Source organism: Acipenser ruthenus, chromosome 31, assembly GCF_902713425.1.
Source record: "Acipenser ruthenus chromosome 31, fAciRut3.2 maternal haplotype, whole genome shotgun sequence".
Lineage (NCBI taxonomy): Eukaryota > Metazoa > Chordata > Actinopteri > Acipenseriformes > Acipenseridae > Acipenser > Acipenser ruthenus.
The window spans coordinates 8110489-8356282 of record NC_081219.1 but is presented as its reverse complement, the minus strand read 5'-3'; the positions used below and the strand labels follow the sequence as shown (position 1 = coordinate 8356282).

The 245794-nt window shown below is 39.6% G+C and overlaps 3 protein-coding genes and 1 long non-coding RNA gene across 10 annotated transcripts; all 4 read left to right on the top strand.

Moving 5' to 3' along the window:
• Positions 1-75712: 75712 nt before the first annotated feature.
• Positions 75713-78844, top strand: LOC117396873 (uncharacterized). Its single transcript, XR_004543756.3, has 3 exons — positions 75713-75815; positions 77176-77262; positions 78097-78844. It is a non-coding gene; the product is annotated as an uncharacterized LOC117396873 (long non-coding RNA).
• Positions 78845-87198: 8354 nt separating this feature from the next.
• On the top strand, positions 87199-176284 carry LOC117396969 (SH2 domain-containing protein 3C). 3 transcript variants are annotated; one of them, XM_059005650.1, is made up of 13 exons: positions 87199-87330; positions 104788-105607; positions 118986-119025; positions 161503-161631; positions 164681-165111; positions 165613-165705; positions 166471-166595; positions 166973-167427; positions 168828-168943; positions 170061-170232; positions 172587-172698; positions 172860-173066; positions 173946-176284. In XM_059005650.1, the coding sequence occupies exons 1-13, from the start codon at positions 87312-87314 to the stop codon at positions 174119-174121; spliced, it is 2895 nt and encodes a 964-aa protein (XP_058861633.1). In that variant the 5' UTR covers positions 87199-87311; the 3' UTR covers positions 174122-176284. The 3 variants fall into 3 exon arrangements, with proteins under 3 accessions (XP_058861633.1, XP_058861634.1, XP_058861635.1); XM_059005651.1 differs by lacking the exon at positions 165613-165705; XM_059005652.1 differs by lacking the exons at positions 87199-87330; positions 104788-105607 and adding an exon at positions 109215-109391.
• Positions 176285-178554: 2270 nt separating this feature from the next.
• Positions 178555-189291, top strand: LOC131696534 (torsin-2A-like). 5 transcript variants are annotated; one of them, XM_059005646.1, is made up of 5 exons: positions 178555-178791; positions 180163-180428; positions 180867-181042; positions 183381-183508; positions 185145-189291. In XM_059005646.1, the coding sequence occupies exons 1-5, from the start codon at positions 178638-178640 to the stop codon at positions 185387-185389; spliced, it is 969 nt and encodes a 322-aa protein (XP_058861629.1). In that variant the 5' UTR covers positions 178555-178637; the 3' UTR covers positions 185390-189291. The 5 variants fall into 5 exon arrangements, with proteins under 5 accessions (XP_058861629.1, XP_058861630.1, XP_058861628.1 ...); XM_059005647.1 differs by having other exon boundaries at positions 180160-180314; XM_059005645.1 differs by having other exon boundaries at positions 178556-178791; positions 180160-180428.
• Positions 189292-190200: 909 nt separating this feature from the next.
• On the top strand, positions 190201-217176 carry LOC131696533 (ubiquitin-related modifier 1-like). Its single transcript, XM_059005644.1, has 5 exons — positions 190201-190744; positions 194701-194771; positions 212477-212558; positions 214279-214327; positions 216551-217176. The coding sequence occupies exons 1-5, from the start codon at positions 190623-190625 to the stop codon at positions 216617-216619; spliced, it is 393 nt and encodes a 130-aa protein (XP_058861627.1). The 5' UTR covers positions 190201-190622; the 3' UTR covers positions 216620-217176.
• Positions 217177-245794: the final 28618 nt, after the last annotated feature.

Here is a 245794-nt window from a genome sequence, read left to right as displayed (position 1 = left end):
TTTGTTTATACTTATATTCTTATGCAGAAAGTACACATTTTACTAATATTCACACAGTATACAGTAATGCATTTCTAAATTTTGTGTTTGATTGAGTGTGTATTCCTTAACCGAACCCTCCACCTTGGGAATAGTTAGTGGTGGATTCGTTCTTGCAGTCCAGCAGAACTAAGGGATAGGGTATCGGAAAGCCGGGGTATTTCAATTCATGTTCATTCCAATTTGGAAATGGAGGCTGTTCGTAAGTGAACTGTAACGCTGAAAATCGGTTTTAACAAATGTGCACACCTGCTTTATACACCTTCTATCTGGCGCATAATACAGCGATACCGCACAGACATGCAATAATCGTAGTGTTGTGGTTGTAAAGTCTTCGAAACATACTATATATACATGTGAAAAGGTTCAATTTAAGTTATCATTGAAATGGTAGCTGTAGCAAAAAAACACCAATTTAAAATACAGGAAAACGTGAGTTAACGTAGGCCTTAGTGCTTGTTCTTAAATAAAATAGATTAATGCAGCTTGATCAGTCAGCCTCCTTTGGCGAAAAAAACAAACCAAACCAACTGATTTTGTTCAAATTAAAATGTTCCCAGTAAAATTGACAGTACTTGTTAGGCGGCTTCTCCCATAGTCAGTTAATTATACCCTTGGTAACCACAATCTTTCTGTTTTTTTTGTTTTTTTAATTGTCTTGATTGTGCAAAGAGACAAAATAAAACTAGTTACATAGAAAGACCAGTTCACCATAAAACCCCCTCTCTGTCAGCCTCTTTCAGTCTGGACTTGGAGACAATTGGAACACCCTTGGTTAATGTAACTGGTGCAGTTGTAATGGTCTCAGTTGTACAGCCCCTTTCATTGTACAACACCGTTTAATAACAAGTCATAAGAGCATAAAAGCAGAAGATTAAAAATAATAACTATGTGCAAAACATTAAATATGCATGCCTCCTGCACATCCCTTTCATTCAATTCTGTTCAGAAGGCACAGCAAGTTAATCTTGCTGAGATCCCAATTAAAATTTTTGGACGTGAGCGACATATCATTTTAATATCCTGACCCTTTAGAGGGACAGTTCAGAGATGGTCCTATATCTGCACAGCATAGAAATCAAATCAAGCACACCTGTGTTGGACAATTCATGTATACCTGTATCAGGTAATACATTAGAGTAATTAATTCTGCCACCTCCCCCTTGGAACTAAACATATATACAACTACCAGTTTCTGTGCAAATGCTTCTGTAAAGGAAATACATTTTAAATGCCTGGTGTGTGGCTCCCGCCAAAAGATAATGGGGACTATTTAATTGATTTAAATATTTCATGATTAAATAGTGGCTGATGTAAAAACTTACCGTGGCATTTTATTTACAGTCAAATTCTCTTAATATCCCTCCTGGTAATTTCATCCTCCATGTATTATCATTACATTGACATTCCCAGCCACAATATAATGGGAGTCAATAGGGACAAGCTGCTGATAATATCACTTTGGTTATTCACACACTCACATTTATGAGTCATACAAGTGATTTCCACCCACTTAATATCACTTAATAAAAGCATAAGATTTGTAGCACAAGCATGCAGAACACTGCAACATGTTTACAGAATTGTTTTAATTAAGAACATAAGAACATAAGAAAGTTTACAAACGAGAGGAGGCCATTCAGCCCATCTTGCTCGTTTGGTTGTTAGTAGCTTATTGATCCCAGAATCTCATCAAGCAGCTTCTTGAAGGATCCCAGGGTGTCAGCTTCAACAACATTACTGGGGAGTTGGTTCCATACCCTCACAATACTCTGTGTAAAAAAGTGCCTCCTATTTTCTGTTCTGAATCTTCTGTTCTTCTTTTTTCAGGTCAAAAAAGTCCCCTGGGTCGACATTGTCAATACCTTTAAGAATTTTGAGTGCTTGAATCAGATCACCGTGTCTTCTTTGTTCAAGACTGAATAGATTCAATTCTTTTAGCCTGTCTGCATATGACATACCTTTTAAACCCGGGATAATTCTGGTTGCTCTTCTTCGCACTCTTTCTAGAGCAGCAATATCCTTTTTGTAGCGAGGTGACCAGAACTGAACACAATATTTCAGGTGAGGTCTTACTAATGCATTGTAAAGTTTTAACATTACTTCCCTTGATTTAAATTCAACACTTCTCACAATATATCCGAGCATCTTGTTGGCCTTTTTTATAGCTTTCCCACATTGTCTAGATGAAGACATTTCAACACAAACTCCTAGGTCTTTTTCATAGATCCCTTCTTCAATTTCAGTATCTCCCATATGATATTTATAATGCACATTTTAATTGCCTGCGTGCAATACTTTACACTTTTTTCTATTAAATGTAATTTACCATGAGTCTGCCCAGTTCTGAATGCTGTCTAGATCATTTTGAATGACCTTTGCTGCTGTAACAGTGTTTGTCACTCCTCCTATTTTTGTGTCGTCTGCAAATTTAACAAGTTTGCTTACTATACCAGAATCTAAATCATTAATGTAGATTAGGAATAGCAGAGGACCTAATACTGACCCCTGTGGTACACCACTGGTTACCTCACTCCATTTTGAGGTTTCTCCTCTAATCAGTACTTCCTGTTTTCTACATGTTAACCACTCCCTAATCCATGTGCATGAATTTCCTTGAATCCTTACTGCATTCAGTTTGAGAATTAATCTTTTATGTGGGACTTTGTCAAAAGATTTCTGGAAATCTAAATAAACCATGTCGTATGCTTTGCAATTATCCATTGTCGATGTTGCATCCTCAAAAAAATCAAGCAGGTTAGTTAGACACGATCTCCCTTTCCTAAAACCATGCTGACTGTCTCCCAGGATATTGTTACCATATAGGTAATTTTCCATTTTGGATCTTATTATAGTTTCCATAAGTTTACATATAATAGAAGTCAGGCTTATTGGTCTGTAGTTACCTGGTTCGGTTTTGTCTCCCTTTTTGTGGATCGGTATTACATTTGCAATTTTACAGTCTGTCGGTACAACCCCTGTGTCAAGAGACTGTTGCATGATCTTGGTTAGCAGTTTGTAAATAACTTCTTTTATTTCTTTGAGTACTACTGGGAGGATCTCATCCGGCCCAGGTATTACAAATATTACAATGTGTTGTATATGGACAGTTTAATAGACTGTACATTGAAAATAAGTGTTACCAATGAACATTACTGTAATCAATGCAATATCTAGTATTATATTCCACACATTTGTTGTCTTAACACTTCTTCTGTTTTGTAATGCTTATTTAGCCAGGGTATTGGTGAACTCCACTGTGTTATAATGCTTATTTAGCCAGGGTATTGGTGAACTCTACTGTGTTATAATGCTTATTTAGCCAGGGTATTGGTGAAATCCACTGTGTTATAATGCTTATTTAGCCAGGGTATTGGTGAACTCCACTGCGTTATAATGCTTATTTAGCCAGGGTATTGGTGAACTCCACTGTGTTATAATGCTTATTTAGCCAGGGTATTGGTGAACTCCACTGTGTTATAATGCTTATTTAGCCAGGGTATTGGTGAACTCCACTGTGTTATAATGCTTATTTAGCCAGGGTATTGGTGAACTCCACTGTGTTATAATGCTTATTTAGCCAGGGTATTGGTGAACTCCACTGTGTTATAATGCTTATTTAGCCAGGGTATTGGTGAACTCCACTGTGTTATAATGCTTATTTAGCCAGGGTATTGGTGAACTCCACTGTGTTATAATGCTTATTTAGCCAGGGTATTGGTGAACCCCACTGTGTTATAATGCTTATTTAGCCAGGGTATTGGTGAACTCCATTGTGTTATAATGCTTATTTAGCTAGGGTATTGGTGAACTCCACTGCGTTGTCACCATTTCTGCTCAATCCCTTTGAAGCGATATTAAAAGGGTTTTACTTAAAGACCAGCAACACAAAAAGACTGCTGGCCACAGTTTTCACAAAGGACCTTACTTTTAATGATACAACTGACAGTGATTTTTAGATCAATTGAATATTCCACTGTGTCTTCTTCTGGTGGAGCTAACCTGGGGATAGTTTTCCAAACAGTTAGACAAGCATACCTGGGTCATGTCATTTCACCACTGAATCCACTATGTGGAATGGATGACCAGATGTATTTCTCATGAATATCTTACCATGGAGAACCCATTCAGATACAAGACCGCCCATGCTTAATACAGCATTCTTAAATGGACAACAAAACATTTAGCAAAACTACGTGTCAAAGTAAGTCATTGAGAACCAAGAGACGTTGTGATGTCTCTGGTCAGCCACATTGTTTCCCGATTCCTCCCAGCTCTCTGCACAGTAGCAGTGGGTTATGTGTCTATCTGCACAGTAGCAGTGGGTTATGTGTCTATCTGCACAGTAGCAGTGGGTTATGTGTCTGTCTGCACAGTAGCAGTGGGTTATGTGTCTGTCTGCACAGTAGCAGTGGGTTATGTGTCTATCTGCACAGTAGCAGTGGGTTATGTGTCTATCTGCACAGTAGCAGTGGGTTATGTGTCTATCTGCACAATAGCAGTGGGTTATGTGTCCATCGAGCTTGCCAGGACCCTTGTAAAATAGAATGTATTTGGTTGTAGTAAAAGCTGACAAGTAAATAATGAAAGCAGGCCACTTCTAGGCAATTGGCTGCACATGTGCAAATCAATCATATTACAAAGTAGTAAACTTAATTAAATCCATCAAAACAGTTTACCACAATAAATTAGCACAGTCATTTTGTAGTTTTCCCATGCTTTTCCCATGATTATAGTATGCATTCATCAAAGTTTACCATGGTTTGCAATTTTAATATGCTTTACCGTACCTCTGGGTTTAAAATGCTTACCTATGCTTTACCATGCGTTCTCTATATGCTTTATTACACTTTGCTATGCTTATACTATGGTCTTTTCCAAATGAGAGACTTATTTTGACCATGCATTCCAGCTGTGGTGTGTCAACAGGCTGCAATTCTTACTGAGCTGACTGTTTGCAGCATCTGTATCTATTTTCTCCTTTGATGAAACAAGCATTCTCCTTTTTGACAGGCATTCTAGATCCTTTGTGTCTTTTGTTATGAGCTGTTTCTTTCCCCTTACAGTCAAGTGTAAACTCTCAACTTGTGACCAGTTTCATATTAATATCAGTTCACCATTAAAGGAGTAATAACCACAGCTTTAAAATATATTTTTCATACCTCTTATTAGCAGTAGTAACATTATTGCCTCATTTGCATGCGCTTAAGGTCTTTTGGTTCCTCTTTTCTAGGACATACTAGGGTAAACCAGGTTATTCAAACATGTGACCTACAGCAGAGGAAGTGACCAGGTACCGTATAAAGCAGAAGTTTAAACATGTAATTTATAAATCTACAAGCAAGTAAAAAGGACCACTATAAGGGGTTGACCAATATATAGCACACTATAAATGGATTCAGTGATATTGTTGCTACTGCTAATAGGGGTAATAAAATGTATATAAACCTTTGTTATCATTCCTTTATTGATCTCCCTCCATTATAATCATTTACTGTGGTACCCCTTGGTAAAAGTGTACCATGGAATCACACTGAAAAATATGGGAAAGCACACTGTAAAGCAAAACAATAAAAAAGCACAGTAAATGCACAGCATGGGAAAACAATCATGATAAACTTCAAAATGAACGTGCAAATGTACCATAGCAAGTTTTTATAAGGATGTCTCCAGCTTGTTCTTTGTGTTTGTTTTTTTGTTGTTGAGAGAGATTTTCCAAAGCATGTGCAATTACTGGTTCTTCATGTTTGGTTGCATATCAGAAGTACCTGATCTCTGGGAGTGCTGAAGGCACTTTGGCATGTCAGTTTAGGAGTGTAACCTGTACTTGCAAGCGTCGCTGATTATATCTTCACTACAGAGGGCTTGCTCTTGGAGCCTTTTTGTGGGTGTTTTTCCCTTATTTGTACTTATGAAGATAGAGTCGTGTGTGTACATTTAAATACTGCATCCACTGAGGATTGTGCTGCTCTGTGTCACCTCTTGAATGTTGAAAAGCTGCAATGAATAAAGAGGATGCTGCTGTACTTCTATGAGCTGTAGTTTAATTGCAAGGGTGGGCAGCTCCGGTCCTGGAGGGCCATCTATTCCAGGTCTAACAGATGGAGGGATATAGCTGCCTGCTTTGAGAGCTGGATGAAACTTGAACTGGTTCAATTAAACAATTAAGAACACAGTTCATTGTGACTCTGCTAGTGAGGCTGTGGCAAAGTGCCCCCCTGTGTATGTTATATGTTACGTGTTGTGTGTAAATGTTGGTGTATAGGCATTGGTACACGGGATATAAGCGGGTTTGTGTTTCACGTGTGTGTAAATTGTATATTTGTATTAGGCACGGGGATGGCACATCACATCACGTGCAAGTAAAAAGTAATAATATGTGAGCACGGGGAATTGCACTTTAATTAATTCACGTGCAGTTGTACCGAGATTCCAATTGAATGATTGACTAGCAATCGAGTCTCGGTACAACTGCATAAAAGCTGCATGTTTTCACTCACTGGTGGTTGGGTGTTCGTGAGTGGAGAACGGGAGAGAGAGAGAGAAGAAAGAAAGAAAGAAAGAAAGAAAGAAAGAAAGAAAGAAAGAAAGAAAGAAACGTTTGTTTTGCTCACTAACCGTTTGTCTGTCCATTCACCGTTTGTTAAGTGTCTGTTCGTTTTTGTTTACCTGTTTATTTTGGCCGCAAGTGCCGTGTCCTGTTTTGTGTTGTTTGTTTCAAACCTTTTATTTTCTGTTCTGTTTAATTATTAAATGCTGAGCGCGATCACGCGCTCAGCTTCATCAAAACCCCAAGTCTCTGTTTATTTCCTGCTGCTGGTCTGACGCCACCCACTCCGGCCGTCTTTGTGACAGAGGCACACAAGCCCTGCCCAGTTCATTGTGACTCTGCTAGTGAGGCACACAAGCCCTGCCCAGTTCATTGTGGCTCTGTCAGTGAGACACACAAGCCCTGCCCAGTTCATTGTGACTCTGCTAGTGAGGCACACAAGCCCTGCCCAGTTCATTGTGGCTCTGTCAGTGAGACACACAAGCCCTGCCCAGTTCATTGTGGCTCTGTCAGTGAGACACACAAGCCCTGCCCAGTTCATTGTGGCTCTATCCGTGAGGTTAAGATGTTTATTTAAGAAATGATCAGTGCAGCTGACAGCATGGTTTGTAATTAGTGTAATTGTTCTTACTTGGCCACTGTACATATATTTGTATTAGATGGTAGACTTATTATTTAGTTCAGGGGCCTATTCTATATCAGGTTTGAAAGGTTATTGTTTAAATAATTAACAGACTAATAGCTAATACCTTGTTCCCCACTCCTTTTCATCATGTTGCTAGTAGTTTAGCCCCATTATATGTTCTCTTTTGTAGATATCACATATTTATATGGCAGATCCCTTTTGTCTAACTTGTCTGTTTTTGTCCAGGTGAAGTTTTTTTTGGTCACCTATATAAATCTTCATGAAACATTAATTTAACCTCCAATATGTTTTCCTTATCTCAAAACTGCATGGAAAGTCGCCTTTGCCCTCTGAGTATTTTTAATTCGTAATGAAGTAATTATACCAGAACTATCAAACACCACTATAATGTGAGTCCATGCAGAAACAAAAGTATGGAGTTACAGAATTTGATTGATCCGGATATAAAGAAACCTGCAGATTCCCCAAACTAAAAATGATGCATCACTTAGTTCCATGGACGTCCACGTTAGACAACAGTGGTATCTTTTGTGCAGGTCTGTTATGCGATACTCAAAGTTACTTTTAAAAGAAAACCATACCAATGTTATATAAGAGCCACACAGGTATAGTCACTCTAAAGCTTTCAACAAAGGTTCCAGTATAATAAAAAAAAACAATAGTGACACAGATGGCCAGCCAACTAAACAGTGCCCGAAGACATAAAAGACATTTGATATCCCTCAATAGATCAATTATACCACCTTATGTACACAGGTACAGTACAGCACTGGCACAGTGATATTGATGGGAGTTTGAGTGTCTATTGTGTAATATTGAACAGGTGGAGATTAGTTCCATGTCATACTTATTCCAGTCAAGGACATCATGATCAATACTGCCTTCCCGGCTCTATAGCTGATCTATATAAGAATAGATTGCAGTGACAGATTTTATATTTAAAAATACTGGAGTCTGTTCTCATGATCCAGACACGGGTGGATCTTAAAATTGCTGCTCCAAAACTCATTAAAAGGCTGTACCACAGACGACTTCTCACTGTATTTTAAAGATGTTAATATCAGGTGCAGTAAATCACCCTGGGTGAATGTCAACTTGATAAATAAATGTTAAAGCATACTTGTGGTAAACCACACTTAGGTACGTCATTGTTAAAGAAAACAAAAAGAACAAGCTATTGTAAATGCACAGTAAAAGCATGAGAAAATATGTTCATTATTAATACAACAATAAGAAAAAGTAGGTCAACTTGACTACTTTAACAGAGGATAGAACAGTTAAATGACCCTATTAATTGGGACTGAGTTGAGAGTTAGCTGGGGCAGAGGGACCTCTGCTTATGAGAGTCTATATTGCAAGCTTGCCTTACCAGAGGATCTGTAATGTCAATACAGTGGCACTACAATGGTCACGAAATTGCAATGAAACGGTTCTGTACATTGGGGCAATTGTAACCTCAGGGCTGCTACAATGGTATGAACCATCAAAATAGTACTACATTTCATATCTTGAGCTACCAATGATATCCAAATGGAAGGAACCAACACACACAACATCGTGGTACCATATCAAGATCACTGTAAAGTAAATTGCTAAGGTTCCATTTTCAAACTATTTTGTAAGGGGTGAAAATCAGTGTTAACATACGGGGCTCATTAGCTGTAAATACAAGGTGAGCCTTCACTTTCAATCACCCCAAATATATTAACCAGATACACCTCACGTGCACGCTGTTCTGGCTGTCTGACATGCTTACCAGCGTGTCGGCGTGATGTTTGTGTCCATTCCAAACAGCGCTTCCAACAATTAATTTGCACCATCTCATTGTCATGTCTTGTAGAAGTCGTTTACTGAGTAGAGCAATAATGAGTCATGGTTATTTATCAGCCCGAGTATTTGTATTCAGAATGTGTAATAACCACTTGCTAATCTGAGCACAGTTGAAACGCTTGTTTACTTGATCTACTGTGTCCATGACTATTAAACAGTGCTCAATAATGCTGAATTTAGAAATACTAAAAATACTTAATAAATTAAATGACAAATGTTTCCTCTAGAAATCTGCCTACTGGTGTATCTCCACACTTCTTCACTGCCTTTATCAAATAAGAAGTTCCAAAATATAATAAACATTGCCCTGGGCCCCACTAGGTTAAGACCTGGTTGCTAGCCCCTAAAGCCGGCTCTGAAACTGGCATTTTGAACTAAAGGGGCATTTTAAACACAACTAAGTGAGTGTTGAACATCCTGGACAATGGCACTGGCTATGGTCAAGCATACTGCCAGGTGTCACAAGAGCTTCCTCTCACAGCTCTTACCCCAATCCTGACCTGAACACCCCCTGACATTCAGTCTCAAGCAGATACTTCGAATCTGTGCCAAAGTGTGAGGTGGTTCTGTGATGGTTCCCTGAGGACACATGTACAGACTGGCAGGGCGAGGTGTACCCTGTCAAATTATTAGTGTCCAATTTGGGTTTAGGTAGTACAGTCAGCACTCGGATATACTCAGATACATGTCAGTCACGTTACCATTCTTGAATTAAGAAACAAATCAATTCCCATTATATATATATGTAACAAATTATTGCACTTAACCGTCACACGCGATTTCCGACTGTCACCAGTTTTCTGATACAAAACCCATCTCTTCAGTGTTACAATTTATTTGATTATCCATCACAGCCCACGTTCATTTATTTATTTATTTATTTTCTCGCATGCCAAATAAGTCTGTTTTTATTGTGCAGTTATAGAGCTCTTCCTCCAGTTTCACATGATGAAAATGCAGCCAAAACAAAGAGAACGAGACAAGCTACGGTAATGTAAAAAAGTTAGTCATTAAACAGTTTTAAATGTATTTTTTTTTTAAATCTGTGATCTTTACTTGCTTTTGTGCATTTTCATTTGCAAGTGAACTGTGACATTAGGGCCTTATCAAGCACTATATTCTGCAATTTTGAATACTGAGTTTGCATACTGTTTTAATTCTGGAAACTTTTTTTAAAAAATCTTTTGCTAAATTGCATTACCTTTTACGTTTTAGCATTTTGATTTGATTTTGTTGTTGGGTCGTTAATGGGGAATTTTACATACTGCTACAATATGTACCGGATTTAAATGTAGGTGCTGTATTACAGTCCATGCATCGTCTCTTTTGGCAAGTGATATTTTCAGAATCGTTCTGAATTAAAATACTTTTTCTTTGAAAATATAGTACTTTACCAACAAAACCAACTACAGTACAGCCTACTTATTTTAAAACACAGTCCTTTCAGCTATGTATTTTTGACATTGTATCTTTTTTGTGCCCCCTGAAAAACGGACAAGGGTTGGAACGGGCCAAAATGAAATAATCACATCTGCGTCACACTCGTTTACCCTTCACTGAAGTCAACATTTCATAGGGTCGGATATGTGAGTGCTGACTGTAGTTTGGCAGGGATAGGTTTGACATTTCCTAACCCTGCATGAAAATGGTCTTTCTGGTCCTCTCTATTCTAGCCATGTGGGAATGTGACAAATAGAGGAAACCAGCACCTTGATTGGTTGGCCAATAAATACATATTCAATTTAGAAACAAACATATTGATTCACCTGTAAGGCAGGTAATCATAAAAGGCTGCAGTCAGCCTGGTGTGGATGAAAAGTGTCGACACACATGAGGAGTATTTCTGGGTGCCTGAGATAAAAGGAACTGCCCCATGCTTTAACAACCTTCGAATTAAGTTTGTATTTCGTTTAACCATTTGTTTGTTGTAAATAAAAGTGCACAAGCGTGTTTATACACTTGATCATCAGCTGACATTTCACACAGACGCTATTCGATAAGACCTGCAAAATCTGAATTCAGTAGCCTCACCTTAACTATGAACAAATCAAACAGAGCTAGGAAACTTACAAACAGTAAGATATTTTCTTTTGATCTCTCTGATCAAAAAAGAAAATGAGCCTAAAAGAGCGTTAGAAAAAGTAGGAACTAATACCAGCCCAAGCCACAGTGTAATTTAACCTTTGGCTAGTCCTTCTAAGGAGGACCTCAATTGAAAATGCTCTGTAGCAAAGTTGCTGAGGCAGCTGGATTACGTGCTGCTTCTGAACCAGCAATCGTATCTGTTCTCGGGGGGTAGGTCTTGGTCACGTGATCTCTCCACAAATGGATGGGATTCTGTAAGCCCTGAAATCATAGCTGATGTGATCAATACCAGGCTAAATTAAACAGCCCTGTTACAGTTCTACTAGCAGGTGATTGATCTGTTTATTTGTTTACCTTGCCCTTGATATACAGCTATTTCTGAGCCCAAGGATGTACACTGTATGAAGCTACATGAGTGTTCCTGTGATTCTGCAGCTCATTAATCTCCTACTAGAATCCTGTCATGAGGGCTACAGCAATGCTCAATACTAGCCTCAGCTGAAGGACTACATGTCTTTAAGGTCAAATAACCCAGGCTCTTATCTCCTTCCGATTAGTACAGGTTTATACATTTGCTCTAAATAGCTTCATTTTACAGACAGAAAAACCACAATGCTACAGTTTAAAGATAAAATATCTAGACCCCTAATTTGTACTGCTGTAATGTAGCCTTTCTTCAGCTATGGTTAATAAATAAGACTTTAAAATGTGTTTTCTACATTTAAAATGGTTCTAATTTCTTGAATCAGACACTTGATCAAGTCTCTACCAAATATTTTTTTCACTGAAAACTGTAAACAATAGCATCTCCTATTTTAAATCTGTTAAACTGTACTACTTTTCTTGAGATTTCCCATAGAGATCAAACAGTGATTGAAAATAAAGTGATCTTATAATGTGCCTCAGATCCTAATCTTCACTGATTATACACAGCTAAAAGCAACTGGAAATGTTTATTTTTACAAATGAATACCATAAGAAAATTGGTGGGAACAATCTTACTAATAACTGGGAGAAAAAAAATCTCACCATGATGTATTAATATTCAAAGAACATATAGGTTTGGGTGTAAATTATCTTGACTAATGTACTCCTGTTATTTAGATTCACAGAACTCATAATTTTCTGTTTCAGTCTTTGTGACAGAGATCGAATGGTGCTTGGTGTTAGATCTCCCTCTCGACCTGTGAGGGCACTGTGTAACGGGAACAGAGTACCCTTAACTAAATGGCATAACAATTTAGCTACAGTATCCAAACTCGATGGTAAACGGTGTGGCATCTGAGGATTGGAGGAGCGGATGCGCTCGTTAACCTAGGGGTCATGAGCGAGGATATAAATAGGGGTCATAGCTGACGTGATCTGTTCCTTGGTAAATGGTTAGTGTTGAAAACCAACAAGGATTCTGTGTGCTGTTGCATGAATCATGAGTTTTGTCTTGTGTTTGTTAGTTTTTTGTTAACTGTTGTCTGTTTTTTAATAGACTACCAGCTGCACCATCCAGAGTTGTAGCGAAAGCCAGCATAACCCCGGACATCACTTTCACCCCTGCATATCACGGAGAACTGTATTACACCACTTGCACGTATTCACTATCACTAAGAACTGTGTTTGTGTTTTGTGTTTAGTGTTGGTGTGTAAAACTGGACTTTTGGTTACAGGTCAAACCCAAGGAATTACAGATACCGAGTGATACACGCCGCTGAATCAGTCCAACATTATTATTTACAGGTGTTCGCCATAAGGCTCTGGACAGTATTAATTAAATCAATAAACACCCTTGCACCTGGAAATCATTGTCTGTCTGTTTTGTATCCGCTCTACACTGCACTCACCTGTATTCACTCACCACTTTTCCACAGTCTTATATTAGCTTCAAATACCTTTTTTTCTTTTTTGGTTTAATTGTTCCTTCACTGTTATAATGTTTGCAAACCATCGAAGCGGTTCTTTGTGTAGTTATTGGTTTCTTTTTTGATAAGCCTGTGGTAAGGTGCTTCCTCAGGGTTCAGGAGCTACTCTTCAGTTCTAGTTGCATGGCATAGAAAGCAGGGCTAGATCAGGCAAAGTGGTTTACATTGGGACGTGCCAGTACCAATATAATAGTAAAGGATAATTGAAAGTTTGTGGTGGAACTACAATGAGGAGCATATGATTATACGTGAAAACTGTAGTTGAATTGTCATTGTGTGAGATAATCTTAACAACGGTTGTTTAAATAAAACAAGTAACAGACCACCACTAAAACATATTAATGTATATTGAATATATATATATATACACATACATATATATAAATATATATATATATTTTCTAGAAATTAAAAATGAACTACAATTCCATGCGCCAGATTAGAAGGACTACATTTGAAAGACCGAAAGAAGGAAGACCCTATGGGTTAGGCACTGGGCCCCCCAGCTCCAGATTTCCGCTTTATCCACTGGTCCACATCATAAAAGAAACAATTAAATAACGAGGAGAACTGTGAACTAGAAATGTGATAGGCTAATCAATGCCATGAAGAATATGGGACATGCCAAGGAGAGATTGGCTTGAAGTGGCTTTACAAATCTTGATGGCGAGTTATACACTGAGTTACAACTCAGTAATACATAACACTTTTACATTTTACAGCCATTATATTTTGACTTGTCAAAGACTGAAAGGTAATATTTTTTTAAACTGCATGCTGCCCTTTCATTGCTAGAACTAATCAAGACGAAAGCTATGAAGTCTGTTGGACAGGAAATATTGGCAAGGCACTAGAAAACACATTTCCTTTGTTTTATTTTCGAATTGTATTTCTGTCTATATATTTAAATAGATGTGGCAAAATCTTACTCTAATTCAAATTTTACAACTTCAAGCCCAGTCACTGAAAAGATATTTGACATCTTTACAATTAGGCCTTCTAAAGCATTGTCTACATATTCACTTGGTATGATTGCCTACTATTCACAAAGCTTGAGTTATTTAAATGGTTTGAATCGATTGAATAAATGTTGATATACATGAAATGTATTAAAACTGTTGTCTTTTTTTTAAAAACAGCCTAGAACAGCTGCATTTGCACCCACTCTTAAAAAGCCACGATTAATCACCAGCGAAGACCACCGACTTTATATGGCCAGGACGCGAATCTGTGCTGACTGTGTGCCTCACCCTGCATCATGTGGACATGCTTTTACCAGGTAAGCCCCTCGAGGACCTTCATACTAGCCAGCTTCTTACCCAGGTCAAAGGTGAGAATGATCAAAAATATTTTGCACAAATGGGCTCAATGTGTAACGGATCTGCTCCTAGCGGCTGATGAGTTAATAATACTGACATTGGCATAAGACACACACTTGCTCTTCAACTACAGAGCTTGCATTTTACTTCGTACGGTTTGTACTTTGCATCCAGCCCTTGCCTTCCCATTCAATTGGTTTGAAATGCCAGTTCGTTCCAAAGGGTGAAGTGGTTGATATCCTGTTTTGGTTGCATCAAACAACTTTCTAATAATTATCTTTTCAGTTGCATTATAGACAACGCGTGGCTCATAATATTTGAAAATGTGGCACTTCTTCTCTTTGCATGCTCACACAACAGCCTTTCACAGAGGTAATGAAAAGCAAACTGACACCTTCCTGAAGAAATCTAAAAGCAGCCTCCCACAGCCTTGCAGAGCTCAGCTCCTCAGCGTCAGATTGAGCTGCCATGTCTTTGGAGCCCTTCAAAAATCATAAAACATAAAATATAATTAATTCTGTTTTAGATAACAACAGACCATATGGAATGACTGCTTCGAACACTTTGATTGGCGTTCTAAATATTTTGTTGTTATTAAAGTCTGTTCTAGAAAATCAACCGTCTTTTAATAAACTGTTGTTTTTCGCACTCTTCTGAAAGCAGCAGATTTCAACTGCCAGTCAGGAAATCTGTGAAAAAAAAAAAAAACACCACAAGGTTTAAAACAGGCTTCCAACCAATTTAATCAGCCAGCGATCTTTAACAGAAACTTCTTGTTTTTGCAAGTCTAAGCTTTAATTTGCCTTTTAAATAAGGTCACAAATGTCTTCTTTGAGTGTAAGGTCAATCGTGTATTGTAGCTAAATCTTCCTTAGGCTATTGAAGTGCTGCAGAAACAGAAGACTCCAAAGCAATGCTAAAGAAGGAGAGGAAGAAAGAAATACAGGGGATGAAAGAAACCATTTGGAAACCTTTTTAATATGAGGCACATTCTTTTGTACATTAGCATAATTCAGGAAGAGAGATAGCTCCACCACTACCTCACTCTTATTACTGTATAAAATCCTCATTTACAGTCAGTCCATCATGCTTGTACTAGCATCATCCTCCCTTCACCACCTCCTCCTCGACACCTTTACAGATTCCTGTAGACTTACATGAGGGTCTCCGATCTTAATAAAAATATCTATTGAGCAGTAGAACAGTAGATCAGTCACATGCTTTGATATAGGGATGATTGTAGCTCTCAGTTCTCCTGTGTCAAAGACTGCACAAATGGGTAACACTTTGTCTCTAATTACTGTTTTTTAAGATGCAAAGTTGTACCGTTACTACATTTTTCATAAAGGCAGCGAGGGTGCTCACGTTTGCAAGATCAAGAGTATTATGTGGCTGTGATCCATACCTGCCAAACCTCAGGATTTTCCCCTGTCTCAGGGTTTCCGGGCTCTGTTAATGATCTCCAGGTAACTGAAATGATTGTCACTGACCATAATTCAATTCCAGTCCCCATATTTCACTTAAGACTAGAGGGTTACAATTTAACTACAGTCCCTGCTTGCTAGCGCTATCATTGGCTGCTTCAAGTTTTTATTAAAAAATGGAGAGTGATAGGTGGAACCACTCCAGTTCATAACATCAATAATGTTCTTGTAATGGCCACTTAAAACAACACATGATAGCAGGGATTTCAATTGAGCCGTCGACTCAGTGAAGAGGGATGCAGTTACCGGGAGTGGCATTGTGGAAGCTCACTAACGCTTCGCTTCCCAAACTGAGCGCGGGTGAGAGGAGGTGTCAATGTATGAAAGCTGTTACATTATTACTTAAAATAATATATTTTTCCCCCCGATATAAATACTGCTGTGTCGTCAAACTAACGTGTTCAACAACACTAATAAAGTGACAGGGGTTTTGCTTTTGAATTCCAGGGTGGTCTCTGACACTGCCATTCTAATTGTTTGAGGAGGTGGAGCTAGACAGTGAATAGATGATGACCCCTAATTCTGGTGCATACCGAACCATTTCTACTGATACTCACGTGAGAACCTAATGATACAAGTGATGTGAACTCCTGCTTATACTGTACTTCACTAATGCTATTTATTGATTAAACTTTCTGAGGAAACTGTGTGATGCAGACAATTAAACAATAAACACATGCTGTTCACTATAGAAACAAACAATGAATTAAACATTTCCATGAAAAGGTTGTTTACAGTTAGTTAAATCAATCAATTGTGCACACAGCTATGACCCTGACCGACACATTTATTGCATTTAATTAACTCATTCTAAATGTTCAACATCTCATTTACAAGGAGGCCCCCTCACTATAGTTTCATCTTTTACAAATTTTTTTTTTTCATCAGTGTGACATACTTGGGACTTCTGTTTGTCGGTGTTTATTTACTGGCTTTTTGTAGATGGCCAAAAATCTGTGTTTATCAGGGCTTTTATTTTTATACCGTAAATATACCAGATCTTTCTCTCCACTACAGAGCTGGCTCTTCGGTTGAATGGTAACACGCTCGTCTTTGACCAGTATGGTTTGTGGTTCGAGTCCAGCCTTTGCCTTTCCATTCAATTCAATAGACTGACATGCCAGTTCATTACAGTGGCACCCTATGGAAAATAATCCTGTGGTTGAACAGGTAATAAAATATCCATGTGTGTTACATTATAGCTATAGCCTGTATGCTGGCATACGAGACTGTGACAGAGAAAGAATGATTCTTGGTATTAGATCTCCCTCCCGTCTTGTGAGGGCGCTGTGTAAAGGGAAGGAGTACCCTGGACTGGATGGCCCAACAATTCATTCCCAGGGTTTGGCGGAAGTCGGCCATCTAGAAAGGGGGCGGAGTTACGATACACTAAGTAGTGATGTGATCTGTTCCTTTGTATGGTTACGCTAAACCCGGAAGGACCGTGAGTGTTTTGCTTGTTTGTTCAGTCTGTCTAAAACCTGTTTGTTTGTTTGTTTAAGACTAGATGGCTAACACGTTCCGGAGCTGTCGCTTAGGGCCAGCACAAAAACCTGGACATCACTGCACCATTGTGTCATGTAATAAACGGTACTCCACCACAAGCACTGAAGCACTCGATGTGGACTTGTCACTGTGTGTGTGTCTAATTGTGTTTAGCACTGTGTTAATTACACCGTGTAACAAATTTTTGTTTTTTTTTTGGTTCCTGGGTAGTAAGTGTTATTTCCTAATTGCTTATGCCTCAAAAGTATAGAAAATGGCTATTATTCCCCACAAACTTTGCTTTTGTGACCAGGACAGTGATATTTTGAAATTTACCTATTTTCCAGAACATTCCAGATAGATTCAGTGCTGAGTAAACTTGGAGTAACTTCTAGAACTTTCTAGAACTTTCCAGTAATATAAATAGTAGTATAAATACAGAGGCCTTAAGCCCACCAGTTCAGTTTAGTTCCAGCTGCCTAAGTGGATACATATCTGCATTTTTCTGAGATGGCATCTAGATGCTGCAATAGTGGCATTCCTGATGGGTCTCCAAGGTGGTTTTACCAAGTTTCCCTGCTATCTTTGCCTTTGGGACAGCAGGGACACCAAGGCGCACTACCACAGGCGGGACTGGCCACAGCGGACCGAGTTCTCTGTGGGGAGGAACAACGTCAAGTGGGAGCCACTGGTGGACCCCCGGAAGGTGCTGATGCCACCACTGCACATCAAACTGGGCCTTATGAAACAATTTGTCAGAGCTCTAGATAAGGAGTCGGCAGCCTTCAAGTACCTTCAAGACTTCTTCCCTAAGCTGTCTGAGGCAAAGGTCAAAGCCGGTGTCTTCGTCGGACCACAGATAAAGAAGATCCTGGAGTGCAATGAATTCCCCAAGAAGCCAACTAGTAAGGAGAAAGCGGCTTGGAACAGCTTTGTCACAGTGGTTCGGGGCTTCCTGGGCAATCACAAGGCCAAAAACTATGTGGAGCTGGTTGAGACTCTGGTGAAGAACTACGGCACAATGGGCTGTAGGATGTCCCTCAAAGTCCATATCCTTGATGCTCATCTTGATAAATTCAAGGAGAACATGGGAGCGTACTCGGAGGAGCAAGGCGAGCGCTTCCACCAGGATATACTGGACTTTGAACGCCGCTACCAAGGACAGTATAACGAGAACATGATGGGAGACTACATTTGGGGGCTGATTCGTGAAAGTGATTTACAGTATAATCGTAAATCTCGAAAAACTACTCGCTTCTAAATCTTTTGTAGTCATTTTTGTATTACTTTAGTATAAATACATGTTAATTTGGATTCATATGTTGTTTTTTTCTGACTTTATGTGAACGAAAAGACACAAATTCGCCCGTTTTCTCATTGGAAATAGGTAAATTTCAAAATATCACTGTCTGGTCACAAAAGCAAAGTTTGTGGGGAATAATAGCCATTTTCTATACTTTTGAGGCATAAGCAATTAGGAAATAACACTTACTACCCAGGAACAAAAATTGTGTTACATAGTGTTATTTGTGGGACTGCAACCCTTTATTATTATTGAGCAATACACATTGCTGTGTATTGCCAGCCATCTATTATTTACTGCTTGGTCATCAGACCATTGGATTATAAATAAAAGAAACCATTTCACCCGTACTTTGTTGTCTGTCTGTATCATAGAGCAGCAGTGTGGAGTAGTGGTTAGGGCTCTGGACTCTTGACCGGAGGGTCGTGGGTTCAATCCCAGGTGGGGGACACTGCTGCTGTACCCTTGAGCAAGGTCCTTTACCTAGATTGCTCCAATAAAAACCCAACAGTATAAATGGGTAATTGTATGTAAAAATAATGTATAAAAAATAATGCAATTGTATGTAAAAATAATGTGATATCTTTTAACAATTGTAAGTCGCCCTGGATAAGGGCGTCTGCTAAGAAATAAATAATGTAATGTAATGTAATATCATTGGATTACTGCACCTGCACTGCACCTGCTGTACACCTGCGCACTAACTAGCACTTTGCCACAGAGACGCACGGTTGTTTAAAGTTGCTTTGGATCCTGGGAGACAGTGGTTTTGAGACAGATGGTGAAACTCCATGAATGCACTTGTGTTTACAATTGAAGCTTTCATAAGCAGGGGGGAATGTAATGGATCTCCTCCTAGCGGCTGTTGTTACTAATACTGACATCAGCAAAAAACACACACTTACCTCCTTTCCATTCAGTGCAATCGGCTGGGATTCCAGTTCATTACTCAAATCGAATAACAGCACAGATCAGACTTACATTGCTTGCTGTACCTCTATTGCAACAGCAATGAACAGAGGGGGAGTGAACACAAAATAAGTAGGAGGCTTCTGTGTTCTTTCTATGTTTATGGAATAAACATTTTTCTGATGTTTTATCAGTGCTTATCAGTTAAAACCTAGAACCAGAAACCCCAGACTTTCTGTTCCAAAAACAACAGCACGATTCAGGCACAAGAAACAGAAGCCGAATTCCAGGGTGGAGATCAGCTAAGGAAGCCAAAAAGCCTTTCTTGATTTACTTGAAAAACAACATTTTTGTTTCAAAGGAAGGGTTTCTGTCACTCCCTGTAAACAGTCTTACAGTTCAGGTACGAGTGTGTAAACTGTAACGTTCTTAAGGAAGCTCATGAGCATTATGAAGAACAGATACAGGTTTTTGCTACAAGATATGTTCTTGCATTATTTTGCAATGTTTATTGCACTATAACAAGCAAAGCAAAGTACTACACTTCAATTATTGTGTTACTGCATTACAAATAGTTCCATGAGGATATGTATTGTTAAATGCCTGGATTAAACATGGTATGGCTACTGAAATATGGTAAAATAATAACTACATAAATATAATGGAAAAGACACTGAAATCTTATGGAAATTGTATTTGAGTTTCTTCTTGAATTTTTTACATTTTTCATTTTCTTGTATTGAATATCTTTTGGTTACTAATTCAGGCTATACAGATTTAATGCTATAATGTAGATCGAAACACTTCCTGTGTGGTGGGTTTGCATGCAGCCAGACTGAGCTGCAACAAAGGAAGTTACTTTTTTGTACCAGGAAGTTTGCGAAACTTCTATAGCATTTTATACTTTTGTGGGATTAGCTTTGAAATGTTTGCCTATTCCAAACTGAAGTTAAAAAACATGAGGTTATAAAATGTTACAATTACTTAATGCGTAAACAAAAATGTATTTATAAAGGCATTACAATTTCTAACAATGTCAAAATCTTACATTTGGGATTTCATACCACAGTGGAATGTCACCATTAGTAAACAGGCTCATTAACATAATATACTGGTAAAGATATAGCCAGGTAGTGTGCTGGGTGATTCCTACAGTCAGGGGAGTGCTGGCTCATGTCCTGCTTGTTTGAAATTGCCAGTCTTCGATGGGGATTCTGCAGGGAATGTTGCATTGGCTCTGACCCTTGTGCTGTTTATGGAGGCAAAATCGTCAGAGGCTGTTTCTCCTCATCACGCTACAGCGGACCCTACTGGTAAGGTCAGTGCAAACCTGCAGGACTGGCCTTTGTCCTCCAGTGGTTGATACCTTGCCAACATCTCTCCTTGGTAATTGCCTTGGTTGTGAGTTCAAAGGACGCCCACTGACTTTCAGTTCTCCTGAGCTGTTGTGGGGAATTGCTGCAGTGAGGGAACGTTATTGGATATTCTACACTGGGGTCAAATAATATGTATTCTTAGTTAAATAAGTGCATATTTAATTTTTCATTTAGCACAATACAATTCATAATTGAGTATTTAGAACTCAGTTTTTCAATAATTGTTACAAATGTATTCCTAATGAAATATTATAGGCTTGATAAAGTGCTACCTATTTTCTTACCTTGTATTAGCATTTGCATCATCATCACTGGCCCTCTTATTGTTATCTGGAAGATAATTTAGTTGCTTTTTTAACTTTATGGAGATATGCAGATTGCAGTTTTGCCCTGGGCATCATATTATTATTATTATTTATTTCTTAGCAGAGAACCTATTATACAGAAAGAACCCCTCCGAATGTATGCAGTCGATATGTGATACTGTGTGCATTGCATTCCCATGGACATGGGTACTGTATGCAGTTCCGTGCAGATGAAATCTGAATGATTGATTTTTTAAAGATAAAATAGCAATGTTTGTGTTGACAGCTTTGAGTGGTGCCTCTTGCTAATTGAGACAGATAGGAAGGCTTAGGAAACACTGGGGTTTATTCAATATTAGCTGTAGTCTGGGTCAATAAACTTACCCCCCTCCCTTGTAAATGTTTCCAGTCCAAAAATAAATGTACTTAAAAGCTTATTAGCACCATGAAGAAGAAATACTGTTTAATATATCTTGTTGCAAGATATATTATTGCATTATTTCGCAATGATTATTTATCAACTACAAGCAAAAATGATACTATTCCACAAGAATAATTTTGTTACTGTATTTCAAAATAGTTTGCGTCCATACCAGAGCTATATTCTAGAATAAATAATTCAATAAAAACAAAAACAATATTATGGTTCCTGGATTCTGCTATGTGATACTGATTAATTAAACGGGTGTAGTATGTTTTATTATATGATGGAGAATACAACTATGGCTCAAACAAAAAGTCATATATTTAATGTGCCAATATCACAATAAACTGCATTTGCAATAATTATGTTTGCCTTTTTTTGCACGAAAACAGATTCTAGGTCATTTGTACTTTTGAGAAAAGCACTCACAGTTAGAAGATCCAACATGTAATAAACAGTACAGTACAAAAGACCTGATTGCCCAAGTGTTTATATTAGGGCTCAATACCAGTGGGAATTCTTATAAACATCAAACTACTACAGGATTGATTTGATCAACCTATACCCTGGCAGGGCAAGCCACAACTGCATTTATTTGAGAAGTTGACAGCACAGGGAATGAACCACCTACCTGTGGTTATTCTCCTACAGAATGATGGTTTCCCTGGTGCTGTAAAATGCTAAAAGAAATGCAGCTGTGGCTGTCCTGCTACACCCCTAAAGCACAACTGGCTCAGATGGGAGCCTAAATGAACATAATGTTTTCTACACCAGTAGGTTATTTTCCCTTGTTATGTGTGCTGATAAGTTACTTTTCCTTTTTTTTTTATTGTTGGTGCTTGTGATTTATTGCTCATGGAAACTGAGGGACAATGTCACTGGCTGCAAGTCAAGGACATTGCTGACAGGCGCCAGGAGAGCTTCCCATATCAGCTCTGAAAGCAAACCTGAATCCTGCCCTGCACACTCATTCACCTGAGCCGCATTGTAACCCTGCCTCCGTGGTGAAGAGAACCAGAGACCAGTGAATGAACCCACTGTGCCACTGTAGAAGGGTTGCAGGATCGGCTGGTGAAGATGGTACGGGACAGCAGTATTTGAAATGCAGCTCAGATGCCCATGCTGTTTTTACACAAATCACAGATATTTGAATACATGTAACAAGCTGTAACTTCAACATAAGGAATGCGTATGTGGTGCTACTAATGGTAAACACAATGTTCTAAGGCTTCATACACACTTTCACAAAACAGACTCACAAAAAAACAACAAAATGAAGGTTGCCCGAGTGGCTCCCCTGGTAAAAGTACGGCTGCGTGGTGGACAAAGTGAGTCATAACATAAGGAGGGGGGCAGGTTTGCGTCCTGGCTGTGTGAAGTCACCGGTCTTCATTGAAGGGAGCGTCGTGTTGGCTGTGGCGCTCCCGTGAGTTGGGGAGGCAAAATCAGCTTGAACTGTTTCTCCTCATCGCATTACAGCAGACCCTATGCTCCCTAGCTAGTTTTCTATCAAATACAACATAGAGCCATGTAGTTTAATTTTAAACAAATATTAATATTTAGCATACAGTGCCGTGAAAAAGTATTTGCCCCTGTCTGATTTTCTGCATTGTTGTATATTTTTGATACTGAATGTTATCAAATCTTCAACCAAAACCTAATATTAAATAAAAGGGACCCTGAATGAACAAATAACACAAAAATTTGACACATATTTAATTTATTTATTAAAGAAAGTTATGCCCCCGTGTGAAAAAGTAATCGCCCCCTTAGACTCAATAACTGGTTACGCCACCTTTAGCAGCAATAACTGCAACCAAACGATTCCTGTAGTTATTGATTAGTCTCTCACAGCGCTGTAGAGGAATTTTGGCCCACTCCTCCATGCAGAACTGCTTCAACTCAGTGACATTTGTGGGTTTTCGAACATGAACTGCTCATTTCAGGCCCTGCCACAACATCTCAGTGGGGTTTAGGTCTGGACTTTGACTAGGCGATTCCAAAACTTTAAATTTCTTGTTCAACCATTCTGATGTAGACTTGCTTCGGATCATTGTCTTGCTGCATGAGCCAGCTGCGCTTCAGCTTCAGCTCATGGACGGATGGCCTGACATTCTCCTGTAGAATTCTCTGATACAGAGCAGAATTCATGGTTCCTTCAGTGATGGCAAGGCGTCCAGGTTCTGATGCAGCAAAGCATCCCCAAACCATGACACTACCACCACCATGCTTGACCGTTGGTATGAGGTTCTTACTGTGGAATGCAGTGTTTGGTTTTTGCCAGGCATAACGGGGCCCACGTCGGCCAAAAAGTTCCACTTTTGACTCATCTATCCATATAACATTGTTCTAGAACTCTTGAGGATCATCCAGGTGCTTTTTGGCAAACTTGAGACGAGCATTCATGTTCTTCTTAGTGAGCAATGGTTTCCGCCTTGCTCCTCTGCCATGAATCCCATTTTTGCCCAGTGTCTTTCTGATGGTGGAGTCATGAACACTGACCTTAGCCAAGACTTCCTGGACGATTTTACACCTTGCTCTTGGAGAGATTTTGGCAGGACGGCCACTCCTGGGAAGATTCACTACTGTCCCAAACTTTCACCATTTGGACAATATGGCTCTGACTGTGGTTTGGTGGAGCCCCAGAGCCTTAGAAATGGCTTTGTAACCCTTTCCAGACTGATAGGCATCAACAACTTTTTTCCGGAGTCTTCAGGAATTTCTTTTGTTCGTGGCATGATGTGCCTCTAGAACCTTTGTGCTGACAACTCTGATGGTAAGGGTCAAAGTTAGTCAGATTTATATTGGGCAGGGCTGGCCCAAATCAGGCCTGGTTGTTAACCAAAGTACTCAAACAGCTGACCCTAATTATCCCTTTAATTGGGTTGAATTATCTAGGGGGGGGGCAATAACTTTTTCACACCTGAAGATTGCATGTTTGATTACCTTGCACACCAAACAAATTAAAGCAGCACCAAACTTTGGTGTCATTTTTTCTCTCAGACTCCCTCTATATACAACTACAACAGCCCACAAAAAAATCTGACCAAATACAATGTGAAAAATGTGCAAAAATGCAGAAAATCAGACAGGGGGGGAAATACTTTTTCACGGCACTGTATATTTGAGTGGAAAATAGGACTGTAAACAAAAGTTGGAGTTATTATAGGCTACAAGATTTTTTCCCATGCTAAAAATCTGAAGCACTACACAGTCTTTTTCCACAAGAAGCAAGGGTGAGCAAGGTTAGCTGATACAGCAGTAAATAAAAAAGATTCACTCAGCTTTTGTTTCAGATTAAGAACTGCAAGTGAGTTTTTTGCTGCATGAGAAAGAACCAGTTTGTGACAGACAGGAGTAAAAGAGGAAGCATATGTTGCCTCTGTTTTTGAAAAAAGGAAACGAGTAACACAATTGATTTAACATTTATAGACCCAGACACATACATAAAGATGTCATGAAAGGTGATTGTGGAAGCATACTCCCCATGCCATTTCTGTACCAAATAAATAAATATGGCTCTCATTTCTTATTGAATCAATACAACTAGTTTACAATTACGACTAGTGGTGGCGTTACAGATGGTCCTTCTGAAAGTGTGGACAGTTTGACCAAATTCTATCCCTAAATTAATTGCATGTTTAGGTGATTTTCATGCAGATCATTACAACTTCAAAATATGCTAGCTTTATTTTAAAGTACAACGTTAGCTCGAAAAATAAAGCAAGCCAGGAGCTTATCTGCTCCCTACCGCAGTTAAGCTGCTTGGGGTTTTTTCAAAATTCAGACAGGTGTGTAATTGCAATACATTCTGGTACTTGTAGTCCTATAGGAAAAAGGTACCTGAATGCTTTAGGATGTGAGTTATAAAAACCTGAACTATCACCATTTTAAACAAAGGCAAGTTTTTCACCCAAGTTTAGAAAGTCCAGTTACATTCCCTCAGCACATAAATCTCCATAACAACTTAGGATAACTGAAGGTCAGTGGATGTCCTTTGAAATAACTATAATAACAATTACCTCTTGCTCTACAGAGGATGTAGACAAGCACCTGGCTAATAGGGTCAGGAGTAGCACTGTGAGGAGCACTGGTGTAGTTGAGCCGGAATGTGCAGAACCTTGACTTAAGAATTAACTTAAGAATCTTTACAGATTTGGTATAAAAATGCATGTATAGCACCCGTCCTCTCTAACTTGGCACCGTTGAAGAAATCTCTTTTCTGTGGGGAATTAAAATGAGTCTTTCTGCACAATTGAATAAGCACTAGGAACAAAAAAATCAGCGTCCGATTCCCTATGTGCCACTTCTGATGGTACATGAATCAGTCGTCATAACCGGCTTGCATTTTAAATGTTTGCAGTCAAGAGTCACACACATCTCTCGATTCCTGAACAACTGTCGGATTCAGTTATCCTTGTGATGCAATGAAGATAACATTAGGAACTTCTATTACAAACTAAAGTACTAAAGTTTAAGAAGTCTAAAACTTTTTTTTTTTAGTAAAAATGCTGACGAAGAAGACTGAAAAAGTGCATCAATATTTTAATTGGCGTTCCGGTACTTTCAGATTTAGCACTACACCACTGATGTGGAGAAACAGTCCCTGTCAATTTTGCAACAATCCCTCAGGAATTCCCAGTGAAGACTGGTAACTTGGCACAGACAGGATGCAACCCTGCGCTCCCTTGACTGTATGACTTACTCTACACACCACATGGTCATGTCTTTACCAAGTGAGCCTCTCGTGGACCCCAAGAAAACAGAATGTTAAAACTGGGAAACTAACAAACTGAGAGACTTTCAGGTCTATTTTACTGATATAATACCACTGCCTAGAACTGCGCTTTTGCTGACCTCATGTATTTTTTATAAGTAGTGCATTAACCTTTGTGGAAAACACTAGCAAGATTAATATGTACAGACTGTAAATACATTTCACGTTTCCCCAGGTAACAGTAAAAATTGACATTTTAATGTTTCCAGGAAAGTAATAAAAACATGTAAGTGCAGATCACTCAAAGTATAAAGGTCTGTCATGCAAATACCGCTTGCGGTCCATCCTCCCATTTTAAACAGGGACTCTGGTATACATGCAGATTAAATAAATAAAAAGATAAAATAAAGCCAAAAATAACCTCTAACACCTGGTGCTTCTGGCACCAAAGTGACTCCCAGTGTATCCCGCATCCCCACAGTCAGCCACGCTGTACCTCAAAGAAGTCCACAGTTAATTAGTGTTATACGGTAACATTGCAAGGTGATAGAGTATGGGGCATCATTGCAGACAATTGCCCATGCTGTCATCTTGTCAATAAGCCATGGCTGAATCATTGCTGTTAGTAAATATTTGGAATCTCCCTGAATGTTTGTTAAAGAGAGCAGAAGCAACAGTAACCATTTGAACAGTATTTGATGTATTTATTCACACATACAGAGGAGGTCAATGCTTAGCGCCTGTTAATTGCAAATTCCAAATGATTCACAATCAGTTCAAGAATTGCAGTCATTTTTTTTAGAAAACAAATCATTTCTAAAATTAGGTAAAGATTTTTGTTTTTCTCTTTCCTTGGGCCTTTTTTGCAGAACAAATAAATTGCTCACTTTCATAATTTTTAATGGCATCATTTACCATTTTGATTATGTCAGCAAAGCCCATTATTGTCATTATAGTAATCCCTATCCCCTCCGGTAATGAAGTGAAACTTGAACATTCTTTGACACACAGAAATGTCCCTTCAGCGTAAAAACATGTCAAACCTTCCTGGCTGACCCTCACTAATACTAATGCACTTCACAATAAAACATTAAACCAACATCATGGTCATTATGGAACCCATTGAAGTGCTTTACAATTAAATTAAATTTAAAAAAACTAAAATAAAACCCATGAGCTGCATAGTGCACCATAAGAAAGCACCAACACCTTAAAAGCAACACAGAATGTTGTCACAGACGGTTCTGGCACGTCTCTTTTATGCTATAAGTCATTAGATCCTTTTGCATGGAAGGCCTCGGTTGCAAGGGTGTGCGGTTCTTTGATGGACCCAGATTCAGTTGAAATGTGTTTGCCCACTGATGATGAGAATGAGGATGTAGAGATGGGAGCCCAGCTAACAAGATTTAAGTTTTTGCAGGTATTATTCTTTTAAAGACTGTCACCGCTACTGGAAGCAGGACGATCTTTGGGATACAAATTGAACATTTGTGAAACTGCAACACATATTGTAATGACTGTAATGTGTTTTAAAGAAGATAAAACTAGTAGAAAATGTTATTAGCAGATCTGTGTAAGGCCTGTGTGAAGAGGTTCATTGCACTGAAGGTCAGGCTGGCCTGCTGAAAGTTCCAAACCTCCCTTATCAGGCAAAAGCATCTTTTTTAATTAGACTCAGAACCTTAAAACATTCTGATACAGTGAGAGCAGAATGGCAAACTCTATGGAACAGAGTTAATATGCCAGAAGCAATCGAACTAGGATAGGTATGTGGGCCGATTACAGTAAGAAAAAACAAAAGTATTTAAATAAATAAGAAACCTAATATAATAACATTAAGTAAATGTATGAGCAGTCCTAAGTTTTAATATGCAAGGTTACATTTGCTGCCAAGCAGGTGCCTAATTAAAATTAACCTTTTGCCTTCTGTGTATACCAATGAAGTAAAATAAAATTACAATTTATAAAAGAGATTGCTATATTGAAGTATTTGAATTAATACATGAAAAAATACATGTTATAAAATCATTTAATGTTAAACTGTTGAAAGAACATATTAAAAGTCTATTATAACAGAAGAGTTGATCTGCTTGACATTGACTGATGTTGTAAACAAATTGTTAAGACAATTTGAGATAATGTTAAATATACCGAATTACTTCAATTTGGTGCCGCAGAGTTTATTTAAAATTGATCAAAATGACTGCTGCCCTTAAACGAGGGTGGCGATTATACGAGGGCGGCCTTTATTAATAATACTATGCTTTACAAACGCTGCAATATTTTATTAAATAATTTAAGGCATTTTAGAAACAGTGCCATGAGAGGCTCCGATCTGCAGCACTATACTCTTGTGTGTTTCTGGGGCTTGAATACAGTACATTTACTGACAGTTAATGAGAGCCTATTAGGTGGGAGTTGAGAAGTCAGAGGAGTATTGTACCAGCGAATCAGGAGTGTGTATTGGTTGCTATGGGGTGGGACAAGAAGAGGAGAGAGAACGGTAGTTGAGTGTGATGCAGTTGTTTTTCTTAACGAAAAATATTACCTCTGAATATCGGTTTGATTTCTGTTAAAACTAAAACATTTCCTACTCTGTTTTTTTTTTTCTCACTGTAATTTACCTGCTTGTTTGTAATTTCTCTGTAAGAGAAACCAAAACTAAATCTTCTCATAGATAGTAAGCAAGTATATATATATATATATATATATATATATATATATATATATATATATATATATATATATATATATATATTTGTATATATATATATATAATTGTATAGGACTGAGTAAAATTCCAATTGAATAAAAAACAAAACAACTAAACCCCTACAAGAAGATATCTTCAGCCAGCTTTCGGATAGCACTTAGAGTGAACGTCAAAGCTCTTTGAGTTTAAGTTTTCACCATCCAAGCTGACGACGAGGTAAACAGACAGCCTTTGTTTTATCCCCTGCTGTGTTGGCACTGAACTCTGCTGGAAAAAAAAAGTGACGTGAAGGACTGCTGTGCTGTAAGTAGTTCATCTTGGGTTGTCTGTCGGGACTGTACTATAAAATAACATTTGCTTACTAAGGTGGGTGTACATTAGTTTGTATTACATGCACAAGACAGTTCTTATTTTTCATATATCCTACACTACACTTTCATATACTGTAAGGTAAGCAGATATTTGAATTTATATCTCGTTTATATTGGATGCATTGCTATAAGGTATAGGATGCATTGCTATAAGGTATAGGGCAGCAGTGTGGAGTAGTGGGTAGGGCTCTTAACCAGAGGGTCGTGGGTTCAATCCCTGGTAGGGGTCACTGCTGCTGTACCCTAGAACAAGGTACTTTACCTAGATTGCTCCAGTAAAAACCCCTGTATAAATGGGTAATTGTATGTAAAAAAAAAAATAATGTGATATCTTGTAACAATTGTAAGTCGCCCTGGATAAGGGTGTCTGCTAATAAATAATAATAATTATGTTTTAGTTTTAAGAGAGTGATATATTTAATGTTTTAGAAGGTAGCTGCGGGTGCTCTAGCTTTTTGCATGGCTAGCCTGAAGGCTAAGCATATAATAACCATATCTGTATTACTGTATTGAAGTACTAATGCTGTTAAACCTGTAAAGGCACTGGACCACCCAGATTGCTTATTACTTGGGATTTACGGTGGTCTGCGCAACCAACCAATCCATTTTTTAAAGCATTTAATAAACCGAAAAAGCACTACTACTGCTCTGATTCATTAGGACTTCAAATTAAATGATTCTGTGAGATTTTCTTGATTATTAAAAAGTTGTGTGACACAAACAAAACCACTTACAGGAGTGTGACAGTCTGGCTCGCAGTGGTGAAGTGGATGACGTCACGGACCAGGAAGTAACTGACACCAAAACAGTGGATGGGCGGGTGAAGCTGAATGCTATTGCACTCAGCGTATTTAATAACAAACAAAACAAAAGATTTAAACAAAACAACAAAACACAAAACAAAAGGGCACGAGGGCCAAACGAATAAACAAACAAGTAAGTGTCGTGCTGGATACTCCAGCACGTTTTAGCAATTGTTTTGAACTTTCCTTCTTTCTCTCCACTCCCCGTACTCTCCTCTCTACACCCAACCTCAAGTGCAGAGAGCTGCAGGTTTACATACTCTGGCCGAGGGATTAACTAGTTGTTAATTATCTTATTATCCCTCGGCCAGAGTCTGCACGCGTTTGGTAAGGATGCATGACTGTCAGCTAGTTAAATAATCAGTAGCTGATCAGCCATGCATCCTCACGGTGGTTTTAAATATATAATAAAAGACGCGCCGCAAACAAAAATACAAATAATAATACATAGAGGCGGGACACTCCGCCACAAGGAGTTTAAAACATCTCTGTCCTCCTTAAACGTCTCCCCTGAGTTTAAGAGTGTGCTCAGAGCATATATAAAAAGAAGAACGTGTGCATTCTGACAATGTGAAATAGAAGTTACTGATAGCATGCTCTATTTAGCAATGTTATTTCTATAGCCCGATTCTGGAAGTTTTGTACTCCTGCAGTATCCTGGCATATAAACTGTCCAGGGAGGGAAATCATTAAAAACAGAAAAGGTGAAAGAATCTCTCCTTAAATCAATACCAGGGCAGGTGTAATACTGGGTTTTATGATGGTGTTAAGAGCAACATGGAAAAACCTTTTGTTCCCTGCATAGCAACCGCAGTGTACTGTTACTTACAAGTGAGTGGGCTTGTTGGGGTGTGAAAGCTAAATATAGCTCTCAGCCTAGAAATATAATGCTTTTGTGCCTCAGTGTGTTGATTGCTTTTGCTCTTCTCTGAAAAAGATCCTGTGCTTAGTGTAGAAACCTTGTGCTCCCTCCTATACTTCGAGCTATGCTAATAATGTTTGTTCTTTCCATTAGCTCCCACAGATTGATCCTGTTGTATAGATAACAGATATCCTTGCATGTCAGTTAAGCAACACTACCCCCACTTGGCAGGGACATTGGACCGGGTTGGGGAGTACTTTACAAAACCGCCTGTATTCTCTGGTAATCCCAGATGTAGAAGGGTCATTGCCTACCAAGAATGTAAGAACGCCACTCCAATTTGTACCAGGACGTATCCTCCCTATGACTTTCAACAGACAGCAGTAGGGTGTCAGGGACCTGTATATAACTAAGGCTACATTTTTTCACAGTTATCACGGATTTCACGATGTACCTATTGAACACATTGCATAGAGCTGTACGATTTGTTTAAAATGACACACAGCTGCTAAAGATCGCTCTGTCCAGCACAAGAAGGGGACATTTCACATGTCTGTTATTATTTTTACTTTTATTCATGTTTTTATTTTGTTTGATAATTCACAGATTGGTGGACATAAAAAAAAGAATTATGCTATAGTTTAGCCTTTACTGTTTTTGTAAGCATTTTAATATATAGGAACATTTGTTGTATAATAACTGTAGAGAAAATGATACATTTTTTATTATTTGTTTATTTAGCAGACGCCTTTATCCAAGGTGACTTACAGAGACTAGGGTGTGTGAACTATGCATCAGCTGCAGAGTCACTTACAAGTGTGTCTCACCCGAAAGACAGAGCATAAGTGACTTGCTCAGAGTCACACAATGAGTCAGTGGCTGAGGTGGGATTTGAACCAATACAACCTTGGAAAGAGCAGTGTCATCCTCAACAGCTGGCACGGAACGGCGTGTCATTTCTGACAATAATAAAACCCTGGAAGCATGATCAATTGCAATAGGTTATCTGGTCAGGAATAACGGCATATACGATGGACGGGTATAGGCAATATCCTCTTAGTCTCCACCCCGCAATGTGCCAAGGGAGATGGGTTCTGTGATGGTTCGGGGTGCCCTAAAGACTTCTTCTGGTTTAGAATCACTTTGTAAATAATTTTTTGTTTCGGTCACTGCCTCAAAATAACCTATTTTTGTTTTTAAAAGTAAAGGAAAACAATCGATTTGGTCCTATTGTATTATTGAAACATTAGCTGTACTTAGATCAGCCTCTGTTTAGATCTATTAAATAGCCTTGTATAAAAACCCAAGCAACTCAACAGGCAGGAAGTCAGGTGTCAGTCGGATACTAGATTACCTGAAAACTGAGGTCACAAAGCACTTGAAGTACTGTTCTGCTAGATTACCTGAAAACTGAGGTCACAAAGTACTTGAAGTACTCTTTTGGACAGCGAAATCTCTTTCAATATTCATGTTGAGGTTGCTTCACCAAGTGGCACCTCAGGGCTCATTTGACCGGTTGCTTGCTATTGACAAAATAAGTTTTTTTAAAAGGCAGGATTTTCTGGAAGAAAGGCATTAAAAAAGTTTGAATCTGTGTCTTGTTCCTGAGGCTTTAACAAGCCAGTAATGATTGTTTCTCTGGCTTAAAGGTATCTAGTTGACCCTGAACATCAATCATTTCACAGAAAAGTAGCATCTACATCATTAGAACACCCAGCTTCTCTGTGAAGTGCTTAACCATGACATCTCTCCAGTAATCCTTCCAAATTTACTGTGGTGGCTGCGGCCTAACTGGCAGCAATTAAATGGGATGTTATTGCCATTAATTAAGCAGAGGCTTGTGGTGGTAGCTTTCTATTTTGCGATCATGAATTAGTGAGGCTGTAAAGCAGAACTCCTTTCTTAAAGACCTCAGAGTTCTGCTTAACCACCTCATTTAACTGTTATTTTTTTGTCTGACGGTCAACAAGTTCACCTTCAGATTTCGTTCAAGGTCTTGCTGGCTCCCAAGAGGGACTCATTAAAAGCCACAGTCCTCAGAATGTGAGACACCGCTGCTTTACTGTGAAGGGGGAAGGGGAGACACACTCTCAGCTAATGCAGTTGAAAGAGGGAAGCAGACTGTATCAAGGAGAAATGCAATGGAAATAATACCTTGATAACTGTTTGGGAATAAACTAAACTGTCAACAAAATGTAACAAACACATTGGAAATATTCAACAGAAACTCCCACAATCATGTTCAATTTTATAGTAAAATATGTTTTTTAGGTGAGTGTTCACAACTCTCATTCAAAGGTTCTGCACTCTTGGGTTACATATCTTGTTGACTAACTAGGTTGTTTACATAAACTACCTTCATCCACACAAGCGCTCTGTCACAGCTCCGTCACTCTCTGAACTGAACAGTTCTCCTGCAGATTCCTGCAGACACAAATGAAAAAGAGGATTGTCATAACATTTTTCAAGTTAATATAGGGAAACCCATTGAATAACAGTTTGAGCCATTCCAGGTTTTCCTGTGAGACCTTATTGTAAATTACCTGTACTCAAAATATGTCTAACAAATGGAATAAGATTAAACTTTCTCTGAAATTTGGAATGGCTCAAACAAATACACAAAGGATGTTTTAAATATACAAAATACTGTAATAAATCACTCACTTTCTGGAGTAATATTTATTGAAACCTGTAATTGTGCAACAGACTGCAGGGCTTTGCAACTTAATGCAATAATGTTTAATGTATTCTTTGCTGCTGATAGCAGCTGACCAAATGTGGCCGGAGATATCCAAGCTAAGGAAAATCACAGGAAATGAAGCAGGTGTCTGTAATAACTTTCAAGTAGGCATATATACTTAAACTCTTTATTAACAGACTCAGGACATAACCCAGTTACAGCTCCGCTCCTTGCTTCAGAGATCTAAAAACAAATGGAACCCCCCTGTGGAGAAGGAGAGTTATGTCCATGTACAGGTACCCAGTAATGGAAAAGGTATTATGTAATCCCATTACGACAGTGTCAATCATTACTTTCATATGTTAGCCTGTGGATACCAGTATGTTCACCCCACCCAATCGCTGCGTGTTGTCAGCTCAGCTGCTCAGAAACAACTCATAAACTGAAAGTGGCAAAACCTACTGTATAATTAACAGGTTTGATGGTGTTTAATTGAACTCCAGTCAAATATGTACTCTAAGAGGTGAATTATTACAGTATTTTGTGACCACCACCACCGGAACAGTTGAAAGATGCAAGTTCTAATTATATGAGCCAGTCTCAGATGCTACTAGTAAATCCCATCATCGAGTGTGTCCTGTATAAACTGGTAGGAAATGCTTAAGAAATGTGAGAAATCCTTCCACCAACCAAAACCAAGCCCCAAGATTCAATTTCAGACTCTGTAATACCACGACAGACAATCCTACTTCAGACTGACAACTCCCTGCATGTCATTTCATAGCAGCTCTCTTGAGTCATGTCAGACTCCCTGCAGTAAACAGAGACATGCATGTCAAATTGATGTTGGCAGATTATACTAACCGATAAACAGGTATACATCAGTCTGAGGGGATGATAATCCAATACATTAAACACTAACAGCTGCCCAGGAGAAGGATGCAGCATTTGTACAGAGCTCAGCACAAACCAGAACGCCCAAAGCACAGCGCACTCTACACACTTTATAATGTTGATATTAAGAGACTATCAATCCTGCTTTTTTATTTTATAAATCGTTTATTTTGTAGTCTATAACCCATTTATTTTTATAGTCTTTGTTCTTTGCAATTTCTGGCTTCATTTCAGAATCAAAATTGATTTATTTTTCATTTAGCAAAATACTTTTTTAGTCAAAGTAGGTTCTTGTTGCCTTCTTTTTCAATTGATGAAAGTTGATTTTCTCATAGTCATATTCATATCTTTCTTGTTCTCACTTGAAAAAGAAGTTTTAATCTCAGTGTGATTTCCTAGTAAAATAAAGGTTTAATAAGAATATTCACTTATTTAGTTTTTTCATGAAAGGAATTGTGGCAAAGTGGCTGCTGAGATGAACAGGTGCAGAGGTGATGCAGTGCAGAAATAACCACAAGTGAAAACTGTAATCCAATTTGGAAATGTTATTTTTAACACAAATCCTGGTCTGGCGACCAAACAATAATCCTCCGGCAATACACCCCTGGTGTAAAGCTCGGCAGGAAAATGATAATAATGATTTGTAAACAAAACAAATAATAACGTGTTATCCGCTCCCACAATACTACTAACACAAATCACCAGTCCGGGTGCGTGCAGCAGTGCTCAAGGTGGGTGATAACAAATAACAGTGACTGTGGTGTTGTTGTTCCGGGTAGTGCTGGCCCAAGGCGACAGCTCCAGAGACATGTTAGCCGTCTAGTGAATTTACAAACAAAAGACAATTACTAACAGTGCTACAAACAAACAAAAGCTGCTACCTCGTTTCCTTTCCGGGTCAATACATTCCTGCAACGGAGTCTCGCCTTCTTCCAGGCTGACCGACTTCCCGTACCAGGGAAAGAACTGTCAGGCCAGCCCGTCCAAAGACTTTCCCTTTCGCTGCTTAGCGCCCTCACAGGTCGGGAGGGAGACTTACAACCAAAATTCATTGTATTTCTGTCACAGGAATACACCTACTTTTTTGTAATATTACATTTCTTATCTGCTTTATATATTATTAAGTTCTTTATTATTAAGGCAGTGTGTGAACTGGTGACCATGCACGCCGCACACTCCTCTCCCTTTAATCTTGGTAACTGGTTGCAGCCAAGGTAGGAGATCCGAGTAATGACACCAATGTAACAGGGAGCAGAGGTTGGGTGATAACTTGCAACCATCACACTGAGAGGGGTCAGGATCTGTAACACTGCCTGTTACACTTATTAACATCAGTACAAATTGCTCTGAAAAGACTCCCCAAGGAAGATATCTTGAGGTGATGACATACCAGTGTTGCACTGATTTCAGAGCACAATGCTTCAGGCTTCAGAGCACAGCGCAACCCTAAAATGCTACCCTATCTCACTTCAGAAAATAAGTCTTAAGAATTAAGTCTTGTTTGCTGGAATAGCTAACAAGACTTAATTCTTGGTTTATTCAATGGTTTACTGTGAGGTAAGTAGGTATTGCAATATTAGCTTTAACTGATATGATTACCAACATTTCCCACCATCTAAATGTGCCATGCAGTTTGCCATTTTATTTAGAGAATGTCCTGAAGAAACACACACTGACAGAATTCATTTTTATTCTTTATTTAAATGAATAGTTTAAAAAATGCTGACCACCATTTTAACATACTTATAAAGAAAGACAGCTTTGGCAAGGGATGAAATTCAATGTGGCTGTGAGGGGATTGTCTTTAATATACTTCCTTTGGGTCCCAATGGCTCACTTGGTAAAGGCACTATGTATGAGTGCAGGGTGAGTTGAGCAATCTGGAGTGTATTGGTTCCAATCCCATTCACACTGAGTTGCTGACCTTGGCTGGAGGCCCACAGGAAACTAAGATGGGGAAGGTTTGCCTGACCAAGCTACAGTGGCCACTGCTGGTCAGGCACACAATGAATATAGGCTGGACCTTGTCTCATTGGTTCTGTGGCTTGCCAACATCCATCACTTGGTCAGGTGAAAAGAGGCGATGGGCCTGAGAGCAGGAATAGCATAGATCGCTTGTTAATCTTCAGTCCTCTTGATTAGTGGATAGCAGCTTTCATTGAGAACTACAAATTAGACATATAAATGTATTGTATTTGAAATAAAGCACCCTGCTAAATCTGGGATCAAATAAATAAAGGGTTAGTAAGAACCGAGTTGCTTTTGAATATTTGAAAATGTGCACTTCAGTACAATATTGTCCTTTTCTGAACTGAAGCACCATCCTGTTTTACTTCAGTATAACTAAGCAGTTGATGATACACTTAATCTTTCTTGTTGAAACCAACATAATGGGATTCTAAAAGCACTTCACTTATTCAACCCCCGTCTCCACTACTCAGCAGCCTGAGAGAGTGAGGATGCAACACTCAGTATTATGAATAAACAATATAAGCAAAACTATACTTGAAACAAATGAGTTTAAGCGTCCATCAGTATAATTAACCCTGGACTGTGTCATCACTATGTGTTGTCAAAGACTTAATTTCTGAGGTCTCAATCTACATGAAAAAAAATTGAGGTTCTAACTCTGCATAATTAACATAATATGTATTTTATACTGTGCTTCTAATTCTACCCAAACAAGAGAATAAATCAGACTTTCCTTGCAGAAAAAAAGATCATTACAATTCTATTAGCATTTCAGTTTATTGCACTGGAGAAACTCTCGTTTCTAGAACCATTTGCAGATCACAGAATTACCAGCAATGAGTGCACGAAAGAGTTGCACAGTGGTGCTAATGTAGTGCTACTGTAATGCTATAGATCAGCGTATATTGGTTAATACCATTGTCATACCATGTCACTGTATAAAAAAGTTAGAACTGTGGTACTGTTTGAACAGTGGCTCATACCATTGTGTTACTGTACCCCTGGGTACAGAGCCCTTGCTTTGCCATTGTTGTGCCACTGTGTTACCATTGAAGAGTATTTGGTGAGGGTTGCCACATTTTTTTAAAGTCCAATTATTTAACTCCTTTTTTCTCCTAAATGCCTTCCCTCGCCAAAGCAACTCCCCAAAACAGGTGAACTGAAGGTCACTGGCGTCCTCTGATTCCACAGCTAAACCAATTAGTGCTTTAACCGTGGAGTGCTACAGCGAATGTCTCCTGGAGGACAAAGGCCAGCCCTGCAGATATCCTCTTTAAGCTTGGGCACCTGGCCCGTAAGTTTGCTGTAGAAAATAATCAGCTATTTTCTGTAACATTGTACTGTACTTGAAACATAGAAGAAATAGAATAACATTGAGCTGAGATTTGAAGATGCTATCTGTTGATTTTTTTTGTCAGCTTGTCCTGTTCTGCACAAAAAAAATCTGCTGACCTAAATTCTACATACCGTATTCCTTCGAATTTAAGATGCACTTTTTTATCAATTTTTGCTTCTCAAAAATAGCCTGCATCATACATTCGAGTACAGTATAGTGATGCATGTGTTAAAATCACCAACAAAAGACCTGACTACCCGAGTACAGAAACAGCAATGTGACTGACTGCCGAGAAAAGAAGAAGAAAGACGTCACTGCCTGAATACACAAGCAGCAACGTGACTTACTGCAGAGAAAAGATGAACCAAAATGTTACTGCCTGATCTCGAATCATCCATGACATACAGGCAGCCATTTTCAAAGAAGCGTCATTAGCTTCCTGAAGAAGCTTTTACAGTTTCAGCGTTTCAAACAAACAGTACCAGCTTGGATGCTGATCAGACTCCCCTATTTTTCGACATGCCAAGCAATACCACAGTGCACAAATTGGGAGAAAAAAAGGGGTGAATAATCTCCATATGCGTATGTTATGTTATGTTCTGCTGGTACTGTCCATACCATTTTGACAGTTGTGTTTGCAATGCGATCAGTGCTGTTGTGGTTGCTGGGTTACATGTTGCCTGATGTAGTGGAGTGTTGTGTTGTGCTTGCTGTTGCCGGGATGTGTGATGTCGTAAGTGAGTGAGGGGTGTGTGTACGATAGAGAAGCCATCTTAAGTATTATACAGTACACAGCACAATAAACAAGCTCCATGGTTAATCTACAACACTGTTTTGGGTCATTTTTGTACTCTACAACAGCATAATTGAGGTTGTATCTTTGTAAATGCATATTTATTTGATGTTTTATTTTTTTCCTCAAATTGAGGGTGGTAAATGTGGGCTGCGTCTTAAATTCGAGGACATCTTCAAAGACAGTTCAAGGAAATACGGTAACCATGTAATAACATGGTCAAAATCGAAAGTGTATTAAATGTGTAATTACATGGACATGTCTATGTAATTACACAACAGAGTAGAACACACTGTTAATTACCCAGTCAGTACAATGTAATTACACAGCAGCGCAGAACCCACTGTTGATTACCCAGTCAGTACAATGTAATTACACAGCAGAGCAGAACCCACTGTTAATTACACAGGCAATACAATGTAATTACACAACAGAGCATGTAATTAAACAGCAGAGCAGAACCCACTGTTAATTACCCAGTCAGTGCAATGTAATTACAGTTATTCATGCCCTGTAATGTAAAGTGATACCAGTTTTGTTTTCCACAGCACCATACTTCCCAGCTGACTTCACAATCTTTACACCAGGCAGATGGCATCAGCAATTTTTCTGTTTCAAACCACTGTAATTATTTAGAGGAATGTTTTCTTCGATTTTATCCACTTGGAGGAACAAAGACGTTCTCTCTTTTTATTCTTTCAGTGTGGGAACTCAATAGCTGTATGAACTGTGGACAGATTCCAGTAAAAGATAATCTAGACTCTGCTATAGAAATATAGGTACTGGAATGGGAAGGCAATACATGTATTCAAACAAGAAAGGACATAAGAGTGATGTTTTAACTCTGCACTGTGAGGCACTGCAGAAACAATGTGGGTGGAATGAGTTAACATTCTTCAAAATTCACGGCAGCTTTTTTCTATTTGTGTTACATTTTTTAAACAGAAAGTAATTTCAAATGACATTTTCACAGTTTTATGTTACTGTCCCCTGTGCATTTTAACAATGTTGACACTCATTCTCAGTGGTTCGCATTCCAATTACTCAAATGCTGTTATCTTTGTATTTTCTGATAAATATATATATATATATATATATATATATATATATATATATATATATATATATATATATATATATATATATATATATATATATATGAATGTGTTTTGACTATGAGTCCAGGAGCTCGTCAGTTCTAGCTGACTGCCATAGACATACAGTATGTAGAATGCACTGCTGTGTATTGCCAGCAAAGCAATAAGAAACTTCATCCAAAGATCACAAAATGGAGCTTACTCTGGGTGATCTAGTCTATGCAGTGGTATAGACCTAAATCTGAAGGTACTGGAACACCAATAAAATACAGATTTAGACATAGATACATTCTATTTGTATACTAAACTTCTAGTAACACACATAATAGGTAATGCATTTATCAGAGTCGATGCACTGTTGCAGTTTGTAATAGAAGAACATCGTAATGCGTTTTTGATTGCATTAGTATGTGAATTCTTTCTTGACTACACCACTGCATCTATGGCAGGCAAATAGAACTGAAGAGTAGCTCTTGACCTTGGTGCGAAAGTACTATTTATATATAAAAATATGAAAAAATCACTCCAAAATAACTTTGTGTTCCACACTCACGATCACAGAAGTGCATGCTTAATTACAGTGAAACTACTATAGTTAATGTAGCTGTATTTTTTAGTGTGTCCCAGTTCTGAAAGGTAATTGGCTGACTTTCAATTAGATGCAGTTGGCTTCGGTGGCTTTGTGGTTGGTTTCATGGAAGTTTTCGACCAAGTAATACAAAAGATCAAAGGATGACTTCACTGAAATATTTTCAACCAATGTGTTATCCTTCAGTTGTGGCTTTACTGTTATTTTGTCTATCTCTTTCTGACCAGGTACCGTCGGCAAGGAGACTCAAAGACCACAATGCTGCAGTTCAAATGCTCACACACATTTATTTACAATTACACAAAAACAACTAACATTACTCAACTCAACTCAACTCAACTCAACTCAACTCAACTCAGCACAGCATCGTTCCTTCACCATCCCAATTTTAAACAAAGATCCTGTGGCTGGAGCCTAATTCATCATTTAATGATTTCACGGCTCCAGCCACATTCCCAAGTGTTTTACCCCCCTCCCTGCCACCCAATATTCTCCACATATACACACACCCGTGCACCGGCAGGGCTTTCACCCTGCCACCCTGTCACCCTGCCACACTGCCACCCTGCCACACACACCCACATGAAATCTTATCTTCTTCCACAATTGTACATGCTCAGTAGCAGTGTCCATTGTGCAATATTAGTCTAAAATGTGTAACATTTCTATTTTATATTTATATTTTATGACCAAAACAAAGTGTAAAAGTAATTTTACATTTCAACATTGCACTTAGTCTCATTATTTTGCTTTCACATTTTTTTCTAATCAAATATAACCTATACATGTTACAGCAGTAATCATTTTAGACAAGAAGTGCTTGTCAAAGTCGTTTGTGCATAAGATTTATTTGAAGACTATAGTCTTTAGTGGACTGCCTAATTAAAATATATTGCTAAAAAAAACACAAAAAGAGAGCTGTACAGAAAATCTGATCTCTGCTATTGATTCGTTTTGCAAGTAGGAAACATACGCAGAAGAATCATCTATGTCTGTATGTAGTGCTGTGAAACTCAAAATAAAGTACTGTGTATTGCATACAACCGTGTTCATTTTCACCTGGCCGGCAGTCACTGTCTAGCCAGGAGGGCTGCTTTAGCACGATGAGGAGAAACAGGCCCTGCTCCCTGTGGAATCCCCAGCGAAGATCAGCAACTTGGCACAGCCAGGACACACACCTGTGCTCCTGTAAGTGTATGACTCACCCTGCACATATTATTATTATTATTATTTATTTCTTAGCAGACGCCCTTATCCAGGGTGACTTACAATTGTTACAAGATATCACATTCTTTTTACATACAATTACCCATTTATACAGTTGGGTTTTTACTGGAGCAATCTAGGTAAAGTACCTTGCTCAAGGGTACAGCAGCAGTGTCCCACACCTGGGATTGAACCCACTACCCTCCGGTCAAGAGTCCAGAACCCTAACCACTACTCCACAGTGCTGCCTGTTATATAGAAACCAAACTACGTGAAGAAACCCAATCTACACAACAGTAACAGTATTACCTATCAAGTCTGTTAGATGTTCTTTACAAAATATCTGTGATAAAAGCATCACTTTAATTTGATCCCTGGTCCTCGCTGTGCACAGAAGTTGTGTAATTTTCCATAGATATAAATTAGCCCCAGATAACAGTAGTTGGGATATTTAACCCTTTAAATATATAATCACTAGATTTGTGTTTCTTTTCCTGTAGTTAATCTTTGTTGTTAAAATATGAAATCAGCCCTCATTTACATTCAGTATGTTCCCTGGTGGTCACAGGAACTCAGAGTACAGAGCTACCCACACAGGAATGTGTCAGCTTTCACCCAGCAGAATGGAGAGAGCTATTTACTAATGAAGTACCAATCTGAGATAAACTCATTACAGAACAGTTCATATTTCTTTATGGAAAGACACAAAGTCGAAGGCTAGAGAAGACAATATTTGCAATACTTCTTCAATACACCAGAGCTTTTACTTTAGCTAATCTTAAAACCATTCCATGCATTACTCCTGGATGCCAATATATATATATATATATATATATATATATATATATATATATATATATATATATTGTTTCAAACTAGTGTCTGTGGCTGTTTTGGAAATTATTATTAGGAAATAGTTCCCATATATCTTTATGTATGACAACATTGAAAGAGATCTGAAAGCCTAAGTGGAGTGGAACCTTATAAAGGTTTATGATAGCAAAGTGTAATACAGCATAGTGAAAGCATGGTAATGCATAGCAAAGCTTTGAAAAGACCTGCGAGGTATGGTAAAGCATAGGAAGAAGCATGGCAAACCAGGGTAAACTATGGTAAATGCAAGAATCCCATGGTAAACTAAGTTGACTCAACGTAAGTTCTTTCTTAGAATCTATTATTGAGTGTGAAGTTTTGGGTGTTTATTTAATACAGCAGTATATAAATCTCTAGTGATTAAAATGAAGGTTTACTTAGGCTTGCTTTACGCCAGATGTATGATTGCTTTGTATTGGAAAGATATGACTAGACCAAGAGTGGGCCGATGGCTAAAGGAACTGACCTCATGTCTTGCAATGGAAAAGTTAACATATATAGTGAAGGGGAAACCAGATGACTTTCGGAATATTTGGGATACCTTCATACAATTTTTGAGCTATGGAAATGATGCTGATATTGAAAAAAATAATAATGGTGATCAGAAATTGCCCTGCGGTCCAAACAGTTTGAATAACTTGAGAGGCACTCAATAAGGATCTTTTTTTTTTTTTTTTTAATCCCAGTGATGTTTGTTTATTTCCCTTTTGTCTCAGTGTTTTTCTGTTTTTTTGTTAACTTTATTATTGTTATTATTATTATTATTATTATTATTATTATTATTATTATTATTATTGCTTTTCTTTAATTCACTGTATTCCATTGCAAATGTTTTGTATGATCTGTTTGAAATGTTAAAAGCAAAAATTGTCAATAAATACAGGTTTATGAAGAAAATGAAGGTTTACAGTAACACAAACATGATCTGTAAATTAGAGACTCAAATGTTTTAATAATACAGTATGCCCCCCTATGTCCAATATGTTATGCTTGAAAGGGTATATTGAAAAATAAGGACTTTTACATTTTAACATTTTATTATTCTTGTAGTTTAAATCCACACATTTGATGTGTCATTTTATGTTTCAGTTATCACATACTATGTTGACGTTTCGATATTTTTAGCCTATTATGGTATTATAGATAAAGGTACACATTTATATTAGAACAAAAATACTAAAAACTAGAGTACGTGTACAGTTGAAAAATGCAGATCTGCATAACAAAAGTACATGAGAGGTAAGCTTTGTGGAATTATTTCATTAGCTATCACCATTTAAAATATATTCCATAAGAAATCTATTGTACCCCAGTAAATAATTTGTTCTTTTTTATTGTTATTTTATGGACACACTGGTCTTTATCCTCTTACATTTAGTAAGAACCCTTATAAAAGTTTAACACAGTAAATTTGCATGGTACTTTTTGCAGTTCCATGTTTTTTTAATATTCTTTACCATACCTCCGTGGGCTTCACAATGCTTACCTATGCTTTACCATTCTTTCAGTATGATTTATGGGAAACTTTTATAAGGGAGATCTTATATTGTGCTGAAGATAAATCCAATCATTATGCAACTTTGACATTTGTCTCATTACTTATAACTCATTCAATTAGTTGCAGCTATTTGTAAGTCCTTTAGGGTACAATACCTGTATTAATGTTATCAAAGATTACTTATCTATAGAGCTACATCTCTGTATCCCTCTTAATAGATTTTTCATTCCAAGGTTTCTAAAACCCATTTAGAGATCATTTAACACATAAACATGATCAAGATCTATGCGCCATTGGCAAATAATAGAACAAGGACATTTGGAAATATCGCCCTAAATTATTAATTAGGCTGAAAAGCACTTTCCCCAAAATATCAGATGACCCGTTTTCAGCTGCTGGTTAAAACCTACAAACACTAGAGGTGCTTGTCTTGCAATTCTGCACAGTAATGGTAATACATTATTTGAAGAGTTGATTCGATTAACTGTTATATACTAAACTTCAGGTTTCAAGACCCTAAAAAGCTTCTTCGTTAGGTGCAAGTGGAAACTAAAGACACAGATGTTATTATTTTTGGAAAAATATGCAGTGGTTTCAGCATTCGTAACAGACATTACTAACTGTCAGGTGTCTCAGCCTCCCTGTATTAGACTAAGACAGACCTAATTGTCATAAACTTGGGAAATATATACAAGATTTTCCCAACCCAGTAGCTTGACAATTAAAAATGCCCCCATGTTTTTTTTTTTTGCCCAATTATTTTACCCCAGATTTTTGCCCCAATTTGGAATGTCCAATCATTTTTTCCCTTCACCGCAGCTTCCACACACAGCTCAGACATGATGTTTTATTGCAATCCCACGACCGAGCCTCTTTTACACCCAGGAACTCGAGAGCGGACGTCAGCGAGCAACCGATTTCTGGAGCACAAAGGCCAGCCCTGCATATGTCCACTTTTGAGCTTGCTAAAATTACACATATAAAAAAATAAAAATATTAAGAGTTACAGTGTACAATAATAACAGTGAAATGGTGAGCCATCCAATGCAATGCATGGGACTATATACTCCAACACTGGGTATTACTGTGATTATCAATCATGTATGTGAAATCAAGTAGTCACTGTTACAGGTTTATTAATATTCCTGTATACAGATATCCTCCTCTGTATGAGTACAGTCATCGTTTTGTGATTAATGATAAGCTATCACATCATGTTTAGGGTGTCTCTCAGTATAAGAGATGTCATTTGGTACAGTTTGCATATATGGGTATCTCTCTCAGAGTTATAGGGAAGAGGTCTCAGACAGGTTACCTGTAATTGCAAAGTATGTTTGGAAAGTTTTCCAAGTTCTGTTTGTTTACAATGTGCTATTTCTTGCATGAATTACCTATTTCCCAAAACACCTTTTCCCAGCTAAAAAACTGTAATTGAATTAGACCCACGGAACATTTGGGAAATGAAGTTCCATTCAAGCACATGATCATTGTTCATCAATACAGATGGGAATGCACACTATTGAAGTAATAGCAAGGCCACACACACACACACACACACAACATGGAGAACAAAGTAGGAACAAGAAAATCTAAAACACAGTATATAACACAGCCTCTTTTTTCCCAGGCTTGGCCTTTTGATATTTACATGAGACAGATTAACCTTGAAATTCAAGTAGCAAAAATTCAAGCATTATGGAGTAGTAGTTAGGGCTGTGGACTCTTGACCGGTGGGTCATGGGTTCAATCCCATGGTGGTGGACACTGCTGCTGTACCCTTGAGCAAGGTACTTTACCTAGATTTCTTCAGTAAAAACCCAACTGTATAAATGGGTAATTGTATGTAAATATAATGTGATATCTTGTAACAATTGTAAGTCGCCCTAGATAAGGGTGTCTGCTAAGAAATAAATAATAATAATAAAAATAATAATAATAATAATAATAATAATAATAATAATAATAATAATAATAATAATAATCTATATTAGCAATAGCAGTGAGATGTCTTAAAAAAATGACATATAATAGCAACGATACCCTGACATATAATAACATTAATAACCTGACATATAATTACATTAATAACCTGACATAATAGCAATAACACCACACTGAATTACATGTTACATACTGCTTTGGCATAATACTGATCACAACTAGTCTGTAACCCTTAGTCGCTTTGTGTCAGATTGTATTGTTTCACTATCGGTCTAAATGGAAACATTTAGGATATTCCATTAAAAAAAAAAAAAAAAAATATTGCCAAGAAATGATTTTTGCATCAATCCTCCCTCAGGACATCAGACAGGAGCTGATTTTCCAGGCTTCTGCTATTTCTTTACCTTGAAGCACTGCCTCTCTCCCATGGGACAGCGATCATCCCTGCTTCTGTATCCTGCAATCGCTAATTGCTGTCTGAGCCAGTGACTTCCAGCAAGGGCAAAGGGAGTGGCACCTTTTAAAGAGACACTGTCCTCCTCAAGGTTAATGACTTGCAAATACAAAGCCAGGGGGAGGGGGTGGTCAGACAGCGCCCGACAGTCTCAGTGCAAGTCTTCTCTTTTACAGGCTGGCTTCATCAGGTAAGGTAAACAAGCACACTGCGATGGGTTGAATCATTGCTTCCATGTGGATAGTGTGGCCTCTGTTAAATAACAGCCCCTGTAGTAAGAAGCCTTCTTAGTGCATAGGAATCTCTCCATGGCAATGAGCAACTATTTTTATTATTATTTATTTCTTAGAATTGTTACAAGATATCACATTATACACTATTTCACATTATACAGATATCACATTATTTTTTTACATACAATTACCCATTTACACAGTTGGGTTTTTGCTGGAGCAAACTAGGTAAAGTACCTTGCTCAAGGGTACAGCAGCAGTGTCCCCCACCTGGGATTGAACCCACAACCTTCTGGTCAAGAGTCCAGAGCCCTAACCACTACTCCACACTGCTGCCCACTACTCCACACTGCTGAACTGAACGAGCAGTAGTTCAGTGCAATACTGTATGTATGTTTTGGTCACAGTTAGAAAATGAATCACACTGAACACAGTGGTCTTTGTAAGTACACTACATTCCATAATATAAAATGATAACATTAATGAATAAAAACATATATTTTATTTAAGGACTGTTCATACACTGTTCTTAGGCTAAACAATTATTTGGAAAACAGGAATAAGAATATATATATATATATATATATATATATATATATATATATATATATATATATATATATATATATATATATATATATATGGTCAAATGGATTCCATAGCCTACTGAAAGATATTGGCCAATCATCTGAAACCTTCCACTACAAAACTTTAAAGGTTTAAAGAGCAACTGGATGTTCCAACACAACAACATTCCAAAGAACACATCAAAATCTACTTCAGAATGGTTAAAGAAGAATCAAATCAAGGTTCTGGAATGGCCTAGTCAAAGTCCCAATCTAAATCCCATTGAGAATCTTTGGTATGAGTTGAAGAAGGCTGTGCACAAGAGAAGTCCTCAGAATTTGAATGAACTGGAACAATTTTGTGCTGAAGAATGGTAAAAAAAAATCACGGAAAAATTGTAAAAAAGAATCATGCCAAAAGCTCATTGACAAATATCTTAATCATTTAAAATAGGTTATTATTGCTAAAGGAGCCTCAACTAGCTATTAATTTCATTTTCCTTGTCAGGGTATGAATACTTTTGAATTAGCATTTTTTGGAGTTTTGCAAGAAAATTGCTGAAATAAATAATTGCAGACATCTATTTCTTGTAACTTATTTTCCTCATCCACAAAAGCCAAACATTTGCTACAAAAGATTTTTCCTAAAATTCTTTGTTTTCAAGAAATTTCTAGAAATTATACATTTCCATTGGGGTATCCAAACATTTGACTACAACTGTATATCATTTTAAAAAGGAAAACTGCTGTGTACCAGAAGGTGCAAAATCAAAAAGGTAATGTAGTTACACAGAAATGTGAATAATTGATTTAAAAAAATCTATTATATCAGGACGTTTTGGCTACAAGTCCTTCTTCAGCTGGATATATATATATAAACGTATAAAACAGCTAAAAGAGGTTTTGTGAACTGCTAATTGGATTTGGTTAATCAAAATGGCCTTTAAAGCTGTTATTAATAAAGCAGGTTTTGTGAATTAAATTTTAGAAACAGAACAGTTTAAAGAAACAATATATTTACAATATAACATATATAATAATCTTTATATAGCACCTTTCATAGCTTATTGATCCCAGAATCTCATCAAGCAGCTTCTTGAAGGATCCCAGGGTGTCAGCTTCAACAACATTACTGGGGAGTTGGTTCCAGGCACTCACAATTTTCTGTATAAAAAAGTGCCTCCTGTTTTCTGTTCTGAATGCCCCTTTATCTAATCTCCATTTGTGACCCCTGGTCCTTGTTTCTTTTTTCAGGTAAAAAAAGTCCCCTGGGTCAACATTGTCAATACCTTTTAGAAATTTGAATGCTTGAATCAGATCGCCGCGTAGTCTTCTTTGTTCAAGACTGAATAGATTCAATTTCTGCATACAACATGCCTTTTAAACCCAGGATAATTCTGGTCGCTCTTCTTTGCACTCTTTCTAGAGTAGCAATATCCTTTTTGTAGAGAGGTGACCAGAACTGAACACAATATTCTAGATGAGGTCTTACTAATGCATTGTGAAGTTAACATCACTTCCCTTGATTTAAATTCAACACTTTTCACTATATATCCGAGCATCTTGTTGGCCTTTTTATAGCTTCCCCACACTGTCTAGATGAAGACTTTTCTGAGTCAACATAAACTCCTAGGTCATTTTCATAGATTCCTTCTTCAATTTCAGTATCTCCCATGTGATATTTATAATGCACATTTTTATTGCCTGCGTGCAGTACCTTACACTTTTCTCTATAAAATGTAATTTGCCATGTGTCTGCCCAGTTCTGAATGCTGTTTATATCATTTTGAATGACCTTTGCTGCTGCAACGGTGTTTGCCACTCCTCCTATTTTTGTGTCGTCTGCATATTTAGCAAGTTTGCTTACTATACCAGAATCTAAATCATTAATGTAGATCAGGAATAGCAGAGGACCTAATAGAGATCCCTGTGGTACTCCACTGGTTACTTCACTCCATTTTGAGGTTTACATGTTAACTACTCCATAATCCATGCATTTCCTTGAATCCCTACTGCGTTCAGTTTGAGAATTAATCTTTTATGCGGGACTTTGTCAAAAGCTTTGCAGTTATCCATTGTCGATGTTGCATCCTCAAAAAAATCAAGCAGGTTAGTTAGACACGATCTCCCTTTCCTAAAACCATGCTGACTGTCTCCCAACATCCCCTGCTGAAAAAAAAAAATATATATATATACAGTATATATATAGTTCTTCTAAAATCAGTTGGACAACATACAACTTGATTAATGGGTAAAAAAACAACTTCCCAAATGCTTGACTATTAAATATAGATTTTCTAGCCAAAAATACAGTAATTCACAGATGTGGTAAATGTCAAGAAGGGTCTTTTAATCACTTCCACTTTCGGTGTCTTAAAACAATCCCGTTGCATCTGCACAAGGACTAGGAATTTGGATCAACTTAAATACCCATCTGCTGTCTTATAAGTACCAGATGTGGTGATTCGGAATCCAGCAGAACAGTGCAATGTGTTTGTTTAGGTTTTGCTTTCAACTTTTAATGTGACAATGAGTTTAAACTCCCGGACAGATCCACATATAGAACCCCAAACCAGTATGTGTGGATATACCCCAGAGGACCTAATTCCACTCCTGTATACACATGCTTAATTAATGGAAACTGAACTTAGTGTAATCAACCCCTATTTAAAGCTGCAAACTTCCTTCTTGTAAGCATATCTTCATATAGGGTTACCATATACTGTAAATCTATATGCACTAGGACAGTTTGGGCAGTTCAGGCTTTTCAACACCCACCCCAATGCATTGTGGTACGTGCAGTCCTGCTGTGAAAGGTACCTGAAACAGGTAAAACACACCAGAATGCATTGCGATGTGAGCTGAAAAGCATGAACTGTCCCAAAGTAATGGAATAAACGATGCATAACCATTTAGAATGGCGTTGCTCTGTTAGCCTGTTCAGCTGCTATTTGAATTAATTTCAGAACCCCTTTTCAAATCAGCTAGGGTCGTTAAAATGATCAATCACATATTCTGAAGAGAATAGAAAAAAAAATTAACGACATGCTTAACATTAAGCGAAATGGTGACATTAGAAAGGGAGAATTTCAGCGTGGAAGTCAATTGCTTGCTGGTGGTATGAAAATGACTTTATCAGATCGCTGCTTTGTTATCTATCCTATTCCCTGTTGTGCTATTGACATTTACAACTCTGATTACTTCAAAACAAACCTACCCCCAACCCTGATGCAACTGTAGCGCCTCAGATTTTAAACTACACATGGACCCCTTCAATAACAACCCCAGAAAGGAGAGGCAGAGCTGTGCTTACTTGAGAATGGGTCCAAATACAGGGATCTTAAGATGCAATCTGTGGATCTACAAATTCACAGCTTGACAAAAACCCCAGTTAGCCATTCGAAGAAGTACCGAGAACAAACATTCAAACAAGATTATAGGATTTGCCGTATTTTATACATTTATGTACAGTATGTTAAGGAATTCAGAAGTGATAACCCTTATAAAAGTTCACCATAATAAAACCATAGCAGAGTTTAATAAAGCATAGTGAAAGCATAATAAAACATAGGTAAGCATTGTAAAGCCCAGAGAGGTATGGCAAACCATGGGAAAACTGGAAAAATACCGTGCAAATTTACTGTGGTAACCTTTTATTATGGAAATGCCTTGTGACAGAGACAGAATGATTCTTGGTGATAAATCTCCATCCTGACCTGTGAGGGCGCTGTGTAAAGGGAACAGAGTACCCTGGACTGGGTGGCCAAACAATTCATTCCCAGGGTTAGGTGGAAGTCGGACATGGGGCGGAGCTACGGTACACTAAATCATCGACCCGGAAGGGAAACGATGTGGCAGCTGCGGATTGGAGGAGTGGTTGCAATCGTTAACCAAGGGTGCGTGATTGACGGTATATAATGGGACATAGCGAGGTGATCCGTTCCTTTGTATGTTAAATGCTGAACTGGAAGGAGAAGGTAAAATATATCATGAGTATTTTGTTTGTTTTGTGTGTCTAAAATCTACTTGTTTGTTATTATTAGATGGCTGTCACTACAGGCCAGCACAAACCCGCACAACACTGCACCTTGATCACAATAAATTGTATTTGCACCATGAGCACTACAGCACTCATTTTAGACTTGTGACCATGTTTTTTGTATTAGTGTGTGTTTAAATACCGTCTATATTATTTCGGGACTGAACCCATGGATTTAACGGAGAAATACGCATCGCTGCGTATTGCCTGTTCTCTTTATTGTTTACTGTTGTCATCAGACTTTGGATTATAAATAAACCATCATTTCACCAGTACTTTCTTGTTTGTCCTTGTCTTGAGCATTGCATCACTCCTACACCCCACTTTGCCAGACGCCTGTATTGGTGTTTTTACGGTTGTGTCCCCCCTTGAAAACTCATTGAAAACCATAAACAGGTAGGGGCCTCTCTCTCCTTAGAGCCAGGCCTGGTCCTCCAGCAGAAGCATTTATTATTAGTGATATTATTTATTTATTTATTTGATTGACCAATTCTATATAACACAAACAAAATATACCAGAAAACCTAATCCTAGAGATATAAGAACATATACAATTTAGGACAGTGCATGTAAAATATAGCAGAAGGTATTTTGACAGCTCTGAATATCATTTTAAGAAATAACCACAAAGATTCACAATGAATTCAAATGGAACACCAGATGAATAATTAGGATTTTGTACACATTATTTTAGACAGAAGACCGTGCTATTTGCGTTACTTCCGATAACAAGAATTCTCATGCCAGTGAAATCTGGGGCAGCTGTGACCATACCCCACTGTAACTGTTTCCGCTGTATAATTAGGCCACCTAAAAGTGTTTTTCTTTTGGTACTAAACATTGCATAAGTCAATCTAACTACTCAGAAGACTAAGTGGACATGGTGTTATTTTCAAGTGCAATAATGGCACTGTATGCTTTTATGTTTTATTAAGTTTTGAAAATGTTTTAAATTGAAATTGTGTCCCCCATATAAACGTTTACCATGGTAAATGTGCACAGTAATTGTGCAGTTTTCCCATGCTTTTCCCATGGTTACACGATGCATTTAGTATAGTTTACCACGGTTTGCCATGCTTTTTTTAATATGCTTTACAATACCTCTTTGGGCTTTACAATAGAATCACATGCTTTACCTTTCAAACACTTTGCTGTGCTTTTACTATGGGAAACCTTTATAAGGGCGGGATTAGACTCTATGTACAGCAATGCTTGGTGTTCTAGAATTGGAGATCCATCTCTAAAACTAAGCAGGCTAAGCATTATTTCAAACCTCTTAACATCTTAATAGCAATGAATCTTAAATGCCCTTTCACTTAGCACCCAGGAAGATATCTAATGACACCAAGGATGTTGCTTATTTGTTAGCATTGGCTTTGGTTTTACTTTGTCAATAAGAGTTTTCCAATGGTCAATTATTAAACATCAATAAGCTTGTTATCTGCATGCTGTGCTCCATAAAGAGACTAAGCAGTGCTTCAGGAAGAAGAGCACTGCTATTGGATACATCACTTCTGCCACTGTGTGGCACAATGGCATACTACAATTGTCAGTAGTGCTGTTTTCACTGTCTTAAACATGTTTGCTTAACTGTGATGTTAACACTGCCAGGTACATCCGAAATGCAACTACTGTATAACATGTTGTATTTTACACTAGGCACCTGGAGAATATAGCAAGGGAAGTAGTGTAGAGAATTAACCCTGATTGGGATTTCTATACGACCTACTCCTCTTTGAAAGACAGACCTAACCATGGTTTAACATATTTAGAATAGAGTCTTTCAGAGGAAATACTCAACTTCAGTTCAGCAGTCAATCCAGCCAGTGCTCCAGCAGTGAAAATGGTTCTGAAATTGGGGTCTCCAAGTGGCTCACCTGATAAAGGTGTGCAGGGTGAGTCATGCACTCAAATAAGAGCAGCTTCATGTCGTGGCTGTGCAAAGCTGCATCTTTCCTGGGGATTCCAGAGGGAGCGTGGCATTGGCTCTGGCACACGACAGGGACTAAGTCACATCCCTGAACTACAGAAAACCCTACTGGACAGACAAGCTCAAAGTGAACACAGGGCTGGCCTCTGTCCTTGGGGGGCTGGTAGCTCACTGACATCCGCTGTTGAACTCCTGGGTGTAAAGAGGGACTGGCTTGGTTGTGGAATCAGGGACACCAACTGACCTTCAGTTCTCCTGCGCTGTTGTGGGGAGTTGCTATGGTGAGGGAAGATAATTTGATATTCTAAACGGGGGTAAATGTGGGGTCAGGATCTTTTTTTCACACATTTCATTTCAGGGTGTTTTTCAAGATAGCTGCTCTGCCCACAGCTAACAGTAATGAGACAAGCCTAAACTTTCATTGACAGGATCCTAAAGACAGGAGACAGTCATTAAGTCCATGTCTACACTCCATCCATGGACATAGCAGCACTCCCTATGCACACTATTAGGCTTCTAACCGTGGTTTAAAACCACCTTTTAAACAAACAAACAAAATATACAAATCTCTTGCTGTGAGATTCAAAGAGGTTAAAATTAAGAACATAAGAAAGTTTATAAACAAGAGGAGGCCATTCAGCCCATCTTGCTCGTTTGGTTGTTAGTAGCTTATTGATCCCAGAATCTCATCAAGCAGCTTCTTGAAGGATCCCAGGGTGTCAGCTTCAACAACATTACTGGGGAGTTGGTTCCAGACCCTCACAATTCTCTGTGTAAAAAAGTGACTCCTATTTTCTGTTCTGAATGCCTGTTTATCTAATCTCCATTTGTGACCCCTGGTCCTTGTTTCTTTTTTAAGGTCAAAAAAGTCCCCTGGGTCGACATTGTCTATACCTTTTAGGATTTTTGAATACTTGAATCAAGACTGAATAGATTCAGTTATTTTAGCCTGTCTGCATACGACATGCCTTTTAAACCTGGGATAATTCTGGTTTCTCTTCGAATAGTCTGTGTCACAAAACCACTGAGACGGCACATTTAACTCATTGAGACCATTTACCATATTCCTTCGTATTTATGACGCACTTTTTTAAACATTTTTTGCCTCTCAAAAATAGCCTGCGTCTTAAATTTGAGTACAGTATAGTGATGCGTGTATTAATATTGCCAACAAAAGACGTGACTATCCGAGCACGCAAACAGCAACGCGACTGACTGCCAAGAAAAGACAAAGATGTTTGCCTGAATACACAAGCAGCAACGTGACTTACTGCTGAGAAAAGACAAACCAAAAGTTACTGCCTGATCTCAAATCATCCATGACATACAGGCAGCCATTTTCAAAGAAGCGTCATTAGCTTCCTGAGGAATACCAAGAGAAACTTTTACAATTTCAGCATTTCCAACAAAAAATACCAGCTTGGACAGATTGGAAATGCTCATGTCATGCTTGCTGTTTCCTTGACGCGTGATGCCGTAAGTGAGTGAGTGGTGCGGGTACGACAGAGAAGCCATCTTAAGTATTATACAGTACGCAGCACAATAAACAAGCTCCATGGTTAATCTACAACAACACTGTTTCGGGTCAGTTTTGTACGCTACAACAGCGTAATTGAGGTTGTATCTTTGTAAATGCATATTTATTTGATGTTTTATTTTTTCCTTAAATTGAGGGTGCTAAATTTGGGCTGCGTCTTAAATTCGAATGAATACGGTACTGTGAGGATGGCTCCAACATCCCTCTTGTGACCTCAAAAAGTTATTCCATCTGGTTAGTGCCATGGTTGGGGAAGGTCACACTGTGTCACACTGTATGGGCATGAGTATGAGAATATGGAGTATTGAGACAATGCCCTTGCGAGTGCTTAACCCTGCACAAACAACATTTCCATAAATACAAATAGCTACACCCCAGTATATATGCATGCATACACAATTTTAATTTTTTGCCATCAATTTTTTTAGAAACTGTTTCCATAAATACTGTATAAATGCAGTGTAGTATACCTCCAAGTGATTTTTTTTTTATTATTAAAAAATTGATTTTACATGATTTCCTTATTTTTATTGATTTCATTAAACTGCGGTAATTACTCCCTGACATTACAAGTCTTATTTCCAGGGTTCTTGCATGCAAGCGTATGACTTTTCCGCACAGCTAAACTGGACTAACCACTCTTTGGCTCTTGAAAAAGAAATAAACAGCAACCAGCAACCTTGCACACTGCAAACGAGCGATTTAAGCACTGTGCAAAAACAGCCGGACTCCCCTGCATTCATGGTTATACAGCTTTTAACCTCATCTCACCGACAGGGGACAGAATCCGTATCGGCAGTGCATCACACAACACTGCCCGTTACTCAAGCCTGGCCAGTCACAGATAAGTATGGTACAACGTGGTGAAAACAGTGGTTAACCAAGCTAAAACAAAGCAAATTCATTGGAAAACAATAGCACGGTGCAATAGTACACTTTTAGAAGTGGCATTCAACATGCCTACTGTAAACACCTGACATTAAATGCACATTCCCAAAAACTAGGTCACATGACTTGCAAGTGGACATTTTAGCATTTTTTCTTTGGTTTCAGGAACAGTGTCTATCGTAATTACATGGATATGAGATCTTTTTTCAACAAAAATCAACTAATACTACTGGGTTTACGATAAACACAGAGCAGTGCGTTTTTTTCGGCACTGTGTATTCTCACCTGGCTCCACAACAACAGGAAGAAACAAAACACACACAGGACCCCCTCAGGGAAGGCCCTGGTCCCATGTGTCACAGAGCCGGAACTTCAGTACGACAGTGTATAGAGCTGCGCCTATCGCAGGCTCACAGCCCAATGGAAAAACAAACCAAGCACGCACTGTTTCTATTTTAGCTTCATTTAAACTGGAGTGCTGTCGAGGCTCATTAGAAGCCACATAGCCTAACGCAAGTTGGCAAAAAAAATTAGAAAAGAGCAATAAATACAACAAAATAGTCTTTACATATACAGTATATTTAATAGTTGAAAATCGTTTGATGTTTCTAAATATAAAATAATACCAAGTAAGGTAACATATTAAGACTCATGCTCATCATTATTATTTAAGCCTGATGTGGACTGGAAGCTTACAGTGCTACTCTGCCCTTTATACCATTATAATATCAGTATGGACTTGTGACAAGTATGGCAGTAAATGTCATATGTGCTGCATGTAACCCTATTTTGAAGACTGAATAAACATTCTGCTGTTATGCAGTAGATGTGAAAGTAGAGCTGTGTATCAGTATGATAACCATGACCTATAAACAGTGTGGACAGAATAGTATAGAACAAGAATAACAAGGAATAGTTTGATGAAAATCAGATAGTCAGTATTTAAGACCTAGATGTCATTAGGTAAGCAAATGAAGTGTTAGTATCACAATAAAGTACATTAAAATGAGTGATTTACAGTATGTGGAATCATTTCTGAATAAATAAAAATTTGATATACAGACGGACAGATGTACAAAATGAAACTTCCCTGTATCCCCAAATCTGATACTGCAAGTAGCTAAATGTAGTTAACATCAAGTTTAATCACAATATAATAAGCAATGTTCCAGATATATGCAATAAAGGGTCGCACACAGATGGACAAATGTATGGACAGACAGGCACCTCAATAAAATCCAGAATCTAAAACCCTCAATAATGTGTGCTGAATAATGTTAATATCAAGCTTCAGCACTGTTGTTATCCAGATAGATGGGAAAATGTGTGACATCTGCCTCCAGCATACCCCTGATCCCCAGGGTTTTAATCGCCTGTGGAGATAATAAGAGAAGGGCTGTTGCACTGCTGGCTGTGAGCTGGTGGGATACTCAGAGTGGCAGTTTACTGATGGAATCAGACTAGGGGAGAGAAATACTCCCCTCCCCAGCTCCAGACACTGACCCGAGATGAATACACACTGCTTTATTTAAATAAATAAATAAATAAATAATAAATTGGAGTTGTGAAAAATGACTGTAGTCTCAGTGTTATTCAGAGTATGACACCCAGATTTTAGGATGGCATCAAAATTTAGCATTTATAAATAACCCTGGGTATTTTGGCACAGGTATAGACACCCATATTTTAGCTGTAACCATAAAACAAATCTGTCAGACAGCAAAAAGAAAATCCTAAACAGCAATACATATAACATTTAATGTGATTCCCTAAATGTATCAGTAACCCAGAAATGAAAATATTCTGCTGTTCATGGTCACCAAATAACATTCTCAATTATAACATATATAAAAAAACAGAACGTTGACAGCACAACATGTTCAGGACCAATTTTGCATGTTTGATATTTTAAAGTGACCATAGTTAAGGCTGTATTTTGTTCATGGTTATTACAGTTATCACGATTTCTGTGAAATGTACCCATTGTTGTATACAGTTCCCTGTGAAATTTCCTGTGTAAAAATACACATTTATTATCACTTAAAAATAAATACAGCAAACATTTGCCTGGAAAACTTGGTTGCATTTCTGGAAGGAGAATCCACCCACTAATCAACACGTCATATCCAAGCGCCATAAAAACTCTTGTGTGGCTTTCCTTCATGTCGCTTCTTTTGTTTGGCCTCTCAGTCACGCGTGGTGAGGCCAAACAGGGAGACAGCTGTCTTTAGAGCCTGGAGGAAGGGCTACCCTCAGCCATGGATTCCCTAAGGTTTCCTCCTACCAGCGAGTAGGGGTTTTTCCTTACCTGAGTGCCAAGCGGTTCGTAATTAGTTTCTGCAGGGTGCGTGGCAGGCTGGAGAGGCCAGGTTCTCCCTCAATGCACTTCATGCTCTGGGGGGTGGGCCTGTGTCTCAGCTGCTTACTTTTCATTCATCCCTTTCTATTTTCTGGGGGTAGGTGGCATTGCGCACTGTCGTTGCATTAACCATTCATCATCTTCATTTTATCCAGTCATGGTTTGGAGGCTTTGTCTTTTGGGGGGAGGTGGCCCTACAAGCCACTTCCTATCCACGGCACTAGCCTGCATGTCATCTTGTATTCGCTAGTCAGCCAGCATATCGGACAGCTGTCAGCACCCATGGACAAGGTCTCCAGCCAAATTAATCATCTGCCATTAGTTCATCTGTTCAATTGCAATTTAAATCATCCACATTGCGGATTCTCCATCCTGAATTTTTTACACATTATTTTGTTCAATGACAGTGAAAATAGAATGGCTGTAAAAGGTGGACATAAAAAAATTAAATATTTTACAATTTAGCATTGACTGTTTTTCAGGTAAGCATTTAAATATTTATGAACATTTCTTGCATAATAGTCCATTTTGAAAGTGACAATGCTATTTTCTTCTGCTTTAATAAACATTATGTTTAATCGTGAAATATCTTGAAATACCTATTTTTAGACCGTGAAAATGCAGTGAAAAAAGCAATTTATTACTGTGAACAAAAATAAATCCCTAGCCATAGTTGTGTCTTTTCTATATCAATGGCATTCTTCAATTGCTCTCAATGATCTGTTCATGATTGTTTTCCACCACAGTCAGCTCAGCACCCTTCAGCTTCAGCCCCACATGTGTAGCACAATGTCAGTTTGAAGAGCTATTATACAGGTCTCCTCACTGCTAGCCATGTTCATGTTATTCTGGAATGCAGAGAAGTGATTGTGTATGGCATACACTGAATGGCAGAATGGAGGCTCACCTTGGCTAATTGGTGGTGAATGGCTGGTGAGCTTGGGAACTCCCCAGTAGGATTTGTAGGGCACAGCTTTCAACTGAGTTGCTCTTCAATTCCAATTCTTTAAAGAAGCACATGGGACCAAGTGAGGTTCTGTCACAAAGACGGCCAGAGTGGGTGGCGTCAGACCAGAGCCAGGAAATAAACAACAGAGACTTGGGGTTTTGGTGAGGCTGAGCACGTGATTGTGCTCAGCATTTAATAAACAGAACAGAAAATAAAAGGCTTTAAACACAAAAACACGGGACACGGCACTACACGCCAAAATAAAAAGACAAACAAAACGTACTAAACACTTAACAAATGGTGCACGGAGAGACAAACAAACACGGTGAGTACAAACACTTATAGATTATTATTTTCCTTTACGTTCTCCTTCTCTCTCACCCGTTCTCCACTCTCGAACACCCAACCCCGAGTGCAAGAAATGTGCATCTATATATACTGTTGTGCTGGGATTCAATTACTAATTAATTACTCACTTGAATCCCAGCACGTGAATTAGTTAAGTGTACTCCCGTGACCACACATTACATTTTACCAGCACGTGAAGTGATTTGTGCCCTCCTCGTGCCTAAATACAAATTTACACTTTTTAAATACACGTGAAACACAGACCCGTTTATATCCTGTGTACCAATGACTATACGCCAACATTAACACACGCACGCAACATACAACATATAACACACAAATGCACACAGGGGCGGGGCACATTGCCACAGGTTCTCATTTACAGTGGCGTCTGGGGTTTAGGTACGGTAATGGAGTGTCCTTTGAGAACTGGAGTAGTCAGCATAGGCTTTTATTGACCTTTATTGAATTCATCCAGGATTTTATCCTATGGTTTAATTATATTACTTTTACTAAGTGTTGAATATGCTATTATTATGTGTGTTTGTGTCATTCATATATACCATGCGTACAATCTATTTCTGCAGAAATATCTTTCTCAAAAACTTTTTGAACTGACACTCAGGAGTGAGAAGGGAGGAACATTATGTCACACTACATACCAGCCAGCTACTCACCTCTGCTTCACAGCTACAAAGGTCAATGTGTATAGTGATTTTGCTTGAGTTTCCCTGTTGTTCTCATTAAAGTTAAACAAGTGAAGCAAATTCAGTTAATTTGCCTGTTTAGGTGGTCTCCGTTTGATTTGTTTGCTAAGTGGACTTTGTTAATGACATTACAGGCTGCTATGAGTCTTGCCATGGATGAGAGACATTTATTTTTTACAAAATATTACAAATATGGGTGTGATTCGATATGGGGTACATTTTGTTAAAAATATTTACTTTAACACAAAACAATACTGTCAAATGAAAGCGAAGTTGCCAAGAGTACTCAGATTTGATAAAGGACTTTGCTGACGCTAAAGCTAGGAAAATGTCTTTGTAATATATGTTCTTACATAATTTACAAGAAAAAAATGAAAAAAAATTATTTGATAATGCCCAGGGGTACGTTTGTTAAAAAACAAAACAAAAAAAATTTGTAAAACATGGCATTGCACACAGTGTGTCAAGTGTCAGAAGGATTTTTTTGTTATTATTACACTATGTAACACAGTTTTTGTTCCTGGGTAGTGAGTGTTATTTCCTAATTGCTTATGCCTCAAAAGTATAGAAAATGGCTATTATTCCCCACAAACTTTGCTTTTGTGACCAGGACAGTGATATTTTGAAATGTACCTATTTCCAATGAGAAAACGGGCGAATTTGTGTCTTTTCGTTCACATAAAGTCAGAAAAAAACAACATATGAATCCAAATTAACATGTATTTATACTAAAGTAATACAAAAATGACTACAAAAGATTTAGAAGTGAGTAGTTTTTTTCGAGATTTACGATTATACTGTAAATCACTTTCACGAATCAGCCCCCAAAAGTAGTCTCCCATCATGTTCTCGTTATACTGTCCTTGGTAGCGGCGTTCAAAGTCCAGTATATCCTGGTGGAAGCGCTCGCCTTGCTCCTCCGAGTATGCTCCCATTTTCTCCTTGAATTTATCAAGATGAGCATCAAGGATATGGACTTTGAGGGACATCCTACAGCCCATTGTGCCGTAGTTTTTCACCAGAATCTCAACCAGCTCCACATAGTTTTTGGCCTTGTGATTGCCCAGGAAGCCCTGAACCACTGCGACAAAGCTGTTCCAAGCCGCTTTCTCCTTACTAGTGAGCTTCTTGGGGAATTCATTGCACTCCAGGATCTTCTTTATCTGTGGTCCGACGAAGACACCAGCTTTGACCTTTGCCTCAGACAGCTTAGGGAAGAAGTCTTGAAGGTACTTGAAGGCTGCCGACTCCTTATCTAGAGCTCCGACAAATTGTTTCATAAGGCCCAATTTGATGTGCAGTGGTGGCACAGCACCTTCCGGGGGTCCCAGCCATACTCATCATACTTCAAGGCGTCCAGCAAGGTCTTGATGCTGTTGTAATCCTTTTTGAGGTGCACCGAGTGAGCCAGGGGAAGAGACGGGTACTTGTTACCATTATGGAGTAGCACGGCTTTGAGGCTCCTGGATGAGCTGTCAATGAAGGACAGTATAACGAGAACATGATGGGAGACTACATTTGGGGGCTGATTCGTGAAAGACTACATTTGGGGGCTGATTTGAGGCATAAGCAATTAGGAAATAACACTTACTACCAAGGAACCAAAAAAAAATAAATAATTGTTACGCAGTGTTATTATTTATTTTTGTGTTTATTTCTGCCTGGTTATTCTTGCCTCCGACCAGTCATAACCCATTTATAGTTGCGTATTACAGTATTTTTCAATAGGCCTATGGGGGTAGGGTCATTTTAGAGAAAATTAATGCGTGATATGTTTGAAGTAGACCGGAATTCTGAGTGTATTAAAGTTATGAATTATATAAAATGATAGTCTAACAAACGAACGGAAACAAGTATTCATTAACATTTTAATATCATTAATATTGTTTACCTTCTCTTAACTTAGCATATGTAGGTGCATATGATTACATGATGCACTTGTATACTCACTTTAAGATATGGTTGCTACTGTAGCATTCATTTGATGTTCTGGACCCGCACTTAATCATCACTGCCTAGGGCCCTGCACAGCCTAAGGCCAGCCCTGTGTAAAACAGTTAATCATTAAACAGTTTTAGATACTGTGATGCATTTTTAAAAAGTGATCTCAGTTGCTTTTGTGCACTGTGTGAACTGTGATATTAGGGCCTTATCGAGCACTATATTCTGCAATTTTAAATTCTGACTTTGGATACTGTTTTAATTCTGGAAACTTTTTTTTTTTTTTATCATTTGCCTTTTACATTTTATGTAGTTATGTGCATGGGTAGGTGTCACAAAGACGGCCGGAGTGGGTGGCGTCAGACCAGAAACAGGAACACAAACGACAGAGAGATGGGGTTTTGGTGAGGCTGAACGCGTGATCGCGTTCAGCATTTAATAAACAGAACAGAAAATAAAAGGTTGGAACAGACAAAAACACTGGACACGGCACTACACGCCAAAATAAATAGACAAACAAAACGGACTACACAGACAAACGGTGCACGGAGACAAACAAACACGGTGAGTGAAAACACGTTAACTACTACTTTTACTTTTACTATTATTATTATTATTTCACCTCCGTCTCCAATCCCGTTCTCCACTCACCGAACACCTAACCCCGACTGCAAGAAAAGTGCGTCTATTTATACTGTTTGTGCTGGGATTCAATTACTAATTAATTATTCACTTGAATCCCAGCACGTGAATTCATTACGTGCAACCCCGTGCCACACATTATATTTTAAATGCACGTGCGTGATGTGCAATCCCGTGCCTAAATACAAATATACACTTTTTAAATACACGTGAAACACAGACCCGTTTATATCCCGTGTACCAATGACTATACACCAACATTTACACACGCAACATACAACACATAACACACAATTGCACACAGGGGCGGGGCACATTGCCACAGTAGGCTGTGTGGTCCAGTGGTTAAAGAAAAGGGGCTTGTAACCAGGAGGTCCCCGGTTCAAATCCCACCTCAGCCACTGACTCATTGTGTGACCCTGAGCAAGTCACTTAACCTCCTCGGTGAAACGTAGTTGTAAGTGACTCTGCAGCTGATGCATATTTCACACACCCTAGTCTCTGTAAATCGCCTTGGATAAAGGTGTCTGCTAAATAATAATGGGTAACATTTTTTTATTTCATTTTGCTGTTGGGTCGTGAATGGGAAATTTAACATACTGCTACAATACGTACTGGATTAAAAGTATGTACTGTATTACAGTCCACGTATCATCTCTTTTGGCGAAGTGATATTTTCAGAATCATATCGTTCTGAATTAAAATACTTCTTCTGTTGAAAATATAGTACTGTACCAACAAAACCAACTACAGTACATCTAAATGGTTTATTGTATTTTCAGTCAGCACCACACACAGTCCCTAAACGCGTATCTGCTATGTTTATTGAGCACGTGGAAACCCTGAACACAGCTTTCATTGGCTGCGTGCTTACAACCAGGATCAAGTGGCTTGAGCACAGAGCTTAATAATAAAGAACACAGATCCTGGCAGGTACATAACAGCTTCTCCTTTTGTAACCTAAGCTGCTTTTGATGCGACACAACAAAGACTATTTAGATTTATAAACAAAACGTTTAAAAAACTTTGACTGAATGTACGATTTGAAGAACTCAAATTGCATGCATAAGAAAAATACTACAGTATAATGGATGCATATGTATGTATCTACAAAATACATGTGTATCTAATACGTGAAGTAATTATCTAACAATGTTTTATATCCATATGTCTGTTTTTCCCAACTAATGCTCACTGTTATAAAAAACTTTTATGCAACTTACCAGTAAGTTTCTTTTTTTATTATTATTTTCACTATGACTTACGCAATATTAAGAACATAAGAATGTTTACAAACGAGAGGAGGCCATTGGCCCATCTTGCTCGTTTGGTTGTTAGTAACTTATTGATCCCAGAATCTCATCAAGCAGCTTCTTGAAGGATCCCAAGGTGTCAGCTTCAACAACATTACTGGGGAGTTGGTTTCCAGACCTTCACAATTCTCTGTAAAAAAGTCCCTCCTATTTTCTGTTCTGAATGCCCCTTTATCTAATCTCCGTTTGTGACCCCTGGTTTCTTTTTTCAGGTCAAAAAAGTCCCCTGGATCAACACTGTCTATACATTTTAGGATTTTGAATGTTTGAATCAGATCGCCGTGTAGTCTTCTTTGTTCAAGACTGAACATATTCAATTCTTTTAGCCTGTCTGCATACGACATGCCTTTTAAATCTGAGATAATTCTGGTCGCTCTTTTTTGCACTCTTTCTAGAGCAGCAATATCCTTTTTGTAACGAGGTGACCAGAACTGAACACAATATTCTAGATGATACATATACTGTATGTATTGTAATGATTACCATTTACTTGCTATATCCAGTCAATTGCTAAGATCGTTTGTTTTACTACAAACGTTTTAATTACCCGACATATAGTTAAACAGTAGACAATAGTCACAACAAGAAAGAAATATAACGAGTAATATAACAAGCAATATATCGCGTTACTTAATTATTAAGTAACAAGTCAGGACATTATATTTTTTTCTGAAGAAATGAGTAACGAGTAATAAAAGTTGCTTTTTTCAGTAACGTGCCCAACACTGGTTAATCACGCTACACTCCAACGAACCATTTGGAAACAACCCTCAAATGAGCCCAGCCTGAGCAGGTCCTGCCTGCAACATAAAACACACTGATTAACCAGCACGGTAACACTGCAACATCAAGCATGTAGCTATGAATATCACTATATACATTTTTATGAAAATGTTGATGTCAGATCCACACTTAATTACAGCACTGATATGCCCATACAAATGTGAGTTGTCTTATCTAAGACACGTTTATCTGTGCCTTCCTACTGCCCAGATACATGCAGAATACAGTCATGTTCCTAATCCTGTCATGAGATTTGTAGAAGACTGCTTCAAGGCAGCTTTACCCTACATGAACCAGTATGCATCCTTAGCTAGTGTCAAATCTGCCTTTCTGGAAAACAGTGCTGTGTGATTCCAGGGTATAGCAGCCAACACTCCTCCAGAGACTGTGTTACCCTATGGCACTACACGTAGCACGGAGCCTCTCTGTACTGTGTGAAGGGAAGTTGCTCCAGAGAGTGTTTTTACTACACAGCGCTATGCTCAAGCATTATCCCAGGGCAAACCCCTGATACTAACAAATGCTGTGCCAAAGATTATCTACAGCTATGTAGAGAAGGAAACCCATTCATCTGTGAAAAGGGACTTCAGCACCATTTAGCAGCTCCAAGTGCCACCCCCCCCACCCCCGCAGCTTTGTCAATGAAAAGGCATTTCCTCGGACAAAGAGTAGAAGCACCTGTGATATGTGCATCACACACTTGTGGGCTGTCCCTTTCATGATAGATACATTTGTTAAGAAAGCAGAATCACTGACAGAAAAGCCTTTTTTCAGTGAAGGGTGTAAATGAATAGAAATTCGATTGAGGGCTTATAGTATATTCGGTATGAATATAAATAAATCAGGTATTGCTGTTGTAATCCCAATTTTAATAGAAGCAGGAAGCGTCTCAAATAACCTTAAAATATGTATTCCAATTCCGATTTGTATTTGTTAAGCAGTGAACAGAATAGCAACCAAGTGTCTGAGATGGTTGGAAACCACAGGTCTGGCATAAAGTTGCTTGGGATATATCGACAAATGCAGGCTTCAGGCCACAGGACACACAATAAAAAATAACTTATATTTTACATATACTGTATTTAATGCAATATATGTTACATTCATGTGCCTCTTATTTTTCTTCATTTGGTTTTATGTGCATACATATATGTTCATATATAAATGATATGCAGATTGGTTATAAAATTGGTCCTATTTTATAGTACAGTATTTTTCATAAAAGGATTTTATGTGTTAGTAGATGTAACAAACAGTGGTCTCCAAATATGTTTTTTTTTAATAATCTAACTATATGTATCTAAGTATTAATCTAAGTATGTGTTTTTAATAATCTAAATACATGTTGTTGTTTTTTTTAATAATCTAAATGTATGCCCTTCATTTGGTGAATGTTTTATACAAATTACTACATATTTTCATATATTATCCATTATCCGAGTAAGATAATGGATAATATCTCTTTTCATGAAAAAGTGTTCAAACTGAACATTTAAAATATATTAGTATACATTTAGATTAATGAAACAATAACAATCCAAAATACAGTAAAGGCTACTACCCACCGGATGTGATACGGCAAGCAGCACTGTGCAGCGATGCATCCCAATGAATAGAGCCTATACTTCTGAGAAGTATCTTTCACACCACACGCAACACGACCGGTATCACAATTATAAAGACACAGATTTGAAAGATAATATATGGGAGTCCATTTTGAAGGAACTGGATAAGCCTGGTGTGTATGATTTATGCCATATATGTTGGAATACCATTATGTTGATGAATATGTCCCAGTCTTGAGCATAGTTTTGTCAATAGCAATTTTGAACAGTTGTATAGATCTGGCAGTTTTCAAACCTGTCACATTGCCTCTGTATCGCTTCTGGTGTGTATGGTCATGTCGCTGTGAAAATGTCTCGTTACCCAGCACTGGAGAATGCATAACCCAGACATGTCTGCCACATCTGACAGTGTGTACCATTGTTACTGGGGTGTAGAATGGTTTGGGGTTTTATTTGCCAAATGTGCTGTAGAAAGTTACCGGTATGTGCAGCATTTCTTTTTTTATGTTTAAGGATTACTATTACATAACAATTACCATGGGTACTTGATGCAGGCTGTGGTCAAACCAGCAGGGCTTCTTTTGTATAGTATCTGACCAAAATATTAAACATACAGAAAGCCAGGTTTTAAACATGCCTAAAGAGGGACAAATAAAATAATTAACGTGTATTAAATGGATTAGTTAAACAAGAGACAATTGAGGCTTATCTTTCCCTGCCATCATTCTTAAGCACAAAGTCTTGTAGTAACTGATAGTAAATCTAATATTTCTTGAAGGGCTGTTTCTTAGTAAAATGTTACAATGAGATGGTTTGGGTGCTACACTAGCTTTAATTGTGTCTTGTATAACTAAGCTGTCTTGTATCTTATTTGCCCTGTGGGTGTTTGATATACGCTTTGCAGGTTTACGTGTTCATTGTTTAAAATGCAGCTTAAGCAGAAAGTGATTTTCTGTGATTTATAAACATGTTTGTGGTGTCTTGTAACCAGGATGGCTTGTGGGTGACGTCAGACCAGGAAGAGAATGGACACAGACAGTCCTGCGGGGTGTGAATCACTGATGCACTGATTTATTATAAAGTAAATAAATGATTTAAACAAAACACTGTCACAAAACTAACAAAACGGCACAGTGGCCAAAATAAACAGATAAAACAGACACGGAACAAACAAGTATCGTGCAGGTGTAAAACCAGCATGGGTAGCAATTGTTTTCGATATTATATTCAGCCAAAGCTGCTGATTTTTATACATGTGACCGTCTCCAGATTAGTAATAAATTAATCAATCTTAATACAAAATACACATGGGGGTGGGGTGTACCCCACCACATGTCTGTTAAAAATATGAATTCAAAAGTAGGCGTCTGATGTGTATTTGTAGTTATTATTATTATTATTATTATTTATTTCTTAGCAGACGCCCTTATCCAGGGCGACTTACAATCGTAAGCAAAAACATTTCAAGCGTTACAATACAAGTAATACAATAAGAGCAAGAAATACAATAACTTTTGTTCAAGTAAAGTACAAGTTTAACAAACCACAATTCAATAATACAGCAGGTAATAGTGATAGTTACATCAGGATGTGAGTAAATACAAAGTACTACAGGTTAAAAACTTGGCAGATTACAGTATTCTGAAGTACAGGATTAAATGCAGTAAAATAGGGGCTGATAAGAGCAAAATAAAGCACATTTACATGAAGGGTGATAGTGTCCCAGGATACAAACAGAGGAGTTCTACAGGTGCTCTTTGAATAGGTGAGTCTTAAGGAGGCGCCGGAATGTGGTCAGGGACTGTGGTCAGGGACTGGGCAGTCCTGACATCTGTAGTTATGTTGTGCAGATTATTATACATTTGATACTTCATCTTTTTTTAATAATAAAAAAAATCTTGTAATATTTGTATGTTTGGAATCAGTGCATTAACTCACCTTTTGTATATAGACGTGTACAACATTTGTGTGTACATTTTTAACGCATTCCTTATTTAGTGCATCTATCTATCTATCTATTGGTATACATTATATATATATAATTTGTGGCAAAGTGGGGTATTCTTTACCACTTTCGGGACCGTTCACAATTATTGTGTTTAAAGAAGAACTCTCACAGCAGATTTAAATGAAAACAGGACAGTGCCTGTATATTTATTTGTATTTACAAACACAAAACAAACAATACAAAAGCCTAACTAAACTTGTATCAGTTTTATCTACAGCCAGATGGCTAAGCTGTTTACTGGTAACCAAAACAAGTATTGCAACACAACGCCTTTTCTCAGGTCCAACCACACAGGTCTCCACAGGCCTCAGCCTTCACACAGACACTGATGCACCTTACAGACCTGGTTTTATACACCTGCCTCAATTACTAGCAGGTGTGCCTAATTAAATTAATACAACAATTAAACAATTAAACTGTGGCTGTGCAAAGCAGCCACGAAACATACATTCCCCAGAGTGCAGGGCCTCTGCCCTGTCACAATATATATACACACACATTCATCTTTATACTAATCAAGTTGCATTATATCATTCATTTTGGTCATGCATGTTCCTATTTTACTTATATTTAGAAACATGTCCTTATAATGCGTTACTGAAAGTTATGTTCATCTGCTCTTCGATGAGTCGAGGATAATTACAGCAGTTATAACGGTATCAACAATTGGAGGGCTAATAGTGGATGAGCAACTCTGAGCCATGTATACCCTTGGGCTAGGAAAGAAGAATTGCTCCATAATATCTAGTCGTGTTGAATTTGAAGCCATTAAAAGCCATTAAAAGCTGATGCATAGGCAGGACTTAATTAGTGAAAAAACAGGAGGCCTAAGCAACAGGTTTTACCAAGCTACTGAACCCTGGAGGCAAGGGCCCAGCCTGGGAGGCTGAAGTGCGTTGAGGTGAACATTCATTCTCTGAGGGTCCCCAATGGCAACTCAGCATCACCAGGATTCAAACTCAGAAACTCCTGATCGCATGACACCCTGCAATCCACATGAAAGTGTTTTGCTGCATGAGCCCCTATACAGTAGACCCCATGATCTTCTCCAGTACCACAGGCCAGAGACTTGAGTAACCACCTGTTAAAGTTAAATTCCACAATATAAAGGCTCCCTTCGGTATTAGTTAACATGCACCCCTGCCACAGCATTAAGTACAAACGCAGAAGACCACCATGATCACACATTACTTAGAGACTATGAACAGCCAATGCCCTCCTCCTTTTGCGTATAATTTCAAATCCCTCCACCTCCCCAATCGCCACCTTTGCAGCTACCCCTTGGCTTATTTATTCTCATGGGAAGGTTCTGATTGTCTCATCCACATGGCCAAGCAATGGTCCCTCTGCCTAGCGGGGTCTAGACAAAAAATGCCTGTATAATAACAAGCATAATATCAATACAAATCAATTCAATTATGTTGTGGAGTGTTTTTTCTGATCTCCTGAACTTGTGGTAAAGAATGCTGTATCCAAGTTTATCACAACTGGTGAAGAGGTTCTCCAGATTTAAAAATGTAAGTCTGTTGACAGCTATATGCATCCCCAGCAAGGGAGACAAATAACACTTTCCACATACTTACTTCAATGCTGCCAGCAAGTCCTGGAGGACTGCCAGCAGCACTGCTCTGCTAATCTTGCTTTAGGCCACTGGAAATGTGCAGGAGCATCTGGTTAAATGGATAAACATGCAGAGAATGAAAGCACTGGATAAAGGCTGCTTCGAATAGCTACACACTAAGGTAAACTTTTTTTAATGAATTGCTTGCCCACCCTGTATTATATCCCTTCTCTGCATTCACTGACTGTGAAAGGTTACATGGTAATGGCTGGGTTTGCTGTGTGTGCAGCGAGCACATGAGCGTTTCCTGCAGCTCTATTCAAACATCTATGGGGTAATAATTCCAGAGCCACACTGTGTTATGACTGCCTGTGGCGGGGTCAGGTTTCTGTACAGAGCACTGCAGAAGGGAGCTTGGATGCTCAACGGGAGACAGGAGTCCGCAAGGAGTCTTGGCCGGGGACTGATTGACTGGGGGAGGGGGGGGGGGGGGGGGTCATGTCACAGTGAGTGCTGGACCTTTTAATAGGAACTGTGAAACACATCCCTTTGTTCTTTTTCGAATCGCATTCAATCGGCTACGAAGCTAAACGTGCTCAGACAGAGCAAACTGGCAGAGCAATAAGAATGCTTGTTTATTGTTTATTGGTTTAAACTCACTGAGTGTAAACGGGGGCATTTGCAACACGAATGGATTAGGTTTAGTTTAGGGGATTGTACGATCCTGTTATAGGGAGGGGTGTGCAGTGTAGCAGGTTCAAGGAGCGGGATTCTCCTTTTTAGTGGAGTAGCACTTGGACAAATTTTATTTTTTACCTTTATTTTATTTAGCATGTTGTGTTTATTTCCAGTACACGGTGCCTGTGTATTAATGGTCTTTCCATTGTTGGTATACCACGGGAGCACTACCACAGCACCCCCATGCTAGCGTTACTGTTGCTGGTATCCTAGTGGCAGCACCCAGCAACTGCACCAGAACTGTCAACTAAACGCTGTTTTAAACCCTTGTAAATACATCTTAGCACCTGGGTGGCGATTCATATAAAGTTCCTGTGTTCCTCGTCTTTATTGCGGTAAACCCACTCCCCTTACACTGCCCAGTACCACTTATAATGCTAAAAAGGCAACATCAGCCTCCTGGAATACAAAACACACAATAAATAATCATGCAAAAAACAATGCAATACATACAGTCAGGCCCTCCTACTTTATAAACACACACATTTCATGTGCATGGTGCTTCTGAACACAGTGGCACTATGAACTGTTTAATTAATACTAGTATTAAAACACTGAACAGTATAAACATACCAAATTCCTTAGTGGCATGTAAAAAGCCTTTTTCAAACTCATTCTCTCTAAAACGACAATTCAACACCTGCCTGGAAAGGTGTGCAGTTCCGCTACTATAGTGTCTACTCAGGCCGTTCCAGCGAACACGTTCATCACAAAGAGAAAAAGGTGGGGGTGGGGGAAAGACAATTGGTGCAAATTGCTATTAACAAATTACTTACGCTATTATTAATTTATTAATCGCTGTGGTTTAAATGTGAACTTTTGACATTATAAACAGGATGCACTTTTTAGACATTCACTTGTGGAAGAAACTTAATATTGCTTATGCCCAGGTACAATTATTTATATATCTATGCTCTAAAGAAAATGTGCCATAGATTTGAAAATGAGATTTAAGCTCATGTGTAGGGCTGTGCTGTTCAATTTGACCCTATTTCGATTTTAGATTCTTGTCGTTTCTTTAAAGTCCGGTTTTCTTTGAGCCTGCAAAGCCCAACACGCTGGATATAAGAGCAGTAGAGACACGTTTCGTTGTAGTCATCCACAGGCACAAAAGTGCTCGAACTCTCGTGCCCTCGCTTGATCCATGAGATCAAAGTGAAACCAATAGCACGTACTTAATACACTTTAAGAAGCTGATTACTCTTTGCATAACTAAACCATTACATTAACACACCATTTCATGCATATTGAGAACCGAGGAAATATTTCTGAAATATTTTTTCACAGGTATGTATTCTTCTCAGAGAAATAAGATGTCATGTGTTCAGCTACATCTATTATAAAATTATGATGCCACTGGGATTTTGGAGGTGAAAAATGACATTTAAAATTATTGTTCTAATATCTTATTTAACTCAACCTAGAGCTGATAAGTAGGGCAAATATTATGCGTGTTGCTGTACACTTGGATATGTTTTGATTATCTGTTATCTGTAAGGTGAAACTATGTTTAAAGTGTATCTTATTGCATTAATATTAGATTGTATTGTATACATTACAGTAAGTAATAGAGCTATGTATCATACAGAAAGATGTTTTTGTCAAGTGTTTTTTTTCCCACCTATTTCTTTCATGATAGTGTGCGTGTGTGTGTGTGTGCGTGTGTGTGTGTGTGTGTGTGTGTGTGTGGCATTCTCCCTGTCTGTTTGCTGTGTACAGCACAATAAGCTAAGGTAACAATTGGTATCTCTTGAATATAATTTATTGGCAGTGAGTATATAATATTACATTGCCAGTCACCTTGGTAATTTTTAGTTTACTAAATTCATGAAAACATTCTGCAGCAAAAATAGTGCTACAGTCCTTTTTTAGAGCTTCTTAATTTATCTTCCATGGGTCTCCCTCCCCTTATCCTTTAAAACAAAAACGAATCTGTCTACCACCCCTTCGCCTCCCCTCTTCCAGAATCCTGGAGTCGCCACTGCATACAAAGACTGGTATGTAGTGTACCGGTATTATTCTGTGAGCTATCCACCCTACCTAAATCATGCACATTTAAAGCACACGATTGCCATGTCAGAGGTTGAATCCATATTCTGTCTTGGCTATATAGGTTCCTGTGTTGACAATGCTTTCCTTGCAAGCTGATCTTGAAGTGAAGCAGCAGTGCCACTGGGACTCCAGCTTACTGATGCCCTCCTTGCCCAGATCTCTATCCGCTCTGAAGCCTGCCCTGGCTCTGACTAACAACATGCTTCACTGTCACTTTCAACTTCCTGGGGCTGATTTCAGGACTGCACTGCAGTCATCATTTTGCAAGCTTTGGAATTATGATTCCAAAAAAATCTGTTCCTTACTGTAATAATATTTAGAAAACAGTATAAATAAACAACTGAAATGTAGTCTTTGACATGTCAAATTAAGAGTGTTTATATTATATCCATTTCCATATTTTTCCATATAATCATCTGTGGCAAAGTGGTTTGTAGTGCATAGGTGCACTGGTGATGAGGTGCTCAGGAATGATAGACACAAGACAGTTCATGGTGAAAAAGCAGCTCTTTATTTGCTGACAAATAATAATACCTGGCTCTACACAACAATGTGTATCATTCAGGCAAACCACAGGGTTCAGTCCCGAAATAATAATAATACACTAAACAAGACACACACAAACACAACACGGTCACAGCTCCAGGGTGAGTGCTCTTAGTGGAAGTGGTGATTTACAGGTTAATTCATGTACAATGGTGAAGTGGAGTCTGGGTTTAATTGCTGGTGGTTTAGCTACAGCTTCCAGAGGTTAGCCTTCTATAATGACAAGCACAGACATTTAGAAATAAACAAAACACTTAACACTCATGATACGCTTATCACAGTCCGTTTCCTTTCTCGGTCATTCTCATAACCACATCAAGGGAACAGATTACATCGTCACATCCCCAATTATACCCTTAGCCACGCCCCCTGCGATAGCTGGTTCAATCACATCCCCTCCAATCCATGACTGACACATCGCGTACCGCTTTAGGGTGATAACTTCTGGTATTGTGAGCGCCCTCACAGATCAGGAGGGAGATTGTTGACTAGGATTCATTCGCTCTCTGTCACATCATCTTATATATATATATATATATATATATATATATATATATATATATATATATATATATATATACTGTATATCCTGAAATGAAAACAGTATTCTGTAATCTCATAAATGTATGAACATGTTTTTGCCAATTCAGATGACAGACATTGATAGATAGTAGGCCCTTGGTTGGCCTTTTTTATTATAAAACTATCAATAAAACAACTGAGTTCTAGGGAGCATACCATAAAATTGAAAATAAATACAAATGATGGACTGTATGCTGTATTCCACCCTTAGTAGAGGTGTACTACTACTGTGTAGCTCTTGTAAGCTCTATTAAGTTGCCCACCAGGGTAAAGTTGCTGTTTTTCACTGGGGGTTCCAGAGGAAGCGTCTCATTGGCTCTGGCGCTCACCTGGTTTGTGGGGGCTAAGTCAGCACTCACTATTGCTCTTCATCACGTTACAATGGACCATACTGACCAGGTACCACGGGAGCTCAAGCGGACGCCTGCAGGGCTGGCCTTGGTCCTCCAGAGGGCAGTAGCTTGCCGACATCGGCTCTCGAGTTCCTGGGTGTAAAGAGGCGATTGGCTTGGTCGTGGGATTGGAGGACAAAAGGACTTTTGGTTAGTGCTGTTCTGTACTGTGTTCTATGAGCTTTGCTGTGTTACACCTTTACATTGCTCTATGTATGTATAATAATAATATTATAATTTACTGCTCGCTACACACAACTGACCAACAGCGCTGGCTGAGAGGACAAAGCCACCCCATGTTACTGCTGAGCAGAAAAGTGGAACACAAAAAAGGAAATACTTCTCAATATGAGACCTATCCCTCTCATGAACGGGGAGGATTTTGAAAAGGGGAAGCACACAAACATCAACATTCTGTGATTTATTCGCAGAAGAGGATGCAAACTGGACATACCAGTAAGCATTTGCTGGGTCATGGTACATGAAGAACTGTCTCCTGTTAAGAGGAGCATTTGTTAAAAGTGTTGTTTTGTAATTTTATTCTATTTTATATGTTGCTATGCTTTGGCTGTGTATTTCCTCAAAGGCAAGCTTGTGGAAAGTTACTGATAAGGACTTATTTAGGTGTGGAGGTTGTTGGTGTCTGGTATTCTTCTGTTGTAATCTCTTATAGTAATATATCGTATTAACAGGGTGTGTGTGTGTTAAATGCATGACTTGTGGGTATGTTTATTACAAGGACCAAGGGGATACCACAACTGTAATGGAGAACAGTTACAAAATGAATTGTGAGTACCGAAAGGATATCAAGATATCCTGGAAAACAGTTACAAAAGAAGGAATTGTTAAGGAATGATGTAACCACAGGTTGGGTATAAAAAGGCTTGTTTAGTAGGAATGAGGACTGCACACTCTGTCATCCCCAAAATTGGTAACTATGCATAAAGTGTATTGCATGCTGATTTAGATTTTGAAGTATTAGTATTAAAATTACTGTGGCAGGGTGGCAGGGTGAAAGCCCTGTTGGTGCACAGGTGTGGGGAATATTGGGTGGCAGGGAGGGGGGTAAATTCCTCCATATTAGTAAAATTGATGTTTCATTAAGAAAAATAATGAAAAATTACAGTAGCACAATCACTACCGGTACAGAAAAATATACCTATAGAATTTAAAAATCTCTCCTCTCAGTCCTCCAGTCATTCTGTCTCCTCAAACTACTGTCTGTGACATTTCAAATGCAGTCTTACAGACCCAACACAGATTTAATGTTCAAATGAACGAGAAAGGAAGTATAGCAATAATTACAGATGTTGGACGTGCATACGGTCATTTTTAAATAGAAGACAATAACTTAAGCCATTCTCTTCTATTTTGTGAAAACATACAACTGACTATTTTTGGTTCATTCGCAATAGTTCAAGCCCGTTGTATTTAAGCACTTCCCTGAACCACTAGCTGGGTCACGGCCTCTGAAGGACTAAATTCCAGTGGGTGTTTTGACATAATGTAAAACATAAATCACTGAAATATTTTAAACACTTTGTTTTTCTCTGATGAGCATTCTTTAGCTCTTAGAAATTGCAGAGTTTGCAGATTTAGCACCTATATAAACCTCAATAGATCAGAATTCTCTAACAGAAACCTTGAACCATTTGAAAGCACCAGCTAAGGTAAAGTACACTGTTTTACAACAAAAGATGTGTTCAAAATATGCTTTTACATTTTAATGCAAATGTTATTTTAATATCATTATGAAAGATCTATAAAACTCTTGTTGAAGAATTCTAATTAAAATATGAAATGAGCATAATATAAAACTGCATGCATAGTGGCAGAAATTGATTATTAATGGACCCAGTTTACTGTTTGTTTTATCTTTAGTTCAAGTTGCACACATTGTATTTGTTTGTGGAGCTCCTTTATGTGCATGTCAGCATTATGAAGTACTGTAAAAACCTTTGTATAAATCTATTTTCTAGGTGTTTTTAGGGGGACCTAAAAATATGTCAGCTGCGACTGAAATTTAAGTAAATGGTAATTCATTTATATAGTGAAATGCCTACAGAAATGTCACAGTTTTGCATACATCTAGTATAACTTGTCCATTAATAAAGATTAATAATCAGAATATGAGGGTTGCTGTATATGGAGGCTGTCTGCCTCTCCTGACTGTCAGCGTGTTACAATGCTTACATGTATCTACAGAACTGCTTGTCTATTTCTGATACAACTTGCAGGCACCTTCTTTAACTCTGGGTATCGAGTGTACCATAATCTGGGGGTGTATGAGTATGTCTGTATGTCTGTCCGACCGTTTGTCTGTATGTGACAGGTATCTATCTACAGGCACACTTGTCCAATTGTGATGCAACTTGGTTAGTTTTTGAGAGAATTATAATTGTCTGTCTGTATGTCAAACAGTGGCTGGTCCATTGAATTCTCCCATCCAAGCATAACCAGACTCATCCAGAGATCTGACAAGATCAAGCAAGATTGGATTGAAAAACGCCATAGATCATAGAACATGCTTTATGACGCTGTGTATTTGTATTGAATCCTTCTTTTATTTAGTGGGTGCAGAATTAGGGTATATTTTCAAGCAAGGTCTTCTTAATTGTCCAGTGTGCTTTGCAATGCCTACCAGCACATTTTAAACACATCCCTGGAAACTGGACTTTTCAGCAGTCTGAAGTATAGATTTCTTTCCACTGCAACATTCCATGCATAAAAGCCTGTGTGTTTGTCCCACAATGGTTCTCCTCAAACCATGAGAACAGGCAAATCAATTATTGATATCCTTCAACATAAAACAATTACATATAAACTGCCAGACCACCTTGGACCTGTCTCACCTGATTACATTTGGTGTCACCCTGAAGTAAAAATGAGGTTGATCATGTGACATGTGATTCCTGCAGCACCATAGAGCTGTGGGAGCAGCACAATTGCAAACAGTCTACCAGAAAGGGGGAAAGGCAAAGATCCACAATACTCAGGGAGGAGGTTATAATGTGTTTCTTTCTGTTTCAGTGTGAAAAATGGAGTCTCCACGGTCTACATTTACCTTGTTCCTTGTTTTTATCTACTTTATGCAAACACTCAGTCTCGGAAACGGCGGTAAGGAAACCTTTTTCTATCTTATTTTAAGTAAAATATAAACAAAGTGTAAATAAAACAAAGAGCATTTCGATAAAGAGTGAATACACAGAAACCACAAACGTAATGGTATATGAATCGTCAAGTAGCAGCGGCTGGACAGCGAGTCACTATTTAGACGCTGAGCAAGGGCAGTCATTCCTGAGGTTAGCATGGGATGATACTTGCTTATTTACATGCTTTGTACATTCAGGTTTATTCTGGTTCCTTCTGTCCGTGCACTTTTAGAAACGATGCAGATACCGGTCAAAGAAGGGGTGCCGAGGAAGGTATATACCTTCAGTTATAAACTGCTGTGTTGGAACTGAACCTGGGCTCAAAATTGCATCTAATTCAGTTGTGATCAGGGGCTGTAATATAAATGCATAGCTAGAGTATAACTGTATGGTGTATATTTACATGGTGTGGGTTAGGGTTAGGGTTAGGGCTGTAATATAACTGCATGGTGTATATTTACGTGGTGTGGGTTAGGGTTGGTGCTGTTGCTGCGTAATAAATGAACGGCTATCTGTGCTCAAAAACCTTAACAGTGTAAATTTAAAACACAGCCTGCGAGATGACAACCTTCTCAAGTATGTTGAATATTAAAATGTGTGAAAGGCATAGGTAAGCATTGTAAAGAATAGTGAGCTATTAAAGCATATTAATAAACACAGCGAACATGTGTAACTTTGGTAAATGTATAGGAAAAGCATGGAAAAACAGTAAAAATACTGTGTAAAAATATCATGGTAAACTTTTACAAGGGCTGTAACGACACTGTTTCACTGTTCATTCATAATGTTTCAATTGTAGATCCGACAAGAGGAGATGAAACAGCATTGGAATCCAACAATCAGGAGAGAAGAACCCGCTCCGCTTTCACTGTCCAGTACAATGTAAGGGTACACCCCCCTGCCAATACGCCCATCAAGTTTCCAAAGGTTATCTACAATGAGGATGGGGACTATGACTGTGAAACCGGCCTGTTTACCTGCAAGGCCCCGGGGCTGTATTACTTCTCTTTCCAGATGCAGATATATCATAAGAGGCTGTATGTCAAACTGAAGCACAATTCTTCAACCGTCCTTGAGTGGTTTGATCAATTTGATGGCCATGATGAAGATATCGCCTCTGGGTCCTCACTTTTGAAGTTGAAAAGTGGAGACATAGTTTATCTAGAGTTGTTGCCAGACCACGAAGGGTTGTATGGAAATGCTGTCTTTAATGGTTTTTTACTGTATCCTGATTATAAACCACCTGAAAAATCTTTAAAAGAAAGCAAGCTGTAGTAAAGCATAGCTAAGTTGTCCGCTTCAAAATGCTCAGCCTCGTTCATCTGTTAGGAGCTGCTGCCATTATGTGGCCACTGAGAAAAGTGCATGTTCAAAGACAAATTTGTCCGCCATCTTGTGGCCACTAAAGGAATTGAAAGTCCATAATCGTAGGCATTTCCCAGCACTGACTTCTTTCTCAGTGATAATATTAGCATAGTGTCACTTGTTTCTTTATACTGCGTATTAATCCTTTTTTATACTGTCCTAATAAAAGCTTTTTGCATTAACTTTGTGTTATGGTTTTGATTACAGACTTATTTAAGTTTGTTGATAGGTTTTGGTTTTGAAATGGCAACTAAGTGTTACAATGTGTTTAAGAAATATAAGAATCTGTGAATGTACTGGGGAGCTGAAGAGCTGCAAAAAATCTTTCCATAATTACTGAATATATGTCTAGTTCAACACTTTACAAAAAATGAACAGTACACGAATACCTACAATTGTAGCTTTAGAGGAAATACAATTAGATAATGTACAATACAGCAGAATAAAGGAAAATAAATGGATACATCGAATCAATACCATGATGCCTGAAGGTTTAAATAGAAAGGAATAGTAGATCATTACATCATTAATTATGTAGTAAATTACATCATAAACACATGAATAGATTTAAATAGAAATAAGTGAGTGTGGTTACCATGGCATCAAAAGCCTATAAATACCTCCACTATTTGTTTCCAAACACACTTTCCCTTGACAAAGGCATGTAAACATACTGAAATGTTGGGAAGTTGGCTCTTTTGAGCAAAAAGTGTGTGTGTGTGTGTGTGTGCGTGCGTGTGCGTGCGTGCGTGCGTGCGTGCGTGCGTGCGTGCGTGCGTGTGTTTTAGGAGGCTGTGTGGTCCAGTGGTTAAAGAAATGGCCTTGTAACCAGGAGGTCCCCGGTTCAAATGTACTATACGCACTATACGCAATGGCTACAGTGCAGCAACAGGTCTTCTATAGAACACACATTGCATTTTGAAACTGAAGCATATCAGAGGATGTGTTTTTGCTTTGTTTTTAATATATTTCCTGTTTAAGAAAAATCTAGCTTTAGGAGACGTTGCACCAGACAAAATTCACTTAAAAGGTCCACCAACTGGTAGGGTTGCCACCTCTGAGGTACAGAAAACGAGACCGCTGAACAGAAGGGGGCTGTTAAAAGTTTAAACTCTCTTTAGAGATCCTCTATTCATCCAATAGGAAGCATTACTGCTTCAGTATTGACAACCAATTCATATTGTGTGTATATTGCAGTAATAATTTATCATGATTTTTCTAACTTGTGCTCAATTCATGGTACTGGCATTTAGTGTCCTGGGAAGGCATATTCAATTCCCGGGGCACCTTCCTCAATCCCAGGACAACCCAGGGAAAACACGGACAACTGAACAGAGTTTGAGAACAACTGTCCTGTGCTATCTTTTGTCTCTTAAAGAGTAAGTAGCTGGGTTCAGTAAAATATAGCGTTACACATCGTGTTGCTACAACTGTTTAAATAATGTACCTGTCATTTCTCTTTTCATTGTTGACAGCTTTTTACACTTATAACTTTAAAGTCTGTTTCAAAGGTATTTTCATAATGTCCACTCCAGTGTACTGGGGTTTGAGATCTGTCTAAAAGCTATAAAAAAAAACCATAACAACAAGTGCTCTGGTTTTTCTGTTCCGTACCACATCATGGTTTGTTATTGCTGTGTTACCTGTTTGACAATGTGGGCAATAATCCTTACACTATCAGTGCACTAGAGCAGACATTTTGAAAAGAGCTTTGAAACAAGCCTTAAGATGAACTTGTTTTAATGGTCTTTAGTAGAGAACTCATTGCTATGAACCATTATGAGGGAGAAATATAAGAATTTGAAAATAAATGATATGTGAGTAAGAAAACGACTTCATTTTGTACACCCTATTTATTCTACCTCTAAGGATTGTTACATCAATCTGAAAACTGTCAGTGTCCTTTAAAGATCAATCTGAATTGCTGTTATTGATGACTTAAACAGAAAATAATATAGTATAGAGTGATTATAAACAAGAATACAGTATATTCATCAAGATAATGGTGGAATTTAATACCCGTACCAAAGATTTCTTTCACATTGGATAATATGATTTGTAGTTTTTTTTTTGTTGTTCTACTTGAACACCGGAACTTCTAGCCAGTGTCAGGTGAGTTCAAACATCACAGACCCATTAGAGACAGGCAGATAATGAAGAAGTTATTCATGAAAAGGCAAGCCAGGGTGGCTTTCCACACATTACATTTTCCACACAGCTGTCTGTGTAGAAAGTGTACCATTCACCATTCCCAGTACAGGCTTCCTTACACATTTAAAAGCACTCTGTTCCTGCTGACAGCACACAAAGAGCTGCATGACCCATGTTTCTGTGATAACACTTCCAGTACGCAGTGCCAAGGAGCTCTTTGTGTTTCCCTGCAGCTGACAGAAACCATCCACAGCCCTCCTTGACTTTGATTCAGTGCTGCACTCCAAGTTATCTGACTGTCCCTCTTTGTGCTTGAAAGCAACAGTGTCCCACAAGCATGATTAACTACAAACTGATCACAAACCAGACCTTCCAGAGCTTTCCCTTGCATTGCATTGCACTGAAAACACAGCTTGTTTTGGATGTGATCTAATGTATTCTTCTTGTTTAGATTCACGTTGTATGTTATTTTCTGTTACTCCTCTCGCTTTAGAAGAGTTTAGAGCACCGGTAGTCTGGTTAAACCTACAATTCAACAGAATTGGTTTTGAGGCTAATGGGTGGGATTTGTTGTTGTTCCCAGTGGAAGGGTGTCTCGGCATGTTATGTCAGAGCCTGGTTGTGTAATTTATGGACAAGCCGACGTGGAGGCTGACTCTTCCAATTGGAACTGGAAGAACACTGAGCTCCAGCAGGGCAGCAATGAGGAACAGGAACACCATGTTCCCTTTTTACAGCTCTGGAAGCAGGTCCCACCATTTACACTGCTTCCTCTTAATGTCCCTATCTGTCCTGCACATCAAAAAAAGAAAATATTGAAAACAGCAAATTAGTGACAGGGCCTTTTACATTCAAATATAGTGCAATTTACTTGCAACATGCCCTAACCGTGAATTACCAAATTTGAAATATCTTGAAATAGAGGAAGCTCTCTACAGCCTGCATAGGGCAGTCATCATATCTGAACACCCTGGTGTTATTGTGCTTATAAAATGGCACCCCTCCCACAGGGAATTGGTTGTCAAGTGAATCAGGCAGAATGGTTCTGAATGTTCCAAGCTGTGCTGGTATGGTGACATATATTGGAACACTTGATAGCCAATGAGATTGCTTTCTCTGCTCTTGCCATGTTATAAGAGTTGAATAATTCATTGAAAAAGTTTGAGTATGCCCAAATGATTTTCTTTCTAACCCACATGAGTGTCTTCTGCTGGTGAGATGAGGTTAAAAGTTCTATAACCACGAATGCAGACAAGCTCAGCTCTTTTGCATAGTGGTGAAGACGCTTGATTTCAGCGTGCAGGTCGCTGGTTTGCACCCAGTCACCGCCCTGTTACACAAGCTCAAAATTCTCCTAGTCAACGCGGAAGCTGTTATGAGAAAAAAGAGATTTCAATGAAACCAAAAGCATCTGTTTCATTGGACATATCAAGACCTTCCTGGTGCAAAGTATGTAGATATAATGCAAGGTTAATTGCACTGAGGTTTTACATTACTGGCTTTGCAATAGCTGTCTCCCATGAGCAACTGGAAAGACCGGTTACTGTGGTGAAACATCCGTGTGTCTCAGCAATGAAAACATGTCTCAAGCAAGCTATATATACTGGATGCTCACTGATGCACTATCCTTGCACTGCTGCACTGCTATTATGTCATTGTAGATACAAATTGTCTGAATCCTATCTCATTGTTATCTCATATTGTATTCTAGTAGTATTTGCACTTATTGTAAACCACACTGTATTTAAATATTGCTTTGGCACGGTAACCTTGTATTGCCCTGTTACACCTGTAAGTCGCCTTGGATAAAGGCGTCTGCCAGATAAACTCATAATAATAATAATAATAATAATAATAATAATAATAATAATAATAATGGTAGCATGCAATACCACAGTGCCACCTATTGACTGGAATTTACTGTGACACTCTGGGGCCTATTTTCAAATTCTTTATTTTGGTTCTGATTTTGTAAAGTGAATCAGTGATTATAAAACACATAAATTTAAACGTAAAACCTCTTATAAGCGCTTAAATGAAATGTCTGAGTGGTGCTTTGAAGATAATCCTTGTAAGTATTCTGAAGCTGATGTTTTTTTTTCCTTTCAGAAAACATTTTTATTTAATCAGATTAAAAAGCTTTCAACATACCATTGTTTTCACTGACACCATCTAGTCCACTGTTTAGTATTACATATACAGTTAAACTGGGTCAACTGTGCCACATATTGAGAATCAATATGAATGCCATCGTTTTGAATGTGTGTTAATTTAACTACTTTTAAGTCCTGTGTATCTAAATGTGCACGCTGTATAAAGGCTGTATATGAAAATCTGAATATCATCAAGTTTGCCTGAGACGCACCAACTCAGTTGTGTCTTTTTCAGTGACAGGTGATCCAAATTAGTCAGCAAACCAGCAGTTGCTTGAATTCCTAATGACTGGGAAACAATAAGTTCCAATAACATCAACTCCCCAGCAGAGGGAGCTGTTGTTATACGTTTATGATATCAGACCATTGCTATGGAAAATGCTAGAAGTGTAACTACTGCCAGTAGTATGTAAGCTTGGTGGCCATCCCGTCTGGGGGAGGGTGGGAGTTCATTCAGTGTAATGAAACACATAGGACCCGAGAGAGACAAAATAAGTACAATATTTCTGTACATTAAGCCATTACTTTTTATGACCAAGAAAAAACCCAGAAACAATGATGATAGGAAAGATACTGGACACTATATACAAGAGATTCTGAATAAATCAGAATATAGTTAACTAAAGCTCTTCATAATGAGACATCCCACGGCGCTTCACAATATCACTTCCTAGGTCATTTCACTTCAGCAGTGTCTTCTGGGTCAAGACTTGTTACTGGCTAGAAGAATGTGGATTGGGGAAGCAGCTGATTGGTTAAGGAAAGAAGCTGTTGAAGGGGTGGGGACAATGTCATCCTCCAGGTGAAATGACCAAGGAAGTGCAACGTTATAAGTGTGGTACCAACTATCATGTTTAAAAAGAAATACATGTTTAGTGTAACATATCTTCCTTTCTAAATTACGCATTTGAGACCTATATAACAAATGAAAGTGAACAGCAGGTTATGTGCTGTCCTTTCTGATATCAACTGGAACTGAATTGCACAGGCAGGGCGCATATCAGATAAGCCCTTGCCCCAGTCAAATTCAATTGGAAGGGTGGACTGACCGTATTAAAATGTTTGTACATGGTGTGCCAGTTCAACACTCACAATGTAAGATAAGGGTCCCCGAGTGGCTCACCTAGTAGAAGCACTGAGTCATAGCTGTGCGAAGTAGGCCGGTCTTCACTGGGGACTCTGAAGGGAGCGTCACATTGGTGTTGGTGCTCCCGTGGGTAAAGGAGGTAAAACCGGCAGGGGCTGTTTCTCCTCATCACTCCATCGTCTCCAACCCTGGTCCTGGAGGGCCAGTGTCCCTCATGGTTTTTGTTCCAACTGTACGCTAAATTACTTGATTAGACCAATTAAGTGTTATTAGAAGCTGAATTGCTCCAATTAATAAGTGTACAGAGAACAAAAACCAGGAGGGACACCAGCCTACAGGCTCTACAGAGGTCGGTAGCTCGCTGACATCCGCTCTCGAGTTCCTGGGTGAAAAAGGAAGCTGGCTTGGTCGTGGGATCGGAGGACGTCCACTGGATCTTCAGGCCTCCTGAGCCATGTGGGGAATTGCTGCGGTGAAGAAAAACGATTGGGCATGCCAAATTGGGAAAGATTATAACTGGACACACTAAATTAAAAAAATTAAAAAAGAAGATATAAGGTAAAAACATATAAGGAACTGTGTCATGTAGACAGCAAAGTATCCTGGAACACTGGGCCCCCATTTTTATTGTAGTAGGAACTTGTACCAACATAAATACAAATCTCTAATATATTCACAGCTATGAAAGTGTTACAGAACACCTTGCAGTGTTTACAAGGAAGACATTAGGTTAGCTTTGCTGTGCCCTGTGTTGTCTACATCGCGGCATTACCATTTTAAACATTACTCTGACTCTAGACATTTTTAAATAAACTGGGCTATACGTTTCTCAGCATTCACTCGGGAGCGTTCGCCAGGAGGGAGCATGAACTGGATGCACTGCGATGTTCAGAAGAAATGTTCTTTTTCTCCTGGTGAACGCTCTTGAGTAAAAGATTAAAAAATAATTTCTCTAGTTTATGTACTGTGCTTATGATGTGTGAATAAAAACATATCAAAACAATTGTTGAAAAACAACTTGCTGCAATACGGACAACACAGGATACAGCACAGCAATGCGTTTCATAAGCACTGCAGGTGTTCTGCAACACTTTATAATATTGTTTTGTATGTGTGATTGTTCAGAGCTGTCCGGAAAAGCCATTTGAAAGGTGCTGAAACAGCTGCGATAGCTCTGGCAATACCCTAGATATTAGTTCAAAGATAGAGCACACTGTCAAATTGTATATAATGTTTTTTTTGTGGTGCTAAAGGCACAAGACATTAATACAAATGAAAAATGCCAAGCATTCACCAAACACTAACAATCATTCTTTCATATTTTATTCATAAACTGAATTCTGCTAGAAGATTCAAAACAAGAAGACAAGCCTCTTTTTCTGCATTCACCTCTTCGAATCTTCTAGCACAATTCCGTTTTTGTAAATAAAACATGAAAGCATGAACCCTGGTGTCTGGTGAGTGCTTGACATTTTTCAACCTTTTTTTATTAATATCCTAGATCTCCCATAAATGCTGGTCCTCTATAGCTAGTTTCTGTAGTTTTTCTCCATCCTTTATAACATGGCCTAAGTAATTACAGTGACTCCTAATTAAAAGCCTCACTTGAAAGTGTTTTCATCCCACGTTGTTAAAGTGAGTGTGTTGCACTGGGACACCTACGCATTTGCTTAGCAGATAAAGTGTTTTAGTTGACACAATTTCCGTGACACCAGGAAAAGCATATGTAGAAAGCAGGTCAACCACAAATGCTATTCGGAAAATATGACGTCAGACAGAAGCATCTTGCCTTATGCTCAACCATTGCCATGTAGGTGAGGGTTCAGGCAGGAAGCTGTCAAGCGAAAAAAATAACCGTTAATGCTAAAGTCTTATTAAACACTGAGGCTCTGATGAGTGGAGCAAATTCATGTGATCTGTTTCATAAACATAATTAATTGCGGAGCATTAATGTGATTGAAATACATTTTCAACAATGGTATGAAGGCATAAGGCCTGTATTAAATTGAAATATCAACAGTACAATTCTAAAAGAAGACTGTCCTTGAAGTCATTGAAAAAGAAGACATTGAAAAAGACTGTCATTTATTAAGTCAAGCTTGACGGTGTAGCTCAGTCTTCATGTGATACATTTCCATGAGTAGAACGTCATGAGGACACCGTGATAAAAGCATAGCAAAGTGTAAGCATGGTAAACACCAACATCAATCATGGTAAATGTACATGGAAAAAGCATGGTAACCATTCAGAATTACCATGAGCATTTACCATGGTACACTTTTATATGGGATCGTTGAAATGGGTTTCAATGAAAACTGGTCATTAACAAAATGTTCCACAAAACACTCCTGAACGTTTTGTGATGTATTAAGGTCTTTACACCAACTGCAATTTAACCAAGGGGAAGGAAAACCAAACTAGTGAAACTTAACTAATATTGGAGTGCACTGAAGAGGAACAGACCCTGCCTCCCCAGCCTGAGAAGCACCAGAGCTAATGCAATGTTCCTTGTGGGGTCGCACCAGAGCTATTGCAATGTTCCTTGTGGGGTCTTCAGCTAACCCTGTGCTAATGAAATCTAAAGACTAGCTGCCATGTCTCCACTATGACATTCTGACAGCACAGTTAAAGCGAAGCTAGGGAAACTGTTTATAACGAGTTATCTTTTTATTTTTGGCTAAATTGATGCCTGATATCATAGTATGGAACAGACTGGTGTTTTTTTCTTTGTTCTTCAATCTATTTTAATTGTCGAAACAGCTGTCCACATCATAAAATCAACACACAATTTGTGACAAGTAGCAGTTTCTGCTTGAGAGACCCTTATATGCTGGAGAAAGCATTGCAAACAATAAAATTATGATGCTAGTTTAACCTGATATAAGGGGAGACCCAATTGAAACTATAACGTGACATCAGACTAGTGTATAAATGGAGGATAAAAATAGCTTTCCAAGACATGAAGTCATGAAATCACCCAAACTTCATGAATGCTTTCGGACGTCTACAGTTTACCAACTCCACTGCATGTTTTTTTGTTGTTTTTTGAGGGCAAGGTTGTACAACAACTAGTCTCTACCTAGCTATAATATCGAAACCCACTGGAACCGCCTTCATTTTAGCAGAAGTGCATCAGGATGTGGGTTTTATGTCAAATTATGAGCAAACACTTTAAGCATGTCACTTTGGAAATGAGAGAGAAGAGGATCTGTTTTTAAAGATTACTAACTGTACCAAGGAACCAAACTGACCAGCAACATGAGCTTTCGAAAACTAAGTAAGTCACTTCCATTCTTTATTAACATAGTCACTGATTACAACGGGGAACTGATAAGAGTGCTAGGGGTCGATTGTGCGTACCAAAGTTAGTCCACTTGATTCGTCTAACTAGCGGATTAAGCAGGTTTAGTCCACTTGCTTGGACTAAAGTTATTACACTTGTTAATCTCGATTGCAGTGTACCAGAAGTTAATCATCACAGGTGGATCATCCGCTAAATCGGACTAAACAAGATCCTGATTGCAGCGTACCAAATCGGACGTGAGGTGATCCTGTTCAGGAGGACTAAGTTAGAACTATGAAGTATAAGACTAATTTAGTTTGCTTGCACGTCCTACGTTTGTATAGCACATTTTAACACGAAGAGAGTGCCTTTATTCTCTGAAATGGTGTCTAAAAACTAGTGAAGTGAAAAGTGAAGCCTTTGGAACCTCAGATGAAACCTTTAAAGGGTTCAGTAAGGTTCGCTCTCCGAGTCACAGAACTATCCTTAATAAAATTGACAATTGCACTATATAATGATATAATGTACCTTAATATATTGTTGATACACTATATTAAGCAATTATTCATTTTCTTAGGTAGAGAATGTATACGGTAGTTTAAATAAACTACTATAGCAATGTGGCACCCTTTTCCTTTTTTATTATGGTTGAGTAACAAAGTGTTCTGAAGAGATTGGTTTAGTTTTTTTTTTCATTAAAATATTGTAAACATTTTAATAAAGTGCTGCACAATAAGTTACTGTGTATTTAAATAATAATACAGCAGCACGCTTGATGTATTCAATTTAACCTGAAATGTAAGTGTAATGTGTATTAAATATAAACAACATGTAGAACTTAACGTTCATTGTGAAGCAGCAATAGGCTACCGGCAAGTTAAAATGCAAGTATGATCCGTGTGCGGAATGTCCATACAAAGACATGTAGAAGGCTACAATTATATTATGAATATAGGTGTACTCTTACTTAAATGTGTTTGCCCGAATCACGCCTAATGTAATAAAAACGCTTTTACCATTGTATCATTAATATCTGTATTATTTGCTTTTTTCATACCATTTCATATTTCTGACTTTTTTGGTGGTTCAGTATCTTCAATGCCGTTTTTTTTTAATCAAATGCTAGTAATGACATTGTGCACGTAAATGTCTGAGTTTGTCTTTACACTTTTAATTGTGACTTTCCATCCGCATTTTGTAATGGCTTATTATGGGTTAGTCCTCATTATCGGTCTAACTTGTACCACTTGTTCATGTCAGCTAAACCAATTTTCAGGATTATCTGTTTGGTACGCTGCCATCAGGACTAATTTAGTACAGATCTGCAAGATTTGCTAGACCGCATTTTAGTCCACTTGGTGCGGACTATGTCACTAGTACACTGCAATCGACCCCTATAGTTCCCTTTCAATTCGAAGACGACCAACAACAATACTTTTGGGATATGCCTGCCACAGGTCAGGTATTTACTGAGCATTTTATGTCAGAGCTGCCGACAGGCTCCTCTGGTGAGTAACGTCCTCGGTCCCGCCTACTGAGGGATTAAGTAGTCACTCTGCGGAGATTAAGTTCTCTTTTGCATGGGGGAAAACGTGGGGGAAAATATTTTTCAAATAGGGGGCTTTCCCATAGTGTTCTAAAAGTATTTTAAAAATATTAACCCTGCCTTCTGACAGTGGCCTACTGCAATAGTCAATAGTACATGCCTTTTACCATAAGTCCCGCCTTACACTTGACTTCTCCCCCATCCACACACGCACACTCCCCCACTGCATTGAATATAGTAGATTATTATTATTATTATTATTATTAATTAATTAATTAATTAATTAATTAATTAATTAATTATTTAATTAATTGTGGTAGAGAAGCATTGGTATTTAAAGGAAAATCCAAACTAAAATTTTAGTTTTTGACAAACAAATATACAGAAGTTGCTTCATTTAAAAAAAAAAAAAAGAAATCTACTGCATTTATGGTTTAGTTAAATTTAACAATGCCTCATAAATAATGATACAGTTTATTCAATTATCTAACAACACTGACAAAGCACACAAAATATACAGGAGTCATGAATGCTTTAATCATCCTTGTCTATGCCTTCTCAAGGCTGTCAGTCAGTGAAGGCAGTGAAGTCAAAGCTGTAAGTCAGTGAAGTCAGGAAGCCTCCTGGATGTTAAATATGGCTTGCAGTGGAGGGGACAAGATTGCTTTCAGCCTACTACACATATACTCCAGAAATTCACAAGCCACATTTAAAGCATTTCTAGCAGTGAGGACTGCCTAGAAAACTTTCTTAGTGATGCCTAATATTTTAGTTAATTACAGCAACACCTGAATTATTGTAAATGGGGGGAAAATAAGAGGAAATTAATTCTCCAATAGGGGGATTTTATGAGTGGCATCTGGCAACCCTGCTTCTCACAATCAGATAGGTAAGGTCGGTATAACGAACCTCTCCAATTGCGTGATTGTTTCTTTGTAAAAGAGCTCTCACTTCAAGTTTTTTTGCTAATTCCGCTGCAATTTATTGCTGGAAGTCGGCTTGCCACTTCCCCGGAATCAGAAACTCAGCTTTTGAGGAACTGAGCTGAAACCCTGTGCAACTGCGCTCCATTAAAAAAAATGAATAGGCGCTCCCTGCATCGGTGCCTCAGAGCCTTGGTTCCTTCGGTGCTTCGGTTCCTTCGGTGTCCCAGAGCCAGCCAGGCAGGCAAAGGATATCTCTGACCTGAAGAACCAGATGGTCCAGGTCCTTGAGTATTTGGTCAGGCAGCAGCTCTCTGTTCTTGCCCCAGCCTCCGACACCTGCTCCGACACCTGCTCCGGTACCGACCCCACCTTCACCGGCGGTCGTGGACGTCTCGGACCGAGACGAGGCAATGAGCGAGGAGGACCAGGACAAGATCTCGATCACGGCTTCCTGGGATGGGGACTTTAGAGCAGCAGGAGACAGAAGTCCAGGAAGTGACCCAAGAGACGGGTCCCAGCTCCGAGGTGGCCTCAGAGACTGGTGTTACCCCTCCATCAAGCTCGGTTCGAGTGCGTATGGAGCGAGCCTCCAATATCCTCCAGGTTCCCTGGAAGGCAGCACCAGAACAGCGCCGTTCTGTATTCAGACCGGCGAAAGCTTCAACTCCCCAGCCATTTCCGGTGTTCCTGGATTTTCTGGAGGAGGTACAATCTTCCTGGCACCGACCGGCCTCGGCGCCGAGTGTCTCCAAGCATGCAGCCCCGCTGGCCTCCTTGGAAGGTGCGGGAGCGCTAGGACTAGTGCAGTTCCCACCGGTGGATTCCACCATAGCGGCCCTGATGTGAGCCCCTCCAGTAGGAGGTTTATCCAAGGATCCTGTATGCCCTAATGGCCAATGCAGGATCACAGAGGCCCACCTCAAAAAAGCGTATGCAGCCAAAGCACAGGTAACGCACCTGGCCAACACAGCAGGTCTCCTAATGGCCTACCTGGATGGCATCCTGCGATCGGCGCCTCTCCCTGAGCCGGTAGTCTCAGAGCTGTGCTTAGTCTCCGGTTCGCTGCTAAGGGCAGAAGCCTGGTGGTCTTGTAGTGGCGCACTGACAGCTTTGGCTGTCACAGGCCAGGGTCCTGAATGCGGACAAGGAGGCCCTATTAGACGCACCTATCTCCCCTAGCCATACTTTTGGGCCAGCGGTGGAGGAGATGACGCCTCCCACTAAGAGCGGGAGGCATCTCGACAGGTGGCTGCGATGCTCCCTTCCCATGCTCGGTAAGGGATAGGACGAAGCGCTGGCATCCGCTCGTAACTATGGTTACCTGGACAGTTCCGATCCCCACTGCGCCGCGTGGCAACCTGAGGCACAGGCTTCCGTGGCAGCAAGGATGGAAACGCCGGACATGGGGCCCCAACGCAGCAGCACTCCGGGAGACAGTTCCCACGGAACCACCCTAGACAGCCTCAAAGACAGGCTCCACCCCAGCCTCAGCAGCCCCAGCAGGGCCCCTGAAGGCATGTGGCCTCAGACCCACCCCTTCTCACAACACAAAATGCAATACTGGCGCAATTGCACCTCAGACTCGAGGGATCACGGTTACATCCGTGAGCGACCCTCTCCAGATCTTGGCCCTCAGGCCTTGTAGAACGCACCTCTCAAAAGGTGGGGTTCTACTCGAGATACTTTCTGGTGACAAAAAGGAAGGGGGTCTTTGCCCCATCCCAGACCAGGAAGGAGCAGTGGCCCACACGGTGATTGTGACAGAGCATCCGGCGAGACTGGGGCTCACCCTTCCAAGAGAAAGTTTGGAGACAAGAGGCGGCAGTTCTCCTGGTGGCCCCCAGATGGCCCAGGAGAATCTGGTTTGCAAACCTCTGCCAGCTGCTGCGAGGCCAGCCCTTGGAGATCCCGCTGCGCATGGATCTCCTCAGCCAGGCGAAAGGCACCCTCTGGCACCCAGAACCGGGCAGACGCCAACTGTGGGGTCTGGCAACTGAACGGGACCATCTGTCCACCTTAGGGCTCTCAGACGCATTCGCAGGTTCGATGCAAAAGAGAACGTGATCTCCGCGGAGGGACTACTTAATCCCTCGGTAGGCGGGACCGAGGATGTCACTCCCCGGAGGGGCCTATCGGCAGCTCTGACATAAAATGCTGAACAAATACCTGACCTGTGGCAGGCATATCCCAAAAGTATTGTTGTTGGTCGTCTTCTCTTTCAGGGAACCGGGTTTACATCCATTACATCCATCGTTTTGCAGTTTAAGGCCTATGAGCTAAGTGAATTGCATCTAAGCCTGTGGTGTCTATAATATAGGCTTTGTTTTAATAATGTGAACAGCAGTGGATGAAAATACTAGCAGCATGTAACTTTTGCTTTTTCCCACACAGCTGATGTGTTGATCACAAATTATAATACAGTACAAATATTCTGTTGAAATCCAAGTGTGCCCCCCCTCCCCCCACAGTGTTTACAAGAAACACATTACTTTATATTTTCTATATCCTATAGCAATATATTTTTCAACATATTCCTGAAAGTTTAAATATTTTACTATTTACACATCATAGGTAAATCAACTCGGGAATTACATGTTCAATTTTTACTCTGGAGTGTTCGTTAGGAGAAAGAGGTTTTTTTTCTTCTAAGCACTGCAGTGTATCCAGATCTGAGTAAAACAAATGTAGAAGTATGGTTTTTTATTTAAAAATGACACTTTTCAAGACAAAAACTAAAAACAAAACAAAGTTCAATTGGAAATAATAAAAATCAATTCTATTTATCGGAAGGCATGAAACACAAATCATTCTACTGTTTCATTTTGTCACAGAGAAAGTCATGTAGTCCTATTTAGTGAAATAGCAGCGAGCCTGGGGGACTTCTACCTTGATCTCTGTTCTGTGAATCCAGGCTGCTGATTGGTTTGTGTTTCTTTGTAATGGGCTACAGAGTAATATAGTGTAACCCTGTCAGCATCTTGTCACAGCGCTGTTTCTTCTTGCTCGCTAGGGAAATCTGGTAATCCCAATTTCACAGGGAATTGCCACGCATGTTAACACGCTCCTTACTGTAAACCCTGCAGGGAGTTCTGGGACACGTTAAACTGCGTTATTCCTGCTGGTGTTTTCCTCCACATGAATCCATGTATTAACATTACAACATACAAATGCATTTTCAAATTTTAAAAGGAATTGACAAACTCTAGCTAAACTCTTTAAACTCACCGCAGAAACCTGTACCAGAGGTGGAGACAGACATACAGTAGGACAGAGGGTATGGAATGGGTTACCTAGCCATGTTGTTGATGCTGCATCACTGGGATTCTTTAAGACCTGACTTGACAGATTTGTGATCAATTAGCTACTAGGAACTGGATGGGCTGAGGGGCTGAATAGTATCCTCTCATTCGAAAACGTTCTTATGTTCTGATAAATGATACAGGGGAACGAGGACTGCAGATAATCAGGGTTATCAATTTGAGACGAGCGGTAATACGATCTGCTACAGTTCAGACAAAAAATATGGACCAGAAGTTTAACTAATCTTATTTACAGGGCTTCTGTTTTTCAATGATTATGTATTTACTTTTTATGTGTCTGAAGAAAAACCACTCTAGCTGAAACACTTGTCTGCCCTCACTTTTTGATATATACATTGATATTTCATTTAGGATTGAGTGGTGATTTATTTTTCTGCTCTGCAGTATAGAGAACACAGTGATATGTTTTTTGCTATATAGCTTTTTAAGCAAATAAATGACTGTGGTAAAGTAATGGCAAGTTAAACCCTACTGCGGTGACGCTTTAAGTGTAAACCAGGTGGGCTTGGTTTTCAAAATGTTTCATCATGTTAATGTTACAAAATGGAATACAAAACACCTTAAAATTAACAGATATCTACCTTTTAAAAAGTAAGAGTTATTAAAGACTGTAGTAAACGCTTTGAAAACATGGCAGAGTGTGTTGTTTATTCCAGCAGGGAGTGCCAGTGCTGTTACAGTATACGGTCTGCTAGCAGCAGGCACAGTCTTCAAAGAGATCACTCTATAAGCCATTCTGGAGGGGAGACTTCACTTAAATACTTTCCATGGTTACCAAGATCCTCCCTGACTTAACTCAAAAAATCTTCAGTTATTGTTGGGGTCCTGGAAACAGAGAGCTAGACAAGTCACGTCTATAAATGCCTTTTTTGTGAATAGCTTAAAATCTTTTTAATAAGCTGTTTTGAGCAAAAATGCTAAGTGCCACTGCATTGTCTAACTGCAGGAACTCGTTACATCAGTGTTCTCTCTGTGGTCACCTTGTACTATGAATACCCTGTAGCTCAATAATGACCCAGTCTAAACACTCCATTCTCATCTCTCCAGCACTGCCATTACCCTGCTTCTTAATAGTGACCCCTAGTCTAAACACTCCATTCTCATCTCTCCAGCACTGCCATTACCCTGCTTCTTAATAATGAGCTCTTGTCTAAACTGTATTCTCAGCTCTCCAGCACTTTCACCCTTCACCTACCAATGAGTATAAAACAAGCTATTCTTAGATATTCAGCACAGCCAGGCTGTCTGCACTGAAACAGTTGTTTCGTTCTCTTTAATCTCGCTCCCCAGCACCTTTATTAGCGAGAACCCGAGTGTGAGAGTGACAAGCCGCATGCTGTGCCAAGCCCTAGTAGAAGCCAGCCCATGGCTGGGGTTGGTGATCATCTCTCAGTCAGCTCGAACATGTGGTCTCGAGTCAGTGGTGTGGTTTATTTAGCTGAGATCTCAGTGTGAGAAGTGAGGACTGCTGCTAACCTGTGAGAACGCCCTGTCAGAGCAACAACACCACACCACAGGACAGCTGAGTAGATATTATTAGACTCTATTTATTGAATATATGATAAACCCACTGAAAATAATGACTGTATTTGGAATCTCCGGTTCTCCTTCGCAGTAAGCAGCCCTGTAGGATTGTTCTGTCTTTCAATTAGGTCCTGTTAATAGGCTCCTCAAAGAAATTAGGGACCCACATGCACTGATCCTGTCTGTCAGACTCTCCCTTCGTCTGTCTGTGTATCACATTCTACCAGGTGAACATGATAACTTGCACCACAACTTCATCATCCATTCCTAGCCTCCTATAGATTTTTCCAATTGTATTTGGATAGTTTGATAAATTGTTGATTTTAGAAAAATGCATTTTGCACCTATACATTCATATTCTTCATTCTTCATATTCGCTCATCTGAACTTCATAAAAATGTTTTTTTTTTGTATAGTAACAGGGAATTCCTAAAAATCAATTCAAGGAACTGTGTGCTGTTTTGTACATGCATTGTCCCCAAAAGATCAACACATCAGCACCAACCTTATTAAAGTTTACCAAGATAAATCAGCACTGTATATTGTAGTATAACATGCTTTCCTCATGCTGTGCTTGTAATTTACCTTGGCAAACTTTGAAAGGGGAAGGAGGTGTGTAACCAGGAAATACAGCCACTGGAAGATCCCTGAAGCTCCGGGACTCTCTGGAAATGCAGAGGAAGGCTGTTCTTGGCTGGCCGCTTTGTTTTTGTAGGAAATGCCAGTTTAGTGGGGGGGAGGGCTCAGTCGCACAGCTGGCGTGCAACTCAGGAACCGAGTCTGCAAACTGCCAGCTGCTACAGGGGCCAGCCCAGAGTGCAGGAAGTAAGCTTTGAATATGTAAACCCAATCATTTTTGCAGTGTTTCTACGTACCTTGCCTATGTTTTTCCATGTTTCTTCATGGTGATACACATTCTCTGCGGAGGTAGAGATTGAAGGGGCAGGGACTTCTTATTAGGGGGTCTTGTGACTCTTAGGGGTGGTTAACTCAGCTTGCTTCCCCTGCTGCAGGCAGCACACAGTCTATTTGAAAGATTCCAAGCAGTTATCATGTTTACCATGCAGAGCGTGACTGACGGACAAGATCCGTGCACATTTTGAATGAGACCCCAACAAATATCAAAACAACAATTGTGTTTAAAAAGAAACCTGCAAGTGGAGACCGCTAGCACAGTGAAGTTATAATACTCACAGCATGGCTTGGTTTAGCATTGAGGAACTAATACAAATACAAGATTACTGGTTTTTTTAAGCTATTTTGTATTCTATTTTGGACCTTGGTTTTCAGTGTTTCAGCAACACCCTACATCTGAATCACCACCTGTTTCGGTTTCCCCCCTCCGGGAGTATTACAGTAAACTCTTGATTACAACATCTCTCTTATCTAAACTGGGGCATGTAAAACTCTTCTGCCCTGTTGCAACAGAAAGAACACACTCTGCATTAGCCTGCTTTAATCTTCCTTGTTTATTTGCTCAACCTCATTATGTATTTATCTTTCAAATCTTTCTTCCCATCTACTTAAAAATATGAAATTAAAGTGAAAATAAGAATCATTAATAGTGGTACTAATACTGTATTATATGTTTGGGCCTTTTAAATAAATAGGGTTGCATTAAATGTTAGGCGATAGATGTGGGTATACACTCTCTACAATAGCCTGTCTACTTACCCTGTTGTTCATTAACAGTTACACAGTGTTATACCCAGTAAGTGCACTGATATCAAGTGTTATTGATAACTTAACTATGATCTTCTTAGCTGAGGGCTGTTTTAAACAGGTCGGTCCTCTCACAGATTTATCCAGTGATCTGTTTCAACTCTATATCCTTGTTACCGCTTGCCAGCGGCAGGTGTTTGAACTGAAGAGGTCTGTTAAGATTGCATCGTGTTGTTTTGTTCTTCTATTTCAACCTCCAGCTGTGCTGGATTCAATGGGCTCCACCATTTACAAGCATCACAAGTGCCTCTCTGTTATGATCTCAGGAATATAGGGGAGATACTGCTGTCTGGACTTGATAATATGATTAACATTTATTTAACCAGTTGTAGTATTTATTGTAGGTGAGTTTTTTTCATGATACCTGACCAAATGGCTAAAATTACTGCATTACATTTCAAACTGCAGCCCAGCACTCTTAACCACTGAGCTACTCACACCCACTACCTTCCACACTGCAGCCCAACACTATAACCACTGAGCTACTCAAACCTAATCTACTACACTGCACTTAAACCACTGCACTATGTAACCCTCCTATCACCCACGCTGCAGCCCTGCACTTGTATGAAACTGTAGAATGGGGGTATTAAGTAATTCACTGAGCTATCCAAGCCAGACTCTCTCTCTGAACTCCCTCAGAAACTGCAGGATTTCAGGAAACAGTTCCAGCTTGTTAACAATATTCTGCAAAAGATACTAGCCAGCCTCCTCCCCTCATGCTATTGTTACTCACTGTCAGTTTATAAAGAGAAACACAGAATGTGAGTCAGAGAAGACATTCTTTACTCTGTAAGTAACAAGGTGTTACATGTTAAAGTTTAACCAGTCAGCACTAAAGATAAGCTTTTAGAAACAGGTAAGAGCTCTAAAGCCCGAAGAGGTAAAGCATATTAAAAAGTATGGTATGGTAAAAAAAATAGTATAACCATGGGCAAAGCTGCAAAACCACTGCACAAGTTCCCATGGTAACCCTTTATAAGGGAGGGCATCATTTTGTTTTTTTATATATAAATGAATACGTTGTGTGTAGAGTGTCTGTGGTAAGGGCAGCGTCAGTGGCAAGGCGTGTTACTTCCAGGAAGCAGACCCAGAGACAGAAGCTGCTGCTTGTGTGCACATTTGTTTACAAAAACAAACAACTAACAAGCACACAAAACAAACAAATAGGCACAGTGGCCAAAACAAACAGGTGAAACATTCAACAAAACTATTGCACATTCATTCTATCATACATTTCCCAACACTGTACGTCTCCACTCCCCTAAACAGCAGCTAGCACTGAGTAACACCAACTAACATACATTAACTCACCTCACACTCAGCTCACATTCAACTGTGAGATTAATACCTATGATTACCCTTTATATACAGTTGTGACTGACCCTAATTATTCAATTCTCAGCCCCAGCCACATTCTCACATGTGTTTCTGGCAGGGAGGAATTTAACTCCCTCCCTGCCAACCCAATACTCCCCACACATGCCACACATTATACTGGCAGGGCTTCCACCCTGCCACAGGATCTCTTATTGTAATTAGTGAGTTCTGTTATAATTAGAGACACCCCACACATGATGTAATAACTTATTATAAATCACAAAAACAAACATTGTATTCAGGAACTACAAAAAACATAAACAAATGTAGCTTTTAACTTTAGAATTATGTTCTATTCATCAGAGGGCTTCTGTACACAAGAGAAGAATTTTGACAAATCCTTAACAGTAATTGGTTGATTTCTTGTACATTGAAGACTGTTGCTACTGTACCTGATAATCTCATGTTAAAATATCAGCTGTACTGCCTGTTCCTATAGCATCTTAGAAAGCACTATTTGGGAAAAGACAATTCAACTTGTCCACTGTTTATTTGCCTTACAGATATAAAAGCTTAACTTTTAACCTCCTGACGCTGCAAGTCGTGGCAGAAGCATTCATATTTACAGAAATACACTTGCAAGCAGGTTTGAAGCAGGGTGGGGTTGAGGAGTTTTCAGTTGAATGAATCAGCTACAATATGAAAGGATGGCATTGTGACCAGAGACATGACTTAATGTGTTGTGTTGCACCAGTTCAAGACATCACAGACTTTCACAATCGAAACAGTGAGAGCTGCCGTCACTTTCAGTCACGCCACGGAGATCCAGAGGGAGGGAATCCAGATCAGGGCCAGGAAAGCTCACAATAAAGAGAGCAGAATCTAATTTAGTACATCTTCTAAAATAACTCGACAGTTACTAATAAGTATGTGACATTCCAGGAAACTACTTTTTTGTTGCTGTATAGTAAAGGAGCACTAACAATATTACCTCTGCTCCCCATGTCCTCCTCTTGAAGAGACTTGTACTGTATTGTACACATCGATTTGAAATATGCAGGTAAAGACAATGCTGTAAATATATCGTGACTCCTGCTTCCTTGTAATCATGGGTTGTAGTTTAAACTCACCACAATGGTCTCCCATTCAGACCATGTGACCTACAGCAAGCCAGGACACAGTACAGTGTTGTATTTACATACACATATTTGCATCTTGAATCCACATTACGAAAAGTGAAGTACCAAAAGATTCTCAGCACAATATGAGAGGAAGCAGTAATAATGTTAAGAAAGCTAATAATAAGAAGAATAATTCATGCACAGATTATTGAAAATACATACGCAGCAGTGTGGAGTAGTGGTCAGGGCTCTGGACTCTTGACCAGAGGGTTGTGGGTTCTATCCGAGGTGGAGGACACTGCTGCTGTACCCTTGAGCAAGGTACTTTACCTAGATTGCTCCAGTAAAAACCCAACTGTATAAATGGGTAATTGTATGTAAAAATAATTTGATATCTTGTAACAATTGTAAGTCGCCCTGGATAAGGGTGTCTGCTAAGAAATTAATAATAATAATTTATTTTTCATTGAAAATGGTTTTAATTTTTTTTCATTGCTTTATTATTATTATTTTATTTAGCAGAGGCCTTTATCCAAGGCGACTTACAGAGACTAGGGTGTGTGAACTATGCATCAGCAGCATTGTCACTTACAACTACGTCTCACCCGAAAGACGGAGCACAAGGAGGTTAAGTGACTTACTCAGGGTCACACAATGAGTCAGTGGCTGAGGTGGGATTTGAACCAGGGACCTCCTGGTTACAAGCCCTGTTCTTTAACCACTGGACCAGACAGCCTCCTGAGGAAATGGCATCCTCCTATGAGGATGCAACAAAGGTAACACACTATCCCCTAGCCTCATGTGAGGTTATCATGCAACAGAGGTAACACACTATCCCCTAGCCTCATCTGAGGCTATAATGTAACAAAGGTAACACACTATCCCCTAGCCTCATCTGAGGCTATCATGTAACAAAGGTAACACACTATCCCCTAGCCTCATCTGGGGCTATAATGCATTTGTGACTTCTATATCTCTCCATACTAGAAGAGAGTTTTTTCTATCCATCTCTGTATGAGGTCACCATGAATGAAAGGGTTAAACACTGAACAGTGCTCAATTTAGAAATGTAGAAGAAACAAATACATGAATGTCGTGAAGTCGAAGACATAAAGGAAGACTTGTCTAAACCTTTCCCATTGCTTCTCTTAGTATTTCTAAAGCTAATAATGAGACAATGCATTTAAACACTTGAGTTAGCACTCCGTTAAAGTGACTGGAGCTAACGCAATTATTCCAAAACTCGTGCCTGTTGTGAACGTGTATTTGTTATATACAGTAGGTCTCAAATGTCCAGATCTGAAAGAAACATAATGTTGTGGTAAACATGTTAAAACATGATACATGGTACTACACTTGGTGAAAGAAACCTCGGTTTGCAAGCTATGCTTTCAGTAAGTGTTACAATTGCTTGGTTATTTCACTTAGGAGTTGAAACTGTCCACCTCACTGGTTTCTTTCCTGTCCTTATAACCAACTATGCTATCCACATGAACTTAGCATGCTTTCAGCCATGCTTTGGACAAAAGACACTACTGAGGTGAAATAATCCACAAAGTGGAAGTGCAAGCATCACAGCCCACTTGAGAACAAGGTATAGAAACTGCGACATTTCTTTAACCTAAAGTAGTACCATATATCATGTTAATTGCCATAAGAAGCATTTCTTTCAGAACTGCATCATTGGAACCTATATTCTGAAAGTGAAAAAGATGTATGGAATTATTTTGTTAGCTGCAATTACCTTAAGGAATAATAATAAGAATGAAAAAAGACATTTCCAGTAGAAAAGAAACTCATTATTTCACTGGCTTTATTCTCACTTCGATTTCATCCTCCCACAAAACTATGGGCCCTATTTAAAAGACACATTTCCAGAGACGGATCAAATCGTTTTCATGGTATAAAACAATGCAATCCATAGACATTGTTTCAGCATCACATCATCCTACCCTGAGGCAGGCACCTGGTATTTATATATGCAAGCAGCCACTTCATAAAACAATCCAGAGATGGCAGCATAATCACCACCACATGTTTCAGTCAAGATGTTTACATTCCAGTGTGCTTTCCAGCTCAGCCTGACCACAATCCCCCAGGACAAGGCCTTACATTCTAACTAGGGGATCGTCTCTTAGCCCTAATGTGGTCATGTTAACAATCCCCTTTATCGTTGGTGCACATTTCTATTCCATTATTACCTCAATAAAGTTCCATTACAGGGGGTGTCCTGTGAGCATTAACCATTTCAGTGCTACATTAGTTTAATCTCTGACCATATTAGTCATGCAGACCACTCAGTTTCAGAAAGTCTTGGTATTCTGCTATGCTGTATTCTCTAAAAAAGTTCCATTACAGGTGGCAATCCAGCATAAATTAACCATTTCTCTGCCACTGGCTATATGAATGACACATTTCCATGTATCAAACCGTTCGATTTGATATGTCATACTCATTAGATCATGTTACCAGGGGAACCTGTTCTTTTCAGTTCACAAAAACTCCCATTTCTATTTTTGTCTGCAGAGTTATCTATAGTAATTAGCTTATTTGGGTGAAATATACATACAAATGTTTCCTAGACTTTTTAGCACATGAACAAACAACCGTTTTTTATTTATTAATGCTGAGTTTTCTTGATGGAATTCAAACAGTCCTAGCCACATTAAATACTTATACACCTGGGATATGTAGCACATTCTTTTGTGTGTTACATGACATGTTATACACATGGCATCCCCGACATGTGTTCAGTAAGATATGAAAGTTGCAATATCAGTCATGACAGCCAAGACAGCTGGCCAGTGGTGTAGGCAAGCTAAATCACATGACTCACATCACCCGCACAGCTGTCTGGTTCATTGAGTCATCGCACATCGCTGACAGCTCTGGGGTGTACTTTTGGGCAACTGATGAGCTGACATTTAATTTCTGCACAAAAAATTCAAAAAAGCAACAAAATGACCAAACATGCAAAACAAACTGCAAAAGCAATAACTTTATGAAAATGCAAAAACTTTAATGAAAACTGTTGCTTGATTTGGTTGTCAGCTATGTGTCAACTACACTGTGCAAAGCAGAAATGAGCCTGTTCACTTGAGCAGATACTGTATCGCAGCATCTCCTATCTCTGTGACACACATGTTCTCAGCTTTTGCTTATCTTCTTATGGAGCTGTAAACAGCAGTGTTGCGCAGTTTGCTTTCTAACTGCAGAGATGCCAGCCATACTCTCTCCCCAGGCACTCATTCCCACAGAGAATCTGCAGCCTTCCAAAAATCACGACCATGGAAGTGATAAGCAGAGAAAGCATTCCACACGAGCAGCTGGGACTGAGAGGGCAGTCGAAGTGTAATGGGCAAATACGCACCAGGGCCATATATGGCTCACTGAGTTCCACAGAATGGCTTGTTTGATTTAGAGGCGAAGGCTGGACAATCTGTAAGTCAGAATCCCAAAAAACGAATGTGTGAATCAACATAAATCATTTTTAATGAGTGAAAAAATATTGGAGCGGCTTAGTTAAGCATCCTTTTTTGTTTTATTTTTATGACTATAACACTTCCATGATCATGAAAATCTAAAAAGTATTTCAGGAACCCCTGAAGCAGGGTTGGCCCTTCCAGTTCTGCTCTTTGTTTAAACCTTGTTATAAATTGTTTAACTGAACCAATTACACATCCATCCAACCCTAAAGTAGTAATGATTTCATTGGACCTGTTAACCCTGTGGAATAGATCTCCAGGGTGGTGATTAGCCACCCCGGTCCTACAGGGACTTTTAAAAAGAAAGAAATATGGGAAACACTTTATTGGAATTAGACACTATGTAGAGTTATGTAGTCTTTATGAAGTTGGTAGGAATGGTATATTGTGTATATAATGGCTACAGAACACTGAAACTGCTTCCATAATTCCTTGTGACCATGTTGAAAAAAAATACAATATAGTTGAACACCCTGGAGTGTGTTATGGTCTTTATATTATGGTACCTCCACCCTACCCCACCCCTCCCAAAATGAATTGGTTGTCAAGTGAATCAGGCAGCGTTTCTAAGCTGTGCTGGTATGGTGACATATTTGCACAGGATGGAATACTTGTTAGCCAATGAGATTGCTCCCTCTGTTCTTGCCATTTTACAATTGGTTTTAGCTATGTAGAGTTTCGAAGTTTCAAGAGCTGGACAGTGCTTAAGTAATTCCTTTAAAATGTGTAATGTAGAGTTCTGTCTATACAGGGAATCTGAGCCAAGCCTGAGTTGGCTGCAGTAACTTAATGTTTTTTCATCACCTCCAGTGGGAATAATTAACTGACCTGATCCCTTATCAAGTTTCCCTCCTCTTAACCTCTCTCACATCACTCAGTGGGAAGCTCAGCCACGTGAATTCCTCTCCCAGTGCAATGCCATCATTGCGGGTAACCGCAACCCAGAGGGAGTCATTGCCATTCACTCATCACACTGCTATTCCACTCTCATCCAGCAGCTCCACTGCGGTCTTGACTCCCATGCATTTAGTAAGACAGAAGACCATATTCGCATAGCAATTACCACTGTGTAAAAAGTTTGCACCATTTTTTTTTTTTTTTGGTTAAAGGCAAAACAAAGTGCTAAGGGTAGAGGAGAAACTTTAATACATCCATGTTTTGTTTTCTTTCTTCATTTTAAAGATCAGCTTGACAAGGGCATGAGGTATTGCAGTTATCTAAACTAATGGAGACGCCTTCTTGTTTAGATTCACTTTGTATATCATTTTCTGTTTCAGTCATCACATCCTGGGGACTTTCTAAAACTCAGAAGTTTAAAGCACCCCTGTGGTCTCAATTGAGCTCTGAAACATGTCTCCTCTCTAAGTACAGCAAGTACACCAGAGTGTAACCATTAACCGGTCCCCCTGCAATGCTTCAACCTTGTGGGTATAAAAAATACACCAGTAAGAAATACCACATTGAACAGAATGTTTCAAGGGGGCAGGTTAATGGTTACACTCTGGTGTACCAGCTGAACTTAAAGAGAAACATTAACCCTTTTGTAGCATGAATCTTACAAGGCTGCCATTGAGGAATCATTTCAGTAATGTGCTTCGCATTGCAGTACTATGTAAACACTGTATGCTAAACGCATTGCTGACCATGACATTGACCTGGTTGAAATATTAAGGTAATGGCATAGACACAAGACACATGTTTTGTGTCATGTTGTAATATTTGGTACATAGCTGTATTTTATGATTTTCTCAATTACATTATTACATACTAACTGTTTCACTGCCACATTTCCCATGTCATGCATTTACTATGGAGTGAGCATTTTTTGATGTTATAATGTTTTCTGGTAGGTATTTTTAAACATGCACTGGAGTAGAGGACAGGAAATTCAATTACCCCTTGGCATTGGGCAGTACCTGTATTTTCACGTGACTCTGGTATCATCTATATTACTCTCTCCCTCTCTCTGTGTTCCTGCACTGCAGTCAGCTCCCACCCTGCTTTGCACACCTACGCTTACAGCCTCCCAGCTCATTAGAATACCTGAGGTCTGGCTCCTGATTTCTGAGACAGCGATGTCAACATCCCAGTCAAAGCACGCTACCGCACTCACGCAAACACAAAATATTTACAGCATGGAGTCTGGATTTCAAAACAAACCCCACATTAGCACTTAGTTTTGTTTTTACTGAACACATTTTAATTCTACTATTAGTGCATCCTTACTTGGGTCTGACATTCTAGGGTTTGAAATCAACACAAAGCATGCAAACAGGTATTTAGATTTCTAAATATAATAGCTGGAAACAAATACTTACCTTGCCTATAAGCACAAACCTGCATTTACTTTATAAAACTACTACTTTTGTTATACTACATTCCAATGGTCCAAATGTGTATCCAGAGTTTAGGATCTGCTCTTCCAGAATCTTGTGTGATCAGCCTTTTGCAAGGAACTAGTTCCTGAATCTTGTTTCTGTCTTCCAGGCTTTAAGTGGTTTGGGAGTCTGGGCAACCTCTCCTTCAGACGCTCCTCCTCCGGGTCTGAGAACAAGTCTTCAGAGACCCTGCGGCACCATGGGAGCCTGCCTGAGGAAGGCAACTTTAACAAGACCATGGACGACATGGACACCTGTGCCCGGGGCCAGACATACGCCCGGTCCTGTGACATGTACAGTCACACAGGCACCATGCCACGCAAGGACAAGTCCAAGGACAAGGGCTCCCGAAAGTCAAAGGGAAAAGCGGAACTCAGTCGAAAGCAGAGCCAGAGGTCCTGCCCCGATTCCGTGGCTGAGTCCCCTTTCTTAAGTGCCATGTCTGGCACAACCCAGGACAAGCCAAAATCACCACCCAACCAAAGTAAAGAATCGCCACCGGCACCTGAGAATTCAAAAGAGTCTGCTTTGCCAAAGACAATGGAAGAATCAGCAGCTATCACTAACGTGGAATCTCAGTTGCCAAATATTGCTGTAGAATCACAAGATAAACCACATACAGACCACCAAGGAAAACCAGCTTTACCCAACAGAAATAAAACTATGTCCCAGCTCAGATCTAGCCAGCCCAGCACACCAACCTCTAAACCACAGTCGACTGTATCCCCATATTGCCCCACAGAAACACCAGCTGCACCACAGAAACAGTCTGCAGCACCACAGAAACAATCTGCCATGGCAACGCCTGAAGAATCTGACATAGAGACTGACTCAGGTGTCGTTCTGGAGCAAACTGAAGCAGGGGAGGAACAGGCCACACCAATCAGTGTAGAGGAGGCGGGTGAGGAGATGTCAGAATCAGACCAGAGGTAAGGGCCTGCAAAATGTGTGCTGTATTCATAAAAAAAAAGCAATTGTAGCTAACTTAATAGTTCCATAACATTTCTCTGCCATGCACATCCATTCATTATATAGGTACAGTTTTGAAAGAAACACATGTTACAGCAAACATGATATCTAGTACTATTCTAGGTAAACTACATTGTTGCAAGCCATGCTTTTAAACTGTCTTACATTTCCTGATTCATTTCACCTGGAGAGTGAAATTGTCCCCAGCTCTTCACTGGCTTCTTTCCTGTCAAGTACCTATTGACTGACATGGTTTTAGGGAGAAAGATGCTTTGACCCAGAAGACACTGCTGAAGTAAATGACCCAAGAAGTGCAAGTGCAAACAAATAATCCAAGAATAAGGCATAGAAACTGAGATCTTCCTTTAACCTAGTGTAGTACCAGATATCTGGTTTTAAAATGAAAATACATGTGTGCTGTAGCATGTGTTTCTTTCAAATCTGCACATTTGAGAGCACATGTAGCTAATGGTAAGGGCTAAGTGCAGAATGAGTAATATTTATGGAATTGTTTCGTTTGCTACAATTATTTTAAGGAACAATGATGTAATCCTAATTCTGCTGTTGCAGGAATCTGGAATGATAATGCATCCATTGCGACTGTGTTACAATAAGTAAACTAGACTATTAATTGATTGAAACAAAGAACTGCATTAAAGTTTTACCCTACCCCTGCCATTGCCAGTTCACAGATTCACCCAGGAGACTTGCTTATTATAGAAGAGTCGCTCTCCCAGCCCATAGCATGCTTCCCAGCCAATGTACCCCCAGCGTATAACACATAGGATTAGCGTACAATGAGGGCCCTTAATTACATGAAAAGGTGAAAATAGGATTATGTCGTCTAATAAACAACACTGTACTGTGCGCCTGATAGGAAAAAAGCATCTCATTCAGTCAGGCTAATCCAATTGGTCTTGCTCCACCTTCTACACAATAAATCATTCTTATCAGCTCCAGTGGCTGTAGGGTTTATTGTAAGACAATCTCACACTAATGAGTAGGAGTGTGTTCTAATTGAAACGATCTGGAGTGTGTTTCAGAGTGTGTGTGTGTGTGTGTGTGTGTGTGTGTGTGTGTGTGTGTAAGAGCTACATCCCACAAAAAGCTTTGCTAGTGCAATGGGCTGCAGCATGGAAGCCAGTGGGTTTGAGTAGCTCACAGGTTAGAGTGATGGGCTGCAGCGTGGAAGGCAGTGGGTTTGAGTAGCTCACAGGTTAGAGTGCTGGGCTGCAGTGTGGAAGGCAGTGGGTTTGAGTAGCTCAGTGGTTAGAGTGATGGGCTGCAGCGTGGAAGGCAGTGGGTTTGAGTAGCTCAGTGTATAGAGTGCTGGGCTGCAGTGTGGAAGGCAGTGGGTTTGAGTAGCTCAGTGGTTAGAGTGCTGGGATGCAGCGTGGAAGGCAGTGGGTTTGAGTAGCTCAGTGTATAGAGTGCTGGGCTGCAGTGTGGAAGGCAGTGGGTTTGAGTAGCTCAGTGGTTAGAGTGCTGGGATGCAGCGTGGAAGGCAGTGGGTTTGAGTAGCTCACAGGTTAGAGTGCTGGGCTGCAGTGTGGAAGGCAGTGGGTTTGTGTAGCTCAGTGGTTAGAGTGATGGGCTGCAGCGTGGAAGGCAGTGGGTTTGAGTAGCTCACAGGTTAGAGTGCAGGGCTGCAGTGTGGAAGGCAGTGGGTTTGAGTAGCTCAGTGGTTAGAGTGCTGGGCTGCAGTGTGGAAGCCAGTGGGTTTGAGTAGCTCACAGGTTAGAGTGCTGGGCTGCAGTGTGGAAGGCAGTGGGTTTGAGTAGCTCACAGGTTAGAGTGCTGGGCTGCAGTGTGGAAGGCAGTGGGTTTGAGTAGCTCAGTGGTTAGAGTGCTGGGCTGCAGTGTGGAAGCCAGTGGGTTTGAGTAGCTCACAGGTTAGAGTGCTGGGCTGCAGTGTGGAAGGCAGTGGGTTTGAGTAGCTCAGTGGTTAGAGTGATGGGCTGCAGCGTGGAAGGCAGTGGGTTTGAGTAGCTCATGGTTAGAGTGCTGGGATGCAACGTGGAAGCCAGTGGGTTCCAGTGGACTGCAGACAAAAATAGGTCTAAAATACAGCTTAATATTACTTTCCATTTACCCAATAAACAATACAAAAGCAAGAGAAGCATCTGAAGACAAACACACATTTCCTTCTTTCGTAACCAGTTTCCTACAGACACAGTATTGATAGAAAGGGAGTTTGGCAGAATCAGCATCTGGCTTACTCCCATAATGTCACAAGCACAACTGATGCCCCAATTTTACGGTAAGAAATAACAGAGGATGGGAAGGGTGCAGATCCTGTCCTTTACCGATTCACAGACAGTCAGAGCTCAGCTCAGGATATGTGTGCTTGTCATCCACAGCTGCAACTAACAAAGGCTGAGCCTAATTTAAAAAGCGGAGGGCTAGGCGGCGCAACGGGCTAACTCACAGCTGGTTTAAAATAGTTGGAAAATTCACTCAACATAAGATAAGCAGGCTATTTACTCTGAATGCACACTGTCCTGTGTTTGGGGGACTCTAATGCCTACATACAAACATGGAGAGAGAAACACATGCTAAAGCAAGCATTTTTTAAGTGATATTTGGTACTAGGTGAAGGCTATCATTAACCACCCTGCGGTGTCTCCTAATGACTGGAATGCCTAACCTAAGAAGTGCAAGACTATCTAAAATAGTTTGTTATAGATGTGCAATGAATGGAAAATATCTGACAAATTCACTGGGAAAGGAATTACCGATGTACAGCCCAAGTGCACCTCTTATTTTTATACTGGCTTCCTTTCAGAAATTCCACTATGGTCAAAGCTAGTTGCCATAAGAGGAAAGGGCCTAGGGGAGGGACGAGGGTGTGGTTTCAACTGCTGTGATTGGATACATTTTCTCATAATTTTTAGTCTTTTTAAACTCTTCGACTTGTCTAAAGCCCCTCAGACTAGAGATAAAGTTAATGTTGTCTCGCAGTTGGTTATATTAACATTGGTGTTGGTTTGCAGGGGACATGAATCGCTGGTATCACAGCAGCTCCTGGGTTGGAACCACATCGTCGTCCTTTCCCCAAGGTCCTGTCCTCTTATGAGAACAAAACTCAACCATGCCACTATGCTCAGGCTTGATCCCAGACTGCCCAAAACTATTTTGGGGACTTCATTAAGAATGAACAGAAATAGTAATTCATTGTTAATAGTAACTCATACTGTATCATGGGGAAATAACAAGACAAAAAATGCAAGGGTATATAAAGTATTCCTTAAAGTTCACAGATCTTAAAAAACACTCTCAGTTCATTCTTAGTTCTCCAGCACTTACCCAGCACCTAATGAACACGATAATAAAGTGCATACATGCATTTGAGACACTGTTACTAATGTATCACTCTGAACCGCTCATCGCCAAAACTCACCTACATTGATAAAATGCAGCCGTGCACATGGTTGAATGGTAACCCTCAGAGAATCATGGTTTTGCAGGTACTACTGCAAAGATGTATTCATTCATTCCCAATAAGCCCCTCCCTGTCTGGGCTGGGATTCGCCTCACCTCCCACTCCCTTTCCCTCAGCTGGGAGGGACCAGGAGGCTGTCAGATCCTCACGGCGGGATCGGAGTACATCATTTGCCGCACTGTTGCTGTTGAATTAAAGTAACGGAGTACGGTACCTTGCGTGTGGTTCTGGGGAGGTTGGACATAAAGGTTGGACTTGGAGGATGGACGAAACTAACGTGAATTTTGTACTATGGGTCTGAGGTGAGCGTTACAGAACTTTATCTTTTAAACTTTAAATGTATTGCTGTGCAATGCGTACTGCAAGTCGGGAGCTCCCGATATGCAAAGACTGGGCTCTTTATTCTGATGCGTGGGTTCACGGGGAAGAGGATAGGCAGAATTTTGAATGCTATTTGTTGGATGTCAACTCGTTACAATGAACGGTTTCTCATAAGACGCCTTACTTTACAACAGGCGTCTCCCCGGGGAAAATTGTGCTCTCTCCATGGTCCCTCACCTTACATCTACTGTAAAAAAAAACAAAAAACTTTTGGAATGAAGAAATAATAATAAAAAAGCTGATTGGTTCGGTTTCAATTTTGCAGAAACAGAAATGCTTGGCAAAACTTGATGGACGTCTTGTGAAAGTGCGCTGGATATAAATGCATTTGAACAATACAGCAGCTGATTGTTAGCGGGTTTCAGAGTCCGTACGCTGTAACTAGAATCATTGAGCTACTTTTCACACATGCACGTTTATAGCTCTGTCTGTTTTCACAATATTTGTGTAGAAAAACAGTCAAATTTAGGTTATTAAATATTATGACGCGGAGTGCCATTTTAATTGGGATTCACACGCAGTGTAGTACAGTAAAACAGTACCAAGTAAACGTAAATATAAAAAATGTGGGCATACATACAAAATATCATATGCACAATATAGTAACACAAACGTTCGAAAGAGAGCATTTGCAATAAAAATCCTGTTAGTTCAATTCTGGACAGCAGGGAGAGCATTTATTTTCGCTCCACAGGACATTCTCAGGGCTTGTACGTCCGCTGTCTGTAGTCCTTGAAATGAAGTGGCTTGAACTTGACAGCAGCTGAGTGAATTTAAAATGAAACTTTTTAAACACTGTATGGCTGTAGTGTCTCAATGATCTAGTAGCACAAATAACTACACAGTTAAAAGCTAAAGGAAAATGCAACAAAACCTGAGGGTGACCTATATCAGTTTACAACAGCTAGCCTTTCCCTTCTCTAACCTTAAGACCAATAAAATGTATGTATTTCACTTTCTTCAGCCTTCATGTTAATCAGTAATTACAAATAAAACTCTAACCTTACTTGAGAGTGGCCTAGGATAATTTTACAAAGAATGCGCAGGAATAACGCCAAGATTTACTACACAGTTCAATTACACTTATAACAACAGAACACGCAACATTCCCAGCTGCACGCTAGTGCACTGGCTGCTGCAGAAGATTTCAATTGAATGTATTGCTGCACAGACTGATGGGATTCTGCCTCCTATGGTCATTTTGATTGGGCCACGGATCTCCAGTTTGAGTTCTCATTAAAATGACATACTTGTAAAGTTCTTAAGTAAAAGCTGGGTAGTTAAATATCCATGGAGAAAGCAACATTTGGACATAAGCATGTGAAATCTGATTGGAAAGACATGTACGAATTGCTGATTACTTTGATCAAACCCATAATTATTATTATTATTTATTTCTTAGCAGACGCCCTTATCCAGGGCGACTTACAATTGTTACAAGATATCACATTATACATTATTTCACATTATACAGATATCACATTATTTTACATACAATTACCCATTTATACAGTTGGGTTTTTACTGGAGCAATCTAGGTAAAGTACCTTGCTCAAGGGTACAACAGCAGTGTCTCCCACTGGGGATTGAACCCACAACCCTCCGGTCAAGAGTCCAGAGCCCTAACCACTACTCCACACTGCTGCCCTCATAACCCATAAGCACTGGGGTACATGATGCAAATACTCCTGCATGGGTCAGTTTGACCTTGACCCCATTCATTGTACCTCTGGAGTTTCAGAATTTGATACTGGTTAAAAACAAAACAAAACAAAAAACATTTCACTAGCAGGAAACTATAGGCAATTCTGATGTATATTGTCAGAAACGCCTTTTTCATTTTGTCATTATATTTAGGGGAGACCGGGGTTGGTTGTCACACTTTTTACTCTTTATTATTTTCCTCAATCTAGTGACATTCTGCGAGGCTCTGTTCCTCGTTATATTGAAGGAACTCTTCACGTACAAATTGATGTTTTTTTATTTCAGCATAACTTTATTCCAAATATGATATTTAGACAGTTGAATATGCGCCGGTCACCTGTCACAAGCTGCCCCATACTGGGGTTGGTTGTCCCACGATATGGGGTTTTGTTGTCACAAAGTATGTTCTTGGTTTTACAATAACATAAAGTTTCTACTGTGTACAATGACAGAAAAAGTTGTATTTTTACTTTTTATGTGAACATAAAAAATATAGACCTATATATATATATTTGAAATGTTGACCCATCCTACAAAATAATACCACAGCCTCCACAGAACCAGAGAACAAACAGTAAATAAATTAAATAAGCATTAAATGGTGACCTATCCCACATGTTGGTGTAAAAAAATAGAAAGAAAAAATATAAGACTTCTTCCTGTAGGATTTACATGTGACAACCAACTCCAAAAACTATGTGACAACCTGCCCCAACCCGACTTTACATGACAATTTAATTCTCTCAGTACTACTGGGAGAACCTACTGGTTTTGTTTTTACACCAAAAGATAGCCAGTATCTGGTTCTATTAACATGCTAATTTGTTAACTACTCCTTTTGTTCATTATTGCACAGATAATATAGTTCATTTTTACTTTACAGATAGGTAGGTAGGGATTTCTGCACTGAAGACTATTCTATATTGCCCAGAGAAACCGAATCACAAAAGGCTTTCAGGGCAACTGGCAATTGGGCATATTGTTTAGGCATTGCACAACTAACTGCAATACATTTTAATAAAATAAAATAAAGAAATAAATAAAATAACTCAATCCTTGATTGAAAGATGCTTTGAGATGCAGGCTGTACTGGGGCGCTATTGTTATCACACACAATTCTGCACCTGCTGGATTTGATTCAGCTAGTCTAGAGTCTACACTCTATTGTGTAGACCAAGCATGTGCTGTAAAGATTTAAAGGATCACTGAGTTTATGGTTAATAACGTAAGCTGTGAAAGCCTTAATCAGACGTTTCGCACAAAAAAAGATTTCCTTAATCAAAAACATTTACTGTTCAATGTTTGTAAATATTTCAGGCCTAAGAGAACAGTAAAACGTTATGCTGTACTATGCCTTACGTGGGTCTTTGTGGCATTTTTCAAATACAAGAAGCATCGTTTGGATTTCTATACCTTTAACGAAGAAAACATTGTGGTCCAAGACATTTCACTGTAGTAGTTTGCCAAGTACAATGTTTTTCCATTGGTATGTTAAACAGTGACACAAGTCTTGAGGCCACTTCCCAAAGGATCATAAAGAATGTCTTTATAAAACTCTCCTGTGAGAAATCTCAAAGGAATTTTCCAATAGGATTACACGACCCCTGGACTGAATTAATTATTATTCTACCAGCGAAGCAGCCCTGTTACTCACTAGCTTCAGTTTTTATTGCCAGAACTGAACACATATCCAAATTGTATGAAAACAACAAACCTAATCTCGATTGAGCATACCACAGGTAGAAACACATGGTTTCTATCTGACACATGCCTCTGGAAACATATTCATCTTGTTTTTTGAAAACCTGTGGTGGGATGAATGGAATGCAATCTAGAGTGTGGTCAGAGGTTCATTTGTTTTGCTCCATGCATAACAAAAGTAACAACAGGGTCCCTAAATAATAAAACCATGTTTACTCTGTACTCATCTTTAAGGATTTCACAAGTACAAATACTTACTTTTGAAAACTTTCCAAAGTAGAAAAGGGAGAACATCTCTGGCTACCGTTCTGCTTGTGAGATGTCTTGCTCATTACAATATTTTGCATATTTTTTAAAGAGGACATGATTATCTATTCATGGGTACCAAGCTATTTAGTAAGTAAAGGGTCTGAGTGAGGAAAAAAGGGCAATATAATTGTCACCCCCAGTCATTTGTGTCGGTACTGTATATTGATTAACTTAGCAATAAAATGTAATTCAAATTATGAATGTAAACTGCGACTGGCTGTTTGTGATCAACACAATTTATCAGCCCTCCCTCCAGTGCTAACGAATGGTTTAGATTTCATTCCAGCTGTCCCCACTCAGTTCTGTTTCCTGAATAAGCTGGATGTACCTTTGTGTTCATTCCTCACCCCCCAGGATGCTGCTTCACTGTGGGATGCATTCCATCATCCTCCCAGCCAGGATCAGAGAGAGAGAGAGGATGAGAGAGGGGGAGAGAGAGTGAGAGAGAGAGAGAGCGAGAGAGAAAGAGAGAGAGAGGGGGGAGAGAGAGAGATTGAGAGAGAGAGCGAGAGAGTGAGAGAGAGAGCGAGAGAGAGAGATATTGTGAGAGAGAGAGAAAGAGAGAGAGAGGTGGGAGAGAGCGAGAGAGAGGATGAGAGAGAGAGGATGAGAGAGAGAGAGAGGATGAGAGAGAGAGAGAGGATGAGAGAGAGATTGAGAGAGAGAGAAAGAGAGAAAGAGAGAGAGAGAGAGAGAGAGAGAGAGAGAGAGAGAGAGAGAGAGAGAGAGAGGGGAGGGATTGTGGGGTTGCCATGTGAACTAGAGAAGCACAGTCTGAGGGAATCAAGCGGCTGATCACCCAGCCACAGTAAGAAACCACAGAGCCTCCAACGCCAAGCCCAGAACACCACAAGCAGCAATCCAGGAAATGAAACACATCACAAAACGGCTTTTCTGCCTGATTTTCCTTCAAGTCAGGATTTTCTATGGAAAGAATGTAGACAGTGGCATGGTCTAATGCATAGGTATCAGCATTCTATTGGACTTGGCAGTGTAACTTAAAACTTCTACACTTAGGGAATATTAAAAAAAGAACGATTGAGTGGTACACTGTATCCCTCTACTGCTGCATTCCGAATTGTGCACCTTTTCTGTCGGATCAGTGCGGTATTGGATCTGTGGTGTACCGAGCTCTACAGTATGGGCTGTAAAAGCAATCGCCACCCCTCCAGGTGATCAAAGAGGAAACATACCGTACAAGATGATTATAGTCTAGAGCTTAGACAAACATGGAGTTTTCATGGTTAAACGATTATCCAATTGTTCTTACATTTTTTCATTAGACCTATTAAAGAATGACCTATTAAAGAAAGGACAGAAACACTCTTCTGTACAGTAGAATGGGTGCTTTTTATTTCAGACATCATTTACAGATTTGTGTCCACAATGCCACTGAATACATTTCAAGCTGTGTTGCTTCGAATATTTGAATATTCATCCCAGCACTGCAGTATATTTAGGTACCAGCAATCTGAGCCCTCAGGCTCCTCTATCTATTACACAAGACAGCCAAGCAGAGCCTCCTTATTCATGTCTGCAGTTCATTTAGATTCAATTACCTACTTGAAGAGATCCAGGCAATCGTGCAGAGAAACGATTCCTTTACTAGTTAAGAGCCGATGTACACGGGACTCTGTGCAGGACAAACACAAGTGCACTGCTCATTGGAGACTGTACTGCTGCTCCAAGCTTTATTCTGCATGCACCGCAAAGAGAACAGCCTATAATTGTGTAGAATTTCTGTTACAAGAACTGCAAGCGTGAAAACATTCTCAGAGCACTCACATGGGAAAAGACGTTGAGAGAAGTTCTCACTACGCATGCAGGTGTGCTCGGTATACATGCTGTGTGAAAGGTAAACTTAAAGAGCATGTTTGCTCTGTGCAAGGGTACACAGTATGTCTACTGTACTTGATGCATTTACCAGGGGTGTTAACTGTGTTTCACAGGGCACTGTAAGTCAGATGGATTCGATTTTTTGATGTTTTATAAAGGTTTACTGTGATATACTATGATAGTAAAGAACAGGGGAGGTAATAGGGTAATGCATATGCTAAAAAAGGACTGTGAAGTGCTCTGAAGAGCAATACATGCACTATGTACAGGGCTAGAAAATATATTAGAAACACCTATCCCAACATTGTCAATAGGGTGAAGGGTCTGTGGACGGCACTGTGTTGGTGTGACAAATCTGCAAGGTGTTTAAATTGGGATATGTGACTGTTCCTCAATGATAAACAAGCTCCTTCGGTCAACCCAACGAGTCAGTCAAGACAGTCTTATTGCAACGGCAAAGTTTGCATAAAGCCAGCACTGGAAAGAAAGCACAGCTCTGGTTGCAAGCGGATTTTGACAGATCAACCCTACAAGAAACCGACCTGCTGGAGTGGCCCACAGAAACACTGGATCAGACACTCAAATCATTGTGTCACGCAGTGTGGGCTAGTAAGTCCGTTTTCAACTCTTTTGGCCTGTGTCTTTGTTCACACTGTTCAGTGCCATGCCATGAGTGAAAGTGTGCTGAAACAGCAGGGCCATTTGAGCTGCAGTAAACCCCAGCCGGTATTCTGTGAGTGTTTAGAATGCGGCTCCTGCAAGACGGTTGCCATTTATTGAAACAACTGACAACCAGATGGAAAGCGTCCCTCAGGAATGCCTCTGAAAGCTGTGTGGAATCAGTGCGGGAATGTGCTGAGTGTCCCAGTGTGGGAACAGCCTGCACTCCACATGCAGCACCAACGAGGCAAGTTCACTGGGACACCATCCATCCTGGTTTGCTAAAATTCCTTGGAATTCAACTTTCTGTTTCCATTGTTCATATGTTGTTGATCAGTGTTACAAGTTCAATAGTTATCATACAAGGCTCCAAAAGTCTTGAAATTCATTTGGAGATGTTTGGTGCAGAACGTTTGTTTCTTCGTTTTACCCCACAGACCTTTTGCCTGTTTATCCTTGAATAGATCATCATGCCTCAAAAATAGGTAAAATGCTTTAATAAGAAAGACAGCCCATAAATGCAATTATATCCCAAAAGTGATCCATTACACTAGCAATGCAGAATAACTGGGTGGGGTCTTCATTTTAGCTCCTGTAGTTTGATTTCTTTACTTTACTGTAGGGTAGATGAAGCCACCATTGACAAGGGGAATTCTCCCTTTAGTCTTTACTCTGTTGTAAAACAAAAAAACAACGGGACATTTTTTTTACCATTCATATCCTGTATTTAGTTAGTTTGGGATTTAAAACTAATAACACAATTATACTGCTCCGAAACTGCTTCCTTTAAATCAGTGCTGTAAATGGAAGTGAAATTGGGATGTTTGTATGGTATCATCATCCTGGTAAGACAATGAAAGATCTTTAAACCACAATGTCAACAGCTTTGTACTGTGCACTTTAGCTACATGGCCTGTCTGTATTAAACATGATTTAATAAGTACAGTATGTATAGTACAACAACAGTTTGGCTAAAGTACTGACATTATTAAAATAAATTGTCTGTGTACTTTCCTAACATTAAAAATAATTGATATATTTCCTGGGCTATTTGCAATGAAGACGAGGTTATTTGAATATTTCTGCTGATATGTGCGGATTTTCGGGAATGCTGGTCTGGATTTTTTGGGATTGGCAGGGAGGGGTCGGCTGCAGACAGCAACTGCTTTGGCTCAGTTCCAGGGATCCCTCTGGTATGGGGAAAGGTGGTGGGAAACAGCACCACAAATCTGGGACTTCGCACAGGAATTCCAGATGTCCTGGGTTTGCTGGGATCAGGGAGCGTTTAAAATGATACAGTGCAGAGCAGCATGTCGTTTTTACAAGAAACTAATTGACAACTTGTACCCTGTCCCGTGTGTGAGATGAGATGAGGGTAAAAGCTCTATAACCATGAATGCTATTTTGAATAGCGGTTCAGACGTTTGCTGGCGGTGTGTGGGGTTGTCAGTTCGCACCCAGCCTGTGCCCTGTTACATATAGCTGCCGTGGTTTTGAAATACAACTGCTATACACAATCCAGTACTGTACATGCACACATTTGCACGGCTGTACAGAACTGGAAGTTGTTGCTCATTCGTCCATTTTTTGTTGCAGAAAAAAGAGCACAAATTGCACACTGAACTCAAAAGCCAATGGTCCTGTTTTTATAATATATTCTTGTGTAACAGAAGACAGAATCTTTAAATTAACCATCGGCATTGTTTCTCACTGGTTTTGTGACATCTCCCCATTAACAAAAATGGTGCAGTGCAAATTTCCTTGTGCATCAGGATGGCAGCTGGGTGGCTGGTGACTACACACACTGCAAGCGAGTGACTCAACCACTATGAAAAAGAGCCGGCTCATCTGCATTTGTGGGGTTAGAGCTTTTAACCTCATCTCCTCTCACGGACAAGGGACAGAATTCGCTATGGCAGTGTGCCACACAACACTGCCCGTTACATTTGGATAAATAGTCGATGTTCTGTAAGCTGTTCAGACCTACCTATTAAAACTGCTGTAGCCCAGAAGTCAGGGACAATAGATACACTTTCACCACTGGAGACCTGGGTTCTGGGAGAAGTGGACAGCAGCCTTATTATATTTTATACACCGTTGCGGCACTGAGAGTGAGGGTTTGCGAAATGGAGAGCAGCCTGAAACCAAAAACTTGGTTAACAACCTTTTCTAATGGGACTGGGCTGACACAAAGCTATTCAAGCAGTATCACTTAGATGGTTTCAGCGAGGGGGGGTTGGGAGCAGTGTCTGGAGAGAGGGGGGGTTATTATGTAATGCTTCCACCTATTGAATTCTCCCGGATGGTGGGGTCATGGGAATGTGCTCACACAACACATTCAGCCTGTGCAATGACTTCCTCTGTAGCCTGCACTGATCAGACAGATGGCCAAGCACCCCCAGGGGATCTCCTGCCTGCTGCATCGCCCCTTATAAACTACAAATCCCAGAATTCACTGTGTCTCCCAATGACAATTACACTAAAACAGAATCCAATTGGGTCAGTTTAGGATTTTCATTAAAAATGAAAGCTGTAAATCTACGTATATTAAACCTTCTGTGTAAACGTCCGTTTGCTGTTCTTTTTTGTAATAATCATAGAAGTTTTCAGTGAAAAAGCTTGACTTTATTTAGTTTTATAGTCCTTTTTATATTTCTACAAATACTGAAAGAAACTTAAATTCAATGGAAAACGTTTCGACTAGTCTTGAAGTCTTTTTCAATGTCTTCAAAGCATTTGTACATTCAGCACAATTGAGTGTTTAATAGTCATGGATAATCTTTATGTTTGACTTTTGCATATATGAACCAGTACATTTTTGGTTAAACGTTTGCAGCCTTACAAAAAAAAGGTTGACCCTGACGCACGGATTGTGCATGATGAAAAACTGCCTTGAATCTTCTCCATACTTTTATTATAGACTCCTAGCCTCTTTCACACTCCCAGATAAAAATAAAACATTTCTTGCAACAGACACAGAGTGAGATGGTCAATTCATTAATGTTGTTATTTGTTGCAACTGAGTTTTTCAACTATTTTGCTTGTGAATTATACACTGCTCCTCTAAAAATAACACAGCAGATCAGTTAACTGGGCCTGATGTGGTTATGTATGTAACCATTCTATGACTTTTCATTGATCGCAAAGGGCTAACCAGAAACAAGTTCCACTATGTTATCCAAGGTCCAAAGTCACTTTGAAAATACTGTGCGATTACATAGTTGTGAGATGCGGCAGTCTAGCACTGGTGGTATAATATATATATATATTATATGTCTCAATTTCTTCCTTTTCTTTTGTTCCAGTCACTTGGACAATATGGATTCCAGAGGCGAGTATGTGAAGGTAAGCCAGTCTTTCTTGATGATGATCTTGATGTGAGTACAGTTTTTGTAGAGCTTCATTGTGATCACATGAATCAGTGAATTCAATGCAGCGCTAGGGTTTGTATTAGGTGAATAGCAAAGGGAATGTCATTTCACATTACAATAGCAGTTGATTCAATTAACCAGTGAATCTATCAAGCAGTTAACATTGTAATACTGAAGTTTTTACAAGAGGATTTGTGAAGCTTGGTCTTCTGGTTCTTGAACTATCTACCCATCACACACAAGCACATGTCTAGTAGATGCGTTTATTATAGAATCACAGCTTAAATCTTTAACTAGTGTCAATGTAGCCGTGTTTTATGTAGTAGTACATTTTTCTTTAATATAAATGCAGTATCTATTGCCAGCAGTCATTTGTCATATACACTCGTCATGTAGTCTTTTACACATTCATCTTGCAGTCATTCAACTCAATCAGACTATTCTGATTGGCAGCATAGATTCCCAATATGTAAAAGAAATTAAGCACTAGCTTTCAAGACTTCAAAAGCCTGAAGAAGAGACTTTTGAGGTGTTCAAAGCTGGTGTTTTTATACAATACTTAATCGGACCAACAGTATCAACTCTTCTGATCAATTTCCACCACGATTACCTTTCAGAAGAAATTAAACAAAATCCCTTTAGTGTTTTTTTAAAACCCAACAGATTCCCTCTGTCAACAAGTAGAGTGCCCCTGCCTGCTGAAGGGAATGTGAGGATTGCACTAATGTTGTTTATGAACGTTTCCTTTCTTCAGGAGGATTGCTGAGCTCCTCAGTGCACAGTGACCAGGCTGTAATTAGATTAGGGTCACACACATAAAATGGTTCTGATATCTGGAAGCTCCTTGAAAATAGTTTTTGGGGAGCTGAGTTGCCATGGGTAATGCTTTCTGTGTTGTGCTTGAATCAGGCAAGGCCAGCTGAAAGAGAGGAGAGGAGAGAAACAGCACAGCTCCAGAAGCTTGGGGAGGCTAAGCCTGCCCAAAATAAATTGCCCAAACCCTCACAAGAAATTGTTCTGACTAACACAAAAAATATTTGTAAGAGAAGAAGATTGATTGTTTTTCCCCGCAAGTACACAAAGCAGGTCTAAAACATATTTCTTGTTTTCCTACTGCGCAACCGCCAGACCGCTAGGGCAGCTGGGATATTTCAATTTCATTGGAGGAGACAGCGCTTGGCTGGTTTAACGTCAATTCTTCCCGTCGATCTGAGCCCCCCATACCGCTGCAGGAGGCAGCCGACGAAAACTCTGAATCCTTTTCACTCATTCCTTTGCCTGGAACATCCTCTTCACAATTTCTACATTTATTCGAATTGCTGTTATTTATACAACAGCTTGATCCAAATCTGATTTTACAGAACTTGTGGCAAAATATTTTTGTAGCATACTGTCTGTTTTCACGCACCACCATTTTGTGAGAATGTGATAACTGTGACGCTACAGTCAGAGCATGCTTTTTTTTACTGTTTGAACAAATTCAGCCTTTCAGAACACTGTTTGTGGTGCCAGATTATGAATGTTTCTGAAGTTTTTTTTTTTTAGATTTTTCCAGTCCTTCACAAAGTGTCTGCAAGGAAAGCAGAAAACCGCATCTGCCTGCTTACTGTCCTACTCTAAATATGAAAACGTATTTTAATATTCTGATATTCTTTGTTTACCAAAGACAGTTTTTGGATAGTCAGTATTAATAATTGATTTAAATTGGTGTGAAGTGATGGAAATGGTGTTCACAATTGGTGTAGGTATTGTGGGACTGCAGAACAGGTTAACGGATTTAAAGGTTTTAAAAAACTGCAGCTTAGCAGGTTATTGTTACTGTTTTTCTAATTTGCTTAAATAGGCATAACATGTTTTAAATTACAAACTAGTGCTATATTAAACTTCATTTATTTGGCCGCCTTATGTTGGAAAAAAAACAATGTCAAATATATATGTAGCATCCCTGAGTGGTTTCGAGGTCTGTTTTGTGCTATAAATTATTATACAAGTTCTCAAAAAGACGCAGGAGAATGAATCCGGTTTACAGCTTTTATTTGTGTCTGTCAGGCTGACTATTTTTCAGACTCACTGGTAACAGAGTAATAAAAAAATAATGCAAGTCTTAATTATATATATAATGTGTGTGTGTATCTTACTGTACATCGTTGGGTTCAATAAATGCAGGGGGGAAAGTGTGGAATAGCCTTCCCAAACGAGACTCACACGCCGCCTATGCCAATGAAAGTGCAAGACTGACCACATTAGTGACTGAAGCCTTCTGTGTCAGACTCACACAGCCTAGTAATGCAGCAAAATCCTTACAATACCTTCAAACACATTAACATATCACGCTTGTTTGTATTCATTCATATAACAGAAGTTAGAAATGACTATATCATGTAAATTAATAAAATGCATGACTGTCCTCTGAAATAAACAACACACATTCTACTACACAGAAGAGCTTTCCTCTCCTTTCTTCAATAGGTCATTTTATGGGGTTCCATGTTTATTTTTAAAAGATTTCTTTACCGTACAAATCATACTTTTGTTTCCCAGCTTGATTCCAAAGCTGAGCTGCTTTAGCAAGACCATTGAGTGCTTCGTTAGCTGTCTACTGTTATTGCCAGGCCTGTGATGAAAGGCACTGACAGGGCTGGAGGAAGCTGTTGCCACCCAGAGGATCGGTTTAATTGCGGAAGGCAGAGGCTAGCGAGCTCTTCATCATCTTGAGAGCGGAACAAGGCGTCTTTGTTCCCATATCCTCTCTTTTTTGGGTCCGCTTCGGGGCTGGAAAAGCTGACAGGGGCCTGAATAAGAGGGGATGAGAGAGGAGGGGGAGAGGAAGGGAGGAGCTCTTTTAGATGTCAGCGCCACGGAAACAAGGTTTTGGATCGGCAAACAGTTGGGCGATTGTTTCTCTAATTCTTGATTCACGTCCCCTCATTGTGATGGGCCGATCTGAGAGAGCTCATACTTTTAATCAGGACAGCACACAGAGTGAGAAGCGAGGGGGGTGGGGGGGTACGTGATAGTGTTTGTTTTTACTGGCCATATTTACTTTACCCATTCATTTTAGACCAATGAAAACACAGCTCCGTGTTTCTTAGGTCATAGTTAGAATATACTATTTAGTGGGGGTGGGGCGATTAAGTTTGATGTTCGGATATCTTTTCATTTTATTAACAAAGAGAAAAAATGAATAATATAGCACTTTAATACTAAGTAGGTTTCAGAAGGTATCAAAGAGCCCTTTGAAGTTACCGAATTAAACTAAATACCTTATATCGATTACCTGCAGAGTTTGTTTCTATTTTTGTAACTTTTAACAGGAGTTTTCTAATTTTAAAAGTCTAAATGTTATTTATGCTAGGAAGATTATACATTTAGTTGTGGTAGTTCTGCTAGACTTTATATTGCTAGTCACAAATGCGACAAGCATTTAATACATGTTTGTTTTTTTATACAAGTCATATTTTTAAAACCACCACCCACCCTTTTAATCTTTGTTTTCAAGAGATTTCTTGTGGTATATACAAAAATGTGAGCCCGCTTCAGAAGTGATGTGGCTTGCGATGGCAGTATGATTTGTATTTGTATTTGATAGCCTTTGATCGTGTGGCGGGACCCCCACTGCTGGAGCTGAAACTGCTGAACAGTGTGCAGTCCTGGCTGTTTGTCATTGCTGCTGTCAGGAGAGGGCTGTTGTTTTTGTGATCTGGTTTGGTCCAGCTTCTAGTTGCCCGGGTAACTAACCTTCAGCGTTCAAAGCCTTGGCGAGTGCAGGGGGTGGGGTGCTGCAGGCTCACAATGAACTGTTCCTCATTAGAAAAAAATATTACAAGTGTTCCTGGACAACTTTGTTATGCTCTGTATTTTTGCCAAAGGCAGCACCACAAGTACTGTTAGAACAGCTCTTTGAATTAAAATCAAACTGGAAGACACATTTTTGTACAGCTGACTTTTCATGAGCACTTCTGTCACCCGAAGTGCCAAACGAGAAGACCACAAGAGGCTCATCTGTACATATTAACTTATCATGGTTTTCTTGTAAAAGAGAAACACATAGTACTGTTATCTATGTCTTTGGAAAATTATGGCAGAATAATACGTACCGAAATATTCCAAAATCTTCTGTTTTGAGTGGCTTCATGTTTATAATCTATTTAATATGGTATTTAAAATAACAGTGAAGAGAATTTATGGGTGTCTTAAATAGACTCAGTTACTGTCAGTCTGTGCTGTTTTATAGACCAGCTGGGTAACCAGTAAAGGTACATTTAAAAGAATGTGTGTTCTATTCCAAGCAGTTGCAGGTATGCTCAGCAGGGAACAATTCGAGTATCTTGTGATCTGCCCTTTATATTCTATTGTTAGATCCATCTTTAAAAACTGAATACATGATTTTTAACACCCCCATTCATACTATAAAAAAAGAAGACTGCAAAAAACTGTACAGTTGGTTTGGCCTTGCGCCAAACAGCACCCGTAGGCATGCGGTTATTGGACTATATTGGAACTCTCTGACGTGTGTTATTGGTTTCACAGAACGTTCTAGGCCCAAAGTCCCCTGACCGTCACTAAATAAAAAAATAGAATTGTGACGTTTCCCCCCCTACAATCCCCCTGTTACTGCATTGGAAATTAAGAATAGAAAGGTACAATTCTGCAGAAGTCAAGGTAGAAAGTATTACATTCATAACATCGCCCACATCTTCACCCCCAGCCTGGGGAACAGATGTCAGGGTCACTGGGGTGATATTTGTGTATGTGCTGCGGCCCCCCAGGGTTGGAAAACCCCTGTCCAAGCAGATTCCTGGAACACCTGCCAGTGCCTGTATCCCTTTCAAACTCTCTGTGTTAACGAAACACTCAGCAGGCATGGCTTCTATAGAACAAGGGGGTTCCCTGAAAAGTCAAACCACCATTCTAGTTCTTTTTCTCGTTTTCTTTTTTATTCATTTTTCTTTGCATACCACAAAATGTGCAGTTCACATTGTAACCTGTATGCTATATCTTTTGTCACCACTAGAGGGAAGCACAATAATGCAAGCTGGTGCAGGTTCCCATATTTATTTTACTGTAGTTTCAGAGGGAAATGTTTTGTCATATTGGAGCACTTCAGTATTCCTATACAATAATTACGAGCGGAGTCGAGCTTCGTGTTAGATGCATTGGTTGTTTTCTTGTACAGCGGTCTAACTCCCATTGCATAGCAGAACAGCGTTTCAGGTTTTACTAGGATCCTAATTAGATACACCTGAGCTTATAGGTACATTCTAGAGATCACAGGAACTGCAGTGCACCTTCAGTATAAGGAAGCACATTTAACACTAAACAGGTTAGAAAGCACTAGGGTCTTGGCTTGCATTTGCCCCATAATTCAATTGCACTTAACATTGTTGTTATAAGGCAGTTTGACTGTGGCTTTAGACTTCCTGGCCACAGCTTTATACGCTAGTTTAATATAGCTTAAACTGCTACAGTATCACTGCACAAGTACCTTTCAATATAAAGTATGGACATTTTTAATCAGTCCCCCTAATTGATTGCACTATTGAAGGATACATTTTAGAAAATAATATTTTGCAAACAAATCTTCTCATTATTGTATGGCTATCCTACTTTACACTACATTAACCAGCTGCAATACCAATATGACTTTTCATTTGAACTTGTGTATTTTACTTTTTTAACATAGAAAGCTGCCTCCAGATATTTAACAGAACTCTAATGAGAATTTTAATGAAATCCACTTCAGGACTTAAAATAAAACCGAACAACGTTGGTGTAATTGCAATACATAAAAAAGAGGATAGTAAAGAAAATCAAGCAAATGTATTTTGAAGCTACTTAAAATTACATTACCTTGAGATGCCACAAGGAGGAGTCAGTGACCTTCTTCCTAGATCCAAGTTGAGGCAACAGATTTGAGTGGTTTCCAAGGCACTGGGGTTGTTTGCAAACTAAGAATGTCAGGTGATGTGTCTCCAACACACAGCAGACTTTGGTCGCCTCTATTATTCGGCGCATTTACTAAACGGGTTTAGTAGTGTGTCTGGGGATTGTTAAGTGATGCAGTACATTAGTAATGGACAGACTGGCGACTGAAGCCCTCTGTCCACAGTTACGGTACAGCACAGGGATGGGTTCAGGGTCTGTAAAAGAGGACTGAACCCAGAGGACTCAAGGTTTCTTCGTTCCGTCTAACAACGAGGCAGGCACAGCACACTGTTTGTCTGTTTAGGCTTTGCGTAGGCGTGGAGGGTTCGACTTTGTGTCTGAATACAGGTGGGTGTTTTTCACAAAAGCATTCAGCAGTTAACCATTGTGAGTGAGGCTGCTCTTAATACTCAGCACAGAGATGCAGAAAAGATGCAGCAGGGTCCTGCACCTGATATAAGGTTCACAAGGTATATATTCAACACCATTACTTCACAATCATGTGACGTGCAATGAGATCACTACCAGTTTCTAAGGTCAGCTGTCCCTTTTCCTATCCGACTAGTTGAGATGCAGTGCTTCCCCAAGGGGATGTTAGTCTGCTTTTGCTGTACAGCGGCTTGTTGTGTGCATAAAGGTGTGTTTGGAATCATAGGTGTCGGCTCCGTGGTGCTCCGGGGCTCAAGCACCCATAGGGGTATAATGAGCAGGTGCTCACACCCTCCTCGCAACAGGTTTGGTTTTATGCGATAAAGGTGATTAATGATCTCTGATGTTAAAAACGTTGCCTGAAATCAAACTTTAAAAAAATGGCTAACATGAAAAGGTCCCGCAGAGTGCAAATACTTTTTTTTCTCAGTCTCAGTCAAACTGTAGTGTGGATGCTTCACAATCAGAGCTATTGCAGCTGTTAAAAATTCAATTATTAAAGTCAGTAATGGAGTTTTATGTAAATGACTTTGATGTGCAGAGATAACAACTTCATTGAGACATGTTTTTGGATAGCAGAAAAATGTCCCAATATCTAATGTTCATGATGTCATCACATTTCTAAAAACTGAAGGGAATGAATACTTGTGGAATGTACTACCTGAGTACTGCACATTTATACGAATCCTTTTGACTGCGCCTGTGTTTGGAATGGCTTCCTGACACTTTAGACTCTTGAAGAAAGATGGCAGTTAGGGGGTACTGATTTACTGTGCAGTATCTTCAATATCCAGGTCGATAATAACCACTGGGGGCAGCAACACAAAACTCATTTCATTGTGACCTGAGCTGCTGTATTCAAACCTGGGCCTCCGAAGGCTAGTGTCTAAGTCAATTCCCCACCTGTTCCTGTTTCTCCCCAGCCACTGGTCTCTGTTGCTGAGCCCTAATTGATAACCACCGGCCTGACTGCCACCCGCTTCCAGAAGGACCCTGCTTCCCTGCTTCATTTATCCCCACTGTAGAGTCCCATGAGATTCTCTGTTTTCTTATTTCAAAACAGGGTAATGGAACAGGGATTGATTTCCTGCCTGCCAGTCACTCTGTCTTTCACATGCAAATCACAGAAGGTGGCAACAGCAAGTCGAAGAGATACTGTGAACAGGGAGCGTCTGCACAGAACCCAGCCCACTCGCTCTGGGACTGGGTTTAATTACTCCAGTTCAGAGCTGCATCTAAAAAATACAGCATTTTCCCACACCTCAGGACAAAAACCTTTGATCATATTAAACTGCTCGCAACAATAAACTAAAGTGCAAGAAATAAATAATGCATTACGTCCAACAATAATTTATTTTTTATGTTGCATGCAGAAATGCACACACGTCACAAATCAAACAGGATAATCCGTTTTTACTGTATCATAATTGCAACATGTAAATAAACGCCATTGTATTTTACTAAATGTTTAACCATTATGGGAATTGTACATTGATTTAAATGTATTTTTTTTCAGAAAGGTTCATATTTTTTATATCTTGAAGTATTGTAAACCACTGTAGCTGAATGCTGCATGTGAAAATCAATAAAATATTTGACACAAATACAAAATGAAGATATAAAGAGGACTATAAATACTACATTTTGGTAGTTAAAACGGAAAACAGTTTCAACGTTTACGACTGTTTTGAAAGAACCCAATTTAGCACCAAATTGGGATTCGTATTTGTTGGTTTACAGCCTTACAGCACTTGAAATTGGTTTAAAAATAGCAGCATTACTCACATCGCACACACACATTTTCTATCCTGTGCCTGGGTTAAACAAATTGCCCACATAAAGCAACCTATGTGTCCATACTAAGTGGTTAAAGAACAATACAAAATGGAAATACTTCTTATTAAGCAAATGCCCACAATAAGTTTCATTCAGAGCACTGCGATTAACAATACTGTAATAGGCAATCTCCTAAAAGGAAACTGTTTTGTGACCTTGTGAAAAATAACAGTTAAAACCTGAATAAAGACAGTGGTCTTTCCACCGGGCTGGGAAATGAAGACGTCTCACATTCACTGCATGGCGGGGACTCCTCCCCCTCCCCATTTCATAAAGAAAAATAAAACACACCTGGGTCTACTGAATCGCTCTGATCACAGCTTACATTGAAATCCAGCTGTCTGTGTAGCAAGCCTTTGTAAATCAAACATGATCCATCACTATTTAGTTAAATGAATAGACCACGCTTAAATGCTTAATAGAGAAAAATATTACAATAATATCAGGATTTTCCCCTGGAGCGATGCACTTTTCATTTGTGCTCTGTATGAAAAACAATGAACGGTGTTTTGGAAAGCCTTTGATCTTGTTTAGCGTTTCAGGGCTTCCTTTCAGATGTTTGCACAGGGAGTTTATCTGACCAGACTTAGTATTGATTTGTTTTTTGACTTAGTGATGTGTTATTCCCACTTACAGCACTTTTAGAGGCCTTCTCCAAAAAAAAAAAGGATTGCATCCCGTAATTCAGGTTTAGAAACCAATGCGCTGTCTCTGTGCTGAAAGAGTCGCTCCATTCACACTGCTTCAGACAACAGCAGCAAATGACAGCGCTTAAAGAACTTTTATGTCAAGACCGTTGTATAGAAACACAATTATAAAACACAGGCCCAAGGTCAGACTATGAAAATAGGGGAAGTCCATTTTGAAGGATTTTAAGGGGTCCTGTGATGGGGTACTCCCCGACCCTGTGCATAATATTTATTATTATTATTATTATTATTATTATTATTATTATTATTATTATTATTATTATTATTAATAATCATATTTAAAATATGACAGTGAAAAGCCCTGTTTTGACGAAAGCCGTCCGCTGTGTAATATTGTGTTGATTTAGCAGGGAGAGGGTTAACTTCCTTCCCCTGCCTTCATGTGTGGAATGCAGGTGGTCAGGAGATAAATGATCGCCAATTGTCTCATTAGCTCCTGACCACCTGCTATATAAGGTCTCGCTCTCAGAGTGTGCGAGTCTGAGTTGTATGTAAACTGTAAACTGTAAACTGTAAAGTGTAACGTGTAAAGGAACAAAATGATTGCTACTTACTTTGAACCATCCTAAAGGTACTTGTATCGTTTGTTTATTTGTGTTTGTTTATTATGGGCACAAGCTGTTTTCTTTTATTATTTAAAGGCCTTTTGTTAATTGATTATTGTATTAAGTAAATATACGCGCAGCAGTGCCGTTTTGCCTGGCGTTCCTGTGTTTGAGTACTGCTTCCGGAGCGCTGACATCACCACCACCACCAGCCAGCCTGTCACAGGTCTCAATACTGTTTAGAATTGAGTTGCAGAGTTTATACACATAGTTTGAAAAGGCAACACTCACTGTGTGTCGAGTATAACAATGCTCCACCAATAAACCAACATCTTATGGAATATTTTAATTGATTTTCATTTCACATTTTCATTTTGTTTTGTTTGTAATCAATCTGTTGGTCCAGTGTGGGTTATTAGATTTGTTCTCAATTACCACACTTATAAGCGGTAATTTGTAAGTAATTTTACAGTTTTCCCATGCTTCCCTTTGTTTTTTTTATATGCTTTAAATATACCTCTGAGTTTTACAGTGCTTAAGTATACGTTAGCATGCTTCCACTGTGCTTTATTACACTTTGCAATGCTTTTACTATGTGAAAGGGCACGCTTGTTTGGACAGTTCTAACTGCCAGACATTGAACCATCATTTCATTCAATTTAAATCATACAAAAGAAAAAAAAAACTCAATTTAAATGACAAGCTACTTAAATTAAAGACAGGAGTGAAACGCTGAAAATATGACCCTCATCTTGTACTGCAGTTTTCCTCTGAATTTCCACATTCAATACAGTCTGGTAGATTGTCACACAGGCAGGAACTGCTGTGTGGAGCTAATAATAACCTTGTGTTTAATTATTTACAACGTGTTGAACCTGGAGTCTAGTAAATAAGATCCTGCATCTCCTCTTCAGGAAGGCCCTGGGGGAGACAGGCATCCACATTGAGAAGAGAAGCTGCACACTGATACACAGCACCACCAGCCACACAACGAGCCTCGTTAGCAAGTGAACCAGACTGCGCTGTGTACACAACTCATTTTACAGGGTAGCAGGACACTAGTTATAAATGATTCTCTTTGAAAGGAATACCTGGAACCATAGAAGTCCTTTCTTGAGCAAATGTCTGTAAATGTTTGTAAAGAGATAAAGTGCACAAAGGCCTCATTTTATTGTTTAGTAGTTCATAACCATTGTTTTTTGTTAGCACGATTGATAGGATTTGGGTATTTCTACAAATTACAATAGGTTAAATAGCAGTCCAAAATATACATTTTAAAAGCTTTAAACTCAAAACCAACAAAACAAAAATGGAAAATTTTGCATTGCACAAGATAGGTGAGTGGCAGAGTTGAGTGGCTGTCCTGGTAGAAACATGGCTGTATGGTATGCAGGGTGAGTCACCTAGTCCGGGGAGCACAGGTTTGCATCCTGGCAATGCCAAGTTGCTGGGGATTTAACAGGGAATGTTGCATGGGCTCTGGTACTCCCACAGGTTAGCGTGGCAGAGTGTTTCTCCTCATCGTGTTACACCGGACCCTACAGGCTAGGCGCCCGTTGAGCTCAGACACCTGGAGGACTGGGCTCCAGAGATCTTTAGCTCACCAACATCCACTGAAAATTGGATGCTTGGTTTCTCTGCACTGAGAATGGAAATGGGATGCAATGTGCTTGTTAAGAGGATGGGTGTCAGGCCAGCCCAGTGGTCATTGCTATTCATTGCTGTTGATGTCTCCCCCACCAGGCTCTGTGACTCTGTCTTTAAATGGGACCACGAGCAGGGATCCGTATCTTTACAATTGCTGCTGTCATAGAGAGTGCTTCAGTACACACTCCAGTGGGCCGGCTGCTTCCACACTACTTCATGGTTTGTTATATGTCTTGCTGTTGTACAGGATCACATCTGGCTGCTTGAAACTGAGCTTCTCTTCCTGTAAGGCTGTGTTCCAGGTAACAGGCCCCAGCTAAGCCTTATATTGCTGCACTTAGGAAACTATGTGGGGTCAGGTGAGTTCCTTTTGCCTACCTGTAAGGTGGAAAACCAGTACTGCCATCAAACACACCGTGCCATGCCAGGGTACATGGGCTTCATCTGAGTCAAAGAAGGAACAAAATAAACAGCAAAACTGTAAGGTAGAGGGAAATGATTTCTGAGGCTGGGACCATGCTTCCTTTTTTACCATCAATGCATTGTTTTCCAAAACAGCCGATGCATTGCTGTCCTTAAAAAAAGTCACCAAACCTAAGAGAATACATTTAGAGCTGCTGATAATATACCGAATAGCTATTAATAATTGAAAACTATTACATCAATTAAATGACATCAGGTTATACATAACTCTTCTAAAAATACTCAAAAAAAGGCAGAGGAAGCAGTGTCAAAAGAAACGCACACAAAAATGCTGCACATGCTCGACCATCGATGGTGATCAAACAATATGTTGGATCGATGCATCAACCCAGCCTTAATGATTTTAAAGCCTTGGTTATCAGAACTTTGTTGCAAATATACGTGTATTCCGAACATGCTTGACTCAATTCTTATTGGTATTTAAAATAAAATAATTATATTTAAAGTTATATCAGTATATGTATTTTAAGTGGCACTGTATTGCTGTATTGTATTCTTTAGCAGATCAATAAGAATCATTAGAAAGGAATGATGCAAGAGGGTGTTGCTGTAATTCCGATAGGCCAGTCTGATTGTTTCTCAAGGGATTTAAAAGGTCAAACTTGTGGAGAATCTGATAGTTTCAGGTCGCTTAAAGGTGTTCTAACTAAGGTTTTAAAATCCATTCCCTGTCATTAATTCATTTCTGCACTCTGATCAAATATACACTGACAGTGCAGTTGTTGGGCACTATAGGGACCCATTGGTAAAATGCCACCACAGTGGTAGCATGTTTTAACAGACCTGTGGTATCACAATGTTATAAACCATAACTGTGTCACTTACAAATGTTAGTCTTGTGGAATGCGGGGGGAGAGATTTCCTCACAGAGGATATAGAGGAGCTGTGGGCCAGATCTTCAAAAGGACTTCTTGTCCTTCAGATTTCTTCAACCCCAGACAATCTAGTTGAAGCTGTGGAATGAAATGTGCTGGTGGAGGGGCCCGCTGTGTGTGAGGTGAGGACAGGGATCTACAGGGAATGTTGGGTCTGCAATATCTGGAGCTAACAAAGACATGTGACTACCTGCACTACGGTTTCATTTGGAGCCTGGTCAGAAACTAGAGCGAAGAGCTCCAGTGAATAAGAGGTCACGGAGTATGAAGGAGTGTCGGTAGTTTGTGCAAGATATTTTTATGTGAATTATTTGACACAGTCGTATGATCTAGGTACATTTCTTTAAAAAAAAGTTTTATCCATAGTATTAATCAAATAAAATTCAATACACATCCTATTGCAAAAGATTATAGAAATGAAACATGTTTGGAAAGTGTTCATTCACCTGGGGCTATAAAAGATTAAAACCACTCAACACTAGCTGGAGGATTTGTAGATTGATGAGACTTGCTGCTGGATAAATATATCACTATATTTTATCAAAAATCCTATTAAAACATGATATCTGATACTACAGATAAAGCTTTCAGATAGTGTAGCACTTACTTGGTCATTTCACCTGCTGATTGAAATTGTTCCTACTCCTTCAGGGCCTTCTAACCTGCAGCCTCCCAGCTGCTTTCCCTAATGACATGCTTTGCAGCCAGTAAGAGGCTTTGACCCCAAAGACACTGCTGGGGTCGAATGACCTAGGAAGTGCAAGTGTAACAGACTTCCTGGACGGCAAGGCAGCAAACTAAGATTTATTTTAGCCAGTGTACAGTAGTACCAGGTGTCATGTTTTAAAATGAAAATATATGCCATATTGTCATCATATTCTCTATATAATGAATGGGGAAGTGCTCCAGTTAGTGAGATTTATAAAGGTTTTTTTTTGTTTGCTGCAATCACTTTAAGGGCTGAAAGGAGCTTCCTGCGTGCTCCTCCACACATTCTTATGCACTGCACTGGATTCATCCCGGGACGGCTTCAGAAGCAAGCAGGTCTGCGAGGTCCTCATTAGTCCACTGTTTCCTTTCACTTTTGGAATGGGGTTAAGCAGCAGCTGACCTATATTTGCATTGTTACGGGGTGGGGGGTGGTGGTCGATGGCTGGTTTATTTTGTGACAATTAACGGACCGCTTGCAAACGGCTGACTGCCTGCTCAGCAACATTAATTACAGCGCTGTGGGCCAGGGACCCAGGGGAATAAGGAGCTGCAAACCCAGCTGGTGCATGCGGGAGAGAGGGGCGTCCCGGAGAGGGAGGGGGAGGGGTGTGTGAGAGGAGAGGGGCTGCACAGCACTTACTGTAACATAACCCTGCTGCCTCCTATTGATTACATTGCTTTAAGGTTTGGCTCTCCTAGCGAATACACAATTGCACAGTATGGGAAGGGTCTTTTCAGATTTGTTACTGAAATGATAAGGTGGGAATGATCCAAGCCTTCAGGATCATGCTAAATCTGCTCTGACCTGGTTAAGGTAGACCCCCTTCCTGGTGTTGTCTTGATCTCTTCCAATTATTGAATTGATGACCTGCAGACTCGCATGAGACTTCTTACTGTACTGGTCTGTTCAGAGCAGGAGACGTATAATTCAGATTTCTAGGATTTCAAGGAAGTTCTTTAAACAGGGCTAGGTGCAGGGCTGACAACAGTTCAATTGTATCAGTGAGTTTAAATTGCAAGTACAATGCAGTAATGTGCACTCAGTGTTGCTAACTGATATGAACTGACTTGTGATCTTTTTGTGACATTTGTGACCACACACGTAAACAGGTACTTTATAATCATGCTACATGCATTAACTTATATTGGAAAACTCTGCGTTTTCTGTGTTGGCTTCCTACTGCATAGCCGCCCATGCGTCAACATCCATGTATGAGCAAATCTCACTGACATTGACAGGAGCACTTGCCTGGCTATGGATAAGTGCAAATGCAAAAGACTACTAGATGTTTGGACATTTGTATTACTCTATGACATGATATTTTGTGACAGAGGAATTGTTTTCAAGGCTGAAAGACCAAAAAGCCATGTAGATGCATTTCTACTGTAGACCCCATTCCTCCATCCTCTTCCACTCTAAATAAATAAGCCCCAGCACAGATCTGTATAGACATTTCTCCCACACACAGTCATGATTATACAGTATTTTAAATGTCCTTTTATTTACAGTATTGCTTTGCTATGTATTATATACCTGTCTGTCTGTCTCAACCACATACACACACTACTCCTACGCCTCCTGCCTCTCTGTGCTGTATTTGCTCCCTGTAGCTGCTCTGGCTGTGCTGTAAACAGCCAGGCTCCTCGGAGAAGGTGCTGAAGCTGTGAATGCCCCTTTCCCTCCCCAGATCCCTGGCTCAGCACTGGAGCTCTATAGAACTACAGCATTGTCTTGCTGTTCTGTAAAGAGAGGGGGGAGGGACTGTCTTTACTATCTAGGAGACCACTGCTGCCTCTCAGCATCTCTCCCCCTCCATCTCCCTCCCACCCCCCCTCCCTTTCAACAGAAAAAGATGAGGTAATCCTCCTCCCATCCCCTCTGAAGCGAGCGAGCAAGCGTGCGAGAGGGAGAGGGAGAGGGAGGGGAGTGAGCAGGAGCCGGGAATCAAAGATCTCAGTTGCCTATGATGACAGCAGCAGCAGCAGCAAGAGCAGTAGAAACAGTAGCACTCTTTTTGTGAGGGGATTTGCCAGGGATTTTACTGAACCCCAAGCTGTGGACAGAAGCGGGATTATTTGATAGAGAGCGGATTCAACCCCCTCTAGCCGGCTGAGCTCCCCTTTTTCCCCCAGCATCATGACGGAGCGCTGCAGCCTGTGGAGTGCCATCTCAGCGGCAGCTTGCTGTTTCTATCGGGGATCGTTCATGCAGGTGCAGGTAAGAGAGGTGCCAGTATGCCAGCCTACCGGCATAACAACCAGCAAGCAAACTAGCTAGCAACCAGCTCCCACTGCGTACTGGGATCTGGAGCATGTGTGTGTGTGTGCATATGTGTGCGTGCACTAGGAAAAAGGAAGTAAATTAATCTTTTTTTTTTAAGTGAGAAAAATTACATGATAGATACCTTCCACCCTTTAGAGGAATATATTTATTTGAACTAGATTTTCAGTAATATTATCTGTCAGAGGGACAGGGCATTAAGATCATATTATCTTCCTGTTGAAAAGTATGGATCATTTTAGACCATTTTGTATAAGAGGTATAAGAGTAGGTGAAAAACCTCTAACTATGTTTAATTCAGATATAACAGCATGACTTTCTAAGGACCTGGGAAGCATAGTCTTCATTGTGGAAATTAAGTATTTGGAGGATAATGGACAAATGATCAGCAAACTTTTAGGGTTAGCCTAGCTTTAATTCCTGGTAATTGAGATATATAACATGGCCCTCTGTGACAGTTCATCGTATGTATTGGCAAGTTGTAGCTCTGTGCACATAAGCAACTTGAACTAAGAGTGAGAGGTTCTCATATTAATAGGAATGCCTTAAAATGGTGCAAAAGCGGTCCACAGCACATGCTCTATAGAGAACCAGTGGGGTCCACAGTACATTATAGAGAACCAGTGGGGTCCACAGTACATTATAGAGAAGCAGTGGGGTCCACAGCACATGCTGTATAGAGAACCAGTGTGGCCCACAGTACATTATAGAGAAGCAGTGGGGTCCACAGCACATGCTCTATAGAGAACCAGTGGGGTCCACAGTACATTATAGAGAACCAGTGGGGTCCACAGCACATGCTGTATAGACAACCAGTGTGGCCCACAGTACATTATAGAGAAGCAGTGGGGTCCACAGCACATGCTCTATAGAGAACCAGTGGGGTCCACAGTACATTATAGAGAACCAGTGGGGTCCACAGCACATGCTGTATAGACAACCAGTGGGGTCCACAGTACATTATAGAGAACCAGTGGGGTCCACAGCACATGCTCTATAGAGAACCAGTGGGGTCCACAGTACATGCGCTGTAAGAGAACCAGTTCCTTGATGAGGTGTTTTAGAGAATTGGTATGAACAATCCCACTGCAATATCTTATTAAAGTTTTACCTTAAACAAAACTGTCCATCATTACCAGTTATTTTATCTTATGTCACATCCTACAATTAATTAAAACTTGCAAATCAATTTGCTGATCTTCGTGTATCTTGTGTTTTTTGTATGCTTCAAAGACAGCAATGCTGAGACTAGATGTAGCGCACAATATTGCTGTCTGCAGGTTTGCTCTTCCATTGTATACAACAGACTGGATGAGTGTATGTTTCAGATAGACATTTCCCTGGTATATGTTTCTCTTTGAGTGCGTGACTGTAAAGTTCCAGTTTATCTTGAAGCCAATTCTTCCAAAACGTATAAGAAACTAAGTCAAGTTGAGCTATGTTTTGGAAATGCCTTCGCCAGTTTAAGCTAAGAGACATAAGAAGCTACAGCCAACACTACGCAATGAGATCGATTCAAGTGTGCCGTGAGCTTTCATCTTCATATACAGTAGCGCACCAGAGAATATAAGAAGTAAACGAAGCAAGCAAAAATAATGAGAGGATTGTATTGGCCCTGCAAAATCTAGATGTGTACACGTATGTCACTTTTAGTTTGAGTTGGATTGTAAAATATATTTGAAAATGTATTTTTTAAATTGCACAGTATGAAAGTAATTGATTGTGAGTGAATCCTGCTGTTCCATGGGACCCCGTTATAAACGAGATGGTGCACCGTAAAGTTTAAATTTCTTGGGAGTGAATTAATTGAGGCAAGAATTCAAAACTCCTGCAGTCTGTGCTTGTTTAGGATCTGTCGTTCATTTTGAAATATTGCGTTTTTAGGCAGTGTCTGTAATTTCGTTAATGCAGGTGTTTAATAGTTTCGGTTCATTTTCATACGATCATTCCCAAACTGGATGTGTGGTGGTTAACTATTGCTTGTGACAGCTTATCCTTCAAAGTGCCATTGTCTTTAACTGGGTTACTGAGCAGTCTTCTGATTACCTGACCAGCAAGCTGTGTGTCTCCTCCACCCCAAGCATGTAAGTAAAGGCTTGTCAACTGTTCCTTTGCATTCAGGGACACGCTGATGTGCTCTGTAAATAGCTCTGCTTCAGTTAGAGATTTGAATGGTTTTGTGAATAGCTTTACTGATACATTGTGCCTAATAGACCATTTTGAATACTGATATTTTCCATTTTAATGATTTGTTTTATGATGTACCGTATGCCTGGGGGAATGTGTAATTGCACTGTGTAATTGTACTGCCTTCCCCAATTAAATGATCGCACAAATAGTCTTATCCGAACAACATTATTAAAATAAAATAAAATCTCTCGAAGTTTAATATAATGACATTGCTGTTTGGGTGTTATATATGTGGCACAGGTGGAATAGTACAGTGGTCAGATTTTTACTTGGAGTGGAGGTATCTACAGTGCTTCCACAACAGAATAATATTCCAGAGCCACCACGCAGAGCAACAGCAGTCTCTGGAGTCTCATTAAAGAGACAGGAATGCCACGGTGACGGAAGAACTCAAGGGTTCCATCCACAATGCATTGCACTGCCTGATCACCAAGGCTGTGGAAAAGGACGCTCACATGCTTGACCACAACAGGTCTTCTTTTCTTCTCCATTTATGCTTACATTATTAAAATAACTACTGCTTCCTGGTACTTAAACCCATTCTGTGCTGTAGGTCACATGATCTAATTGCAGCTAGACCGTAGCGCAGGAATTCATTAAGTAGCAGGAAGAAACTTGAGCAACAGCGTTGCGTTTGAGATATCTGCATATGAAGCAGAAGATCTTCAACTTAAGAAAAAAAGGGGCCAGTGATAATGTTGCTGGGGCAAATACAATCCTGGGTAAACTTCACACGGTCTGTAACACGAATTGCACTAAACAACGGTCATAGTGGTGACCTGAGGTTTTAGCATTTACGAGGAGTTTGTGTGTGAGTGTGCAAAGGGACATCTGCTTTACTCTTGCGCACTCGACTGAGTCATTCAGAGCCTGGCTAGGGTGTAAGGAAACTGATTGTATAGGCTGTATCTCCACAGCATGTCTGTGCTGAACTATCCATCCGCCAGACTGCCCCTCAATAACTGCCTGGCCGTTTGTTTATCTGTTTCGTTTATTGTCTCTGTCGACGGATTTGTTTGTCTGTCTGTCTCTTTAAATATATCTAGCGTTCTGTTTTTATATATTTTTTTATGTCTACCCGTTTCTCTGTTTGAGTCGTGCAGTCTGCCACTCTCAATCTGCCTCTCAGTCTCGTCTGGAGGAATCCGTCTTTTTGTCATCAAAGCATCTGCCTCTTATCTATCTGCCTCTTATCCATCTGTATCTCTGGCCGCCCATTTGTTTATTTATTTTTTTAAACCTTTTATGTACTTTAGTTTTGGAACAAATATTACTCCTTATTTCCTACTCTCTCTGGATATATAAATGGAAGGTAGGTGGGACTGACAGCTTTGAAATACATAGTGTCCCATGATTTGAATGGAATGAGTAAAGCAGTTGGTAAAGGTGGTAAAGGCAGAATTAGAGAACAATGATAATAACTCCTTATTGGAGCAACAGAACCCAGAGCCGCTCACAGTGATTGCAATGTACATATGCTGACAGCTGCAGAGATTGCTTTCCTCATGTCACTCTGTGATTCAGACAGACAGTAGGATGCCGTATTCGTTCTTAGCAGTTATAACTGTTATATTTCTAAAATCACTCTGACTTTACACTAAATAAAATAAAAAATGCCAGTTAAAGAAACTGAACAAAGTGCGCAGCCTGTGCTAGCTGTCCTGTCTCAGCGTTACAGACCCAGTGAGAGCTATGGTCTAATCCCTTTCTAATGTGGTCATTGTTTGTCAAGTTAAACCCCTCCATTCATTCATGAGTGTGTGACTGAGGGGCTAGCTGACCTCTGCGTGCTGGAGCCACATGCCATCAGCACCAGTTCTCCTCAATTCACAGAATAGACCTGGAGGAAATGTGATGAGCAAGGCAAAAAATAACCCTGTGAGCGAGGAAAGTGTATACAACCCGCGAGGGACACATCTCTTTTTCTCAAATAATGGAACCCGTTCTATCCTGGAGCTGTACAGTTAAAGCTGGTTTCATGCCTTTAGTAGAACTTGTATCCCAGATACAAAACCAGCCTCTTTGTTAGTGTGTAGGTATAAAGAGGGGACTTGAGAACCATACAAACAAAGGGCAAGGTTCAGAGCTACCAATAGAGTCGTATCTCAGACATGCACCAACTGACCATGGCAGGGGTGTCCAGGGGGACTGTCCTCATGTGTTTGTCCAGGTTGCTGTCCACTCCTCCACAGGTGTTCTACTAAAGTAAGCGTTAGAAGGCTTTCTCATTGTGTTCCTTCAAGTCAAGAACATTTGTCAAAGAATCTTTACAAAGCTACTGCAGTATTGCTGCATCTTCAACCAGTGTAGTGTTCTGTAGTTATGGATGAAAGCTCAAATCTCATCTGATTGTTATTCAAGTAAGTTCCAAAGACCATGATGGGATCAGGATGAGCCCTGGCCTCGCATTGGTTGGGCTAATCAAGGCTGTATCTTGGTAGCCACTTTCAGATTTGTATGAGATTAGACATGTGTCTAGGTCCCGGTGATCTACGTGTTCTAGGTAATGACATGTGTAATGTGATCTTTATATCCTGCAGGTACTGACACACCTTTGTAACAGATGACTTGTAGTAGCTTTAGTTTTACTCTGTGTGTCTTATTGGCACAAAAACCTTGTATTATGTTCAGGATGTACCTTACCAGCAGTTCCTTAACCTTGTTAAACTGTGGAATAGCAGAGGGCTCTATTGACAGTGGTCAGGGCTCTATTGACTGTTATTTCAGTCAGAAGCAAGTGTCTTTCTCAGCTCTGTTCTCAGTGCTTTGGGTACTCACAGTTCTTGAAGCTGGAGCCTCAGGGAGGGTATTGACAGGGATGTTTACAGGCAGGGTAAAGGGCAGAGGTCCTAACTCACCTGTACATGGTAGACAGACACATTTCACAGCAGAATAAAGAAAAGAGACATACATGGTATGTTGATTATACTGTACTTACATACATACATTTATTACATACATTACTCATTATTACAGGTCCTAGTGAAGTACATGATAATTACAGCTCGAATTTTGAATTTACAGCATGGTAGGGTATGTATGTTATTGGTATACAATATAATATATAGTAAAGACTGATCTGGATTCATTCGTGATTTGATATTGATTTGATACAGCCCACTGAAATGTCTTTGTATTAGATGGAATATACGTCACATTAGAATTAGTTGTACTGTTTAATTAATTTTATTAAATGATATATTAAATATATGACAGGATGCTGTGTGTATGATACAAGCTGATTTTCATCCACTCAGTGTTTTAGAGGGTTAGGGTTTATAGAACGTGTCCCGCTGAGATTTTGCCCACACTGCTGTTTTGCAGGTTCACTGTGTCATAGTAATTTACAGGGTATTACAGGCGGCTTTGTTCTGTTCTACCGTGTGTGCTGTACATGCTTTCATATATTGTAAAATGAATGAAGACAAAGAAAATATCCTTCAGGTGGGCGGGCAGCAGTGTGGAAGGGAGTGGGTTTGAGTAGCTCAGTGTATAGAGTGCAGGGCTGCAGTGTGGAAGGGAGTGGGTTTGAGTAGCTCAGTGTATAGAGTGCAGGGCTGCAGTGTGGAAGGCAGTGGGTTTGAGCAGCTCAGTGTATAGAGTGTAGGGCTGCAGTGTGGAAGGGAGTGGGTTTGAGTAGCTCAGTGTATAGAGTGCAGGGCTGCAGTGTGGAAGGCAGTGGGTTTGAGTAGCTCAGTGTATAGCGTGCAGGGCTGCAGTGTGGAAGGGAGTGGGTTTGAGTAGCTCAGTGTATAGAGTGCAGGGCTGCAGTGTGGAAGGGAGTGGGTTTGAGTAGCTCAGTGTATAGCGTGCAGGGCTGCAGTGTGGAAGGGAGTGGGTTTAAGTAGCTCAGTGTATAGAGTGCAGGGCTGCAGTGTGGAAGGGAGTGGGTTTGAGCAGCTCAGTGTATAGAGTGCAGGGCTGCAGTGTGGAAGGGAGTGGGTTTGAGTAGCTCAGTGTATAGAGTGCAGGGCTGCAGTGTGGAAGGCAGTGGGTTTGAGTAGCTCAGTGTATAGCGTGCAGGGCTGCAGTGTGGAAGGGAGTGGGTTTGAGTAGCTCAGTGTATAGAGTGCAGGGCTGCAGTGTGGAAGGCAGTGGGTTTGAGTAGCTCAGTGTATAGAGTGCAGGGCTGCAGTGTGGAAGGGAGTGGGTTTAAGTAGCTCAGTGTATAGAGTGCAGGGCTGCAGTGTGGAAGGGAGTGGGTTTGAGTAGCTCAGTGTATAGCGTGCAGGGCTGCAGTGTGGAAGGGAGTGGGTTTGAGTAGCTCAGTGTATAGAGTGCAGGGCTGCAGTGTGGAAGGGAGTGGGTTTGAGTAGCTCAGTGTATAGCGTGCAGGGCTGCAGTGTGGAAGGGAGTGGGTTTAAGTAGCTCAGTGTATAGAGTGCAGGGCTGCAGTGTGGAAGGGAGTGGGTTTGAGCAGCTCAGTGTATAGAGTGCAGGGCTGCAGTGTGGAAGGGAGTGGGTTTGAGTAGCTCAGTGTATAGAGTGCAGGGCTGCAGTGTGGAAGGGAGTGGGTTTGAGTAGCTCAGTGATTAGTTTGGAAGGTGTGGGAGGATTTAAAAAAGCCAGATATTTCTTTTGTAATGTTAAATATTTTGTAGTGCGAGCTCAGCGCATATTCAGTGCACCGCTCTTCTTCACAGTGCCAGCTGCTGAGAGAAGAGGTGTGAAATAGGTCCCCAACGGGTTAATGTCTGTGTTATCACTATCGTTTTTCTTTTTATTAGCATCCCGGCTGACACAAAGCACACCCCTGCATGAATAAAAGTGACATTTCAGGGCTGACGATAGCATCTGCAGAAGCAGCCAATAGAGGCCATTTTGACAGCCTGAAACAATGACATAATTTCTAGCCAATTGCAGCACTCGAGAGAGAGAGACTCTGCAGCAGCCTTGGCAGGGAAGGGGGGAGGGGGGAGACTCTTGAAGCTGCAGTGTAAAGTATAGGAGAGCAGTCCTACAGTGGTTTGGAAGAGGATGCTCTGTGTTAAATTTGGTCTTACATAGTACATACAGTTAGCTTGAAGTACAGCTGTTTTTTGAGAAACTAAACTATTGTAACCTCTTTACTGTGTGCCTAATGTACAAAGAAAGTGAATCTATTTTTAAACTTGGACAAGATAACCCACAGTGAGTTATGAGTTATAGCGCACACACCCATATGTATATCTCTATGTATGTATGCACACTTTTTATATATACTGTATAAGGAAACGCTTATCCAATTGTGAGTACGATTTATTAGGAAACTCTTAAGCAGTTATGGAGAAACATCAGAATTGCTTGATATTTAACATCTGCGTAAGAGGGGCTGGAGGTCGTGGTGACTCAGTATACAGATAGCTGTATTGTGTATGTACCGCCATGGAGGGGCAGGATGTCCTATCAGATATCCAGGGTTAAGAGTGTTTTTTTCACAGCTTCACATAGTTCATATCCCTGAAGCTGAGTTTCATTTTACTGGCTCAGGTAGACAGAGAAGTACCCAAAGTAAGATAATGATATCTATTTATCAACTTTATTGACTAACCTGTCTACAAACCGTAATGATTGATCTGTCTATGTGCCTTATTGATCCTCAGTACATCGATCAATCTTATGTTTCTGTCCTGCTTATTTGTCTGTGTTTATGTGTGCATTCAAATATGTCATTTAAGGATGAGGGAGGTGATGCGTCAGCATTCATGATGCAGACAGAGCAAGGTTAGGGTTTGTTTGCATGTTTAAAAACTGGAAAGGACAGAAGACGTTAACAGGCAACATTGTGTCTGTAGAGTAACCATAAATGCTCTGTGTTATTCATGTTTGCCTAAGCGATCATAAAAGAAGTTTATATAGAGACATACATAGACTATATGTCCTTTTCAAATTGTCAGCGTAGATACCCTGTGTAGGTACTGTATGTATGTATGCATGTGTGTGAGGATGTATATTATATAGTAGACCCTGATATTCATTTCTTGAAATTTCTTTGAATCAGATAGTTTGTATCGGATGGAAATTCTGTAATATTAAAATTAGCTACACTGTTTAATTATTTGTATTCAATCGTATAGCATAACTGTAATAATATATGGTTCATAATATATTATAACACTGTAATATATGTCTCGAGGTGGTTATGCACAGTTATGCAGTTTCTTTTTTCTGTTTTTTTTTTAAGCGTCTCTGAATTTTATTATTTTTTGTATGAACCGTTCAGAGTCTCTATCATTCATTCCTTGGTTGAATTTCCATGTCTCTTTATTTTTTCTAGTACTGAGCTTTAAACACAAGTGAAGAAAATGGCCGTGGTTTGTTTGTAAGAGCTACAGATAGAAAAGCGGCTCAGTGTGTATTGTATATTGTTATTGGCAGACATTAACAGTCACACATCTAGAACTGGGTGCTGGTCAAATGACCACTCCCCCCCCCCCCCTACAAACAGGTTAGCATTGACGTGCACTTTAAAGCACACAATCCATTACAGCCTTGACCTTTCACCTTTGCCACCTCAGGACCTTTGAAATTGTCTGTTAATGGGATCCCAGCTGGAAAAAAAAAACACGGTGGAAATTACTCACGTAAGATTCCATTAACTCACCATGAAACCGGCTGTATCTGTCAATGGACAGTGTTACATCGTAAACTAAGGCAGCAAGCTTGAGGTTTAGTCCAGTGGTCCCAGTTTTCTAAAGAAACCGAAATGGGATTAGAACTCAAGGCTCTTGGGTTATGCTTAAAAAATTGTATTCTGTATGTAAGCTTCAAAATTGCATTTCCAGTTGCATCTTAACTTGAAAATTTACCCTAGCGTTAACATGGATGTATAGGTAAATACAATGTCTGTATATTTATAAAGATATCAATTGTTTTTCTTGTTTTTGCAATTCCTAATGCAATACAAATGTGTACTGTATGTACATTCTACATAATTGGTCTGAACTGTTAATTGAGGGGAAGGTGTAGAAACTAGATGTATTCAGGTTTTTTATATCCATTAAGATCTAGGTTTTGACCATTATAAACCTATCCACATACCCTGCTGGCCTCTCCCCAAGGCAATCACTGAGTTGATTTTACGGCAGTTCCTTCAAGGCTAAAACCCTTTGTAAACGTCAAGAAATCATCATCACCCAGGCTGTATTTCACCCCCTCGATGAACTTTAAAGTTGTTTTTATTTTACTGCCTGCATCGCCCTTGTAAATAAAACATTCATGCTACTGCTTCCTTCACCCAACCTCCATAAAACTCTCCACCAGCCAGCGACTAGAGGGGGTTGCCATGGAAACAGCATCCCCAGGTGAGGCCTAGCGAACTCCTCTGGGAGGAAGCAGAGCCTAGGCCTTTCCTGGTTCCTGCTGGCAGCATCCAAGCTTTATTACTGCCTGACTTCATCATTATTCATTGCTTTTTTTTGACCCTCTGGAGTGGGTCAGGAAGAGTCTAAAGTGGCCCCAGGGTGGTGCTTTGATTTTGGGGGGGAGGGGGGGGGGGTCATGATCGAAATAGCCATTTGATTAGTTTATTATCAAAAGTTCAACCCACTTCCCCCTTCTTTTATGGCATTGTGTGGATTCCTTCCGCTAGGAAGCCAAAGAAGATAACCTACTTATATAAACTGCTTCTAACTGCTTCTAACAAGAGCAATGACAGTTGTGTAGCTGTGACTTTACAACCTGGACAATTAGTATAATGTGCTGGTGTTGCTTTACTCATAGTAAAAGTGTACTAAAGCATAGTAAAACCATGGTAAAGAAAAGGTATGGTAACGCATATTAAAAAAAAAACATGGTAAACTATGGTAAATGCATAGTATAACCATGGGAAAAACATGGGAAAACTGCCAATTTACCGTGGTAAACTATAATAAAGGCAGTCCCCATTTTGTAAATCTAACCCCCAGACATGTTATTAGCGTTTACTTGTCAATACCCTTTTACCTAAAGTTTTGGTCAGTATTACTTCAGAGTTTCCAGATTTTACAATATGTAATGCAGACCAGTCAAAACCTCAAAGGCTAATCAGCCATCCTGAATTTTTTGGACTGTAATCAGCATCCTGAAAATGAAGCTTGTGTGTTTTTGACTGCCAAAAACACTATGTAGTTAACTTAATAATCAGTGTTTATCCCACCATAAACCTCGCAGTATTAACCACCCTGTGAACAGCCAGAACCACTTGGATTCAGAGTTCAGATCTGAGAAGCAGAGATAAGCCCAAGCATTAGGGGTGTGTCACACTTATTAATCTGATTGTGTTACATTTTAGTACTAACAAAATAATCTGAATGGACGTGTACACTAATAAATAAAAGGTAAAATCCAGCATACATATTTATTAACAGACTGTCGATGAAAAGGATAACGTACATCAGTACTCCAGAGCAAATTAACACAGGCGACTTTCCACACTGTAATACAAATTCTAAGAAATGAAGATGAATGAAGCCGTCAGTATAGCTACATGTTATCTTATTCTACCAGTAAGCAGCTCAAATGATAGGCAGCAGTTTTATGTGTCAAGAACCAAACTCCTTTGAGTTGCAGTATTTATGGTGCCAAGTCAGAGCAAAAAGCTGTAACCTCCTGTTACAATCACGGCCTGTCAGAGACGCTGTCCATCACAATGTCTCGCTATCAAAGAATGGGCTTGCAAGTCCTTTAGTGCACCTGTGACTTCAAATATAAACCACTGCTTACAATTCAATTAGAGAATTTACCAAGTAGAAATATTACACTTAAAAAGCAAGTAACGCCCCAACTTGTAAGCTTAGTTTAAGGTTTCAAAAGTGTGTCTAGATTGTTTACTAGTTATGCTTTTTTTGGAGTGAAAATGTAGATAAATGTGGCCCAAGGTTCATAGAATGAGGAGATTAGAAACGTCATCCTGAACGTACTAAGCCTTTCATCTGGCACCATTTTGGATTGAACTGATCTGTACTGTAGTATGCAGTTATGTGCATACGAGATTGTGAGCAAGTGAGTGAGTGGCTGTTTCACAATATTCTACTGGATGCAAAATGGCTTCCATAAAAACCTAGCCTCGCATAATCTCCCATTTGATTGCCCAGGAAATGTAATATACAGAAACATTTTCTTTCACTGTTGTGGGGAGAGATTGCCTTGTGAAACTTACAGACACATTACACGCCTGCTTTTGCTTGAGTACAGCATCTTGTTTGTCATTTGCTATTTCCTCAGTTTTGAGTTTTGAGTTGTTCTACAGGGATTAATCACAATATTGATTAGAAATCTGAATAAGCCTGGGTTCAGTTCAGCCCTGCCTGCTTATACTTGTAAAGGACCTCAAAGGAACACAGACCACGCTGCTATTTGGTGCTGGTGCTGGAGGTGCCATCTGCTGTCTAAATTCCTGTACATATCAAACGTAGGACTGGAGAAACTTCCCCCCGACCTGGCAAATTTAAATCCAATACATTCTTCCCTTCTCTCCAACGCCCAGTCAAGAAATCAATTCCTTTATTTAACCATTTAGTGCAGGTTTTCATTTACAATGGTGACCCAGCCAAATAAGGTCACAAAAGCGTCTGAATGATCAACACAGCAGTACAACATGAAACCGTCATGCAGAACAGGATTCAATTTGAAACATTTAAAGAAATACCAAAAAAATCAAATTAATACTTGAGTTACATTTGTTAAAAACATAATGGTGATGAATTCTTGTTTAGTTAGGCTAATAAAAAGGTATCACCTCTCCTTTTCTTTGTGTTAAAAACTTTATATTTGGTTTTTAAAATCCTAAACAACGTATGATTTTACAGTATAAAATCACTTAATATGTCATAATAAATCAAGGTTGTGTCTTCATTGAGTCTTGAACATTATGCCACAAATAAACCAGACGGCTCTTGATGCCTCTGTATTTAATCTCAGCAGGCAATTGTAAATCAGAATGAATTTTTTTGGTGCAACAGATGAAAGAAGATCATTATGCCAAGGTTTTTCATGAGATGCTGAGATTTATGCAAGGTTTCTTTGTAGTGGTGAAACTTCTCAATCGCTGTATAATAAAATATAATGAGCGCTGAGGCAAACATGGATCTTTCATTTTTAATTAGCTGACAAATGGTATATGTCACCCAAAAGCAACTCTTTCTGCCCGTTCCAGCTACAGTACTGTATCTGCTGCTGGGAATTCAAATGAACGATGAGACCTGAGGGACCATCGTACCAGATCTGAGTCCATACATGTATACAGATGAGGAAATAACAAACAGCTTCGGGGGATGTTGCTGAATGTATTGCATTTATTTACGTTCCGCAAAGTGAAAAAGAGATGAGAATGAACGTCCGATTCAACTGATTAAAACAAGCGTGCTGTGACACACATCCCCTGCCATACTGTAAATACAAAATAAAAGCCATCAGTATCCTGAAAGTATGACGTACGGATGGACAAACAAATGTCTCCTTAATACCCCACATTCTGATATGCCTAATAAGTTGAGCGAAAGAATGCCCTTTTCAAGTTTCATCGTAACTCTGTAAGCAGTTGTCTAGATAGAACAATTGAAGTCAGCCAGTCAGACAGCCTTATACCCTCATATCAATCAATAACTTGTCCTAAAGAATATCCTGAGCAAGTTTATGTAAATGTGTCGTATACATACGCAAGCCCACCTGCCTGCCTGTATCCCTTTGGCTTTTTGCTTGTTTTTCTCAGGTTATGTAGATTTTTCAAATACAAACTAATAGACGTTTAACTGCTGCTTCCAAGTACCTAATCCCGTCTTCTTCTGTCCGTTACATGATCTGATCTGAGTAAGTCTATTGGCATGAATCTGAAATTCCAGGAAGCAACAGCAACTTTGAATCTGTCATATTGTATTTAAGAAGAAATCTATATATCTGCATTACAGTAAAATCAGCAAGCACAATTCGATATTTAGCACAGTAAAGGGGTGATAATGTTACATATGTAAGGAAAATTGATTTTAAAGTGTTAGTGATTCCTTTAAATTACTTCTTACTGTATGTTCTGCAAGCTGTCCTTTAGGTTACAGGCAGATAATTACAGTAGATATTTGATCCCACTTTTTGACTCTTGGGATGGATGGGATGGGTTGGCGGTGATGTTTGCTTCTAGCAGATCTTGCCAGCATTTAAAGAGTTTCAATACATGGCCGTGCAATGAAGGGTTAAATCCGAGGCCTGGTCACTTGACAGCAGAGATCAGAGGTGTGCTGAGTCAGCCAGCGGTGTGACGCCATTAACCTCATGAATTGGATCATTTATCTGCCAAATTAATCAGAGGCAGCAGTAAAATAAGGTTTTAGCTGGATTATTTGGGAGAGCTTCAGGAGACAATGACCTCGCTTGTCAGTGTGTTTCTTGTGCAAAAACAAACCCCCAATCGATATAGATACCAACCACAACAGCTGCAAATTTCATTCACTTTCCTAGCAGTTTAATATCTGTGTGTGTTCTGTGTCCTGTTTAACAATTGCATGTCATTAATGCATGTCTCGTTAAGGGTGCTTTTAGAATATTTTAGTTTGTTGGAAATCTGAGATATGGGTGCCTTCGTGGCTCACCTTGTAAATGCACCACTGAGTGGCTTGCTGAGGGAGTCATACAGTCAGGTGAGCACAGGTTTGCGTCCAGGCTGGTCCAATTAACGATCTTCTATGGTGCACTAGCTCTGTCGCTCGCGCAGTTAGGAGAGCAAAATGTATCCCAGTTGTAAATCAGTAATTGGCTTTCATAGGGATTGTAGGACGCCCACTGACCTTCAGTTCTCCTAAACTGTTGTGGGGAATTGCTACAGTCAGGGAGCATAAGTAGATATTTTAAGTCGGGGAGTAAAACTGGAGTAAATTTGGCACACTCAAATTTCTAAAAGATAAAATAAATGGGAAAAAAATTCTGAGATATTTCACCGACAATCCCAGAAAAACACAACCCATCCCACAGGTTAACATGGCCTTGCTGATCTGAACTAATTCTGCCTGAATATTAACTCAATTACTGTGCCTTCCAGAACTACAGTTTGCCCAAACCCCTTAGGAACACTTATTCTAGCTCAACACTTATACACAATTGGTTATCTATAAAAAAGAAAATAAATGCTTTTATTGTCAAGAGACTGGAAATGTCTTCCACCAGACACAATTGTAGTCAGCCATACATTAGGACAGTGTGTCTTTCCTAGTCTCGCTAAAAGCTCCCAGTCAGTTTGCCTTGTGATCTTTTGTATAATTTCTTGGAGGCTCATCTATAACCCCACTGATTACTTCACTCCTGACAATGATGTAGCAGCTAGCCACTCTTTGCCGCATGCTTTTTTTATTATGCTTGGCAATTTGTCTTACGAGCGTATGGTTCTCTGTGCAATTCTGTTATGTTGTTATAATAAGTCATTGAGTTTGTAAGCATGAACTGAAGATTGACTGATGAGACCTCTTCTCGCTGGCCAGCTGCACAGCGTACATGAAGACAAGATCTCAGTGGCGATGCCGAGAATTTACCCAAAATGCCTAAAACATAGTCCATGACTGTGTTCCAAGTGTCCATCGGAAAACAGTAAAAATTCAACACAGTAATCATTCATATATTTTTTTGCAGAGTGCAGTGTGAGTGTTACAGGTTTAGTACTTTATGCATTTTGAGTCAGTTCCCTTAATGGGCAATGTGAATGAATAGGGACATTTAGATATTATCAGCAAATATTATACTTTTGTGTTTTGTCCTTTTTATTGTGGTATATGGAAGCCTGCCATTTTACAACTGAAATGATGTTATATATATGTGGTTTATCATACCGCTATATAAAGCATTACAGTTGGAAAGCAATGTAGATTAAAAGCTGCGGTCCCGCAGATTTGCTTCAGCAGTCTTTTCACTTTTCTTTTATGTCACTGAGCCGTGTCACAGTTTAACTGCGTCTACAGAAGCAGAGCTGTATGCTGTGGCCCTCTGAAGTGGCGGTGCCTAAAATCTGCACTGAGGCAGCCTTGCAGTCTGTCTGGAGAGTTCCTACTGGGACTGAGGAATGGATTGCAGAGGAGACCTGATCAAGCTGCCGACTGTCATAGCATCTGCTGTGGAATAGACGGGCACTGCAGGCTGCATTAACACGCTGAGAATCTGTGTGTCACAGAGCTGGACAAGAACACAGAGGCTGCCATTGATCAAGCTCATTGCTGTTGAAATTTCAAAACCTTTCTGTTTAATTGTAAGCAAAAGTGGTGATGGATCTCTGCCAGTGTTTCCCTTATAAAAACTTCCCATTGTAAAAGCACAGTAAATTGTAATAAAGCATAGTTAAAGCATAGGTTAGCATTGTAAAGACCAGCGAAGTATAGCAAAGCATATTCACGAACATGACAAACCAGGAGAAAATCTGGTAAATGCATTGTATAGTCATGGGAAATACATGGTAAAACTGCAAAAATACAGTGAAATAATGCTGTGGTTACCTTCTTAAAAATCTTTTGTCATTTTTCACTTTTAAAATAACATGGAAATCACTTGGCATTACTATAAAGAATTTGTCAGTTCGTCAAAATAGCCATTACAGCCATTGAATCCCTCCCTGTGCCGTATGGTATGATTTAGAACTGTTTTCAGAATGTATGGTGGGGTGAGGTTACTGAAGAAAAAAATCATCTATAACAAAACAGTTAATGAAGGTGGTATTTGAGCTGTGAATCATAGCTCCTGTACAGAGAGAGAGACAGAGACCGTGACAGCGATAGCAGGCTTCAGTCTCCTTACCCTTCACCGATCCCATCCCTGTGCTGTACCTGCCCATGTGGCTAGATAAACAGACAGACGGTTCTTTTGATGCACAGGCTCTGACTGACCAGATTACAATGACCGATAGCCCTAAGGAGAGGCCAGCGGCTGGGGTTTCCCATTGAGGCATACGGCGCTCATTTGGGAAGAGGTGCTGAGTCGATAGGCTTAGGCTAATGGTTGTGATGAGATAGGGGGATCTGACTGGCTTACATCCTAATCCGTGCCGCTAAACATTGTGTGAACACAGAGATTTGTTTGGAAGAGTCTAGCAGGTGCGGAGGACTCCCTTGGGGGATCCCAGAGATGTGGAACAGCTGAGAAGAGGGGAATTTCAGATAGCAGCTTCCAGGCACTTTCACCCCCTACCCCCAGGACCTTCTCCACCCTTCTGTGCTGATCAGAGAGGCCAATTAAGCCAGGCACTCAGCAGGAGGTCTGCACTCTTGTCTTTCCTTCGAAGAGTCCCTAGGTTTCTGGGATTGGAGGTGTTGACATGTGGGATTGAGACACAAAGTTTCAATATTCATAATTGTATTTAGGTGCTGCAGTTAGTTTAACTGATGTAATTTATTTATTTTTTATAGTCCCCTCTCATAAAAGTCAGAGATTGTGAGGGCTTTTATTTAAATTCAAAAGTGATTGTAATGCTGCTTTCTGGTATTTACTCACAAGTAATTTTTTATATTGCAACTAAACTGCAGCCATCTGCTGAAACATGAGCTAGCAATGACGGAAAAAAACAGGAAGTTGAACCTGCTCTTTACACTTTACATTGTGTATTGGAGGTGCAATGCAATGTACACTGGTGTAGGAATCACACAGCAATGGCCAGCTCTTTTTAAATATGAAGAGGTGCAATAAAAGCAATTGTTAATGTTGCCACTTTTCTTAGATCAGGACTTGCATTTTCAACACCGTGTTCTGCATTAAAAAAGGATTAGATGAGGATTAGATTGAAGCATGTTTAAAAGATTATTGTTATCACATACAGGCACTGGCATGAGGGCCCATGGTAGGATGTGCTCTGATTGGGTGACAGAAGCAGGGCAGATGCCAGAGAGCACAGGGATTGTGTGGTCGGGAGGAAGGACGAGGGTTTGGCTGTGTTGATATGAGTGATTCCGACTGGTCTCTGCTAGTCTCAGGTGCCTGAGTGAACACTCATTCATAATCTCTATAATGACCCTCATTAATATTCATAGCACCAGCAGGGGGCAAAACAACAAGGTGCAGCTTCTCAGCGGGGTTAACTCCTTCCTGGCTGGGGCCTGGGTCCTCTGCAAGCTAGTGTTATGAATTGCAGCTTCAGTACAGGGGGGGTAAATACGCTGTCTTTCCCATGATCGATTCATTTGTTAACCGGACTGACATGGATTCTGTAATATACAAAAGCTGAATCTCACTGGTGTAGCAGGTGTATTATGGAAAACCAGTAACCAGATGTCGGCACCACAGTTTCATTTCCTCAGTAAGGATCCAAGGTATTTACCTCACAATGCTGAAAAAAATAAAACAATGTCCTTCAATGGCATTGCATTCAGTTAAATGCGATGGTTCTATACTAATTTAGTTTGCAATGGATCTGGGCCAGTAGTATCACCAGCGCAGTTACTATGGTATCAGCCAGTGGTAGAATGGTACCACTGTGGTAAGGTTTTCATATAGAGACGTGCTAATAGAATCACAATGGTATGAACCAACACTGCTAGCAATCGACTGTGTAGCTCTGAACATCAACTAACAGGGCGTGTTCTCTTGGGTGCATTTCTGTCTGAACAAATCTGAACCAAGCTCTGCCACCATTCAGATCAATGATTAAGCCCCAGTGTGTTACTGGCTTGGAATATTTTTTCCAATGCTATTGTGTTGCCATTGCAGGTAATGCTGTCGTTTGCTAATGTTTCTTCAGGGTAATTCACTGGGATTATAATGGTGTCCAGACAGGATAGTTCTGGAAGAGTGGATTTGCGTTACGGCCGGCGTTTTTTCCAGTTTATAGACTAGGTAAATAACCTGGATGCTACATTTCTTGATTTAAACCATTGCAAATTATAAATTGTGAGTTCTAGATTTTTTTTCACATCTTCTCTAATGGATTACAATTGATATAACAGTGCACTCACAGCACCATTCACTGCATAGGCCCCCCTGGGATTATCTTAATAAAAAACAACAAGCAAAATATTAAAAATCACCCAATATACCCAGTTTCTACCATGACCTACTGGAAGCTTGTTATACATTGCAGGGTTCATCAGCATCTTACACACAATGGGCTGTTTCTATGACAACAGCCGAAGTAGGCATTATTCCACATCTTTAATGAAAATATATTGATGCCGGGTCGACAGGTTACTGACCTGGGCATCTTATTTAGTTTGAATTTGAACAGCAAATCATTTTTTCTGCTGACTCCCTAGTTCTGTCTTAAGAGGTAAAATGGGGACTACGGCAATTTAAAAATTGACATAACCAATTATTGCTGTAAAAATAGCACTTTTGCATCATTCTGTATTACAATTTTTGTCACAGCATTTTACAAACACACATCAAATTGTTAAATGAATCTATATAGCATATAGATTCGGACAAGACTACAGCATAGCACAGGGGCGTTTACGATTACTAACTTTAGTTCCTAACCCTGTAGCATGGTCCCCACTTATCAATCAATTAAAATTACTCACATAATTACTCACAGACACACAAATGACACAATGCACCACCCCCACACACAAACACACATTCTCCGGGCACAAACACACTGTGTAAGGAACAGTCTTTCTGTAGAAGCAGGCTCATTTGCATAGCAATAAATATATGAAGCAGTTATGCTTATGCTAATTAAAACCGGGTATTAATTCAGTGAAAACGGCAATTAACATCACAGGCAGTAAATAACGGTGAGTGTGCGATTGTTGTTTGCAATTCAAACGGGTTAGTTAATAGTGGGTCAATTAGGGTTGTGCGAATACAGGATCAGCTTAATAGAGCTGTTGTCTGATGCAATGGCATTGCTGTATTGTGATCCTAAATAGCAGATATAGTAGGACGCTGAGCGTCTGTGTGGCAGGGAATATCGACACAAGTAGAAGTGAACAGACTGAGGCTGAAAGCCAAGGTGCTGATTAACCTACACAGACTCGTGTAGTCCTGTAACTCTATTCCACACTACTTTGTTGTTTATATCCATGCTGCTTTCTATTTATTACCAACCTTTCTTTAGTCAGTTTTCATTGAAAAGAGGGAAACGATCGAGAGGATACAATTAAGTGGCTGAGATACGTGACTGATTGTGATGTCACCATTTTGTAGTCGAAGGGAGTATTGAGAGATGCCTCAGATGTGATTTTTTTTAAAGCAGAGGACCTGGGCAGCCGCATTGCTGAAACGTGGTTCAAGTTTTGTTTAAATGCAGGAACACAGTGAAAAACCTTCTAATTGTTCATAAATTGTGGCCCTGCTGAATTCCCTCCAGCTTAGTGAAATTTAACAGAGAGTCTTTAGTTTCTGATAGGGCATACCTCTGAATGCTGCATGTCTATACTGGCCCTGTCTTTCAGTGGGAGTCTCTGTGAAGTCTGGCTGGCAGAGTTCTGTGTTGAAGTGAAGCTGCGAGACAGAGATTACAGAGTGGCCTGCTTCTGCTTGAACCGCAGAATTTGTTTAGCAGTCCCCGGGGAGATGGGCCGTGGAGTATTTCTGTACCTCTATAATCAACTGAAATCCTATTTCTAGTGTTGCTCTTATATTACACATGTAAAGATATACAGCACTGGGTTGTCTTGGTCTGGTCTCTGGGAGCAGTTTTTACTCCTGTATTTCTAGGAGATGTGCATAGTTGATGCAGGAGTTCATACAGATAATGACGCACACATATACCGTATACATCAGGGCCTGTTGTAATGATATAAACTGTAGCGGTATTGATTACCCCCTGCCTTCACCAAATAGCTTAACAATGTACTTTGCAAACTGCAATTCTAGAAAAGGATAAAGGTAATTTTGAGACCTCGCTGTGCAAAGTCCTGGTCTTTGCTGGGGATTCTGGAGGGAGTGTCACATTGGCTTTGGCGCTCCCACACAAATGCAAAATATACATCCTGAACACAAACACACAGAAAACTAAAATGAACTGCTTCAACTGTTCGTTTTTCTTCTACTTTTTCAAGAATGTTAGCAGTGTATTTCTGCATGCCACACTCTGTATCCTTGGTCTATGCAGATGACACCCAGCTCTACCTAAAACTAGACCCTGGATGTCCCTCTGCCATGGTTCAGCTCTCAGCTTGCATCCAAGACATCAGGCCTGGATGTCTGCCAATTTTCTTCAGCTCAACACTAACAAATCTGAACTTCTAATAGGATCTAAAACTCAACTCAAGAATCTCAATATTGCTTCCTTGAACTGTCTGCTGCTGCCTTCCCCCACTGTACAAAGCCTTGGTGTACTTCTGGATAGTAACCTCTCCTTTGATGCCCAAATCCTCCTTCTACCACCTCCGAAACATCTCAAAGGTCCTTCCCTACCTTTCCCTCCCGGATGCAGAGATACTCTGTCATGCATTCATCTCCTCTCGACTCGACTACTGCAACTCTCTTTATGGTGGTCTTCCGTCACGCGCCATAAACCGATTGCAGCTGGTTCAAAATGCCGCTGCTAGGATCCTTACCAGATGTAAAAATCATGATCACATTACCCCATCTTGCCCAGCTGCACTGGCTACCTGTAAAGTTCATGATTACTTTAAAAATTCTCCTGCTTGCCTACAAGGCCCTTCATCACACAAGTCCAGAGTATCTCTCCAACCTGCTGACCCGCTATGTCCCTGCACGCAAGCTGAGGTCCTCTGACTGGCCTGCTTGTTATACCCAAGCAGAAGTGCACCACACTGGGAGAGCGCTCTTTTAGCTTCATGGCTCCGACTCTCTGGAACTCTCTCCCAGCTTTAGTGAGTGTAGCTCCCACAGTCACTCGCTTCAAATCAACTCTCAAGACCCACTTGTTCTCTCTTGCTTTCAATGCGCTTCAAGCTTGATATCTGTTATTAGCTGTTGTCTAAATTGCTATTTCAGGTTTTTCACTCCATCTTATTTGTATGATTCTGTATGACACACGCATCCACAATGTCTACAACTCGCATCCTAGCCTTTTATTTAATGTAATATGCCTGCAGTTAGTGTATTTGCATTGTAATATGCCTGTATTTAATGTATTTGCATTGTTTTTACTGTTTGTATTTAATGTACTATGCCCTGTATTTCACTGAACTTTATGTATTACGCATTGTTCCTCACTATCTTGTAAAGTGCTTTGTGATGGTGGTCCACTATGAAAGGCGCTATATAAAATAAAGATTGATTAATTGATTGCTAATAATTCATAATACCTAGCAATTAGGGACAAGTGTGCTTGTTTATTGAGGTGCTATGTGTGAGTGTAGGTAGCTGTAGGGATAGCATCGAATAGTCGACTAATCGCACATCACGTAATTGTGAAGTGTGCAGTTTCAGATGGATGGATTGGTTGTAATCCATTAACAACTTATTTTCCACTCAGTTTTAAAATATAGTGCACAAAACAGCAAACTGTTTAACCGTGCGTTCACAAATGCATGATTTATCAAAAAAAATGTAACTGACCTATTTGAATATTTTTACCTTAACTATTCAACTGTGATATTAGTAAACGCTCCACTCCTAGATAGCAGTCATGGGTGTAGCATCGGGGAGAAAGCATTCTTTTATAGATTTTTTTCAGGTATCAACCAGGAATCATATTTAAGTGTATTCACACCTGAATGTGGGACACTGCAGCTTTAAGAAACGCTTCGTTGTGAAATCCAGGATCTGTTTAAGATTTAATGAGCCGCCCACTCTGTGCAGCAGCCGAGCATACCAGCACTGATCTAATCGGCCCGTTTCTGAAGGTAGTGCCTGAGGTAAAGTCACTCAGCCGTTTCATTCTGGTTTGATTAGCTGGGAGTCTGGCAGGCTGAGAACGTACAAACCTGCCAGCTATTCAGAGCCTGGGGCAGACGTGCCGTGCGATTCGACTGAGCCTCACATGCAATAAAACTGATCTATCTACAGAAAATCCACACCTCAGTAAATCTGCTGAACACTGATCGTCTTGAAATGCACATGCACTGTGGCATTCAGTAGGATCTGAGTGATTTCATAGTTGGGTTGGTAAAGATTTTTGGATCAGAGTGATTTCATAGTTGGGTTGGTAAAGATTTTTGGATCAGAGTGATTTCATAGTTGGCTTGGTAAAGATTTTTGGATCCAAGTGATTTCATAGTTGGGTAGTTAAAGATTTTCTATTTTTCTGTAAAATGGGAGAAACAAATCCTTCTTTTTATGTGATTAATGTTTGTGGAACAAAGTACAATACAACCAAAACCAATGATAAGCAGAACAATATATGAACTACAGTGAACTCTCTGCTTGTGACGAGCTGCATATAAAGACCTGCTCAGCCAAATTCAATCGCAAGATCCCTCCTATTAGGACTAGCCCTTTATAAAGAGCACTTGACGCAGTCATACTACACACTTGAAGACTTGTCCACAAGAGCTAGCTGGACAATGGCCACCATGTTCGTAGACATGATACAAATACAAGGTATATATATATATACAGTGCCTTGCGAAAGTATTCGGCCCCCTTGAACTTTGCGACCTTTTGCCACATTTCAGGCTTCAAACATAAAGATATGAAACTGTAATTTTTTGTGAAGAATCAACAACAAGTGGGACACAATCATGAAGTGGAACGAAATTTATTGGATATTTCAAACTTTTTTAACAAATAAAAAACTGAAAAATTGGGCGTGCAAAATTATTCAGCCCCCTTAAGTTAATACTTTGTAGCGCCACCTTTTGCTGCGATTACAGCTGTAAGTCGCTTGGGGTATGTCTCTATCAGTTTTGCACATCGAGAGACTGAAATTTTTGCCCATTCCTCCTTGCAAAACAGCTCGAGCTCAGTGAGGTTGGATGGAGAGCATTTGTGAACAGCAGTTTTCAGTTCTTTCCACAGATTCTCGATTGGATTCAGGTCTGGACTTTGACTTGGCCATTCTAACACCTGGATATGTTTATTTGTGAACCATTCCATTGTAGATTTTGCTTTATGTTTTGGATCATTGTCTTGTTGGAAGACAAATCTCCGTCCCAGTCTCAGGTCTTTTGCAGACTCCATCAGGTTTTCTTCCAGAATGGTCCTGTATTTGGCTCCATCCATCTTCCCATCAATTTTAACCATCTTCCCTGTCCCTGCTGAAGAAAAGCAGGCCCAAACCATGATGCTGCCACCACCATGTTTGACAGTGGGGATGGTGTGTTCAGGGTGATGAACTGTGTTGCTTTTGCATTGTTGCCAAAAAGTTTGATTTTGGTTTCATCTGACCAGAGCACCTTCTTCCACATGTTTGGTGTGTCTCCCAGGTGGCTTGTGGCAAACTGTAAACGACACTTTTTATGGATATCTTTAAGAAATGGCTTTCTTCTTGCCACTCTTCCATAAAGGCCAGATTTGTGCAGTATATGACTGATTGTTGTCCTATGGACAGAGTCTCCCACCTCAGCTGTAGATCCCTGCAGTTCATCCAGAGTGATCATGGGCCTCTTGGCTGCATCTCTGATCAGTCTTCTCCTTGTATGAGCTGAAAGTTTAGAGGGACGGCCAGGTCTTGGTAGATTTGCAGTGGTCTGATACTCCTTCCATTTCAATATTATCGCTTGCACAGTGCTCCTTGGGATGTTTAAAGCTTGGGAAATCTTTTTGTATCCAAATCCGGCTTTAAACTTCTCCACAACAGTATCTCGGACCTGCCTGGTGTGTTCCTTGTTCTTCATGATGCTCTCTGCGCTTTGAACGGACCTCTGAGACTATCACAGTGCAGGTGCATTTATACGGAGACTTGATTACACACAGTTGGATTCTATTTATCATCATTAGTCATTTAGGTCAACATTGGATCATTCAGAGATCCTCACTGAACTTCTGGAGAGAGTTTGCTGCACTGAAAGTAAAGGGGCTGAATAATTTTGCACGCCCAATTTTTCAGTTTTTTATTTGTTAAAAAAGTTTGAAATATCCAATAAATTTCGTTCCACTTCATGATTGTGTCCCACTTGTTGTTGATTCTTCACAAAAAATTACAGTTTCATATCTTTATGTTTGAAGCCTGAAATGTGGCAAAAGGTCGCAAAGTTCAAGGGGGCCGAATACTTTCGCAAGGCACTGTATATATATATATATATATATATATATATATATATATATATATATATATATATATACACAAAGTGTTCGAGATTTCCCTTGGCATGTGTGAAGAAGATTGTCAGCAGTGGTAGAAGCTGTTCTTCCCTGTCCAGCCCCTGATAACAGCCTCTGAAACACCATGCCACCGTCCACTGGGCCCCATCGCTCTTCTCAATCTGATCTCTCAGTCCTGTGACTCTCTGCCTCTGTCAGAGCTGCTCCACTTGTGCATCAGTTGTGAGCAGGGAAGGAAGTGATGGAGTGCTAGCCAGGGCGATTCTATTTGACAACAGCAGTGAAACTCACTTTTATAAAGCTCCTTTCCTAACAAAGCCAATGCTTGAGTAGGATATAAATAATAAAACAAAATAAGCTCATATTTAAATGAAAACAGCGTGTAATATAATGGACATTCCCATCCTTTATTGAGTTGTAACCAGGGCCTTAAAATTAATTCCCTGACATCTTTTTAAAACATTATCACATTCTGTTTCTTGCTTTGTTGGTTTATTTTACTTATTGTGGCTTCCTGGCCTGTAGGTCATGTGTACTCTAGTGTAGAGGTCTTCACGGGTCAAAAATAACAAACCCAGCCCAGAACCGTCATCATTTTTACCCGACCCAATCCGAACGGAAGTAAAACTCATAAAATCGACCCGGATCTGACCCAATCGCGAAGAATAATGCTTCATGTGCGTTTTGAGCTTTCCCTATAATGAGTGCAGTTCCAAAAGTGTAAACTATACATGGCCATAGAAACACTACGCAGGGGACCTAGACAGAGACCCGCTGACACACGTTTCTGCTGTTTTCTGACAGGTGGAGTGGATGCAATTTACATGAAGGTGGCAGAATAACTTGTCAGTATTTAAATGAGAAACCTATATGTTAATAATGCAAATTACAGTTTTTACGTCATTTCAGGATCTGATCAATGGACAGGTGGGATTGAAATGTAGTAAAGACAGAGAAAAACAGAACAGACATGTGTTTCAGGAGATATGTTGAAATATTTAATAGAACATAACAATAAAGCAAGTGCATCAGGACAGAGAAAAAATAAACTTAGATAGGTAAGTTTAATGTAGCCTAATTTTGAATGTATGTTCTGTGTTAATTCAATTATAGTTTCATGTACCTGGTTTTGGCAGATATTTGATGCCAAAATGAAAAATAAACAAATTAACGACATATAAATACAGAAATATATAGACATGTGTTTATTTATTTATTTATTTATTTATTTATTTTTCATGTTGGCATAAAATATCCTCCATACCCAGTTGCACACATGAAAATTAATAACACGTGAATAGGATACAAACAACTGTGGCAAAGAATGCCAGGGCTGTGAGTGATACTGGCAATGCATGACCCTTCAGGGTGCTTCACCACATAAACACAATATCATAGCCTTTTGCATTTGATATCTTCATAGCACGTGCTCTTCTGGTCCAAGCAGGTGGTTTATTTTAAACAGAGCTGTTTGAAATAGTTTCTCATCTCCATTAGAATTCTTTAAAACAGGCGGAACTATTTTAGACGGAAGCTATTCATTCCGACCACATCAAACCTTTTGATTTTTTCACCGGGGGGGGGTGGGGGTGTATGTTAATTAGGTACCCACTTCATTTGCATAACATTCCTCATACTGGTGGAATTGGGGTTTTGCGACTGTTCTCATCCTTCCTGGCCATTTTTGATTTTTGCTCTGAACATGAAACAGTCGGAGAGTTAAAACCCCGCCACAAAAGCTCTCTCGACGGTCGGAAAAGCTTTGATATTCAGGGCAGCTGTTCCTCGAGAAGTGTGCTGATTCTCTGGTACCAAAAGCAGCCTTGCTGGCAACACGATGCTGGATCACACATGCGCATATCTAGTCTTCAGTGTGACACCTACAACACAGGAAGTAGCAGGTTTGAAATACGACAAGAACAAACACAATCTTTAGCAGAACAAAGAGGGAGGCAATGACGTTTCTAAAGCTAGTAAGAGGTAGGGAAATGTATTTTAAAGAAATGGTCACTCACTTAAGGGTAGAACCGTAGAATTGAACAATTGAGCCTTCCGGGCTTCACGGCCTGTGAAGCAGATCTTGTTCTCGCTCTGCTCGGAGACGTGAGTACACCGCTAGCTCACCGCTTGACCCCGTTTCACTTTTTTGTTCTTCACACCTGCCGCGCTAACGAAACGCATCAAATTAACTCTGAGAACAAACAACAGCAATTTCATAGCCCGTTCCCTCTAGGGAGAAAGGGAACAACTTAATCAATTTATCTTTGCAAGTAAAACCAAAAAGACCCCAGGCAAGGGAATTGATTGAATGTAGCTTCTGCTTTGTGTCTGCTTGTTCTGTGGTGGTACAGTAGGAACCACAACACTGCTCATAAATTCAAGGAGACGCCACTGAGTGGGCAGTTCCAAGAACCTGAGCAAGGGACTAACAAGGAGGGGTTTATACTGGATATCAGGGCTTTCTGAAGGACACTAGCAAGTATTCCAGGTTTCATATCACTTCCAGGCATTACTACATGATGTCATTATAGAGCCTTTTACCCTTTTTAACCTGGATTTCTTGGCAGGTCTAAACTCATTTGTGTTCGTGGGATTGATTCTACTTGTAATAAAAGTAACTTAATAAAGATCCCCTCACAACTACGCCATGCACAGGATACCATTTCTACTAGAACCACTCCAGGTTAAAATAACAAACTGTGAGAAATGGAACAATATGATGTATAAACTGCTAGTGAGAGTCTTCCGTTGACTAAGCTGTGTCCTCCTTCTCTCTTCCCCCAGTTCTCGAAGGAGAAGTACCTGATCGACTCGCCCCCTGAGAAGCTGCGTCGTGAGCTGGAGGAGGAGCTCAAGCTGAGCAGCAGCGACCCACGCAGCCACGGCTGGTACCACGGGCGCATCCCCAGAGAGGTGAGACGTACCTCCACACACTATAGCTGAGGGTCTTTGAGCCGACTCTGTTTAAACTCTAGGATAAATGTTGATTGTATTATATTGACCACTTTAGTTTTTTTCTCCGTAACTTGAATGTGACTGATTCTGTTTCACTGATAACAATGTACAAAAAAAGCCAACTCCTTGTTTTTAATTCCAACCATGCACAAAAAGCTAATTAAGTTGATTTAAGTAAGTCGTAATTGAGAAAAACTATTATTTGCAATGAGTCATTAAGATTTTGAATCAGGGAAACTCTATTTAACTTCACTCGCTTTTTGTGTTTGGTTTGAATTACAAACAGGGAGCTGCCTTTTTTATTACATTATCGATGAAACAGAATCATGTGATCAAAAAATAAAAACCGAAAAGAAAGAGCCCTAACTATACACTTGAAAATGTGGTCTGTTGCTATGGGTGAAACACACGGTACATCTTTAGTTATTCCAAAGTTTATACATCTCGTTTTATTTCCCTACGAATTGGAATAAATAGCCCACAATATGTAATATGTTGTTTTTTTTGTGTGTGTTGGTACATTTCCTCCATTTGTCAAAGGCCAAACACAAGCAAGCGTCTTAACCTCTATTCAAAAGAGCCAGGCTTGTCAAAGCAGGGACCCTGCAAGCAAGCGTCTGAACCGCTATTCAAAAGAGCCAGGCTCAACTGCATTTGTGGTCGTAGAACTTTAACCTCATGTCATCTCAGCGACACGGGACAGTATCCATAATGGCAGGGCATCAAGAGTATTAGAGTACAATTCTGATGTGGCATCCTCTGGTTTCATGGCTGTTAATCTCTGCAACCCACACTCTCTTAAACATGACTTCACAGTTCTGACTCATAATTCATGGTTGTGATCAGAACTGTGCATTATGGATTGACAGCAGTGGAATGCGCCGACAAAACAGCAAAAGAATGCATTAGGAATTCAATTGAATTCCTTCTGGGAACAGAGAGCAGTTTGAGATGAAGTAGCCTGCATTCAACATCAGCAACTTCCCCAGTAAAGCTTCCCTAGAACCTCTGCAATTAGTGTCTATCAAGCTGCATTTAATCCTATTTTACTGCATATTATCATAATGTATTCTAACATGGATACTTAGCAGAGATGAACAAGAAAATCTGCATCGTGTCTAAACAATGTATGAGGTTACCATGGTTACCCATCCCCTTTTTTCTAGTTTTACAACTGTTTTATATGCAGCCCCCTCTGCTGGTAAAAGGTGAAATTAAACTGGTGGAATACATTTAAATATTACAGCAACTTAAATTAATAGATTTTCTTATTTAAAAATATATATACAAACAAAAGGAACACATGCATGTATGCCTGTCGAACTTTTCCATGCTTTTCCAACGCTCAATCATACTTTATATTCCAGGGATATACAGCTCTGGCCAAAAGCATCACCCTATAGAATTCATTCATTCTGCTTTGTAAAGTCGAATGAAACCTGCTGAATAATGTTACGTGAACATATTGAATTACATACCGCTTTGTAGTTTCCATATAATTAAAGAAAAACTGGAATGGGTCCTGATGGGCTGAACAGCCTGTTCTTTTTCACAACATGTTCTTTAAAAAGTGGCATTTCTTTTTCAAATGACTCATTTATAATGTATTACTAGTCAACAATATTGATCCTGTTTAAATGATAAAAGAGCGAATAACTTCAAATTTAATTTCCATTTATATTTTTACTGTCCCTTTTTTGCAATCTTTCTGAGCCATTCATATTAAAATTACTTATACAAGTGGTCTGCTATGGATGCATATAACAGGCTAGATCAGCTGCAGTAAGAGATTGCCCCATCTCATGATCTGACACTTGATTCTCAGATTCTCAGCTCCAGATCGTCAAAGTCTTTTAATAGAATTACACTAGAGGCTAAACACAAAGGATATGCTTTTCTGTCGTCAGCCCGTCTGTCAAGAAATGAAGCTTAGCTTCAAGAAATCCTTTCAGTCCCCATGGCTGAAAGAACACATAAAAGCTGGGAATTAATGATCTCGGCAGACACATCAATATAACATCATACAAACCATACATCACAGGATATCAGGAAGGTCACCGAGAAATATTCACGAAATCTAGATTGTATCAAATGGAATCAAATGGATTTTATTCCTGCCTACAGTTAGGGTAGCTAGTTCTTTCAAAGAACACTTTGTTTACTGTTTTCTAAGTTCTAACCTCACTTTTCCTTTATGTTGTTGGGTACTTCTGTTCCATTTTAATAAAGGATGCAGTCAAAACTGGACCATTTAACTGTCATTGTGCTTCCCCATGTCTGTACCACTGTATTCTCCCTTACAATAAAACCATATATATTACTATAGGAAAACCATAGCATTTTTGCCTTTTTCCAATAGGTACACCATCACAGCGTTTCTATAGATTGCTTTAGATTTGTACAATCTGAAGGGGCTTCTGAATTCGCTGCTATTGTTGAGCCCCGGGCAGGAAGGGATGGTCACCTCTCCAAACTGACCGCAGTGTTCTTTCCATTAACTGTCCACTCCAATGTTCACTGAGTGATATGTTCATCTAACCCTGACTGAGTGTTCACAACGCTAATGAGATTAAGCTCAAATCTGACTCACATGAGAAAGTTAATTGAATTGTTGTGCCGCAGTTTGCATTCACTACTGTCCAGTTCTCTATTGCAGCATATACTCAGCAGTCTGCCTAATGCCTTCATCAGAGTCATGAAATGAATTATAAACCTTATATGCCCCCTCAAAGGGGAATTGTCAGCAATTATGATTTACATTACAAAATTAATACCACTTAGAGGGGTTATAGCTAATGAAATTCTTCCACATATCTTACCTGTAGATCATTTCAACTAGCTATGCAGGTCTCACATCTGCAGTTTTGAGAGAACCGCATGTTATAGCAAACAGATATTTTAATTGTATATCTAGCTCAAGGAAGCTGTATTTGCTGCCTAACTTTCAGGTAGATTTCAACTGGGTAATTTCCCCTGGAGAAAAAACTGTATTTGTCGTTCTGGGCAGGTTTCAGAGACACTGGTCGTTCGCAATGGAGACTTCCTGGTCCGGGACTCCCTCACCAGCGTGGGGGACTACGTGCTGACGAGCCGCTGGAATCAGGAGGCGCTGCACTTCAAGATCAGCAAGGTGCTGGTGAAGACGAGCGACTCGTCCTCCCGGGTGCAGTACCTGCTGGAGCGCGAGAGCTTTGATACCATGCCCGCCCTTGTACTGTTCTACACGGGCAACCGGCGTCCGCTCTCCCAGCAGGGCGGCGCTCAAATCCACTTCCCCATCAACCGCACACTGCCCCTGCGCTACCTGGAGGCCAGCTTCTCCCTGGTCAATGGCAAGCACGGTCTCTGCCACTCCCCAGCCAATCAGAGGGGGGCGTACATCAAGAGGCGGAGCGTCACCATGACAGACGGGCTGACGACAGAGAAACTACCACACAGGTACAAAACTGAAATGTTATTATTTGTATTAATTGAACTGTATTTTTTCAACTTTTGTTCTTAATCTATTAAATTTGTTCTCCCTCAAATCTCATTTTTTCTCCTTAATCCTTTAGTTGATATTGGAACTTCACATTTTAATGGATTCATTGTTTTTCTTTTCTTTTCATCTGTTCACCAGCTAAACCCACAAAATACATTTTTTTTTATTAGGCTTTTTGGATAATCAAAGTGAATCATGGAAAATGTGATGACTCGTAAAACAAATAAAATCATGCCAAATGATCTCATTGTCTATCATTTTAAGAATGAAAGAATATTTGATCAAAGCCCCCCTAAGATCCTATGTTTATGTTCTAAAGGGGGTCTTTCTTTCTTACAGGGGAGCTATACCCCCCACTAACTTCCTACCTACATTCAGTACAGACAGTTACAAATCAGCAGTTTGTAGAAGTTCCTTTGCAGGCAGGAACTCATTTCCAATGACTTGTGTTCCAATAGGGCACATAGCTTGGGTGGTGAAGTAGAAATGTCATTGCTCAGGACAGCGGTCATCTCCTCTGCAAGCAAGGTGGAGTCCGGTGAGGGGACCAGGTGAACCGAGTTCAGAGTGGACACTGGCTTATACCACAGATCACAAATATCACAGAGCATTACAATCGCCACTGACACGGCACATGTCACAGCTGTTTGTGGACTATATTGAGCAAGCAGCGGCTGTCACGCCTGGTACAGTCACTGCACCTTGTACTGTCCTTCTCTCACTTTGTAAACTGAGATGTTTGAGTGCATGAGTAATAATTAGAAACATACATCTGTTTCCAGCATTTCACTCCCTTACTTTAACAGGCAATTTGTTAAGTTTAAGGCACCCATACAGAGATAAAGCAGCTGGCTGGTTAATGAAAAGGCAGCCAGTGAAAGGGTGGGGGGGGGGGGGGGGGGGTCAGTTTTACTCTCCAGGTGAAAGAACCTAGGAAGACTACCTAAAAGTAAGACAGGCAAATAGAGCTTGCTTTAACCTTTTAGCATGGTTACAATTAAAATGCATGTAATTACACGCACTTCTTTCATAACTGCACTTGTGAGACCTACATGGGGATGGAAATGCATGACACAGAAGATTGCTGGAATTATTTTGTTTGCTATAATCACTTTAATATGTTAAAAACTGTGCTGTGCCCATCCAGTTGAACACAGGGGCTTCAGTCTGCTGTCCCTTCCCTTTCACAGACTAGACCACTGCCTGTGCTGTACCTGGACAGACACACAGACACAGGTGCTGAACTCCACTCGAGTAATACAGTACAACAGCAAGTGTCAGTCTGTTCTAACTTTCCCCTTTTTCTTTAAACACAGCCCTTCCGTCCCTCACCACAAGGAGGCGATCCGGAACTGCGCTCTCAGCATGGATCAGATCCAGGACTACCGCTGCCCAATGTCTCCAGTCAGTGAGGCGCCGCTCTCCCCTGCCTACAGCACCAGTGAGTCCATTCACATAACCCCTCTCAATACTGGGACAGAATGACCAAGCTTCTTTCTACCCTAATACATGTGCTATGTACCTCTGCAGTTCACTATGCTTTAACATACTTCTGTGTGCTCTACCATTTAGGAATACAAAACTGAGGTGTACAAAGAGGCCCTTAAATGAACACTTCTGAGTGTATTTCTTGTTTCAGTTTTAAAAAGTGATGCAAACTTTTCACTGGAGCTTTGTAAGTTTTGCCTAGAACACTTTAACCACAAGATTTAAAGCAAAACCCTTAATAAAAGACAACTTCATTAGTTGTTTGTTTGCACCAGAGTGATACTAGAGGCCCAGCACTAACTGGGTTTCTCTCTCTGTTTCCCCTCCCAGTTACCCGACACAAGAGCCCAGCAGTGGGACGGGTAGTGGGCATGGTGCCTAGTTCCCCAGTGACGCGTCGCTCCAGTGAACCGCAGCTCTGCCCGTCCACCAACAACAACGTGCCCTGCCCTGAGATTCTGCCCAGCACCCACTCCACCCCCGCCCATGGGTACAGCCAGCCCCCTGGCCCCACCATGCCCGTCCCGCTGCCCGCCAAGAGCTACGTCGAGCGTCTGCAAGTGGAGGAGGCGGGCAGGTGGCCGAGGGGAGAGTCTGTGGAGGAGAGCTTCACTGTGCCCATGGTTGAGACAGCCTCTGCATTCCAGCCCAACGCTTACCCCTCCCTACTGATGCCCGCTGAGAACAAGCCTCTGGAGATGGGCGTGCTCAAGAGGGTGAAGGAGCTGCTGGCCGAGGTGGACGCCAAGACCACTGCCATGCACCTCACCCAGGCCGACTGCACGGTGCGTCTGTGAATGCGAATGAAACTACATGTATAATCTTTAATACAAATCCTGCTTCTGTGCTAGTTTCAAGCTTGTTATAGCAACTTTGAAACAGGTAGAACATGTTACAGAGTACAGATATCTGGGTATATGGCTGGGTACTGCATTACCTTTGAGGACACATGGACTATATTCTCAAAGAGTTTACTCCAGTCTTTAATTAACACATATTTTTTTAAATGAGAGAAACACCCATTTACTTTACAAAACTAGTACCAAACATCTAAGAAATGTGACTGAAGGTCTCTTAAGCATTCTAATGGTGTTTTGTCAAAAAATAAGAGTTAATTAAAGACTGGAGTACACACTTTCAAAATATGGCCCATATAGATTCCGTATGGTATGGTAAAAAGCCATATGTGAAAGGATAGCGTCACAGCCAAGGCTGGTAAATGTCAGGAAGCAGACCCGACAGAAGCTGTAGTTTAAAGGTGCTGTTGCACACATTTATTACACAAATGAATACATGTTAACAAACAAACACAAAATGGCACAAGGGCCAAAATAAAAGGTTTAAACAAAACAATACAATATAGCTTGGGCCTTTGCCTTCACTATAACGTTTTACAAAATCACCTCTAAGCACCCAGGCAGCTCACCCAAACTCGCTCTCCCTAACAAAGGATTTGTGGCTGGAGCATAATTAATCATTAATTATTCACTTCCAGCCACGTTCTCACGTGGAGTTGGCAGGGAGAGATGAACTCCTTCCCTGCCAACTCGACACAAGACATGTGCAGAGTCTCGGCCCTGTCACACCACACTATACATTTATCAAGAGTTTATGCATTCAAATGACTTCACTGCCAATTTACGGTGATGTGATTTATAGATTTTAATTGCATAGTTTACTATTACCAATTTAGTTTCTGCAAGGATTTTTAGTCATAACTGGGTTTGCTCTGGACTGATTCTTGTAATTGATTCTCTTCTTGTATTACAGCCCAAACCACCTGACCCCACATCTTTTTCTATGAGTAGCTTACCGTAAAACATAGAAGGGTCAGTTGGGGTCTTATTTCCTGTGAAACAGGAAGTGAACTACCTTTGTTGTGGCAGAACATTTTGTCAGAACACAGATATCTTAAGAATTAGTGTGGATTGGGGGGTGATGAAAAATGAATGGCCAAAAAAAAAGGAACATTATGTTTGTGTAGATATGTTAGGAGGGTGAAATTTTCTGCTTGTTTCTGAAACTCAAAAATGCATATTACATAATGAAGGAAATTGTTCCTTGATTTGTACTTTTTTAAAACCCATAAGGAATTAGACAGATAGACGCTCTCCAGTGTTGTCTCTGTCTCTCTCTCCTACAGCATGGATAGCTGATTAATGGTCCTCATATTCTCTGTCTCCAGGTTGCTAGAATCCTGGGTGTCACCAAGGAGATGCAGAGGATGATGGGGGTCAGCTCAGGGCTGGAGTTACTGACCCTCCCCCACGGGAGACAACTGAGACTGGACCTGCTGGAGAGGTGAGAGGGCTGCAGTCTGTCTATGAACAGACCCAATACAGCACTGCAAAGATGCAGTCACTTCCAATGCCATTAAAGCCCAGAATTCTCATTTACTGTGCTGAAAAGGGGTTTGGGCTTAACACTTCAAATATGTGACTTGAATAATATTCTTCTCTGGCTGGAGATGAAAGAAGTATTTGTCGTTACGGTACTGAGTTGTGTTTCATATAAAAAATGTTTGCTGTGATGCATAAAGGTGAAGCTTGCAAAAATCATTTCAGCCTGAGTGAACTAACCTACCAGGGAAGCTGCAGTGGTCTGATCGCTGGTTACATGCCAGCACAGGCCTGTTCAGTTGCCCATTGCAGTATGAGTGTGCATGTTGCCCATGCTTCAGGGTCTAGGTATTTGCTAGGCTAGGACTTTTCAACCATGGGGACGGCTTCAGAAAGAACCCCTCAAAAGTTGATTTTTTGAGTGAGGTGGTTATGTCATTGCTCTCCGTGTCTCTAACGATGATGTCATTGCTCTTCATCTCTAACGATGATGTCATTGCTCTTCATCTCTAACGATGGTCATTGCTCTCCGTGTCTCTAACGATGATGTCATTGCTCTTCATCTCTAACGATGATGTCATTGCTCTTCATCTCTAACGATGGTCATTGCTCTCCGTGTCTCTAACGATGATATCATTGCTCTCCCTGTCTCTAACGATGATGTCATTGCTCTTCATCTCTAACGATGATGTCATTGCTCTTCATCTCTAACGATGGTCATTGCTCTCCGTGTCTCTAACGATGATATCATTGCTCTCCCTGTCTCTAACGATGATGTCATTGCTCTTCATCTCTAACGATGATGTCATTGCTCTTCATCTCTAACGATGGTCATTGCTCTCCGTGTCTCTAACGATGATATCATTGCTCTCCCTGTCTCTAACGATGATGTCATTGCTCTTCATCTCTAACGATGATGTCATTGCTCTTCATCTCTAACGATGGTCATTGCTCTCCGTGTCTCTAACGATGATATCATTGCTCTCCCTGTCTCTAACGATGATGTCATTGCTCTCCCTGTCTCTAACGATGATGTCATTGCTCTCCCTGTCTCTAACGTTGATGTCATTGCCCCCCAGGTTCCACACCATGTCGATCATGATGGCGGTGGATCTGCTTGGCTGCACTGGCAGTACAGAGGAGCGTGCCGCCCTGCTACACAAGACCATCCAGCTGGCAGCTGAGCTCAAGAGCAACCTGGGCAACATGTTCGGCTTCGCTGCTGTGATGAAGGCCCTAGAGCTGCCACAGGTACGACGGTCCCGCTGTCATGAATCTGAGACTGTCCAGCTAGGGATTTGCTTTGAGATTGTATTCCACATGCTGCAGATGTACGACATGATAGCCCACTTTTTATTTGTGCTGACACCTGTAATGAGATATGTCCATGGCAGGATATGTATAATGCTTGCATACCTTGTTAATCTTTCAAGAACTACTTGGCGACCAAGGGGTCTGTGAAACCAGGAGCTTTGTGGCTTGGAACTTGGTTTCAAGAGGCTAGGTTTCAGCCTATGAGCACAAGGGGAGACTTGGCGTTTGATACAGAAAAGTTGCATCAAACTAGGTCTCCCAATCCCCTGGAACCAGGTTTCTAGTCACTGTTCCTGAAAAAGTGGTTTGTGATCCCTCAGCTTAAGTATAACACTTTCCCTTGTCTATGGTATTGACTTAAATTAAGTAGAGGGGTTCTGAAAACTAGAGCATTCTATGTCCCCACGTGTTGCTACAACTATTTAAATAACGTAGCAGTCATTTTTCTTTTCATTGTTAACAGAGGTGTGTCCTCTCTCTGATCATGCTGGGAGGTGAATTCCTGAAGAGACACAATGAAGCTTGAGCAGTGATGATGGTGTGGTTTCAATGTCTCGCTCTCTCTCTTTTTTTTCAAATAGTTTGACACAATTGGGGCTACCCTGGAGAATAATTCCAGCTAGTCTACATGAAGGGATGAAAACTAAATAAACATGGTCTATGGGTTTTATAGTTTTACATAAGATTTATAATTGAGTGGTTAAAGTTGAACATACAAAATACAATACAGTTCCCTTAAGATAGCTTTAATTTCTCTTCATGCAGGATCATCTTCAGTGTCATACAATATTAATACCTAAATAAATAAATCAGATAATTATATTTAAAAGCATAGGCAAGCAATATACCGATTTACTACCGCATTAATTAGCCTTGTTTGACACAATGACCCCGATCAGTAATTCAAAGTAGTCTCACTTTGACATGAAGGAATGTACTTATTTATGTATTAATAATGTATGAAACTGAAGAAGATCCTGTATGAAGAGAAATGAGCTTAAGAAAGGGACGTGCTGTATTGTATTTGGTATGTTCATCCACAGCTTTAAACACGCAATTATACATCTTACGTAAACTATAAAAAAAACAACAACTGTGTACAATTCTACCAATAGACCATGTTAATTTTGTTTTCATCTCTTCATGTAAAAACAAGACTCGTTGGAATTATTATCCAGGGTAGCCCCAATTGTGTCAAACTATTTTAAAAAAGAATTTGGGGCTCCCGAGTGGCGCATCTGCCCAAAGTGCAGGATGCGCCCTATAGCTTGGCGATCGCCAGTTCGAATCCAAGCTATGCCACTGCCAACCGTGGACGGGAGTTCCCAGGGGGCGATGCACAATTGGCCAAGCGCCGCCCGAGCGGGGTTGGGGTTAGGTCGGCTGGGGAGTCCTTGGCTCACCACACACCAGCGCCCCCTGTGGCAGGCTGGGCGCCTGCAGGCTGGCCTATACGCAATTCAGAACTGCGTGGTCCTCCGACGCTGTAAATTCTGAATATGGCTGCAGGGCGGGCTTGCAGAGTGAAAAAAGGGGACGGCTCATTTCGGAGGACACGAGTACTCATCTTCGTCTCTCCCGAGTTAGTTCGAGGGTTGCAGCGGTGAGCTGGGTTGAATAGTAATTGGAAATTCCAAAATTGGGAGAAAAAATTGGAAAATGAATAAAAATAATTGTTCAAAAATAAATAAATTAAAAAAAAAGTTAATGTGGTAGCCTAATAATTACATTGCCGACCTATGTGCGTTTAAATAAAATGATCAAATCATCCTATTTTATTTTATTTATTTACATTTCAAAAGTACAAAAATTGATCTTCTGATCGGCTTTGGGTAAAGTGTATTTTCTGCATCCTGGTGGGGTCGTATTTCAGCTTGGGGTCCTTATATAGAAAGATAGATAAAGAAAAAGCACACCCTCGTCTCTGCAGGAGTACCAGTAAAAATGTACGCCTACTGGCAGTGATTGGAGAGAGGACACACCTCTGATCTCAAACACGAGTCATCTTGAAAATACCTTTGAGAAAGACTTTAAATTTAGAAGTGTAAAAACTTGTCAGGATGTTAACAACGAAAAGAAAACTGACAGGTAAGTTATTTAAATAGTTGTAGCAGCACATGGGGACGTAGAACGCAACATTTTTTCGGAACCCCGCTACTTACTCTTGAAATGCATTACGTTGCTTCCTACAGCACCCTCACATTTAAAAATGAACCTGGAATGTAAGTAAGGTGTTTTGTGCACCTGGTCACTGAAGTGTATCCTCCTCACTCCTGCTTTCTCCTCCTCAGATCTCTCGGCTGGAGCAGACCTGGATGACACTCCGCCAGCGACACACAGAAGGCGCCATTCTCTACGAGAAAAAACTCAAGCCTTTTATGAAGAGCATGAATGACGGCAAAGGTACAGCCCTCCTGTCCTCTATCTCCCCCTTTCCGTTACCATTCTGCCCTTATATAGTATTTTCTCTTCCCTCCTCCTCACACTCCCTCTCCCTTCACGTGGTTCTTCTGCTGTCTCTCCTATCTCTCTCTCTCTCCCTCACACTCTCCTCCCTCTTTCAGAAAGCTGCCCTCTCTCGAACACCTCCTTCCCTCATATGATTCCTCTGCTGTCTCTGCTGGAGAGGGGCGTGGCCGTGGTGGAGGGGGCGGAGTCCTGGGAGAGTGTCGACGCCGGAGTGGACGTGGTGATGAGCCACCTGGAGGCGGCTCGAACCATCGCTCACCACGGGGGGATCTACCACACCAACGCAGAGACCAAACTGCAAGGTAGGTGACTGCCACCCCTCTACCAACACCAGCCATAGTTCTGTGATTTGGTTTAACAGCAAATTAATCTCTAGTTCTGGTTTTACACCTTAGAGTTTCTAACCAAGACTTTAAAACCTTACTGGCACTTGCAGCATTATCTCTAGGCATTGCTGTGCAGAAGATCCTGTTGTGTTTTTACTTTTAATCATTACGCTGTTGCGTGTTAAAAATCTTTTTGTTCTTTTTTTAAATACTGCTTTTTAAAATATATAGACCTCAAGCTATGGGAGACTAGCCACCAAAGTCTCCCATTGTAAAAGCTTAGCAAAGTGTAATAAAGCATGGTGAAGCATGTAGAGCCCAGAGGTATGGTAAAGCATATTAAAAACATGGCAAGCCATATTAAACTATGGTAAAGGCATAGTATAATCATGGGAAAAGCATGGGAAAACTGTACAGTTACAGTGCAGATTTACTGTGGTGAAGTTTCATAAGCAGGAGGCTTGACTTCTCTCTCTTTCTCTCTCTCTATAGAAGTTCTATGTGTATATCACCAAAAATTATGCTTTGCTTAGGAAACAAACTAAAAGTTCAAACATCTTTCATTCCCCCTATATTCTATTATACAAAAGAATACAAGGTGTGTCATAAGGAAGTCATCATAGGCATTTATTTATATTGGTTGTCTCTGTTTTAGGTGTAAATTGTGTAAGCAAAGAGGAATGAATTCAGATAATTGATGCCTGGTTTACAGAGTGTATAATGGGAGTCCATATAATCTCCCCGGAAAGAAACAGATGTGCCTGTGTAGGGGTGTTTGAGAATGGTTTTGCTGCCATCCGGTGGTAGTTTGGTGGTACTGCGTCCTGACACCCCCCGTCTCTCTCTGTCCTGCAGGGTTCCAGGCGCGGGCTGAAGTGCTGGAGGTTTTCTGCACAGAGATTCAGATGCGCTTGCTGTGGGGGAGCCGGGGGGCCGAGGGCAACCAGGGAGAGCGCTACGAGAAATTCGACAAGGTCCTGACAGCGCTGTCTAACAAGCTGGAGCCTCCAGTGAGACACAGCGAGTTATAGCGCCCCCTGCAGGGACTGTGCACTGGACAAGGAGGCAGCACTCTTGGACCTGGGGGTCGTGCGGACCTGCAGAAGGGTTTCATGAAGAATAACACCCCCCCCAAACCAGCTGCAGTAGCTCATATAGACCATAATGTGTTTCACTTTCAAATGGACAACTTTGATACAAGGAAACTGAACAGAAACACTTTTCATTCAACAGGAATCTTAGCTGATGTTGTATCCAGGGGGTTTGATTGTTGTCATGACAACACTCAGTATGCAAGGCCTTCTCAAGATGGCTACACACAAAGCTGGCATGATGATATCATTACAGCAAATGGAGACACCCTTACAAAAATGTACTGTTGAGGAGAATTCATTGTAAAGAATATTAAAAATCAGAACATACTTTAAGAATTTAAGATATTTGTATTATAAATTCAAAAATGCCAAAAAATGCAAGGACCACCGTTTCAGTTTCTGAACTACAGTAAAATGTCGTCATACCACTTGATGTGTATTTTGTACTTGTTTTGCCTGCAGAAATAAGTTTAGAAATACTAAAAGGAACTTGAAGAAATTCCTCAAAATGTTTTGAGTTTCCTTTAATATTTCTAAATTCAGCACTGTTGAGTCATGGATGAAATAATAGCCTCAAATTTCTTTATGCCCTTTTGAAATTACAAATATATAGTGCGCCTCATTAAAACATTATATTATAAAGACAGCAGTGACCAGGTTAGTAGCACCAAGTTTATAGAATGGTACTTCTAAGTTCTGCAGCATTTACTGATTGAGGGTGAAACCAGCTTTTAAATGATGTAGTTGCTGTAGCTAAGTAGTGACCATTCAGTAATACAGAAGCAGTTTAAATAGTGCTGAAATAGGTCCAGTCTGCTAATACTACTGGGTACAGTGATTGAGCAGTACTTTTGGGTAAGGGTGTATCCTAGAAATGAGTCCAGCCGCTGGTGTATCTTTTAGAAAGAGTTTAATAAGAGTTGTTTATTTTTCCCAGACAGATTGGTAACATGAGAATAGGGGTGATGTGTCTCCTTGCCTTTCTGTCTGTGTAAAGTTATGTGTACAGTGATGAATATTGTTTTTGTAAGTCTGGGTATCTGATCAACTCTAGCTAGGATTGCTTTTATTAACTTTCTTCTTTTCTGAATGTGAAATTATTATGATACTTTGATTTCCTATATGAATTGCAGTTGGTTGATTGATTAACTGGAGATAGCATTTTGTTGCAAAAGGGGCATTTTCTTTTCAAAAGTGACTTAATTTTTTTCTTTTTCTTTTTTAATGAGTCAAGTAACCAAATGTTTCAACTATAACCTGAGTTTACCAGAATCTAAAGTTGCTCTTTCACCAAGGCTTTTTAATTTTCCCTTCAAATTGATTAGTTGTGAATCACAACAGACAGCTCAAGACTGCAATGCTATTTTCAAACAGCAGAGAGTGTATTCTCTGTAAAAGAGAAAGTAGGCTTGCTACGCTCTGTTTCAGGTTCAGCTAACATTAGTGCAGGCGCAGTAGGTTATTAAACAAAATGCAGATATTGCCAACAAAGTTCCCCATTGTTTTATGCTCTAGCTCTCTCTCCTTCCACTAGGGGTGATATCGAGCCATGCTTGAGGGAGCAGCAGCACCTAAAACAGAATGATTTGAGGAATGAAGTGCTGAGCCTCTCTTTCAGTCATGCATGATTGATTCAGCGAGTGGATCCTCTGCATATAGTGTCTGCTTTATAATGTATGAACTGAATCAAAATGAAGAATGAACTGCTACTGCAAGTGTTGCAGGTTTAGTTACTATATACCCCCAACTGTAGTGTTTTACACATTTCAACATGCCAGGAATAAAGTCAACATAACACCTTCAAACCCTTCAGTCACTGCTCACTGCGCTCAAAGACCATCGCTGACGGAAATCAGCATTGCCTACTGGGAGGGTCCGTCGCCAACAACAACATCATTTCCTTTTTGTACAAAGCGTTATCTGCCTCACTTCCTGTTGTACAGAATTCTGTGTCATTTCCTGTTGTACATAGTCATTCTTACATCATTTCCTACTTGTAAAAAAAAAACATGATTGCATAATTTTCTTATGTACATATGTCATTTTTTCCTTGTTTTTTTTTTTTGCTAAGAGATATAAAATCTAGTAAGCTTGTGTTGATGCGGGTCTTGATTGGTTTTCTTTGTTAATCTTGTTAACATGCTTGGCTGAGAGTGCTAGAGCAGTAGTTTTATTAGAGATGTGCCAGTAGAACGTATGCAAGCTGATTATAAATCAGAGATGCTGGTGTTATATTGCATTACCTGCTGAATGGACTCCATTCGTTGCTTTAAAATACACTAGCTGGGATTACATTGAACTGTGTTTACTAACAGTGAACCGAGACAAGAACATACAACTGAGCTGCGGTCTTGCAATTAAACCTGTCCCCAGTGCAACATACAATTAGGCACTCTAGTTACTGGAACTGCATGTACTGCTGTGCATATTATAGAATTGGCCTTTTTTCTCTCCATTAGCTTTGTGTGTTACAGTGAATTGGGCCCACAGTCATGGTCTAGGACTCTTATGCCTGTTGTACAGGAAGCACATTTATAATGTGGTGGCAAGATGAATGAATTTCCCCAGAGTCAAAGTGATAATAAGGTATAGAAAACGAAACAAACTCCAGCGAAACGATAAGACCATTCTCCCACAAGGTGACACAAACATGTTATTGCTCCTTTAAAGTGAAGAAACACTGTGGAACACTATACCTTTTATCAGACCTACATTGGAAATGTATAAGCTTTCAAGACCTTCGCTCCCATCATCAGATAAAAGTGTGTAACGCGCTAACAAAATCCAGCTGTGCTTATCCTGCAAGGGTTCAGGCTGATCAAACCTGGATTTCTACAGTTATTATAACATATGGTGATCATCATCAACCTTTGTCCCATGTGAGGCGTTAACCTTCCAACCACGGTGGTGATGTGATGGAGTAAAGGTCTGCTAGAAAGTGCAGTCTAGACTCTCAAAGTGCATTTTCTACAGCTGAGACCTTTTATAGTTCATTCCACCCAAACACTACCTGGCTGAGATAATGAAGATCTCTGCCCATTGAAAGCCATTGTAAACACGTTGGCGTGTCTCATGCCTACTCCTGGAACTTCTGTTAATCATTGACCTCAAAGTCCAAGCTAATTTCAGTACAATAGCCAGGATATTGAGGCAGTTACATCACACAGTTCTACTAAGAATTACCAATAGAAAAAGAAAGAATAAGTATCATCAAATATCATTTTAGATTACTTTTGTTTGTGTACTATTTTATTGCAATCAATAGTGTATGTGTGCGTTTTGTTGCTGCAATACCGAGTCCATGTTTGCCCTTTACCTGGCTTTGAGCTGCTTTAAGCTTGTCCAGAGAATTCGAAGTGCCAAGATTGAACAGCCTTCCTCGTTCCATTCAAATCATGTGACAACGTGAACTTTGAATTCAGTCAGCCCACCTACTCTCTCTGTGTAATCGGAGTAGGTGAGGCTAGATAAGTTGGAAAGTGGGGCTCAAGGAACCCAGACCACTCACAATGAGGAACCGGGACATGTACATGTCTATGACATTTGAAACAGATGAATGAATGGAATGGCTAGGGGGCTGCCCACCACTCGGACCACTTATTGACTAATACTGGTATCCCGAACTAATTGCCCTGTCTTCAAATACATGCAAGATATTGCAGTAGCACCCAGAATATTATTCAGAATTACTGGATGGTCATGTGTAATGCATTTTACTCCCAAGAAATGTTTTTTCTGCCATGGCGACGTCCAATTCTCGAACTCTCTCAGCTCGTTCTGGATATGCCTAATTATGCTTTACTTCACATTGTTTTCTGTATTTCAGTAGCGTTACAGAACGGGCCAGAAATGCATTATAAGAGGTGTCTGTAAGGACCTTTTAAATTCACATACCGGGTTTTACTGGAGTAACTTGCCTATTGCACAGCTGGCTAAATAGCTTACGGTATTTCAAAACTGTGTTGCTGCAGCATTGTACTGTTACTATGAACTGTGGTGAACTGAATATAGCCTTATAGGACACTTCAGCTGAGAGTCTGCATGCTTGCTTAATAAAGTACGAGCTATATTAATCAGGTTAGTTCGAGTGTTTAAATACATCACAACCGCAACCTATCCACGGGTGTTAAGTAAATTAATTCCCTTATGCAGTAGTTCTTCCTATTAATATTAGTATGGCTGAAAACACGTATGTATTTCTTTTTGGTATTTTTTCAAGTATACATTTAATACAACAATGTGTGTATTTTTTGTTAGTAATTAGCAAAATTGGATTAAGTACTGCCTCTTTAAAACTGCTTTATGCAGTGCTTTATGGGAGATAGTGTCCTTGAAAGAAACCAAATGCGCGTTCAGAACGCAAAGCGCGTCCCAAAGACTACAACTCCCAGTGCGCGGTATTTCTTACGGAATCTCTGTGTACAGTCATCCAGACCGCAGCGTTCTGCTTGATATGGAGGTGCTAGAGAAAATGACAGCGGTGTTTCTCGCATTATCTGTTTTATTCTCGAACTCTCTCAGCTCAGTGGCTGCTGCTTTTCAGTTCAAGGCTGTTTATTGCACGATATCTAACAACTGCGACTGTGACTTCCACCCGGACCTTCAAGGTAAGTTGACAAAGAACCTACTACAGTCCTACTTCTGTGTGTGTATATATATATATATATATATATATATATATATATATATATATATATACACACACACATACACACACACACACACACACACACACACACACACAACATTAACCAATTGCGGATTTTGTTGGATTTTGAACATGGCAGCTGATTTCTCTGCTGCCAGTAGCTGCACAAAACTAAACTTAATATCTACCCACTCCCCTTTCTCTAAACTTACAATGAAACAGAAATAGTTCTCTTTCTTCTGCTCTGATGTTAAACTACTGGCAGCAGTCTTTGTGGGGTTTCATACGGGCAGTATCCTTATTAAGAAGAACCATCTAAAAGACTACTGCCGGTAGATTCTCTGCTTATTCTAATCACTCCGATAACACATACCGTGCAATTTCATTTCCATTTATGGGCTTAGTCACTGTGTGTCTTTTTTTCTCTGTTGACTTTATAAATGTAAGAAGCTTTATAAAGTAATAATTGAACGTAAATCTAAAAGTGCAATAGGGGTGTTGATAAATTGAAATTCCATACTGTCATTGTAATCGAAGGTACTTTTGACCATCCTGCAGTGTAAAGGTGCACAGCCCTACAGTTATATATAAGCCAATGAGAACAAGTCATCTAATGGAGATTACTAATGAACAAAGCCCTCGTTTATCCTCCAGGTAGCCTCCTTTTGATGCACATAGTTAGACAATGTAAACAAACTGGGCTGTCAACAGGTCTGCTTTTGGAAGAAGTACACACAGGATGTAGTCTGCAGGCACCCAAGTACTAGGCTGTTTTACTGTCATGTTTAACATGACTGTGGGACAGTGCAGCCTCAGTAATCATTTTCACTTTATAATTCACTTCAAATTATTATTATTTATTTCTTAGCTGACGCCCTTATCCAGGGCGACTTACAATTGTTATGAGATAGCACATTATTTTTACATACAATTACCCATTTATACAGTTGGGTTTTTACTGGAGCAATCTAGGTAAAGTACCTTGCTCAAGGGTACAGCAGCAGTGTCCCCCATCTGGGATTGAACCCACAACCCTCCGGTCAAGAGTCCAGAACCCTAACCACTACTCCACACTGGCAGTGTGTTTTTGCCTGGCACTAAGGCAGCTAATTTTGCAGCTGGCAGTAGCTACACACATTCTTAAAATAACTACCCTTTACCTTTTCTTTAAACTCAAGCCCAGTAAAAAAAAAAAAAAAAGTTTCTCTTTCACCTGCCCTCATGATAAACTACTATCCGCATTCTTTGAGGTTTCTTATAGGCAGTGGAGTTTGTATTGGTATACAGAGAGATTTCTAGCTGAGTTGAGTGGAGCTGTCTGTGTCAGCAGGGCTGGAGTGGGAGCTGTACCGCAATGTGTACGGGCAGCACCTCGCTCAGGAGGCCGTGTCGGAGAGGCTGGCTGAGTTCATCAACGATGCGAGCCCGGAGAAGCCGCTGGTGCTGTCCTTCCATGGCTCCTCTGGCACAGGGAAGACCATGGTGAGCTGGCTGCTGGGGAGGTACCTGTACGGCTCAGCCATGACCATCCCCCACGTGCACCGGTTCATACCCACCCTGCACTTCCCTTACCCACACAGGGTGCCGCAATACAAGGTACTTCCTGGATGGAGCCTTTCTTTTAATACTAGAATTAGCTTCCCTTGCAAGTCAGTTTGAGTGGTTCCAGATTTCACTGAGAGCTTAGCTACAATGCAGAATGGCAATGGTTTATTTTTCTGTGACACTTTTAATGTCACATTACTGTGTATTATTGTTATATTTGAACTGTACAATGTGAAGTCTTTCCTAAAATAATAAATAAATCACTAAAACTAAAAAAAAAAAAAACACATCTGATTACTGTATAGGAATATTGAAACTACCACTTTTATTAAACACTAGAAGAGTGAGCTTTAATTACTTCCCGTTATAGTATCTGGTCATTCCTCAGTTGTAGTGTAGAGCATAGTCCCCCTGCTGGAATGAGCAGATTGATCTGGACAGTCCCCACAGTTCTGTTAATGTAGCCGCTTGTACGTCTCTGCACTGCAGAAGGAGCTGAAGGCCTGGGTGGAGGGGAATCTCACGGCTTGTGCCCGCTCCGTGTTTGTCTTCGATGAGATGGATAAGATGCCCCCTGGTCTCATTGACGTCCTCGTCCCCTTCCTGGGGTCGTCCCACGTGGTCTACCAGACCAACTACCGCAAGGCTATCTACGTCTTCATCAGGTATGGCTTTGAGATAATGAAGTTCAATGCCATGTGCATTCATTCACTACATAGGTCTCAAATGTGCAGTTAAAGAATATTTGCAAGCCTTGCTTTCAGATTGTCTGGCACTTCCTTGGTCATTCACCTGGAGGGTGAAATTGTCCCTAAACCTTTCAGGGCTTTCTTTCCTGTCAGTGGGCAACTGGCTAGTTCCCTTAATGACTGACCTGCTTTTAGCAGGGATGTTAATAAGATTCCCTGGTTTTACTATGAGTTTACTAACACAACCCTACGCTTGTTAGTTACCTATACACTGTGGTTAGCTCGTAGTAAATTGTAGTAGATCCTCAAATGGGCAAAACTCCTATGCAGGAGTAACATGCTTTGACCTAAAATACACTGCTGAGGTGAAAGGACCCAGGAAGTTCAAGTGTAGCAGACTTTCTAGAAGTCAAGGCAAGCAAACTGAGAACCTTCTTTAATCTAATGTAGTACCAGATACCTGTTTTAAAATTCAAATACATGTCTGCTGTGATATGAGTTTCTTTGGGAACTGCACATTTGAGACCTGGATAGTGAACAAACATGCATGACAGGTGAGATTGATGGAATTGTATTGTCAGATAGAATCACTTTAAGGGGCTTCGCTTTGTTCTAGCTGCCTGCCATGTGCATATGTCATGTAAGCTAGGTGTTCATAAACGCCAGCACCATTTACTGCACAGCAGTGTGTTGCTGTGAAAATCCAAAGTGTCCGCTCACTAGATGGTGCTGGCTCTTTAATCTGTAAAGATACACTGGCTGATCTGTTACACATTTCTGCTGCAACAATTAGAACTGACGATCACTCCTGAGTGCCCTCCCACAGACTTTCCAAAAAAGCAACAGCAGCATCTGATCAATGCAATAAGAACCACCCTGAATGATTGCAAACATCTGAAAAAGAAAAGAACGAAGAACATTTAAAGCTAGTTCAGGTCACAAAACTGATATAGTTCTAGTTGAAAGCATCTACCAGTCTGTCAGTCTGTCACTTTTTTACATTGTATATAGTGGATATATGTAGGACAATGGATCTACTTTTTCATGTTACTGAAACCCCTTAATTTTGTGGAGGAAGAATGTCACTTTTGTTTACACCTTACCCTTTGAAAATAATGTCTGTACAAAATATAATTATTTTAATAGACTTTATTGAATAGAAATATATTTTTTTGCTGTTGAATGCCAAACGCAGCTATTTGTTCTTCTGTATTGACACATTATAGAAAACCCCACAAATTTTATTACAGTCATTCCAGATTCCATGCTATGTGTTGACTTTATCTTCGCTTGGACTCTATAAGTATTTGCTACCCTGCTTGTACCCTTCAAGAAAGGGATGCAGCAGGCCCTTTATTTGCTCCCTTGTCATTTAGACACCCCTACAACACAGTGGAGAGCAAACAAAGATCTTCCTGAGACTCTTCAAGCACAAGTGTTGTATTGCAATCTAGCACCAAAATAAATATGTGCTTTCCATGTTAACCCTATACACAACCACAGTGGATGTGCATTGTTCTGTGTTTGCTTGATTTGTACAGTAGTTGTAATATCTTTGAAAGTCCCCTAGATGGTGCTCTTGGCTGGTGAAGTCTTGCAGATTCCAGTATTTTATCAAGAGCTGGCGATTGGCTGAGTAAAAAGCATTGTTTTTATTAGAGCTCAATTCAACCCAATTCAAGGTTGAATTCATTCACATGGCTGTTTCTAGGCTGTTCTTACCCTGCTAAATTATGGATTGTCAGCCTTTTTGGCTGGGGGTGGGATTTTACCACCCCTTGTACTCCACTCAGATCCATTACTTATCCATATCCTGGTATCACTAAATAGATAATAATCTACTGTTTAAAGATTAAATGTAATGCGGTTTCATGGAATACAGAACAGATCATCAATGTCTCTTCAAAAACTAGGCAATGGATTTTAATAGGCAAGACGTCCCACAATGGCATTTACTACCAAAGCAAAACAACAGAGTGTTTCTGCAATGGTGACTGCAAGACAGGTATCGCACTGGACAGTGCTGGATCAGTCACTTCATTGGGGAAAGCAATAGACATCCCAGCCAGTTCTGCATTGGTTAAGTGGATAACATTCAGGGATGCCACTGCAATGGTACATCTTATTTAAATTGTGCCTTTTTTTTGAAGGGGGGACTATTATGTATTCAGAGGAAGATGTTTAGTGGCGTTAATGGGCAATAAACATTTGACCCTGTCCCAAAGTGTTGTATTGAATACTTCTAATAAAGACTCAGTGATATGTAGACAGCATCTGATTGGGGGCTGGTTCGTGTTGATTCACCCTTTCCCAGCACCGCCGGTGAGGAGCAGATAAACCGATTGGCTCTGGAGGCGAGGCGGGCCGGCCGCGACCGGGAGGAAATCCGATTGGAGGAGCTAGAGGACGCCATTGCACAGGCAGTCTTCAACAACAGCTGCAGTAAGACAACGTTCCCACTTGGACTGTGTACTAGAGACTAGAGCAGGGAGGGAACCCAGTTTAAAGGTGCAGAGCCCCTTACGTTTTTATATACATGTTTAAAGTACTTCTCGCTAACAAAATAGAGTTCCATCAATGTTCTCCACCATGCACCTCCATTCATTATGTAGGTCTCATTGTGCAGTTATTAAAGAAACATTTGTCATAACAAACCTGGGTCTTTTCACCTGGAGGGTCCTCACCCCTTCACTGGCGTCTTCCCAGCCAGTAATCAGCTGGTGCCCTATCCACTGACATGCTTTCATCCAGTAACATGCTTTGACCCAAAAGTCACGGCTTAGTTGAAGTGACCAGGGATGTAAAGCAGTAAGAGATGTCCTGGAAGGCACAGCAAAGCAAGCTGAAAACTTTCTTTAACCTAGAAGAGTACCAGATATCTATTTGCTGCACATTTGAGATGTAGCAAAATTGGGAAGATTTATGAAATGTATTTTGTTTGCATCAACTATTTTAAGTTATCCGTTATTAAATATTAGGGCCAGATCTAAGTATTTGCATCTTTTTTATTAAGAAACATTGTAACATTCAAAGTTTTATTTTACTGACTCAGTTTTAATCTCTTCCCCTTAGTGTTGTCTGTAAATTGTTAGCAGTGTAAAATCTCCTTGGCTTTTATTTTTGTTCTGATCTAATCCAGACACACTAGTGCTTCAGCTCTGCAAAACCTACCCTCCAAGTATGATTAATCTGCCTCTGGTTCCAGACTTACCAGTCCAGTTTCTGAATACACAAGTAGACAATTCCGCTGTTAAAATTCATGTTTTGTAAGGAAATAACTGTATAAATATCCCAGCTGGAGCTGCATATTCCTGGCAACAAGGAGAGTTTAACATATATCCAGATAATCCAGTTCTACTGAAACGCTCTGAGGACAATCTTTAGCACAATGCATTGAGAGCAGAGTGGAACTTGAATCTTGGGGTATATGAAGGCAATTGACTGTATTTCACACGTACATTTGTATATCGTGGATGTAGTTCATGGTAATTGACCCAGTACAGGTGTATTAGGAGGTTGGATGTGTTTGCAGGGTGCTTCATCGCAGCAATACCATTGCGAGTTACCTAGATGGCGATCTTGGCTCACAATTTTCTTCTGAAGTTAGTCAGACCCCAGTATTGCTATACTTAAAACATAGAAATCATGTAGTAAGAAACAAAAGGTCCAATGAAGACTGAAGTCTGTTTCTCCTGCCTCAGTGCAACACATTGATGGAAGTCCTTGTTTTTCTCTCTCCATTCACTTCCTGTGTTACAAGTAAAAGGATCCTACCTAACCGCACATGGTTACCTATGTGCCCCATAGATCGGGCTGCGGTAGGGTCCATTTCATGAAACACAGGAACCGAACTGTTTTGAAACTGAAGCAGAATCTTCTCTGAACTATCATTTAAACTGCTGTTTTTATACAGTACCTTTTATAATTGTTTAATTCTTCTAAGAATATTTTTGCGGAAAATAAGGCCCATAGCTGAGGACACCTTGTGAGAATGTCGCTCTGTTAATAACATGTTTTAACGTTCCTGTGCTTTGAGTGGACCGCTGGGCCGGGCTGTGACTCCTCTCTTGCCTTGCAGACGGGTTGTATCACTCGGAGATTATCCAGGAGAAGCTGGTCGACTGCTTCGTGCCCTTCCTGCCCCTGACTCGCCGTCACGTGGAGCGCTGCGTACGCCGGGAGCTGTGCCTGCGTGGGCAATGCCACCGTCGTGACATCATCGAGGCAATCACAGGGGCCATGACCTTCTCCCCCGAGAGAGAGCGGCTCTTCTCACACAGCGGCTGCAAGACTGTACCCGCCAAGGTCAACTACTACCTCTGAGAGTCTGCAACAGCAACAAGAAGCTTGGAAGAACCTGAGAGCAGCAAAAGAGCCTTGTCTGTCTACTGGGCGTGCATTCCGGGATGAATTCAGTGCCTGTGAATGGTGGTCTCCAAATGGAGGGTAAAACACAGTAATTTCAGCGCACCAGCGTGCATCTCAGTTCAGTCCCCCCAGAATAGAGCCAGGGAATACTGTTATTGGTGCATAACAGCCTGTGAATCACTGAGCTGAAACTTTGCATGTAAACTGGAATTTGAAAGACAGTACCCCAGTCACAGAGTTTGGGGTCATGGTTTGCCTCCCCATGTCAGCTGTGCTCTCCAGCAAAGCACAATTCTGCAAAATATTTGTTATGCTTTTATGACCCTATGATATACATTGTTAATCATCATTTATTACTGTTTTTCCGCACTTAGATATTTGGCATGTTTAATAAAATCCCCAGCATATTTAATATTTATTTTTCATTGCAAATCTTTTTAACAAATAATTACCTTAGTTCTACTTTATACATAAAATATGATGATGACTTAAACATGCCAAATATGAACAAGTGCAGAAACAGTAATAAGTGATGATTAAGAACACATGTCTAACTAATAAAAAGAAAAAGCTAATTCAGAGGTCTAAAGTATTCCTTTAATAAAGTAGAACTACTAAGGCAATCGTGTTTGCTACAAAATAATCTTTGTAACCAACTGTGCCTGCAGATGTAGACATAATTAAAATGGTTAACTAGCTTTTTCTAAAATTGAAAAACGACTCTGCTTCACCTTTTCTAGATATGAAAACCCATGCAAAACAGTGCTTCTCTGGGATCTAATACAAAGGTAACATCATTTTGTATAGTGCCTTTTAAGACTGTCTTCTCAAAGGGGATTTATAGCTAATCAATAGGAATGGTAAAAAAATAACCTATATAAAACTACAGCCAATCAAAGCTGCCGCAAGAATAAACAAGTGAATGCTTCAGTATTAAATGTGTAGTTCCTAAGGGTTTGAAGTCTATTTTAGTAGCCTGAGTACTATTTTAACTGCCGCAGAACCAGTTCATCAGCATTGACATCTTTATCAATGCAGAAATCATGCAACGCTGTGCGAGAATGCCACATGCAGACAGCCCTAGACATGTTTCATGTAAGTGGATGAGGAGCAGATGTGTTGCATTAAATGGATAATATTTTGTTAATAAATGGTTTGAAATAAATTGTTAAACTTCGCTCCTGTACTGTGAGAATAGGAACAAAGCGGTGGTTTTATTTTAAATTAAACTGCAAAATACTGTGGGTTATTTGATGATATTAATGGGTGTACACTGTACTGTGCTTCCACATCATAAAGAGGTATGGCTAATGTAATGCCCCATAATGCCATTACACTAGCACTTGTATTATCGTTCTTAGGTGGAACACAGATTGCACAGTCTCTTACCTATAGCTCCAGACTAGAGAGCTATATAAAGGAGGAGCACTTTATTTTGGTTTCAGTAGAAAGTTCCTCCTGTTGCTCACAACGTACAGTAGCAAGGGAATGGTTGTAGTTTAATACTTGCTTGTAACACCTTGCTACTTCATAAAGTATAGCCAGTCATATCCAGTGTGTCTGTGGAGGATTAGTGTCAACATGCCCCGACAGGATGTACAATGCATATAAACTTACTGAATGATCAGGGGGAAGTGAAATAGGGTATGGACTCTAATTTAGTTGTAGGGTTACAGCTGTTTTTAATGCAGCATTAAAACTAGTTATTTGAAACTCTTGTGAGCGCTTTAGAATTGCAATCTACTCGGCTTGATTTGCATGGGTGCGTTATGGAAAAATTAAGGTTATTACAACTCCTGTTAGGGTTTTGCCAGCAGGTGGTGCAGTTGTCTTATAGAGGCACATGTGCATTAGATTTGAGGCGATGTTTGATGTCTCAAATCCAGGGGGTACCTCCTGCTTTTATAATTCAAATATAGATATTTGGTTCTGTAATATATTAAATGTAAATTCATATTTAGAAATATATTTTACATATAGCCCTGACATGTGTTATATCACGTGTGTATCTATCTATCTATCTATCTATCTATCTATTTCAGATTGATGCTTCCTTTTTTTCATTTTACACTGGGCTGTAGAGTGACAGGGATAGAAATGTGCAGGGATGGAAATGAGATGCATAATGCATAGCAGTTTCACCCATTCTGGGTTTTACTAGGAGCTTGATTAGCCCCAGTGTTTAGGTAACAAGCTCAGGAGTGTCTTATTAAACCAGGAACTGCTATGCAATAGGAGTCTTATTTCCATCCCTGCTGTGCAGCCCAGTGGTTAGTGGACTGGGAAGCAGTGTGGAAATATATTTTATTTTATATTGAGTTATATTGATACATTTTATAAGATTTGTAATGTAATTCCCACTGTTAATGTATGCATATGCTTTTTATGCAATTAATAAGCATTGTTACATGACCATTGGTGTATGCATTAATATGTGTGTGTGTGTGTGTATTTAATTATATTTGAATGTGTGCTTGAATGTGGATTTGAATGTGTGCTTTTGTGTTTTATAAGACCGTGGAATGTAAGCTTCCCAAACAATGAAGCCCAGAACAAAAAAGATGTGTCCGGTTGTCATTATCAATGCGAGGCTATCTCTCTCAGCTCTGAGTGGGCTCTCTGTGTGCCTGTTGGTTTGTGCGTGTCTCTGTGTGGCAGAGAGGAGAGGGCCAGGCAGCTGTGGTGCCAGCTGTGTGCCAGTGTGTGAGATCACCCTGGTTTGGGGGGAGGGGTCCTTCAATGATATTTGTTCGTCCGTAACATTTATTCTGTACCATTTGAAGGAGATGGTTTAAAGCGCTGTAATAATTATAGATTTACCAGCTCATAAACACCATTCATAAACAAGTTCTTGTTAGCATTCACATCATTATCACAGATCTTTATTGTGCTCTTTTCTTGTGTTTTTTCTTTCATTTTAATTGGGACTATGCAGCTTCCCATTGTTAAAAATGAAAGTTTAGACTTCCTTTTTCCTGGTACCATAACACTTCCTGTGACCAATGTGCCATGTGACAAAGTAAGTAAAAGTGTACCAGGAAACAGTTTAAATTTTACAAAACTATAAAGTGGCTCTTGATTTAAAAAAAAATCATAACCACAATTTAAACAGAAAATTGTCCAAACACAAAGCTAGGGGACTAGTGACAATGTTGCCAGTGTTAGTAGGAGGTCATTGATTCTGAAGCCTTGGTTATCATTCCCTTAAAGTGAAAGAAAACCCAAAATGTCAATGAAATGAAGAATAAGGAATGACCTCAAAACATGCATTTTACATATGCTATGTGATATGTGCATACGTTTCTGGAAATTTGAATTCCAGCAAGTTCCAGGCTTAATTATTATTATTATTATTATTATTATTATTTATTTCTTAGCTGACGCCCTTATCCAGGGCGACTTACAATTGTTACAAGATATCACATTATTTTTACATACAATTGCCCATTTATACAGTTGGGTTTTTACTGGAGCAATCTAGGTAAAGTACCTTGCTCAAGGGTACAGCAGCAGTGTCCCCACTGGGGATTGAACCCACAACCCTCCAGTCAAGAGTCCAGAGCCCTAACCACTACTCCACACTGCTGCCCTGAATAAAGAAAGGTTTAGTCAACATTAAAGATATTTTTTGTCGAAATATGGTGTTTTTTCTTTCTTTTGTTATAACTGAAAAACAAGGGGTCCTTTTTATGAAATGCACGAAAACATACCTATTGTATTGGAAGTCCTGTCATTCTTATAGCTTGTGTTAGTGTCCTGGACAATAGTATTGTAGTGTTTCTGTTTAGGCTTTTGTGTTTTGTAGCTTTTTAAAAATCTGTACAGATGTCCTATTTAAATAAACTGCACCTTTTTAATTATGTTTCAATTGAGTGATGAATTCTACGCTTTAGTTAAGTGTGACCATGCTGATTTAGAAATCTGAATATCATTGAACACTATAATTAAAAGAGAAAATACTTTTTTCCAATAGAAATACATCACTGCTTCCTGTAGAAACTTCACATAGTTTCCTAATAATTTGTTTAAATAAAAGCTGCAGCGCCCTGTTGCAAGTGATTTTTACTCACATACATTGCAAAGTCAATAATACAATTAACTTACAAGCAAGTCAAATACATAACGTAAAGCATACCTTCAACTATGGATGCAGAAAAAATACACAAAACAAAATCCTGACACAGCATGATTCACACTTGTGTGGCTGTCTTCTTAGCTGATACAAGCATTTGAGGAAACAAGCATTTGAAAGCTGGCTGCTGTATGAACTCTAAACTCCTAAACTCTGTTACCATCCCCCTCACACCTTCTATTATTGCTACCGTTTAACTGCAGTTTTAATTAAAACACAATTCTCCGACGACGAGCAAGTGGCTCCATCGGATAGGGGGGCTTCCTGCGTGCCGTTCTGTCGGCCGTGGCTTTGGGGGCCCTGCTAATCCTTTATTTTCATTGAGTTTAACCCGGGCAGTGCCCCCGGGGTCAGACGCTCACTGATCTTGCCTTGACACCCTATTACCACATGAATGGACGCCTGCAAAGGGCAGCGGCGCTGTACGCTCCATCCCGACAGAAGGCAAGAGATTTGCAATTCAAAAAGCGCTCAAGAAAACACTCACGCCAGGCTAGGAGAGAGGGAGAGGAATGCGCTTGAAAAAGGGGAGAAAGGAAGGAGGGGGTTGAAGGATAGTGATAGGGGGAGAGGAAAGAGTAATGTTGAAGGAGAGAGGGGAGGTAGTTTGCCATAAACTAAAAGGTTAAATTTTTAATTATGGTGCCGCTGCCCTTTTTCAAGAAATACCAAACAACACAAACTTTGATAACTGCAAGTATTTGATGCTAACACTCTATACATTGTTTAAATTTATTTATGAATGATTTTCTTTGTGAGTTATAACATAACTTGTATATGCTCCTGCTCCAGCAAGTGATAACAGGAGTATAACAGATGGGTATAATGACAGGTTTAAGGTAAATAAAGTGTCCCTACAGCTACAACAATAGGGAATGTAAACAAAGTGGCCTGTCAACAGGGCAACTTCCTTCTATTAGGAATACACAGAACACCATAATAGGGTGGCCGATTTTAGTCTGACGTACATACCAAGAGAGGAATTATATTTGTTTTAAAATTACATTTTATTGTGGGACACTGCCGCTTTAAATGTAAACACCCTGGCAGTTGCGCATGAGAATGACATCTTGCCAGGAGACGGAAGAGGAGCCTCGCTTCTGTAATGTTGCTGTGAGGAGGCCTCCTAGATACCGAGCAAAGATGGCTGCGCCCATAGACCTGCACCTGGAATTTGGGTGAGTAAACATTTTTTTTCGCAAAAAGATCCATTTTTGTTTAATGATGTCATCGTTGCTTTAGAAAACACGGCAGGAAACTGCTGTTTTGTTGCACGTGTAGTTACCGCTAATATATAGAGCTTTTTTCAGCGAATTCGCGGATGCTTGCTGACAGTGAAGAAACTTTCGAGATGAAATATATTAAGGTATACAGTAAGAAAGTATCCCAACAACCGATATCACATTGAATTCTACATCACGTTTTGGTTCAGAAGAGAGTTCTTAATTGTCTGTGTTTAAAACAAGAAAACAAAAAGCTAATTAATTAGTACACTTTTAAAATAATTTACATATAAAAAAATTAAAAAAACCTACATGGATCTGGAACACCGTTGCTACGTTAGAGTTACAAATAGGTATGTGCCTAGGGTTACCAGATTCCCAGATGGAAAAAAGGGACATTTTCTTAAATGCATTGAAGCTGTGGGGACTCTTAAGAAGTTAAAATAACTATATATAATAACATCGTCATAATTTAAAAGGTAAACACTGAGGGTGAATTGCAGCGTGCCAGTGATTCAGTCCACATGATCAAGTAGACTAAAATGCGAACTAGAAAATCCTTCAAATCAGTACTAACTTAATCCTGATTGCAGCGCACCAATCAGATGGAGGCTGATGTTGGCTTCTTCTTCGCCTGTTTCTTATACGCTTGTTTCTTATTGGTCGTTTCATATTCAGACTTTGATCTGCTCCAAATTGAATGATTGGCTTTGTATGTAAGAGGTTAAATCACGTTGAGCTGCTAATTTCTCGTGGATATTTATAGAAGGGCAGCTCCTATACAATGTTCATTTGTTTTTTGCTCAGCCCAACACTGATTTCAGGGTCAAAACAGTTGGCACACATGCCAATGTATATATTATAATTGAATAAGTAACAGTGTTAAGTGGTAAAAATCATGTTGGGCTGAAAATTTCTATGTGGATGTAGAGGGGCAGCTCGTAAACAAAACACCTGCCCATGCAAAATTCACATGTAAGCTAGGTGTATATCATTAACCACAAATGGAGGAAACACCTACCCAGAATGTGGACCAATTGAGCTGGAATGACCGTAATAATACTACGACTACTACTGCTAATAATATCACTAGCCGTTCTAATCTGAGGAGTGCTTGTTGTGCACACAAGTGAAAGCCATAGTTGTCCTGATTGCTATTCCAAAGCTGATCGGTTCAAAGAAGGTACTTTAGCATTCTTTAGAAATCCATGCTGACTGAGAAACAGCTTTCACTTGTACTAATTAAACCCAATACATCACAGCAAACAACAGCAGCTTGTGTGTATGTGTGGGGAGGGAGCTTTAGGGTTCCTCAACATGTTCTATGAAACCCCCACCTCCTGCAGTTAAAGGGCAAACCTGTTATTTTACAAGGCTTTGTTACAGAAAAGTAGGTTTAAGGAAGATCGAGGGAGGTCCCCCACTTTGAAGAGATTGTGCAAAATGGGGAGGAACCATCCTTGGATATTCTGTATTGTTTATTCGGCTATTACTGGGGTCTATCCATTGAGGGATTTAAAATAATCCTTTAAGTGTCAGCGTAATTCCTTCTTTAAATACAGTATTAATTATTTGGGTATTGAATTTTAAGTGAATACATGAAAGGGCAAGAAGTCAATTATGCCAGCAAAACCAGGAACTTTCATACCTAGGACTGACTTACAAATAGATAGTTGACCCCTTGAAGATAGTCAGGTGAACCATTTTTAAAATTGGTATGTTTATGGTACTGTTTTAATTTATTTTGATAAAATTAAATTTTAAAAGCTTATGACTGAAGAATCAAGTAAGGCTTATGAAATAATTCTCTGTCTTACCGGTCATGCTACAGTATGTAGCTCTTCTTTGTGCCAAATAAGACAGAAACACCTGTTTAAGCAAACATGTATTTCAATAATTCCATTTGAGAAAATTCTGTTTTCCACCATGCTAGAAAGCTTCCAGTTGGCATGCCTTACTTTATGTAGCGTGTTACTGTTTCACGTCTTGGGTCATTTCACCTTCAGTGTGTTCTGGATCAAGGTGTGTTAGTTATTTTAGGGGAACCAGCCAGTTGGTTAATGACAGGAAAGAAGGCGTTGAAGGGATGTGGACAATTTCACTGTCTGAGCAAAATGACCTAGGAAGTGTACTGCTACCTAAAAGTAAAGCATACAAACTGTGCTGTCTTAGTATGGTTATAGGAAATGCACATTCTATTTTTAAGTAAAAATGCACGATTGCTAAGCCTGTGTTTCTATTAAAACTGGACATGAGACATACAAATGTAGCACATTAAAGTGCACCCCAGGCTAGATTTATGTCATTATTTTACTTGCTGTAACCCCTTTAGGAAGGTAAGCCTCACCCCTGCCATGGCTAAATCCATAGCAGACTCCCATACCTCCTGTAATGAAGGCACCAATGGCATGCTGCTGTCTTTTGTTATAAAAACAGGATGTTTTTTAATGATTATGCTGTCCCTTTGTTCTTTCAACTCGTTCATTCTAGAAGCCACATTTCTCCAGTAACTAATAGTAAGCCGTTTAAATTTATAGCTGATGAGTGTTAATAATTGATAGTTTAGCAAACAGCTGCATGCTGTGCCTTAATGTGCATCTGTGGGGGGATGGGGGTTCTCAATAGACAATCTGTAGCCATTGAATTGGATAGGCCTACTACAGTTTATAATCGCTTGAAAAAACACATATTTTGTATAATGTATAGCAATAAGGAAGGTCAATATTAAAGACTTCAAGCATAGTTGAAAGACACTCAAACTAAAACCAAAGGGAGGTGTCTAGTATGGCAAAGAGAATGTTTATTTACTGATTTAAATTTGATTTTTTGGTTGTTTTCAGTCATGTTTAATTTTAAATTCTATTTCTGACTAAGCCTTGCATAATCAAAACAAGTTCTTTTTATTATACACCTACATCTATAATTATACCAGGGTTTGATTATGTTTTGCATGACAAAATGATCCATTACTTCTATGCTGTTCAGACGGTCATTCACTTTATTGTATGGTTGGTCCAGCCACCCTGCCTAGAATGAGCCGTGTCACAGTAAAGCAATTGCACATAAAGGTTTGTACCGCAGCGACCATTCAACATGTTCATTAATGGAAATCCAGGGATTGGGCTTTCGTTGTGGGCTTCAGTTTTGATGCAGTCTTTATTTGCTCTTTATTCCTCTTAATCCCAGCATCCTTCTCTCCCACGTTTGAGCATCCATGGAGATTATTGCACAGCTGGCAAAGGGGGATTGATCTCAGCCCCTGACCCCTGGTCACCCCTAAATGCAGACCAATGCATTGCATGTTGATGTGGGATAAATGGACACACACAAGCTGGGAGGGTTCAGTGGAAATCCAGCAGTCATGGAGATCTATTGGGTTAAGTGGAACCCAGGCATTCATTGTGCATCACTGTCACCAAAGGTCAGGGACGTCTTTGGGGGAAGATGGGATGAACCCAACAACTTGGATACACAGTGCTTTGCCATGATGTAATCATTTTAGTCAACAACCATACAACAAAGACATTGAGAAAGACTTCTAGTCGAAACATCTATCAAAGAATTGTATATGTTTCTTTCAGTAGTAGTATAGTACCATTGAGTGTTTTATAATCCATGCCACCTTGGAATTAGATCTTCTTTGATCTCAAGAGATTTGGTTTGGTCAGTGCATGGATGGTAGACCTCCAAGGAACACCAGATGTGGGGTAACCTGTTCATGAAGCATTAGTGTGTCAATAAATATATAGGACTGTGTTACATTTACATACTGCCATGGCAATGCTTTATAAAAATTATCCATGATGCCATAAGCTGTCTTCTGCATTCTCTAATGCCTTGATGAGTGATGCATAGAAATGTGAAGACATTACCAATTCCTATAGTGATGTAATTGATGCTTTCTCTTGCAGAGGTGGAGCTGAACTGCTGTTTGGAGGTGTTAAGGACCACCATGTTAAGTTACCAAGCCAGTCTGAGCCCTGTAAGTATTGCTTTCTCAGCCCAGTGGTGTGGAGTGCACAGGGTGCAGACAATTTATTGGGAGCTATTTAGGAATAAAAGTAGGTACATTCATTATTTGAATGTAAAATGGGGAGAAAGATGTATTCGTGTTTGTAACAAGCAATGGCATCATAGTGTGTGCCGACTAGTTGGTTCACCTGTATCCCAGATTGCAACTGCTCCGGTCTACAGTGGCCATTACACTTGCATAGGATGGATTGCATAGGTGACTGTAAGTGCCTTGGATTCCTTCAAGGAAGTTGGTTGTGGATATTGACTGGTAGGGAAAGATTACGCCTGCAAGGGGACTGCAGCATCGACTGTAAAACGCATCAATCAATGTGCACAATAACCCAAACACAGAATTTTGGTAGTTAGTAAGATTTATTGACCGGTGTGGAGAGACTTAGCATTCACTAACAAATGAAGGCTTCTTTCATGTCCGAATAAAGACATTATCATCAGTATGGCTTTTGATTACTACATAGATTGAAAACTCAATAGAAAAGGTGTTTTAAAAAGGTCACAGCTGGTAAAGATCTTGCAAAACCTGGGTATGCTCACAACTGACAATGTAAATGGCAATGCTGTTTCTGTTTATTTTGCCAACATCCAAAGTATTCTGCAGCACCTTCCATTTTTTCTTCTTTTTCTAGCAGATGCTGTATACTACCAAACAACCTAACATTGGGATGCACCAGACTGTAGCATACCTTACCTAATGTTACCTTAGATAAGATAGTAAAAGATTAGTGCTGCTCAAGATCTGTGAAACTAGCCATTTGTGTCAGCAAGGGTCTGGTTAGTGCACTGCAATCAGGACCGGAATTACTCTAGTTTAACTGCTGATCCCAATGAGCTGTAATCCACTTTTAGTATGCTGAAGTTAGGATCATCAATGGTAATAACATTAGTCCAGTCAATTGAATCAACCTTAATGTTACGCTTTGTAGCAGTATAAGGAACTTGCACTTGTTTTTAACTTCATAACATTAAACTGTGTGGAGCTTAAATTAAAATGTGAGTGTATTGATTGCAGTTCTCTCCAGTGGATTTAATGGAAGATGCAGATTAATACATTAAAGTGTAATTCAATTATTGCAAATATATGAGAATAATAGATTAGCAAGGTGGTAGACATTTTTGTCATGTGTAGATAACACATGTGTAATTTTGTTCATAAAGTATTAGTTTTTGGAAATATCTAATAAATGTTGTTCACATACTCTAATGCTCCACTGAAAAAACAAGATCAGTGTTCTAAAAAATATATTATATTGTTTAATTGAACTATTTTATTTTTATTATGACAAAAAGCAATGAACTCTACAATTTAAGTGTTTGTGTTTCCGTATTTTGTGACAGTACTGCCATGGCCAAATAGCCTATAGTGAGCCAGTTTTCTCTGACCCAACCCTTTACCTTTAGTTTACAAATCAAGGGGCAAAGTGATTTGTTCTGAAACAGCCTAATTAAAGTAGTGGAGTTTGATTTCCTGGTCCTGTGCTGTTTATTTTAGCCTGGGAGTTTGCATCACCCTCCTGTGTTCAGGTTTAATCTAGCCTGGGAGTTTGCATCACCCTCCTGTGTTCAGGTTTATTCTAACCTGGGAGTTTGCATCACCCTCCTGTGTTCAGGTTTATTCTAGCCTGGGAGTTTGCATCACCCTCCTGTGTTCAGGTTTATTCTAACCTGGGAGTTTGCATCACCCTCCTGTGTTCAGGTTTATTCTAGCCTGGGAGTTTGCATCACCCTCCTGTGTTCGTTTATTCTAGCCTGGGAGTTTGCATCACCCTCCTGTGTTCAGGTTTAATCTAGACTGGGAGTTTGCATCACCCTCCTGTGTTCGTTTATTCTAGCCTGGGAGTTTGCATCACCCTCCTGTGTTCAGGTTTATTCTAACCTGGGAGTTTGCATCACCCTCCTGTGTTCAGGTTTATTCTAACCTGGGAGTTTGCATCACCCTTCTGTGTTCAGGTTTATTCTAGCCTGGGAGTTTGCATCACCCTCCTGTGTTCAGGTTTATTCTAACCTGGGAGTTTGCATCACCCTCCTGTGTTCAGGTTTATTCTAGCCTGGGAGTTTGCATCACCCTCCTGTGTTCAGGTTTATTCTAACCTGGGAGTTTGCATCACCCTCCTGTGTTCAGGTTTATTCTAGCCTGGGAGTTTGCATCACCCTCCTGTGTTCAGGTTTAATCTAACCTGGGAGTTTGCATCACCCTCCTGTGTTCAGGTTTAATCTAACCTGGGAGTTTGCATCACCCTCCTGTGTTCAGGTTTAATCTAACCTGGGAGTTTGCATCACCCTCCTGTGTTCAGGTTTAATCTAGACTGGGAGTTTGCATCACCCTCCTGTGTTCGTTTATTCTAGCCTGGGAGTTTGCATCACCCTCCTGTGTTCAGGTTTAATCTAGACTGGGAGTTTGCATCACCCTCCTGTGTTCAGGTTTAATCTAGACTGGGAGTTTGCATCACCCTCCTGTGTTTAGGTTTAATCTAGCCTGGGAGTTTGCATCACCCTCCTGTGTTCGTTTATTCTAGCCTGGGAGTTTGCATCACCCTCCTGTGTTCAGGTTTAATCTAGACTGGGAGTTTGCATCACCCTCCTGTGTTCAGGTTTAATCTAGACTGGGAGTTTGCATCACCCTCCTGTGTTCAGGTTTAATCTAGACTGGGAGTTTGCATCACCCTCCTGTGTTCAGGTTTAATCTAACCTGGGAGTTTGCATCACCCTCTTGTGTTCGTTTATTCTAGCCTGGGAGTTTGCATCACCCTCCTGTGTTCAGGTTTAATCTAGACTGGGAGTTTGCATCACCCTCCTGTGTTCGTTTAATCTAGCCTGGGAGTTTGCATCACCCTCCTGTGTTCGTTTATTCTAGACTGGGAGTTTGCATCACCCTCCTGTGTTCAGGTTTATTCTAGGCTGGGAGTTTGCATCACCCTCCTGTGTTCAGGTTTATTCTAGGCTGGGAGTTTGCATCACCCTCCTGTGTTCAGGTTTATTCTAGGCTGGGAGTTTGCATCACCCTCCTGTGTTCAGGTTTATTCTAGCCTGGGAGTTTGCATCACCCTCCTGTGTTCAGGTTTATTCTAGCCTGGGAGTTTGCATCACCCTCCTGTTTTCAGGTTTATTCTAACCTGGGAGTTTGCATCACCCTCCTGTGTTCGTTTATTCTAGCCTGGGAGTTTGCATCACCTTCCTGTGTTCAGGTTTATTCTAGCCTGGGAGTTTGCATCATCCTCCTGTGTTCAGGTTTAATCTAGACTGGGAGTTTGCATCACCCTCCTGTGTTCGTTTATTCTAGCCTGGGAGTTTGCATCACCCTCCTGTGTTCAGGTTTAATCTAGACTGGGAGTTTGCATCACCCTCCTGTGTTCGTTTATTCTAGACTGGGAGTTTGCATCACCCTCCTGTGTTCGTTTATTCTAGCCTGGGAGTTTGCATCACCCTCCTGTGTTCAGGTTTATTCTAGCCTGGGAGTTTGCATCACCCTCCTGTGTTCGTTTATTCTAGCCTGGGAGTTTGCATCACCCTCCTGTGTTCAGGTTTATTCTAGCCTGGGAGTTTGCATCATCCTCCTGTGTTCAGGTTTAATCTAGACTGGGAGTTTGCATCACCCTCCTGTGTTCAGGTTTAATCTAACCTGGGAGTTTGCATCACCCTCCTGTGTTCAGGTGTATTCTAGGCTGGGAGTTTGCATCACCCTCCTGTGTTCAGGTTTATTCTAGCCTGGGAGTTTGCATCACCCTCCTGTGTTCAGGTTTATTCTAGCCTGGGAGTTTGCATCACCCTCCTGTGTTCAGGTTTATTCTAGCCTGGGAGTTTGCATCACCCTCCTGTGTTCGTTTATTCTAGCCTGGGAGTTTGCATCACCCTCCTGTGTTCGTTTATTCTAGCCTGGGAGTTTGCATCACCCTTCCGTTATCCCAAGCCTTCCTCAGCTGATCCGCACCATCCATGAAATGAAACGCAGGCCTTCAGGACGCCAGTCACAGTGGCCAGCATGTTGCACACAGCTTAGACACATGTGCTCATCAACCTACTCTCTTAAACTCTCTTGATTTGATTATAATAAGGTATCTTACAGTACATTTTCTGTTTACAAACATATCAATAAGATGTAAAAGTCATCTTATTGAAATTAAGCCCTGTAATACCAGAACAAAAGCAGCTTTTTCAATACATTCTAAATCTAAAGTGATTTTAAGGTGTAACTTTTTTTTAAATTTTTTTTTAATTTTACTTAAATGGCCTAGGTCTAGTTTTAAATATACCTGTTATTGAATTTGTACTGTACTCCCAATTATTTAGGTAATCTAGAACAAATTCCTGTCTCATAATTGGCATCTATAAATATAGAACCAAATAAAAAAAAAAAAAGGCTATCGTTGTCTCCCTGTGTAAATTCAAGTTAAAGTAGGTGTGTGAAAGGAGGATGAGTGTCCCTTTGAAAGATTCACTTCTGGATTTCTGTATACAGCAGTGAAAAGGGAAGGGAGCGCTGTAATGGAATACAAGGGAAATAACACAAAAAAACCCTCCAAACCTCCATTCCTCCCTCAGCTTCTTTAACCTCATTAAGATGCTTTTCACACGCTCCTCAGCGCCAGCTGTTCCTTTCGGTGACAGCCCAACACAGCCACTGTTTGCCGATCTCAGAACTCCGTCACAAATCGTAGTTAAAAAGAAGCTGGCCCCCCCACCCTCCATTTCCACCCAATTAAACAATAGGCTGCAACTCCCTCCCAACATCTGTGAGCCCCCTTCTGCCTCCCCATTCTTTTCCTAACTGCTCCATTATGGCCGGGTATTCACTTGTAAATGGAGTCACTGATACTGCTGATGGGCCCTTTATACACAGCTCTGGGGTCAGAGGAAAGGTAGGGCTGGGGGTGCTGCAGGGACAATTGTGTCAAAGAATAAAATCCTTTTTGTGTGCAATCATTTCGGACCGTTGCAAGGGCAAGCGAAGAACTGTGACCCCCCCACCCCACCCCCCGACCACTCTTCACATTCCACCAGAAAAGACTCAAGAAAAATCCTCCCAGCGATTTCTTCTTGTTACATTTCCTTTATTCAATAGGTAGTGTGAAGGCATGTTTAGGTCCTGGAGAAAAAAAGTAATGGATGCAGGGAGGTTTTATGAATTCTTAATTAATTTTCTGTATGATGCAAAAAAATCCTTTGCAAACAGATTTTCCAGCAAGTTGATTAAAACAGATTTATTGGGGGTCCTCGGGTGATACAGTGCAGGTTTGCTTCCTGGGGACTTTGAACGGAGAGTTGCACTGGCTGTGGTGCTTCCGTGGGTTAAGGAACCAAAACCGGCAAGGACTGTTTCTCCTCATCGCACTACAGCAAACCCTGTTGGCCAGACGCCCAGTGAAGTCCTGCAGGGCTGGCCTTTGTGCTCTAGAAGTCGGTAGCTTGTTGACATCCGCTCTCGAGTTCCTGGGTGAAAAAGGAAGCTGGCTTTTGTCGTGGGATCCGAGGACACTGACTGAATCTTTGGGTCTCCTGAGCCATGTGGGGAAAAGCGATTGAGCATTCCAAATTGGGAGAAAATCAATTGGACACACCTAAATAAAAAAAGATGTGTTATTATTTACTGTGCTGCTAACATACTTGTTTGCATGATCGCTGGCCCCTCCCGATGTGCTGCAGATATTTTGGTTCTTTGCCTGCTAGATTCAAAGTAAACTGCTGATTCCTGGTACCTAACATTACAGCACAGGAATTGAAGGGTTGTATTTAAAAAAATAATCTGCATTAAAGTAAAAAACAACAAATAACTTATAATGTTTCTAATGTTAATAAGAATAAGCATCCATTTGTAATAGTCATTTCTCACTTTAATGTACAAGAGTAAAGTTAGTATGTGTTATTTGTTAATATGTAAGCTCAGTACTGAATGTACGTTTTTGGCTTACTTGTAAAGCCTAGCCTTAATGCAAGTCTAGATAAACTACAGTACAAAAGAAAAAAACAAACACGTCTGGCAGCCCTTCTGACCTGGTGTTTGGGCACGTTGTTATTTGCTTTTTGTAGGATTTAATACAATAATGTATCTTTCAACTCCATACAGTATGAGCCTGATGTTAAAAGTTTGGTAACTTATGTTGAGTAAACCTTGATTTAATAAAGCTCTGAAAGTTAAAAAAGCAAGTCACCTTTTTGCATATTAAGGCCTACTTCAACAACATAATTTAACTGAGCTAAATAGAGCACCTTGTTTTGACAATTGAACCCTTGGTGTGACTTCACCATAAAAAAAGTAGTCTTTGGACAAAAAGACTCCCGTTCGTGGGCAAACAGTGTATCTGAAGACTGTCCTGAGCATGGGCAAACAATTTATCTGAAGACTGTCCTGAGCGTGGGCAAACAATTTATCTGAAGTCTTCTGCGCAGGGGCAAACAATTTATCTGAAGACTGTCTTGAGCGTGAGCCAGGGTTGCGTTTTTTTTAATCAGATATTTTTTTTTATTTAAGTCAATTTCTTTCAAATTTATGGAAACATTATAGTACCGTATATCTGAAGACTGTCCTGTGCATGGACAAACACGCTAAGGCAAATGGTAGTTTGTGAATAGTTACATACCAAACCAAATTACTCAATCTTAAATGAATACATAAATAAAGCAAATTATTTATCATTGTGACATCCTCCTAAATGTGAACTATAATATATTTTGCCTTCTAAAAGGCTTTCTGGAGTTTCATCAGGGTCATTATTATTACATCATTCATCATTGTTGCATTAAAGACAAGCATTGAATTGATAACAGAACTGGCAGAAGGCACAGGTGTCGTTGTCCGTCCATCAACAGTTCAAAGCACCTTTTGACCATTGTTCCATAGTCCAAGTTTTGTGTTATTGTGCATATTCTAGCCTTTTAGTCTTGTTCCCCTTTCTTAACAGAGGTATTCTTACTGCAACACATCCTTTAAGTCCTGATTTCAAGAGTGACCTTCGTACTGTTGATTTGATGGACAATGACACCTGTGCCTTCTGCCAGTTCTGTTGTCAATTCAACGCTTGTCTTCTTTCTATTCCTTAAGGATATTATCTTCAAGGATTATGCGTTGGATATCACACCTTGAAAATCGAGTGATGCGAGCTATTTCACTCAATGTTTTTCCTTCTTTATGCAAGTCAAGGTTGTTATAATAGTAGAAAACACTAGTGGAGGCTTTGAGTAAATTGTTGAGGCTCATAATGCATCAGAGTAGAAAAATGCAACATGTCTAAGACTTTTGCACAGCAGTGTGTGTGTGTGTGTATATATATATATATATATATATATATATATATATATATATATATATATATATATATAATTATATGGCAGAGTAGGGGGAGGAAGAGGAAAAAATGTAGACCGAGAGAAAACAAGGACTGCATTTCCCAGAATGCCACGGTACTGCAGGAAATAAGAAGCACCTGAGGCTGATTAAAGCCTGCATAAAGGAAAGTGAAACCCTGCAGTCGAGGCTGACGGAAAGGTAACCATATGCAGCCATATGCAGCCAGCTGCTGAAGAGACCTGTGTGGTTGAAAAAGGTATCATGAAAGTGTGTTTGTTTGCTGGTAAACTGCTTAGCCATCCAGCACAGTAGTTAAGATGGAGAAAGTTTTAGTTATTGCTCCAAAGTGGAGGTTTTTGTTTGGTTTATTTTTTTTATTTTTATTATAGTAAGTAAATAAAAGTGCACGCAAGTCTTGAAAAAATGCAGTTCTGTGTCTAACTCTGGTGTGTAGGGTGAAAAGTAAGTCTCAGCCGTAAGGCTATGTGTTATATATAATATCTGATCATCCATCTCTTCAGTGATAACACCAGCTCACCTACTCGCCAATCTGATCATCTATCTCTTCAGTGATAACACCATCTCACCTACTCACCAATCTGATCATCCATTTCTTCAGGGAAACCCCTCACTGAAGAGGAGAAGAATTTAGCGATGGAGTATGGCAGTGAAAAATTCCCGTCATCCCAGTCATCATAAAGTTTCAAGCCAAGTCCCGTGCATTTTAAGCCTTCAAGTTTACAGAGGAGGTGACGAAAAGTGTGTCAGCTACTGAGTGGTGGAAGACGCATGAAGACATGGTAGATGGTGAAATTCTCACTGCAGTGTGCCAGCTTTTGTCAGCTGTAGCTTCCTCTGCTGGTGTGGAGCATGTGTTCTCATCGTGTGGACTCTGTTGCAGTCAAAGTTGGTTTTCCTTTTCAAAGCATTAAATTCAAAGTAAATAGGTTCCAGAAAGATCCTTAGCAGAAATAAGGGTAAAATACAAAACTGAACCATGTGTATTCACTTTAATTACTTGATCACTTTAACTACAGGTGCTTAAGAATTGAAATTAAATTAGGCTTTAATATAAGCTCTGGTGCACATTTTAGTTCATAGACAGTATGACTAAGAAACAGTTCATTCTTTTTTATGAATTGCTCCATTTCACTGATATGATTGAACTGGAGAGTGGGATCTGAAGTGGGATTTGCCTCCAGTAAGGGTATATGCATGTGTCATGGTAGTAGTTGCTGTGGTAAGCATAAATACCAAATACTTGGAATGCAAAATACTGTGCACATTTGCAAGGGGTGACTTTATCCTGCTGGTATAGATGTAAAATATTTCCAGAAAACACTTTCGGCAGTGCACAGTTTTTTGCCTAACCAGCATGACCAAGTATTTTGTGTTTGTTTTTTTTACATATCGATTAAAAACATAAAACATAAAACAATGCTAGCTGACCTCTGCTTTTTACTTATTTATTTAATGTTTTCTACTGTAACAGGCAAGGCAAAAAAAAGTCTTGTATTAAAAAGTATTTAGCTAAAGTAATATATTGAAATATTTATCCAGTTGCTACAAAGAGAGCGACTTAACTAGAAGGTTATAGAATGTGTGCTTTTTTAGATCCACAATGTGCTATAAGTCCATTCTTTGCAACCTCTACCCTTGTAACCTGGTGGGAACGGGAGGGTGAAAGGGATTAGTTGACATTTTACCTCCTGCCCCCTCCCCCCTCCTTCCCAAACCCGAGTGCAGAACAAAGGGTTGCCTCTGCTGTAGCGATGAGGTCTCCACAGCAACCTGTCCACAATAGGTGACCGCTCTGGGGAATGTGGGAAGGGGTATTGAGGGACTCGGCCTGAGAGTATGACCTTGGCCGATTGGTGGACAGAATGGTCAGTGATAAATGACAGACTATTGGTGTGTGGCACTTAGCATCCTGGTCAGATGATGAGACATGAAGAGAGGCTGCATGAATAATCAACAAGGAGAGAGCCATGATCTTTATTCCAAACCTCTTTATGATTAATGACAGTACCCCCCCCCCCCCTCCTTCTAGAGAAAAGAATCAGTTTCCCAATCTCAAGAAAACACACACACAGCAATAATATTAATAGTAAAACAACCTTGTGTGCCCCAGCATACTCTTCAGTGTTTGAAACTGTGCTCTGACACATTCTAAACACTGTAGCTATAGGGAATGCAATCACGTTTAAAAAAATTAATGGAAGAAAGAAATTGCCCCCTGTAGAGTTGTGTCTTAGAAATTGGTAAATCATGTGTTTTCTTAATTGAGGAGTCTCTATAAAAAGATTAGGTTTTTTTTTTATATATACTGTGTGTGTCTGTGTTTCACCTTGATGTTAGCTGTCAGCATTTTAGTCTTTATTATTGAAAAACAACATGTGCTTGTAAAGGATTCCATCTTAACAACAAAAAACTTTCAGTAGTTCACATATTCTGTTAACAGAGGATTAGCCATGATGACTGTACATTGTACCACCAAGATGCTTAGAAATAATGTTTTGGGAATATAATGTTAGTTAGATTGTAAAAAATATCAGACGTGTTCTAAAGCACACACTTCAATGCATTAAAAAGTCCCAGCTAAAATACTTGTACAACTTCTCAGCCAGCAGCGCTAAGGCAACAGCCTGGTTTTCCTTTCTGTTTAACTGTGTATTGTAACTGGACCCTTTTATCATAGTTACCACTCTACCTATAATTTACACCCCTACCCAATTTTTTTTTGTCATGCATTATATATAGAGTTAATTATTAGTTTCTCATATTTGTATTACAATCAAACAAACAACCTCTCAGTACAGAAAACATTGTCGTCATACAAGCACACTATTAAATATAAACCTAGTTTATTTAAGGGTGATGTTAAAACCTGGTTTCGGTCTGTCTTAAGTGCAGAGCTCCTTTTTAAAATCTGCACGAGCCCTGTCTAGGGAATGTGAGCGGATCTCGAATCCACTCCCACTTTCTCTAAACACACACACCCCTCCTATCCTAAATGACCACATTTAGTTTTGGAATCAAAGCATATCAATCCTTGCTAAGTCTTCATATTTATAAACAGATGGGAAATTCTGTGTTTTCTAGCGCATTTCGAGGCCCCTCCTCAGTATCGCTTTAAATATCCAGTACACTGGGTGCAGTGCCACACAGGGTTATAACATAGGGCCCTTTGTTAACCCCTCTCCCTGTTTCCAGTAAGAGAGAGATTTCTAAGTGAAAGTGATGTCCTTGGTCCCTGGAGAATTAGCAATGTCTGGATTACCAGGGGGATTATTCATGCTGTCTTCAGTGTTACAAGGAACAACTTCCGGGACATTTCAGCTCCTCCTCCAAGCTGCATTGTCAGGGCCATGAATATTGCATTGTATTAACAGAATATAAATGCATAGTTATACTGTAGTGCAATGATTAACTCTGTCAACACTGCAGTGTATGCAAGCTAACTCCACTCAGAGCATTACATTATAGGTACTGTTGCGTACTGTCATATATAAATATATACAATATATAATATCCCATTTAATTTATTTTCTGAGTATGACACTGAAACTATATGTACTAATCGTGGAATACCTAGTGTTGCCTTATGTAAGGTAGTCGCAGATAACTGCTAATTAGGGTTAATAGATTATTTTCATAATCAGTAATCCAAAAAAGCCAGCTCTGTGCAGCCTGTAGCCTATGTTATCTGATCTGTCAGGAGTGTAAAGGGAAATCCAGTTTTAGTTAGATCATACAATAATACGTTTTCAAAAGCCTGCACACATGACCAAATTATGTCCCCATTTGTCAATTATTATTTGAAGTAATAAAGCAATTTAAATTGCAGATTGATACTGACATTTAGACTAGAAAACATGAACCATGCCCTGATAATTAACTGTGGCAGACACGTCATCTAACCATTACAGGGGAGCAAGGGTAATCGTTTTGTGCAGCATTAGAACATGCTCATTTTTTGATTACAGCTATGCACTCTCCATTCACCAGAGTGTTCAGCAGAGCAGTAGATCGATGCTGAACTGGGTTCCTGTCCCTCTTTGTTGATGGTCTATTAGATTCTCTCGCCTAATAGTTTTCTTAACTGAAGAAAATAATCTTTTTGAGTGGTTGTAATAATAAATCGTAGTTCAGCACATTGTGTTGTATCTACCCTAACAGATTTTTGCTGTTTAAAAAAAAAAAAAAAAAAAAACCACACACACTTCCCTATTTAAATCCCTATTAAGTCAAAACACCTTTCATTCGTACCATTTCCACTCATCTGCTGATCATTGTGCTGTTTTTTAAGCCTGTCTGTGGTGGTAGAGCATAGGAAGACTTGATACCATACTTGTGTGCAGGGTGGGTTCCTAAAATTATTCACTTGGGCAAAAAAGTAAGTTCAAATAAAACCACTGTAGCATTTCCTTTTCTTTGGGGGGGATTTGTTGCCCATTTAATCCTAATCAAACCAAACCACTCATTCACTTAATATCTTGGTGTCCCTGAATAAATAAGTGTAATCTTAATAAATTAAATAAATAAATAGACAAAGATTTTAATAAACAATATTATTCATCACACTGAAAATCAGACCACCTATTTCAGTTGTGATTGTGTTCCTTTAGGTGGTAAAGAAAGATTGTAATGAAACAGCATTGTGCAAACTTGTCTGTAGCACCAGAAATGATTCAGACGTTCGCAGTATCCATACTATACTGTGCGGTATGGTCTTATTTCAGTTCTGCGTATATATATATATAAAAGAATAAAAAAAGACTAATAACAAAGAATAACAGCTTGACAGTAGAAGGTATGCCTAAACCAGTGTTAAAGGACACATTAAAGGTAGTCACCCATATAACAGGCTGCAGCTTGAGTTACGGTAATGTTTAGTGTGCGGTTATTTTCTATTGAAACTGAATATGCATTTTCCAGATGGGAGCAGACCTTAATTTTTTCGAATTCTCGACAGCAGAGGCCAGAAAACAGCCAGATGTTCCGCTTTTGAGTGGCCAGCCTCGGATAGCACCAGCCAGCTCTGAGATTGGAGCTCATCACGGCTATTGTGGTCGTGTTGGGGGTTAGTGCAACCCACCGGCCTGCACCACAAACGCACACACACCCACGAGAACAGAAAGCAATTGTACGGAGGGCAGCACAGGGTGTGGGCTGCAACACTTTCTGTCTTTTATACTCTTGCGTTTGATATATTTTGTGTCTCTCTCTCTCTCGCTCTCACTCTGTGCTCGTCTCTGTCCACAGCACAGACGAACAAACTGGCTGGAACTGGCAGGCAGAACTCTTGGGGTGGGGGCGGGGGGAGCAGCCGCAGTTACAGCCTCACTCTTGTCTTCCAGTGCAAGGCTGTGTACAGTGCTGACGCACACATACAGAAGCTGTGTATAGTTCTGGCTCACATGCCGTGCTGGTTGACACTCGCACACAGACACGTATAGAAGTTGTGTGTATCGTGTCAGGTGATATATGCATAGAAGCACTCGCAAAACCAGTGCCAGCTCTCATACACAGAGGCTTTGTGCACAGCTAGCAGACTTGTGCATGCATACAAAATCATTACACTCATGATGGCATTAGCTGGTACAATATGTCTACTTGATGCGGTAAAAGTTAATTACATTATATATGGTCTTTTTTTGACCAGAAGGTGGCGGCACAATGAATTGAAGTAGAACATTTGCATTGAGTACTGCATCGATGAGTACATTTACATTTGCATTGTGCATGCATTGAGCACTGCATCGATGAGTACATTTACATGTGTATTGTGCATGCATTGAGCACTGCATCGATGAGTACATTTACATTTGCATTGTGCATGCATTGATGAGTACATTTACATGTGTATTGTGCATGCATTGAGCACTGCATCGATGAGTACATTTACATTTGCATTGTGCATGCATTGAGTACTGCATCGATGAGTACATTCTGTTCCTTTATTTCATTTCTTGTTGTTATGGTATTTAGGAAAAATCACCAAGCTATCAATTCCAATGTATCGTGAATGATCCTTCTTTGGTTACCACATACTTCAGTAGTTTCATCATTTTCTACGGCATTCAAGGTTTACAGCTCCCTGAGGTTCGATGTGACCCCCTTTCCTGAAATATGCTTGCTGTGTATAGCTGATATTTTCAACACAGACTTTTAAGGAAGCAACCTTCTTGAATATAGAAAATTCTTTAAGCCTACATTTCTAAATAATTGCATAAATCTGATCTTGTGTGCACTTCCATTTGCTATGTTGAGCTCACATGCGCAGTTAAGAAAGAACATCATTTTGGATTTTCATTTCACAAAATATATTGGACCATACAAGGTTAAAGCATGTCTGCTGCAATAGCTGTTTGAAGACAGCTCTCAGTCTGCAGAACTTATTTTCAGGTAGTCTGTTACACAACAGCATCTTTTTTTTCCTGCCATTAACCAATCAGACATGAAAATACTTTGTTTTAATGTATACGTTTGCTATTGCATGGATTTCTTTCAAAACTGTTTAATTGAGACCTACTAAGTAAATGGACATGCAGAGCAGGTAAGAGCTGTAGAATTATTTCATCAGCTATTACACCCTGAAGAATAATGAAGACCAAATAGCAACATGTGAAAAAACAAGAACTGAAACAAGTAACCCAATAATACGTATAAAAAACACCCGAAACAAGTAACCCAATAATACGTATAAAAAACACCCGAAACAAGTAACCCAATGATACGTCTAAAAAACACCCGAAACAAGTAACCCAATGATACGTATAAAAAACACCCGAAACAAGTAACCCAATGATACGTCTAAAAAACACCCGAAACAAGTAACCCAATGATACGTATAAAAAACACCCGAAACAAGTAACCCAGTAATACGTATAAAAAACACCCGAAACAAGTAACCCAATGATACGTCTAAAAAACACCCGAAACAAGTAACCCAATGATACGTTGTGACAGAGATCGAATGGTGCTTGGTGTTAGATTGACCTGTGAGGGCACTGTGTAACGGGAACAGAGTACCCTTAACTAAATGGCACGACAATTTATTCTGTAGGGTAGGTGGAAGTTGGTCATTTAGGAAAGGGGCGCAGCTACGGTATCCAAACTCAGTGACCCAGACGTTAAACGGTGTGGCATCTGAGGATTGGAGGAGCGGATGCGCTTGTTAAACTAGGGGTCATGAGCGAGGATATAAATAGGGGTCATAGCTGACGTGATCTGTTCCTTGGTAAATGGTTAGAAACAACCTACAAGGAACCTGTGTTACCGTACTGTAAACCGTGAGTTTGTTTTGTCTGTTAGTGTTTGTTATAACTGTCTGTTTGTTTTAAAGTAGACTTCCTATAACACGATCCGGAGCTGTAGCAGAAGCCAGCATAAACCCGGACATCACTTTCACCCCTGCATTTCACGGAGAACTGTAATACACCACTTGCACTTATTTCACTATCACTAAGAACTGTGTTTGTGTTTTGTGTTTAGTGTTGGTGTGTGAAACTGGACTTTTTGGTTGCGGGTCAAACCCGGGGATTTATAAATACCGAGTGATACACGCCACTGTATCACTCCATCACTATTATTTACAAGTGTTTTCATTAAGGCTCTGGACATTGTAATTTATCAATAAACACCCTTGCACCTGTTAGTAATTGTCCGTGTGATTCGTACCTGCACTGCACTCACCTGTATCCGCTCACCACTTTGCCACATACGCATAAAAAACAAGAACCTAAACACAAAACCCAATAATACGTGTCGCAGGGTACGCCCGCCCCTATGTTTATTTGTACTATTTTTGTCATCATTTATTTATTTATTTATTTATTTATTTATTTATTTCAATGTACTGTGCGAATAACCTGTTTTATTATTATTGTTGTTTTGTTTGGCAGGGAAGGAGTTAAAAACCTTCCCTGCCAGAAAAAACTTGTGTGGAATGTGGCTAATTGTTTGCCAATTTGAGGACAGCCACATCACTATAAACAGCAGGCTGTTTGAGTTAGGAGGAACGAGAGAGAGAGAGAGAGATCACACAGTAAGGTAAAACAATCCGTCTGTCCGGCTGGCTGCATTCCGGACGATTTATTTGTTTTATTTGTCTGTTTACTATTTGTTTTGTTCAAGGTGACTTTTGTTTTTGTGTTTAGTGTTTTGGGTTCAATTTAAAAAAGAGTGCATTTGCGGCTCGCCCCACAGTACTTGTGTCGTGTGTATTTCCTCGTCTGGTCTGACGTCGCCCCCCATGTCATCCTGTCACATACATATAAAAAACAAGGAGAATCTAAACAAGTAAACCAATAATACGTATAAAATACAAAACAGATGGCATAACTAACTGCCAGAAAATCATCAGCTGGCACAATTAAATGTTATGATGATGGTAGCAGTTTATTACTGCTCATAACAAATAAAACATCTGATTCATGTTTGTATTCTTCTGGTGGTTTGGGGTTGTGTTAGTCCCACTGCCTCCCCCACCCCCCCCTTTCTGTTTTCTGAATTATTTGTCCCAGAATATGAAATTATCTTTTCTCTGCCTTCTACCTTTTCTAGCTTCTAAAATGTCCACGTTCCTTGCCTACTTGACCAATTGTATCTATGCAAGGTTAATCTAATACATGCAAAATTAGCACATGAGCCCATTAGAGGATCCTTCAGCATGTACCGCTAGGTGAACCAAAACTCAAAACAGAACACATTTCTTTTAGTGTTTCTAAAAGGATGAGCATGGAACAAAATACCCAATCAGTGGGGGGGAATAGCCATGAAATCCACTACTTATTTATTTATTCTTAAAAATATTCCGTAAGTAACAATGACACTTGTACATGCATTTTCCCAGTAACCAAAGTCTGTCATATTTGAGATTGTGTATTTTAACTTATTCTGTTTGTCACCGAATGGATCTGTTACTATATATATATATAACAGCTATTCCATCTTCTCGACTGTGTATAATGCAAACATACAGTTAACATTCAAAGTGTTTGCTGGGGTGTGGGGACACTCACTTTGCCCTGTTGATGGAGAAGACTGCAGTCTCCACTGCTGCTAATCCAGCACCTTCCGTGAGCTACAAAATTGATTATAATACAACAGGTTAGTCACTGCAATCTCCTGTACAAATGTTGCCCATAATAATTATAAATATAACTTCTTATTTACAACACGCAAACTCAATCACAAGCACACTATAAGACTCACTCATCCGGTTTTAATTAAACTTACCATGGCCATTTATTAGATCAGTTCTGGTCTTGGTTGAGCAAGATAAGGTTATAGCTTGGAAACTATTTGTCCAGTTTTGATGAGACTATTGGCACGGATTTCCAGGTTATTACATTTTACTATACCTGAGTGAATTCACTTGAGTAAGCACACAATCCACTAATTATCACCCGGCCTTCAGATTGCAGTATCCCTGATGAAGAGGTAACAATAGACTCCAAATGTCAGAACCTAATGATTGTGCTGCCTGGCTTTTTGAGGACCTGATTATTCTGATCAGAATGGTGTGCTAATCTCGGATGAATTTGTACATTAACATGAACACCACTGTTGATTTATGTATCTCAGACGTCACAAACCTGTAACGATGATATAAAATCATTTCTGTTCAATTCTCCATTTCAAGGACCAGATTATCAGAGGTGAAATGTGTAACTTGAGAGACGCTCACTCGTTGTTGTGATTAAGCTTTGTATGGACATTCTTGGTGATATCACAATTTCATGGCATCTGATTGGTTTGGGATAGTTAAGGTTATAGCTTCACAATGGCATGCCCAGCTTTCAAGTTGTTACATTTGTTACATGAAGCAATTCACCATACATATTGGATTAGCTATTTAAGGCGTTGTCTTGGGAATCGCTTGCTGATTTAGTTGAGCCTGTGTGTGCATAGACATTTGTTTTGAGATTTTGAACTTTATAAGTGATGTAAATACCACCATCAAATAGATGTACCATGGTTCAGAAAACCGACATCTTTAACAATGCAGGTGACTCTCACAAGTGTGGCATGGCTTTAAAAGGCTAACGTAGGGTGCCTGCAGTATTGGTACTCCAAGGCGTTCTCCCGGGCAAGTACTGTCTTTCTAAATTACCAAGACTGGGCAAACTCAAAGTGGTGCGGTTGCATCTTTTAAAAGGGTAAAATGCTGTGGGATGTATGTCAATTTAATGGACCCTTCTGTTTCATATACTGGGGTGTAGGTCATGGAGGTGACACTGCATTTGTTAGATAGTACTAGTATGCAGTATATGGAAGGGGATATGTGTCTACTGTCATGTCTTGTTAATAGTAGAATTGTCTGTTCTATTGTTTTTCTTGTTAATTATAATAATACTTATATTTTTTAGGGAATGTGAAGCAGCTACTGGCTTGGATTAAAACTAACCTGCTGAGAGAGAGACCGGAACTGTTTATCCAGGGGGACACAGTGTAAGTGTTGTATATATATTTTGCTACCATTGACAAAGTTGTTTTTGTTGTTGGTTTTCGCTAGTGCACATTCTGCACGGGATAAAAAAAAAAAAGCCTTTCATTAAATTTGGTCAGTGAGTGTGTTGTAAAAGTGGCCAAATGTCCATTATTTAGTGCATCTTTAAAAAACATGCCATAGGTTCTGTTCTCTGCAGAAAAAAACAAAGAAAAAATGTGCAGTGTGGTGACCCCCCAAAGGGGGGTTACATTGAAATCCATTCCCCCATGCTCAGTAAAATGCAAGGTTGAGAGACAGACCTCCCCTTCACCTATAGCTTTGGGGGGGAGAGGGCGTTATGTGAGTGTAACTGTGAAACTGCATTTTGTTTCTATCTGTTCAGTGAAGGCAAATTGCCCAGCCAGACAGCAGTGTTTGTATACGCTTGTTTGTTTGTTTTTTTGGCCAAAATAAAGATTCAAACAAAATACACAAACCAGCCAACCCCCCACCCCCCACACTATTTACCCATGCAGGCATCCACCCTGCCACAGTATCCTCTATGTGTGTGTCAGTATTAAGCTGTGTGTGTGTGTGTGTTCTGTAGACTCTTGAGCTGTTTGTCTTTGTGTGCGGGTTTGCCTTGTGTGTGTTTGTGTGTGAGTTCCCAGTGTCTGATTAAGTGGTGGTTTTCCTGAGAGGCCCGGATTGTGTCTGATCACAGAGGGGATTCCCTTTTCAAAAGCAGGGGAAGCAGAGGCAGCAGCCCGGAGCACTGCGCTGCAGGAATTCCTCTGTCCACCTGAGTGATCGACTCCCCAGCCCCCCCCCCCCCCCAAACCATATTATTCGGCAGCATGAAGTCAAAAATATGAAGGCGTTTGTCAGGTTTTAAAAGACTCAGATGCAGGAAGGAATGAAAATAAGAGCACATTGATTGTGAAGGCTGGCAAAATGGCTTCAGGATTCAACACAGACACACAACGCTGTCAAGTGTCCCATCTCGTTTAAAATGGAGACAATTACAGCCTGCAGGAGATCAGACGGGACTTCCTCCAGCTCCGATCATTAGCTGATATCCTCATCCAATTTTTTGTTCTTGTTCTCTGCCTCTTTAGCTAGACTAGCTCTAAATTAATAGTGCTGATAAAATTTTAACGCTTATGTGACCAGCCCTTTTCTCCCTCCCCAATGTAATTACTGTAAGCATTAGACCCTATTAACAGGCATTACCTTGTGCTAAATGACCACCCTGGGAAGGGAATATCGCATTAGTTGAAGTTAGAAAAACAAGGTAATTAATGCTTGCCAAACTAGGATTTCCCACAGTCGTGTGCAGTTTTACGCTGGAGTAGAATGCCTTGGGGTCTGTTTATAACATTCTTTAATTGTTTAGCCTTCCGTGACTAAAGGGTATTGGCCCAAATAAGCACACCAAGGCTGATGCAGTACAAAGTGAATGATGTAAAGTGCTGTTATCACTATGCTTGTTATTGAATATCATCATGTGTCATGGATTGATGGGTTCTTTACTGCATATAAATTGAATGGAAATAGGATATATTGAGTTTCTTTTGTTAGTACATTTGAATTGCTGATATCTACTTTATTAGTATTATCGCTTTGTTAAAGAGCTTTTGTTTCTATAAAGCTTGTACAAGTGCCATGTATTATCCCCAGTGCCTTGATATTGGATTAAGATATGATGGTGCTGACGTACAGCGTGCTCGTGTTTTTCAGGAGACCTGGCATTCTCGTGCTGATCAACGATGCAGACTGGGAGCTCATGGTTTGTACCACTTGTGCACGTCTACCTGCCCTAGTACTGCACAGTTCATATTTAATTATAATTTCAGATGCCCTGGTTGATTGAAAGACTTTAGCCTTGTTACAATCAATCTGTGACTGGTTGAAATATGAGATTGATACATACAGAAATTTTGTTTTTTGTTTCATGACCCCTTTGAAGGTGTGTGGAAGCACTGTTTTGTGAATGTCAGTGATCTGATAGCACATGCTAGTCAAGCATCCAGTGTTGGCTTCCTCAGAAAGCTTTAACTGTGCCTCAATATTTAATAGTATTCCCTGACTCTTCTTTAAAAGGTCTTTTCAGGGTGTAAGCTTTTAATAGTAAACATGTACAAACACCTCTTTCCCTTCATGATATTCTTCACATGCTGATTCCCGTGCTGCAGTTTCATGCAGGTTAGCTTCTTCACATGCTGATTCATGCAGGTTAGCTTCTTCACATGCTGATTCCCGCGCTGCAGTTTCATGCAGGTTAGCTTCTTCACATGCTGATTCCCGCGCTGCAGTTTCATGCAGGTTAGCTTCTTCACATGCTGATTCATGCAGGTTAGCTTCTTCACATGCTGATTCCCGCACTGCAGTTTCATGCAGGTTAGCTTCTTCACATGCTGATTCCCGCGCTGCAGTTTCATGCAGGTTAGCTTCTTCACATGCTGATTCCCGCGCTGCAGTTTCAAGCAGGTTAGCTTCTTCACATGCTGATTCCCGCGCTGCAGTTTCATGCAGGTTAGCTTCTTCACATGCTGATTCCCGCGCTGCAGTTTCATGCAGGTTAGCTTCTTCACATGCTGATTCCCGCGCTGCAGTTTCATGCAGGTTAGCTTCTTCACATGCTGATTCCCACGCTGCAGTTTCATGCAGGTTAGCTTCTTCACATGCTGATTCCCGCGCTGCAGTTTCATGCAGGTTAGCTTCTTCACATGCTGATTCATGCAGGTTAGCTTCTTCACATGCTGATTCCCGCGCTGCAGTTTCATGCAGGTTAGCTTCTTCACATGCTGATTCCCGCGCTGCAGTTTCATGCAGGTTAGCTTCTTCACATGCTGATTCCTGCGCTGCAGTTTCATGCAGGTTAGCTTCTTCACATGCTGATTCCCGCGCTGCAGTTTCATGCAGGTTAGCTTCTTCACATGCTGATTCCCACGCTGCAGTTTCATGCAGGTTAGCTTCTTCACATGCTGATTCCCACGCTGCAGTTTCATGCAGGTTAGCTTCTTCACATGCTGATTCCCGCGCTGCAGTTTCATGCAGGTTAGCTTCTTCACATGCTGATTCATGCAGGTTAGCTTCTTCACATGCTGATTCCCGCGCTGCAGTTTCATGCAGGTTAGCTTCTTCACATGCGGATTCCCGCGCTGCAGTTTCATGCAGGTTAGCTTCTTCACATGCTGATTCATGCAGGTTAGCTTCTTCACATGCTGATTCCCGCGCTGCAGTTTCATGCAGGTTAGCTTCTTCACATGCTGATTCCCGCGCTGCAGTTTCATGCAGGTTAGTGTCTTCCAGTTTTGGACCTTGGTAAAGATACCCATGGCCAGTATTTGATTTGTTATTTAATATTTGCATTCACTTGGTTGATTTGTCTCCAGTGCGATTCACAGAAATTAGCAGTTTTACACGAATTGTATCTACCCTGTCAAAGTCCCTGTGTTTTTATACACCTCATCTGCCTTTCATTTGCATTCAGTAACTCCTGGAAGCAAGTCTGTTGAATTTAATGTTCTTTTGCATGTGTGTAAAATACTCTATTGAGACCCATCGCAGATGCCAAGTCAAAAGAGCAAAGAGAAACAAATCCAAATTAATATTGCAAATACAGCCGCTCTGTACATGTTGTTGATGCTGTGGAACATGCCTACACCTTGCAAAGATCATTCTGTTTCCACTGCTGTGACTATCAGCTGGAAGAACAATAGAAGGGCTTGACCCCTGACTTGTGTTTTTCACTTCTCAGCCCTCGACTTGCACACTGACAGTCAAAATCGATATAAAAGTAAACTAGTCCATTACATTATACAGTATTAAAGATGTAAACTGTTTGATTTTAAAGTACAGCCTATGGCTATGGTTGTTGGATAACATACCAAGCAACTGCTGACTCACCTTTTCCAGGGCATTTATTCTAGTGCATTTAAAAATATATTATTGCTCATGACAATCAAGTAATCCATAATATTAACCGTATTTTCTGTTACTACTGTAGGGCGAACTGGACTACATGCTTGAAGACCAGGACAACGTGGTTTTCATCTCCACGCTGCATGGAGGCTAGGATAGCCAGACAGTGTGCACTAAGGACTGAACTCACTAGTTACTTCAAGGCATCTCTGGCCCTTTGTGTCAAGTTAAAGCAGATGCTTTTCAAAGCAACACCCTGCTCTTCAGAATGATCCATCCGCTCTAACAAATGATTTCACCCGCTAAGCGCAGGGATTACAGGGACAGTTTGGGAAATTAGTTTTGAGAGTATTGTAGGATTAAAGGACAGTAACCCATATTGTGATCTTTAAATGTAATAACCGCCCCGCCCCCACACTCTGCCGTTGGAAGGAGGCAGTGAGAATGGGATTCTTGGAGGATCACTGTGCTCTGCAGTGAAGGACAGGTGACCTGATAGTGACACTGGTCTAGTTGCTCTTTTCTTTACTGCAACATGTAGCCTTTTTTTACCTTTTTCTTTTTAAATCTGTGTCAGCCTTTAAAAACACAACAAATTGTCTTCTACTTCAAAACAATAGGAATATATTGTGTATATGCCTGCACATAAAATAAACTTATGATGATTTTAAATGGAAGAATGAAGTCATTAAAGCTTGCTTTTATTTGGAATTTGGTATCTGTTGTTTATTAGGTCTGCAAGGTCATGTTCTTAAGATTCATACTTCTCCTTCTATTGCCATGCATGCCATTCCTTGCTTTGTTACACATATTCCTGCTTAATGGTGAGGATTGGTTAATTACCAGGCACTTGTATTTTGAAAGCCCTTTGCTTGGCCGCTACTGACAGATTCTAGTGGCCGATCTAAAGATACTCAGTGGGCAGGTGCTTTGTTGATAGGAACAGTCTCCGTTCTGCATAACAGACTTGGTATCCCTGTACCTCATTTTGACTGTGTTATGGAAGGGGCTTTCATAGGGTTGTCAGGTGGTGGTGTTGTATTTATTTTGTATCATTTCTAAAATGTTCAACCAATAGTATATTTATTAGGGCTGTCACTTGATTACAATTTTTGATCGCTTAATTTATGGGCATTAGTTGACTAATCGGTAGATTAATCCGTCCAGGTAACGATCTTATAGCAGCTGTCCTGCATAGTAATACTTCTAAATGAATAGAATCTAAAAAAAAAAAATCCAATGGGAATGTGGTCTTTTTAAAAGCATTTTTATTATTATAATTATTATTATTATTTTTAGTAAATGTAACACATTTTCACAGAACTGTTCATTCGGGCCACTGTCAGTCACATACCTGAAAACATGAGACAGCTGAGCTGCGTTTCTCATTACAGCTACGCACTTGGCTTCCTTCTCCTTTTTATTGCATCTAGCAAAACCTGAGACACCGAAGAGATAAAGTCATTCTGAATCTTGTTAGAGGTACCCGAGAATACTGTGGCTATTGACAAGTGATTGCTTAACATGCTGTCGTAAAGTACCAGAGAAAGTAATTCCACATAATTACCTCTATTTGAGGAATTGGTACCTTCATCAAGCCAGTTCTTGCTTGCTTATTGTGATGCCTTGTATCCCTGTGCTTCTGCTCATCCATTTGAACATCAAAAGTTTTGAGTGTTACAGTGGCTTGCAGGTGACTTTGGGAATGCTCATGTTTTTGTTCTGACTTTGTTCGATATCCTTAGATTGCTGTAGCCTGTGCTGTTCCATATCTCTTTTCTGTACTGAAGAAAATACAGTTCCAGCAGTATTTTTTATTTTTTAATTGACAGCTACCGGTAAGCCACTGATAGCTTTTTAATAATTTAATTTTTGGAAGTGGTGAGTATGTCACTTACCTTCCTGTGTTGGTTTTTTTATTTGTAAAAAGTAATTCAAAATATTACTTCAATGTTCTCAATTTACTGTAATTCTGAGTAACGCTCCTTAATAAGCAATACTGCGCGAAATTCTGCTATTCTTTGCTTACCCTAGCACAGGGCTTCTCAAACTCGGTCCTGGGGACCCCCTGTGGCTGCTGGTTTTCATTCCAACCAAGCTCTCAATTACTTAACTAGACTCTTAATTTAACTAATAATTTGCTTAATTAGACATTTTTACTTGTTTTCAACTCTTAAACAGTTGCAGTTCAAGTTACTTATAAAATGTTACAGCTAACTTGAAATATGCAACTGTTCAAGAGCTGAAAACAAGTAAAAAGGTCTAATTAAGCAAATTAACAGTTCAATTAAGGGTATAGTTAAGTAATTGAGAGCTCGGTTGGAATGAAAACCAGCAGACACAGGCGGTCCCCAGGACCGAGTTTGAGAAGCCCTGCCCTAGCATATTTGTCTCACCTCTGCTCACTAATGATTGGACAGCTGCAAAAACAGGGCAGAGAATACCTTCAACTGTTTATGTCCCGCCTTCGCTCACTTATGATTGGACTGCCGTGGAGAAAATGCATATCTTCTATTGGTTGATTTTATTTTACATATAAAAATACAATTCTGCTGATTAAATTATAAAAAAAATCTGTCTGCAACCAACTCTTTAGTTGATTAATCATTCCAATTAATCTGTTAATCGGAGCAGCCCTAATATTTCTAGATTTAAGTGTGTTACAATTAAGGTGATAAAATCATAGAATTCTCACTCAAAGTTGCTTTTTAAAAAATAAAAAAAAAATAATGCTAAAATAGTATTTCATATTTATTTGTGGATGCGTGTAAGGCAATAGACTGGATGTACCTTTTTCTTTCTGTTTCTTTAAACAAAACAATTATCTTTTATGATTTTAGTTTTTATTAAAAAAAAAAAAAAGTATTTATACTTTGAGAATTATTTTTCCAATCGATTTTTTTTGTAGCAAGAGTAACATCTACGGTATGTAAAATTAACTGATGATCTAAAAACAATCAACATCCTCTCTGAGATGAGCTCTGGTCTCAGCTGCACACAAAGCAAAAAAATAGGAAACGTTTGCATTGTATGTAGAGCAGTCCCCTCCAGACTGAAGAGGACAGAACAAGTACTGCAACGTTAACAGCTAGTGTTGGTTTCTATATGATACCTGATTCATATGTTTAGAACCAAGTAGAAGTGAATTTGTAATATAGCTGGTTTAATATACACATACTGTATATTCATTTTAAAAAGTTAACTAGTTGTGCCCTATTTAGCACAAAAATCCCAGTATAAAACTCAAGGAATTGCTCAAAACAATGTGCCAAGCTGTTTCTGGATCTGCTAAATCTGTTGGCGATTACTACTACACACCTCAAAATGACCTTATAGATAGCTTGACAGATTATTCAATCGCATTGTTTAGTGTCATTGACACAATGAAAAAATCTCTATCAATGATTCAGTTAACGACAATATTTATACTGAATCTGATCAGCCAGTATCTAAAACCTCCAAAATGGTTGGAATAATTTTTGTTATTTTCTATTAATTAAGTATTATAACAAAAACGCCTTGTTTGCATGTGTGAGGTGCCTGTCTATTAGTCCAGTTGCTGTATCATATCAGTGTACCTGTGTACCTGTATGTCTGATTGCTACATACACCTCACATGATGCACGGTAGCTTGTTTTATTGTTGGGATTAGTAGGTTGCTTATTAATTCTTTTCTTTATTCTTTTTTTTAAATTATTAATAGTGAAGGCAAACTGGGATGTTAATTTTGGGTTTCGCTTTTGAATTGTTTCTGTTTGGGGCTGCCCTACGCAGATTGTGTTCAGCGGACTAGTGCTGGGCTTGCAAACTATAATTGTTTTAAAGCTGACATGTTATTATAGCTTCACTATTAACAGTGTTAATTTAATACAGTCAGAATGACTCTCGCAGAACACCATGATCGTTTTTTGGGGGATCTCTGCAAAAAGTGTTTGTTTTGCACTTCGAGGAGTAGATATGCTTAAATTTGCCTCAGTGTCGATTGAACACGATTGCTGTGTCAGGTCTATAGGCTGAGTTAGCCCTGTATGCATGACCACAGCACACACAAGTCATGCATGCAAGATACAAACACACAGGCACAGACACAAAGAAATGATTTTCCTGTAAATCATTGGAACCCGAGTAAAAAGGTAACAGTAACTACAATATGATCTTCTGCATAATGCATATTTCTACTATGACCATCAGTGTTGATATTTTCAGTGTTTAGTCTTCATTTGTGTGTTTTGTAATATGGGATTCAGACTTGCAGCAAAATGCGCTAACTGTATTATTATTATTATTATTATTATTATTATTATTATTATTATTATTATTATTATTGACTAAATTACCCTTTTGTTCTAAATCTTTAACCCGTACCTGTAAATGACATCCTTTCCTCACAGTTGAGAACTATCAAGCAGACACATACTTGCCCTATTCCTGTCCGAGTCTGGCTGAATAATGTCAAATGGTTTTAGTAAGCCGTTCCAATGTGTGCATCAACACCTCAGTCCCATGGTTAATAATGATATCAGGTGAAGAGAACGCACTGCCCGCCCCCCAATAACACTCACCACAAAGTACCATGAGCTTATGATTATCAGGTAGGAGTGTGTGTATGCAATGTTACTGAGATCTGAAGTACTGAAGTCCACCATTATAGTTTTTATCAAGGATGCCATGCAGACGATACTGTTTTAACAGAGTCATCAGAGAACACTGAAGCGGTTATTTAATTGCATTTTTGCTGTCAAGGTCACTTTTTAAATGTAAATGAGAGGTTGTTAATGATAGTTGTTTAATTATTACTATTATAATGATTATTCAGTATTTATAATTGATAAGCAGGACAAATGTATACATTTTCCATAGTCTGTATTAATAGAAAATATGTAGTTGCCTTTATCTCCTGTAAAACAAATGTTTAAAGGACCACACCATTTAAACACATTTTCATAATAATATACTATAGGCCTACGTTTTTGTTTGTTTGTTGTACGTGTTAAACGTGTGATTTAACAGTGTAGACGTCCTTTGCATTTTGAGGGAAGGGGTGTTGGCGGGAGGTCACTGACCTTGCTATTTGATGCCTGCCATTGACTATATTCAAGCGGTCAGTGATCAGAGCGACCTCTTCAAGGCAATGGACTTGGTTTGAAACGGGAAAGGGATTGATAGTGATATGATACAAATGCTAATATCCACGGGAAGAAGCTGGATTCTATTTGCCTGTCAAGTGCATTCATTCCATGTGTGGTAACTGAGTTTCCAGAGCGGGCAATTTCCGCGAGGGTTAGACCTTGAAACTGGGGGAAATGAAGCCAAATGGTAAAAATTATATTTATTTTCGTTCACTAGACATTGGCCTTGTGACTGTGCTACCCCCTGGAAATGTGTTTCCCTCACAAACGAAAAGCACGATATTACCAAATATGACTGTGACTGTTCGACCGTAAACAGTCCCTGCTGGGTTGTCCGGGTATAGGCTACATCACACACCGCAAGGATAAAGTGACGCAGTCACAATCCTGTGATTAAAAGACATCTTCAGTTTTAAACTGGGGAAAGATTGCAAAATTGTGCTGAACAAACGAGACATTAACGGAAGAAGAAAATCGAGTTCAGTAGTAAGACGGGATATAAGACAGTAAATATAAAATGTATGCCATTTGCTTTGAGAAATAATGGAAACGCCAGCCTCGGTGACATACTTCTTAAATACAAATCAGTAAGATTTTTGGTAATGTTTAAATTAATGTATATACCTTTTTTTTTTTTATTAAAATCGATTTTTCTTTAATATATCTTTTTAAACATTTGGTTGCTGTATGATGAAATTAGCCCTATCCGTGATGGATCATCCTGCTATTCAGTTGAAACGAAATTAACGCACAGAAGCAGTATGTAAAAAATCTGATACCATGTACATTTAAAACAAAAACAAGGTGACGCGTACATGCGAGGTGTGAGCTCAACTGGAGTTTTCTATTTAAGGTCATTGTCGTAGTAAAAATGTTGTCAGGGCACAGCAAAATAACATCATCACTCTACACACACAAAACAACATTGTTGCGGACACTGTGACGCGACACGACATAGGCTACTCGATTTCCTATAAATACCAAGGTACAATTTAATAATGTAAAACACACACACACACACAAAAACATTAGGGAACTGCTCTCTATTCTCAGCCTATTATTATTATTATTATTATTATTATTATTATTATTATTATTATTATTATTATTAATATAGACTATTTTCAGAATACGCGTGATATTTCTGTGGGGTTGCTCTGCTTGCCTATATGGCTGGATAGGCCTGCATTGTGCACTTGAAGGCCAGATTCTATTATTTTCGAGCTATCTGCTTCTTACAGCAGCCCTGCCCGCTGTTTCTATGGTACTGCTCATTTCTGCATTCTCAGCTATCCCATAATAGCCATAGCCTATATACAAGTTCAGTATTTATGTATTTTGCAAAACGTAATTTTATTAGTCTATGATTCATGTTGATTCGTATTTTATGTGTGTAATTATTATTATTATTATTATTATTATTATTATTATTATTATTATTATAAGCAGTCGGGTATATTATTTCTGAAATTGCAATACTTAAGGCTGCATTACCACAAAGCACAATTTGCCTGATTTATTAAGTATACTGTACACAGTGACACCACATTAAACCTCTTAATGAATAGCTTATTAACGCAATTTGCTATTTTAGATGCTCAAAAACACAAAATGCTACAAATATAAATATTATTTGCGATATTTTAATGCTAAAATGTGTTTATAATCGAATGTTGAATCATGAAAAGTTTACAGACTTTGAGATAATAATCCAAATTATACAACTGTTGTCTGCTGCCGGAAGCCTAAAGCCTACACGGCAGACAGGCAGTGCAAGCTATGTGGGGTGTGTCGATTAGGTCGCGAGCATGCACGTCGTACTTTTAAACGTTTTACTCACTTTTATTTTTTTCTGAAACGTTTAGTAAAAAAAAAAAAAAAAAAAAACTCATTTTAACTGATCTGATCGTCACTTCCTGTTATGTGGAGCACAATTAACGCAGAGGCCTAAATAAATACAAATAGATGATTACATAGTTGCTAATTTTGTTCTTCAAAGCGCTGCTACATCCAGCAATGGGCGCCTCCAAGCTTGCATTGAATGGAGCGTTACTGGCGGGCACAAGCTGGCTGCGTGCCAAAAACTACAGGGCAAACTTGGTTTACCAAAATCGGATCAGCATTTCGATGTTTGACCTGATTTTGGAGCATGGACCCAGTACAGTACAGGTATATACTGAGAGAATAATTTATTCAAGGAAGGCATCAGTTTGGAGCCACACATGTCCAATGTGTTAAATTTCACACCTTCTGCTCTATAAAGTTTTAAGTGCAAAGAGTCTGAAAAACTAGCAATTTATTTAATTAGCTTCATCCCGTGTTTATATTGCATGTGATTTAACGCTCAGGCAAGGTCTGGCCCACAAGAGAGCAAGCTGTGTTTGTGAGTATTCTTATATTCCCTACCAGTATGTGAGTAGCCTACTTTTACAGTTAATTCGTGGTTTTACTAAAAATAATACAGTACAACGCTAAAGCCTATGTAACTATATTATACCAAACTTTGTATTTAACATTTTAAACTTGCAGAGAATACAAAGGCTAACAAAGAGAGGACGACTGATGTACTGCACACGTTACACTGTACCTCAAACCACGGCCGTTTTCAAATCCTGCTTCGCTATTCGCTGTGATGGCTGCCGAGCAGACTTCAACAGACTTCACTCGACACAGCCCTTATCTGCGTACCGCTCGCTGCATACAGGCTATGTCTAGTACAACCGAATACTAATGTACAATTGCCTATACACAAAATCATCATTTTTGTACGTAATGCGCGCAAGTCAGAAAAATGGTGATACCTACAAACGCATTTTTGTGTCGCCTATTAAGTAGATATTTATTTTTATAATAGACAGTTCAAGACATTTAATTCTGAACTGGCTGTTATCAGAACGCATGTTCTGTTTCTGCACTTCGTTTCCATAATAATTCAGTTTCCGGTTCATGTTGTAATATTTGACTCCATTTTGTATCGCTTTCAGTTCAGCATGGTGCACGGCCATCAAAGCAGTTATCCGTGAAAAAGAAACCGCCTTAACAGTGTGACTAATATACATAGCATTCTATTGTAACGGAATAAACATTACACACAAAACACAGCTAGTATTTCCACAACGCAGCATGTTTGTTTTCCTATTGATATTCTACCACATATATGGTTTAGATCTGCAAACGTCACTGGCAACGGTTGACTGGTTTCTTGGGCTAAATTACACTGCATTGTGTTAGAACCGAGGAGGGGATGAGGGGAATAAATAAACATACAAGATTCATACATCAGATATTATTCTACGTTAATGTTGCTAATTCAGAAGGACACCGAAACGCGTGTCCCAGTTATTTTACATAAAACATAAAAGAAAGCTAATAAAAGTATACCCTACTATAAAATAAACATTGTATTATCTCTATTTGCCAAATCGTTAAGAATAATAATTAAAAAAAACAAATCAATTTTGTGGTGGCCTGTGGCCATCAAAAACTTATGTAAGCCACCATTTTAGGGACCACGTGGCTTAATAAGCTGTTCATCCCTAAGCATTCGTTAGCAAAGTAACGTCCACAGCCAAGTGCGCCCTTCGCAGATTTACCGCCCATTACTTCTACCTCATTTTAAAACCAGCTCTTCAGAATGCAAGCATTACAAAGGCTGACAAAAGGTTGCCATTATCAGTTTTATTGAAACCATTTAAAAAAAGATAACAACACAATCCAATCAGTTTTTTGTACATCAATTACAAGTTAAGCATCGAGGACAGAACTACACAACGCACTGAATAAAATAAAATAAAATAAATAAAAACCATCTGCCGAAGTTTTTGTATTGTTTATGATTATTTTTTCCAGACTATTGATTTTTGCAATTAAACTGAATTTAATTGCAACCTTACCTTAAGAAAGAGCACTAAATGGTTTGGATTAGACTCCTTAAAAAATGCATTATTAAACAGTTCACAACGCAACACATATTGAATATAATGTTATACACCACAAACAAAACAAAACATGCCATAGGCTTCGTTAAAACATGGCAAACTAAATTACAATTGACCTGACTTTACAAACAGACTGGTTTAGTTTCAATCGCACTGCTCAGGGGCGAGAAGCGTCTACCAAACAAACACTTGTTGAAAACTCCTTGTTCTTCTCTTTTATGGAAACCACAGTTTATTCAAGGCTTAATATAACCCCAGAGAATATTCAATTTTCAATCGGAAGTAAATCGATAAAGAGCCTTTCTCGTGTGCCAAACACGCTGCACTTTATTGGCCTCCCACAACATGCAAGTCAAAGTGATTTACTTTTGAGTTTGAGCATAGTATGCTATTTTTCCATCCCTTTCCCTAAACATAGTTCAAATAAGTGAATTACAAATATTTCAAATGACATTAAGGAACTCGTTTAAAGCCATACATTTTACTAAATATAAATTGAGTAATTAAAAAATATATAGATTTTCCATTTAAACAAAACAATAATTGTATCCAAAATATAAAAAATCACATACAAACTACATATATATATATAATATATATATATTAGATAGATAGATAGATAGATATATTTGTAGTTTGTATGTGATTTTTTAAAGAGCAATATATATATATATATATATATATATATATATATATATATATATATATATATATAGGGCTTAAAGCATGTATTAAACATACAATTACATCCAAATTTAAAAAAAGAATATGTGTAGTGATCGACGTGTAGTGAAAAATAAACAAAATCTATTATTTATGAAAACAAAATAGGTATAAAAATGTATAGATATTTGAATACAAAACGCCCAGTAATTACACTTCAGAAAGTATTTATGTTAAAAGTATAGATGGGCAGATTTTTTTTTCTTCTTCTTCAAAACACATACTTGTAATTACCCGCACCTATAAAAGCCTGGATATTTAGTAATGATAGGTGTAATAATATTGAATATTGTTCCATTTTAACAGATCCAAATATCATTTTTGCTTTCTCCCTGTCTCAACCTGACAGCAAAAATTTATGACCACCTATATTGCGCATTTGAGAAAAACAGATTAAACAAAATAACATTTCTTTCTTATTGAAACGTAAAAAAAAACACGATGAATGTGAAACTCCAGCAACAGATGTCCAGCCACAATTCTTGGATTATCATTAAAAAATGCACAAGAATTGCGTTTGGACAATCAGCGGCTAGGCTTCCAAGCATTATAAATCACGAATCCGTCCACACGCACAGAAACTGTGCTTTTGAAATATTTCCGAAATCACACTAAACATCAACAACATCAAATGCAATCTGTATATGGCGCAATAGCATTAAAAAGCTCAAAGCAACTAAATATACACTATATATATATATATTAAAAATAAATACATAAATAAATAACAAACAAAACATTTTGATCATGCATTTAAACAGAATAATCACTAATGCCCACTCTAATGTACAACTCTGTCATCTTTTCTTTTAGTTTTCCAAATTGCATCCAATATTCCTCTTTAAAAAAGATAACTGTAAAATAAAAATATAACGAACTACCTGCCGTATACAAACTGGTTAACTATCAGTAACATATGGATGATGTAAACAGTATGAATTGGCATCAATTGCAGAGGACGCACCATCGCCCAGTCCCCCATGTTAAAGAGACGTGACTTATTAACACAGATGCGGGTTTCTAATATGAATACAGCTGAGATATAGCGAGCTTGAAACCATATTGATAATAATTCATTCTTAAAAGTTGCATTTTTACTGCTAAACTCTTTTCATTCATATTTGGTATGTGCCCCCGTCCATGCCTGCATATCTCGTTTCAATAAGATTTTTCTTAATAAATACATAACCCATTCTTAAAAAAAAAAAATCAGCATTTCAAGAATTTCACAAAAACAACTTGCCCTTTTTATATTAATATATAAACAACTTATAAAACTAGTTGCATTATATCAGCGCTAGAAATATATCTCTAACTCTCCATCAGCGCATTTGCATCAATACTGCTTTTCAAACACACAATTACGGAAAAGATCGGCTTGGATTTCTCCAACAAATTCGTTAGAGCGCGTCTCGCCATTTCAGCACCTGTACATAAATAGACTTCTATTTCCACCCAGGCATTCAATACCGAGAAGAGAAGGTGGCTCCAGACCTATAATACACAAATACCCGTGGTTGCATTATTTCAACAACAACATTAACGCAGTCACTGGAGTCAGAGAGAAGGAATTCTGTAGGGTGAAAATAAAGGTGAAAAATGTCACGCTGATCTCCTCGTTTTGCATATCTGTGTTCTGTGTGTTCCTCTCTCCAGTTCTCCATCCCGGTAACACGTATCCTCACCCCGGTGGTTCCACAAAGAAAGCTCGAAAAAGATCAGAGTACAAGGGATATATTCGAAAGATTGAGATCTTGCGACGCGGAGGCTGCTGTTCGTTGATGGGACGTCTATTTTGGAATAGCTCTGAACGGCCACTCGCTTCCAGAGGGGTTTTTCTTCAGTCCCCCGAACAATAAGTGCGTTGCTGAGGAGGACGGAGAAAGGGAATGGGGATGGTCTTCAATTGGTACTGAATTTGAATAACACCACGGGGTGATAAATGTCCATTGTGCTTTTGAAGTAGTAATGAATCTCCACTGTCTCTATAGCAGCACACAAGCCAGCAGCTGCAAACCGCTTCTTAAAGATACAACACTCCTTTTTTCTTATCTCCACGCACTCACAATTCACATACTGTTTATTTCACGGTAAACGTCTTGTAAAAACTACATGACCCTTGTTTCCTTTCTTTCTTTTCAAAACTTGTGCTGCTGTAACCAGGCCCTTCTTAAAGACACAGCGGTCTTTAATTTCTCCTCATTACGCACATACATATCATGTGGTTTTTAAATCTTCTTTGAAAATAATGCACTTAAAAAACTACTTGACCTTTGCATTAACTCTTATCGTTCAATAGCAAAGATGAGCTGTTTTATATTTGATTAAAAGATGTTCATATTGTTTCCCGGTGCTGCTATCATTGGCCTATTCCTCACACGGCTGCTCTTTTCGTTGCAGTAATCTTTTTTATCGTTACAGCTGATAAGTTTCAGTCTCAGGAGAGCTGTGCCACCATTTCGTTGTTTTAAGATGCCGGTATAGCTGAAAGACAGTTTATATACACAGACACGCACACACATTTAACAGCAAATAGATACGTGCAATGTAATGTGTAACTCATTTCACATAATGCTGCCAGTGCAGGCAGAGAAATGGCTGTATTTGACGTATCATGACTGCGGTTTAGCAGTTATATTTTTAAATTGGCCAGTGTTGCTCTATTCCAAATCTATGACCAGAAGTAAATAAAACACAAAATGCTAATAGGATGGTTGTTCAGTTTGGTTCAATTTTTTTTTTTAAAGTGTGACCATGTTAATGCATCGCTGTTGTTGGTTATATATGTTTACAATAAAAATGTATCGTCTTGAATTAAATCAGAGTGTATGGAGTATACATACTTTATAATAGCTGTGGCGCTGCCTTATCTCTCTGATAATAAAAAACACATAACACACAAATATGTTTCAACTACATTTTAAACAATAATTACTGTAGTCCTATTCCAAACACGGACAAACAAACTAGTGCTAATAATAAAAATAACAACAGACAGACAGACAGACAGACAGACAGACAGACAGGTCACACTGGAGCTGCTGAGTCTGTTATTTACAGCTCTGTACGCTCCAGCTGTTTTCGGGGTCACGATTACATCATCAAATTAGCACAACGTCTGATAGGCTACATCGAGAAGTTATATATATATATATATATATATATATATATATATATATATATATATATATATATATATATATGTGTGTGTGTGTGTGTTTAAAGTTTATTTAATGCTAAGGTATAGTTTTATAAGGAAATCACATGCAACCGAGAAGACTAAACTGAATGCCAGCTACATACAGATTGTACTGTACAGGCGACACCGTTACATAATGAAGAACACCGTTTCAAAAGGTGCATCTATAGCCGTGTCACAAATTACCAATCCGCATTCCCATATACTGTAGGTGTGCGTTTGATTGTAAAGAGACACTTAGGTGAAACTGATCTCTTAAGATGGAAACACTTCAATGCTTGCATATAAATTGTTCTATATAACAATAACTGAATGCACTTTGCTGTACACAATCTCATTGTATAATTCAGCGATTCTCTCATATTTGCACTAGGCAGCATATTCAAAAAAACAGTTTATTAGCTGGTAATGCAATTGCGTAGGTTTTTTGTTGTAATAAATACAAGCAGGTAAATAAATAAACAGATTCGTAGAATATGCGAACACTGATACGCCCTGTATAACTAAACGAATGATAATTGCATATATATATATATATCTATATCTATCTATAGACAGACACACACAACAAAACGGGTCTATACTGGCACTGATGCATTTAGCCTTGGGACGCTCCATCGTACAGCCCCGCTAATGCAGTTACCGGTAGGCCTACATTGTTTAAAATGTCTCTTTCTTGCTCAACAATATTTAGCCTGAACACGACGTTAATGTTTTGCGAATGTTCACAATAATACAAATAGTTAGATCAATATGACTCTCAGCTTAACCTTTTGCACTCAATCTTGCGGACTGTTCCCTTGCCATAAACGCTAGACCCGTTCTCATTAAGGAGGGCGAATTTAACCAAGCATTATGCCATCCGCGCTAACTATTAGTCGTGATTAATTTAATCAAACGGTGGAATGATATGTCATGTGTGCGTCGTATATTATCGCTAACCCTGGAATGAGCTCTTCTTTCACTCCGCACAACCCTTTTGTAATAAATCATTTTTACACCGCCGGTCCCATCGCCCAGCCCCTCCTACTTAAAGCTACCTCGCTGGTTTTACTCGGAGCTTCTCCAAAAGAAGGAGTAACTTTAACCTTTCTTTTGCTGGAAAGAACTTCCCACCACCCGCTTCCCATGCGCGTCGATCCCTCCCAGAGGCAGCCCGCTGCCGCGTATTCACCTCTGTGTCAAAATAATTTAGTGAGACATGCATTAGATAGACTAGGAGCTCAGAAGTGACCGAGGCGGGTTTATTATAGCAGTACATGGGCTCCAGTCAAATTTAACCCATACGTTTATTTGAATTGATTTCCAACTGTAGTGTTTTGAAACAGGAGAGGATGTTTAATATTTCAATCCTTTTTTGTTTTGTAAACGTTCACTATAGGGTCATATTTACAGTTTGCACCATTTTTTGTGAAGCGTCAATTAAACTGCTAATATACTAGCAAGAACTGTTTGAATCCTGGAGCTCCTAATTTAACTTGTTCAGATTTTTATTTGAAGCTTGTTAACATTTTCTTTTCTTTTTTCTTTTTTTTTCTGTTTAAACGTTTCACGGTGGGGGATGTTTTGTGAATATGGCCCATAGTCTTTGAATAACGTGTGAGTAAAATGATTCAGTATACTTTATTTTACGAGCATCCTATCCATAGTTGTCAAATATACAGTGTATATATATAAAAACTTGATATATATATATATAAAGTTTTTTTTTTCTTTTAATGTAAAGTTAATAAAAACTTATTGGTATTATTTATTAAACAGAAACACTGTTCAATGTATTATACAGTCAAAAGTTTACATACCCCAATAGAAATTTCTCAAACAAATAATTATAAGAAAAATCTTCTGTAGCAAAAGTTTTGCTTTTGTGGATTTAGATCGTGACTTTGACTAGGCCATTCCAGAACCTTGATTTTATTCTTTATCCATTCTGACGTAGATTTTGATGTGTGCTTTGGATCGTTGTTGTGTTGGAACGTCCAGTTGCGCTTGTAGCAGAGGGTTTCAGATGATTGGACAGTATCATTTGATGTGCTATAGAATCCATTTTACCATGTATTGGAACTAAATTTCATGTGCCATTAGAGGAAAAACAGTCCCATAGAAGGATATTACCACCTCCATGCTTGACAGTAGGTAGGGTGTTCTTTTCTTTGTAAGCCTCACCAGACTTTCTCCAAACGTAACGACTATCAACGTGACCAAATAGCTTGATTTTTGTTTCATCACTCCACAAAACCTTTGACCAGAACTCATATCCATCTTGCATCATTTTGAAAACTTTAAGCAATTGTCTTTGTGACGTTTTCTTAAGAGTGTCTTTTTCCTTGGCCTGCAACCATTGAGGCCTTCACCATGCAATACTCGACCTATGGTTGAAATGGAAACCCCAGTCCCACTTGCAGCCAATTCACTTTGAATATCTTTGGCAGTCAATCTCTGATTGTTATTAACCTTCCTCACAATTCTTCTACTTGTTCTTGGTGAAAGAACCTTCCTTCTTCCAGACCGAGGGAGCGAGTCTTGTACTTGATAATAGAAACATACGTTGAAATTGGGATACTCAAATGCTTGGAAATCTTGTATCCTTCTCCAGCTTTATGACAATAAATAGCTTTCTGCCTATGGTCTTCAGATAGCTCTTTACTTTTTCCCCATATTGACTTATTGGTAATGACAGCAATCATCCTATGCCTAACCCTTTTATACTCTAAGAATGTTCACCTACAATCTAGCATTTTCTATACTTTTCTAGAATTAGGTTCTGCATTTTCATATTGAAATTTCTAGCACCTTGTAGACAATACTATCATAACATCAAAGGGTATGAATACTTTTGAATTAGCATTTTTGGAGTTTTGCAAAAAAAATGCTGAAATAAATAATTGTATTGTAACATTTTTTCTTCATCCACAAAAGCAAAACTTTTGCTACAAAAGATTTTTCCTAAAATTGTTTGTTTCATCCAAATGGATGAGCAAACCTCAACCCGAGTCATATTACCATTGACCTGTGTCTACACACATTTCAATTACACATGCAAAAACACAATGCTAATTCAGTCCATATGCAATGATACACAAATATCTAGACTGCTAGTTTAACTGAGTGTATGTACTTCAGTATGTACTCTTAGAAAAAAATGCCTTTTTCTATACATTTTATTGAGGTTAAAAAATATATACTTTCTATATTCTGAACAAGAGGGGTTTGCTAAACAGTCTCAGTGTGGAACCAAACTGGAATATTAAAAACATTTGGGGGTTCCTGCATTCAACGCTTCATATTTGTAATCCCTGGATAGAGGGAATAGAACTCTTTGTTTTTACATTCACATTAAACAGACCATTCTTTTTGTAATATTATAAATGCATGGAATAGTCTACCAAGTGAATCATAGAACCTGAAACACTGTGAACATCTAGAGTATGTTCTATTAAACTAGGTCCCATTAATAGGGGCGATGGGGTCGAACGACCTCTTCTCGTTCCCAAATGTTTCTTATGCTCTTATATTGTTATTTATGATCTAAAGATAGGTTTATAATATTTAGTTACATTCAGATATTTCAGATGCCATTAATATTCCAGGCTGCACCCTGAATACCTTGTAAAATGGATGCAGATCAGACACCCGTTTTGCAGGTGTAAGTAATAAAATTAGTTGCAAAGTTTGAAAATATTCAAATATATCAAGCACTTAAAAATGAAGCAAGTGAGTTTTCATATATTTAGTGCAAATATATAACAATACATTATTTTATGACAATTGTACTTATAATTTCAAGTCTGCACTGGGGTGGAAAATTGTCAAGTTTGGAATTAACTAGTAGAAACCAATTAGAAATTGTCAATAGAAAGTTTGTCAGAAAATGATCTAGCTGTAATTGTTTTTTTATCATTGTTTTCACTTCTCTATAAAAGGGACTATTTGTTTAAAAAATATTTCCGATTTTTCGGCCTTCCTGCAGCTCAAGCAATGTTTTAACAGGATTTATTTGTGGTCTTTTCATGTGTAACAATAATGTAATAATGCCACAGCTGCAGTTTAGGAAGTGACTTCTTAAAGAAACATCATCCCACAATGTCAGCTCAGGATTCCTCATGTCTCCTTTCCTGGAGCGGTGCCTGGGAAGGAGTGTGAGAAGAGAGGGTTAATCAGTGTTATCGTGCTTTTCCCTTTAAAACGTGACACCATCCTTTGATCTTAATTAACTTTCCAATTCAACTGAGAACTGTGGATTAGTCAAAGAGAACACAGAGAAAAGTGGATTGGTGGGAAAACTCTGGATTTGTCAAAGAAACCACAGTCACCGATTCCACAGTAGTCAATTACTAGTTTTCAGCTCTGAGAAAGTCAACTGTTAGCACTTTATTTGAACTGGACACAATGAGGCATTTCTAACACCTTGATAAAGGCTTGATAACACTGTATAGCTGTGTACATAATCTAGCATCAGAACCACTCTGAAAACTGACATGCATATCATTCATAGCATGCTTCTACAACACTTATTACAAACCAGAAATACTGGAATTGAGCATTTAACATCTTGTGTTTATTTATGTGGCTAATAGCTATCGACCTCAACTCTTTTGGCATTCTTGAGATCTATGAAATGATATACTTTTGCAGAATTGTAGTAACACAACTTGTGAAACATTATGAAGAATTATACAGTGTTATGCAGCATTTGTGAAGGTTTTATGAATGGTTCCAGTCAATTGAATTATGAATGCTAACATGGGTTAATTGCCAAGAGGTGGAATCTCAACTGCAATGGCGCTTTGAATGAATATCAGTTAAATTAAAAATGTCTTAACTATGATAAGCAACTCAAACTGTTGAATCAGTTTATCCCTTACTTATGATTATACCCAAGAGTATAGCACAGAAATATTTGATTGTTTTTGTGTTTCATGAACTGCTATTGCTTGTAAATTCAGTTAAAAAATAGCTTGCGATGTACTGTGAATATTGACAGCATGTGGATATTGCAATGTGTATGAGAGTTGCTGTGCATGCTTTCTGCTGTGCTCTTCATTGTGAAGATGATAGGACACCTCCTATGTGTCACCTTGCCTGCTTCCCTATTTCTTTGTATTCTAGCTCTATTCAGCATTTCCCTTTTTATATATTTTGGTGTGATTGCAATCACTGGTTCTGTTTCTCCAAACTGAGTTGTAATAATTTCTCTCTAAACCTGTCTTTGATCATCTCTGGAGACATCCTGATTCACCCCGGTAATAAGAGAATCACATTACACAGCTAAGAGGTGAAAACCCGGGAAGTGCCAGGCTTCCTGAGAATACGACATAGAAACTAAGAACTTTCTCTAACCAAATGTAGACCAGATATTATGTTTCAAAATACATGCATGTGTCAAAACTGCCCATTTGATCCCCATGTAGCTAACAGCAGATTTATGGAATGATTCTGATAACATTCTATAAGCAATTCATGTTAAACACATATCAACCGACACTACATTTCATTCAGTGAGGCTGCAGAGTAACATGGTAATCCCAAAGGAGGGGGTTACATTAGGAATAAAACCTTCAAGGTGTGAAAAAAGCAGTAGGAGAGACTATAAAACTGTACAACTGAAACATGGGTAAATATGAAGAACATTTTATATTGCACGCATGTATATAAAACGCAGAGTTTTTGTGATGGGGAGCATTACAGTTTATTTTATGATGCATATTCAAGTTGTTACTGTAGCAACTGTTGCTATGAATGTCTGCAAAGATCTGTTAGTGAACGAGATGGAATTCCCGATAGACTGATTGATCAATTCAAGAATCAGTTCAAGACATCATAACGTGCCTCGTTTCCAAATGTCACTGGAGTGAAAAGAACTCTGGGATTGATCGGCCTACAATCCTGATATTGCACCCGCTAATTGTTTCCATGACCATTACACAGTTGTGCCATAAACACACTGTAAGTATTGATTTCTATCCTGCTTTCTAATGAACTAAAACAATTGCTGTTTGGAAATGTTGGATGTATTGCTGACAGCAGTCCCAGAATCCCCCCCCTCCCCCCCTTCCCCTTCCCCCTCTCCTTCCCTAGAACACTCCCATAGGAAGTGAGGTACTGCCCCCCAGCTGAGCCAATTATTCTATTGGCTCAGAAAAGCTCACATGGCACTACCAGCAATGGGAGCACACAGAGTACATACAACACAGTGTACAGAAGCTTTGGTATCTACAATCTCTGAACTAATCTCTGTTCAATAGTAAACTAACGTTGCTGAAGAGATTGATCATAGCGGCTAAACGGGTAGGGCAGATATGTGACGGGCGGATACGAGACGGGTTACTGTACATGTAAACACCTGTAGGCATGTCTAAGCAATTGTTCATATATTTTTTAAAGCTAACTTGTCTTGAGGCACATAGGGTACTTTATTAGTGTAAACCATGTTACATGAAGTAAATCAGAAAACCTACATTTTTCCAAAAATATACCATTTGTTTTATAAACCCCATGAGCCCTTTACCAGAAGCACACCATGTGCTCCCATTCTGCTGACCTCATGGAACATAAAGGACACATTTTAGTGTTACTGGTCAGTTCTGTTACATGTTTAGAGTAACAGAGTTGACTGAAGGTAACACTGTTGACTTTTTAAATAAAAAATGCACCAGTTGTTGTAATTGTTTTATTTATTACAATTGTTGTCAGAAGTGGACCTGTGTGAACAGCAGGCATTTAAACATGTGGTGTATGTATTTTACCCTCGAACAGGATAACAAGACACAAACATTTCGAATCCAAACAGCAGAAGTATATTTAATGGTTTTTGATGATTTAAATTTAAATCTAAGGAATGTTCTTACCGATGTAATTCTGTTCTATAGGTTGCGACATCATCTGTACTTGCATCTTTACAGTTCTATTTATTAGAATTAAATTTAACCTACAGTAACTCACTATATTTTTATGTGTTGCTGGCTCTGAGGATCTACCTGGCCTACCCAGCGCATCACTATACACAATCTAGGATGGACTGTATTTATTTATTCATTTATTTATTTATCTTAAATGTATCAATGTATTTGTATTGTACGTATATATCAAACTCTTTGCAATATATAGAGGATATTGAATAATCGTTCGTGGTTTAGTGTTTTTATTCACAGCAGCAGGATGTCCCAGTAAACCATGAGCCCCAAAAGGACATCCTCCAAACTGTATATCAAGTATTACTTGTATTGTAACACTTGAAATGTATTTGCTTACGATTGTAAGTCGCCCTGGATAAGGGCGTCTGCTAAGAAATAAATAATAATAATAATAATAATAATAATAATAATAATAATAATAATAATAATAATAAGTACATTTTTCATGTTCAATATATTCATTCAGGGATTATTTTACCTGGCGGATCTTTACTTTAAAAAACTTTTTCAACTTTGTGCTGAACGCGGATTAAGTTGGAACCCTAATTATGGCCTCTTCACAACCGTCTTTTTAGATACAGTAGAGAACTGTCAATTTGCAGCCTAGGTGCACATCTCTCTGAGACAAAATCTGCTGGAATTGAAATAATGCACTGGCAGATCAGTAACTGACATTTCATGAATAAACTCCTTCTCAAGGAAATCGGAGTCCAAATCAAAACACCAGTTGAAATCAGACATTATTTCAGGCATTTTAAAGTAGTTATAAAACACGGTGACCGTACTGTTTGAACTAACGAAGCACAGCTCTGTCCTGAATTTCAACAGTACACCACTGGATTAGAATTCAAGCAAAGACACATTTAAAACTAGTCTCATTAAGCATATTATTAAAATGTATCCCACACTAGATGTACCCACACTTGTGGTATAAATACAAAATATATGTATGTTTCCACCTCCACAGTCTGTGACTGCCCACCATGTAGAGATCTCCAAAGAAATATGGTCCAGATTAGCTGTGTAAATATACACTATGGAAAAGCAAAATCTACATTGCATAGAAAAATGTAATTGAGCTGTTCCACTTTGATAACATTAAAATGCTGTTGTGTGTTAACATTGTAAAGCTCTTGCTCTACATCAACACTGATAATAAGACATCAGATTAAAGTACAGCTCCGTGTTAAAAATAATAAGCTGTGAAAAGATTACAATTCACTAATTAAAAACACACACATTGTTAATTGTACTGTAGTGTCTTTGTTGTATAGCAGTTGCAAAATCAAAAACTCTTGGCTCAGCTTGAAACAATGTGTCAAAATCCTATTTACTGAACCCATCGGAAGGCAAAAGGTGTCTAGTGGTTGTATCACAATGACATTTGTGACTACGACACATTTATATATGTGAACACATGTTGAAAATGAACACAATAGCCATCGCACTGATTGTCCTGTCAAGTCTGTTACTTTGGTCAGCTGTGTTACTTGCAAATATATTATTCCACAATATCTTATTTTATATTTTATAATAACATAACTTGCTTTGTTGATTGACAAAAGGAAAGAGAATGATCCATCCCAAATATTTTGTGGAAATGATACTCATATCTGACCCTTTTCTATACAAATGTAGAGTGCTTCATAGTGCAGTTTGTAGATTCTACAATATTATTTCAACTAAAAAGTGAGGTCTTTGACAACAGTTATTGTTTCAAGAACTCCATTCACAGACATGGTATCTGTCTTCAAATGTTTGTTTTCAAATTTAAACAGCTTGAACACTTTGTCAAATTGTTACTTATATGTCAGTAACATAGTTGATGCAAACTATAGTTTAGACCGGGATTTATGGTTTGTTATTCACAGGTTTTCTGCCATTAAGTTCAGCAAAAGTATATTTTTAAATATGTTTTAAATGTTGTTTTTCTAATAACAAAAAGTTTATTGAAAAAAATACATGTTGCTTCTCAATGTTTTTACAAGGTGCAAATCGTAGATTGACCCCTCGAAGTATGGGGTTCGATCCTCAGCTAAACTTGCATATGTGGAGAATCGTAAAATTACTTCAGGGATAATTGTACAAGTAGTTGGCAGGATAAGCAATCAAAAGCAGTTACAGACTTGCAGGCAGAAGACTAATCAATAGTACATTTTCTCAGTGGAGCACTGTTATACTGTACCAATATGTCACTTGCTGTTTTTGTTTTTGTTTTTTCTCACACCTGAAATTTACAATCAAGTAATGATACATGTTCTTGTATGAAATCATGCCTTAGGTCAAAACAGGAGCCAAAACTTCTGTGGCCTAAGGGACATACTAAAAGGAAAGAGCCAGAAGGACCTGTACTTCTTCAAGATCACGTTTTAACTCTCATCCTTGCATCTTCAGCCATGCTCCTTCTGGTCCTTCCTTTGATGGTTTCTACTCTCATATCTGTCACGCGCTGTTGCAAGTTTAAGTGCTGGTTATATGAGGGGGACAGATCCCTGTATCGGCTGCATGTATTATGCACTCTGCAGGGGTCTGTGCTACCAAATACACAGCTCACCTCAGCAGTTTCAATCCACTGAATGGTCCCCTAGTTGTATAGAAAAGTGACAGTCAACCTCAGAATCTGGTAGTCAAGTAATCGCAGGTCACGTGACTGTGAAGTACTTGTGAAGTGTGTGGTTTCAGATGGACGGAAGTATAGTTGCGGTTGCAACCTGTTAACATGTAACATTTTAGAACATTAATAAATAGAAAGTTTTAAAATATAGCGCACAAACAGCAAAGAATTATGAAACAGTACGTTCACAAACAGAGCACCAGTAGAGCAACCAGTAATATGCGATAGTCGACCTATTTGACTATTTTAACCTCAACTATTCGATTGTCAAATTAGTCGTTCTACCCTATGATCCACAATGACCCGTTTGCAAACAGAGGTGGTGTTTTCTGCAAGCTCTGCACTCAGGAAATGCCTTGATGGACAGGTTGGCCATTGCATTCACTGCGCTGAGGGACAAGCCAATGGCACAGGCTCCCCCTCCACTAGCCATTGTGAAGTCACAGTCTGCTTTTCTATGAGCGTTGCTGAAATGTGCACACAATTCTCACAGCTTATATATGTCTAGTGGTTTACATGACGTGACATTGCATACATGTCTTGTGTGAGTGTGTGCCCGTGTAACTGCATCGGCTCCTGTTCTGTACAATAGAGCAGGCAGAGCTGACAGAATATAAACATTACAACCTCAATGATTTTGTGGCATGAGGAAATCAAAGACAAAGGACAACTGCCTTCTACCATGCATGCCATCTAAAAACGATATATTAACAAGGGACACTTTGGGTTCAGTCCTGTGGTTGTTTTAGGGCAGATAGAAAATCATTCCCTCCATACTGTTCCGTTTAATTTTACTTTCCTAGTGCCTTGTGTACGTTTTAGATGAACATTAATCCCAATAACAGGATACTCACATTAAAGCTGACATGCACCATAAACTCGCTTCACTGTCGCCTCTCCCGAGCCTTCTGCTGCTTTCCTATGGGTACTCAGAGTAGAATCTATGTGATATGCAGGTGGGGACACAGACAAAACAGTAAACCAGAGAAATAAAATCAGTGTTATGAATTAAACTGCCATGGGGGCTGATTCATGTTTAACTCTATAAGACTTTTCAGAGACTTTGTGTGAGTATAAACACAGGAATCGCTTCCAGATTCCATCTAGGAGAAGCTGACTTTAGTCAGGGTCCAGCAGTACAGCTGTTCCATATTAATATAATACAAACCATAAGAACACTGTGTTACTCAAAAACACCCCCAGGAAGCACCCAGGATTCCTTTACTTTTAGCACCCATTCATTTATATCTAAAGAACATTTTTAACATAATCAAGACACTATATTCTCAGGTTTTTTTTCATCCTTTAATAATTTTTGTTTTTATAAAATTGCATTTTAAATTAAAAACTGAAAATAAGGTTATGATCTAGAAATGTTGTTTAAAATGTTTACTGATTTTCCTTTTCGTTTGCCATTCAGATGTTACACCTGTTTTGCAGTATTCAAGTTCAAAGGAACCCTTATTTTATTAAGTTGGTCTGTGGTGACCCAAACTGCATTCCATAGCACAGGGAGTTTATAAACCTGGGGAATCCTCTGGCTCTTTAATTGCCTTCTCTCCTGACTCTCTCCGGCTTTCCCCGGTTTGTTTGACTTAAAACAAAAAGAGCATTCCTTCACCAGGGTCCCGGAGTTACCCAGCAACCCCATTCAGAGACGAGCAGAAGCTGAGGGGAGTCTGTGCCCCGAGGTGAGAGGATCCCGGGATGGCTGACCTGATTCCAGCAGCACTGGACTGACAGACAGACAGACGAGAGGGAGACAGGAGCACAGCCACGGCTCTGTTCATTACATCTATATGAGGAATCATCCAAATCCTCAAACCTCAATACAAAATGACACAAGAAAGGCAGAAAGACAAAACGTTGTCAACTAGACTCTGATGTTTCTTTCTTCTATTCCAATTATAAACATATTTTTAGTAAAGTTACAAGTTATTTATTACAAGATGTTGTTTCAATATATCTTTGTGGAAGTTCATGATAAGTGCCACGTTTTGAAACTTAAAAATACATTTTGTTTCTGAGATTATAACTGACAGATTATTTCTGTGACGATATACTGTAACTTCAATACTGAGTTAAAACTGTAAGTCAGGTAGATAGTTGCGTCATCTAATGTCAGCACTGATTAAGGCATGAATGCTTGTCTGCTTGACCCAAGTTTTCCTCAAAGGAAAAAAATAATTCCATGGTAAAGAAAGAGTGCTTAAGAGACCTATCCTTTTCACGATGACAGTGCTTATCTATACTTTGGTATGTTTTCACTATGCTTTATTAAACTTTTCTATGCCTTTGCAACGTGAAATATTTTCTAAGGGTTATTATAGTGAGTTCAAAGGCAACTTATTAAAGTCTTCAATGGAAGCAGTTCAAAAACATGGCAAACCATGGTTAACTATGCATAGTATAACCAAGGAAAACACAAACAAAAGATACCACGCAAATTAAAAGACATTTATAAGGGAACAGTTCAACAAAATGTTGCTCAAGGTGATGTCATATTTACGTCACATGCTTCTTATAGTTTCCCGAAGAATTCTGTCTGAATGATTTTAAATTCTGGGTAATGTTATATTAAAGGTCCTGGGTTCAAATCCCAGCTCAGTAGCTGGACGCGTACTGTTGTCTGACTCCATTGTGTTGGGGACAGGTTTCCCAGTCCCATGCTCTCTTTGTGTTTCTTCAGTCCAGCACATCTGTAACCCACAAGGGGGGACCCCCCACCAGGCATGGGAGTGTGCACCTCACAGCCTGGTTGTCCAGGGGAAATTATTTCTAAGTAAATGCTGAAAACGGGCCCGTTCTCTCTGCTCAAACCAGCGTGCCTCAGCCATTGCCCTGAGTGCTTGACCCCTGACCCCGTTGTGTAAAGTTATTGGATCCCAGGCTGAACTTTCACAGCCTTTCTGCTGCTGCTTGGCTGGGAAAGTGCCCTGATGCTGGGGTGAGTTTACTCACAGGGGGCTGGGGGGTCGGAGTGAATGGAGAGGCTTTTGAGGCGAGCCCTCTGTCTACAGCCATGTCACTGACTCCATTGTTTCTTCTGGTAAGGGCGCAGAAGGTCTCTCTTGCCCTCGCTTCGTCCTCCACCTGCCCTCAATCCCTCTCAATTCACGTCAATATGTTTTATTGGCATGAAAAAAAAGTTTTGGCAAAACAATTAGATGTTATAAATCACTTCAAGAGAAATCTGTCGATCAGTTACGGATTTGTCGAAATTTCACTACGTGCTGTGTACACATGGCATCCTGTGCATAGAACACTACAGCACATTTTAGTTCATTTATAACTATAAAACACTCAATAGAAATACTAAAAGAAACTTAAATTCAATAACAAAGTTTTGACTAGAAGTCTTTTCAATGTCTTGGAAGCTATACCTCACTAATGGCTAATAATTAGGTTTCTCTCTATCCATCTCTCTCCATCCTCCAAGCCAATGTTGAAGAATTAGGGGGGACTTGTTTAAAGTTTTTTTAAATCGTAAGCTGAGCCAATACTTTAAACACAGCACAGAAACCAGGACCAGAAGAAGTTGAAAATGAAGTGGACACAGACTTAGAACGGAGGGCAGTAGACACTTTTGAGCAAAGAGAAGTGTGATGCTGAATCAACCTTTAAGAGCAGACTTGACAAAGTGTTGAGATCAATCAGCTACAGAGAACTGGATGAGCATTGATGGGCCTCAATATGAGTCGAACCGATATTCCAGTGTGAATAAAGATTTGTGCACTTGCAAAGTTGAGTATAAACCTTTACTGTTCAAGTAAATGCATGAAAAGAAGTCATAACATACATGACCCCCGATGCAATGCTTATACCACAACACATTATAGTTAAGGTGCAGTAACAACTTTCTCAACTCTACGAAAGTTGTGTTATGTATCCACTATTTCTCTAAAGCCCCTTTCACACTGGCACTCCTACCCAGGGTCCGGACACGGGGCCTGGCTAACAGGGTCAAAATCCTGTGTAGTGTGAAACCAGTACCTGAGTCGGACCAGGGTTAACCTGGGTCCCAGTGACCCACCTCAGGATGTGGGTTGACACGCTTTGACCCGGTTTGAGTGAGACAAAATGCTTGACGGCTGTTCGTGAGGTGTTGATTGAGACAGCATGAGTCAGATTGCAGCAGGGATGTAGAAACATTTGCTCTATGTGTCCGGCGGTTCAATCCAGATAAGTTTGGATGGAAACGTCAGTAATAAGCTGCTTCTGTGGCATTGATACGCGCATTTTGTACTTGCGTCTATCATCCTGGTCAACCCTGCTTTATCAAAAGCAGTGTGAAATCGCGCACCCGACCCGCATGACACCGGGTCCTGCCCGGGTAGGTTCTGACCCGGGTAGATCATGCCAGTGTGAAAGGGGTTTAAAAGACCTCTTGGGCTTCGTTCTTCCGTTTGGCCCGACAACCGATGAGATGTGTCCAGTGGATGGCGTTGTTTTCATACATGAGTTAGTTCCTGTAAAATGATTCGTGACAATGTGCTCTGACTGAGGTCAACAGGTTTCAAAATCCCCAATGAGTAAACCATACAGAGTGTATGAATTGACTTGACAGACGATGGTGCCCTCTGGTGGATGTATGCTGTCATGTAGCGCACATCACATGCAGCAGTACTGTGTTCCAAAGTGATTTCTCATGAGTGGATTGCTACAGAATGATGAACGACATTTCTGTTTTAAAGGTGGGACAGCAAAGTCTTTCTCGTATTTATTTTAACAGGTCATGACATTTAATATCACAATACACAGACAAGAACCCTAAATCCCCAAATTATTATTAAACAGTTTTTACAGGGGCTTTGCTGCCCCTCCTGGTAATCAAAGTAATTATACATCGGAATTGAAAGTGACGCTTGAAGGAGTCTTAAGGTTTTAAAATGAATGTCTCGTCCCTTATTAGGACTGCCTTTATAGCTCTTATGGTTCATTGCTTGTACTCCTGGTACATAATAAATACATATTTGTAATACCTTGAATCTCATAACACAGTGACACAGATAAGTAAAATAAATCCACAAATTAAGACGACACCGGAACTGTTTTGCTAGACAAAATCCTAACGTTTCGCTAGCTGTGCCGCCAGCTTCTACAGAGGTACATGTTTCTACATTCGTCATCGTGTAACACTATAGAAGACAGTTGAAGCATGTTGAAACATTTGTTACCATTTGATGTAATTTGTGTCCGAAGCAGTAAATAACTGTAGAACTGCAGAACTAAATAACTTACTACAGTCGTTGTAGTAGTAGTAGTGTAGTGGTATTGTTGTTGCAAACTTCAAATAACCAGCAGACTATAAATATATAACCTGCTTCAATATCTGACGTAGTTGTTAAATTGGATTCATTTATCTATAGAAATACTTCATATGTATAAATAAGTCACATGACCGGACAGCTGCCCGTCACACAGAACAGTCACGGGAGGGCAGGCTGACTGAGAGTCCACCCTTACAGCTGCATATCCCAATGATCATAACAAACACAACCAAAATGTGCTCAGCACAATAAAAAAAGGGGGACCTGTAATAATGTACATGGTACATGACTTCAAATGTCATTTTAATAGCGTCTAAACATTCATTTACGGTGTTAGAAATCCTTCTGAGTGGCTCTGGGTTCTACAGCTCCGATACGGAGTTCAAATCCCTTTTCTATAAATCTCTCCAACTGATTTGGAATTTGTTTTGAGTTTGTGGAGAATTCAGTGGGCTGTGACATTGCGACAGTTCAGGGCGGGAAGGTCACGTGTTCACATGATATAAATGGAATAATGAAGACAGCTCAAAGCCATTTTGAAAAATTAAAATTGTAAAATAGTACAGTAACTGTAAAAAAAGCTATTTCAATATTGCCAGTATTACAGAATATTTTGTCTATGTTTCTATAAAGAAGGCCCCACAGAGACTCGATGGTTTCAGATACAGAATTCCCTTAACTGCTGTTACATTTTTCACAGAGCAGAAAATACATGGGCAGCTTTACACCAGTACAGTAACTGAGAGTACACTAATATGTAATATTAGACAAGAGCTAGAATGTTAGAAGAAGAGCGAGAATTTGTAACAATCAATATATATATATATATATATATATATATATATATATATATATATAAAACAAATAACTAAATACATAAATGAACATAGAAAAACAGAATTCCATTGGGAAAAGACAGCGGCAGTGAGTAGAGGAGCACATGGGGAATGTGTGGAATTACTTTGTTTTAGCAATAACTGCTTGAAGGAGAGTTTTCCGAATAGTTTTTTTTAAGTGACTTATCTGCAATACCCAAATCGATACACTAGATGGTAGTGTTTTCAAAGCCAAAGCGGGTTTGCCGCAGATTCCCCTGGTGGTGCATGAGAAAAAAAATCAACAAAGCCCACCCATACCACTAACAAGGACGGACTCATGCACGGCATGCAGTAGATATGCAAAGATGACATAAGGATAAAAATGGAAGTGTTAATCTTGCATAGTGCAAGGCTAGAAAGGGTTATGCACGTTTTGTGGAAGGGATGAATACAATCCTTCCTTGTATCATACTTGCATAGTTTTTGTTTTAAACTAGGATTTTATGGTCTTGCATGTCTTGAACTTTGATCCTAGCGATTTTATTGTTACAGGCTCTTGTCCTTAGTATTGCAAAGCGCGGTGTAGTATACTGAAAAGATGGATTGCATCTGTCTGCTGTCCTTCTGTCCACCTGTGTGTCTGTCCTTCACACTGCATATGGCACATTAACTGGAATCCTATAACTGTGAACAGCAGTGTTGTGTGCAGTATCGATCCTTGGCT

What these genes read in the sequence shown, in the direction of transcription:
- LOC117396969 (XM_059005650.1), top strand. An exon ending in TCACCCAGGCCGACTGCACG is followed by an intron (nt 167,428 to 168,827) that starts GTGCGTCTGTGA and finishes CTCTGTCTCCAG; the next exon opens with GTTGCTAGAATCCTGGGTGT. An exon ending in GAGCATGAATGACGGCAAAG is followed by an intron (nt 172,699 to 172,859) that starts GTACAGCCCTCC and finishes TCCCTCTTTCAG; the next exon opens with AAAGCTGCCCTCTCTCGAAC.
- LOC131696534 (XM_059005645.1), top strand. Translation starts at nt 178,638, where the DNA reads ATGGAGGTGCTAGAGAAAATGACAGCGGTGTTTCTCGCATTATCTGTT. An exon ending in CTTCCACCCGGACCTTCAAG is followed by an intron (nt 178,792 to 180,159) that starts GTAAGTTGACAA and finishes TGTCTGTGTCAG; the next exon opens with CAGGGCTGGAGTGGGAGCTG. An exon ending in GCTATCTACGTCTTCATCAG is followed by an intron (nt 181,043 to 183,380) that starts GTATGGCTTTGA and finishes ACCCTTTCCCAG; the next exon opens with CACCGCCGGTGAGGAGCAGA.
- LOC131696533 (XM_059005644.1), top strand. Translation starts at nt 190,623, where the DNA reads ATGAGAATGACATCTTGCCAGGAGACGGAAGAGGAGCCTCGCTTCTGT. An exon ending in GACCTGCACCTGGAATTTGG is followed by an intron (nt 190,745 to 194,700) that starts GTGAGTAAACAT and finishes TTTCTCTTGCAG; the next exon opens with AGGTGGAGCTGAACTGCTGT. An exon ending in ATGCAGACTGGGAGCTCATG is followed by an intron (nt 214,328 to 216,550) that starts GTTTGTACCACT and finishes TTACTACTGTAG; the next exon opens with GGCGAACTGGACTACATGCT.